The sequence below is a fragment of the Bos indicus x Bos taurus genome, chromosome 20, assembly GCF_003369695.1.
Source record: "Bos indicus x Bos taurus breed Angus x Brahman F1 hybrid chromosome 20, Bos_hybrid_MaternalHap_v2.0, whole genome shotgun sequence".
In the NCBI taxonomy this organism is placed as follows: domain Eukaryota; kingdom Metazoa; phylum Chordata; class Mammalia; order Artiodactyla; family Bovidae; genus Bos; species Bos indicus x Bos taurus.
In genome coordinates this window covers 48,523,560-48,811,917 of record NC_040095.1, presented here as the reverse complement: position 1 = coordinate 48,811,917, position 288,358 = coordinate 48,523,560, and the positions used below count along the sequence as shown (strand labels likewise).

The following is a 288,358-nucleotide window of genomic DNA, read 5'->3' as shown; positions in this document are numbered from 1 at the left end:
CACACACACATGCATTTATATATATTTACATGTGTATTTATGTATATATAAAATTATGTATAATTTATTTTTCATTTTTATTTTATATTGAAGTATTATTAACAATGATGTAATAGTTTCAGGTGTACAGCCAAGTGATTCACTTATACATATACATATATCTATTCTTTTTCAAATTCTTTTCCCATTTAAGTTGTTACATAATATTGAGTAGAGTAACCTGTGCTGTAAGTAGATCCTTGTTAGTTATCCATTTTAAATATAGCAGTGTGTACATATCAATCCCAAACTGTCTCTTCCCCCAACCATTTCCTCCCTGGCAACTTTACGTTGCTGCTCTAAGTCCGTAAGTCTATTGTAACAAATTCAATTGCATCATTTCTTTTTAGACTTCCCATATAAGGACTGTCACATGATGTTTATCTTTTTCTGTCAGACTTCCTTTATTCAGTATGAATTATCTTTCTCTGTCTGCTCTCATGCACTCAGTATGGACTCTGTAGGTCCGTCCATGTTGCTGCGAATGGTCTTATTTCATTCTCTATAATGACTGAGTTATATTCCATTGTATATATGTACCACATCTTCTTTATCTATTCCTCTGTCAATGGACATTTAGATTGTTTTAATGTTTTGGTTATTGTGAACAGTGCTGCAATGAATATTGGGTGCGTGTATCCTTTCAGATCATTTTCTGGATATATACCCAGGAGTGGAAATGCAGCATTATAAGGTAGCTCTATTTTTAAGGAAAATCCATATTGTTCCCTTATACATGTAGAATTTATATAGGGAGAAAAGATAAAGACTATTTTCATTCTTTAAATTAGTCCTCAATCTAGCCCATCATAAGTCTTTTCTGACTATTCAGTTCCCAGACACAATTACACATTATAAAATAAATGTTTGAATAAATTTCCTCCTTATTAAAAATAATAATAAATAATGAAATGTGTTTGTAATATTCATGAAATATTAAAGTAGACGTATTTCTATTAAAAACACTGGGCATATAATGATGATAATGATGGTTTTTCAGTACAATTAGTCTAGAGAAATACAAAAGATGTAAGGTAACTGGCAAGAAATATGCAGTAATATGATTTTGTTACAAGATTTGATTTGGTATCTGTAAAACCCATGAAAATAATTCAAGGTAACAGTCAGAAACTTGATGAGACAGCCTTCTTGTATCCTTCAAACTGTTCTATCATGCTTGGTAACTTCATTGTTTACAGAGATGAGACAACCAAATTCCTGGAAAATCAGTTCCCTCTTCTGCTTACTTACATTCTGCCCACTTCCTTAGTGTCTCCTGATGTGACACTAAATTCTCCTCAGAAATCTCTAGTCACTCCTTCTTTTTCTTCTAGGTCAATTACATTCACAGAAATTCTTTCTATCTTTTTGAGACTCAAATCCACTTTCATCTTCTTACTTTCTCCATCTCTATAATTCTGTTTTTCATAATGAAAACTTTTCACATCAATCTCTTTTTCCTTATTTTTTTTTTTAAACATAGTCATTTAACAAATTATCTAAATTGAATCTATGTTGTAATCTGGGCCTACAAAGTTTGAGAAATTTCTGGAATAAATTACACAACTATATTGAATGAATATATTAATTTTAAAAGAAAAATAAACACTCTAGCACTCAATACCAGAAATCACTTTTTAAAAGAATGTAATATAGAAAAGAAACATTTATAGTAACTATAGTTAAGAAGGTGACACTTTAGGGTATGCAATACTTAGGTTAGATAATTGAAAAGTTGAACTAGAAATTAAAAAAAGAAAACTATGAAGAATGGAAACATAATTTTTTCTTGAATATAAATACTCAAAGTTGTAAACATTATAAATAGAAAATGTTCTTTTATCTAATAAACTGAGCTCAAAGCATCTATATAGCAATCATTAAATAAGAAAAAATCTAAATATTATATAAATAGTAAACTTAACTGGACAGATGAGAAAATTATTTAAAAATTAACAACACAATGATTAAAGTTGTAATAATTATATATGTTTGACATTGGCTTAAAATTGTGCAGATGAATGAAATTTAGTGAATAGTAAAGGGCTTCCTAGGTGGCTCAGTGGTAAAGATTCTGCCTGCCAGTGCAGGAGATGCGGGTTCAATCCCCACATCAGGAAGATCTCCTTGAGGAGGAAATGGCAACCCACTCCAGTATTCTTGCCTGGAAAATACCATGAACAGAGGAGCCTCCCCATGTAGAGGTTTATGGCCTATTTGGGCTTCCCAGGTGGCTTTAGTGGTAAACAATCTGCCTGTGAATGCTCGAGACACAAGAGATCCGGGTTTGATCCCTGGGTTGGGAAGATCCCCTGGAGTAGAAAATGGCAACCCACTCCAGTATTCTTAACTGGACAATTCCATGGTCAGAGAAGCCTGGAGGGCTACAGTGCATAGGGCTGCAAAGAGTTGGACGTGACTGAGTGACTGAACACCACCATTGGGATTTCCCCTGTGGATGCCTTTTTCCTAAGACCCATTTCTTTAATCTCCTGGCTTACTCCACTATTGCTGGTTTGGCACCTGGGTGAAATTCGAAACTAGTTCCTGTACAAGGAGGGCAAGAAGAGACCAAACAAAAAGGTAGAAGAGGCAGACCATTCTTGGTTAATAAGTAGCAGGTTTAATAAGCAAGGGAACTTTACACATGAGACTTGTCTTGGCAACCACAAGACAAGTAGTTCTCAGCATCTGCCTATCAGAATCTTAAGTTTATACAGAGACCTTAATTGGGTTTGGTCACATATTCAGTCCAGATGGTCTCAACAACACTTCACTCTCTCAGAGCTGTGTCCTTTAAATAGCTCTTAGCGTTGGAATGATGGGTGGGAACATACATTCTGGGGTGGGGGATAGGGGAAGAATCTCTGATTATCTGGATCCAGCTTGCAGGTCAACCAACAGTCAAGTCCTCTCCATGACCTTCTCCAACAAGAAGTTTTGGAAATGATGAATGCACTGAGGGAATAAGAACTTCAGAAGATCAGATTTAAAGTGAACATGTGCTTGCTGCGTGCTAGGTCAATTAAGTTGTAGTCAACTCTTTGCAACCCTATCGACTGTAGCCCGCCAACGTCCTCTGTCCGATGGATTCTCCAGACAAGAGTAGTGCAGTGGGTCGCAATGCCCTTCTCCAAGGGGATCTTCCTGATCCAGGGATCAAATCCATGTCTCGTGTCTCCTACATCAGCAGGCGGGTTCTTTACCACTGCTGCTGCTGCTAAGTCACTTCTGTCGTGTCCAACTCTGTGCAACCCCACAGATGGCAGCCCACCAGGCTCCCCTGTCCCTGGGATTCTAGCAGTACCTAATATGTGCAATTGGCGAGGAAATAAACCAAACACAAAGGAAACAGAATCTAGAGCCCCAAACCAGTATAATATTCATTCATTAATTTTCTAACTTAAAATGTCAAACTTGTGCTCTTGTTCATAATATGTTATCATCAGTGTGCCAAAAATGGACAATTCCTTTCTTTTGTTTTTTTTTCACTCTATTCCTAAATCTCCACTATTATTTCCCTAACTCCAGGAGCACTAAGTCAGTCTCTTCAGTCTTTGCAACCCTATGGACTATAGCCTGCAAGTCTCCTTCATCCATGGGGATTCTCCAGGCAAGAATATTGAAGTGGCCCACCATGTCCCTCTCCAAGGGATCTTCCCATTTAGAAGTTTTACTAAAAAAATGGTGTATGTCTATTTGTATAGGCATTTGAACACATATATTTAGTTGTGTGTTTTAGCCTGTATGTAACGTTTAACTTACATGCATATATTTTTCACTTCTTGATTTTTCTCATTCATCATTATGTATGCTAGTTCAACCTATGCTGCTGTGTATTTATCTAGTTTGTTGTTGACTATATTCCATACTCTATGTCTGATATTTGAATAGGATGAAATCCTGGGTTATTGCTAATTGATCTTAAAACCCCCAAATACATTACAGTTACCAATGTGAAGTGTTTTGAAGTACTTTTGTAATAACTTCTCTTGGATGTATACAATGGAGATTAGACAGATAGATAGAAAATCTAGGTGAATCTTGTGGTATACAAATAACCACTTTCATTGCATACTCCCAGATGACTTTTCAGGGTTGTTGACAAACTTATACTTAGAGACAAGATGCTTTCTTTTTCTTTTTTTTTAAATAATTGTATTTATTTATTTATTTTTGACTTTGAGGGCTTTTCTCTAGTTGCAGTGAGCAGGGCTGCTCTTGAGTTGGGTGTGCAGGCTTCTCACTGTGGTGGCTTCTCCTGTTATGAAGCATGGACTCTGGGTGTGCAGGCCTCAGTATTTGTGGCTCTCGGGCTCTAGAGCACAGGCTCAGTAGCTGCAGTTCATGTAGTTACTCCATGACATGTGGGATCCTCCTGGACCAGGGGTCAAATCCAAATCTCCTGCATTGGCAGGCAGGCAGTATCTTCAGCACTGAGGCACAAGGGAAGCCCACAGGATGCTTTCTGTGTTCCAAATCTTGATCAGACTTTTGTGTAACTTAACTTTTTTAGTATTTGGGTCAATGTCATGAGTGTAAAGTTTTCTCTTTTCTCAAATTTGCATTTCTCTGATTACTTCTGAGATTAAGGAGTTTTTATACTCTGTTCATAAATGATGAGACAGCAAACAATTTAAGATCCACTTCTCCATTAATTATGTACAGTTTAAAAATCTGTCAATTAAATCACATGAAACAATAAATGTAAGCTACATGCAAATTGCAGGGATGATAGAAAGTGAAAACAATAATTGTGTATCCTTTAAGTTTGATATGCTTTACTTATTAATTATCTGGTTCACCATCTATGAATTGCCTAATTATATCTGTGGCCATTTTTCTATTTGTTGTCTTGTATTTACCTTATTGAATTTAAATATCCCTTTGGTGATCTAAATTATATGCCTTTGTTGGTAAAAGATGATAATATAAGTAATAAGACAAAATAATAGCTTATATTTTAGTGCATATTAATAGCTGTATTTATTTAGATGTTTATATTCCATGCACTGTTCTAATCTTATTCCATGCCTGAACTTGATTAATTTCCATAAAAGTACAGTGATCAAAATAACACTGGAACATCAAAAAAATCTGATCCACAAAGACGTTAAGAAATATGCCAATGACAAAAACAGCGACAACAACAAAAATCAGATATGTGCCAATATTTGAAAACAGGCAATGACCTATAGTCTGTGCCATTTTGCACTGCATTCCAATTATTTTAGACATTGTACAGATGCTTTACATATCATTTAAATTGTGTGACTATCTTGCTTTAATTAACATACTATAGAATTTTACATTGAGCACAGTCACTGGTTTTTATACACTCTAATCATTATATTTTCTTCTTATGAATTATCCTTTTTAGCTTTCTAAAGCTCTGTTTTCCTGACTCAAGATTGCAGTTATTTGTCAATTTATCATCTGGAATTTTGTATAATTAGCCCCACAATCTTAATTCTTTTTACTTTTTTTATAACAAAATATGGGCCATTTTTTTCTTGCATGTGGTGTGCCAGATTGTTTTAAATCAAATCCTAAATATTCCACCCCTCCTTACTCATTTCAGGTACCATTATTGCCTTATCTTCCTGGGTACATCTGTTTCTGAGCTTTCTAGTGTGTTCCATCAGTCTTATTTTCCTGAATTTGGGGGAAAAAAAAGAAAAGAAAAAGAAAAGAAAATGTTTTAAAATATGTGGTTCTGTAGTATATTTGTGTACCTGCTAAGTTGATTTCTGTTTCTGTTCTCATAAGAAATTAATTAGCAATGAACTTTTACTCTTTTAAAATTACAAATGTATAGCATTTCAAATATACACAGTTAAATTTTTCTCTTGAACATAAACATGTGTACCTATTACTGGAAAAAGTGATTACAAACTTAACAATGCTAAAATTTGTTATTCATGCGCTGATTTATCTCTATTTTTATTTAGACTTTCTTTATGTTACTTATTGACAACTCTTCATAGTCTCTGTGACTTGTTTATGTATTAATTCTTAAAAAATACTTTCTTGATTTTTAATTATATTAGTCTTGCTTTTGGTTTTTATACTAAGTAATATTCTAAATACAAATCATTAAATTTTATAAGTTGATATTATATTTAGCAATTGTGATGAAGTTTCATCAGTTTTTAGTTTCAAATTCTGATGTATTTTTAAGACTTTTATAAAAGATAAGTTTTAAGCAAAATTGGGAGGAAGATAATGAAATTTCCCATATAATTTCTGCACCTACATACACATTCTCCTCAATTATCAACATCACTCACCTCAGTGCTAATTTTTAATAAGGATGAACCTACACTGATATATCATTATCATCCAAAAAACATTAGGGTTCACTCTTGGTGTTGTAAAATCTATCCTATAACAACATTCACTGCTTAGATAAATGTATAAGGACATATATCCATCATAATATGAGACAGAATATTTTCACTGTATTAAATATCTTTTGTGCTCTACCAATTAATTTCCCCACTCTTCCAACCATACTAACCACTGGTCTTTTTAATATCTCCAAACTTTGCCCTTTCCAGTGTCGCACATTTGGTATCAAAACATATGTAGCTTTTTAAGGTATGCTTCTTTCACTAAATAATATACACTTAAGATTTCTCCATGTTGTTCCAAAACTTCATAGCTTATTTATTTTTAGTGCTGAATAATATTCCATTGTCTGGATATACCACAGTTTATACACTCAACTACTGATGGACATCTTGGTTGCTTCCAAGTTTTGAGAGTTAAAAATAAGGCTGCTATAAATATCCAAGTTCATGTTTTTGTATAGATATAATTTGTAACTCCTTTGAATACATATGAAGGAGCTTGACTGCTCAATAGTATGACAAGAGTATGCTTAGTTTGTTCAGATGTGTTTTCTGTAAATATTTTCTCAAGTCTTGACTTGTCTTTTGATATTGTCTTTTACAGGTTAGAAGTTTTTAATTTTAATGAAGTAAATCTTATTATTTCTTTCATGGATGGTGTCTTTGAATCTATATCTAAAAAGGAATCGTCAGAACTTTCCTGGTGAGAGCCCTTTAGACAGCAAGGAGATCAAACCAGTTAATCCTAAAGGAAATCAACCCTGAATATTCATTGGGAGGACAGATGCTGAAGCTGAAAATCCAATACTTTGGTCACCTGATTCCTAAAGCCAATTCATTGGGAAAGACCCTGATATTGGGAAAGACTGAGGGCAGGAGAAGAAAGGGACGACAGAGGATGTGATGCTTGGATGGCATCACTGACTCAATGGACATGAGTTTGAGCAAACTCTGGGTTAGAGCGAAGGACAGGGAAGCCTGGCAAAAAGTCGGATACACCTTAGCGACTGAACAACAAACACCAGCAGTTAAGAGTAACTTTCCTGGAGGGCTGGGATGGGAAGGGAGATGGGAGGGAGGTTCAAAAGGGAAGGGATATGGCTGATTCACGTTGAGGTTTGACAGAAACAATGAAGTTTTATAAAGCAATTATCCTTCAATAATAATAATAATAAAAGAATACACTTTCCTGCTTGAACTCTCACTGCACTGAGGAGGTTTTCTCCGCCGACGCGCATTCTGCCCATGTCTCAGGGCTGTTCTGCTCTAAAAAGGATGCTCCTCCGCCCTCCTCGCAGCTTCCACCCTGCGTCTCCCCTGGCAGTAGGCACACACACGATGAAGAAGAGAGACAAGAAGTCCTTCAACCGGAGCCTGGCCGAGTAGAAGCTCTTCATCTACAGCCAGACCACCGGAGAGTTCCTGGGGCGAGCTGCCAAGAGCTGGGGTTTGATCTTGCTCTTCTATCCAGTCTTTTATGGGTTCCTGGCTGCACTCTTTTCATTCATGATGTGAGCCATGCTTCAGACTCTAAACGAAGACGGTTCCAAAATATCGTGACCAGATTCCTAGTCCAGGACTTGTGATTTTTCCAAAACCAGTGCCAACGTTGGATTTTTCATTCAGCCTGTCTGATTTGTAATCCTATCAAGGGTACGTTGATGACCTTAAGAAATTTCTAAAGCCTTATGGCTTAGAAGAACAGAAGAAACTCACATATTGTACCAATAGAAACTATTTTGAGCAGAAGGATCCAGAATATACAGCATGTCAGTTTCCTCTTGCCTTACTTGACCATACGGTGGTGTGGATGATCCCACATTTGGCTACCAATCAGGAAACCCTTGTATTCTTGTGAAAATGAGCAGAATAATTGTATTAAAGCCTCGAGGAGAACCAAGGATAGACTGTATTGCAAAAAGTGAAAGCACAGCAGTTCTATCAACTTATCCTCCCAATGGAAAGATAGATTTAAAATATTTGCATATTATGGAAAACAAAACAAAACTGCATGGGAGCTACGTGCAGCCACTAGTTGCTGTCCAGCTCAACTTTGGTAGTGATGGTGATGTAAAAAAAGTAATAGTTGAGGGCAAGATTGATGGATCACCCGACCTAAAAACCAAGAATGACCATGACAAGCTTTTAGGATGAGTTGCATTCAAGATCACCATGCATACATAGTAGGAGTTAGGATGTCTCCACAGAGTAAAGGTTTTGTTGTCTGTCTTCATTTTGTATCAGCCAGACCTGCCATTCCAGAATTATGAGACCACCTTGGAGAAAGGTGGAGTGGTACATGACACTGGGATAACATAGTGTGCTCCCAGATAACAGTGGTCCATGTCCTTTGAGGTAACTACCTGTTGCCTCTGCTGCCTTTTGAACCATGTACAGTCACCAGATAGGGACTGTGAACACCTGATTCTGAACATGTAGGTTGGGGATCTTGTCCAATTTTTATGTGGTTCAATTGCCAAGTGTCTAAAACTTAATGTCCTGTGCTATGTAAATATTTTATAGATTTAACACTGGTTAACTGTCATATTTTGATGCCAGCAAAGTTTTAGGGGATAAAATGGTGCCTGACCAACATCAAATGATTTTACAGATGCAAGAAATTCAGTATGTAGAAAAGTTCTGTATGTGAGGAGTAAAAGGAAAATAAAAGTGAATTTGAAAAAAAAAAATACACTTTCCAATGCAGGGAACACAGGTTAGAACCCTGGCTGAGGAAGTAAGATCCCACATCCTGCGGAGTAACTAAGCCCCTGCCACAACTAGAGAGAAGCCAGCATGCTGCAATGAAAGGCAACAAAAGATCCCACATGCTGCAACTAAGACCAGACACAGCCAAATAAATTAATACTAAAACATAAATAAATAAAATTAAAAAGGCATCCCCATACCTAAAATCATGTAGGCTTTCTTTTGTTATTATTTCTAGGAGTTTTACAGTTTTGCATTTTACATTTTGGTCTGTGCTCCCTTTTGAGTTTGTGAAGGTTATAAAGTCTTTCTACATTCATTTTTGTCTTGTGTGAATGACCAGTTATTCCAGCACCATTTTTTGCAAAGATGAAAAGACTATCTTTGCTCCATTGCATTGACTTTCCTAGTTTACAAAAATCAGTTCACTATATTTATGTAGATCTACTTCTGGAGTCTCTACTTTGTGACATTTGTGACATATTTGCCTGTTCTTTCATCAATACTGTACTTAGTCATTCAGTCATGTCTGACTCTTGGCGACCCCATGGACTGTAGCCCACCAGGCTCCTCTGTCCATGGGGATTCCCCAGGCAAGAATAATGGAATGAGTTGCCATGCCCTCCTCCAGGGGATCTTCCCAATCCAGGGATCGAACCCACGTCTCCCACATTGGAGGCGGATTCTCTACTGTCTGAGCCGCCAGGTGAGCCCTCATCAGTACTACATCATGTTAATTACTATAGCTTTACAGTAGGACTTGTATGGTTGCATCTGTCCTACAATTCCATTCTTTTCCTTCGATATAGTATTGGCTATTCAGGGTTTTTACTTCTCCATGTAAAATTTAGAATCAGTTTATCAGTACCATAAAATGACTTGCTGCACCTGATGGATTTATAACGTGGCTGATAAAGTCTAAAAATAATAAAAAAACTAATTCTCTTCTCTTTCTAACAGATATTATAGTATTCTCTTACACCATTTTTTCTTGGTTTAAAATATTCATAGGGCTTAACTAGAAACAATAGCAGTAGTGGCAGACATGCTTTTATAATTTTTTTTCAAGTTTAAGAGAAATAGATTTAGTAACTCCATGAATTTTAATGATTGTTTTCACTATGTGTAATATAGGCATCTTAAGGTATTAATAGAATGTTCCTTTCCATTCCTTCTGATTGAATATATTTTTAAAGTCACGAATATGAAATGAAATTTATTGAGATATTTTCTTAATGTATTGAACTATTATCACTTCAATATTTCATGAATGTAACAAAATATATAACGGATTGCAAGTGGTAATAGGACAGTCCAAAATTTTAAAAGTGCACGGAAAGATTTTCCATTATCTATTATCTTCTTTTGTCAGCCCCTCAAACGTGCACACTGTATCCTGGGATGACATTTTTTTCTTAAATGCCTTCTATTTCTAAAGAGCTTTCACACAGATTTTTGTGTCAGTTTTCAGATCCACATATTTCTCTGTCATCTGAAGCCTGAAGTATTCCCATTTTGGGGGGAAGCCAGCAACTCATACTGGTTATTTTATTTTTCCCACTCACATGGAAATTTATTATATCATAAATTTGACATTTCATATCTGTGGGATCAGTTCAGTTCAGTCGTTCAATTGTGTCCCACTCTTTGCGACGCCACGAATCACAGCACGCCAGACCTCCCTGTCCATCACCAACTCCTGGAGTTCACTCAGACTCACGTCTATCAAGTCAGTGATGCCATCTAGCCATCTCATCCTCTGTCGTCCCCTTCTCCTCCTGCCCCCAATCCCTCCCAGCATCAGGGTCTTTTCCAATGGGTCAACTCTTCCCATGAGGTGGCCAAAGTACTGGAGTTTTAGCTTCAGCATCAGTCCTTCCAATGAACACCCAGGACTGATCTCCTTTAGGATGGACTGGTTGGATCTCCATGCAGTCCAAGGGACTCTCAAGAGTCTTCTCCAACACCACAGTTCAAAAGCATCAATTCTTCGGTGCTCAGCTTTCTTCACAGTCCAACTCTCACATCCATACATGACCACTGGAAAACCCATAGCCTTGACTAGACGGACCTTTGTTAGCAAAGTAACGTCTCTGCTTTTGAATATGCTATCTAGGTTAGTCATAACTTTCCTTCCAAGGAGTAAGTGTCTTTTAATTTCATGGCTCCAGTCACCATCTGCAGTAATTTTGGAGCCCAAGAAAATAAAATCTCTCAGTATTTCCATTGTTTCCCCATCTATTTCCCATGAAGTGGTGGGACCAGATGCCATGATCTTAGTTTTCTGAATGTTGAGCTTTAATCTGTGGGATAAATATTAGTCATTCAGAAATTCATGTTGTGTAATAGCTTCTGCATATAAGAAATGAAATTTAGATTTTGATTTTGAATACACAAAAGTTAATTGAAATTACAAAACTAATAATCATAAATAGAAAAACTCAAAAAGTACTGGAAAAATATGTTGTTGAACACACCCAGATTTAACTATATCAATACAAAAAGCAACTGTATAGAACAAAGGACATACATATTCAAAGGTTTAAAAATCTATATTGGAATAAATCATTTGCAACATATATAGTACTGAGAAAGGATTATTATCTAGGCCAAAGGTAAAAAAAGGAAAATATATCATGAGTCATTTATTAGTAAATAAAATAAGTAACAGAATTAAATTCCCAATACAGATTATAGAAGTATTTGATAGCCTTTTAAACAAGAGTGTTTAATCTATTTAAAACAAAGAAATTAACTAAACATACAAGAAAATCAAACATAGAAACCAAAAGAGAAAAGATCATTTTAAATTCATTTGTGATATATCTAAGCAGGTTATAGAGTAAAACTTATAAGCTTATTTCATTTAAATCAGTGGATTCAATTCAGATGAAAAAAATAGAAAGACCTGAGACTGTAATACAATACAAGGAAAAATAGAACAGAGACTATAATGAACTAGGAGATAGCCTAGCCAGTGTTATTGAAAGCAGCAGGAAATAGAAATCTGGAGAGAAGGCAAAGGAATAATTTGTTAAAAGAAATGACTTCTCAGATTCAAAAGGTACAAGAATTCAATAAGATAAATCTTCATGTGGGCATATCTTAGTGAAACTGCAGGTAACTAAATACAATTAGAAGTTTTTAAAAGCTGTTAGATCCTGTTATATCAATATGTAGGCTAGTTGTTGAAGCATTAACATAATTGTAGGGATTGGTGAGGAAAGAAATTGGTTATCTATTGTACTGTATCCAAATCTGTGCTGCCCTGGAGTAGATTATTTTAGGATTGCACACATCATTTTTAAAATTTGTTAGCTCTAGGACTCTGCTGTGTTCTGTTCAGTATGTGTGTGTTCAGCTCTCTGCAGTCTCATGGATTGTAGCCCATTGTTCGTGGTTCCTCTCTCTATGAAATTTTCTAGACAAGAATACTGTAGTGGGTTGCCATTTTCTACTCCAAGGGATCTTCTCAATTCAGGGATCAAACCTGCATCAGGTGGATTCTTTACCTGCTGAGCCATTGGGAAAACAATTTCAAAATTAGACTTAAAAAAAAAAAGAACAAGAGTGTATAAATTTTAAACCAGTATGTGAATGGGTGGGAAACTAAAGAAACATCCAAATTCCAAAGATATCAGGGAGAAAAAAGCATAAATAACAGAGTATAGGAAGACACAAATTATGATAGTAGAAATTAGTCCTTAATACACTGAAAAGTATAATCAGTAAAATGGTCTAAATTGCCCCATAGGAGGTAGAGGCATTTTTAAAATATTATACCAGTAAAATTCTAAGTAAAGAACATTTGTCATTGTTATAATATCATTAGAAAAAGCAACTTTAAATAAAAAATCTATTAAAAGATAAACTGAAGCATATTAGAATTCCTATGATTTTATTTGAGCAAATATAATTTCAACCAGGCAAAGCAAACTGAAATTGGTTAGGAGAATCCCACAGACAGAAATGAAAGTGTTTTAAAGAGAAGACTAGAAGGCAAAACAAATATTAATAAATTATTTGAGTCACTATTGCTTAAGCAGTTGCCTTATTTAGGAAAGCCTAGTTGGCTGTCTGTACTAGTTGCTCTTAAGTTTTGTTCCCTGGGATTCGAGTGTATTGACTCTAGATTAGATTTTGTTTACATAAACTACCAGTGGATTGAAACCACTTCAGCCTAATGGCATCTTTGCTTAACTGTATTCCTACATATCAGTAATACACAATTAAAATGTGTACTGAAAAATTCCATTTCAAACAATATTAAGAAATATTTCTAATATGAACTGAGAAATATGTATGCAGTTCAAGAAGCAACAGTTAGAACAATACATGGAACAATGGACTGGCTCTAAATTGGAAAAGGAGTATGTCAAGGCTGCGTATTGCCATCTTGCTTATTTAACTTACATGCAGAGTACATCATGTGAAATGCCGAGCTGGATGAAACACAAGCTAGAATCAAGATTGCTGGGAAAAATATCAATAACCTCAGATATGCAGATGACACCACCCTTATGGCAGAAATCAAAGAGGAACTGAAGAGCCTCTTGATGAAAGTAAAAGAGGAGAGTGAAAAAGCTTAAAACTTAACATTCAAAAAAACTAAGATCATGGCATCTGGTCCCATCACTTGATGACAAGTTAGATGGGGAAACAATGGAAACAGTGAGAGATTTTATTTTCTTGGGCTCCAAAATCACTGCAGATGGTGACTGCAGCCATGAAATTAAAAGATGCTTGTTCCTTGGAAGAAAAGCTATGACCAACCTATACATCATATTAAAAAGCAGAGATATTACTTTGCTGACAAAGATCCATCTAGTCAAAGCTATGATTTTTCCAGTAGTCATGTAAGGATGTGAGAGTTGGACCATAAAGTAAGCTGAACACTAAAGAATTGATGCTATTGAACTGTGATGTTAGAGATGACTCTTGAGAGTTCCTTGGATTTCAAGGAGATCAAAGCAGTCAATCATAATAGGAAATCAATCCTAAATATTCATTGGAATGACTAATGCTGAAGCTGAAGCTGTAATACTTTGGCCATCTGATGCAAAGCACTGACTCAGTGGAAATGACCCTGATGCTGGGAAAGACTGAAGGCAGGAGGAGAAGGGGATGACAGAGGATGAGATGGTTGGTTGGCATCTCTGACTCAAAGGACAGGAGTTTGAACAAGCTCCAGGAGTTGGTGATGGACAGGGAGTCCTGGCGTGCTGTAGTCCATGCAGTTGCAGAGAGTCGGGCATGACTGAGTGACTGAACAGAACTAATGCAAGCTTGTTGACAAAATAAGATAGGAACAGGGTGTTAACAATCTTCACAGATAGAAGAACTATTTTATGTACATGCAGACACTGGCAATCTAGGAGAAGAAATAATATGTAACTAGAATTTACATGCACAGTGAGTCAATAAAATTTATTCCAAAAAGGAAGACTATATCAGTTTAGAAATTAGAAATTTAGATGAGTCAGGTAATGATTGGCTTGTTACATCAAGTTACCAGAAATGGACCTTATTTTCTTTTCACTACTGAGTGAAATGGAACTTCAGCAACTTGGAAGACTGATTTAATACTTTCCAAGCTATGTTCTAGGTTGGAAGGGTTGAAGCAGGGCTAGCCTGATGACAGGGAGCCCTTTTAAGCATACCTTTCTTCTCTATCATTTTAAATTTATTAGACATTAAAATTATTTTCCAGTGAAATGACTTTTGTAATCTATAACCATTCAAGCTGTGTTACTCTTGGAATATGCATTATGACAGTGTTTTCCTTTAGTATATTTATTTCTTTTGTAGCCTATAAACTTCTTCATATATCTTCTTAAAATGGCAATCACCACTAAGAATATTCTTTCATACCTTATTAATATTGCAATAACCATTAAGACTAGGCAACATATATTTCAGTAATATAGCAATAACCATTAGCTTTTTAATGCTAATAAAATGTATAAACATGTCACTGTAATATACACTGCTAAGTTCATACACATTCATTGGTTGATGACTCTAATAGTATAATGGAAAAGGAGATAAGTCATAGAGAGAAAGGCGTGACCTTTGGAGTCAGGCCCGAACTTAATTCCTGACTCTACAGTTCTGTAATTGAGAACTTTTTTTTCCCTTAGATTTATCGATTAATCTCTTTACCACTGTGGATGGTGATGCCAACCACTCAGTGTGTTGGGAGGACTAAATGAGATGACAGTTACAACATATTATAAGCTCCAAATAAAATGAGTTCCTTTCAAATTTCCCTTAACATTACAGAATATAATGAGAGGGAATAGAAAGTATGATAGCAAAGCTTCTGCTTCTGTTCGTGTGTGTGTGTGTGTGTGTGTGTCTCATGTAGGGAGCAGAAAATTTCTTCAAGCTGGATAATGAAAAATATTAAAATGAGAACTAAAAAAATTAATTATTCATGTCCAATATATTCAAATAATTGAAAGCATACCAATGATTGACTAAAGGTTTTAGCAGTTCCTATAAGTCTTCATTAATATCCTCATGGGTTAAATGAAGTTCCTGAAAATAAAGTCTGCAAACTGATACAAGTATTGAGAGAAGTTATCATTGTTCATGCCTGTATTACTCACATGGTAATATACAATCAATAAAGTATATATCCACTTTCTTGTAACACCTGTTTTTATGGTAAATGTGGTATTTATCTTTAGGATCACCTTTGTTTTCACAGGAACTTTAAGAGGATGCATGCTGTAACTCTTTTATTTATTTATTTTTTTTTTTGGTAACACTTTTAAAAGAGGATTCTTAAGCCTGTGTGTGTGTGCAAATGTGTTTCCAGTAGGAAGATAAGAAAAATAAAGTTTGAATACAAGAAGACCATTGAGTTGACAAATAAGAAGGTAGCATGGAATGATGGTAATGGAGATAACAGTAATAACTACAGCTACTGACTTATTGTTCTAAGTAAGGGCTCCAGGGTAAGAGGACCAGTGGGAACCGAAATGTTCAGCAAGCTCATTCCTGCATATTGCTGTCGGACTCTGTTATATGTAGCCTCTCCTTCCTGCTAGTCAGAATTTGTCATCCCTCCATTGGAAGGACTGAAGCTGAAGCTCCAACACTTTGGTCACCTGATGCCAACAGTTGACTGATTGGAAAAGACCCTGATGCGGGGAAAAATTGAAGGCAGAAGGAGAAAAGGGCAACAGAAAATGAGATGGTTGGACAGCATCACCGAGTCACTGGCCGAGAACTTGGACAAACTCCCGGAGATGTGAGGGAATGAGGCCTGGCATGCTGCAGTCCCAGGGGTCGCAAAGAGTAGAACATGACTGGGAGGCTGAACAACAAATAACAGTGACTCCTATTTTTACTTGCTGTCCCTGGACACAGGGAGTCCAGGATGTTCAAGCAGCAGCCAAAGTTTATAGTCTAATGAGACCCTTGCTCCTTCATAGCGTCATGCCCTTTTTTGGGGACCAGAGACTCCAACCTTACGGAGAAGACAATTCCAGGTACACAGAGCACAAAGCACTCCAGAGTTTTGATGAATGGAACCACTATTGTTTCTTCCTTTATTTCTAAGATCCAAGCATTCTTCATGCTGATAACACATTAAGTTCTCAAACTCAATGCATTCACTACATCCTAAAGGATAGTAGCACATCCTTCCATGCATGCATGCTAAGTTGCTTCAGTTGTGTCTGACTCTTTGTGACCCCATGGACTGTAACCCCTCAGGTTCCTCTGTCCATGGGATTCTCCAAGCAAGAATGCTGGAGTGGGTTGCCATTCCCTTCTCCAGGGGATCTTCCCAACCCAGGGATCACCTGATTTGATGATCTTACATCTGCATGGGCAGGTAGGTTTTTACCACTAGCGCCACCTAGGAAGACAGTATCTTTCTATAGTATGAAGTTGTAGCTTTAGAAGGTTGCTCTAGTACTCTATGATGGCACCCCACTCCAGTACTCTTGCCTGGAAAATCCCATGGATGGAGGAGCCTGGTAGGCTTCAGTCCATGGGGTCTCTAAGAGTCAGACATGACCGAGTGACTTCACTTTCACTTTTCACTTTCATGCATTGGAGAAGGAAATGGCAACCCACGCCAGTGTTCTTGCCTGGAGAATCCCAGGGACAGGGGAGCCTGGTGGGCTGCCGTCTATGGGTTGCACAGAGTCGGACACGACTGAAGCAACTTAGCAGCAGCAGCAGCTAGTACTCTATGAGGCAGGCTTCTTATGAACAGTTCTATGTATGTATTGACCAGTGGAGGCAATTTCCATCACTTCTTTGCTGTAAAGTAGTCAAGGCTGTATATTATCACCCTGCTTATTTAATTTATATGCAGAGTACATCATGAGAAATGCTGGACTGGAAGAAACACAAGCTGGAATCAAGATTGCCAGGAGAAATATCAATAACCTCAGATATGCAGATGACACCACCCTTATGGCAGAAAGTGAAGAGGAACTAAAAAGCCTCTTGATGAAAGTGAAAGTGGAGAGTGAAAAAGTTGGCTTAAAGCTCAACATTCAGAAAACGAAGATCATGGCATCCAGTCCCACCACTTCATGGGAAATAGATGGGGAAACAGTGAACAGTGTCAGACTTTATTTTTCTGGGCTCCAAAATCACTGCAGATGGTGACTTCAGCCATGAAATTAAAAGATGCTTACTCCTTGGAAGGAAAGTTATGACTAACCTAGATAGCATATTCAAAAGCAGAGACATTACTTTGCCAACAAAGGTCCATCTAGTCAAGGCTATGGTTTTTCCAGTGGTCATGTATGGATGTGAGAGTTGGACTGTGAAGAAGGCTAAGCACCGAAGAATTGATGCTTTTGAACTGTGGTGTTGGAGAAGACTTGAGAGTCCCTTGGACTGCAAGGAGATCCAACCAGTCAATCCTGAAGGAGATCAGCCCTGGGATTTCTTTGGAGGGAATGATGCTGATGCTGAAACTCCAATACTTTGGTCACCTCATGCGAAGAGTTGACTCATTGGAAAAGACTCTGATGCTGGGAGGGATTGGGGGCAGGAGGAAAAGGGGACGCCAGAGGATGAGATGGCTGGATGGCATCACTGACTCAATGGATGTGAGTCTGAGTGAACTCCGGGAGTTGGTGATGGACAGGGAGGTCTGGCGTGCTGTGATTCATGGGGTCGCAAAGAGTCGGACACGACTGAGTGACTGAACTGAACTCAACTGAGTCCCTCATCTCAGATGCTACAGTGAGTCGAATTATATGAGCATGGATCAGGCAATTGCTAAGCCCCTAAGTGGTCAACTATTGCAGGCTCGGCAAGTAAGATACACAAAATGTAAGTTTGTAAGGATAAACCTTTGGCTTGTCAAGGTCAGACGGAGCCAAAAGCAGTCAGCTTGCAGAAAGTGGCTGGTTAGTCTCTCCTGTTTTAAAGAGGTACTGCTTTCATTTTTGAGTTTTTATTTATTTCACAGTGATGGTATGTACATATACCCTCAAATAAACATTTTCCTCAATTAGTTTTAGCCTAATAAATTCAGCAGTGCTAAAAAATAACTTAGTAAAATGTTATTGGAGGTGTGTGTCCATATCAGCACTTCATGATAAAGAGACTTCAAAAATAAAAGTGCAGTCTTTTGGAAATAAACCACTTTTAAAGTGTTAGTCTTTCCTGTTTTTTTTTCCCTCAATATTTTATCTAAACCAAATTATCCATAAAATTTTTTTTGTGTACAAAATAGTCTTTGTTAGTGCTTGTTTGGAGAAGGAAATGGCAACCCACTCCAGTGTTCTTGCCTGGAGAATCTCAGGGACAGGGGAGCCTGGTGGGTTACCGTCTGTGGGGTCACACAGAGTTGGACACGACTGAAGTGACTTAGCAGCAGCAGCAGCAGTGCTTATTTAGTAAAGAACTGTGATCTACAATATAAAATCATGCTGGGATCTTCATATTAAATCACTTTTAAATATTGCATTTGCTTTCATTCTAAAGGCAACATCTCCAAATTCAAAAAGATAAAAAGGCATATTTAGAAAATTAAATATTATGGGTTTCAATTGAATATAAATGCTATCATATATTTTAGAGTACATATATAGATGTTCTTTATAATTGTGTGACATTTATTTTTCAGTACATTTATTAAATTATACAGAGTCTACAGAAAAAAAAAAAAAAACAGCAGCATATCATCTTTTTTCAGGTTTCACAAAGTGAGCTCACCATTGTAAGCAGAACTCAGACATAAAAACATTTCCAGTCTTCCAGGGACTCTTACTTCCTCATCATGGTCACCCCTTAGCTCAACAAATTCTATCTTAAACAATATTGTTTAGTCTTGCATGGCTTTTCAACTTCATATAAATGAAATAGTGCATGATGTAGTCCTTTGTGGAGGTTATTTACTCAACATTATGCCTGTGAGATTTATCCAAGTCATTGTGTGTAGTCATATTTTATTTATTTGCATCTCTGGTAGGTATTTAGTTATGTAAATAACTGCAATTTATTTATCCATTCAATAGTTATGGACATCTATTAACTTTCTGTTGGAGCAATTAAAAATAAGTTTCTGTGACACTTAGGTTCAAGTTTTTAGTGAACACATATTTAAATTTGGGGATATAAACCGAGAATTCAGTTCAGTTCAGTCACTCAGTCGTGTCCAACACTTTGCCACCCCATGAACTGCAGCACGCCAGGCCTCCCTGTCCATCACCAACTTCCAGAGTCCATCCAAACCCATGTCCATTGAGTCGGTGATGCCATCCAACCATCTCTCTCGTCCCCTTCTCCTCCTGCCCCCAATCCCTCTCAGCATCAGGGTCTTTTCAAATGAGTCAGGTCATTGCATCAGGTGGCCAAAGTATTGGAGATGCAGCTTCAAAATCAGTCCTACCAATGAACACCCAGGACTGATCTCCTTTAGGATGGACTGGGTGGATCTCCTTGCAGTCCAAGGGACTCTCAAGAGTCTTTTCCAACACCACAGTTCAAAATCATCACTTCTTCGGCACTCAGCTTTCTTTATAGTCGAACTCTCACATCCATACATGACCACTGGAAAAACCATAGCCTTGACTAGACGGATCTTTGTGGACAAAATAATGGCTCTGCTTTTCAATATACTGTCTAGGTTTGTCATAACTTTCCTTCCAAGGAGTAAGCGTCTTTTAATTTCATGGCTGATATCACCATCTGTAGTAATTAGAATTACTGAATTGATATATTCAGCTTTATGAGATACTGCTGATGGAGATTTATGAGATTTATAACTATAAAGATTTATCAAGTATTTTTTAAACTCTTCAAAAGAAGTGATTTTTCTCCACTATATTTTGATTTATTTGATGAGTTTTTTAAATCTTTATTTCTTTTCACTGTCCTTAAGTTAGATTTATTTTTCTTCTACTACTTTTATTAGAATAGAATGTTAGCTCATTGATTTTTCATTCCCCCCTCTTTTAATATATGCATTTATAACAATAAGCTTCTAGTTAAGCACTAATTTACTTGCCTCTTCAAAATTTTTTGTGACACCATGGACTGTAGCCCACCTGGCTCCCCTGTTCACAGAATTCTTCAATCGAAAACACTGGTGTGGGTTGCCATGCCCTCCTCCAGGGGATCTTCCTGACCCAGGGATCTAACCTGGGTCTCCTGCATTGCAGACAGATTCTCCACCACCTGAACCATAAGGGAACATCCAGACTGCTCTTTCACCCTATAATGTGCTATGTGTGCTTCTGCCGGAGCATTTGCTTTTACTGTTTCCTCTCTCTAGAATGCTAGCTGAATCCCATTCCTGCTCAAAATCCAGCCTCTATCAAAGGCCTGAAGGACACCAACTTTTCCCTTCCATAACTGATAATTCTCATCACACACTGCCATGTACTGTGTTTTTTTGTGTCCATTACTCACTCATGCAAGGTACGGGGAGGGAGGAGGGTTCAGGATGGGGAACACATGTATACCTGTGGCCGATTCATGTTGATATATGGAAAAACCAATATAATATTGTAAAGTTAAAAAATAAAATTAAATTAAAAAAAATAAATTAATTAAATTAAATTTAAAAAAAAGAATATTTTCTTCCATATATTATGAATAACACTGCATCTCTGCATCCAGGAATCTACCATTCATAAAAACACTCAAAAATAAAATACTTCATAAATGATTTAATGTTTACAAAGTAACAGAAAATGAATCTATATTCCCTTTCAGGCTGTTGTAGGTACACTGACTAAATGTTAAAAAGCAGTATTAACAGGACAGGTGATCTGAGAATGACTTCTCTGCGTTTTACTGATGAAAACACTGGCTGGCTGGAATAAAAGGAGCAGTTCTCTGCAGGTGAACTAAAGCTGCCCCACCCAAACCTGGCAGGTGCTTATGATGCCACCCTAACTCCTAAATTGGGAAGAGAGACTTTTCAACTAGCCTCTTCAGAGCTCAAGAAGCCAGGCCCTGGACTGGAGATGAGAGGGGCCTCTCTCAGAGAGGACGGGTTCTCTATCTATCCTTCCCAGAACACAAGGCAGAACTACTCCTAGACTTGAACGTGCATGGAGTCCCTGGATTCTCAGCCTCCCCTCCTCCCACCACCAGTGTATCCTTATCTTGTTACCTTCAGGGTAAGAAATATTGCTACCTTCAACTAAGACATCAGAGCCAGGAGCAGGTTTAAAGATTAGTTGGTAATAGATCATGTTTGGAAATAGATCAACATGTAACATAACGGTAAATGCCACCTTACTTGGAATTGATTTACAGAAAGATTTAGTGACATATGTTCACACTTAATTCAATCATATAGAACAATTTTTTAAAGGTTGAAACTTTATGAGAGAACTCTCCAAATTTAAAAGTAATTAGTATTTGGTTTGCTGTAATGAATATTAAGCTAATCCAATTTTTAATAAAATAATAGATGATAATTGTATTCTGTAAGCACAAGCAAATTCTATAGTCTTTTTAGAGTACTGAGCATTTTTTTTAAATGCCAGAGTACTGGAATTTATTGAGAAAAACATACTAGCAATTTTTAAAAATAACCCACTTTGCTTACTTCTAGTTTGAATCAGAATCTATAATTATCTCACAGACCACTGAGAGTGTTATATGATGGATGTTTTTGTGTATGGGAAGGAATTCAATAAGTTTAAATTCCATACAGTTACCATTCACAAAATGCTTTCAGATTGCTGTTGATGATACTAATCCACAATATTGTTGAGGTGAATATGATCTTTGACATTCATATTTAGGTTTCACATGTTGAAATTGATTTATTAGTCTAAGAGAATTTGGGATTTTTTTTGTTTTGTTCAATCTCCCTGTCATATTTTTTTAAAATATGGATAAACATTAAATGTATAATTTATACTGGGTCAGCTCTGGTTGACAAATAGCAAATTTGATTAGTGGACAAGGGAAAACATTTTAATACTTAAAGGAATAAATTCTGCTCAAATGACATCTTTCCTTCAGTAGTATGTATTAACTTTCATTCAAATGTATAACAAATACTCAGTGTTTCATTATTCGTTTCCAAAGTCTTCAATTTTTGACACTTGACTATAATTTCTTCATCCAATTTTATAAGAGAATGGCAAAGGAGTTAGGTTAATACAGTGATTCAAGACAAATGCCAAGTGTGTGTCTTATGAAACTTATATTCTCCATGGAGAGACTCACAGAAGCTTGGAGCATTGTGATATATGTGAGTGTGGCACCAAAGTTCTACAGATGGATTCAGATATATAGAGTTAGGCACTTAAAGCAATTGCTTTCAGTCATCTCACTGATAAGCAGTCACAGATGAGATGTGTGCATTTGAGATGAAAGAGCTGGGTGTAAATTTAAATCAAATCCAAGGCCTGACATTTACCTCATTTTGGTTGGAGAGGAAAGGAATATATTTAGGGCTGAGAAACAAATTTAAATACTCAAGATGAGTTGAACAGAGTTAAAAATTCTGTGAGAGAATTTTCACTTAGATTCACTATAGAAAAATAGTTGATGACTGCCTCATATATTTGTAGTTAGTTAAATAAAAGATTTCTTTGATTATGGACTGATGGAAGATTAACATGTGAAGATAAAAGGCAGTTGTTTGATTGCTTAATTATGAAAGACAATCACGAAGGGGGTCCATGATCATAAAGAACTATGCATAGTGTTCTAGGTCTAGTCAATATAAATCACACAACACATAGAGTAGATAGAACACTGTGATAATTAAAAAGAAAAAAACCTACTGAATCCTACTGAACATAATCTATAGAAAATATAAGCTTTTGCTTATCATAAACCACTGCAAATTTAGACTTTTCAAAAAATGTATTTTTAAATTATGAATGTTCTCCTTTTATATAAAATATCACCACTATCCTTTAATAGGTATGTCAGAAAAAAGCAGACCAATGAAACAAGAAATAATCAGACATACTGATGTAACATTTTAGTTGGCTATTGAGAATCTTGAGGAATTTCCCCAAACCCAAAATTGTGCATTATAAATTATTACTCCATATTAGTTTCTAAAAGTAATTTTAAACAATAAAAAAAATAGGTGGGGTGGAATTTTTTTTTTTTTAATCATGCACAACACCTAAGGAAGGACTTACAGGTAATATCCAATTAACTTCTTTCACAGGACAGAAGGCTTTCATGGTCTGGACATTGACCTTAGTGATAAATGTGGCTAAGAGACAGAGGAGATGATAATGACCAATACTCAGCAGTAGTTTTGACTGTGGACTCTTCCTCAGTTGTTTGTTTGAAATGGGAAATTGGGGAGAATTTTTTATTTAAGATGTTAACTGAAACAGTGGAGTCTGCAACAATTCTTGAAAATGATCAGCTTAGTTTTAGCTAAGGTTTCCTATAGTAAAGAACACCCCTCACCTAATTAGAAAAATATAGGTCTATCATCTCTGGCCATTGAAAAATACTTTCCCATCAAAAGCAGATACTTTTGAAGAAAAAAATTTTTTTCTTGTTGACCCAAAATACCTCTTATTTAGAAACAAGGACTTTTCTTACTCAAAGAAGATATTTTTTAAATGTTTAATGTAACATTCTTCTAGTCACACAAAAAAGGCTATTACTTCTTGCTTTCTGTCATCAGGTTTGCAGATCATACACTCATCCTATATGTGTTCTACTTTTGTCATTCCTCAAAATGAATAATCACAAAAAGAATTTGTCATTACAGATGTAAAGAACTGTGAAGTGAATCTGCCACAGTTTCACAGATTCTAGCAGAGAATAGGTAATTCCTGGGCCACAAATAAGGGAGTTTATTATTCCCTGAACAATAGCAGCCTGATTTTATATTTACACTGGCTTCTACTTGCCTCCCAAATCCCATTACAGCAACCTGGAAGTAGGCCCAGTTGTACACTGCACTTACAGTGGATAAGTGGATTTGTACCCAAGCTGAGGAATTCCAAGATTAAGAAAATCCCCCTTTTATGAGAAGGTTCCTAGCGAAGTTGCCCAAACTTTGCCACAGATAGAGCCATTATCTTTATCAGAGTCATCAGGAAACACATCTGTATTCTATCCACAAAGAATATTTTATCTATTTCTATCTTTCAAGGCTCTTTGCTGTACAAACATCCTTGAAAGTAGAGCTGACAATCAAAGCTATCACAGGACATGTAAACACACCATTGAGAATTGCCTTTGAAATAAGCAAAAATCAAAATATTTGAAAATTAACTAAGAAACAAAGCAGTAGAGAGGATTTCCCAGATAAAAATGTGAAATCAGGCAGAAGAAGAAAGCTAATCCCTCTTCAACACTGCATGTGCCAGTCAACACTGAGTGGTAGTCATTATCTAGCTTCTCAGTAGCAGCTTCCTTCCTATGGCTTTTTAAAGTTCTCTTATTTCTGCATTGCCAGAATATGCGAGGGAGTCTTCTGCTCTGTTGATCTTTTATTTAATTCATTAGTCATACTAAAAGTATCAACAGATTCCATTTATCACCATTGAAGTATTTTGTGACTAATACTTGCACACTAAATGGTGTAGATGTTGTAAACCAAAGTAATTCAAGTCGCAATCATTTTTCAAAGGACCCAAATGGCAACTCACTTCAGTATTCTTGCCTGGAGAATTCCATGGACAGAGGAGTCTGGTGGTCTACAGTCCATGCGGTTGCAAAAGAGTCAGACAAGACTGAATGACTAACATTTATTTTCCTTAAAAAAAAAAATCTAATATTTGTGTCTATCTTCTACAGGAAGATAGACACAAATATTAGAGAATATACACAGAATAAAATGAATTCAGATAAAATAGAAGCCATAGAAAATAAGTTCTCATTAAGTCATAAATTATTGCTTTTTTTTTTTTTCAGAGAATTTGTCTTTTACAATAATCCAAAATAAGGTTTTTTTGTTTCAACTGGAGACATTACCTGTTTCTCTTGGCTTGAGCTTGCTATAGATTTGTAGCCCCAACTAAAATATATGGTCTATTTAACCTTCATCAGCCTTATTGCAACTTTTCCCCATGGTGCCCCAGAATAGATTTTCTAAAATTTACAGCCACTCTGTTCTTGGTGTATTGAAACTGGCACAGTGTACAATATCTCAAACAGTAATTCCTTTTACCTAACAGTACAGACCTAAAGTGAAACAAATCCATTGTCCCAGTCGAGCATGACCTCTTAGGCAGCTCATGACTAATTGAAAGTTCCTGTGGCTTTGTGTTTCTCCCACCATGGCCAGTGATTTGTAACAATATTCTTCTCAGTTTTATTTGTAACTGACTTTATAATAAACAAAAGAAAAATATTTGCTTTTTATGTCTTCAGAGGTTCTGATGGAGATTTTATAATGTTTCATTTAGATTAACATTTAGCACAAGTATAATTTGACCTTAAATAGCAAGCTATCACATTCAGTAAATTCCACGCACCACTCTTGTTTCTCTAAGTGTGTTTGTTTGTTTCCCCTTTGTAGTTAACTGATCTTTATGTTTTCTTGCTCTTTGGTCTCTTGACTCATCAGGAATGTTGAATAGCTAAGTATTTTGTGTTTCAATTTCTGAAAATAAAAATTGATATAATTTTTGGTGGATTGATATCTACATTGTTAAAATAGCTATATTATCTACATAGTATGAATTCACAGGGTAGCAGATCTTGCTTTCTGTTGTCTCAATCTGATTTTAAGGGACTTTACTAATAACCCCTGAAAACCTCTTACAGATGTATCAAATGTCTACATCTACACTGTTTTAAAGACAAAATAGAAAAATAAAGGAACCCAAATTATTAGTAATTCTATTTGAAAACAATGTCAACAATATAGATGTTTTCCTTTCTGTCTTATTCCCTGTTTTCTGCCTACTTCATTTTGTTTGATATGTGCATTCTTCCTCAATGATTTCAAAATATCGGTTGATTACTTCCAGTACATTAGACAATGTGATACATAGTGAGCATATGATCTGGGCAATAAAGACATGATCCTTTCCTTCTTCTAGCTTACACTACAGTGGAGGGGAAAAAAATGACAAAATAAACAAATGCAATGCAGGAAAGCATGTTCTAGAGGTTCTATAGCAGTGTACACTAGTTTTCATAAGGTCAGGAAAAAGAAATCTAGACAAAGACCTGAAGACTGAAAAATTCAGTGTCCCGCTCACCTCTCTTTCTCCTTTATCATCACATAATCCTCCTTTTTAATACTATTACCATTGACATAAGGCTATATTTGAGTCTCTACAATGCAATTATGAGTGACAGATTTTATTTTCTTGGGCTCCAAAATCACTGTGGACAGTGACTACAGCCATGAAAAAAAAAAAAAAAAGCTTGCTTCTTGGAAGGTAACCTATGGCAAATCTACACAGCATATTCAAAACAGAAACTTTGTACTTTGCCTACAAAGATCCATATAGTCAAAGCTATGGCTTTTCCAGTAGTCATGTACAGGTCTGGGAGTTGGACTATAAAGAAACCTGAGTGATGGTTTTGAATTGTAGTGCTGGAGAAGAGTCTTGAGAATCCCTTGGACTGCAGGAGATCAAACCATCAACCCTAAAGGAAATCAACCCTAAATATTCATTGTAAAGACTGATGCTGAAGCTCTGATATCTTGATCACTTGATGTGAAGATGTGACTAACTGGAAAAAATCCTAGCGCTGAGAAAGATTGAGGGTGAAGGGAGAAGGGGGCAACAGAATATGAGATGGTTAGATAGCATCACTGCCTCAATGGATGTAAATTTGGGCAAACTCCAGGAGATAGTGAAGGACACGGAAGGCTGATGTGCTATAGTCCATGGGGTTGCAAAGAATTGGATATGACTGTGACTGAACAACAGCGATCATTATTTTATTATTGTTGTTGTTCAGTCACCAAGCCATATTTTAATGCTCACAACCCCATGGACTGCAGCACAATAGACTTCCCTGTCCCTCACCATCCCTCAGAGTTTGCCCAAGTTCATGTGCAATTAATCAGCGATGCCATCTAACCATCTCATCCTCTGTTGCCCTTTTCTCCTTCTGTCTTCAATCTTCCATAGCATCAGGATCTTTTGGCATGCATCAACTGGTTGCATCAGGTGGCCAAAGTGTTGGAGCCTCAGCTTCAGCATCAGTCCTTCCAAAGAGTATTCAGGGTTTATTTCTTTTAAGATTAACTGATTTGATCTTACTTTCTGAGGGACTCTCAAGAGTCTTCTCCAGCACTACTGTTCGACAGCATCAATTCTTCAGAGGTCTGCCTTGTTTATTGTTCAGCTCTCACATCCATACATGACTATATGAACTTTTGTCACCAAAGTGATGTCTTTGCTTTTGAACACACTGTGTAGGTTTGTCATAACTTTCCTGCCAAGAAGCAATCGTCTACTAATTTCATGGCTGTGCTGACCATCTGTAGCAATTTTAAGGCCAAAGAAGAGGAAATCTGTCACTGCTTTCACTTTTTCCTCTTCTATTTGCCATGAAGTGATGGGACTGGATACCATGATCTTAGTTTTCTTTAATATTGATTTTTAAACTGGCTTTTTCACTTTCTTCCTTCACCCTCATCAAGAGGCTCTCACGTTTCTCTTCATTTTCTGCCATTAGAGTGATATCATCTGCATATCTGAAGTTCTTGATATTTCTCCCAGAAATCTTGATTCCAGCTTGTAATTCATCCAGCCCAGCATTTTGCATGATGTGCTTTGCATATAAGTTAAATAAACAGGGTGAAAATAAACAGCCTTGCCATACTCATTTCTCAGTCCTAAACAAGTCAGTTGTTCAATACAGGGTTGTAACTGTTGCTTCTTGACCTGCATACACGTTTTTCAGTAGGCAGGTAAGATGGTCTGGTATCCCCATTTATTTAAGAGTTTTCCAGTTTGTAATGATCCACATGGTCAAAGGCTTTAACATAGTCAATGAAACTATGGTAGATTTTTTTTTCTGGAATTCTCTTGCTTTTGCTATGATCAAGAAAATGTTGGCAATTTGATCTCTGGTTCCTCTGCCCTTTTTAAACACAGCTTGAACATCTGGAAGTTCTCCATTCATGGAATATTGAAGCCTAGCTTGGAGGATTTTGAGCATAACCTTACTAGTATGGAAGATGGGTGCAATTGTCTGGTTATTTGAACAATCTTTATTAGTGCTTTTCTTAAGAGTTGGAATGAGGGTTGACCTTTTCCAGTCCTGTGGCCACTGCTGGGTTTTCCAAATTTGCTGACATATTGAGTGCAGCACTTTAATAGCATCATCTTTCAGGATTTTAAATAACTCTGCTTGAATGCTATTACCTTCTCTAGCTTTATTGGCAGCAGTGTTTCCTAAGGCTCACTAGACTTCACATTCTAGGATGTCTGGCTCTAGGTGAGTGATCACACCATGGTGGTTATCTGGGTCATTAAGATATTTTTTGTACAATTCTGTATATCCTTTCCATCTCCTCTTGATCTCTTCTGCTTCTATACAGGCTTTACCATTTTTGTCCATTATTGTGTCCATCTTTGGATGAAATGTTCCTTTGATATTTACACTTTTCTTGATGATATCTTCAGTCGTACTCTTTCTGTTGCTTTCCTCTATTAGTTTGCTTTTTTCATTGAAGAAGGCCTTCTTGTCTCTCCTTGCTGTTCTCTGGAATTCTGCATTTAGTTGTGTGTACCTTTTCCTTTCTCCCTCTTGCAACACTTACCTGGTTTTAGAAAAGGCAGAGGAACCAGAGATCAAATTGCCAACATCCGCTGGATCCTGGAAAAAGCAAGAGAGTTCCAGAAAAACATCTATTTCTGCTTTATTGACTATGCCAAAGCCTTTGACTGTGTGGATCACAATCAACTGTGGAAAATTCTGAAAGAGATGGGAATACCAGACCACCTGATCTGCCTCTTGAGAAATCTGTATGCAGGTTAGGAAGCAACAGTTAGAACTGGACATGGAACAACAGACTGGTTCCAAACAGGAAAAGGAGTACATCAAGGCTGTATATTGTCACCCTGCTTGTTTAACTTATATGCAGAGTACATCATGAGAAACGCTGGACTGGAAGAAACACAAGCTGGAATCAAGATTGCTGGGAGAAATATCAATAACCTCAGATATGCAGATGACACCACCCTTATGGCAGAAAGTGAAGAGGAACTAAAAAGCCTCTTGAGGAAAGTGAAAGTGGAGAGTGAAAAAGTTGGCTTAAAGCTCAACATTCAGAAAACGAAGATCATGGCATCTGGTCTCATCACTTCATGGGAAATAGATGGGGAAACAGTGGAAACAGTGTCAGACTTTATTTTTGGGGGCTCCAAAAGCACTGTGATTGCAGCCATGACATTAAAAGACGCTTACTCCTTGGAAGGAAAGTTATGACTAACCTAGACAGCATATTCAAAAGCAGAGACATTACTTTGACAACAAAGGTTCGTCTAGTCAAGGCTACGGTTTTTCCTGTGGTCATTTATGGATGTGAGAATTGGACTGTGAAGAAGGCTGAGCACCGAAAAATTGCTGCTTTTGAACTGTGGTGTTGGAGAAGACTCTTGAGAGTCTCTTGGACTGCAAGGAGATCCAACCAGTCCATTCTGAAGGAGATCAGCCCTGGGATTTCTTTGGAAGGAATGATGCTGAAGCTGAAACTCCAGTACTTTGGCCACCTCATGCGAAGTGTTGACTCACTGGAAAAGACTCTGATGCTGGGAGGGATTGGGGGCAGGAGGAGAAGCCAGAGAATGAGATGGCTGGATGGCATCATTGACTCAGTGGACTTGAGTCTGAGTGAACTCCGGAACTTTGTGATGGACAAGGAGGCCTGGCCTGCTGTGATTCATGGGGTCGCAAAGAGTCGGACACGACTGAGCGACTGAACTAAACTGAACTGAACTTTCTCCCTCTCTTTTCATTTCTCTTCTTTCTTCAGTTATTTGTAAAGCCTGCTTAGACAACCACTTCACCTTCTTCCATTTGTTTTTCTTTGGGAAACAAAAAACATTGTTTGTTTTATTTAAAAATATTTATTCATGTCTCATTTCATAATCACTGAACTCCTGAGACTTTCAGCAAAACTCAAAGTATACAATTCTTAATCTGTGACTAGTTTTAAAATAGTAATAGAAATTACTTAAATTTTTCTTTTAGAGCATTTTTCAGGGTGGATACTGCAAATATTTAATTCATGTATACTAATGGGATACAAATACATACAAGCAATTTAAAATGTTTCAACTTTTGGATATTAAAGGAAATCTTTGCCATAAATATCAAGGGAAACTGGCTTTCCATTTGATAACATACTTCATAGTCATGTAATACCTCTCTCTGTATAACCTTATTTATAAGAATAACTTTTCTATTAGGCAAGCACTAGCGACTGAACTGAACTGAGATGCTTATCATAAAAGTTTTGAAGCTAGAGTTTGAAATACATTACAAAAAAATATCCTTTCCAGAAAAAAAAAAAACTATTGATAGTTTGATATTTTACAGTTGTAGTTAGTTTATAATGGATATATGTATGCTTATATATGTAAATTTGTGTATATAGATGAGTGTGTTTGTGTATATATATATATATATATATATATATATATATATATATATGCCTTCCCAGGTGGCACTACTGGTAAAGAACCCACCTGTCAATGCAGGAGACATAAGAGACACAGATTCAATCCCCAGGTTGGGAAGATCCTCTGGAACAGGGCATAGCAACACACTCCATGGAGAAATCAATGGACAGAGGACCCTGGTATACAGTCCATAGGGTCACAGAGAGTCAGACACAACTGAAGCAACTTAGCATGCATGAATATATATGTGTATATATACACACATATAATTTACATATGACATTTATGCAACTTTTCCATAATAAACTTAATAGTTGTATAGTATTTCACTCGAGGAATTTTTCTATAAAATTAGTAAATAATTTTGTACACTGCAAAGATTTTATTTCTAACAATTCTCTTTATAAATGTTACTGAATTAAATGTTTTTACATGACTCTTTCATTTTGTTATGATACATTCTTCAGATTGGTTAATGAGATAAAGGAGAAAACTTAAACTATATGATATATCCAAAGGTCTCAGTTTTAAACATTTTATTTTTAATCCTATTTTGCTAACTTTCACTTTCTCTAATCAAGTACTTAAACCAATGCAAAGAAGTTTGACCAACCTAGATAGCATATTGAAAAGCAGAACATTACTTTGCCAACAAAGGTTCATCTAGTCAAGGCTATGGTTTTTCCAGTGGTCATGTATGGATGTGAGAGTTGGACTGTGAAGAAAGCTGAGGGCCGAAGAACTGATGCTTTTGAACTGTGGTGTTGGAGAAGACTCTTGAGAGACCATTGGACTGCAAGGACATCCAACCAGTCCATTCTGAAGATGATCAGCCCTGGGTGTTCTTTGGAAGGACTGATGCTAAAGCTGAAACTCCAGTACTTTGGCCACCTCATGCGAACAGTTGACTCATTGGAAAAGGCTCTGATGCTGGGAGGGATTGGGGGCAGGAGGAGAAGGGGAGGACAGAGGATGAGATGCCTGGATGGCATCACTGACTCAATGGATGTGAGTCTGAGTGAACTCCTGGAGATGGTGATGGACAGGGAGGCCTGGCATGCTGCGATTCATGGGATCACAAAGAGTCGGACACGACTGAGCGACTGAACTGAACTGTACTGAACTGAAAGAATTTTTATTTCTGATGAGTTAAAATTGTAGTTGAATTAATCAATTAAGAGTGATACCACCACTTCTTATACAATGTGCTTAGTCACTCAGTCATGTCCAACCCTTTGTGACCCCATGAGCTGTAGCCCGCGAGGCTCCTCTGTCCATGGGGATTCTCTAGGCAAGAATACTGTAGTGGGTTTCATGCCCTCCTCCAGGGGACCTTCCCAAGCCAGGGATCAAACCCAGGTCTCCCACATTGCAGTTGGATTCTTTACCATCTAAGCCACCATGGAAGCCCAAGAATACTGGAGTGGGTAGCCTATCCCTTCTTCAGGGGACCTTCCTGACCCAGGAAACAAACTGGTGTCTCCTGCATTGAAGATGAATTCTTTACCAGCTAAGCTACCAGGGAAGCCCTTCTTATACAATAAGCTGAAGGAGAAGAGACATCTAATGAGATAATATCTGGTTATGAGATATCTGGTCAGAAATATTAGTCTAAATGCTCTGAAACCTAGATCCAGTCTAGGACTACATCACTGGATATTTTATCTTAGTTTGGGCTGCCGTTACAAAATACCAAAGATTGGATGGATTACACAACTGAAATTTATTTCTCACAGTTATGGAGTGTGGAAGTCCAAGATCAGGGTACCAGCATGGTTGGGTTCTGGTGAGGGCTCTCTTCCTGGCTTGAAGATGCCCACATTCTCCCTGTGTTCTCACATGGCAGAAAAAAAGAAAGAGAGAGAGATTGAAAACAGCTTTCTGGTCTCTCCTTATTAGGACACAAACCCCATCATGTCTATGCCACCCTCATGATTGCTCTAAACCTAATTACATTCCCAAATTCCCATCTCCAAAAGCTATCACTTTAGGAATCAGGGCTTCAACATAGGAATTTGGGGAAGGAAGGACACAATTTAGGCCATAGCATCATGCTTCTTCAGATCATCCAGCTGAAAATCAAGTTCCCATCCACCCAGATGCCTCTAGTGGGTAGCGCAAAGGCAGTGACCCTGTGTACATGAGGAGCCACTGCCAACACATATCATGAGCCACCTGCATACCAAGTTGGAAGATTTGACTGTTAAGAATAAAATGTTCAAAAAAAAGTGTGGAGAAATGGGCAGAGGATTACTTGAAGGTACTGCTCCTTTCTTCATTTTCTATTTTAAGAATCTGAATGAGCATACCAAGAAAAGTGTTCCTTTGCCTTTATTCTTCAGATTTATTCAACAATCATTGGAAATGCCAAACTCAATCCTGTATTTGTCTCTGAAGTTGGCAAGGCTTGAGTTGAGACATCACCTTTCTATAGCACAAATCTGCATCTTATTACTTTATCAGAGCCCTTTAAAATGTATTTTTTAAAATGATACAAATGAAAAAAAAATAAAATGATACAAATGAATGTATTTACAACATGGAAATAGACTCACAGACATAGAAAACAAATGTATGGCTACCAAAGGGGAGAAAGTGTTAGTCACTCAGTCATGTCTGACTCATTGTGACCCCATGGACCCAGGCTCCTCTGTTCATGGAATTCTCCAGGTAAAAATAGTAGAATGGGTAGCCATTCCCTTCTCCAGAGAATCTTCCCAACCCAGGGATCAAACTCAGGTCTCCTGTAATGCAGGCAGTTTCTTTATGGACTGAGCCATCGAAGGGGAAAAAAGGTATAAATTATGAGTTTGGGGGTAAAATATATTCACTCAGATCAGATCAGACCAGATCAGTCGCTCAGTTGTGTCCGACTCTTTGTGACCCCATGAATTGCAGCACTCGAGGCCTCCCTGTCCATCACCAACTCCCGGAGTTCACTGAGACTCACGTCCATCGAGTCAGTGATGCCATCCAGCCATCTCATCCTTTGGCGTCCACTCCTCCTTTTGCCCCCAATCCCTCCCAGCATCAGGGTCTTTTCCAATGAGTCAACTCTTTGCATGAGGTGGCCAAAGTACTGGAGTTTCAGCTTTAGCATCATTCCTTCCAAAGAAATCCCAGGGCTGATCTCCTTCAGAATGGACTGGTTGGATCTCCTTGCAGTCCAAGGGACTCTCAAGAGTCTTCTCCAACACCACAGTTCAAAAGCAAATATTCTTTGGCGCTAAGCCTTCTTTGCAGTCCAACTCTCACATCTATACATGACCACAGGAAAAACCATAGCCTTGACTAGATGGACCTTTGTTGGCAAAGTAATGTCTCTGCTTTTGAATATGCTATCTAGGTTGGTCATAACTTTCCTTCCAAGGAGTAAGCATCTTTTATTTTCATGGCTGCAATCACCATCTGCAGTGATTTTGGAGCCCAGAAAAATAAAGTCTGACACTGTTTCCACTGTTTCCCCATCTATTTCCCATGAAGAGATGGGACGAGATGCCATGATCTTCGTTTTCTGAATGTTGAGCTTTAAGCCAACTTTTTCACTCTCCACTTTCACTTTCATCGAGAGGCTTTTTAGTTCCTCTTCACTTTCTGCCATAAGGGTGGTGTCATCTGCATATCTGAGGCTATTGATATTTCTCCTGGCAATCTTGATTCCAGCTTGTATTTCTTCCAGTCCCGCGATTCTCATGATGTACTCTGCATATAAGTTAAATAAGCAGGGTGACAATATACAGCCTTGATGTACTCCTTTTCCTATTTGGAACCAGTCTGTTGTTCCATGTCCAGTTCTAACTGTTGCTTCCTGACCTGCATACAGATTTCTCAAGAGGCAGATCAGGTGGTCTGGTATTCCCATCTCTTTCAGAATTTTCCACAGTTTATTGTGATCCACACAGTCAAAGGCTTTGGCATAGTCAATAAAGCAGAAATAGATGCTTTTCTGGAACTCTCTTGCTTTTTCCAGGATCCAGCAGATGTTGGCAATTTGATCTCTGGTTCCTCTGCCTTTTCTAAAACCAGCTTGAACATCAGGAAGTTCACAGTTCAAATATTGCTGAAGCCTGGCTTGGAGAATTTTGAGCATTACTTTACTAGCGTGTGAGATGAGTGCAATTGTGCGGTAGTTTGAGCATTCTTTGGCCTTGCCTTTCTTTGGGATTGGAATGAAAACTGACCTTTTCCAGTCCTGTGGCCACTGCTGAGTTTTCCAAATTTTCTGGCATATTTAGTACAGCACTTTCACAGCATCATCTTTCAGGATTTGCAGTAGTTCAACTGGAATTCCATCACCTAAACTAGCTTTGTTTGCAGGGATGCTTTCTAATGCCCACTTCACATTCCAGGATGTCTGGCTCTAGATGAGTGTTCACACCATCGTGATTATCTGGGTCGTGAAGATCTTTTTTGTACAGTTCTTCTGTGTATTCTTGCCATCTCTTCTTAATATCTTCTGCTTCCGTTAGGTCCATACCATTTCTGTTCTTTATCGAGCCCATCTTTGCATGAAATGTTCCCTTGGTATTTCTGATTTTCTTGAAGAGATCTCTAGTCTCTCCCATTCTGTTGTTTTCCTCTATTTCTTTGCATTGATCACTGAAGAAGGCTTTCTTATCTCTTCTTGCTATTCTTTGGAACTCTGCATTCAGATGCTTATATCTTTCCTTTTCTCCTTTGCTTTTCTCTTCTCTTTTTTTCACAGCTATTTGTAAGGCCTCCCCAGACAGCCATTTTGCTTTTTCGCATTTCTTTTCCATGCGGATGGTCTTGATCCCTGTCTCCTGTACAATGTCACGAACCTCATTCCATAGTTCATCAGGCACTCTATCTATCAGATCTAGGCCCTTAAATCTATTTCTCACCTCCATTGTATAATCATAAAGGATTTGATTTAGGTCATACCTGAATGGTCTAGTGGTTTTCCCTACTTTCTTCAATTTAAATCTGAATTTCGCAATAAGGAGTTCATGGTCTGAGCCACAGGCACAGTCAGCTCCTGGTCTTGTTTTTGTTGACTGTATAGAGCTTCTCCATCTTTGGCTGCAAAAAATATAATCAATCTGATTTTGGTGTTGACCATCTGGTGATGTCCATGTATAGAGTCTTGTCTTGTGTTGTTGGAAGAGGGTGTTTGTTATGACCAGTGCATTTTCTTGGCAAAACTCTATTAGTCTTTGCCCTGCTTCATTCCATATTCCAAGGCCAAATTTGCCTGTTACTCCAGGTGTTTCTTGACTTCCTACTTTTGCATTCCAGTCCCCTATAATGAAAAGGACATCTTTTTTTGAGTGTTAGTTCTAAAAGGTCTTGTAGGTCTTCATAGAACCATTCAACTTCAGCTTCTTCAGCATTACTGTTTGGGGCATAGTCTTGGATTACTGGGATATTGAATGGTTTTCCTTGGAAACAAACAGAGATCATTCTGTCATTTTTGAGATTGCCTCCAAGTACTGCATTTCAGACTCTTTTGTTGACCATGATGTCTACTCCATTTCTTCTGAGGGATTCCTGCCCACAATAGTAGATATAATGGTCATCTGAGTTAAATTCACCCATTCCAGTCCATTTCAGTTCACTGCCTAAAATGTCGACATTCACTCTTGCCATCTCTTGTTTGACCACTTCCAATTTGCCTTGATTCATGGACCTGACATTCCAGGTTCCTATGCAATATTGCTCTTTACAGCATCGGACCTTGCTTCTGTCACCAGTCACATCCACAGCTAGGTATTGTTTTTGCTTTGGCTCCATCCCTTCATTCGTTCTGGAGTTATTTCTCCACTCATCTCCAGTAGCATATTGGGCACCTACTGACCTGGGGAGTTCCTCTTTCAGTATCCTATCATTTTGCCTTTTCACACTGTTCATGGGGTTCTCAAGGCAAGAATACTGAAGTGGTTTGCCATTCCCTTTTCCAGTGGACCACATTCTGTCAGATCTCTCCACCATGACCTGCCCGTCTTGGGTTGCCCCACGGGCATGGCTTAGTTTCACTGAGTTAGACAAGGCTGTGGTCCTAGTGTGAATAGATTGACTGGTTTTCTGTGAGTATGGTTTCAGTGTGTCTGCCCTCTGATGCCCTCTTGCAACACCTACCGTCTTCCTTGGGTTTTTCTTACCTTGGGCATGGGATATCTCTTCACGGCTGCTCCAGCAAAGTGTAGCCACTGTTCCTTACCTTGGACGAGGGGTATCTCCTCACCACTGCCCTTCCTGACCTTCAACGTGGGATAGCTCCTCTAGGCCCTCCTGCATCCTATATTCACTACTATATATAAATAGAAGCTTCCCAGGTATCACTAATGGTAAAGAACCCATCTGCCAATGCAGGAGATATAAGAGATGAGGGTTCAATCCCTGGGTTAGAAAGATCCCCTGGATGAAGTCATGACAACCGACTCCAACATTCTTGCTTGGAGAATTGCATGGACAAGGGAGCGTGGCAGTTTATAGTCTATAGGGTCACAAAGAGTCAGACATGATTAGAGCAACTTAGTACAGCACAGCATATATACATAGATAAGCAACAAGGACCTATTGTAGAGTACAAGCAACTATACTCAACGTCTTATAATAACTTATTATGAAAAAGAATATAAAAAAAGGAACATATATATATATATATATATATATATTCAAACTGTATTACTTTCCTGTTATACCTGAAACTAACACAACATTGTAAATCAACTATATTTCAATAACAGTTTATTTAAATGTTTTGCTTTAAATTTAATTAAAATGCATTGCTTCAGCCTTCTACAGAGACTTTTAATATTTGGATTAAGTCAGCTAATGTGAAGAATTTATGACTTGTTCTCCTCCCTCAAAGAAGTATTTCCTCCAAGCACATTTGTCACAGTACCATTCTTAAAGTCTAGCATAACATATACTTCTAAGCCCAAGTTAAAACACACATACACAGTTTCCAGGGAAATTCAATATTTGTTCTTTTTTAAAAAAATCTATATTGGAGTACAGTTGATTTACAATGCTGTGTTTCACATGTACAGCAAAGTAAATCTGTTATACATCTACATATATCCACTCTTTTTTAAGATCCTTTCATCTTATAGATCATTACAGATAATTGGGTAGAGTTCCCTATGCTACACAAAAAATTTTTTTAATTATTTTTTTACCCATTATAGTTCACTTTTTGGTGGTTATATCAGTGGTATAATATCTTCCTTTTTTAAACAAAAGTTATAACAGTAACATGATTAAGAACATTAGCAATATAAATGTAGTATTTTACTATTTTAAAACACTTTATAGGGAATAATATTTTTTGACATTGATATCAACTCTGTGAGATTTGAAAATAATTGTTCTTATCCTCATATTATAAATTAAAAAAATAGAAGCATATTAAGGACATAGTGTGTCTCTAAGCCCATAAATATTAAAAGAAAAGGTCAGAAATTGAATTAGATATATTTAAATAAAAGCTTAAAGAAATGATACTCTTGACAGTACTCCATAGGGCTTTCCTTCATTATCAGCAGTTTTATGCATTTATATTTTCACTAATTTATTGAAATTAAAAGAAAATTAGAAATATATTTTCCTGGAGAATCTGAAATCACCATGCACAATCAAACCCCCAAAATGTCTGCATTTCTTTTATAATAGCCATGGAGTCCCTGTATTTTCACAAATCCATTTCCACTTTTTGGAATAACTAGGCTTATATAGGCATCTGGTCCCATCACTTCATGGCAAATAGATGGGGAAACAGTGGAAACAGTGTCAGACTTTATTTTTTTGAGTTCCAAAATCACTGCAGATGGTGATTGCAGCCATGAAATTAAAAGACACTTACTCCTTGGAAGGCAAGTTATGACCAACCTAGATAGCATATTCAAAAGCAGAGACATTACTTTGCCAACAAAGGTCCATCTAGTCAAGGCTATGGTTTTTCCAGTGGTCATGTATGGATGTGAGAGTTGGACTGTGAAGAAAGCTGAGCACCAAAGAATTGCTGCTTTTGAACTGTGGTGTTGGAGAAGACTCTTGAGAGTCTCTTGGACTGCAAGGAGATCCAACCAGTCCATTCTGAAGGAGATCAGCCCTGGGATTTCTTTGGAAGGAATGATCCTAAGCTGAAACTCCAGTACTTTGGCCACCTCATGCGAAGAGTTGACTCATTGGAAAAGACTCTGATGCTGGGAGAGATTGGGGGCAGGAGAAGTAGGGGACAACAGAGGATGAGATGGCTGGATGGCATCACCGACTCGATGGAGATGAGTTTGTGTGAACTCCAGGAGTTGGTGATGGACAGGGAGCCCTGGTGTGCTGTAATTCATGGGGTCGCAAAGAGTCAGACACAGCTGAGAGACTGAACTGAACTGAACTGAGGCTTATATAAAGTAGTTCATTAGTATCTGATTTTTATGCTTATATAATATAATTGCCTCACTGTAATTAGCAGGCTGCTTATTTTTGCCTAAAGTTAGACATTTCATTTTTCTTCCTTTTTGACTCTAGGGTCAGAGATACAAAATTAAGAAGAAATTTATATAATTATTCTGTGTGTTTCAAAAGTTCTAGAATGTCTAATCAATTTAAGTCATGAAATAGTTTTTTCTCTTTCTTCAAAATCTGTAAATTCAGGAAAATATAAAGCCCTTTCAACATAATTCAATCAGAAAATCATCTTTTATTTCACTCTGCCTAACCTAGTTTTTATTATCGACATTCTTAGCCTATAGTAAAAAATTAATTAAAATTTTATTTTAATTGCTGCATTGCTGGCATTTTAAAAAGCAAGATCTATTTTAAACAGTTTTACAACTTTTGTTCCCAATCTCACTTCATTCTTACATTCATTTATCAAATATGCATTCTATTCTACTATGTAATTGAATAGGAAGATAAATAGGGCATATCCTTGTTTTGCCTCTCTATATTACAGATTCTAAATGAGCAGGAAAAATAGCCACAGTAGAATATAATAAATGCCATAATAGAGGGGTGTATGTGGTACTTCCATAACACAGAGGATGAAGAGGACACACTCCATCTTCAGATGGATTGGTTGTCAGGGGAGTTTTCCCAGAGAAGGTTGCTTTCAATCAGAATTCTATAGTGTTTGAAACAGTTTGCCAGATGTACCAGACAGGAAATAGGGAAACAGCACAAAAAATCAGATATTTTAAAGTGCAAGGATTTTTCATGCAGAGTGAGTCAAACATTATTTAAAGAAAAGGAAAGTAAAGGTTACGGGCCAGGTGGCTTAGCTAGAGAAGAACTTTTAAATGTTAAATTTGAAAGGGACATTGAGGTATAGAGGAACTGTGGGCAATGGAGTAGGGCAGAACTTGGCTTGAATCCTGCTTCTAGCCTGTAATAACTGTTTCACCTTGGACAAATTACTTGACAGCTCAAAGACTTGGTTTCCATATTGAAATATGGGCTTAAACTAATATATTCATATACCTTTATGGCTTTTTCAGGTTTAAGTAAAATAATAAAATTTATGTGATGAACACAGTGCCTAATTGTACTCAGTTTTCAATGCTATTGTTACTTGTTTTGCTTTAATATTAGGCTTTTCCATCTTTCCAGCAGCTGTGTAGAGGACTTGCTGGGACAGGAAGATGCTGCAGGCTGTGGAATCTCTTCATATAGTACAGTCATCCACTATATAGAATAAAGTTAGCAAAATAACAATATTTATAACAAAAAGAGAAACTATCTGAATTTATTTAGTGCCTCATAGCAGGACTTAAATAAATTCAGATAATATTGACTGAGTGGCTGAGCATGCACACAAACACACACACACACACACACACATACGGAGAGATAGAGCCAGAGAAACATAAAAGAAGAGAAAGACAAACAGAAAGGGACAAACAGAGGACAGAGACAGAGAAGGAGGGAAAGACAGATTTATTTTAAGGAATTGGCTGTCTTGATTGTGGGGGCTAGAAAGTCTGCAATCTGTAGGGTAGCAAGCAGGCTTGAAATGCAGGAAGAATTTCTGTTACAGTTTCTGGCAGAATTCCTTCTCCTTCAGAAAGCCTGTTTTGGCTCCAAAGGCCTTTAACTGATTGGCCTTCACATTATGCAAGATTGTGCTTTATTCAATATCCACTGATTAGAAATGTTGATCACATCTAAAAACATGACTTCACAGCAACATCCAGACTGGTGTTTGACCAAACAACTGGGCAGCATAATCTACTCAAGTTGACATGTAAAATTAACCATCACAATAGGGCTGATGATACCAAGATTATTATGTTTAATTTATAATGTGTGATGCCCAGTCCCGGTGAGACCTGATGCTGGGAAAGACTGAAAGGCAGGAGGAGAATGCGGACGGCAGAGGATGAGATGGTTCGATGGCATTAATGGCTAGATGGACATGAATCTGAGCAAGCTCCAGGAGTTGGTGATGGACAGGGAAGCCTGGCATGCAGAAGGCCATGGGGTCACAAAGAGCCAAACACTATTAAACGACTAAAATCAACTGAATGATAATATGTGAAATAGCCAAGAGTTTGTGGAAAGTTGAAGTTGAATTCAAGCCCCAGTATATCTGATTCCATACTCAGCATGAGTTACCCATATGTGGTACCATCTCCTAATAGAAGAAGATATGAAGGAGAGAAAACATGTGTGAGCCATGTCTATATGTGGAAAATGAGGAAGAAGAGGAAACAATGGGAAACAATTGTTTTCTATCCTTTATTTTAAATCATTAAGTGGTTGGTAGAGAGAATCTGTTAAGAAATGATTGTGGAGGATGAAGAAATGGTCTATTTTAAGTCAGGTAAGTTTTAGTCTTATAGGACCTTAAGATCAGCATGGTACTTCTCTAAGTAAAAATTTTCCATGAAAAAAAATCACCATTGTTCCTTGCCTCCTTCCTTTTCAAATGTCATCCATGCTGCATGAAATGTCTTTCCACATTTATCCACGCACAACACACAACTCCTCCAAATTTTAGATGGACTACAGTCTTCTTTGTGAAGCCTTCTGTGAATTTCTGGGCACACATAGTCATGGTTCCCTGTGCTTTTATAGGACATATCTCTGTTAATGCTGGCACTCTCTACAGTGACTTTGAGGTGAGGACCCTTGTCTGACCCAGCTTCGAATACCCAGAAACTAACAAAATACTAGAACTCCATCACCGGGCCATGAATCACTGCTGAATGAATATAGATTAGTCTTCTCATTTTATTTATATCAATATGCCTATGGTTGTTCTGGAGTACAAGATACTATGACAGCTTTATAGATCCTCTTAAATATCCAGCTTTAAATATGAACTAACAGGCGGACTATCCTGTAAAGTACAATTGACTTTGTAAAATGTTGTTCCTGAACTCAGTCATCTCTCTCTCTGTTTGGCTAGTCTCAGCATTGACTCCAAATTATGTATCATTCTTATGCCTATATATTTATGTGATTAGATGTGCTAGAAAAAAATACCACTGATACATGTCAGTGTTGATTATGGTGTAACTTGAACTAAACCTAAAAACAATTAAAGAGCTAAAAGAAACAGTATGTACCACCTTACTATATCAGCATTTAAAAAGGTTTCAATTTCTCTCATATTGAAACAGGCAAGCAAATTAGCCTTATGTACAATATTTTCATTTTTCTGGCTTGTAGCCCATGTGCTCCTTCCTTGTATTTTGTTTCTTATTTTTGAGTGGGGTGGAGGGGGTCAAGTTATTTCATTGAAGGGTTACAAAATTTCATTATCATATAATTGATGCCAATTCTAATCATTGCAATTTAGTTAATGACGGCAACTTTAGAAGTATATCCTTCTTCCCCTGATGGCTCAAACAGACAGGAAGGTTCTTGAAATTCAGGAGACCCAGGTTCGATTCCTGGGTTGGGAAGAAACCCAGGAGAAGGGGATGGTAATCCACTCCAGTATTCTTGCCTGGAGAATTCCATTAACAGAGGAGCCTGGTAGGCTATAGTTCATGGGATCACAAAGAGTCAGACATGACTGAGCCGCTAACACTTTCTTTTCACTTTAGAAGTCTATACTCCGCTCAAACTATAATGAACCTGAATCTGTTTTGAAGGAAGAGCAACTCCATATGAAAGCTGATTTTTACATTCACTTCTGAGGCTTTGAAATTCCATCTGCCTGTGCAGCATTGGGCCCCATCACAAGTAGGTCAGACTCTTTCAAGGCACATAGATGTTTATTAAAATCGTGCCTGGCAGGTTGCATACTTGGCACACACATCAATGACCGAACACAGGTCTCTTCTCTCAGCTAAAGCCAACTTCTTGTTTGTGTTTGCATCTGTATATGGTTTGGGGCCAAAAATAAATAGATAAGCAGAGACTTTGACTAATGAAGACACATTGGGTGTATAGATAGGATTATGTTTTATATTATCTTAAATTTGACTACTGTCAGCATATAAAAATCCAAGAAAGAGAAATAAAATATTCACTAACTTTCATTAAAGAATCAATTCATTTTAAATAAAAATGCACAGATATGTTCATTTATGACAACTTAATTTTTAAAAGTATAAAGAAAAACCTTTTTAGATAGAAGAATGCTTTTGATTTAAAATAGTAGGCAGTAGTATTCTAAGGTGATTGAATTAGTTACATTTGACTTAAACTGATGTAGGTGAAATATTTGTGTCTGTATCCTTTTATTCTTTCACTGTTTCCTTGTGTAACATGTGTGGTTGATTTTAAGCCTCTAAATAAACTGAATTGCTAACTTAATAACAATCTGTGAAATAGTAATACAAAATATTTTCTATTCAGATCAAAACCTCACATTTTCTCTGTTATGTTAAATCATTCAATTATGTGGATAAATTACAAATTATAATTAGGTTATTATATCCACTTCTTAAAATGAATGTGCATATTTGGATTAGGAGGTCTTGTTCTTAATCTCCTTTTAGTTTTAACGAGTCAAGACATTTGTATTAACCTCTAGGAGGATGCTCTTAAAGAGTGCCTTCTGGAAGCTTCTAAGAAGCCAGCCCCTTCTCTCTTCTCATCTGTACCTTTAGGCATTTTATGGTGCTTTACATCCTCTGCTGATACTGGCCTCATTTCTTTTATTCTCCTGTATTTTCACAGCATAATTTAACAAGCATTTAGTGAGTGTCCACTAGGTGTCAGACAATCTCCTAATCATTTCAAGAAACTATCTTCACATTTGCGAAAAGAATGAGACAGGGAAGAAGATAGTATGAGAAAGAGGTGATTTCTGCTATTTTTTTCTTTGAAAATGTTCAAGTAGCCTACTTCATAAACACTTCACAACTGGAACTGACTTCACAATTGATTTAATTATAACACTATTTCTTTAAAAAGTGGTTTTGAGTAACAAAGTAATGCACAAGGTAATGATTCGCTTAAAGACTCATTTGTAGACGATGTCACATTGTTCACACAAAAGAAAATATAAAGAAGTTTGTAAATAATCTTGTTTTATTCATTCATAAAACATTGTTGGCATATCCACATAAAGGGAGATTATGGGCACAATTTCTGTGAAAAAAAGGCAAATAAAAATATGATTCCTATCCTCAAGGAATTTATACTGAGGGAAAGTAAATTAACATCACAATCACATTCAGAAATACAAATTGAAATGTGAACTCTACATACTCAATCACGAAAGCCAGAACTTAGGTGACAGTATGCTGCTGCTGCTGCTGCTGCTAAGTCACTTCAGTCGTGTCCAACTCTGTGCGACTCCATAGACGGCAGCCCACCAGACTCCCCCATCCCTGGGATTCTCCAGGCAAGAACACTGGAGTGGGTTGCCATTTCCTTCTTCAGTGCATGAAAGTGAAAAGTGAAAGTGAAGTCGCTCAGTCGTGTCTGACTCCTAGTTACCCCATGGACTGTAGCCCACCAGGCTCCTCCATCCATGAGATTTTCCAGGCAAGAGTACTGGAGTGGGGTGTCATTGCTTTCTCCAGGTGACAGTATAAAGTTTGATAATCCATTTTTATACTTTTGGACAATTTTCACATAAAAAAGATAAATAGCATGGACTATAAGATTATGTTTATTTAACTAAGCATATGCAATCTTAAGGAGATAAAACCAGTCCATCCTAAAGGAGATCAGTCTTGGGTGTTCATTGGAAGGACTGATGCTGAGGCTGAAACTCCAATACTTTGGCCAACTCATGCAAAGAGTTGACTCATTGGAAAATACCCTGATTCTGGGAGGGATTGGGGGCAGAAGGAAAAAGGGACGACAGAGAATGAGATGGCTGGATGGCATCACTGACTTGATGGACATGAGTTTGGGTGAACTCTGGGAGTTGGTGATGGACAGGGAGGCCTGGCGTGCTGTGATTCATGAGGTCAAAAAGAGTCGGACACGACTGAGTGACTGAACTGAACTGAACTGATGCAATCTTTAAACAAAAATTCAGATTAAAAAAATACTGTTGGGTGTCTTGACAATGTATTATAAAGGAGTTCTATTTTTCTTTCCGTTATGCAATACTGTTTTGAAAATACTTTGGCATGCTCCTAACTGAAAATAAACTGTAAGGTAAAAGCAATTACTTTTTAAAATAATTTATAAGTTCTATACAGTCCATGAAATTCTCCAGGCCAGAATACTGGAGTGAGTAGCCATTCCCTTCTCCAGGGGATCTTCCCAACCCTAGGATTGAATCCAGGTCTCCTGCATTGCAGGGGGATTCTTTACCAGCTGAGCCAACTGGAAAACCCAATTTATAAATGTTGTCCATTAAAACAAGGTGAATATTTTTAACTGATACAAAATCCTACATATATGGGAATTTACATTATTTTGAAAAGAAAAATTTAATCTCCAACTTCATATCCAAAGACATCTCTCCGAAGATTTTTGTTATTATATTCGTCCTAAAATCTCCAATTTCCTATGTCCATTCTGTTTAATTCTATTAGTTTACCTTGTTTCTTTAGTCTCATTGTGAAAGTTGTTCCCCATATTCACTGACTCATTTAATATATTTTATTATTATTATCAGTATTGACTATTTGGAAATCCTACTTCTGTTTTGATTTGCTGTGATTGTTCCCAGGTGCCATATAAAATGGACATTATGTACTGCTACTACTGAGAGGATATGCCAGGGTCATTTCATTTGGATATGAGCTTTTACCTATCTCCTGGGTGTAAAGAGCTCCCAAGGAAGTTTCTCTGTCTCTTAATTCTCAGGGCTGACACTCACTACTCCAGCTCAAGATCAAGTGCCACTACTGCTAGTTTTGAGCAGAAATGGGAGGGACTTAAACAGTCTAGTTCTTCCAAATCTATTTTTCCCATTAGTCACCTTGACAACAAATGTTTCCAAGTCCATTTCTGCATCTTGCATGCATTGACTCAGCTTGGCACACTGGTGCCAATTGAAGCAATTGTCTGTTGCACAAGTTCTGGGAAGTGGAAGTATTGTACATGTTTCTTCAGGCTTGAGATCTGAGTCTGTCTATTTTCTAAACTCTAGGGTTCCCGTCAGTATTTTTGTCAAGAGATATCAATTTTATTATTGTGCTGAATTTCTATAGATTTATTCTCTTTTTGTGAAATAATCTTTCTGGTCCATACATGAGATGGTAAATGAAAGATAGAGTGTATTTTTTCTCACTTCATTATTTTGCCCCAATATTTTAACAATCTCTACTTTGGTATTGTCTGTGTTGTAGGTTTATATTTTTTCAAAACCTTAAATATTGTACTTTTTATATGATTTTTAACTTTAATACAGAGACTTTATTTGAAAATGTGCTGCTTTCCTTGATTCTTTCTTTCTTTTTCTTAAGAAATGACAGCAACATTCCCCCATTCCTTACACCAAACTGCAAAGTCTTTGTTTTCTCTTTTAAACCTATTCTTTCCATGTTAACTAACCACTGAGATTTTCTTTTTTTAAAGAAAAAAACAGTATTTATTTATTCATTTGGTGCACTGGGTCTTAGTTTCAGCACGTGGGATCTTCCACTGTACGTGGGATCTTTAGTTGCAGCATAAGAGATCTAGTTCCAGGGCCAGAGATTAAACCCAGGTCCCCTGCCTTGGGAGCACAGGGTCTTAGCCACTGAATCACCAGGGAAGTCCCCACCTGAGATTCATAATCTGTGTAACTGTTCTTTTCTTCCTGATGTGCAATGACACAGGCAAAGACACCCCACTCCGGTACTCTTGCCTGGAAAATCTCATGGACGGAGGAGCCTGGTGGGCTACAGTCCATGGGGTAACTAGGAGTCAGACACGACTGAGCGACTTCACTTTCACTTTTTACTTTCATGCACTGAAGAAGGAAATGGCAACCCACTCCAGTGTTCTTGCCTGGAGAATCCCAGGGATGGGGGAGTCTGGTGGGCTGCCGTCTATGGAGTCGCACAGAGTTGGACACGACTGTGTGAGTGCTCAGTCACTTCAGTCCTATCTGACTTTTTGTGCCCCCATGGACTGTAGCCCACCAGGCTGCTCTGTCCTTGGGATTCTGCAGGCAAGAATACTGGAGTGGATTGCAATTTCCTCCTCCAGAGGATCTTCCTGACCCAGGGAGTGAAACTGTGTCTCCTGTGTCTCCTGCACTTGCAGGCAGATTCTTTACTGCTGAGCCACAAGGAAAGTCCCTTTTTTCCTGATATTTTTATGTGAAATATTTTCAAATTTTCCCTCTTTATTCCCACTTTCACTTTTGGTTCCACATCCATCATTTCTTGACTGGTCTACTGCATTCACCTCAATGGCCATTGCCTTTTTAACATGCCAAACTAATCAGCTTATTTCACAGCAAATAAAATTACTTCTAAAGTATAAATCAGATGTGTTTTCCCAGAAATCCCCAATGGATCTGGAGGATGACCTGTCATCCTAGATGGAGCAAAAGATTCTTCATGATTTTCTGCTCATCTCTCTGATTTTTGGAATCCATTAAATTTGGAGTCTTTTTTTTTTTTCCCCTCCTTTGGTTCTCGATGCTCTTTCTTGTATCCTAACTGTCTCAACTGAGAAATCTTGTAACCCTAGTGTGTAAAAGGATACCTCTCCTGAAAGATATTTCTAAATATTTTTTGAATACATATTGAATACAGAAACCAAATGCTAAACCAATGGATTCTTGATTCCATTTTCTAAAATTTCCCCCTGTTTTTGTTTTTTCAAGTATCTAGCTTCTGGCCTCAGTCTTCCATATGCTTCTCAGTAAGGAAAACCGAAAACAAAACCAAAAGACTCCCTCAGCAAAATGTAAGTAGTACACTGGGCTCACCCTTCTTTGAAGCTTTATATTGAGCATCAACCTAGAAAAATAACCTTGGTGTTTCATCCCCTTATATAAATACAAATTAACATTAACTTGATGATAGATTGATCCATGCAAAATTAAAAATTTAAAACTTTTTTCTTGGTCAGAAAATCAGAGATGGGCAACTGTATGTGATTTAACCTACTATGTACAGTATTATATAATAAATCACATATATGATTATATAAATTACATAAAGTCTCCCAAATCTGATATTTTGACCAAGAAAAAGTTTTAAACTTCTTATTTTATATGGCTTAATCTAATATCAGCAAGTTAATGTTGGTAAAGAATCCACCTACAATACAGGAGATTCTGGTTCTATTCCTCAGTCGGGAAGATCTACTGAAGGGATAGACTACCCCCTCCAGTATTCTTGGGCTACCTGGTGATTTCAGACAGTAAAGAATCTGCCTGAAATGTGGGAGACCTGGGTTCAATCCCTGGGTTGGAAAGATCCCTTGGAGAAGGCAATGGCTACCTAGTATTCTGGCCTGGAGAATTCCATGGACTGTATAATCCATGGGGTTGCAAAGAGTCAGACATGACTGATTTTCACTTCACATTGTAACATACAGAATAATTTCACTGTCCTAAAGATGGTCTGTGCTCTACTTATTCACCTCTCCCTCCCTTATGGGGAGGCAATTGCCAACAAGCCAACAAGCCCTGGCAATTGTTTATTTTTTTTTTACTATCTCAATAGCTTTTGCCTTTTGTCATATATTTAGAATCATATAGTATATAGCCTTTCCAGATTAGCTTCTTTCGATTATAATAAGCATTTCAGGTTTCTCTATGTCTTTATCGTGACTTGGTAGCTCCTTTCTTTTTAATGCTTCTTAATATTCCATTGTTCAGATGTACCACAATTTCTTTATTCATTTACCTGCTGAAGGACATCTTTGTTGCTTTCAAGCTTTGGCAATTATAAATAAAGCTGTTTTTAAGTTGCATGTGCAGGTTTTTGTATACACTTAAATTTTCATCTCACTTGGATAAATATCAAGGGCATGATTGTAGAATCATATGGTAGTAGTATCACATTTAGTTTCATACGAAAATACCAAACTGTCTTCCAAAGTGGTGGTGCCATTTTGCATTCCCACCAGGCTTTACCACTTCTGATTGCTGAGAGGACTCTTGCCTACCATTCAGATAGAAGGCAGCTCTCATTTATTTAAGAAACCCTCATCATCGCCTTTAAAATTAGAAATTTTGTTCTCCACTTCACCATAAGTCTTGATGTTTTAAAGCATATGTTAAGTAGACCCTTTGCTGTGCCGTGCTTAGTCATTCAGTCATGTCCAACTCTTTACGACCTCATCGACATGGATGTAGCTTGCCAGGCTCCTCTGTCCATGGGGAATCTCCAGGCAAGAATACTGGAAAGGGTTGCCATACCCTCCTCCAGGGGATTTTCCTAACCCAGGGATCAAACCCAGGTCTCCTGCATGGTGGATCTTTACCATCTGAGCCACCAGGGAAGTGCAAGAATAATGAAGCGAATAGCCTATCTCTTCTCCTGGGGTACTTCCCAAGCCAGGAATTGAACCTAGGTCTCCTGCCTTCAAGGTGGATTCTTTACTAGCTGAGCTACCAGGGAAGTCCTAAGTAGACCCTGTGCTGTGCTAAGTTGCTTCAGTCATGTCCGACTTTTTGCCACCCCAGGGACTGTAGCCCATCAGGCTCCTCTGTCCGTGAGAGTCTTCAGGCAAGAATACTGGAGTGGGTTGCCATTCCCTTCTCCAGGGTAAGTATACCCTAAAAGGGGCCAAATCTAGGAAAGGAAGATGCCCTTCCAAGGGTCACCTTTAAAAAGGTTATGGTATGTGATGGTGACTCACATCAAACACCAGAGCTGAGTAATTGAAAATGACATGTTTTAGGGCAGAAAAAATGTGATATGGCTGGTGTCTTTTTAGACCCTGCCACATAAGTCTATGGTTACATGAAATGAGCTTAATTACAGATTGCTTAGCGCTTCCACTGTGGGAACCTCGATGTACTTTGGACTGAAGCTCCTGTCTGAGCACCACACTGGGAAAAGAGACTTCCTCCTTTTGACACTGAAGCAAGATCTGGCAGGTTAGGACAGCGGAATGTTCTAACACATGGTGTTTCCTGTCGGACTGGACACAGAGCTGACATAATCAGCAGGGGGTCAAGATTTTGAGGGAGGAAGAGACCCTTCATCTCAATTTTATCCTTTTAAGACCTATGAACAAAATTCTTCAGGAAATTTGAGAACTTAGTGACGTCCAGAAATTAGCCAATTTATACATAATTCTTAAGGGTTAAGAATTGACAAAAATTACTTAGGAAAGGTAATCGATAGGGGAATAAACACCTCAAAATCAGCAGAAAGCAAATGCCATTGAAATGTGACTAGTAAATATGAAACAGGATCTACCAGTTATAGAAACACTTGTTGTTGTAGTTGTTTAGCCACTAAGTATTTTTCAACCCTGAGGACTGTAGCCCACCAGGCTCCTCTACCCATGGGATTTCCCAGGCAAGAGTACTGGAGAGGGTTGTCATTTCCTTCTCCATAGGATCTTCCCATCCCAGGGATCAAACTCACATCTCCTGCATTGGCAGGTGGATCCTTTACCACGGAGTTACCAGGGAAGCCGCATAGGAATTATTAAAGATCAAATAAAATGCATATTATCATACTCTGGAATAACATGTTATATAAGGCAAAATATTATTTATCATAGAAATAAGTATCTTTTAGCTCTCTTGTGAAAAAATTTAAATAACTGCATTCTAATTCTGTTAATAGTCTTTATTGGGTAAGGTTGATATGAGAAAAATCCTCAAAATTATTTTATTTAGTATGAAAATACAAATGTACTAATTTCAATTTTGTATTTTCTGTAATATTCTGGTGTTTTTATGCAGAAGGACTTTGTTCGCAAACTAAAGAATTCAATGAAAGCCCTCAAGAGGGCTGAGCTGTTATAATTTTAACTTTTCATGTTGAAAAAATGTTTATCACCAGCTTTTAAAACTGTAGTCACATGTTTAAATGCTTGCCAAACATTTATTGTTTTTCTCATCATTAAACCAAGTGAAGCTGACAGGAATGAGGGTTTCTGCCAAGAAGAGACATTTGTTTTTTCTTCCTTAAGAATTAGGTAATAGAGATTAGACACCTTAATTCCATAAATACTAAAATTCCTAGGAGATTTTATGAAGAATTTTGACCTTTAGTACATTTTTGTATCATCTGACAGTGTTCAAAATGCTTATATTGCTTTATTTGTAATATAGATTTGTATCATTTATATTTGCTATAAGAGTATTAAGTGATTTTATTCATGTTGCTGATGAGAAAAGACTATCATTAAATATAGGAGTGGCGAAGAACATTGACTCAGGTATTAAACTTTCAGTGTCAAATCTTATTTTGACAAATTTTATCTGAGCAACCTTGGGTAAATTAATAAGAGCTCTCTCACTGAAATATTCTAATGATTTAAAGAGTTGACATCTGTAAATGACTTAGAGTGATGCATTTGACATTCAAAATCAATCAATGTAATTAACAGCATTAACAGAATAAAAAATAAGATCAATATTATCTTTAGAAATGCACAGAAATCATCTGACAAAATTCAATACCCAATTGTGAGAAATAGTTTCAGTGACTTAGGTATCAAAGGAACATCTTTAATATAATAAAAGATGTCCATGAAAACCAGTACCTAACCTAATACTTAGTGTATGGACCACACATTTCCTATGATGGGAATAAGTCAAGGACACCTGCTCTCGGTATTATTCAACATTTTGTTGGAGTTCTTAGCCAATGCAAACAGAAAACAAATAAATTTGTTTAGTAAATATTGAAATAAGAAATTATTTTGTTTTCAGAAAATTCAATTGCTTTTTGTATAAAAGACTAATCAGGAAAAAATAAGACTAACACATAAATTTAGCAACATTGTAAGACCCAAATCAACATGAAAGAATTAATTGTATTTTACTACACTAGAAACAAACTATTGAAAATTAAAGCCATTTTAAAAATAATACTATTTACAGCAACTTCAAATAAAAAATACTTGGAATAAATATGGCAAGCCTACTACAATGAAAGCTGTAAAATAGAACAGAGAGAAATGAAAGATTTGAATAAATGGAGACATAGATCATGTCATAAATTTAAAGAATTTAAACATATTATGTAAATCCTTCCAAAAATAATATGCAAATTCAAAGTCAACCATGGAGTAATCCAACAGGTTTTCTTAATAGAAACTGTTAAGTTTATTCTAAAATGAACATAAGAATACATAAGGGACACAGATAGAATGTGTAAACTACTTGATTTTAATACACAATTACTATAAAGTGTCAGTTTCTCAATTGTATCCCACTCTTTGCAACCCCATGGACTATAGCCTGCCAGGCACCTCTGTCCATGGGATTCTCTAGGCAAGAATACTAGAGTGGGTTGCCATTCCTTTCTCCAGGGGATCTTCTCAACCCGGGATCAAACCCGGGTTCCTGCATTGCAGGCAGATTCTTTGCTGTCCGAACTACCAAGGAAGCCCCATGGTTACTAGAAATCTATTAAATTAGGAGAATGTAGGATACATGAAATATCAATGGGATAGAATAAAGAGTCTAGGAGTAGACATAACCATATATGAGCAATTAAATCTTGATTAAACATTAAGGTAATTAACCAGGGAAAGGCTTTTCCCTTCAGGAAATGTTCTAAAACACCTTGGTGTTTGTACAAGGGAAAATGAGGATTAATATTCTTACCTCAAATGATTCACAAACATTAAATTGAAATGGATAATCAAACTGAGCATAAATATTCAAACAACAATGTCTTAGAAGAAGATTTGGGATTTTATCTTTGTGACCTCGAGGTCAAGATTTCTTATAAAGGCACTAAAATCATTAAATGTAGAAAGAAATGGATAAATTAGACTTTATCAAATTATACATTTCAACTCCTCAAAATAAATACTGAGAAAATGATAGGGCAAGTCACAATTTTGCAGAAAAGATTCAATAACTGTAAAGCTGTCTAAAAGACAAAGAATGTTCAAACTGCAGCACAATCGCGCTCATCTCACACGCTAGTAAAGTAATGCTCAAAATTTTCCAAGCCAGGTATCAACAGTACCTAAACAGTGAGCTTCCAGATGTTCAAGCTGGATTTAGAAAAGGCAGAGGAACCAGAGATCAAAGTGCCAACATCCGCTGGATCATCGAAAAACCAAGAGAGTTCCAGAAAAACATCTATTTCTGCCTTATCAACTATGCCAAAGCCTTTGACTGTGTGAATCACAACAAACTGTGGAAAATTCTGAAAGAGATGGGAATACCAGATCACCCAACCAGCCTCTTGAGAAATCTGTATGCAGGTCAGGAAGCAACAGTTAGAACTGGACATGGAACAACAGACAAGTTCCAAATAGGGAAAGGAGTATGTCAAGGCTGTATATTGTCACCCTGCTTATTTAACTCACATGCAGAGTTCATCATGAGAAATGCTGGGCTGGATGAAGCACAAACTGGAATCAAGATTGCTGGGAGAAATATCAATAACCTCAGATATGCAGATGACACCACCCATATGGCAGAAAGTGAAGAACTAAAGAGCCTCTTGATGAAAGTGCAAGAGGAGAGTGAAAAAGTTGGCTTAAAGCTCAACATTCAGAAAACTAAGACCGTGGCATCCAGTCATATCACTTCATGGCAAATAGAAGGGGAAATGAAACAGTGAAAGACTTTATTTTCTTCAGCTCCAAAATCACTGCAGATGGTGATTGCAGCCATGAAATTAAAAGACGCTTGCTCCTTGGAAGAAAAGCTATGACCAACATAGACAGCATATTAAAAAGCAGAGACATTACTTGGCCAACAAAGGTCTGTCTAGTTAAAGCTATGGTTTTTCCAGTAGTCTCACATGTGTGCATGTGAGAGTTGGACTATAAAGAAAGCTGAGTACTGAAGAATTGATGCTTTTGAAATGTGGTATTGGAGAAAATTCTTGAGAGTCCCTTGGACTGAAAGGAGATCCTACCAGTCCATCCTAAAGGAAACCAGTCCTGAATATTCATTGGAAGGACTGATGCTGAAGCTGAAACTCTAATACATTGGCCACCTGATGTGAAGAACTGACTCATTGGAAAAGACCCTGATGCTGGGAAAGATTGAAGACGGGAGGAGAAGGGGACAACAGAGGATGAGATGGTTGGATGGCATCACCGACTCAATGGACATGAGTTTGAGTAAACTCTGGGAGTTGGTGATGGACAGGGAGGCCTGGTGTGCGGAAGTCCATGGGGTCACAAAGAGTCAGACATGATTCAGTGACTGAACTGAACTGAACTGAAAGCTGTCTAAATACTTGTATTCAGAATATTTATATATGTGTCTTTATGTTTGCAAGCATATCTAATAATTGAATCATCATAATAATCGATTATAAAATTTGTAAACTACTTCTGAATCAGATGAACTAATGCTTTACACATTAGTCTTCAGGGAAATATAAATTAAAGCCACAACAATATATTATTTCATATTAATTTTATTTACTAAAATTAAATGCTGATAGTATTAAAAGTTAGTATGTGTAGCAAGTGAATCACACACGCATTTCGTCTGGGGTATATGATGCTACAATCATTTCAGAACAATTTGGCAGGTTTTTTCTTTGTTTTATTAAAGAAGACCTACACTATAAGCCATCTATTCAAACTTATAGATACATGACACAATGATTATTCTCAGAATAGTCACAAAAACTTTTCATAGTAGTCAGAAGAGGAAAATTACACTAATATTCATTAATGCTTTAAATCCATTAATAGATAAAGAAATTATAGCATTTACTCACTTCATATCCAACAAAACAAGGGACAAACAACTGATGCGTGCAATGACATGGATGAGTTTCAAAATTTTGTGGCAAGTTAAAGAACCTAGTTATAATATAATACACATTGTGTAATTTCATCCACATTAAGTTTTAGACTGGCAGAACTAATTGATGGTGATAGAAATCAGAAAACTGTTTTGCCCTGGAGGACTTGGGAGTATAGATTTACTAAAACAGGATGAGAAACCTAGAGCAATGATGAAAATATTCTATAGGTTAATTGAGGTGAGGATTATACTGTACACATATATGGCAAAACCCTAAAACCTTGATACATAAATTATACATTAAAAAAATAACATACCTCAAAGCAAAATAATGGATTTAATCTATGAATACTGATCTACAACAAAAACTGCTACAAAGAAGTATTATGTGTAAAAATACATACATAATTATCTGTGTAATTATATAGATATATAAAATTACATGTGTGTATATAACAATTTTATAGTATACATATAATGGCATTAAATATGTGTTTAAAACTCTAACTGTATCTAAATGTGTGTACATATATAAAGGTGTGTGTGTAACATATATATTTGTTAAGATACACCAATAAACTATAAAAAGATTTCTAAGAATAAATAAGAAAATTCAATACATATTTAAATATATTGTAAAGTCTGGATATTCTCTAATATTAAAATCATATGTTAATTTGAATATCAGTATATTCAACTACATCTTAAAAAGCATGATGTTTACATACTTAAATATTGTAGTCATTATTATTCCACAGCTAGGTCAGCCCTATCTAATTATATAATTTAAAGCATATTTTTAATATCTTGGTAATTTTGCTTATGCAGATAAGATAGATTAGGTGTTACTTTTAATTTAATATTTTTTAAGTAGTTTATTTATTTATTTATTGCTTTGTATCATAATAACAGAATGATAGTTTTTTCCTCACTTAAAGGACAATCCTAAAATATTCTTGGTAATTATGGTCTTCAGTTCAGTTCAGTCGCTCAGTCGTGTCCGACTCTTTGCGACCCCATGAATCGCAGCATGCCAGGCCTCCCGGTCCATTACCAACTCCTGGAGTTCACTCAGACTCACGTCCATTGAGTCAGTGATGCCATCCAGCCATCTCATCCTCTGGCGTCCCCTTTTTTCCTGCCTTCGATATTTCCCAGCATCAGGGTCTTTTCCAATGAGTCAACTCTTCGCATGAGGTGGCCAAAGTACTGGAGTTTCAGCTTAGGATCATTCCCTCCAAAGAAATCCCAGGACTGATCTCCTTCAGAATGGACTCGTTGCATCTCCTTGCAGTCCAAGAGACTCTCAAGAGTCTTCTCCAACACCACAGTTCAAAAGCATCAGTTCTTTGGCTCTCAGCCTTCTTCACAGTCCAACTCTCACATCCATACATGACCACAGGAAAAACCATAGCCTTGACTAGCCGGACCTTTGTTGGCAAAGTAATGTCTCTGCTTTTGATTATGCTATTATGGTCTTAAATGTACTTAAAAACTTAGTGGGTAAATATGCTATTGCTTCTTGTTTCTCTTCTTTTGCAAAAATAATCAATGATTGACTAATATTTCCTTTAATCTTCCTATTTTTCTATACTTTTAAAATATTAGAATACCATCTTTTTTTTTTAAGTCTTTACTTAATTTGTTACAATATTTCTTCTGTTTTGTTCTTTTTTTTGTTTTTTTTTGGCTTTGAGATGTGGGATCTTAGCTGCCAGACATGGGATCAAGCCCACACCCCGTACATTGGAAAGCTAAGTCTTAACCACTGGACTGCCAGGGAAGTCCCTTCCCTATAACTTAAATCCAATTTTCTCAAATAATTAAAGTTAGAGTCATGAAATACTTAAGCTAGCATTGATGATTTTGACCAAATGAAAAACAAGCATCTGCTCCTAAGCTCTGTGCTGAACCCCATGAGAAGGAGGATTGAAGGATCTGTTCACAATTACAGCTGGACTCTGAAAACTCTCTGGGAATATATGGTGACTTATGTGGAACCCAGCACTGGAGAAATCACTGCCCTGAAGAGGGACAGGACAAGAGGCCCACATTAAGGTTAGAGCAGGTTGGAGAAATACTTGTTTGCAGAAAACCATCTTAGTGGGCCACAATGAACGTGTGTAAATGGAATGAAAGTGAATTGAAACACAGGTGTATCACATGAGTGACACTAAGTATATATTGTTTTTAATGTAAGTTAAACTTTTCAAATGTGTGTGTGTGTTGTTGCTGTTCAGTCACTAAGTTGTGTTCGACTGTCTGTGACCCCATGAACTGCAGCACGCCAGGCTCCTCTGTCTTCCACAATCTCCTGGGGTTGGCTCAGATTCATGTCCATTGAGTCAGTGACGTTATCTATTTTATCCTCTGCTGTTCCCTTCTCCTTTTGCCTTCAATCTTTCCCAGCATCAGGGGCTTTCTCAGTGAGTCGGCTCTGACCAAAAGGCAGCCAAAGCACTGGAGTTTCAACTTCAGTATCGGTCCTTCCAATGAATATTCAGGGTGGATTTTCTTTAGGGACTGATTTGAGCTCCTTGTGTGTTTATCTGTATCTATTTCTAGCTGTATATCTATATGTGGCTCTCTGTGTGTACATAGTTACCATATATTTATTTTCTTGTCTAATGTTAGCTCCCTGAAGACATACCTATTAGTCTGTTTTATTCAGTCCTGACACCTAGAGTCAGATTTTATTGGTGCACAATACAATGTATTATTATTATTCAGTGTTTATTGAATACCTGATATTCAGTAGACATTTAATAAATATTTTAATAAATACAAGTATATGTCACTTTCTTAAATACACTATGAAAAATATATTTCCATGATTGCAATAAAACAAAAGTTTGAAATATTATGTTATAATTTTAACTAAAAGAGAACAAGACAGAGCTTAGAAACTAATCCTTCCATTGGCCCCAGTTGGCTATAATTACCTGGAAGAAAGCAAAACTCCATGAGCATTCAAAATGAAAACATGACATATGAGAAAGACAACCACAGTTAAATACCATGAGGAATGGAAATCACCATTAAAGAGAATCAGAGTTAATGTGTGGGTATATGTGTTAATATGGAAAAGAAAAAGGAAAAAGAACATATTGAAGACATGAAGTAGGAATAAAAAGCAATTTTAGTAATAGAAAACAAACAGGGCTATTAGGTATAAAGCTATAATTATTGAAATAGAAATCATCTAGTTCAAATTCCTTTAATTCAAAGATAATTTGGGACTAGAAACTGAGATAGGAATTAATTGTTTCATATCTCTGCATGATTTTTCGATTAATATATGAACATTTGAATTTGCATATGACATGTTTTGTTTTGCCTTTTTGCTATTTCTGAGATATTCTAGGAATAGGAATTTTATTTAGTTCTAAAGAACCATATTTTTGTTTTACTAAATGATTTAAATTTTAGCCAGTCTTATGTGTCAACAAGTTACAGAAAAAAAAAAAAGAAAGAAAAAAAGATGGCATAGAAGGATTTGCCACTTAGAAAAACATTAAAATCCCTGTTAAAAGCTTTATCTTTACTAGTATATTTTAGTTTTAAGCAAAGAATTTCATCTTCATCAGAAAGAATATCAGCTCTTTAGCTGTAAAGAATAAATATACAAGAAAACTTGGACTCTAAAAGATAATAATGTTTGCTTGAATCACATTTTTTCTATATATTCTCTGTGGGAATCTGAAAGACCAAAATCTGAAGACCAATGAGTGGTAAAACACACACATGCACACATCTGCCACACCTTCAGATTTACTAAGAAACAGACTATATGATAAAATTTTCATTACTTGTGAATAGAGACATAAACACAAACATTTCATAGTGCTGCAGCCTGCAGGTAAAGAGAGCAAAGGTAGTTATGCAAGAGAGGAAATCTAAGAGATTTCTTGAGAAAGCACAAGGGAAAGAGGAAAATTTCAACAAATCATAAACTAAATTACCTTCAGTTAGAGATATTCCAGTACTAAAAGCCAAAATACTGAACACGTATCTTGGATTTGATAGTTTTCACAATACCAGTTATAGGAAGGTTGCTTGAAAGAGAAAAGGACCAGAAGTGAGAGAAACGTGGAAACATTTCTCTAGAGGATAATAGATCAAGAAGAGGAAAAAAGGAATGAGGGGTGGAGGATTAAGGATTCTACAGAAATTAGGTAGAAACAAAACTCACCAACTGTTTACCTTCCCCTGCTTATACCCAACATTGAAGAGGTCATCACTTGACTAATATAAACTAAACTGGCTTCCCAGATGGCTCAGTGGTAAGGAATCCATTTGCCAAAGCAGGAGACACTGGAGACATGGGTTTAAAACCTGGATCGGGAAGATCTCCTGGAGGAGGAAACGATAGCCCACTCCAGTATTCTTGTCTGAAAAATTACACAGATAGAGAAGCGTGGCGGGCTACAATCGTTGGGGATGCAAAGAGTTGGACACAGTTGCACAACTGAGCATGCATACACATATACAAAGTGACAGAAGTGGATGTTTTTGAACTTCAAACCTGTGTAGGGGACTTCCCTGGTGGCTCAGTGGTAAAGAAAGCACTTGCCAATGCAGAAGACTTGGATTTGATACCAGATCCGGTAGGACCCCACATGGTGCAAAGCAATGTAAACCAGGGTGCCACAACAATTGAGCCTGTGTTCTAGAGCCTGGGAGCCATAACTTACTGAACCCACCTCATGTGCTGCAACTACCAAGCCCACCTTAAGGCTGTGTGCCCTAGAACCCCTGCTCAGTAATAAGAAAGGCCCCTGCAAGGTGAAGATCATGCACCTCAACTGGAGAGCGGCCATACCTCACCTGAGTAAAGACCTCAAACCAACAAAGAACCACCAAAGCCAAAAAAAAAAAAAAAAAAAGTAGGCAGAATAATGGCTTCCTTAAGGTAAAAACATCTTAATCTTGCATGTTTCTTTACTGGACAAGAAGTTCAGGATGCAAATGGAAATATGGTTACAAATCAGCTGATCTAAAAATAAGAGGTTATCCCAGATTTTCTAGTTGAGCTCAATGTGATAATCAGTTCAGTTCAGTTCAGTCACTCAGTCGTGTCCAACTCTTTGCGACCCCATGAATCACAGCACGCCAGGCCTCCCTGTCCATCACAAACTCCCAAAGTTCACCCAGACTCATGTCCATCGAGTCAGTGATGCCATCCAGCCACCTCATCCTCTGTCGTCCCCTTCTCCTCCTGCCCCCAATCCCTCCCAGCATCAGAGTCTTTTCCAATGAGTCAACTACTGCACAATTGCACTCATGTCACACGCTAGTAAAGTGATGCTCAAAATTCCCCAAGCCGGGCTTCAGCAATATGTGGACCATGAACTTCCTGATGTTCAACCTGATTTTAGAAAAGGCAGAGGAACTAGAGATCAAATTACCAACATCTGCTGGATCATCGAAAAAGCAAGAAAGTTCCAGAAAAACATCTATTTCTGCTTTATTGACTATGCCAAAGCCTTTGACTGTGTGGATCACAATCAACTGTGGAAAATTCTGAAAGAGATGGGAATACCAGACCACCTGATCTGCCTCTTGAGAAATCTGTATGCAGGTCAGGAAGTAACAGTTAGAACTGGACATGGACAACAGACTGGTTCCAAATAGGAAAAGGAGTCCGTCAAGGCTGTTTATTGTCACTGTGCTTATTTAACTTATATGCAGAGTACATCATGAGAAATGCTGGGCTGGATGAAGTACAAGCTGGAATCAAGATTGCAGAGAGAAACATCAATAACCTCAGATATGCAGATGACACCAACCTTATGGCAGACAGTGAAGAAGAACTAAAGAGCCTCTTGATGAAAGTGAAAGAGGAGAGTTAAAAAGTTGGATTAAAGCTCAACATTCAGAAAACTAAGATCATGACACCTGGTCCCATCACTTCATTTGAAATAGATGGGGAAACATACTGTGCATGCTAAGTCACTTCAGTTGTGTCCGACTCTGTGCGACCCCATAGACGGCAGCCCACCAAGCTCCCCATCCCTGGGATTCTCCAGGCAAGAACACTGGAGTGGGTTGCCATTTCCTTCTTCACTGCATGAAAGTGAAAAGTGAAAGTGAAGTCGCTCAGTTGTGTCCGACTCTTCGCGACCCCATGGACTGCAGCCTACCAGGCTCCTCCATCCATGGGATTTTCTAGCAAAAGTACTGGAGTGGGGTGCCATTGCCTTCTCCAGATTCTCCCCTACAGATGGCATTAAGGAACCGAACCTGTTGGACACCTTGATTTTAACTTTTTAAGACCAGTATGGATGTAAGATTTGGACTATAAAGAAGGCTGAGTGAGGAAGAATTCATATTTTAGAATTACATTGCTGGAGAAGACTCTTGAGAGTCCCTTGGATTCAAGGAGATCAAACCAGTCCATCCTAAAGAAAATCAATCCTGAATATTCATTGAAAGGATTGATGCTGAAACTGAAGCTCCAATACTTTGGTTGCCTGATGGGAAGAGCTGACTCACTGGAAGACTCTGATACTGGGAAAGAAATGAGGGCAAGAGGAGAAAGGGGCAACAGAGGATAAGATGTTTGGATGGCATCACTAACTCAATGGACATAAGTTTCAGCAAACTCTGGGAGATAATGAAAGACAATGAAGCCTGGTTTGTTGCAGTCCATGAAGTTGCAAATAGTCAGACTTGACTTCGCCACTGAACAACAACCATCAGATCACTGAAGTACTGAAGTTCTGAACTGCAAGTTAATAAACATTTGCTGTTTTTAATGCACTAAATTTGTGATAATTTGTAACAGTAGCATATCAAAACCCTGTTCCTTGTAGTTTGAATTGACCAACACTTCCTTAGCCTAGGAACCAAGCACTCCACTTGTGACCCTAATAAAAATCATGGGCCCATTTCCTGCCCTACTCTCTCTACTTGTTCCCTGAGTTGAGCTTCATGTTTCCTCTCAGGGCAGACTCTGTACTTTTTTCCAGGACTTATGAGTAATGGATTTCTCTATTTCACTTCCCATGTTGAACCAGGGCTCACCACCCAACACCTTAGGACTTTATGTTACAAATGTTACCTCAGAACAATTGGTTTTATAAGTAGAGTGGATCCAATCAAGCTTGCTATTACCATGAGGAATGCTCTTTAGCTACACATGCCTTATTGAGGGGCTCTCCCAGGTGGGTAACTCTGTCTAGAAAAGGTCCACTCTTACTGGCCTACATGTGCTATTTTTCACTGCATTGTACTGATTGTACTGAGTTTTATCTCAAATTTCCATTCCAAAATGCAAAAATGCAAACTCTGAAAAAAGCAACCAGAATCCTCCTGAACCTCAGAGCACTGATGACTGGAGCTGGTTTCAGGTGCTACAGATGTGTTTTCCACCTACAGGAAAGGGAGTAATGTTCCTCCGCAGGTGTTAGACTTTAGGTGTGTTTCCCAAAGGTACACAAGAACCCAACTACCAACTCTTAGGACAATTGGCTAAGTTTTCACAAGGTCCAATGATGTTGGTTAGTGGTCAAGAGAGGAAAGTGGAAACTTCCTCCCTCCCAAGTGTGGGATACTGTATAAATGTGCCAGGCAGTGACCCTAGAAGGAGGAGGGGGAGGTTCTCTTTCCCTTGCTGTTGTGTTTTCAGGCTGTACCAGAACACTTAGCTCTAAATCCTGCCAGGCTTCTCTGTCTATGGAATTCTCCAGGTAAGAATATTGAAATGGGTAACCATTCCCTTCTCCAGGGGATCTTCTCAACCCAAGGATCAAACCCAGATCTCCTATATTACACACACATTCTTTACTGTCTGAGCTACCAGGAAAGCCCATCAAACTCCTAACCAAATGGGAAATGCCCATAAAAGCAGCCTGGGCACTGCTCAGCACCCAGGCATACCCACACCCCAAAACCCTAATTCTTCACTCTCCAGGTCTAGGTCTGAATGATCCTGATTCCATCACTCTAGGGAAGGCTGACCACATCTCTGTGAGATCTATTGAAACATCCTGGAGAGGGAAGTGACTACCTATTCCCCCACCAGGGGATGTCCACTGCAGATCTTTTCAGGGACCATCTGTCTTCAGATGCAAAATATTTTAAAAGACCTGGTACAGTAGGAGGGGGGTGGGTAGCTAGGGGGCTGATTGACGGTTGGTAGGATAGTGTTTAATACTAACTCTGAACGGTTATTCACTTCCCCAGAAATGAGGCAATTGTCTGGTTTTCCAAGGACCCCAAAATGTGCTGTGCTGTGCTGTGCTCAGTCGCTTCAGTCATGTTTCTTTGCAACCCTATGGACTGTAACCCCCTAAGCTTCTCTGTCCATGGGATTTTCCAGGTAAGAATACCAGAATGCATTGCTATGCCTTCTTTCAGGAGGTCTTCCAGACCCAGGGATTGAACTAGTGTCTCCTGAGTCTGCACTGCAAGCAGATTCTTTACTGCTGAGCCACGAGGGAAGCTGACCCCAATATACATAACCTTCTAAAAGACTCCCAGAATCTGAAGGCCAGATTCTTGAGTGATACTGATTATCCTCACTCCACCCACTCATAAGGGGCCACCCCAGGACCAGGTCAATGAGAATTAAAGCCAAGGGAGCTGCCACCAAGAATCCCAATGCCATCACCAAGTCTTCAAATGAGGAGGGAGAGTCCAAACCAAAGGCACAAGCCCTATAAGAGAGAAAAATCCCTTCCCCTTCTTACTAGGATTTTATGACTTGCAGGAAGCTCACCCTTCTATTACAGTTATTATATCAAAGGCTCAAAGCTCAAGGAAGAGATTGGATGCAGCACAACTCTCCTTAGGTTGATAAGGTCCGGAGTATCTTTCACTCTTTTTCAGAGAGCGACCCAGATGAACCAGATTTCATCTCCAATGATGAGGAGGCCCCAGTCAACTCTGAATCCAGAGAATTCTTGTAGAGTTTGTGCTCTTCCCCTTTGTGGGGACTTCCTATGTCATTCTGGAGGCCACGGAGAGAATAGACATGGTGCCTTCTGCTGGAGCTAATAGGTGTGTGACCATCATCACTGGATCCTCGCGCTAGACTTTGCTGATAGATTTCCCTCAAAATGTTCCATCTCATCACGAGATCTCCTCAGCCAGGTATGTGCTCATCCCCGTGGGGCCACCGGAATCGTAGATTCAAATCAAGGTCTCATTTCTTCTCCCACAGTGCAGTCACTGGGCTCTAGACCATGGACACTTGTGGAACTGCCATCTAGCTTACCAAACTTAGAAGCATAGTGGCTTATTCAAATAGATGCTCTTCAAGTTTTTAAACCGTAAGTGCCCCCCTCCACAAGTGGATATATTTACCCTAAGCTCTGTTGCTGTTGTTGTTCAGTCGCCCAGTCATGTTTGACTCTTTGCAACCCCATGGACTACAGCAGGCCAGGCCTCTCTCTCCCTCATTATCTCCCGAAGTTTGCCCAAGTTGAAGTTCATTGCATCATTGATGTGTCTAACCATCTTATCCTCAGATGTCCTCTTCTCCCTCTGCCCTCAATCTTTCCCAGCATCAGGGACTTTTCCAATGAGTCAGCTGTTTGCTTCAGATGACCGAAATACTGGAATTTCAACTTCAGCATCAGTCCTTCCAACAAGTACTCAGGGTTGATTTACCTGCTCCAGTATTGCTTAATTTCTGGCCCTGGGGTCTCCACCCCTCAACACACACACTAGTCTTCTCTAAGGACTCCTTTGCTCATGCTTACAGGAAACTCCCACCCCTTTAACATTAAAAAGGACAAAAAAAAAAAAAAAAAAAAAGGGCTTCTGTCGTGAGTGGCACACATAGGGCAGCTCGTTTGCTCTACGTGTGGAATCGACATCAAGAGATTTCGGAAGCATAATTTTTGCTAATAGGGCAGCTGGTGATCGTTGGTCCTGGCGCCCTCCCCCCCCCCCCAAAAAAAAGGACATCATTCATGTTCACTTACCAGAGAAATACTCTCTTTACTATTTCAATTTTTCAATGGTCTCTCCACACACTTGTGGCCCAGTTGAGGAATGGATTATAGAATATGACCCTCCTATGTTAGAGAGCCCAAGGGGAAAAACCCCAGCTAAACTGAGTTCAGAATTACAGAAATTTTACTGGCCTAGATGATAGCCCAGTCCCAGCCATGAAGCTAAAGCCAATTGTGTGTTTTAAATGCAACGACCTATTGTTTAATTAAAAAGTTCATTTTCTATAAACAACACTTGATAGAAATCTCCTCATTATCATTACTACCCTGAGATATAAAGATTCTATTATTTTATCCTTACCAAAAATAAAAGCTTGGGTTAAAGAGCACCAACCTTAGAACTGAGCCAATTGTGTTTCCCAGCTCCACTGTATAAAAAGAGTAGAAACTTGGACAATTTTATTTAATCCTCACTTGTATTTCCTCATACATAAAATGGAGATGATAGTAGTACTTACCTTACAGAGTCATTGTGACACTTAAAGGTATATGTAAGACTTTGAACAAACTCTGGAATATTAGGCACACAAATGTTACTTAAAATTATCCTTATCATCATCATCTCTATCATATTAATCATTGCATGTGTGCTAAGTCGACTCAGTCATGTCAGATTCTTTGTGACCCCATGCACTGTAGCCCACCAGGCTCCTTTGTCCATGGGATTCCCCAGGTAAGAAAACTGGATTGGCTTGTCATTTCTTGCTCCAGGGGATCTTCCTGACTCATGGGCAGGCAGGTTCATTACTATTATCATAAATTATACATAACCTTAATATTCTATGTATAAGAACACACATTAAAGATATTCTTAATCATTGATATTTTAGGTCCTTATGTTTACTACTTAAGAGATGCATCACTATATTTTAAATGATTTGGAGAACAACTCTGGCATTTGTCTTTATTTTTCTTACTTTTCAATAAATTGAAAAAAATACATCAATGAAAGCATCAAGGCACAAAAATTGTGTTCAGTGTTTTATATTAATAAGCCATTGAGATAAACTTCACAAAGGAATGAAAACCTATTATGATTACCTTTAAATAAATTACTCATTTCAACAAGAATAAACCAGAAATGGAACCTTACTTATTCTATTCTTATCTCAAAGCTTATAAAAGTGTGCATCAAGTTTGCATTTCCTCCCATCATCTAAATGCTGTCTGCTCAGACTATCGCTTTTGGAAGATGATGTAAAAAAGTTTCGATATATAGCTGGCATAATTGTGCATAGCTGCTGTCAAGAATTCCTAGGCAGAGACTGTCATCTTAAAAGGTTACTGTGACATTTCTAGAATATGCTTTTTCAAATATGAATGAAACATGTTGCCTTTTTGGTTGAGGGTAGAGAAGGCATGGAACCTGACATTTTCCACAGTGCCAAAATTAGAAAACAAAAGATTAGAATGCCAAGATTAATCAATCACTCAACAAGTATTAATGTAATACCTACTTAGGTGTCCAATGCATTGGTTGAAACTAGCATTTTATCAGGTTAAAGTGTTTAACCAAATGCAACCTAAAAATTAAGGAGTTGCTTTAATCTAAATTAGAAAGGTCTAGCATAGAGTGTTCCATATGTTGGCACTGCTAAAGTGCCTACTCCCTTTTGAAAAACTATTTTCTTTGCTCAGAGTCATTACGAAGGCAGAGATAAATTCTACCTGTAAAAAGGTTTAACTCTTTGAATAAACAAATATGAAAGCTATGTAGTTAAGATGTATACATATATCATCATTATGTTGTACACTTAAGCTAACACCATGTTATATATCAATTGTATCTCAATAAAGATGGGAAAACGTAAATAATAATTTCAAATAAATAACTTTGTAGTGCTAAAGTGCTGCTCTTCTAAAAGAAAAGTAGAATGTGCCAGAAGTACAATCAATCACTGTTTCACTGTTTTTCACAACGTTTCATTGACATTGACAAAATCATTTAGTAAAGATTTATTATAAGCTATATTAATAGTGGGGATAATGGAAATAAATGTAAACTGTAACACAGTGGCATAGATTTTACATATTGATTAAAAACTCATTTAAAATCCTCTTGATTGTAAAAGGAGAGAGGCAAAGATCATGGCAAGAGTCTTAGGAAAGCTTCTAAATATTTCACATTGTGTAGGAGGTTTGTTCAGATAAATTTGGGAACGAAGTTGCTGTGCTATTCTTCCTGTGGAGTTGTAAATGTCATGTTCCAAACTCAGGATAGTTCCACAGCTGGAAAAGAACTTTGACAGGTTGTCTACCAAAACTCTTTTATGTTCTTCTTAATTCTTTCCTATGAAAATAATTTAATAAAAAAAGTCTACTGCACTACTAATTTATGCATATTCTAAAAGAATCCCATGTATAATAGTAGTAGAAAGTAAGGTTAAACCAAGTAATTTTATTTGCCTTTTTTTGTTTGTTTTTGCTCTTACTAATTTGAGTTGTGAAATGAGCCTTTTCTCCTCTTTTTTTGCTTGGCTGGTGTCCACATCTGAAAATGACTTAGCTAGTTCAGTATGGAAGTAAATACAATATTTGTAATCTTAAAGAAATAAAAATTATTGTGGAAAGTGGATGAAGAGAGTATAATATGTATAAAAAATGTTTGAGTGGATGAAAAATTATAGAGTTTTGCCGGCTTGTTTTATTTATTTGTTTTGAATTCATATTTGTTTATATTTTTATTTTTGTCTTTAACCATCAGTGTACCTTTAACTCCAAGTATCTTTGTTCATTCACATTAATTCCCTCGGATCATTTTCTTTTTTGTGTGTGAGTTCTTTATTCAAGGTTGTCTCCTGAGTTTGTGCTTGCATGCTCAGCATCTTCAGTCATGTCCCACTCTTTGGGGCCCTATTGTAGCCCATCAGTCCATGGGATTCTCCAGGCAAGAATACTGGAGTGGGTTACCATGCCCTTCTCCAGGGGATCTTCCTGACCCAGGGATTGAATCAGCATATCCTGCATTGCAGGCAGATTCTTTACCTCTGAGCCATGGAGGAAGCATCCGTGCCTAGGTCAATTTACAGGCTATTCTCTTTGCATATCAGTAGCTTGGTATATTTTGGCAGTTTCAACAAGTGAGACATTTAAAAGAAATCAAGAAAATACAAATGGAACTCTATGTTAGTAATCACAGCCAGTAGGAAACAAACAAGAAAAGAATACAAGAAGCAGATCAATTCAAACATTGAACGCCAGTGCCTTTTGGCAAAGAAGCAGAATAGTCTTCCTCAGGGCTCTGGTCTTCTGTTCCCTTTCATTATAATTTTTCTCAAAACTTTCCCTGATCAACTTTCCCTTTACTTGAGTTTTTTGCAGTCTTAATTTCCTGAAAGTCATGTCCCAGACTCCATCCACATCAGAACAGAACCTGAAAAGTTAGTCGGTTTCCTCCTCTAGCACTTAATTTATTTTATGTCAGTTCCCACTATTATAGTTTTCAGCACTTTGTAAATATTCCAAACACATTTACCATATAACTTCATTTAAAACATTGTTTTGACTTTCTCAGATTTGTGTGTCCTTCTCTGCTTCTGTCTTTAATTTGATGTGATATGTTATTTTGGTTGATATAATGAATGATATAATTACTTATCTGGCCTCACTCAGATAAGTAATTGGAAAAGACAGAAGTATCTTAAAAGTCTTTTCAGATAATTGTGAAAATTCTTCTTTGCTATAATACTATACAAAAAATCAGTAAGTGGTAATTTCTTGAAGGTTAGCTACAATGTTGAATCTGAAACCATATCAAAAGTAAATATATGACATAAAATTTTCATATTAAAATTGTAAAAAAAAGATGCACCTCTAGTTTCCTAGAACAATTAGCCAAGATCATCATGGCTAATCAACAATTATCCTAAAACAATACTCAAGTACTAAGTACAGTATCAGTCTTGAAGTAAAATGGTTCTTGGTAAATGAACAAAGAGACACCTCCTATAACCTTGAGTAATTTGCTATCTAAAAAGAAGGAGACAGAAATACAATAAGTATAATATGTACACATATACATTTAAAATTTTAATATAATAATGTGTGATAAATAGCACAATATTTATGAATTCTTCCAAGTGTTTATTGAATACCTAAACAGACAGATATATTCTGTTTATTGGACAGCACGATGAACAAAACACAAAATCCATGCTGTCGTGAATTTCACATTCTATTTGAGAGAGACAGAAAATAATCAAAGTAACAAATTAGTCATATAACACATTAAAATGGTGGTAGTGTTAGGGAGACAACCATTGCAGTGTAAGAGCAATGGGTCAGCCTAGGGAAATTCTATAACTCTAAGTAAGGGTCACAAAGAGTCGGACACGACTGAGCGACTTTGGGCTTCACTTATAGCTCAGGGCTTCCCTGATAGCTCAGTTAGTAAAGAATCCACATGCATTGTGGGAGACCTGGGTTCAATCCCTAAATTGGGAAGATCCCCTGGAGAAGGGAAAGGCTACCCACTCCAGTATTCTGGCCTGAAGAATTCCATGGACTGTATAGTCCATAGGATCGCAAAGAGTCCCACATGACTGAGGGACTTTCCGTTAAGTAAGGTGGACAGGGCAGACCTGAATTAAGATAGCATTTCATAAAGAACCTGAGGAAAGTAAGGACACAGTGGGGGATAGAAGGAATGGTCACACACATGAAGTCAGAGGGGAACAGCAAAGAGTGAGTGAGTAACTGGGAGCTGGAGTAAATAAATGGGAGATGAGGTCAATGGTTCTGGAGAGGACTTTAGGCCATCATAAGGAGCTTGCCTTCTACTCTTGAATAAAATGAAGAAGGAGAGAGTTTAGAACCAGGGAACAATCAAATGGGAAATTCATTTTTTTAAAAATATTTCTTTGATCTCAGTGCTGATGGCGGAGTGTGAGTGGGACAAGGTGACAGGAGAGAGAACAGTTAGGGAAGTTAAGTGCTGCTAATAATCAAGAAAGCAGATGTACATGGTTCAGGTTAGCAATGGAAATGGTGAAAAATGGTGGGATTCTGTGTATGGTTTGAAGATGAAAGTATCCAACTTCTTGGATGGGGAATTTGCCCAAAAAGGTATAGTCCACAACAACTAAAAAGTCTTGGTGTTGAATGAAGCATTGGAGTGAAGAAGGAAAGACTCAGCTGTCTCCAGCAGCTAAGCAAAATTAACCAGATGCTACTATCTTAACATTATTTTCAACCTACAGGATGTCCAAGCTGGAGTGCCCTCTCTCTAGGCCAGTACTGAACTCTTACAGAGCAATAGGAAGGGCTGACAGCCAGGTGAAAAAGGATACCAAGGGTCTATTTTACCTCAAGCTCAGGAACAGAGAGCATTTGTAGTAGGTCTGGAGGGGCAACATGTGAGTCAGGGAGGTTCCCTTCACTGCCACCAGCAACTGCAGCTTGCCTAGTTCTTCAGAGCCACCCAGTGGTGCCCATCCAGGAGCAAGGCCACTGGGTAGGGAGGTACAGTACAGGGTAAGCCAGTGCCCACAGGGAGGGCTGTAGCTGGTGAAGTCATTATTTATAGATTCCTAGTAGATGTATTGATAAATGAACCTGAATATGTAGACATCCCTAATTCTCAATTCTTAATCTTATTTATTTTAGATCATCCTAAACATCTAATTTACTACTAAACACTAATTTCCTTTTACAGAGAAACTAAAGAGATTTGGGACTATAAATGAATAATGTTTGGTGCCATCCTAAAATGTTCTAAGAAAGCAAGGGTTTTAGAAATTATCACTGGTATTTATGCTCACCAATCTATAAAATGCTAATATAAAAGTTAGTTCTTGGTTGCTAAAGGAAAGTAGGAAGTGTGTTTTCAGTAAAAAAAAAAAAAAAAAGGTATGCAAAATACTAAAAAGTCATGCATGATCAGAATTTTCTATAATTGGATTACAATTAGTTAGATAAATTGATTTTGTTAGGAATGACACAGCCATAAAAAAACTGGTTAGAGCCAATTAGGTCCAAGATGGCAGAGCTGACTTTCACTAGACCTTGAGCCTTGGTATTTAGGACTCAGACGGTAAAGCGTCTGTCTAGGATGCGGGAGACCTGGGTTCAATCCCTGGGTTGGGAAGATCCCTTGGAGAAGGAAATGGCAATCCACTCTAGTACTATTGCCTGGAAAATCCCATGGACAGAGGAGCCTGGTAGGCTACAGTCCATGGGGTCGCAAAAGTCGGACACGACTGAGTGACTTCACATTCAAACATCTAATTGTGCTGTGCTTAGTCACTCAGTCATGTCCGACTCTGCAAGCCCATGGACAGAGGAGCCTGGTGGGCTACAGTCCATTGGGATTCTCCAGGCAGGAATACTGGAGTGGGCTGCCATGCCCTCCTCCAGGGGATCTTCCCAACCCAGGAATCAAGCCCATGTCTCCCACATTGCAAGTAGATTCTTCACCATCTGAGCCACCAGGGAAGCCCAAACATCTAATTACTTATGGTTTATACATTTGAGTCTACCGAAAAGTGTCTGGAACTCTTGCAGTTGTGTGACAATATCTACTTATGCAGAGAAAAACTCAGACTAAGAGCATGACTTTATCGTTACATAAATTTTCTTGGATATTTTGTTGAAAATAGAAAAAGGGGAACTGATTAACTTAATCACCATTTCTAATGACCAAAGGTTTGTAAACCATTTTATTTCTGTTATCTGAATATTTAAAACATGAAAAAGGACAACAAAATAATTACTTTTCATCGTGCTTTAAAAAGTTAGTAATAGGTATTTTGTTACAAATTCTGTTTGGGTAACTATTTTACCCGCCCCCCCCCCCCATTTGCATTAGTAGAGGAATTACATGCATATATAAAAATTACATATGATTGTTAATATTACATCTCTAGTATCTAGAACATTCTGATTTTTATAAGTGATCAAAATAATAGATGAATGAAGGAATAGGTGCATAGTTGTCTCATAAAATCAGCAAGTCACTGAGAGACATTTTTCCCCACTGCCCATATAAAAGAAATTGTGGATATAGAATAATCTATGTATTGGGCATGCCTTTGGGAGAGCATAGTGTAAGAGAAACTTACAGTCTGAGCCCATCATTATAGGTATACATTTTAGTTTCAGAGTCTCCAAGAAATTAATTATATAACACATCACCTTCATTATCAAAAAATATTAGAGTATCTGATACCAAGGACTGTCTCAATACTTTTGAAAATGATTTCTGTGAAACATAGATTTTATATTGCCAAAGAAGCCTGTTAATCAATCTTTTTAAAAAAGAATTTTTGTAAGCCTGGTTTGAATGATAGCTCACTGATTCTTAAAATATATAAAAATTGGATGACAAAGTAAATGGCAGAGCAAGTTAATGTCTGAAATTATCTGAATGAGGATAATTATAAATATTCAAATTCTAATTACTGACATCTAATAGTAATAAAAATAACTAATGCTGGAACTCTTTAAACTAATTTTCAATCAGATGAACAGTATAGTTTGAACATAAACTAATGCAAAATGCTCATGAGATACTTTCTTTTATCTTTTCTATTTTTTGCTGATTTTATTTGAATATAGCATTTTCTCTTTAGTTCAGCATATATGATCAAATGTTCTATTTCCCTTAAATTTTGTCTTTCTGACAGTCAACTTTCTGAGTGTGAGAATGGGTTCTTGGAATATAGGAAGCTGACCAACTTAGGCTTTACTATAGTCTGATGTGTCACTTAGCTTTCTAATGTGACTGTAATTTTAATTAAAACACATGGGTTGTTTTTCTTTCATGATTATATTACTATGAAAACTGAAACCTCTGTGGTCAGAGGGATGTATGTATTTTAGCCTGGAAGCTGTGGGAAAAATATCATTCAAGAAGATTGAAAAAATTAATTCTGCATTAAGGATATGTCAATATTGCCCTCTGACTCACTCCAAAAGCATACCATTTTCACTAATTGGAAAGCACAGAGATCTTTGGTATTGTTTACAATAAACTCGGCAGGGAATGTGACTTCCTAGTGTAGACCCAACAAAGTGCTCCATTTATGAATAAATCATGCTTGGATCTTGAGAAAAGAGGCATCAGTTAATGGTAGTTGGCTTCCCTGAATCTCAGGAACTCTGGATAATTAACAGTCAGTACTTCTTTTCCTTTCTATTCAATCATTCATTGACAGAAAAACAGACTTTGTTACAAATATGTAATATGTAATGGATTTCTGGAAACTTTACATAATTACATTGCTGTATCTTAATGGAATACTCAGCATTATTACTGTCATTACTAGCATTTCAAAGTCACTGTGGGAGGTAAGCATATTTTCCATTAAAAGATTATTTCAGTATGAAATCTGTCTGAACTATTATTGCCCATAAACCTGAATAGCACAAATGTCATACAAAAATAAGAAAACGTTTCATTCTTTCAGATATTATTTTAGTGAGTTAAAAACAAAATGAAATGACTGCATTGCTGGTGTTTGGGGATATTTAGCAGCAAGATGGTCATGTTTTAAATTTTCTTACATGGTAAATTTTTAGGTGATCTGTAAATGACGATCATTTTTAATGTGAAGGGTTTTTCACATATCACAAAATAGCACGACTGATTGGAAAAATAATTCTTATGTAAATCATATGGATTTGGTTACTCAATAGTAATTATAACGACTTTGTGTTCTTACCTGCATTCAGTGTAATTCTGTACCAAAATATTTAGTCCCTGGAGAATGCTTTCTTCCTAGGGGGGGAAAAAAGAAGCTAGAGACAAGGTAGTTGTAAAAACTGGTTTATTTTTTAAAAATAAATACAAAAATATAAATATAAAACATTAGCAGATAGAATTTGATGAAATGAAATTGCACAAACGTTTGTATACCAGGTTGCATATCACATCTACTAACACCACATGTACATGTTTTTGTTTTTGTTTTTTAATTTAATATACAGAACAGGATATACTTTAAAATTTTTCTTCACCTTTTTAAAAGTTTCATTTGCAAGGGCAGGGCATGTACCTAACAGAAGTGGCTTGTCTGTGAGGTTGTTTAAGGGACGACTATCCTGTTCATGATTCTGAAATTATCTTTTATTTCCTAAGATGAACGACACTAAATTTCCATAGCTTTGGCTCTTGGAAGTGATTAAATAAAATGTCGTATATATTCCATGAGACATCCTACAGGGAAGAATTAATGTAATTACTGAACAAATTAAAAAGGAAATGGGGAAAGAAAATTGTGCTGAGTGGCAGGAAAATTCTCCTGGAATATCAAACATTGTGAAGTGGAGACGGTGTGGGTCAAGTTAACTTCCTCTTGCCGGAGCAGAACAGACATCCTTGGTTAAGTGTCTTTGTCGCTTTCCCCGCCGCCGTACATCTCCGCCAGCTTGTTAAACCGAGGGCCCCATTCTCGGAGGTAATCGTAGTTTTGGTCTCCATCAGTGGTACCTGATTCCAAGGAACTCAGAGACTCAGCGATGGAGTCGTTCCCTTCGTAGGCGTAGGTAGCGAGCGAGTCGTAGGGAGGCGCCGTGGGATCCAGGTCGTGTTCCTTGAGCCTTTCATTGATGAAATCCCGGACGTCCGCGTTATCCGGGGCCGTCGGAGTCCTCCGGGGGATAAATAAGGTTTCTGGAATAATATCTCGCCGCAGCTTTTTTTCCTCAATAGCGGCCGGATTCCTCAAGGTGCCGATATCAAAGGCCTGAGTGTCCTCCTCTCCGCCACCTTCATCATTATAGCTCACGATGTTGTCTCTGATGTCTTCTTTAGACAAGATCAGAGGCTCTTTTTTCCGCTGTCTCTTCAGAGCTGCGAACAGTACTACTATAACTTCAGAAAAGAAAAAAGAAAAAAAAAAAAAAAGATGCATTAGACATCAGTCTGAAACACTCTATAAATAACAAGGGGAGGTACCATAAACCAGTTTAAGTTATTTAGGTTTTTCTGGAACAGGTTAGAATTTAGGATTAATTTTGCACTTCCTTAATTTTTGTTGCAGGGTTGGAGGGGGCGATGGGGAGAGGAGAGGGGAATGTTGAAGGATTTACTAGGATGGTTAAAGTTTAAGAACCGTGATTCTGAATTATTTTTAAAGCAATGTGTAAGAGTTTTTGAAATATTGTGACTTGCCTATTTTTCTAAGAAACTAAAGATAGTTCCTGATGGTAGATATCATTTATATTTTGCATTAAATAGTGACATAAGATATTGTATAAAAAAGACCCAAATCAAATTCAGTTTCAAATAAAACAACTGAGAAGGGCAAACATACGCCCATAGTTTTAGATTTGTATGCAATATTAAAAAGGCAGCTTTCTTCACAAGATATAAAGTATTCATATCTGTTAAATAGCTTTGATGATGGATTTACATACTTTTTTTTCTTTTGCTGTTCCTGGAGCACCTTAAGTACTGGAGGGGGAAAGACCACATTATTTAGACATTATTGGCTTAGAAATTTACCAGATTTTCCATGGAAATATATATGACTCATGAGATTAAAGGAAATGCTGGGTCACATGATGGCAAAGAGTGAATTCAAATTACTACACTGAATTAATTACAAAACATATGAATCTCAACTCACCTGCTTGCTCAGTCTCTCACTCCTGTCCAAACTTTTCGGCCCCAAGGACTACAGCACCCCAGGCCTCCCTTTCCATCACCAACTCCCAGAGTTAACTCAAATTCATGTCCATTGAGTCGGTGATGCCATCCTACCATTTCATCCTCTGTCATCCCCTTTTCCTCCCGCCTTCAGTCTTTCCCAGCATCAGGGTCTTTTCAAATGAGTCAGCTCTTCGCATCAGGTGGCCAAAGTATTGGAGTTTCAACTTCAGCATCAGTCCTTCCAATGAATAGTCAGGACTGATTTCCTTTAGGATGGACTGGTTGGAATTCCTTGCAGTGCAAGGGACTGTCAAGAATCTTCTCCAGCACCACAGTTCAAAAGCATCAATTCTTCAATGCTCAGGTTTCTTTATAGACCAGCTCTCACATCTATACAAGACTACTGGAAAAAACCATAGCCTTGACTAGACGGACCTTTGTTGGCAAAGTAATATCTCTGCTTTTTAATATGCTGTCTAGGTTGGTCACAACTTTTCTTCCAAGGAGCAAGCGTCTTTTAATTTCATGGCTTGCAGTCACCATCTGCAGTGATTTTGGAGCCCCCCAAAATAAAATCTCTCACTGTTTCCATTGCATCCCCATCTATTTGCCATGAAGTGATGGGACCAGATGCCATGATCTTAGTTTTCTGAATGTTGAGCTTCAATCTGTTTCCACTCTCCTCTTTCACTTTCATCAAGAGGCTCTTTAGTTCTTTTTCACTTTCTGCCATAGGGTGGTGTCATCTGCATATCTGAGGTTATCAGTATTTCTCCTGGCAATCTTAATTCGAGCTTGTACTTCATCCAGCCCAGAGTTTCTCATGATGTACTAAGCATATAAGATAATCAGGGTGACAATATACAGCTTTGACATACTCCTTTCCCAATTTGGAAACAGTCCATTGTTCCATGTCCAGTTTTAACTGTTGCTTCCTGACTTGCATACACATTTCTCAGGAGGCAGGTCAGGTGGTCTGGTATTCCCATCTCTTTCAGAATTTTCCAGTTTGTTGTGATCCACACAGTCAAAGGCTTTGGCATAGCCAATAAAGTAGAAGTAGATGTTTTCTTGGAACTCTCTTGCTTTTTTGATGATCCAGCGTATGTTGGCAATTTGATCTCTGGTTCCTCTGACTTTTCTAAATCCAGCTTCAAAATCTGGAAATTCATGGTTCATGTTCTATTGAAGCCTGGCTTGGAGAATTTTGAGCAATAGTTTGCTAGAGTGTGAGATGAATGCAATTGTGTGGTAGTTTGAGCATTCTCTAGCATTGCCTTTCTTTCAGATTGGAATGAAAACTGACCTTTTCCAGTCCTGTGGCCACTGCTGAGTTGTCCAAATTTGCTGGCATATTGAGTGCAGCACTTTCACAGCATCATCTTTCAGGATTTGGAATAGCTCAACTGGAATTCCATCACCTCCACTAGCTTTGTTTGTAGTGATGTTTCCTAAGGCCTACTTGATTTCACATTCCAGGATGTCTGGCTCTAGGTGAGTGACCACACCACTGTGATTATCTGGATTGTGAAGATCTTTTTTGCATAGTTTTTCTGTGTATTCTTGCCACCTTTTCTTAATATCTTCTGCTTCTGTTAGGTCCATACCATTGCTGTCCTTTATTGTGCCCATCTTCACATGAAATGTTCCCTTGGTATCTCTAGTTTTCTTGAAGAGATCTCTAGTCTTTCCCATTCTATTGTTTCCTCTATTTCTTTGCATTGATCACCTAGAAAGGCTTTCTTATTTCTCTTTGCTATTCTTTGGACCTCTGCATTCAAAAGGGTATATCTTTCCTTTTCTCCCTTGCCTTTTGCTTGGAGGTCTCAGACAAACCTCGTGCGTACCATGACCCAGAGACCTCACAAAGACTGAGACAGACCTGTGTTTGAGTGTCTCCCGAGGAGGTATGGGTCAGCAGTGGACTGCTGCAGGGGCAGGGGCTTTAGTTGCAGCATAACTGGCTATGGCATAAGCCCTCTTGAAGGAGGTCACCATTAACCCCACCATAGAGCCACCAGAACTTACACAGGACTCGGGAGACAGAGTCTTGGAGGGCACAAACAGAACCTTGTGCACACCAGGACACAGGACAAAGCAGCAGTGACCCCACAAGAGACTGACCCAGACTTGCCTTTGAGTGTCCAGGAGTCTCTGGCAGAGGTGTAGGTTGGTGGTAAATAACAGGGAGGGAACACAGCTCCACCCATCAATAGAAAATGAATCTCAACTAGCTGTATCTTAATAATAAGTATAGATCCACAGGTAGAAATGTGTATCACTCACACAGGATATTTCCCTACTCCTGTGGGAAGGTATCAATAATAATATATTTATTACTTTAGTAATCATAATAATGGTAAGAGCATAAAAGGAGAAAGTTAAAATCAATTTCCTGCTGGTTGTGTTAGTTTCCCAACCTCATCAGTATTCCCAAACATTTTGATCATAATCCTTTAAAAATTATGATTTGGAGAAACAGATGTGAATTCAATTAAATGAAGAAAGGAAAGGAAAAGATCTTACCAGGTACATATATGAATATATATATATATATATATATATATATATATATATTCTTAACCTCATTAGAACAACATTTAAAGGATATTGGATTTATTACAGGTCTAGAAAGAATGCTCAAACTACCGCACATCTCATCTCATACACTAGGAAAGAAATGTTCAAAATTCTCCAAGTCAGGCTTCAACAATACGTGAACCGTGAACTTCCAGATGTTCAAGCTGGTTTTAGAAAATGCAGAGGAACCAGAGATCAAATTGCCAACATCCACTGGATCATGGAAAAAGCAAGAGAGTTCCAGAAAAACATCTATTTCTGCTTTATTGACTATGCCAAAGCCTTTGACTGTGTGGATCACAATAAACTGTGGAAAATTCTGAAAGAGATGGGAATACCAGACCACCTGACCTGTCTCTTGAGAAACCTATATGCAGGTCAGGAAGCAACAGTTAGAAGTGGACATGGAACAACAGACTGGTTCCAAATAGGAAAAAGAGCACGTCAAGGCTGTATATTGTCACTCTGCTTATTTAAGTTATATGCAGAGTACATCATGAGAAACTGTGGGCTGGAAGAAGCACAAGCTGGAATCAAGATTGCTGGGAGAAATATCAATAACCTCAGATATGCAGATGACACCACCCTTATGGCAGAAAGTGAAGAGGAACTAAAAAACTTCTTGATGAAAGTGAAAGAGGAGAGTGAAAAAGTTGGCTTAAAGCTCAACATTCAGGAAATGAAGATCATGGCATCTGGTCCCATCACTTCATGGGAAATAGATGGGGAAACAGTGGAAACAGTGTCAGACTTTATTTTTTTGGGCTCCAAAATCACGGCAGATGGTGATTGCAGCCATGACATTAAAAGACGCTTACTCCTTGGAAGGAAAGTTATGACCAACCTAGATAGCATGTTCAAAAGCAGAGACATTACTTTGCCAACAAAGGTCCGTCTAGTCAAGGCTATGGTTCTTCCAGTGGTCATGTATGGATGTGAGAGTTGGACTGTGAAGAAGGCTGAGTGCCGAAGAATTGATGCTTTTGAACTGTGGTGTTGGAGAAGACTCTTGAGAGTCCCTTGGACTGCACGGAGATACAACCAGTCCATTCTAAAGGAGATAAGTCCTGGGTGTTCTTTGGAAGGAATGATTAAGCTGAAACTCCAGTACTTTGGCCACCTCATGGGAAGAGTTGAGTCATTGGAAAAGACTGATGCTGGGAGGAATTGGGGGCAGGAGGAGAATGGGACGACAGAGGATGAGATGGCTAGATGGCATCACCGACTCGATGAACATGAGTTGGCTTGAACTCCGGGAGTTGGTGATGGACAGGGAGGCCTGGCGTGCTGCAATACATATGTCGCAAAGAGTCAGACATAATTGAGTGACTGAACTGAGACTTAATGAAGTGAAATGAAGTAAAAGTCGTTCAGTTATGTCCGACTCTTTGCAAATATACAGTCCATAGGATTCTCTAGGCCAGAATACTAGAGTGGGTAGACTTTCCTTTCTCCAGGGGATCTTCCCAACCCAGGGACTGAAGCAGGATCTCCTGCATTGCAGGTGGATTCTTTACCAACTGAGCTATCAGGGACTTAATATGTCACCTACAAATTCATATCTTAAAGCCTAAATATATTCCCAATGTGATGGTACATAGAGGTGCAGTCTTTGGGAGGGAGGTAGGTCATGGAGGTAGAATACTCATGAGTGAGTGTGATTAGTGTTCTTATAAAAAGAGACACAAGGACTTCCCCGGTGGTTTAGTGAATGGGAATCTGCCTGCCAATGCAAGGGAAATGAATTCGGTTCCTGATCTGGGAGGATTCCACATACCATGGAGCAATTAGGTGTGTGTACCACAGCTAATGAACCTGCTCTCCCTAGAGCCTATGCTCTGCAATGAAAGCCACTGCAATGCAAAGCCCAAACACCACAGCTAGAGAGCAGCCTCCACTTCTGCAACTAGAGAAAGTCTCCATGCAGCAATGAGGGAAGACCCAGCACAATCAAAAATAAGATAAATAAATGAAGTAATTTTAAAAATAAATAAATGAAATTTTAAAACTTAAAAGAACAAATGAGGCATGATAGAGATGATTCTGTCTTCCCCGTGAGGATATAAGATGAGACAGCCATTCATGAAAGAGGAAGCATGCCCTCACCAAACATAAAATCTTGGACTCGATCTTGAACTTCCCTGTCTCCAGACTGCGAAATTTCTGTGGTTCAAGCTACCAGTCTAAGGCATTCTGGTGTAGCAGCCTGAACGAAGGCAATTATATTATTATGTAAAGTAGCATTAAGTTATGTTTTTCTCTTTTATTAACTTAGAACTGTAAGACTTCTAGCCCTCAAGCTGGTCTAAGAGAGCAAACAAGGGGCTTTTTTAAATGCAACAAAAATGAAAGTTTTAATCCATTGACAACTGTTCTTGACCTTCAAAGTGATTAAAAAATAAATAGGCCACCACCAAGAAAAAGAAACTGTTTATTCTACAAGTTTTTGAGGAAATATGACCTTTTATTTTGGCTAAATTCATAATTTGTGCCCACATATATACTTGTGATCTAATGATTTAAAACCTCAGACAGCTTGTTATCAACTAAATGATCTTATGCAATACAAAAGTTTCTAATAATGAGGATAATTAAACTTACTAAGACTGGCTTCAAAATCCCAGTTCATTTCACTGGTTCTTAAAATGTCAGGTACAATGTTTTTTGATTAGGGTCACAGGAATACTCACAATAGTTTTAAGATAATGCAACTAGAGAGTAAGCAATCTGATTTTTAATTCAAAAGCAGTTATAAAGCAATTTGCTCTGGGTTATAGAATCAACTATTGTTTTAGGGACAAGTGAACCAGATAAAGGGTTTTGTTAACATTAAACAGTAAAGAGGTGTCATAGTGAGGCCTTCATCCAGCTATAATGAGAAAAAAAGTAGAAATATACTTTACTGAAAAACTATGTACACAATGACAACAGGGAGTTGTCTGGCCTTGGCTTAGCCACTCATAAATCTTGCAAAATGTTTTAAATATCTCCAACTTTCAGTTTCATTATTTAAGAAAGACAGGTCATGACTCTATCTGATTAGATGTATTTTAATATAAACAACAATCCTGGTTAATGGATATCTAACTTACGTTCGGGGCGGGGGGTGGGGGGGTTTATTTGGGGGGAAATATTTTAATAGATGGGCTTCCCTGGTGGCTCAGCAGCAAAGAATCTGCCTGCAGCGCGAAAGACCAGGGTTCGACCCCTGGATTGGGAAGATCCCCTGGAGAAGGAAATGGCAGCCCACTCCAGTATTCTTGCCTGGGAAATTTCATGGACAGAGGAGCCTGGCGGGCTACATTCCATAGGGTCACAAAGAGTCAGACACAACTGAGACCATACCACTTTTACTTTCTTCACTACAAAAGCTTTAGAGGTGTTCCATCTTGGTTATTTCCCCCAACCAAGGGGAACTTCAGTTCAGTCGCTCAGTCGTGTCCGACTCTTCGCGACCCCATGAGTTGCAGCACGCCAGGCCTCCCTGTCCATCACCGGACTTAGCAACTAAACAACAACAGCAATTTTAATAGAAACATTTCTTACAAACACAGTGAAGTAAGCCATCTAGGAAATAAGCACACTTTCCCTACCCTTTCTTACCCAACAGAATGATGATGCAGAGGAGAATGGCGATCAGAGCCCCTGTGCTGAGCCCGGCAGGCAGGAGCAGGGCCTCGGCGCTGCAGGACTGCATGTTGCCTTGGTTGTCGCAAGCACACACTCGGATGGTGAGTGTGCCGGTGCTGCTCTGAATTGGGTAATCGTTGTCCGAAATCACCACGGGCAAGAGATAAGTGCTTATTTCATGTCTATTGAATCCATTTTTTCTGGTTAAAATTCTGGCGGTATTATCTAAAATAAATTTTAACGAATTAAAATTAGCTGGGGACAATGGATTTGTCTCATCCTGATCACCATGGTTTAACACATAAATATGATAAAAAGGTGTCTTTTTAAAACACAAAATTGTTATCAAATGTATACACGGCATTTGGATATAGATAAGATAAATAAGCTAGCTTGAGGAGTCAAGGCAATATACATAAAATAAATAAGATAGTTTGAGGAATCTAATAGCATGATTACTTACTAAACTTTTAACTAATTCTCACACATGTTCAAAATGGTGGATTTTTATAAGCGGATTATTTATCAAGACTATAAAGATGGTAGCATATGATTTTTCAGTTTTCAAAAAACATAAAATATTATGCATACCAAAGAAAAAATCATAATAAATGGTTTTTGTTTACAAATGTATGTGTCCACACACAAAAAACACATTAATCTTAATATTCATGAAGAAAAATATTAGGTAGTAGCACTTTTAGAATCAATAAAACAGTCAAAAACTTTCAAAAGTCCCAATATATGAAGAACAGTGAGCTAATTACTTATTTTTTTTAAACTTAGATTTCCACCCATTAAAATTAATTTAGTGCATAATTTAAATAGCTGGTGGAAGACACTAATGTAAGAGTACCTGACAGACATACTGAAAGAAGTAGGGACTTAATCTAGCCTCTACTACCTAGTACATTGCTACTGATATGTCCTTTATCTGATAACTTATCCAGTATCCTCAAATCTGGGTTGTGAGTTAATAATATTTCTTTAGCTTTATATAACAAGTACTGAAAAATAAATATACATGGATGATAATTTCACATTTTGTCCAATGTGCTGGGTCTTGTTTAGCCACCCCACAGGGCTGTTTAAGATGCCAGTGTAGGTAAGGGAGTGTTCGGCAATTGCTAAATCAAAGAAGCAGGTTAGAAAAATTGTAAAAGAAGAGGGGTGAAAACATTTTTGCAATATACTGGTTGAACATAAAGTAATCATTTCCAAAATTTTAGCAAGAAGTTAAATCTTACTACATCAGTAGATTACTACATAAGCTAGGAAAGTAGACTAGCAAAACAGATGGGCACAAGCAAATTTAATAAATCAACTGTAACCCTAATAATTTTGCAATTTTGACTTCTCTTCCAATAAGTGTTAGGATACAGCTCTTCCTTTCACAAACCTACACTAAAATAAATCATTTATATGCATGTGAGTATTTTTATAATCTTCTTGCTTAGACGTTTTTAACTTTTCAAAAATTTCAAAATCTTAATTTTACCTACAATAGCTTTGATACGTTAAAGAGTCAACAGAAGTTTTACAATCCACCTGCGATGAGGGAGACCTGGCTTCGATCCCTGGATTAGGAAGGTCCCCTGGAGAAGGGAAAGGCTACCCACTCCAGTATCCTGGCCTGGAGAATTCCATGGACTGTACAGTCCATGGGGGTCACAAAGAGTCAAACACGACTGAGTGACTTCCAGTTTAACCATTCTATACAAATCATTTTATTAAGTATTCAGAAAAATCATCATAAAGCTTTTGATCTGTAAATAAGTCAAAAGTGAGGGATTCTTAAGCATGGGATACCAAGTGTAGTATCACAGAGGCAGGAAATGTATTTTTAAAACAATGAAAAATTAAAAGATTTTTAAGATGAGGCTATAGATAAATGCAAGGGTATTTTTTCAAGAAGATCAACTTTAAGGTCATGTCTGTCATTGGAATTTCTTTCAAAATTCACCCATTAATAGAAAGTAGTGAATTTATGCAAGATTAGATCAAATATTTCATCAGACTTTACTGGTATTCTAGTTATGTTCAGGTTTGTATTCATATGGCTTCAGCCTTAAGATCAGGAACTATACCTAATATAGGAAAATGGTACTATTTATCAAAAATTAATTAAGATTGGCCTTAAATTGTTTCCCCAGTAACTGTGAAATGCCGTGATAAGACAGTACTATTTCAAGTCTCTATTCCTTTTTAAAATTGAGAAGTGGCTTGTTGAGATCCAGGGCTCAGTTTAACAAGAATATAATACAAGTTAAAATACAATTAGAAAGAGGTTCAATATTGTCAACTCAGTACAAAGAATGCCACGTCTCAATACTATGTATAAGTTACCAGATTCAGCAAATTAAAATTATGGGTGTTGTTTTTCTGATATTCAGATGTAATTGGGCATTTTGCATTTTATCTACCAATTCTATGTTAATTTTTCCAATCACAATTATTTTAGGGGTCCAAAGGAGTAGAATGGCTTCCCTGATGACTCAGGCAGTAAAGAATCTGGCTGCAATGCAGGAGACCCAGGTTCCATTCCTGGGTCAGGAAGATCCCCTGGAGAAGGGAGTAGGAACCCGCTTCAGTATTCTTGCCTGGGGAATCCCATGGACAGAGAAGCCTGGCAGACAAAGTAGTCCATGGGGTCTCAAAGAGTCAAACACGACTGAGTGACTAACACACACAGAGGGATAGAAAACATAGACATTTCAAAAGCTCAGATTTAGTAAACAGATGTTACCAACTGATGCAATCCCTTCAACTGATTTGTGCAAAAATCCTATGATATTAAAAATGAGTAGTTGCTCAGTGTAAAACTATCCATTATCCTAAACTGCTTTCTGAAAGCCCACCAGATGTACTATAGCAACCTCGCTCTGCCAGTATACATACATGGAAAGTATTGTACATATGCCAACGTAATTATTAGATTTCTTGCAAGAATATATAATTATATCTATAGCAGGTCTAAAACAAGCATACCTGTTTTGTTTCTGCTTTTTTTAAAAAAAAAGAATTCAATAAATATGTTTAGTATTTTTGATCACGTATAAAATTCATATGTTACATAGGAAAATAGTGTATCTCGTCTTTGCCAACTGTTTTTGCTCTCAGTTCCCTCACAGGCTAATGTGGCTGCTTTTTTCTTTTATTTTCTTTGTCTCTTCTAGGCCTTTTGACTATGGTGAATCTGTTGTTGCTAAATCTCATTGAAGTTTCCACAAGAGTCTCACCAAGACATTCATTTCCCTGTGTGGCTTACTATTTTGTTATAGGAACTGATTATTTCTGGCCTTTCTGAAGTTTGCAAGATCCAATGTTTTCATTAATAACCATATACTGTCTTCTTTCATGTATTTTATTATTTAAAATTCAACAAAGTAAACTCTGTTATGTAAGAAATTACCAAAATATCTTATTAAAAATCTAATGAAAACAAACCTTTGCAAACAGATCTGTAAATTAATATATCATGTATATGTAGCTGTTAACTTGGAGAAAATTTCTTGTTAAGTCACCTTAAATCATAATGAACCATTATAAAATTTACCTTCGTTGTCTTGTACTGTGAAGTTTGGATTGACAGCAGCTAAACTGAAGAAAAATTTCTGTCCACCTAAAGGATCATCTTTGTCTACTGCACTTATAGTCTGTATTAGCTGCAGAAGAGAAAAAAATGTACATTTATCAAGCTTCCATGGGTAGAATCTTCTTTATAATATTTAATTTTTAGTATCCAATTTGTCCAACATTTTTTAAAGACAATTATTTTCTTCCTTATAAGCATGCACCTTTATTTCAGTTATTCTATACTTTTATTACACAACAACAACACTCTCACTCTCTCGATTTTGTTTCTGTCTCTTTTTTCTCACTGTCAATTTCTCCTAAATACTATCCATTTTTTAATTAAAATAATGAGCAATAACATAGTATTCTTTATAGTTTTAAGAATTTAGATATAACATTTGAGATAAGTAGGTATTTCATATATGTTTAAACATTTATCTAGAGGAGTTATTTAATGTAGGAAAATTTAGAAAGTTATAATTATAGCTTCCTTCTTCATCAAAAATAAAGTGAAAACTATTCAAAGAATGTGAAAATTTTATAGAATCATTATGCATAACTTTATAAAGGAAAGAAAAACATTATATATTTTAGAGTAATCATCATTTGCACTCTCAATAGAATTATATATTTTTTAATTCAACATATACATACTATGGAGAATGGTTATTTTATAAGGGTTAGCTCTGATTTATTTTAGGATAAGAGAATATAAGAGACTAGTAACAAAATATAACACCTCATACAATGATCATATCACATTTTGAACATATTGTATAATAATTAATATTATACATATATAACAGCTATATATTGTTGCATATATATCGATTTTTCTTCAACTTATATGTATAATAACATTTTATGTGTTTTCGCATGTTTTCAAGAAGGCTTCAAAGTTGTTAAATATGTCAATGCTTATATAAATGGTCAAATTGATTCTTAAAGGAATATACTTTTTACTGCATTAATTTAATATTACATGGATATTTGATGGAAATGTTTGTTACTGGTGTTTTGTTGATTAAAAAGGGACTCAATCTCTGGGAGTTGGTGGATGGACAGGAAAGCCTGGTGTGCTGCAGTCCATGGAATCTCAAAGAGTCAGACACGACTGAGTGAACTGAAATGAAGTTTAAAACTGTAAAATAATTAGAAAAATAAATTATTTTAACTATTCCATATTAAATTATTTTTTCTCTTATACTGTTCTATAAAAATAAAAATGGAAGTACTCCCTAATCATTTACTTCAAAGTGATGCAAGAAATATAACTGGACCAAACAAAGAGAAATATTTATCATTTAGAAATAAGTAGCAGAAAATGGCAACCCACTCCAGTACTCTTGCCTGGAAAATCCCATGGACTGAGGGGCCTGGTGGGCTGCAGTCCATGGGGTAGCTGGGAGTTGGACACAACTGAGCGACTTCACTTTCACTTTTCACTTTCATGCATTGGAGAGGGAAATGGCAACCCACTCCAGTGTTCTCGCCTGGAGAATCCCAGGGACGGGGAGCCTGGTGGGCTGCCGTCTATGGGGTCATAGAGAGTCGGACACGACTGAAGCAACTTCTTAGCAGCAGGAGCAGAAAAATAATTTAAAACGTGAAATAATTCAAAATATTTCTTTAAAAATATAACATCATTTTATGATTTTTAGTGGTAATTTAAGATTAAATAAAGCAAGAATTTATGGCTAATGACTTATCCATTTAATAAAAAACAAAAGATGGTACATATATAAAGCAGTTAATACAATCTTTCAGAGTTTGCTCAAACTAATGTTATTGAGTCAATGATATTAAATATTATTAAAATATATTTTATTTACTAAAGGAGTAAGTCATGCCTGAGAGAAAATGGAAGAAAGAGAAATAGCCAGTCCTCTCTTCTGCCCTTTCCCAAGGTCCTCTGACTATGAAATGGAAAAATTAGGAGTCTGGTTGCCTCATTCAATAATTGTTGTTGTCCAGTCGCTAAGTCGTGTCTGACTGGGAACTCATGCACTGCAGCACACCAGACCTCTCTGTCCCTCACTATCTCCTGGAGTTTGCCCAAGTTCATGGCCATTGAATCTGTGATGCTATCCAACCATCTCATCCTCTGCTGCCCTCTTCTTCTCCTTTTGCCTTCAATTGTTCAAGCATAAGAAGGGACTATTCATACATGTAAATTACATCCTTTTCCCAGGGGGAAAGTCTTCTACCCTTCAGATGGAGAACAGACAAGAAAAGAGTGTGGTGCATGCTAAATTGCTTCTGTTGTGTCTGACTCTGTGCAGCCCTTTGGACTGTAGCCTGCCAGGTTCCTCTGCCCATGGGATTCTTCAGGCAAGAATAATGAAGTGGGTTGCCATTTCTTTCTCCCAGGGAATCTTCCCTACCCAGAGATCAGGGACTGAACCCGTGTCTCTTATGTTTCCTTCATTGGCAGGTTGGTTCTTTAGCACTAGCACTATCTGGGAAGCCCCAAGAAAGGAGGAGGGGTGGCACTTAGCTTTATTTCTGTCTCACTGGGGGGTCCCAGGTGACGCGGGTGATAAAGAATCCACTTGCCAATGCAAGAGATGTGGATTTGAACCCTGTGTAGGGAAGACCCCCTGGAGTAGGAAGTGGTAACCCACTCCAGTATTCTTACCTGGAAAATTCCATAAACAGAGGAGCCTGGCGGCTACAGTCCATGAGACCACAAAGAGTCAGACATGACTGAGCAACTTAGCACACAAAACATACTCTCACTGTGTCCACACCCCAAATGAATGGAATTATGTTCCATACTGATTAAATGCTGCTCTTAAAGAGCACATAATTTAGAGAAGTTCTGGGTAGACTGAACTACTATCTAAATAACTAAAGCAAATCCAGAAGTTCCCCAAAGCTCCTACTTCCCTGGAAGGAGGGAAGACAGACTTAACAAATTAATTTCAAGAAAGGCTCAGTAAGGAAAGACTTTATCAAATAACTATTTTGATTTTGCCTGCTAGGATGACGTAACCTAGAATTCCATCAGTGAGTTTAGTTCAAGCAAACATGTTTCTGCCTATGAGACCAAAATGACATCTAACAAGCTGGTCTTATTAAAAGTAACTAATATGGGAGGGGTTTGCACATGCAGCCAATTAGACAAAAATTAATAATCATGTTCTTCCTGTCAAGTCTGTCAAAATAGACGACTTTTTAAAATTAACATCATCTTTGATTTTCCCTCAATATACCAACTTGTTTTTAAAAGTTCAAAGAATATGAAATTACTGAGCTAGATATAGGTTCAAAAAAAGAAAAAAGGCATAAGGAAAATAAACAAACACAATCCCTTATTTTGTGTATTTTGAATACATTTGGGAATGAATATTTATAATTACTCAAATGCTCTGAAAAGATAGCTCTTGAAAATCAAATAGAATAACCATAGAGGGAGCAATGTATGCAGCAGTTTCAAAGTGGGTAATTCATCTCCTACAGAAAAGGCTTCAACTTATATCATGCTGAGCCTGCCAAGCACAGAACTATTTGGAATGGTATTTTTAGGGCACACTGTTTCATGAAGAAGTAGGTCGGAAGTAGCTAAGTCCTTTAAATATTCCAAATTAAACATTTCCATAACATTTTCAACTAAAAAAAACGAATCCAATTGCAGCAATTTTACCATTTCAGACAATAGACAGGCTATTGAATTCCTGTTAGAATCTTCCGAAGGAAGAATTTATTACACAATATAATTTGCATAAAAATGTAACAATGACATTGATGTTTATAAAGAGCATCAAACGAAGTCTAAACACAATACAGTTTCGTAATGGCTTCTCTTTCTTTAATAAAACACGTTTGATTTCCAATTATTATTTATAACATGCAGCTCCCTTCTGTGAAAACGGCACTCAAACCAATTAAGACCATTTCTTTCAACCATACAGGCTGGCGCTTTTCAAACAACAGAATGAGCCCACTGAGGAAAAGATTTGAAGAGTTATAAACAAAGCTGGTATAGGAAGAATGTTCTAAAGGACGAAAACCAAGTCATTAAGGACTTTATGTGTTGCTGTAATGATGAAACACAAGTCTAAGCCTTAGGAGCGAGTTCTTTTGCCCTGCTCCAAAATTGTATTTGCATATGTTGGAAGAGTGATGGAATGTTTTGATGATCTCAAGTATTTGTGTTTTCCCCAACTTTCATTTCCTGTCTTGCAAGCAGTTACAAATATTTATCTAATGACACATCAGCATTTCTTTTCCCTTTTGTTTATACATTTGTCTTTGTTTTTGAAAGTTAAAAAGTTATTTCCTCTTACACCTTAAGTTTTGCAGCTAGTATTTCATATCTGCCTGCAATGCAGGAGACTCAGGTTCGATTCCTGGGTCAGGAAGATCCCCTGGAGACAGGAATGGCTATTCACTCCAGTATTCTTGCCTGGAGAATTCAATGGATAGATAAGCCTGGAGGGCTGCAGTTCATGGTATCTCAAAGAGTAGGACACGACTGAGCAACTAACACTCACTAACTAACTTGGCTTTGCTATTTGTTTGTTCTAATTATATTTCTGGGACTTTCAATGAATGATTTTATCTCTTTGCTCATTCCTCTAAAGATTAGGAAAAGAAAAATATTTGAAGTGCCCGTTAAAAATCTTCCTATGCTTTTAAATCCTATGGGTGCTTACCTGTCCTGGTCTGGCATTTTCACAGACAAAAGTATCATAGAACACAGCAAATTGTGGGGCATTGTCATTAACATCCAAAATTCTCACGAAAACAGCCACTCGAGTCATCTCTTTGGGATTGTCTGAAAAAGGAGAGGAAAAGTTTGTTTAGGAAGACACATTTTTACACCAGATTTATTTTATATAAGCATCTTGTAGATATTAAAGGCTCATGTTCAAATAAGCATCAACTTAATCCTATTACTGTAATGAACAAATGCAATAAAGAAAATTACTACAGAGCCTAATTAAGTAGTCATGAATTCAGCTATTATTGGGCTCAAGAGTACTATTAATATTTTGAAAAATCTTTTTAAAAGCACGATCTAGTGTAATTGATTTCATGTAATATTTGTGTCTTCACTCTCCAAATGTACAACATAAGAACAAATATTTATTAAATCTTTATTATAGATCATTAGATTTCTTAATTTATACCTTTTTTTTTTGGATAAAGAGTAGTATTAGATAAATCAGTAATTCGCCTGAGGTCATCTTCTATGTGGTAGTTGTTAATTACAACCTACCCTTCTGACTACTTTTATCACTAAAATATATTTCAACAGCTACTGTCAACTATCCTTTTGGAAATTTTACTATATACCTACTATCAAATTGAATGGAAATTTACAACAAAACACAAGATTTTAAATGTTTCATTAATAAAATTGTTAATTGTACCATTTCATCAATATAAGCTCAAATTTGTATAACAATATTAGTTCAATAGTTACATGTAGTATAATAATCATTATTTTTTTGCCAAAATCAAGATCATCAAAGTTTTCACATAAAAACATGCATTTTTTGTAAATTTTAAAATGTAATTTTAAAACATGTCTGTTTAGCTTATCCTTGGATAACAAACTCATATTAATCATAACTGTATTTTCCCCTCTAAGGATTTTTCCAGGAACTTGCACTGATATCCTGAGAGTGTTTGGGCATCTTAAATTAAGATTATAGTCATCAGCCTTCATGATCTCAAAATCTCAGTCTCTGGATATAGTTCAAGTTCTTTGTGAACTCTGGCAAAATCAAACTCAAGATCAATATAAAAGAAGAAAGGAGTAATTAGCTAAAAATAAAGCAAAGCAAAAAAAAAAAAAAAAGTAGGTGAGCTGGGGGATAGTAACCATCTTATTAAATGGCCTCTATCTACATGGGTTATGAATAATGATTTTCCCTTTGTGAAATTTATTTGAATTTCTAATTTTGTCTAAATAGTTTTCAGATACAAGGGTTAAAAAAATCTTCTCAGGTACAAACACGGAGTACCTCACAACACAAAATAATTTATTTCTCCTTCCTTTTCTTCATATAATTATAATGTAACTAAAATAATGAAATCAGCAGTTTCAAAAAGTAACATCTAAAACTAATTGTTTGGCAGGGAGGCAGACAGAATTCTAAATCCATTTGAAATGGATTTACCTTTCTTTCCTCTTTTCAAGAGAAGATTTAAAACACTTCCCTTCTTTAACACTATTGTTCAGTCCTCCTTCAACCTTCTTAACCCCAAAATATTCAGCTCTCAGGTTCTAATTTCATATTTGCCCATCTACTGCTACATGCTTTCACTTCTTAGTATGTCAGGTGGTTATTAGAGTTTAGACTCTGGAGTCAGACTTGATTCCCAGGTTCACCATTCATTCAGTGTTTAACTTTGTCCAGTTTACACTCTTTCTCTAATGCCTCAGTTTACTCAACATGAATCAAAATAGAACTTCTGATCTTATGAAGTTATTTGAATAACTAGGTGAGTGAATACAAGAAAATTTCTTATCAAAGTATCAGTTCGTTGGTAAACACTCAACACTAATACACGTTGTTATCGGGGGCTTCCTGATAGCTCAGTTGGTAAAGAATCCGCCTGCTATGCAGGAGACCCCGGGCTCATTCCTGGGTGGGGAAGATCCCCTAGAGAAGGGAACAGCTACAGATTCCAGTATTCTGGCCTGGAGAATTCCATGGATTGTATTGTCCATGGGGTTGCAAAGAGTTGGACACGACTGAGTGACTTTCACTCTCAATACACATTGACTAATGTTATTAAGATTGTCTTTATTATCACTGTCATATGCTCTTCATTTCCTTACATTGTTTAAAAGCTTAATCTATCTCCATACAAAGCATCTACACAATAAAAATACATCAACTAGTTTTCTTACAGTTCCTGTGGGTCTCAGGAGGAGTACTTTTGGGGAAAAGTGGAGAGAAGAGAAAAATGCTATTTTTTCCACTATTTTTCTACTTCTCTTATTCCTAAACCATTTGCTAATACCCAGAGGCATAGTGATTCACCTATAAATGAATCCTCAACTACCCAGAGTTACTTGTTGCTATGGGGAAGAGTGGGGAGGTATGATTCATATTTTCTAGAATGTGCTCTTTAACCTACTTTTATAGTTAGGGGACATAAGCAAAATGTTTTCTTTCAATACAAAGTCTTGACATAAAAATAACTCTTTTGTTGGTAGCAATTCACTTTCTAACTGTGCCACAGAAGCCAAGAAAGACGGAAAAGTTTCACATCTAAAAAAATTGCACTGTCAGTCCCTTCCCTAACACAATACAGAGATTCTCCAGCCTCTTTACACATAACTCAAGGCTCTTCAAATCAAAAGCTAAATCCACAGGGATAAACATGCTTTGTAAAGCATCAGGCCTGGAGTCATCTATTCAAAAAAAACAGTGCTTACACTAATCTTTTTACTGGCAGATGTGGCAGCTTATGTATAAATAAAAATATAAAGCCTTCCCAGGAAGCATCATACTGAATAGGAGCCGGCTTATTTTTACCACCTGAGCCTCTCGGCCGTCCGGCAAACTCTAGTGTAGCGAGAATTTGTGAGCAATCTAGGATCTTAAAATCTATGTCCTAAGGTAAAACCATGCCACATAGTCACAGGCTTTTCTATACCTCCAGGAAGAAGAAAATATAAATCGCCATGTAGAAATCCCAGGCTTTAGAAAGAAGTATCTTTTGTACCTCCTTAGGGCAAGAGTTTCCACTAATAAGGAAGCAGGTATAGAAAATGGAGCCCTTAGTCAGAAACTTTGCTCTGCTATTCTCAGAATGTATTGCAATGCTTATAGTTTAATTCTGATATGGTTATAGGAACTCATTGATTTCTACAACCCTGTGTTTTACAATCCCTGATGGTGACCTTAGTTTTAGATTTTATATTCTCCACATAGCATTTAATTTTTTTCCCCAAGAAGAATAAATTACTCCATGGTATAATGCACTAAATGACTGCCTAGAATAGAACTTGCCATATGATATGATACACTGCTAAGGAATGTAGAATTAAACTGTTAGAGGCAGGATCTGGAAAAACATTGATAAGATGTACATTTTTAGGTCATTCTGTACTGTTCTGGATGAATGGCACACTTAGTGTTCAAAATCTAGCAAAAACCATGCCCTATATGCTGTTTTCCCTCTCACCCTCATTCCATTTAATAATCGGAACAGCGTGATGGGCCCCTCACTGTGTGTGGTTTGGCAGGTAGGCATTTCCAGCAGTTACTCCATAGACTGGTTTTACTTAAGGGCAGAAAGTAGGTTTAGTTCTTAAAACGAAGAACATAATTGACTTAGCTTTTTTACAGAATTGTAATTATTTCAACTAGCTTTAGAAGTTAAATTTCTCAAAGTATCTGAAACGGAAAATGCAATTCCTAGCTCATTAGGCTTGAATAAGGGGCTTGACTAGAGCAGAGAGCACAAACAATCGTGATTTTGGAATAATCAGACTGGATCCTGTCAGGCATATTTAACATTGTGATATGGATACAGATACAGAAATAAAATCTTTCCTTAAGAAAACCTCAAAAATTCTTCAGTTCACTCTGAGAGGTACAGCCATTTATATTTCATTATGGAAAAACTGGATCGTTTGGATGGTAGAATTCATCTATATTTCAGAGCCAGATGTAAGAAAAAAATTAAGTCTAGTACTTTCTCTTGAGGCATTAAGTTCATTGCTGATGATCAACCTAGCCCAGCTCCATCCTTCTGGAGCTTGATATTTCAAATCCAGTGCCCTGCCTTCCAAATCTTGGGATGATTACTTCAAATAACTTGACCTTGATATGTATTTGTGGATTCAGCTTACTTTTTCAGATCTGAAATGTATGGTCTTTTTTTTAAACCCCATGATTTAGTCCCTCATTAATGCTTCTATGTAAGACAGAGTTGCTGTATTCCATGCACATATCATAATACAGGAATCAGAAACCATAAACAGGTTTGCATGTGTGGACAGGGCTTGCTTCAGGGGCATGTGCAATGGAGCAGGGCCTCACATTCAGAAGGCCCCACCTTTATTTAATGCTCTGCTGTTGCCATCTTAAATTTCTTCATCATATTTTAACATGAGGCCTGAGATTTTCATTTTACAATGAGCTCTAAAGATTAAGTATCCCAGTCCTGTATATGGGTAAGAACATTTGCAATTGGAGACAAATAAGACTTTGAATGGGCCTCCTAGGTGGTGCTAGAGTAAAGAACCTGTCTGCCAGTGCAAGGAACACAAGAGATGCCCGGGCTCTGTTCCTGTGCTGTCAGGATCCCCTGGAGGAGAGCATAGCAACCCACTCCAGTATTTTTGCCTGGAGCTTCCCATGGACAGAGGAGACTGGTGGGCAACAGTCCATAAGGTCACAGAGAGCTGGACACAGCTGAAGTGACTTAGCATGCATGCATGACATTGAATGCTGGCTCTGTCTGATACTAGTTGGGTGAACTTTTATAAATTAAGTATAGAATTAAGTATTAGATCTAAAAACAGAATGACTAGTTTCAAATCCCAGTTTTATTACTTCTGGCATTGTGACTTTGGATAAGTTACTAAAATCCCTGGAGTCTTACTTCATACTTTGTTAAATAAGGTCAATACAAATATTAGGAAGAAAAAATTGATTTAAATTTCTTAGAATACCTGTTTAGAGTGCTTAATGTTAGCTATTATTATGGATACCTTTGTTTCTTCACCTGTTAAAAAGAAGTAATCATATCTATCTCTGTGTTTAATGTTAAAAAATGGACTTCCAGCATTTCAGCATAAATTTTAATTCATTGTGTCCATGTGATGAATTTAATGCATTTCCCTTTCTCCCAAAGAGAATATCTTTAGTTTCTAATTCTAGATCATTTTTATTAGTTAATACTAAATGTAGATCTGTGGATGCCCACAGCTATTTCTCAGTATATATAGAAACTATTAAAAAAATTATAGGTGTTTAGGAGCCTTTTCAAACCTTAGATTAAAATTACAATTCATTTGTGCAATGAGATGGAATTATTCTTAATATAAAATAAAACCTAAAATTATGCTAAATATGATATACATAAAATTCATCTTACTGATTTCAGCAGCTATAACAGTAAGATTGTGCCACTGAGATAGTTCACGGTCAAGTGGCTTTGATGTATAAAGGGATCCATTTCCAGAATGTATGTTAAAGATCCTGTCAAGGTCAGTGTGGCGATCCAAGGAAAATCTGAACATAGAAGGCAGAGAAAAATACATGGCAGTATTATTGATGGCTTGCAAGAGAAAATGGTGAAATGTAGAGACACACATATAGTGATATTTAATAATTTTAGGAAAGTGCAAAGTACTGATCTAGAATGCAGACTGTGTCATGGATTTATCATACACACATACATACACACACACAGACACACATACATACACTTACACACATTGACCCTCTACCATCTCCCCAAAACCTCTTCCTAAGGCTAAATTTACTTTTACAGTGCATTTAAATGCTGGTGTTCTCAATGTTTTATGTTATTAAGTCATTATGTATTGCATATTTAACTGGCCCTGATGTATTTTATCCACAAAGCTTAGAATTACAAGTTTTACCCTACCAATTGAATTTACCTAATGATTGTTAATCCTATTAGAGAATTATTACATGGGTCAAATACAAAAAAATCATTCCCAGAAGCAAAGTTTCGGAGTAAGAATATTGGAGATGTTAGTTTCCTCAGAGTAGTAGGTCATCAATTTATGACAGTGTTCCAAAGTTTCAAAGTTTCAATATAACACCTGGTTTGCCTCAGTTTCTTACCTACATGTGTCACTATAAAATGTATACATTTTAACCAGAAATATTTTGAGTAAAAATATTTGGGATAGGAGATTCTAGATATTTTATCAAATAAAATCTTAGTGTATGTATTTAAAACACAACTATTCTGCAAATTGATTAAAGGCATAGTGTTGAGTGTTATTCCAAAGCCTAACAACAGGTTTATCCATCAGGATGATGTAGTTGGTATAAATCCCATTATTTTGGAGATTGTCAATCAAGGTTTAAAAGAGTAACTCTCATTGGTGGTTCTTGCCACTTCACACCCCTCATGGTTTATGAATATCTTGAAATTCTGGAGGTAGCAAGCATAATCCCCCAAGTTATCTTTAATGTTCCCTATTAAAACATTTTAAAAATAAAGCAAGATAGACATGACAAAACTAGGAGTAATAAGTTATGGCACATATTTTCCTAAGCCACGATGGTCATTTATTTAAGGCAAATGTATGAAATAGTATTTTAAATTACATTTTACAAGAAATAATACAAAATAATTTTGAAAGTGCCATAAACTCTTTTTATTATTTTCCTGTTCCAAACGTGTATAATGTTTCCAAAAAGCAGTTGAAATACATTATCTTTATGCTGGATTTTGAATAAATTACATGAGAAAAATAATTTAACATATCAATACAGTTAATGTGATTTTATGTTTGAAGATGGCTTATTTTAGATTTTTATTTTAAGTCTGTTCTAAGTGGAATAGACTAGTAATTTACAAATTTCCTTAATAAACCCCAGCCATTTCTAACAACGTAACATGAATTTAGTTTTCTATTCAAACTACATGTTTTAGCCATTCACAAATAAAGAAAAATATTGTATCTGAAATAATTCATAAATTACATTTCAAGTTGACAAAATTTTTACACTACTGAAAAATCCAACATAAATTTTACCTCCTCCTTGGAGTATTCCGTTATTACCTGAAGTAGAAGCTATCTGTCCCCTTCCATCCTAAAGCACCTTGCCATTTACCATATTGTATTAGGAGTTCATCTCACATCTCAAATAGGAAGTCAAATATGAAAACAGCAAGCATCATACTTAGTGTCTAGTACATACTCAATGAATATTACTTCTCACACTGAATCTACTTTCTTAACAAACTGAGAATTTCTTGAGAAACATATTAGTAACTGATATGGTCACACACAAATATCTGTTGAATAAAAGAAATAATGACTCCTTTGGCATTTTGGCAAGTAATAAATATCCTTATTTCTATAGAATTATGGCAGGAAATTGAAGGTTGTAAATCAAATCATATTCTTTGCCAAAGCCATTTTATATGTGTTTTGTCTTTTTTTTTTGGTAGTTCAGTTTAGAAAACAATGATAAGTTTAAATGATTATGTGAAATTATCTGGAAGATACAGAGAAATCCTAGTTCTTTTCCACAGTTGACGTAATTATTGCTGACTCTTGCACAACATAGGTTTGAATTCTATGGGTCCATTTTTACTACAAATATAAATTAGAGTATGCATTTATTAAAATAAATAAATCTGAGGTTGACTCTTCAGATGCAGAGCCATAGATGCAGAGGGCCAGCTATGAAGTTATACTCAGATTTTTTACTTCACGGGGGCAGGGGATATCTACACCCCTAATTCCCAAGTTGATCAAGGGTCAACTGTATATTTTTCAATTTTCTATTGATAAATTCTATGTATTATCTAACATTTTCATTTTAGAAATCAGTTCCAGAAGACATATTTTAGGTAAATACTTTTGATTATTGCATTAGCATCCATGATATATGACATGGACAGTGTATAATATGACCAGTATTATCCTATTGTGTGTATGTGTGTGTGTGTGTGTATGTGTGCACATTCAGTAGTGTCTGACTCTTTGTGACCCCATTAACTGTAGCGCTTTGGCTCATCTGTCCATGAAATTTTCCAGGCAAGAATACTGGAGTGGGTTTCCGTTTCCTACTCCAGGGGATCTTCCCAACCCAGGGATCAAACCTGGGTCTCTTCTGCCTCCTGTATCGGCAGGCAGGTTCTTTACTACTAGTGCCGCCTTGGAAGCCCCATGCTGCTGCTGCTGCTGCTGCTGCTGCTAAGTCGCTTCAGTCGTGTCCAACTCTGTGCGACCCCATAGATAGCAGCCCACCAGGCTCTGCCGACCCTGGGATTCTCCAGACAAGAACACTGGAGTGGGTTGCCGTTTCCTTCTCCAAGGCATGAAAGTGAAAAGTGAAAAGTGAAAGTGAAGTCACTCAGTCATATCCGACTCTTAGGGACCCCCTGGACTGCAGCCTACCAGGCTCCTCCATCCATGGGATTTTCCAGGCAAGAGTACTAGAGAGGGTTATCCATCTCTAAATGCATTGGTTTAGTAAGATTACTTTATTTCTTTGATTATATATACATATATATGTATATATAAATCTCCATGGTATATCAATATTAACATTCAAAAAATTCATGTTCATTTTCTGCCTTGTTAGTATAAATTCAAATATATAACAAAGAACATGGCTAGACTCTGTCATTAACAAGCAATGAAGTCATTAGTTCTGTTGCTTAGTAGATATAAATGGAGTTTTTTCTCCTGGTCCATAGATTTGCGTCCTGATGAAAAATTTAATTAAAAAAGAATCCACAGACATATTTTAACATATAATAACCATTAGTCTATAAGATGGGCTTCCCATATGGTGCTAGTGGCAAAAATCTCACCTCCCAATTCAGGAGATGTAACAGATGTGGGTTTGATCCCTGGGTTCGGAAGATGCCTGGGAAAAGGAAATAGCAACCCATTCCAGTATTCTTGCTTGGAGAATCCCTTGGACAGAGGAACCTGGCAGGCTACAGTCCATGCAGTCAGAATATATTTTATTAAGTGGAAATAGATCTTTATATCATCACTTTATAATGTCACTAGATGTAAACTGAACTTTTACTTTTTATTTTTTTTTTTTTTTAGGCAATGGCACCCCACTCCAGTACTCTTGCCTGGAAAATCCCATGGACGGAGGAGCCTGGTAGGCTGTAGTCCATGGGGTCGCTAAGAGTCGGACACGACTGAGCGACTTCCTTTTCACTTTTCACTTTCATGCATTGGAGAAGGAAATGGCAACCCACTCCAGTGTTCTTGCCTGGAGAATCCCAGGGGCAGGGGAGGCTGGTGGGCTTCCATCTATGGGGTCGAACAGAGTCGGACACGACTGAAGCGACTTAGTGGCAGCAGCAGCAAACTGAACTTTTAAAAAATACTATTTTTTATTTTAAAAAGGCTCTTTGCAAACTAGAAACACAGAACACAGGCTGTTAAAGTCAGTTAGGAGCTATGTCAAGGGAAAGCTTGTTATGTATTTAATAGGGAAAAAATAAAAGTGTATATTCAATAAATGTTTACCAAATAAATGACAAAAAAATCTTGAAAAAAAATCTAAGGAATGCAGCAATTTTAGTGAAGACAAATGGATGGGAGAAAAGACATTTATGAGAAAGTCATCCTGGCAGGTGGGAGCTATACTTGAGTACCATATGCAAGTTTTGGCTGTCAATATGTAACCTGTCATGCTGTATGTGACTATAAGAAAATGTTTAGGTAAAATTATATAAATTATATATATATAATATATATATGAATGACTGCACTTAAGATATGACAGGACTTAGAGAATTTAAACTTTGAGCTAGAGTCACATGGCACATAAAATTAGATATTCCCAGAATTCTGTTACTGCATAGTTAGGAGTCAGAGAGGTGTGTACTTGGAAACTGTACAACCATTTGAACTTCTTCTTGACTGGCCCACATTATAAAAAGAGTAAGCAAAACCAGTCTTCTCAGGATTAAGGAAGCAAATGAAATCCAAAACAACTGATGGACTAACAGCTTAAAGTGAGTAGTCATTTTGATGCTGAATATTGTATATATAGGTACTTGGTACATTTTTAAAAATGAGAGAACAAATGTCAACGAAAACTTTGTCCTTCTCATTTGTATGTATTTATCACATCTTATATGTTTTTAGGGGCCATAAGAAAACAAAGCAAAAGGAAAATTTGAAATGACTCTGATCTTTCTAGATTGTTCTAAATTGTCTGATATAACCAAAATAACAACCTAAAACTTTCCCCTTTCCTGGTAGGAATAAAGAACAGTTTCTAAAATCATAGTGCCCTATAACATTGTTATGATTATATTCATTTTAATTATTAAAACTTTTCTCAACCTCACATTTTATTTAAGAACCCGAAAATACAAATAAATCAATTTGGTTACACTGCAAATGCACAGCTGAAAAACATCTCCTTTACCTGTATCAGGCATCAGTCAGAACGATAAATACCTTAAAGAGATAGGAAGATGATGCAAGCCAGTTTTCAGTAACTGGCATAATTAAAACTGAAGCAAACTGTGAACCTTATGCCTACCCTGCCCCAGAACATAAACAATTTATTTTAAATACGTGTGCTCAGCAAATGTATGCACAGCTCTTTCAAGGCATTTAGTGCTTTAAATACAATTTCATCATCTCTCCATTTACTTCAATTCCCTTTCTTTTCATTGTAAGCATAAGCATACTTACCTAACGGGGCTAGAAGTAGAATCTGGGTCTCTTGCCATTACGGTACCAATGATTGTACCCACTTCAATATCTTCATGAACCTCAAACAGATAGGAGGATCTGCTGAAAACAGGGGGTTCATCCACATCCTCAATAGAGATTTTCACAATTGTTGTATCTTTAAAAGGTCCTAGGTAATAAAAACGTGGATCCACATGGGTATTTTCTGCTTCAACCTTCAGAGTGTAAAGCCTTCGGCTCTCATAGTCAAGTGGCTGTATTAAGAATAAATAAGTAAATAAATCATCAAATTAGATAGAAGACAATTGAATCATATGTCCTTTCCAAGTTACAGTATGACTGTTAAAGCCTAATTGAGTTCTGTCAAGTTGTTCATTAACTGTAAATAATTAAAGTAATAAAAATATAAAATAAAACTACTTTTACATATCGGGTGGAATTCAGTTTTATTTTCATGTACTTGAAATGTAGTACATCAGAATATAGGAAAATGAGAATCTAAATCTTAGAAAAATTGAAATGGAGATTAATATCTATCTTATATGATGGCATTATAAAAATGGGTTGGTGGATTGTGTGTGTGTTTGTGTGTATATATGTGTGTGCTGAGTTGCTGGCTACAGCTAAATTTTTCAAAGCAAAAAATTCAGTAATCTTTTAAAATATTTGCTGTGATGTTTCCATTCCATTTAATGGCCCATGGTAGTACATAAATTTGATGAAAGTTTGAAGACTAATACAAAACCTTTCAGCAGTTATGTGAAACACTGAAAATAGGAACAACCTTAGGTAAAGAGAAAAATTCTGACAGTAATTGGTAATTAGGTTACATTATGAAACAAAAAGAAACTTAAATATTGAGTTGGCCCCTCCTTTGCTAGTCATTGTCTTTGCCTACTTTGAACTTGGTAATAGAACCTGAGGAGAGTTTTGTGATTAACTAGTGGTTACTTTATGCAAATAGTATGCAGGACATTTTATTAGGACCTAAATTCTACTGGGCCTTACTTTTTCTTATAATGATGGTACTGATGCTGCAATAAAAAACTAGTTACCTTTAAATTGTATCACTGAGCATATGTGAGCAGAAAAGCTTAATTTATGTAGCAGAAGGGAAAATGTGAACAATGAAATTATCTTCCAATCCATGCTGTCTCTTTTCATTAGCAACTCTAATTATTGCTTCATACATCTGGATAGATGGCATGTTACTTTTTATGCCTCCAAATGTGATGATATATTGCTATTATTAGCTATTAGCTATTTTTAAGGAAACAATGTTAATAAGGGGCTTTAATTAATGTGACTCAGAAATACAATCACACATATATTACCTTGCCTTTTAAATTTTGTAAAATCTCAGGTTTCATGTTTTAATTAACAAAAGCACTGGGTCAGAACGTCCAAGGTGATCTTTGGCTTTATGTCCCTCATACTTATACATTTACACTGGAACATGATAGGGATATTTCTTAATGGACAATGCTTGAGTGGATAACACATAGCAAAATATCTACTTTCTAAACAGATGATTATTTCCATGGCTGTTCTGCACCTTTTTCACAGTGATGATGCCCTCCTGTGTGTCCTTCTCAGTTATAATGTCAAACATATCAGTCCCATCACCATCAATAATTCGGTATTCTACTTCAGCATTTTTCCCAGTGTCAGCATCAGTTGCTTTTACGCTTCCAATGGCTGTGCCAACTGGGGAGGATTCAAGAACTCGAAGATGGATGGTGTCTGTACAGATTACAGAAAAGAAGAGAGAGAGAGACTTCCTCAATAGAATATTTAAAGGTAAAATGTGTATGAGAAAATATTATAAATCTTAAACTTTACATTAGATGTTTACTAATAAGTTGAATACACTCAATATGTATAATATATAGTTTGGGGACAGAAAAAGTAGAAATATAGGGTGCTTGATCTGTGCTTACTAGTGAAACAACCTATACCAAGAATTCTGGTTTTAAAAAGAGCATGTTGTCTTCTTTTGCATTTGCATAAGTAACTAGAGATTAGCTTTGAGTACAAATATGTACCTGTATGTGTTTATACAATCACAGCAAATCACAGAATATACCACAAATATTTCTATATTGCAGTGAGTGAACATATTTTTAAATTGTTTTTCCTTTCTTGTTTTCAGTTATTTACTACTCAGTTTATTGCAGCTGCAGAGCAGAACATTACAAAATTCCATGCGATCAGCCATAGTGGGGAGGAACCCCACTTCTGTTTGTGATGGGAGACACAAAGGATAGTCTGTGGGGAATACAAAGATGTCCTTCACAGTGTCAGTGTGAAAACACTACATTCTGACAAACTCCCTTACATTCAGAGCAAAACAAGAATTTATCTAAGCCCCTGACTCTAGTCGTGCTTCCAGCATGAACCAGCTCTCCTGCTAAATGAGATTTATGTTTTAGCACCTGATCATAAACTACATGCTTCTGACAGATTAATTGACCCAAAGCACACTTCTGATTAGAGCAGATTCTCGCTCATAAACCTTAAGTAATTCTCCTTAATATACATAATACAGTCCAGACCTCTTAGCTAGTCATACTCTGGCCTGACTATATCTTTCCTAATGTGTCTTTCCTTCTGTCACTTCCAGGAAAGCTTTATACCAAACTGGGCTTTTCAAAGTCTTTCTTGTCAAAAATTAATTTCCTGCTCTCTATATTTTCACATACTATTTCCCTCACATAAACTTCTTCCCCCATTGTCCTCAAATAATTATAACACAATTTACCAAATCTGAGAAAATGGCTGTCTTATGTGTTGAGTGTTTGAGGGGCTAAGGCCCTTAAAATTCATATGTTGAACTCCTAAACCCTATTCAGGATCTCAGAATATGACTGTACTAGAATATAACATCTTTACAGAGGTAATTAAGGTTAAATGAGAAGGTTAGGTTGAGCCCTAATCTAACATGACAAGTGTTTAGACACAATCAGGCACAAGAGGAAAGCCCATGTGAAGCCTGGAAGAAGATGGCCATCTACAAGTCAGTGAGAAACCTTAGGAGAAACCACCTTGGTCTTGGACTCCCAGCTTCAAGAACTGTGAGAAGAGAGATGCCATACAGTCTGTGGTACCTTGCAGGGCAGCCCTAACAAACTAATACAGAGGCCAACAACTTCTCAGTTTGAAAAGTCCTTTCCTAGGAGACACCATTAGGACTCAGTTTCTACCACACCCTGGTTGGTCACTTAATGTATACTTGTCAATTCTTTTTCTACATTTTTTTCTCTCCATTAATTTCTGGTTACACAACATTGACAGCAACTCTCAATTCATTCCTTGGTTATTGTCTTGTTGGCTCTCTTTGCCTTTGCTTTTTTTTCTCCTAGAAACACCTATTCTTGGATAATCAGATGGTTCATCCTCTTTCTTCTTCAGGTGACTACTCAACCATGACCCCTCAGAAGCTTAATATTTCACTGAAAAGAACCTTTTTGAGAAGGCATCACTCTTCCTATCACTTACCACTGCTAGGTATTATATGATTTACTCGTTTATTTGTATGTACCATGAGGATGCTACACAAGACAGGGGCGGCTTTGCATTTTTTCACCACCATATTCCCAATGTACTTCTTTGAATGTAATAGCCACTATGTACTTTTTCTTATATTGGATATCTGAGAAACTACCTAACTCATCTGTCAGGTCCTATAATTGGCCAAATCCAATTAAATCTTTTATACTCTGAGTGCACACTGCAGCCATATCAATGCTTTGAAAACAATAATTTAATTAATAGTTATTCAGAGCCTTGAAATTATTTGACAACTCACTTTGTACTTAAAACATAGATAGGCTGGCCCTCCATAGATTCTTATTTCCTGTCATTTTCACCCTTAATTAATAGTCTCCATACACTGGTCTTCTTTAGGTTTTTCAAATACGTTTTTCCTTTTCAATTTAATGCAGTTTTCTTCCTTATGAAAGATTTTCTACACAACTCTTTGCCTGGCAACCTCTGTCTCTTCCTTTGGATACACGTATGTGTAGGGCTGAGTCCCTTTGATGTCCACCTGAAGCTAGCACAACATTGTTAATCGGCTGACTTCAATATAAAATAAAAAAGCTTAAAAAAATCTAGGTGGCTTCAAACAATAAAAATTTATTGTCTTACAGTTTTGAAAGCTAGAATTCTGAAACCAACGTATCCGGCAGGGCCATTCTCTTCTCCACAGGTCTATAGAAGATCCCTCTTTGGCTTTTCTAGCTTCTAGTGCTTGCCATCAATCATTGGCATTCCTTGATTTGTCAATGCATCATTCCAACTACGTGGCCATCTTTTCCCTGTAATTTCACATTGTCTTCCCTCTGTGTATGTCCCTCTGTGTATTCTAATTGCCCCCTTTTTAAGGATACCAGTCATATTGGAAAAGGGCCCCAAACTTACATACCTCCTTTTAACTTGATCACCTCTATAAAGACCCTATTTTCACATAAGGACTTAAAGCTATATTTTTATGGAACATATTTCAACCCATAATAGGATACTCTGATGTGAAGTTAAATATTATCATTAATAAAATCCACCGATGTTCTGAGAAGAATAGCTGCAGAAATTCCATATGGAATTATTGTTTGTAAAGTTTAAAAAAAAATAAGAAGAGAACCCGAATGTAAAACAGCCTGAAAATAGGTAAATAAACTGTTACATTATCACACATCCTAACATAATATAAAATTGAAAAATATGAGCTATAGTTACATCAAAAATATGGATGAATCTTAGTTGCATTATATGAAGTGGGAAAAGGCAAATTTCAGAAAATTATACACAGTGGGACATTATTTTTATAAAACGTTAACAAGACCTCAACACTATTCTGTTTGGAAAACCATAAATACTACATATGTGTTTGTGTGTGTGTGAATTATCTCTCTCAAACACACACACACACACGCACAATTTGAGTATCTTGCATGTGAATGCAAGCTATTTTTAAAATCCTTGTAATGCTTTAAAGTAGTGATACTTATGTTCTCTTATAGTTACTGCATGCTATATGAAAACATAAAACAAACAAGCAAACCCGTATACACCATAAATAATTGTCAAATACAGCTTTGTTTAAAAGTGTTATTAGTCTTTACTGGCACTTGATGGAAATAAATATCTTTCATTTAAAATTCAGGGCTTCCCTGGTGGCTCAGTGGTTTTAGAATCCACCTGGAATATAGAAGATGTGGGTTCGATCCCACATACATAATAACACAGGAAGAATCACAAGTAGAGTCAGCAGGAAAAAAAAAAAAAAAACAGTGAAAAGCAACAATAACATAAAATTCAAAAGCAAAATCAAGACAAGTAAAACACTTTAGCTGGATCATATCAACAAAACAAATAACGTAGAGTCATCAGGTGGAGCATATTTTTAAAATATACTCAGTATGTTTTAAGGAATGAAAGTTATAAGATTTTTACTAGAGAATGAAAAGTGGCTTCCTATACTGATATGAAGCTAAACACAATATCCAGTAGTAGTCAAGGTTGAAGCAGTTAAAAAATAATGTATGGGTTAAACAGAAAATTAAAATCACAAAGGACAGATCTGGTGAGCTAGAGGACAGTGGAAGGAAGTCCACATGATTAAAAATTAATATATAATTGTGAGGTTGGGAAAAATAAAAGACATGGATCAAAATGTCAATGGACCTTTCAAGGTAACCCCTGATCCTAGAAAGATACTGAGCAATGTCATCAAAATTTGATGATAAAGTTATTTTGAACCTTGAATATTCACTATAGCCACAGTATTAATCAAGTATGATAGCCCAATAAAGATAGTTTTAGACTCAGCAAATTTCTTTCCCTTTGGCCCTTTTAAAATAACCTGATGTAGAATATATTCCAGGAAAACAAGAAGTTAAATCAAGAAACAGGAATACAGAAGATCTAGAGAGCTATGTATCTGAATTAAGAAAATGAAAAAGAACTGTCTGGGATGGCAGACTTTCCTGAACTCCAGAGATGAGCCAGCCCATGCTGAAGGGGGAATACTGATGGTTTATAACTCTGAATGTTGCTAGAATTAAGCTAAGTGCTATCAGGTTTTTTCACTAATAACTTTTGAATAGCACCTCTAAAGCGCAAATCTGTAACATCTCTGAAAATACAACTTTACTAAACAGGATCTTTGTCAATAGTGGAAATCATTCCATGGAAAATAAAATATCTGGCTTATTATCTCCTAAGACTTTTAAGAGCTGGTGTATGCTTTGGTTTACAGTTTTGAACTAAATATTCAACTTTTACATGTTGAATGTAAAACATGTTTTACATGTTTAATACTTTGTATTAAATTTAATAATTATGTTTACATGCATAATACTTTGAAAAGTGCATTTTAAAAATTATAAAGAATTTTTTTAAGACATGGTTAAAATTTATTAGATATATTTACTGCTTCAGTGAAAATGCTATTGGGATAGAAAGGCAGAGAGGAAGGGTGAAAATGGTGGATATAAAAGAAATTTCATAACAAACTTGGTGAGATAACCAATAGAGAAATTTTGAAATGTGTTATTATTAAGGGGAGAATAGATTGAGATGCCACTGAGCTCCATTTTTGAGAATGATGAAAAGAAGTCAAAAGGAAATCTACAAAAATTTTTAAAATAACAAGAAAATATTACTTAATTATGGTTAACCTAGGTGAACTAAAAAGTAACAATTTATCATTGTTTTCTGTGATGATTAGAGCTATGGAGAGGAAGAACAGAATGGGTGGCTTATTTTCTATTTTAAAATTTTATCTATGAACTTAATACTTTGGAGCAAATTATTATTATTATTATTGTTATTATTATCATTGGCAACACCATGTGGCCTGTGGGATTTTAGTTCCCTGCCCAGGGACTGACCCACAACCTTGGCAGTGAAAATGTAAACCTAACCAGTGGACTGCCAGAAAATTCCCTGAAGCAAATTATTTTTTTTTCAAAAAATTAAATAGAAAATTGTCCTGATGAAATTGGAGATTATCAGGTTATGGTAGAAAGTTTCTGCATCATGGATCTTTTAGCAGGGAGATAGAAAAAAAGAAAAAAAAAGTGTTTTTGTTTGTTTCATTAATTTTACTGTCTCATAGATTTCACTGGGAGTATTGTTTCTGGGAATTTGTTCTCCGACTTTTTATTTTTAGTTTGGGCTTTTTTTGAGATTGCTGTAGTTTTAGGCACTGGCTTAGATTCTGAAAATCTGTCTGCTTTGAACTTGTCATTAGTATAGTTCTGGTCAAGGATCCAAAACATTTTATTTCCTTGTTTTATTCTTTGGTAGGTGCAGAGACTGTTTCCATCGGGTTATTTCATTTTCATGAGAGTAAGCATTATCCATGTTAATTTTCAGTACTTTCTGAGGTTTAGTAGGGAAGTGATCATTCTCCATTGATTCATATTATGTTGTTGTTCCGTTGCTTAGTAGAGTCCTACTCTTTGTGACCCCACAGACTGCAGCACGTCAGGCTTCCCTGTCATTTCCTAGCCCCTGAAGTTTGCTCAACCTCATGTCCATTGAGTTGATGATGTCATCCAACCATCTCGTCCTCTGTTGCCTTCTTCTCCTCCTGCCCTCAGTCTCTCCCAGCATCAGGGACTCTTTGCAACCGTATGAACTGTAGCCTGCCAGGCTCCTCTATACATGCACAAAAATATATTTATTTTTTTTGAAACACTAATCAAATTGTTTTCAAGTTCTATTCTTTCCAGAAAAGCAATGACTAAGATTGAGCTCATTCATTAAAATACCATAGATTTAGTTCCTCTGTTAAATAATTTAGATAGTCATACAATAAAATACATATATGTTGTATACACATACAGAACATATACATTCATAATTGCTTTGATTATATGGCCACTTCAGTAATTCATTTATTCAATAAATCTTTATTCAGTGCTCACGATGCATAGATAACGCTTTCTCTGAAATTGTGTTTATGCTAAGAAACCTATTCAAGGATGAGATTTATTGGGTCTACTTCAAAGTTTAAAAAGTGCATTTCTATATTTTAAAGGTATGAGAGAGCTATTCATTCATACTCTTAAATTTATTTCCAAAACTCGTCTGTTGAACACAGGTATGCTAGTTTGTCAAGCAAACTGAAATTGCTTTAATGAAGAGCTTGCAAAGGTGTCTACCATGTAAGGGGAGCAGCAGGAGAGGATCCAGAAAGGAGACAGACTGTACTGCACTCACTGTCAAAGGCAAAGTAGCACCTGCCATCCATCTTACATTTCATGTTTCCTTAAAGGCATCTATTTGCATGCTTCTTATTTTTTACCTTACAGTTGATGAAGCTTTAATTATGTGGTATGCTTTCCTATCAATTCCAATTTATAGTTGTTTCCAATTCATTCCCAGGTGTCAGATTGAATCATTTGCTTCTCTTTTAATGTTTAGGGCAGATAAATATTTCTTCCCAGTGAGTATGTTCTTAGTCTGGTTATCGACTTAAGCACAAAGGCACGAATGAAAGGAGGAGAAAGGCAACTGCCATTTCCAAATTGCCTGTGCAAATTTGCATTTAGAAATAAAAACCTAAATGGTAATATTGCAAAGAATACTTCTTAAGGACTGGCCAAAAGATAAGGCTACTTAAATAAGTGTATTCTGAGGCTATTATTGACACCCTCACACAACATCTAAATTTTCATTTATTAATGATTTTAAACAATTTTGATGTACTTTTTTAAAAAATTTTGATTCAGGACTAAATATTCCAGGTCACTTGTCCTACTAAAATTTAATCAGTAAGACCTCTGCACTTGAGTATGGAAAACACTGCAGATTTGTTTACTAGAATTAGAAATAACTGACAGCTCATATAAGAGACTTGGGAGGAAAGGCAGAAGATGGGCACAGTTACAGCTGTGACCGGGTGACCTCCTCAGGGGCAACAAATTAGATGCCAGAAAACGAATGGGAGAGCAAAGAGGGCAAACACAGGTTTTGAATCGTGGCAACAAATAGCTGCCGTTTGTTGATAAAAAAAAAAAAAAAGTTTCAAAGAGATATAATTTGACTCTTTCCTTTGTTTCCTGCCCTTATTTCTATTCACATTTACATTAAGAACCTCTCTACTTTTCCAGAGTTGTGAGAATAAAGCACCACACACGTGAAACAACAAAATAATTTAACATTAGTTTAATTTTTTTATTTGCTTTGCATATAATCTTATTGTAACATCTCTACGCCGCATAATAATCTCAAACAATACTTGCTCTAAGAAAAATGACACAATTATGCACGTTTATAAACCATTCTGTTGTATAATGTTTAAAAGATGTTTTCTAATGAGCTTAACAGGAAGAAATTAAAAACAAGATAAAGCTCCTGAGAGGAAACTGCAGAGTAGTTAAGGAAATTATGCAATGCTAAATGGGCATTTAGGAAAAGCAGAGGAGAGCTCAAAGTCACACCAGAGACTGACAAGGGACTGAGGCTTTGGAACTGAAGACACTCAGCAGAGGAAAGGCAGAAACCTAAATCTGTGAACACTGGAGACATGATCACCAACTTAGCTTAAGGCATTTAAGTTAAATTAGAGCAAAACAAGATGCTGCAAAGTGTCTTAGTTTCCTGTTCATGTCATTGAAGAAAGCAATGGGACAAAGCTTTTAGAGACGCTGTCATTGATCCCCAGAGTCTAGGGAATCCATCTTGATTCATTTCTTTGAAATTGTCTCCAAGTTAATTGGCATCAATAGATACATAGAACTGCAATGTGTAGGAACATAAAAAGTATATAGAATCGGGAAGGTTAAGATAACCTTAAATGAGTCATTCATAAACATATTGCATTGTACTAGGTACTCAGTCTCTTTGCAATGTGTCTCCCCTGAAATTATAGGCTTACTAAAAACTGTTAACAGCATTTGAGCCTAAACTAATTTGTACAGCTAGCTTTATTTCTATAGATCTTTATCTATACCTACCCAGGGGTATTTTCCAAGTGTGTTCTAGAGGACACCATAACACAGAGGGACTTTGAATCCCATTTAATAAAATGCTAAATCATTTAGTCTAAGGTAATTTTCTACAGGATTCACTGGAGAGTTCCAGGTGGATTTTTGTATAATTTCCACACACTATGTTTTTCTAGAAAGTTATATATTTCAACATACTTGGAAATTGTATATTTCCTTGGTTATGTGAGTACCTGCTGTGTGCATGCTAAGACACTTCAGTCATGTTCAAACCCTGTTTGTCTATGGACTGTAGCCAGGCTTCTCTGTCCATAGGATTCTCCAGGCAAGAACACTGGAGTGGGTTGCATGCCCTCCTCCAGGGGCTCTTCCTGACCCAGGAATCTAACCTGCATTTCTTGCATCTCCTGCATTGGCAGGTGAGTTCTTTACCACTAGCGCCACCTCGGAAGCCCATTTCCTCACTAAATGTTGAGCTTAGCTGAGATTATAGGTGTCTATTCTCACGTATATTTCACATGTGTATATAGTTCACGATCTACTAGATACTTAAAAACCCACTGTATATATTGTTCACCATGTATTAGGTATTTAAAACCCACCATCTTTTTGCAGGCATCTTAATTTAAAATGTTCGAATCAGATTGAATCCTTGCCTCTCTCTTCACACAAGCTCTTCTGGTAGAAAATGAGACTGTATCTTTTGCTCTCTTTCTCCCTCAAACCTTTTGTCGACCTAATTACTAAATCCTATGGCTCACCCACTTAACTGTATCTCAAATCCCTCCTCTCCTCCGATTCAGTTCAGACACTCATCAACCCTTGCTCTTCCGATCCAAGCAACGTGCTCCGTTGCTGCCAGAATAATTAGACAAAATGAAGAACTGTATGTAGCTGGTGCTTTCTTAAAAAATGCTCCCTTAGATACTACAGGTAGCATTTTATTTTTGTATCAACCCTCTTGATGATGCTGACTTTGCTGTATTTCCACTCTCATTTTGCACAGCCTCCGCTACAAATCCTGGGATGTGGCCATACCAAATCACACGCATTTTTTCCAAATGTCACCTTTGTTCATTCTGTCCTCCCTAACAGAAATGCTCTCCCTCTCAATGCCTGTCTTCTTTCCTGGAAAATACTTAAATATTTTTCTCTTTTCTGGTCTCCTTACATCTGAAGAGTTGATCATTTTATTACTTGAGTGTTAAATATATTTATAGCATAAATGTTTTGTATCATTCTCCACTTATATTTCTGTAAATAAGCTTACATGCATATGTACCTATATGTGCATGTATATTATATTTATGTAACTTATGTATAACTTACATCTACAGACAAAAGCAAACAAAAGAGTGAGGGAGACAATGTGTGTGAGAGAATCTACAATGCAGTAAAATAAAACTGCATGTATATGTGTGTGAGAAAAAGTGTTATGACTTTATAATCTTTCAAAATGCAAATGATTTATTAATGTTTTCTGTTTATTACTCTCTATAATATTATTAGTTATTATTTTTTATCATACTTCCTTCCATGTAGTAGTAAGTGTTTAATAAATCAAACAATGCTTTAATAGCATGACTTCTTTGTAATTCTTCCAAATTATAGGTACTAGGAGCATAGGGAAATCCTACAAATATATGTGGATATTTTTCTGATCACAGTAAATATCAGAGCCATTATCTAACCTATATAAATAGTAGAACAGTGCTTTTGATTATAAGAATATCCATTTTTTCTACATTAAAAAGGGGGGAAAGAGACATTTTAAAATTCATTCCCTCCTTTCTCAGGCTAAAGCATCTTCCTTGGGACACACCTGACTATTGCTCTACTTGAAATGTGTTTGATAATTTTAAAATATGCAGATCAGCCCGGGGTCTACATTACCTTAGAATCCCCAGTAGAGGAGAAGCTGACTCTATTTACAAAGTGAAAATCAGCACTTATTAAATCACACCTCCCTGGTACCAGGCAGGGATTACGGTAGTCTCACAACTCACTGAAAGGACATGATTAAAATCTCTGTGTATCATATAGACATTTCCTTGAAAGACCTTGTCTCATGCAAACTTGTTTATTTACCCACCGAGCAGTAGAAGGATCCAATAAAGCACTCACTTGTGTTTGGTCCTTAGATATTGCAAAAGCACCTCAGATATGCAGATGATACCAACCTCATGGCAGAAAGCAAAGAGAAACTAAAGAGCCTCTTGATGAAGATGAAAGTAAAATAGCTGGCTTAAAACTCAACATTCAAAATACAAAGATCATGGCATCCAGTCTCATCACTTTATAACAAATAGATGGGAAAAAATGGAAATAATGGGAGATTTCATTTTCTTGGGCTCCAAAATCACTATACATGTTGACCACAGCCATGAAAATAAAAGACACTTGCTCCTTGGAAAAAAATCTATCACCAACCTACACAGTGTATTAAAAAGCAGAGATATCACTTTGCCAAAAAAGATACATATAATCAAAGCTATGATTTTTCCAGTAGTCATGTAGAGATGTGAGAGTTGGATCACAAAGAAGGTTGAGCACCAAAAAAATTGATGGTTTCAACCTATGGTGCTGGAGAAGACTCTCAAGAGTCCCTTGTATAGTAAGGAAATCAAACCAATCAATCCTAAAGGAAATCAGTCCTGAATATTCACTGAATGCTGAAGCTGAAGCTCCAACACTTTGGCCACCTGATGGGAAGAGCCAACTCACTGGAAAAGACCCTGATACTGGGAAAGACTGAGGACAGGAGAAGAAGAGGGCAACAGAGGATAAGATGGTTGGATGGCATCACTGACTCAATGGACATGAGTTTGAGCAAACTCTGAGAGATAGGGAAGGACAGGGAAGCCTGCTGTGCTGCAGTCCATGGAGTCATGAAGATTTAGACATGACTTAGCAAATGAACAACAACAACTGAAAAAGGTTTGATTTACCTGGGTTTGTATCAAAATGCATGGACATTTTATGAATTCATTATGTCCCATCTGAAGTTGTTCCCATTTACAGGCAACTAGTGAAGCACTGAATTAACTAAAGGAAAGATTCATCAGGGAAGACAAAGAGAATCTTTGATGTGGCGATTTCTTTTTGAGTATAATGCTTAGAAGTACAGATTTTTGAGCCATCGAAACTGTTCTTTCTTTTCCAGCTGTAAAACTATGAGCAAGTGATTTAAGTTTCATGTTTTTTTGAACTAATAAAAGGGGAAATAAATTTTATATTATTATAATTATACAGATATGAAGATTAAGTGAATTAATTTTACATTATCTTATACAGTGTTTAATCCACATTATAACATTGTACCTATTACTCTTATTTTCATACTGTTGCTGTATTTTATTTAAGTGTAGGCAAACCAGACAATCCATATTTATGTTATTTAATGAGCTAAATAAACATAGCCAATAAAGGTCATTCAGTTAAAACAAACAAACATAGCTATGAAACCTCTTCCAGGCTCTGAGTGATTCTAGAATTGCATGCTATGGTGTATGAATTGGCTGTATTTCTGTATAATCTTAAATATAATTTTATGGAAAAGTGTTAGCATCAAAATACTCAGAAAACAAGTTTCATCAAGTTTATATGTACATCCAATGTCTCATCATTTAAAAAAAAAAAAACTTTCTTATAAGTGAAAATTCTTGGCTAGTTTTCAGAACCAACAACCAAATGATGAAAAACTGATTTTTGTTACAATTCTCAATGTCATAGCAAAAAAAAAAAAAAGTAAGCAGCAATAAATTTACTCTTTTGAGGGCACTTGGGATAGATCTGTAAGCTTGCATAATAAATATATCACATTGTCACAAATTTGATATTAATTATCTATGAAGAGTTGACTCATTGGAAAAGATCCTGATGCTGGGAAGGATTGGGGGCAGGAGGAGACGAGGATGACAGAGGATGAGATGGCTGGATGGCATCACTCAATCATACACTTTTGGAGCTTATAAATTCTCTTTCTTCATAAATTCCCAGCTCAACTACTACATAAATGTACTTGATACTGACTCCTGACTTCTACTTGTCCATCTAAGCTGTCTGCAAAGAGGTCTGTGTCTTAAATAGACCAGGGGCATAGTTCTAGGACAACTGGATTTCTCTGGATTACTAAGTAGATGCATTACTAAGTAGATGATAGAATAATCCCTTTTCTTTTCTCTGTGTTACAATGTGTGGAAAAGCAGCCATATATGAATAACAAGCTGTGGTCTTCTCAAACTATGTTCTAAAGTTTTTTTTTTTTGCTGGATCTCAGTCAGATGTTTAGTTTCTTTTTTATTCTTGAGTGTGTGCTTGCTAAGTCACTTCATTTGTGTCTGACTCTGTGTGACCCTGTGGTCTGCAGCCTGCCATGCTCCTCTGATCATGGGATTCTCCAGGAAAGAATACTGGAGTGGGTTTCCATGCTCTCCTCCAGGGGATCTTTCCAACCCAGGGATCACACTCAGATCTCTTTCATCTCCTGCAATTGCAGGCGGGGTTTTTTGACCACTAGCACGACCTGGGAAGCCCCGCCTTCTTGACTTCTAGTGAAATACTGTCCCATCCAAGTACTAGAGCCAAATCTTCTAGACATCAGCTGGTTGACTGGAACCTTGATCATCCACATAACTGCTTTTGTAAACTCTTTTTCTCTAGGAGTGGACCTTCCTTTCTGATGTCTATTTTTTTTTTGTCATTCTGTTTCTATTTTTCACTTTTTAGAATGTATTTGAGAGAGTCTTATCATACAATATCTTCTTCTGTATTAAGGTAATGAGACTAGCCTCACCTCTGCAGATCATCTATTCCTTAATCACTGATTCTGATTCAAGAGAAACACTATCCTAGCATTTTTCCAGAGGTGCTTTTTAAAAAGACCATTTGGGCACAAATCCCACTGTCCTGGGTGTTTTTGCCAAGCCTACAATGATCAGGTTTCAGTTCTTTAATCTCTTCATAGTCTTTTTCCACAAAGCCTATTTTGTTTTCTGATTTTTAGGGAAAGAAGGAAGTACATGGGGTAAAAGAAACGAAAATACTCAACTGAAAACACCAAGTGGATAGAATACAGGTGATGGAGTATAACGTCTGTCTATCCTAGCACAATGAAGCATAGTAAAATTCAAGGGCCATTGAATGTTTGACTGCCTGAAGAGCAGAAACATTTGCTCTGAAGTCCTCATCCATGGATGTTCTTTTATTCATATGAGGTAAGTTCATTCATTTTGCTGAAGTTATAGGTACTTTAGACGTAAGACACTTTTATTTACTTTTTGGCCATCAGTGAGTAACAGCACAGCATCAGAGCACGAAAAGCAAGATTAGAAACATTGCACATTCTTGTGGAGAAGGAATAAGGAAGGGGAGGCAAATTGTTATGTACGGAGAAGCAGGAGGCTTGAGACGTGCCTTTGATCCCTGGGTCGGGAAGATCCCCTGGAGGAGGGCATGCAACCCACTCCAGTATTCTTGCCTGGAGAATCGCATGGACAGAGGAGCCTAGAGGGCTACAGTCTATGGGGTCCCAAAGAGTCAGACACAACTAAAGCAACTTAGCAGGCACGCACATGGGGAGAAACGATATGTTACAGTTACTACTGAAAACATTTAATATAAGTGACCTAATTTGTTAATTGCAGCATTCTAGGAACTAAAAAGCCTCTTGATGAAAGTGAAAGAGGAGAGTGAAAAAGTTGGCTTAAAGCTCAACATTCAGAAAACGAAGATCATGGCATCTGGTCCCATCACTTCATGGCAAATAGATGGGGAAACAGTGGAAACAGTGTCAGACTTTATTTTTGGGGGCTCCAAAATCACTGCAGATGCTGACTGCAGCCATGAAATTAAAAGATGCTTACTCCTTAGAAGGAAAGTTATGACCAAACTAGATAGCATATTCAAAAGCAGAGACATTACTTTGCCAACAAAGGTCCATCTACTCAAGGCTATGGTTTTTCCTGTGGTCATGTATGGTTGTGGAAGCTGGACTGTGAAGAAAGCTGAGTGCCAAAGAATTGATGCTTTTGAACTGTGGTGTTGGAGAAGACTCTTGAGAGTCCCTTGGACTTCAAGGAGATCCAACCAGTCCATTCTAAAGGAGATCAGTCCTGGGTGTTGATTGGAAGGACTGATGCTAAAGCTGAAACTCCAGTGCTTTGGCCACCTCATGAGAAGAGTTGACTCATTGGAAAAGACTGAGGCTGGGAGGGATTGGGGGCAGGAGGAGACGGGGATGACAGAGGATGAGATAGCTGGATGGCATCACCGACTCAACTGATGTGAGTTTGGGTGAACTCCAGGAGTTGGTGATGGACAGGGAGGCCTGGCGTGGTGCAATTCATTGGGTCGCAAAGAGTCAGACACGACTGAGCAACTGAAATGAACTGAACTGAAATACTATATATGCAGGAACTGACAATTAGAGAAGCAAAATTATCTAATTGTATGCATTTTCTATTTTCAAAAATATTCAGGCCTCCTTAGAGAGAGGCCTCTCCTATTCATGCTGAAAATAACTAGTCCTTTATTCTTCTTTCTGTTGTTCATGTACTTACCCCATGGCCAGACATCATATTGTACTTTGATGTGATCATTACTTAATTTTCTACACCTTCCACCAGTAGCTCACGTCCTTGGTTAACTGTAGTCCTAAGTCTTGCTTTGAGTCTGGAGAAAGGATGCTCTCAAAAATTATCTACTGAACCATCCTTAATCTAGTATTTATTTTTAACTATTACAGTATATTCCTTTTCTATTTTATTTTCTTGTTCACCTAAGCTTTTTAAAGTGCAGGCATTATTTCTTTGATCCTCTTCCTGACTCTCTTTTATTCCTCAATTTACAACCCTACAGCTTCTTTAAATGATTTTTACTAAAACCAGTTGGGGAAGATCATCCACAGTTACCCCCATTATGTAAATTCCAATAGCTGCTACTCAAAACTCATTTTATCTGACTTTGAAGCAGTTGTCACTCTTGTTCTTTTCTATCGTTTGTTATTCTGGTTTTCTTGTATCAAGTTATAAAAGTAGATACAAAATACATAATACAGTAAAGTAAACATTAAAAGCATCACCAAAATAATTCTCACCACCACTTTGAAGCAATCTTTTACCATTTTCTTTTTCTACTTGCACAGAATATGTCCTTTGCTAATTCTGAAAGATATGGGAATACCAGAACACCTGATCTGCCTCTTGAGAAATTTGTATGCAGGTCAGGAAGCAACAGTTAGAACTGGACATGGAACAACAGACTGGTTCCAAATAGGAAAAGGAGTTCGTCAAGGCTGTATATTGTCACCCTGTTTATCTAACTTATATGCAGAGTACATCATGAGAAACGCTGGACTGGAAGAAACACAAGCTGGAATCAAGATTGCCAGGAGAAATATCAATAACCTCAGATATGCAGATGACACCACCCTTATGGCAGAAAGTGAAGAGGAACTAAAAAGCCTCTTGATGAAAGTGAAAGTGGAGAGTGAAAAAGTTGGCTTAAAGCTCAACATTCAGAAAATGAAGATCATGGCATCCGGTCCCACCACTTCATGGGAAATACATGGGGAAACAGTGCAAACAGTGTCAGACTTTATTTGACTGCAGATGGTGACTGCAGCCATGAAATTAAAAGACGCTTACTCCTTGGAAGGAAAGTTATGATCAACCTAGATAGCATATTCAAAAGCAGAGACATTACTTTGCCAAAAAAGGTCCATCTAGTCAAGGCTATGGTTTTTCCTGTGGTCATGTATGGATGTGAGAGTTGGACTGTGAAGAAGGCTGAGAGCTGAAGAATTGATGCTTTTGAACTGTGGTATTGGAGAAGACTCTTGAGAGTCCCTTGGACTGCAAGGAGATCCAACCTGTCCATTCTGAAGGAGATCAGCCCTGGAATTTCTTTGGAAGGAATGATGCTAAAGCTGAAACTCCAGTACTTTGGCCACCTCATGCGAAGAGTTGACTCATTGGAAAAGACTCTGATGCTGGGAGGGATTGAGGGCAGGAGGAGAAGGGGACAACAGAGGATGAGATGGCTGGATGGAATCACTGACTCGATGGATGTGAGTCTCAGTGAACTCTGGGAGTTGGTGATGGACAGGGAGACCTGGCATGCTGCGATTCATGGGGTCGCAAAGAGTCGGACCCGACTGAGCGACTGATCTGATCTGATCTGAATACTCTACATTGGTAATTTTGCTAATTTCCAACTTCATAAACTCTCCTTCTTTCCCTGCCTTTATGGCTTGTAGTAGTTCGAAGAAAGCGTTTATATCAAAAGATAAATTCTCTCAAAAATATCTTCCATTGTAAAGGATGCACTCAGTTCTCCTCCCCTCTGTTTGGAAAAGTGCTGCTCCTCTGTTCGCTCATTAAATTCTGTCCCAAGTTCCCTTATCACATGTATCATTTCATATTGAAATATTCTCTCCCCTGCTAGACAGTAAGCCATTTGTAATCAGGATCCAAGATATTAGAGAACAGTTAACACCCAAAAACACCTGCCTTGGCCAGGTACAATAATAACTGCTTGCATGAGCTGCCTCACAACGGGAGATTCTAATAAGAAATCAGAGTGCTGCTGTGGAAAACTGAGAGAATTTAGGAGGGGCCAAAAGGATGGAGAGACGCCAGCTCCTAATATGTCCTGTCAACCCCCCAGAAACCCTGAAGCTAAAACTCATCTTTTCTGAGATGCATGCACCACCAGGGACAAGCAAGAAGACTGGCCAGAGACAACCTGGAAAGCTAACCCCATTATCGTAAAACCTGAGACTGTGCCATATGGCAGAGCGGTTCTGGTTCTCCTGGGTTCCTTTTTCCCTGCTGCTCTCCACCTGGGGTTCCTTCCCAATAGACTTTTGCTTTGTCAGTATGTTTGTCTCCTCAGACAATTCATTTCCAAGTGTTAGTCAAGAGTCCACTCTCAGGCCCTGAAAACAGTCCTCTTTCTGGTAACAAAAACTTATTAACCCTCATATGCTTAATTACAAGCACCATGCCTATCACCGGAAGGAAAGCAATATATATTTTTTTCACTAATTGTTTTTAAAATCAAAGTCATTGAAACAACCTAGGATTCTGAAATAATTTCAACAGATACATTGTTTTGGTAGTGAAAATGCAATTTACTATCTGGAGGAAAACCCTAAAATCCTTTTGGAACTGTTTTCAGGTGCACCTCAACCTTCTAATCCATTGCTTCTCTTTTAGAACCATGCTAAGGTGACATGTCTTACCAATGTTCACATGCTTATACCTCTAAAGCACAAGACCATAATGGTAACTTAGGTCACACATGTAGCTCTGTGTGTGTGTGTGTGTGTGTGTGTGTGTGTGTGTGTTTTAATTTCAATAATAATTTACTGTTGCCAATGTTTCTGTGAGTGCAGGGCTCGCTGATCTATTCCCCCAGCAACCTTGTTGTTTGGTATGATCCAACCACATTGGTCTTCATTTCTTGACCATCAACTTTCATTCAACATCATTCAACTGCCTATTCAGAGTTGCCCATCTGCTGTTTCCTTTGCTTGAAGGACTTTCCCACCTGTGTGTGTGTGTGTGCTCACTCAGTCATGTCTGACTCTTTGTGACCCCATAGGCTATAGCTCATCAGGCCTCTCTGTCCATGGGATTTCCTAGGCCAGAATACTGGAGCAGGTTGCTATTTCTTATTACTTCAGGGGATCCTCCTTACTCAGAGATTGAACCCATCTCTTGCATCTCCTGCATTGACAGGCAAATCCTTTACCACTGTGAACAATTACATTTTGCAGTGTTTGGATCAAATATCACCTCATGAGCAAGATCTTCCCTTATCGTCCCCCTTGGAACACTCATGTTTCTCTTTTTATCTAGAACTAAGCGAATACCTTGTCTGTATAGTTTTTTTTTTTTTTTTAATGTATCATCTGCCTCTCCCATTTTAATGAACGATCATAGGGACAAAAAGCATATATACATATATATATAAATTTACAATAGTGTTTGGAAAAAGAGCTTCTCAATAAATATTTTTAAATGAAAGAATTTCTGGTTTCACTTGAAGAGATCCTCAGATAATATCAAAGTTTCTCACCCTCACTACTGATGACATTTTGGGTCAGATAACTTTTTGTCAAGTGACCTGTGGGGATGGTTAGCAGCGTTTCTAGCTTACATCCAACGGATACCAGCAGTAGTGACCAGTTGAGACAAACAAACATGTCTTAAGATATTGTTAAATATATTTTAGGGGACAAAACTGTCTGATTGAGAACAGTTTTTACAGATCTACACAATAAATAAGATAAGCAATGAAGGACATGTGTGCTTTTGTCTGTTTCTGTTCCTTCCAAATGACTGTTTATCTCCTACAGACGTACCATAGTAGAAAATGTTGAACTTGGATTAACTTGCATGGAAGTTTAAGTTTTAACCCTACTTTTATAATATTAAACAATAATAAAAATAGAGCAGTACTTGCACACATTAACATAATTGAGCACATAAATACATTATTAGCCAGCCACTGAGTCAAGTACTTCATATACTTAAAATTATTTGGTCTTACCACTCCACGGGTTATGCACTACCATCCAGTTTTACTGAATGGCTCTGGAATGGCACCTTCTATTAAGACGTCATTCAAATGGACCAACGTGAGAAAGCTTGCAAATGAAGAAGACAAAATTGGGCTCATGAGAATGACTCCATAGTCTGTCCTAAACTGTCTCATATGGCAGACACCAGTTAAGTCACTAACCCTCATGCACTTACTGATTGCAAATGTCTGGCTTGAGTTTGATATAGCTGGAAAATACTTGATGAAAGAGGATATTTCAAAGATTTATGTGACAAAAGAATGTAAAACATCTGCATAAGTTTTATATTAATGATATGTTTAAAGGATAATATTGGGTTAAAATATATGATTAAAATTAATATGTTCTGCTTATTTTAATTTTTTAAGTATGGCTGATAGAAAATTTACAATTACATTTGTGGCACACATTCTTGGTTTACATTCTATTTTTATTAGGCAGTACTAGTTTGTTCTCTTTATTATTTCCACTCTGAACCTCCTTTACTTCTTCTACATATTGGATATGATAATAATAGCAATGTGTGTATACAAGTAACTTGTGAGTGTCAGTGATATGCTACATATGAGGGTCTTCATAACCTGTGGAACTCTCGCCAAACATTGGCTATTTAATGAAATGAGATGAGAAATTAAAAACTAGTTTTCCGCATGTTAGGTAACTTAGACTATCAAGTAACATTCTAATTGCCATGACTGAGTGTTCCCAATAGTAAGATATGGTTGCAAATATTCATAGGAGAAAAGATAATTGAGAAAATAAAAATCCATAAATTATATTTCCATTTATAATTTAAAAATAATGAGACAGGATACAGGATGCTCTAAAACTTCTTCTAACATAGTATGGTGTACATCTGGAGTTGGGCATGGATTTCAAACCACCTCTGCCATTACTTGCAGTTCATCCTTAATGTCTATAGCATTCATTTTCTCATTTGTAGAATGGAGATACTAACCTCAATGGGTTATGACAAAATAAAGTAGTAACTTGATGCATGAAATGGTGAAATGAAAACGCTATTCAGAAAACATGTTATGCTCTTTCATTACTATTATTTTATTATTATTACTATTACTATTATATCCTGGTTTGTGTAATATGCCTACCAGATACCAACCACAAAATCTGACTTAACAAAAGAAAACAACATAACCAGTGAATGAATAAATAAAGGTATTGTAGTAGAAGAAAAATGATACAGTGAATTTTACTGGGTATTTTCATCTGTTCAAATGTCTATTTTTTCCATTTAATTAGAATCTATTAACTTGTTTATAAAACACATAAATTTTCAATAGGCTGTGTATTTTGGACACATGTGCATATATGTTCTTGGGAATTGAAACTCTAATAATCCTGGAACTTCCCTGCTGTTCCAGTGGTTAAGAATCCACCTTCCAGTGCAGGTGACATGGGTTCAATCCTTGGTCAGGGGACTAAAATCCTGCATGACACAGGGAAACAAGCCCATGGGCCACAACTAGAGAGAAGCCTGCATGCCAAAACGAAATAGCCTACGTGCTGCAGGTAAGACTCGATGCAGCCAAATAAATAATTAACATTAAGAATAAAATGTAAAAAAAAATAAAATGTAATAATCCTTTTAATGGTTGTCTTCTACTCAAAATACTTTTCTCACAAATACTTTTGCTCATTGTGGACTGTGCAGCTAGTTACAGTTTGTTTTTCCAGATTTGTATTCTATTCTCTTGGTAAGAGGCTCATGCTAAAAGGTAGTCAGAAATGTAAAAAGTGAAAGTCAAGTTTTAGTGTACAGACATGTCTTTACAGCTGTTTTGAAAGAACTATAAAGATTTATTCTTGATTTTCGTTTCCCTGCCAATACTAAAATTACCCTGAAGTTGAGGCCTGATAATTGGAGAACAGGATAAGCAGACCCTCTTCTCTCTGTGTTTTGGGTCAAATACCACAATAGCAATGGCTGAAGGACATGTAAATTAAATATCTAACAAAATATCATCAAAAATACATGAGTATATGATTAGTCCACTCTAGATTATTCTATATGAATTTTATAATCTTTCAACACACACGATTTTAAACAATTTGATTAAAATCATGCACTATTAATAATCAAAGTTAGATAAAACTGGTACAAGAAGAAAGGTAAAATGCTTCTAAAGAGTCAAAACAACACAGTAATTCTTAGCCTATAATTCTTTCTGTGTAATGGTCTTTAGTATAAACATATAAATATCACGTAAAGCTATTGCTTTTTTACGTTTTAATATCTAAACACAAAGTTACATAAGGCAAAAAAAAAAGCTAAAATTGGGAGATCAATTTAGAAGTTTATATGCAGCAAATGTTAAAAATTAAAAACACAAATCATCCCAAAGCCTCTGTTTTATACCACATTTCCTAGCAATGTGAGAATCCACCTTGAAACAAAGGGTCTTTTAGATTAACAGGAAATTGACCAAGTCTTGGCAAAGTCCTCTAAGACCCAATATCATCTGCTCTAGCTGCATGTTTTCTAAAAAATTTGTATAAAAGAGAATAAACAAATGTAATTATATGGTCAGATGCTAATGGTTCTTAACCTATTCCTGACCTGTTTCGAGAATTTGAAGGATTCATTTTAAACCACAAAATAAATCTATAAATAGATCAGAAATACAAACTGTTTTAGTAAGATTGCTATTCTAAACACCTGCAAGCCTAGCATAGTGATAGTAAATGGAAGTCTGATTAGTTTGTAAGTTTCTACCTATGTAGTTCTTTTTGGCTAGGTCTTTTTTTTTTTTTTGGGCTAAGTCTTTATAATATGAAAAATTAGATATTTTACTGAAAAATTTTATCCTTAAATTAGAATCCTCCTTATTAATTTCTAAGTAGAAATAAACACATTCACTGTAAAAGTATAACTTAGTTTTTTTTTTTTTTTAATAAAACATTTCCTTTGCTAACTGATAGAAATAGTTCTTAGATGATAACCATGGACATAGAACATATAGGTACATATAAATATATATGGAGAGAGTTTGTGATCATAGAGCCCTCTGTGTCTGAAAGAACTATGTTTGAAATGTTTAATTTTTATCTTTTAAAAACAATGAATTCATCAGAATATACATCTTTTTTCTTCATCCTTGTAGCACATTTCAATCTGTTTTAAAGGAAATGAATGACAGTTGCTTTTTTTTTTTTTTTTTCTTTTTTCACTCTAAAGCTTTTGCCCTGCAGAAAGGCCGTTAAAGAAAGCTTACTCTGGGGGAAGCGCGGGGGATTGTCATTGACGTCCGTCAGCGTGATGTTGACCGTGGTGGTCCCTGATAAGCCTCCCATCTGGCCGCCCATGTCTTTGGCCTGGATTACCACCTGATATTGCTCCCTATTTTCTCTGTTCATGTTTGGTAAAGCAGTCCTTATGATACCTTGAAACAAAAAAAAAAGAAAACTTCTTTTACGGTCATTAAAATCTCAATTGTTATTTGATTAAGCTTACAAATTGCAAATCCAAAGTAGTGATTTTTGAAAGACAAAAATGTTTTCTCCATTGCTTTTTATTGTCTACAGATTATAAAAATGATTCTTAGTAAAAATTTTCCAATTTGTGACATTCTTTTATTTTCTAAAGAATCTCATATATGCTACCTAGTGCCCTAAACCCAGATGGAAAAATATAAAAGCAGGTATATTCCCATTAGTTTGTGCAATCATTCAACTTCGAGTTCTTATACCTTTAATTGTGGCATCATCACTCTTCTGTGAGTATAATGTTCAGGTGTTGTTCCTTTTTTTTTAAACTTATAACGATCATAGAGATTATTAAATAAATAAACACTGATTCATGATTCCTGACCTGTTTCAGGCTCCACAGAGAAATATGGCTGCCCTTGAAGTATGCTGTAAATGACTCTGGCGCTGTTTCCATAGGAAGGGTCATCGGCATCTGTAGCTGTGACTTGCACCACAGAAGTACCTGAAGTATCCAAATTCAGCTTAGTTCTGCACAGTACCAGAAGGAGGAGCAAAAGCACTGGTTTTCATGGACGACTTGAATGATTTTTGGCTTTAATAATGACCTCTTAAAGAAACATTTGTATATAATTTACATGAAAAAATATGGAGAGAGTTATTAGAGGTAAACTTTGAATTCAACAAGGTATTTTATTTAGCCAACAGGTGCATTTCATTCATGTAATAGATAATGCTGACAGTGTATCAGATTATAGTAAAGGCAGACACTTTAGAAATGCTCCGGTTTGATATTTAAATTCACTTTCACATAATAGATTTGTTTCGTGTAAAGGGCATATCTAATCACAAAGGAATAAGTATGCTTTTCTTTCCCTCTCTCCACTAATTAACTATAAAAATAATTAACATCTGCTCCAGAATACAGTTTTATGAATAGATTAAATTCTAAATTTAGAAACAGTCCAAGATGATCCCAAGTCCCATGAACTATTAAAAGCTATTTAATAAAGTTCAAAATATATAAAAGGGCTTTATATTAAGGTGATTGCCAAAAGTCCTTGGGATTTAGTGAAGTAAATATTGAATAATAATCCCTGAACAATGCTTTTGAGAAAAGCAGTATGACATTTTCTATTATACTTGTTACAAGGAAAATATATCAGAATTACTTCATCAGTTAACTTCTCTTACATTTGAGAAATGAATACATTTTACTAAATCTGAATACATATCTCTATAAATGTTATCATTGTTTCCTGATATTTACTTTTCTGTGGTTCTTTATTTAACAAAAACATGAAATCAGTCTTAATTTTCTTTGCCTACCAACAACTTCTATTTATTTATTGAAAAGCAAATTCTATTTTCTTGAATGTTATACTTCCAGTTTTTTCACACATTCTGTTTCACAGCTTTTGCAACTGAATTTTGTAATTCTGTATCCATTTGTCATTAGCTGTTAATTTTTAACTGGTTTATTTGAATAAGATATTTATATCAAGAAAGTTTTATATATAATGGCTATAGTGAAATATTTTTAAAAATTTAATATGAAGTATAGTAGAAAATCTAATTAATTTCATTGTTCATGTCATTTAGGTAATGCAAACTCTTTAGACAAATTACAATGAGAGTACACCTATAAAGACTCCAGATTACATTTATGGTGTTCTAAGTGTACTTATAACATATTTGGAGTCAGAATTTTACACAATTATTCTCCAAATACATGTGACAAACATTTGTGTCTTCATAGTTTTCTACTGAAGTTCAATGGCATTTTCTTGGATTTTTGAGGGAAGTGTCTATTTATTATATTGTAGAAATTTACAAACCCATAGGAGGTGAAAAATGCATTAATCTTTTTTCTGACTCATTTTTTATTCATAAAATTAAGTATGTACTCTTAGGAAATCAAACATGACTTCAGTTAATTGACCACAATAGTCTAAGAATTTCTTGATAAATATTTTTCATATATTTTGAATACCGCCATAAACATTGTAAATGAACTCACCTACAACCGACATTTCAGGAACACTCGCTGTATAAATTTCCTCTGGGAACGTTGGCTCATTGTCATTGATATCATGGATTTTGATCACAAACTCAGACTCTGGTTCTACCGGCCTCAAAGTTCTTCTGTTAATAGCTTGTGCACGTAGAGTATAAAAGGCCTTTTCTTCCCTATCAATTCTTCTTGTGGCATGAATGTCACCTGTTTTTTCATCAATAATAAAAAGAGTACCAGCTCCATCTCCAGATAAAATATATTTGAGGGATCCATCTCCTTTATCTTGGTCTGAATGAAGCTAGGGGAAATAAAAATGAGCATGTCCATGATAATGTCTAAAGGTACATAATGCAGAAAGAATTCAAAGAAGGTCTCTCAAGCCCCATCTTTGAATAATGGGGTCAGTTATCTTAGTTTTTGAAATGAGAGCTGAATAAGTATGATCACACTCATCTATATACTTTAAACAATAGGACTAGCCATTTCCATATCAGTGTGATTTTTATTCCAAATGGAAGAAAGTAATAAAATAAACCAAACACAGCTCCTTTCTTTGCTTAGCTTGGTATATAACCATTTCTGTAAGCAAATAACTCCTGACAAAGACATAAGTCATCAGTCTTGATATGCTGATGTAAACACTGCTGCTCTCATCTCTTGCTGTGAATGGAAAATCCTTTTACTCTCATATTATACACAGCATTTATCTCCTGTAAACTTATTATTAATTACTGTATTTCTGTTGGGGAATTCACAATATCTTAAGGACTGTAGGACAGGCAAAGTTGCATGACACAGCTCCTACATTAGGAAACTTACCCGTCATTCTTTGATTCATACAAAAAACAGCAGCTGCCCCAAGAAATATTTGTAGAGTTCAGAGCAAGAGTATGAATAGATGTCTATATAACACCAGTCTATAAATTTGAAAGATATAAATCAAGCTAATAAACAATTAAATAACATATGCTCTATCTAGCTTCCTACCCTGTCAAATCTATCTTCTTAACAAATGTAAACAAGTTTTATGCAGAAACAATGCAATACAGAGCAACAACACTGATCTTCCAGAATCTAGTCATCACATCAAATAGCTTTACATGCATACATACGGATTCAGCCCGGTGCACATCCCATTCCAGTCCTAATATTGTCCAGGAGCCCATGTATCATTTGGCATTCGCCTTGGAGAAGGCAATGGCACCCCACTCCAGTACTCTTGCCTGGAAAATCCCATGGCGGAGGAGCCTGATAGGCTGCAGTCCATGGGGTCGCGAAGAGTCGGACATGACTGAGCGACTTCACTTTCACTTTTCACTTTCATGCATTGGAGAAGGAAATGGCAACCCACTCCAGTGTTTTTGCCTGGAGAACCCCAGAGACTGTGGAGCCTGGTGGGCTGCCATCTATGGGGTCACACAGAGTCTGACACAACTGAAGTGACAGCAGCAGCAGCAGCAATTGCCCTGCAGTATCCATGGAGTATTGATTCCAGGATCCCAGTGGATGCCAAACTCTGAAGATTCTTGAATCCTGACATAAAATGGCACAGTGAAGTCCTGTGTGTATTAGTCACTCAGTCATGTCCATTTCTTTGCGACCCCATGGACTGTAGCCCATCATGCTTCCCTGTCTATGGAGTTCTCCAGGCAAGAATACTGCAGTGGGTTGCCATGCCCTCCTCCAGGGGATCTTCCTGACCCAGGGATTAAACCTGGGTCACATTCACTGAAGGCAGATTCTTTACCAACTGAGCCACCAGGGAAGCCCTCAGCCATCAGTATCTATAGGTTGAGCATCTGTGGATTCTACCACCCACGGATTGTGCACCATTTTTACCACCTGCTATTGGTTGAATCTCCCTGGTGGTTCAGATGGTAAATAATCTGCCTGGAATGCAAGAGACCTGGGTTTCACCCCTGGATTGGGAAGGTCCCCGGGAGAAGGGAATGGCTACCCACTCCAGCAGTCTTGCCTGGAGAATTCTGTGGACAGAGAAATCTGGTAGGATACAGTCCATGAGGTCATAAAAAGTCAGAAACGATTGACACTTTCACTTTTCACAGACACTGAGCTCACAGTTGTGGAGGGGTGACTGTATAGTTTTTAACAAATTCACACTAGACCGGCCTCAGGATTAAAGCTTCATATAATAATGGGTAAATCTGGCCTTTGGTAGCCTGACCTGGAGAAGGGACTCTTCAGGATCTAGAAGCAATTTAAGGATGTCTGGGGAGGGAATAATGAGTCCCAAGTACTTTGAGCATGGTCTGGAAATGGATGTGCCAGTTTCAGATACGAAAACTCCCTTTCTTGTCACAGAATTCTTCCCCTGAAGGTAGAGACTTAGCCATAAGATAAATAGAGCATGGCTCTGTAAAACACAAGGATTATAAGTTTTTGTCTAACTGTATCACCCAACCAATAAACATGTTTTTAATGCTATGATCATGGTTTGATTATTTACAGTAAGAGATTATCATTTAAATTTTTTATTTTGCTTTTTGTCTGGTAAGAAATAGAAAAAAATGTGCAGATTTTTAAAGTTTTGGTGAAGCATGTAGTATTACTTAGACATCATCATGTCCATGTTGTCTTTTTTAAAATTGAAGTGTAGTTTTGGACTTCCCTGATAGCCTAGTTGGTAAAGAATCTGCCTGCAATGCAGGAAACCCCAGTTCAATTCCTGGCTTGGGAAGATCTGTTGAAGGAGGGATAGGCTACCCACTCCAGTATTCCTGGGCTTCCCTTGTGGCCCAGCTGGTAAAGAATCCGTCTGCAATGTGGGAGACGCAGGTTCGATCCCTGAGTTGAAAAAATCGCCTTGAGAAGAGACAGGCTACCCACTCCAGTATTCTGGCCTGGAGAATTCCATGGACTGTATAGTCCAAGGGGTGGCAAAGAGTCAGACACACTGAGTGACTTTCCCCTTCACTTTCATAGTTGATTTACAATATAGTTTTCACTTTCATAGTTGATTTACAATATGGTTAGTTTCAGATATACAGCAAATTAATTTGGTTATACATTATTTTTTATTGTTTTCTACTACAGGTTATTACGATATTGAATATAGTTTCCTGTATTAGACAGTAAGTCATTTTTGTTTATTTTATATATAGTAGTATGTATCTATTAATCCCATATATGTAATTTATTCCTCTCCCTCCTTCCTCTTTGGTTACAATAAGTTTTTTTTTTCCTATGTCTGTGAGTCTGTTTCTGCTTTGTAAATAAGTTTATTGGTTACACGTTTTTTTTTTTTAATACTTATATAAAATGTAGTCATTAAAAAGAATAGGCATACTTACCTGTAACTTAGAGAAATAAAAATTAGAGACAATATCCTTCAATTATGCAAAATATTATAGAATTAGATATTTACCTAAATAGGTTTGATTTTTTTTCCTCTTTACTTAAACCAGCAAAAATTTTTATCTAATTACCTGTAGAAATATTATACAGATTATATTCTCTCTAAAGTAGAATATTTTCCCTTATTTGAAAGTTCATTTGCTTTATAGGCGCTTATGTCAAAGAACTTGCCTGTGAAAGTATTTTGAAGTGGACATCAAAATTGTTTAAATTAAACAAATATTTAATTCCTCCCCCCCACTATATTGCATTACTGGTTACTCTTTCGTTTATAAAAGCAGTTTATTTTTCAATTATTTGTAGTAATCATCACTTAGCCGTTAAATTTGGATCAAACTTAATTTTCCTGATTTCTGGGTAAAAACCTCATTATTACAGATATAACATAAAAAAAGAAAATTTCAAATGGATAGGTACTTTGGAGAAGAAGTTCTAGAAGTCAGGTAACAAATACTTTTTTACTGCATTTTTATCTATTCATAAACAACAAAGTAAGCTTGAGAAATAAGAAATATCTGTGTTTAACAAAACATCTCTCAGAAGTAACATATAACTGTGTTGTCCAGGGAAAAAAAGTCATGAGATTGAAACATTTTAGTAATTGAAAATGCACATAGTTGCTGGGAAACTTTCCAATCATATGAATGTGCAATACAGCTTCAATTTTCCAAATGACAGATATAAGAATTGCATATTTCTTGTTCTGTCTGGGAAACAAATAGTTCAAGACGAGATTATTGATATTATCAATCATTTCATCAGATAACTTTATGATGTCTTTTAGACATTTACAGTGTTTACTGTCTATTCATTCAACAATTTTAATTGAGAAATATTTAGCTACTCTCATAAGAATCAAGTCTTTCTAAAAGGAAATCAACAGTTTCATCCTAGTACTATGGGGGATTCAAACACAGTAATAGAAATTCACAGAGAATCCCTAAACTAGCTTATGGAAAAGAGTGGAGTTCCTTAAATATATATCACACAAGTCTCATGGTAAAGAAGGAGTAGAGGTTTAAACCTGGGGATTTTTTTTTTCTGCACTTTACAAATTTTATATCTCATAAAGAACATTGGATGAATATAGAACACAGATTCAGAGTGGAGATGGAAATAAGGCAAGATGGGAATCATTAAGACCAGTTCTGCTCTTCTAATCAGTTAGACATACAAAAAAGAAGTTGCTGGTATGGTGAGATTTTAATTTTTAGAAAGCTCAGTTTTGGAATATGAATCACAGCAGGATTCTTACCTTCACTTATACTACAGAGAGTGAAAATTAAATCTTGTAATTGGACCACATACTGGGGGAGTTTCCGTTGGATTAGAAAATTGAACATGATAGCTGGGAATCAAAGAGATGTCAGTTGGAAGCTGGACTGCTGGTTTCATAATTCAGAAATGAAAAGACTTCTTCACTCTCAAATGTAAGAGAAACAAATTAGATCTGTGGATTTATGTGTTGGTTTTAAGAAACTAGACATAATATATTTCTCTTGAACTCTAAGAACTTGCATAAAAGTAAAGAAAAAAACGTTCTTTTCTCACAGAAGGAAACAATGGAACACTAACACTAGACTAAAGGGACAAAATGACCATATTTGGGGGCTTTGCGTTAGTCTATGTTTATTGAAATATTATTTAAATAGACATATGTGAGAATTGGACAAGTAAAGAGATAAAACAGATACATGATATAAGGCAGAAAGATGCATTTCTACATGTCCTGAGACTTGGCAAGTTGCTTTTTACTCTAGATAAACCTAACGGGAGATGAGAGTTAACTAGTAAAGGGTATGACGATGATGCTGATTTTCTAAAAGTTATAGAAAAGGACCAACGGACAAAGTTCTTTAATTATAGTCCTCTCCCTAAACTATTTTTTAGGCTTCTATTTTTTAAGCTTCTATTTATTACCGTAATTATTTCTTTTTTGCATTCCCTTCTCTTCTCTTCTTACCCTGCTATTGTTTGTCTCCCTCATTTCTTGTGTTTGTGATAGAAATTTTATTTTACATTCCAATTCACTTATTATAATAAGCAAAGATCAGGAAAGATTTAATCTTTTACAATTGTAGTTTTCTCATTACTCTTACATTTTTTGGTTTAGATATTAGTTATCAGTACTTGGATTTATTAAACATTTAATTGAACAAAATCAGTTGTTTGTGTTATTGAGAAGAAAGATTATGGAAAAAGTGCCAAAGAACTTATAGCATCTACCCGGAAATAAATTTTATATTGATTTGACCTTGTGCTATTTTATTCTGTGAGATATTAAAGTTTCTTTAAATATAAAAAAAAAAATGTCAGATTATTGAAGCTTTAGTTCCTCGGTAACACCTGTTCTCCAGTGTGAAACATTTGTGCCACAAATCTTTAAGAAGAATTTTATGTTAATACTGACCTTTTCTTTCCTTGAGGAAAGCCTATTAAAAATTCACAACCTGCTGTGTTACTTGTAAATTCACAAGTAGATAAAGGACATGGCAAGATACATGACAATTAATGAAAATAGAACAACTGATAGTGTGCTGCACATTTATAAGTCATTTTCCTATTATTTAACTTTCTAAATTTGGATGTGGTTATTATAACTCATTTGCTTATATTGATTAGTTTAATAATTAAAACTAAATAATCCATTGAATTTGAATAAATATTTTAGCAACAAATTATTTAATTAAAGGCTAGTAATTTTAAATGTGGCAGATTTCTGATAATTTTAAAACATTTCATGTAAAGCTTCATGTTCATTTTAAGATACTTGTCTAAAACAAAGTTTGTATGCTAAAAGGGGTCTTGTGGCTTATATAGATTAAGACCACCTTTACCATTAAGAGGAAGAAACTGAGATCCAATCAATTTTTGTCACATAGTTAATTTAAGATTACACTTCAGGATGAGTACTTTGTTGGTGGAAATTTTACTTCTTAATATCAGTCATTTTTATTTTTCAGTTTTTCACATAAATTTGGAAATATAAAAGCAGTCAAAGTATTGGTCTATTAAGTACAGGGAATTTAATTTGTCACCAAAAGGATAACTAATAAAAAATTTTTCTCTTGTATTTTTCTCCTTGGCTAGAAGAAAAATGACCAAGTTTTAAAATGTAAAAAATTGTATCTATCAATCTGCCAGTAAAAGTCTGAGGAATTTATATTGTTAGGTGGGATTCTTCCTCATTCAGAATATTGATACATTTTTGGATATTGGTTATCGTTGGTATTTGGTTTGAGAAAATTAGAATTATACTTGAAGAATTATATTATGATTGTATTTATAGTGGTTAGACTATTAATAGTTATTGAAGTGGCTTCTCAGGTGGCACAGTGGTAAAGAATCTGCCTGCCAGGAGATGCAAGAGATGAAGGTTAGATACCTGGGTTGGGTCCCTGGGGAAGGAAATGGCAGCCCACTCCAGTACTCTTGCATGGGAAATCCCATGGACAGAGGAACCTAGAAGGCTACAATCATGGGATTGCAAAGAGTTGGACATGACTGAGCATACACAGATGGACTAGTTATTGAAGGACACATTTTGATAAATGAATCAAAAGGATTATAAGAAGCACTATCTGAAGTTAACAATTTCTCATTTGTGTGTATTCATTAACTTCAAAATATCAGAAACTGTTGAATAGATTTTCTAATATACAGTGATAATTTTATGCCTGCTGTTCTTTCAAACAGCCAATATATTCTATATTTGTTTTTTTAAAAATTCAGCATGTGGCAAATATGCTATGCTATTCTGGTACCATCATCATTAGCATTTTGCTCTAATTGCTCTAGTGACTAACATAATAAAACATTTGATATTATAATATCAATGGAAGTTAAGGCACTGAATCAAGTAACTTTAAATTTGCATCCAATTAAAAAAGATAATGAAGATGGTCTCATACCAGAATGCAGCTGAAAGCATACTACAGCAAATGGAATCTGGCCAGAAATAAATAGGTAGTTACTCATTTTGTTGAAAGTAGGGGGAAAAAGGGTGAGAGAGGTTGCAAATCTTGAGTGTGCAAAGTTTACAGAGTAAAATTGAACATTATTTTCCTATTAATGATACAGAAAAATATACATAATTTTTTATGAATCCCAATGAAACAATTTTTCCTCCAAAAAATAGAAATGGGGATGAGAAGTAAAGCTTATCAATGGAATGGATTGCAAAACTAAAAACGATAGTTTAAAAATAGCCCACACAGATGACTCAGATTAATAAACACTTATCTGAACAATTTCTCTCTGGGACCAGAAGCAAGTACAGAGGATTAAGTGATTGATAGACAATGTTGTCTAAATAATTTAGGATCCGAAAAAAACTTAAGTGGTTGTCATCCAAATTTGACAGAGTCTCTAGAGAGCTCCTTCAAATGTACAAACTCCAGGGGTTGCCCACATTCAAAAACCAGAGATTCCTCTTCCCATTTGGTCTTTTGAGAGTTCAGCCTACTGAAAATTGGCTTTGTGCTTTTGCGCCACCTTAACTGGTAAATTCAGTTTAGGATTATCTTACATTTTGGAGGTCTTTCTTAGAAGTTGTTGGGAATTACTCAAGACCCTGCAGCAGGTCGGACTTCTTAGCATAAATTCTAGAAGACATCTCCTGCAAGGAATGCTGCCAATTCATGGTCACACAGTGTCTCAACTTATACATTTCTTTCCCAGTACTGTGAAGATACCAAGCTTTCATTGAAGGCATTTATTTAAGTTTTCTGTAAACATAGTTTTCTAGGGCATTATCTGCTTCACAATCTTAAATGGTATGCATAACCCACAGTAGACATGTTCTTTCCTAATTATGTATTAGTTTTCCTCTCCAAAGAGAGTTATTGGGGAAATATTTCAGAGAAAGTTTATATTCTTTCAGAAGCCTGGCATCGTCTGTCTTACTGTTTTGAAAATCACTAAATTATGCAAAGTATTCCCTTGTGGTGTGAAAATGACATTGAACATTTCACACCATATTTTTCTCCACAACTTGAAGTCTTCTTAAGCATCTTAGACTTGTAATAAGGGAATATATGTAAATAATGTCTAACCAGGTGGCGCAAGTGGTAAAGAATCTGCCTACCAGTGCAGGAGACACAAGAGATGCGGGTTGGATCCCTGGGTCAAGAAGACCCACTGCAGTAGGAAATGGCAACTCACTCCAGAATTCTTAACTTGAAAATTTCATGCGCACAGGAGCCTGGAGGGTTACAGTCCATGGAGCCACAAAGAGTCAGACACAACTGAGCGACTGAGCACACACAGTGAGCACAAATACATGTCTAAAAAGATTCAGTTCAGTTCAGTCGCTCAGTCGTGTCCGACTCTTTGTGACCCCATGAATCACAGCACGCCAGGCCTCCCTGTCCATCACCAACTCCCAGAGTTCACCCAGACTCATGTCCATCGAGTCAGTGATGCCATCCAGCCATCTCATCCTCTGTCGTATGTGCAAAATACTTAAAACCAAGAGATCCATTTTTGATTAATAAGGTCTACAGAAATCAGAGAAGAAATAATGAAGAGTGATCATCTCTTCTTAATGAGTGACACAGGCAGCTGATAATCTTTCCTTCCTCCTCTTAATCAAGAAAGATACAATGATATGAAGGGAAGGAGAGGGCTAGAGATACGTATTCACAGAAGGAGTTTATTTAAATAATTATTTCTTGAAGTGGATTGAACTAAACTAAATTAAGGAGACTAATGAGAATTCTCTGTGTGCCATTTTATGACTTACAAGTTTTGGAGACTTTGCAACAGAGGCAGTATTTGAAGCTGTTGGATTTGTAAGGCTTGTAAAGCTGCTTTTATCTTGAAAATTATAGAGTGATAAGTACATAATTGGATGCCCAAAGGAGAAGGACCAGGCAACTACCTGCTGTCTCTATGGGCTATGGGCAAGGAGGGGAAAATGAAAAGGGGTTTGGATCTTTACAGTCGTTGCATTTTTAAAAGTACTGACTGAAATGACTAAAATAGAAATCCGAAAAAGGGCTATGAATGCTATCATAACCCCCCTCCCTCACAAATCCGTTTGTTCACGTCTGTGTGTGTATGTGTACATAAAATACAAAAGCGATGTGATGTGCAGAATCAGGAGTTATGAATATGGCCCTAGACCACTAAATTAAAACCTTAAATTCTAGGTATTGAAATGTAAGGAAAAGAACAGATGAAAAATGGAAATTGAGAAAAGAATCAAAAAAAGAGCTTTCTAAACCAAAAATACAATATCTGACATTCATAAATCTATAGAGTTTTTATAGCAGATTGGGTTAGTAAAACATAAGATTAATGTTTTGGAAGGTAAAAAGAGATTGTCAGCTTAGAGTTAGGTATATAAATAATGCAAACCTGAAATGAAGAAAGAAAAAATCATGAGAAAAAATTAGGATCATTTGATGCTTGTGAGATAAACTCAAAATGTACAACACACATGAAATTGGATATCTAGGAAAAAAGAAAGGAGAATGAAATGAAATTATATTTGAAGGAAAAAACTGGGTAAGAATTTCTAAAAACTGGTGAGAGATACCAAGAAGCAGATTCAGTAAGATCTGAGAAACTCTGAAAGAGTAAATAAAAGTAAAGTGTCAGTCGCTAAGTCATGTTTGAATCTTTGTGATCCCATGGACTGTAGCTGCCAGACTCCTCTTCTGTAGAATTCTCCAGGCAAGAATACTGGAGTGGGTTGCCATTCCCTTCTCCAGGGGATCTTTCCAACCCAGGGACTGAACCCAGGTCTCCTGCATTGCAGGCAGATTCTTTACTGACTGAGCCACCAGGGAAGCTCAAATAAAAGTAAAACAACAAATAATCCCATTATAGTCACATTTTTGAAATTTGATAACATAAAGAAAACTAAAAGTTTTCAGGAGCAAGAAAAATACATTAACTTCAAAGCAGCAAGTATTAGTCTAATTGCCTGTTTCCGAAAAGATATGATGGAAGTCAAAACATGATGGAACAACATCTTACCGAAAATAATGAGCTACCTGAAATTCTACACTGTGCAGAAATAGGCTTCTTAAAGAAAGGTGAAATAAATGTGTTTTTGGACAAAAACTAAGGGTATTTACCCCAATAGGCATTCAGTTAAAGGAATGTTAAACTGAAGTTTCTACAGAAGAAAACAACATCAAATAAAACTTGTGAAGGGCATGACAACATCAGAACTGCAATTATGTGGTAAATATAAATAACTAATGAATATACAAAACAATCATACTATCTTTGGATACTGGAATAAAGTATATAATGGTAACGTAATAGAAATGAAGAGGGAATAAAAATTCAAAGAATTCTAAGTTTAAACTGGTTTGTGAAAATACATTGAAATGTGCAGTATTGATATACATATTTTCCTATGATTATTATTCCTCAGTTCAAAGTTAGCATAATTTATCTTGATATCTTCCTACCTTCCCTCTGACCCCACCAGCTTCACCCACCAAAAACACTTGGCTTTTAAGTCTGGCTATAACTCCCAAAGGAAATGGATGCCAATATAATGGAATATAAAGAAAAATAGAGAATAATAAAGCAAAAAGTGAGCACCAGGGTTCCATAAATGTCAATATTTTGCAAATTTATGTTGGATTCTTTTTGCTTTAAGAAGGAAAATAAAATTAAAATAAACTGTAATTCATCAGTTGAAGCCTTCTCTGTTCTTTCATTCCTTTCCTCACATCTTCATACATATAATCATCTTGAAGTTTATGTGCATCTTTTCCTTCCATATATTATATTTTTGCAAAGTGAGTAATAGTACTTGTCCCAAACTGAATGTTTAATCTTCATCTTTCCCACAAATCAACTCTTCTCATTTTAGTAAACGGCATGATTATCTAGCCAGGTTTTCAAACTAAAATCCTAGAGGCCATTGATTTATTTCCCCCAATTCTACCCATGTATTCCATAAGCAAATCTTTTTGGACTGCAAATATATCTCCAACTGCTTCTCACAGCCCCCACACTGCCATTCCAATACAAGTCACTATAACCTGTCACTAAATTGTGCACCTAGCCTCCACAGCTCTAGCTCCATCTTTCTATGGTTACTCTCCACCCACTAACCACTAACGAGAGGCATCATTTAAAAATACAAGTCAGTACATGCCATAACTGCTCAAAATCCACCCATGGTTTCTCATCACACTTAGAACAAAGTCTAAATGCCTCACCATCATTCACAACATTCATCGTGACGTAGTCCTGGCCTGTCATGCTGGCCTCAACTCTTTCCATTTTTCCCTTTAACTACTTGAAATCACATTGACCTTCCTGTTTCTTGAACATGCTGAGTTTATTCCATCTCCTGTTTTAACACTTGCTATTCCTTTGAATGAGACACACTTTCTCACTTAATTTTCATAGGTGATTTTATGTATCTCTTTTGTGCTTTGATACCTTTTTTATCCTTTTGTTCCTCTTGCTCTGTCATTTTCTTCTCAATTTGTAACAAATTCTTTATATACTTGAATATTAATAGCTTCTTGGTTATATAATTGCAAGTTTCTTCTTTTAGTCTGGGAAGTTTCTTTTAACACTGGCAGTAGTTCCTTTTGTCTTAGAGAGTACTTAATTTCAACATACTTAAATTCATCAATAATTTATTTTATAGTTATTCCTTTTTGTATCTTATTCAAGAAATATTTCCTAACCAAAACTCATACTTATGTTTTCATATAATCTCTTTGCTTTTAATATTTTTAAAGCTTTTTCTTTGACATGTAGCTCACTTTTACCATCTGGATATTATGTTGTGTGTGTGTTTGTGTGGTGTTAGGAATAGATCTAATTTTTTTTCCTAAGGATTTAAAATACACATTTATTAAACCACAGATTTTAATTCCAACTCATCAAAAATTTTTTTGTGTGCTTAGTTACTTACTTGTGTCTGACACTTTGTGACCCCATGGACTGTAGCCCTCCAGGGTCCTCTGTTCATGGGATTCTCCAGGCAAGAATACTGGAGTGGGTTGCCATTCCCTTCTCCAGAAGATCTTCCCAACCCAGGGATTGAACCTGGGTCTCCTGCATTGCAGGTATATTCTTTACCATCTTAGCCACCAGGGAAGCCCTTCTGTATAAGCACAGATATGCTTTATCATTTTTTTTTTAATTTTAACCATTATGTAAACAGCCAAGGCCACACTCATGCTGCATCAGGCTGCTGCTGGTGACTACCTCCCAGCTGAAGACCATCATAGAGCAGGGTCCCAGCTCACCTCCTCCAGTTACCTGATGCTACAGACTTGCATGGGCTAGGTGCTCATCTTCCTCCTCAAGTAAACGTCAACAACCCCACCAAGCATGCCAAGCTGGACTTTCTCAGCAACCTGGCCACCAGTCTGATCTTCAGCATCATCCTAGTCAACTTTCCTTCATGGCCTTTGGCATCCAGAAGCCAGTGATGGTGCCCCTGAATCATTCTGAACCACAGACATCCAGCCTGAGGAGCTGCCTTGCCCCTGAGGCCCACCTCCTCTGACTCTTCAAACTGCCAGAACCAGGCAGATCCCTACTGGACTACCTCCCAGGATGAGCCACACATGGCCACCCACGTTGGGCAGCACAGGCCCGCTCTGCACCTTGGCTGTTCCTCCTAGACTGTGAGGCAGTGAGGCTCAGAGGCAGGACTGGAGAGCCCCCAGGAAGTGTTGTAGCCACCCATAGACATGCTGCTGGCCCAAGGATGGGTCTCCAGAGGTCACAGCTGGTCTGCACCTCAGGACATTTCCAGGAGGACAAGAAACAAAATTTTCTATATAACCAGGGGTATGTTTTTGATCCCTCTATTTTGTTCCATCTGGCACCAATATAATATTATTACTATTAATTGAATATTCACTCAATTTCTGAAGCTTTGCAAATGACTGCTAATATCAGTTTAAATAAGTACCCTTCCTTATCTGTCTTTTAAAAAATTGTCTTGGGGGTTCTTGGTCCTTAACCATATGTAGTTTTACATCAGCAGGTTACTTTCTATTAAAAAGCAGAACAAATAATACAGAACCAAAATCTTGCTAAAAAATTTATTGGTATTCCAGTGAATTTACAGATTAAATTGAAGAAAGTATCACTTTAAACATAAACTCTTCCTAGTCTCAAAAATTGTATGCATCTCCAAAGCCTTAGCTTAATCTTAGAAATACCTGATGAGATTTTAAAAAGCCCAAATGCCTATACCATAACCTAAGTCAATTAAATAAAATTTTCTGGGACCTTCCTATGGGTCCTGAAGTTAATATAGCATACTTCAACTTCTTTAGATACTTGGGGGCCTATAATTAGCACCCTAATTTCTGATTGCTTATGTTTTAAGTGTTTTAAGACCTTATGGAAACTATAAGTGCATATCCACAGTGGTTTCATGTTTCCTGTTGACATATTGCATACTTTGGAAAGATTTAGGTATTTTATAATGACATATTCTATGCAGAAACTCTGAAGCATAAATTCTATCAAATATGTGAATAAATCATTCTTCAGCTGGTATATAAGAGAACTCCTTGCCCCCACCATAACAAACCAGGAAAAATGGACCCACGTTAGCCTCAGTGGTAAAGAATCTACCTGACAGTGAAGGAGATGCAAAGGATATGGGTTCGATCCCTGGATGGGGAAAATCCCCTGCAATAGGAAATGGCAACCCATCCCAGTATTCTTGCCTGGAAAATTCCATGGACAGAGGAACCTGGTGAGCTACAGTCCATGGGGTCGCAAAGAGTCGGACATGACTGAATGACTGAGCATGCACACATGCAGCCCCTCAGAATTTTCCCAGCTTCTTAAATATGCTGAGTGGAGGTGAACTGTACTCAGCTTTTGGAGCTTCACTTACGTCTGCTGTTTATTAAAAACAATCAGCTTAAAATAATATGCCAAGGAGGCATATTTTGGGGTGGTGTATTTTGTTCCTATTCAGTTCCCTTCTAAAACTCAACTTTCATTTCCTTTAAATGAAATGTATGTGACACTAACCTTCAAATGTATATATTTAACTCAATCCTGTCCTCTCAACTTCAGCTCTAAATATGCATCTGTCTTCAATAGGATGTCTCATTGACATTTCACATTTAACAGATCCAAAATTACATTCTTGCTTCCCTTCTGTTCCATCAAAATAACAAAAACTAACACACAATTTCATTACTCCCTTAAAGAAAAAAAATATATATATACAGATATATATCCGCATTTATTAAGGACATATAGCTGCTGTTCAGCATAATTTTATATTTTGTTGTGATATCTAGCTCACTTTTTCCATCTGAATTTGTAGAACTCTGTTTGATCTCTAGTGATCTAAGGGCACTAGTTGAACTAATTCATAAAGCCTTCTGAACTAAACTTCGATGGGTGTAATACTGTTATCCATGAAGGACAGACATGAGATTGAGATATGGAGCATTTAGAGGCTCACCCCAAGACTCCTTGATCAATTTTGTCTGTCCCTCTACCCCGAATGAAATAAGTTACATAAATTTTTAGGAGTAATTGGTTACTGCAGCAAATTTTTTTAAAGTTTTTATTTTATATTGAACTATAGCCAATTAACAGTGCTGTGAGTTTCTGGTGGACAGCAAAGGGACTCAGTCATACATATATGTGTATCCATTCTCCCCCAAACTCCCCTCCTATCCAAGCTGCCACATAATATTGAGCAGAGTTCCCCACAGCCAATGGCTTCTTCATTGTTAAACCCTTGCTAAACCTCCAATACCCTCATCCCACATGGAGCCAATTTCCTGAGTATCAGAGGTATTAAACCCCTTTGAAGCCTTAAAATTAAAATTATCCATACCCCTCACTCTCGGCTTACCTAATTTTGACAAACCTTTTCATCTTTACTGCCATGAAAATAATGGAATTGCGGCGGGTGTTTTCGGACAACCTTCTGCCTCTCAGATACACACTATAACATATTTCTCATGCCAATTAGACCCTGTGGCATCTGGTGTCCAAACATTATTTCCAAAGGGGTTAATCCATGTCACCTATTTGGAACATTTTGGAACTTTATAAGGGTCAGGGGTAATGCTTCTGGTCTTTTGTCCAGTTTCTTAACAGATTTTTCCTAAAGTCCTTTTTATGCCTACTGGCATCACTAAACCTTCTATTATTAGGTTAAGGGAACACTGTGGGAATTTACATGAACATTCTGATACTAGGACTAGCTCAATACAAGAACTAACTAGTAACTTGGAGCATGTTGCCAACAGGTGATAGGGGCATGATTTCCACCTATAGACAAGCTTTGCCATCCCTTTCAGCTAGACCAGGTGTACATCAAGGTCTTTAGAGGAAAGCACACACTGTCAGCCAGCAGGGAAGGATCTTATGGGGCACTGCTAATCACCTACTCTGCCATTAAAACAAGAAAAATCCCCCTGGATTCATACAAGCCACACCAAAATACAGCCAGGTCATCATCACCAGGACAGCATGGAGAAAATCTCTACAAGTGACCATAAAGTTAGTTTTTCCAGATCCAGTTCCCAGTCTCCAGAAGCAGATGGTGTTGTGAAGCAGACAACTTTCCCCTAGATCCAGGGATAAAGAAACTTCACTTTCAGCTATTCCCTGCCTTTAAAGTCTCCCCATACACAAATCAAAAAATAAATACAACATAACAAAGCAAAAGTACCTTTTCTTATTAATGAACACTTCCCCCCCACCCACCCACATTAATGAATCATTTATTAGAAGGCTGGCCAGAGGTTGCTTGTTTACATCTATTCCCCCTCTACACTTCTATTATGGGCTCTCTTTCAACCTGTATCTTGCTCTTATTAATTCTTTTCCAACAGGTCAGGGGCAAACCAAATGCCCCTTTATGTCAGTTTACTGACTCCTGGTCATGTTAAATAATAAATCTGATATCAACATCTGTAGTACAAAAGAACCTGAACTAGTTTTAATTCCTGCCAATGTGAATACATAGTGGATGAAGTATGGAAGATGGGGAAAAACAGGGTGTGCTCTCCATGGCTAGAAGAACAGCAGTCTGCCTCTTTCTAGTGAGTTACCTGGACTCAGAAAAACCTCTACAGATACTCAAGGCTGTTCCTTGCCCTGATAAAGACAATAGGTGAAAACTTTTTCCTTGGTGTTGAAAACAGACCTGCCACTGGACCTTTCCTGGGTGACATATCAGGGCAGCACAACAGCCAAACTCTGCGGCTTAGTTATACAGATGGCATCTTCCAGCCTCTCAAGGAGATAAAAAGTGACTCCAGTACCACCTTGTATGGCACAGATGTTTGCCAAATCATCAAATGCCAAGTCACCCTTGTACAACTTGGGGTTTCTCAGCTGCTCCCTTGATTAGACTGTCCAATACCCCAAACTCTACACGGATGACCTCAACATATGCACAAACTTGGCCAGATGATAAAACTAAGCTTTATTGTTGCCAAAGCCAGACTTCAGACCTGTATAAGATATTCCACAATCTGTTCTGCTTTTACTAAGTGAAAGGAGTACATGAAAAGTAGAGATAATTAGTTGGATACAAACATTACTAGTAACATTGAATTCTCAGGTCTACGAAATTATAGTTTCTTTTCCGACCTTGCTTTTGAATCACACTGTCTTTCAATCTGTCTGCCAATGCAGAAGACACAAGAAACACAGGTTGGATCTCTGGGTTGGGAAAATCCCCTGTGGGAGGAAATGCCAACCCGCTCCACTATTCTTGCCTGGGAATTCCCATGGACAGAGAAGACTGACAGGTTACAGTCCATTGCGTCACAGATTGGACATGACTGAGTGACTGAACACACACACACAATGTCTTTATTATGCAGTGACAAGATATATAAAACTTTCCCACCTAAGTGATCAGGATGTTCTGAATTCAGATACTTAGCTTCTTCTGCCACCAGAAAACTCTACCTTAAATACTAACCAGATTACAAACTTGAGCTTCTTTGTCCATAAAGGTCTATCACAAAAGTGGTAGAATTGGATGAGAAATTATTTTTTAAAAAATCAGCTTCTTTATCAACACCCCAAGTTGTTTTCAGTGTTGAGGACTTGAGTCCCAAACTTTGGAACTCATGAATTCAAAAAGGCAATCTTAAACCTTTCTATGGTAACAGAACCAGTGCTCACTATTTGTACCTAAGCACTACTGCAGTGAGTAACAAACAGGTTAGCTTCTGTTGAACTCCAAATATTATGGTATGCCCTTAATAGATATGGGCTTTGCAGGCAGCACAGTGGTGAAGAATCTGTCTGCTAATACAGGAAACTCAGGAGACGCAGATTGGACCCGAATCGGGAGGATCCTCTGAAGTAGGAAATGGCAACCTGCTCCAGTATTCTTGCCTGGGAAATCCCATGGACAGAGGAGCCTGGCAGGCTACCATCCATGGGGTCACAAAGAGTCAGACACGACTGAGCAACTGAGCACTTACTTAATAGATACACTGACTTCCCAGCAAGGAGGAGAGTATACAATCATTGGGAAAATGCTGCTTCTATTAAAGCAAATGAAACAAATACTGTCTAACTTATATCTATTCAAAGAGAAGATTAACACTTCCCATCAGATAAATGAAGCAGAGCCAATTTTATTGGACTGATCTATTCCTAGGATTGGGAGGCTGGGTTAATGGGGTGTGGGGAAATATGCTTCAATTTGATCCTTTTTGTTTTTTCCATTCTCCTTCTAATCTAAGTTCTTTTCTCCCTTTGCTGATCTCTTACCACTCAGCTACTAAAACAATTTTGTTTTCCACAGTCATCAGCTCAGCCTTATATATTCAGGACTAAGAAGTCTTTATACACAAATCTTGCTACTTCTTCATTAATGTGTTACCCAGATCCCAGGCCCCTTTGTTTTTGCCAGTTCTTGAAAAAGTATTGTTTGTTTGTCTAAGAGGTATAAAAGCAGCTTGCTTCAGTCACTTCTTTGAACCTCGTATCTTTAGGATTCCCCGGTACATTCAAAATTAAATTGTTTTTCTCTTGTTAACCTGTTAAATATCAACTTAGTAATTAGGCCAAATAACCTAGGAGAAAAATATTTTCTTACCTTGAATCTTATTTTCAACCTTTCTTTGTAAATATGATTAAAGCGAAAGTGAAGTTGCTCAGTCGTGTCCGACTCTTTGCTACCCCATGGGCTGTAGCCTACAGGTTCCTCTGTCCATGGGATTTTCCAGGCAATAGTCCTGGAGTGGATTGCCATTAGATTCTTAAAAACACAGAGTTGATTTTGGTTCTAATCCTCCAGTCCCACAGTGGTTAATTTTCCTTTCCAACACAATGTCTTTGACACCATTCTAATTTCTCCTTTCTTCACAAATATAAATTGTCTAAATTCTTTACTTTCTGTACTTTTTTTCCCCTTATATTCAACCATAAAATCTTCCACCACTGCCTTAATTTCCTCTCAAGCTGCAAAGGCTAAATAGGTTTCATCTTCCTGAAGACAATTTCCCAGACCCTTCTTACATGTTTTGAAAGGGACTGTTTGAGATTCAAAGTTTACTTATATTAAATAGCTGTTAGCCTCTGATTTTTTTTCTCATCACAATCTTTAGTATTATCTTTAATTTAATCTTTAATCTTTTCTATTTTTCATTGTTTTTCACTCTGATTTTGATGTGAAATCCAATACTGAATACACATGCACTTTCTTGTTGGACAAGGAGATCAAGGCTGAGTTCTTTTTTTTCTTGACAATATAGAATACAACACTCTATCATCTTCATACTAGTATCGCTGTTAAGAAATCTGCAGTATTTCTGATGCCTGATCTTTGTATAAGACCCATGATTCTGTGTTTCTCTGGGGGCTTGTAGAATCTTTTGTCTGTCCAGATTTCTGAAAATGCATGGTATTGTTCTTTCATGTTTGTACATTTATATTAGAATTGCAGGATACACACCAGGCTCTTTCATTCTTTAGTCCTATACCATTCTGTTTATTCTAGTGAATTTTTTATTGATATGCCCTCTCTTCCATTTTTTTTTTTTTTGTTCTCGCCCTCATCATTTTTCCCTTTAATTGTTCTTTAGCTCTGATCTTCCATCTTTTTGTCTTCTTGCTTTACTTTCAATTTGTGTTCTGAATGTTACTCTCCATATCATCTAATGAGATTTTTATATTTGTTATCATATCTTTGAATTCCAAGTATGTATTTTTCTTCTCTGTAAATTCATTTATTAAAAAAAAATCATGTATATGTAGTAGGCAGTATTTCCCACAGGTGGTTGCAACAATATTTCCATTCTATATTCTCTTCCAAGAACTTACTTCTCCCCTGTCAAGAGGAAATGCCCAAAGCCCTCCTCTTGAATCCCTAACAAGAGGTCGAATCAAGTTCCTCGCCTTTTGAATCTTGTAATAGACAAAATGTAGTCAGGGTGATGATGCATGACTTTTAAGGCTGAGTCAGAAAAAGTGAAGAGACTTCTGCTTTGTGAGCTATAACACTTGAGCCAGTGAGTCACTGTGTATGCAGTTCTGTTGTCCTGAAGCTACCAGACACTGAGGAACCCCAACTGGGCATGGAGACGACATGGAAAAACACGAAGTCTGGGAGCCAGACAGCCCCAGACCACCCCAGGTACCCTACTCTTCACCTATCATTTGCCTGAAACTTCACAAGACTCTCAAAGCCAGACACACCCAGTCAAGTCCTTCCTAACATCCTGAACTACAGAAGAAAGTGAAAGTGAAGTTGTTTAGTCGAGTCCAATTCTTAGCGACCCCGTGGACTGCAGCCTACCAGGCTCTTCCATCCATGGGATTTTCCAGGCGAGTACTGGAGTGGGGTGCCATTGCCTTCTCCAAACCCAGAACTAGACATAGGTAATTGGCCACAAACCCAACAATTGAATTGATATGCAAAATCATAAAACTGCTGTTGCCATGGTAATTCAATTTTCTAGTATTAGGCAGCAATGGCTAGCCAGAAAGGTAATCTATTTTATGAGTGAAAGATGTTAATTAATATGAATTATATATTAATATATAACGTATTAATATATAATAAGTCTGCATACCTGGAAACTGGTGCTTATTTATGAGCTTTTTCTTTACATATTCTCTAACTTTTTCAAGTTGCTTTTTCTCGCTCTTTTTTTTTTCTATGATTGATAGTAACAGCTTTCTTCAAATGTCTTGATGGATAATTTAACTAAATATATAATGTCATGTTCCAAATAATTTTTCTCTCAGAAAATTTTAGAAATTGTGACATTTTCCTTTAACACTCAATACTGTTAATGAAAAGTTTACTCAAGACCTGATTTTCATTTAGTTATAGGAAAAAAAATGATCTGATTATATGGTATTTACAGTGAAGATCTTGTCCATATAGTTTTAAAATCTCATGATAATAATTCTAGAAATTAAGGTCCTTCACTTTAATGTTTTATGGGGTCTTTTCAGTCTGATCATTGATATTTTTTCCTCAGCTTTGTGAAAAAATACTACATTGCCTAATATTTCATTATCTCTACATTTTCTGACCTCTCCTTCTCTCTCTCTGTCCTTTTCTCTCTTCTTTTTCTAGGTTTTCTGTTAGAACCTTATTGACATTCTGGACTAATCCTTGAGAGTTTTATTCAAATAATAAATTTTAAATTTGCTTTGACTATTTACAATTTGAAATACATTTTTTGTTCCAAATAAGTCATTTTATAAAAATGTCTTACATTTTCCCACTTTCTTAGAAGACAATTTCATTATTCTAAAGTTCTTTACTTTTCTCTGACTTATTTCTTGTTCCCCCAGAGAGTGATGCTCTATGTATTAAATGAGGTTCTTCTCTTTTCTTTGTGTTGTGGGATTTTCTAAAGTTTTGGTGACATTTTGTTATTCTTTTCCCTCTGTGTAAAAGATTCATTAGAGGCTTAAATGACTTTTCTTCTTCCTTACAAGCTTGACCATGAGGACTACACGCTGTCCAAATGGGACTGTCAGACAGCCAAGCTGTTTGCAAGCTGTGCATGGTGGCAGCTGCTAGGTTGGCTTGCCACACTTCCATAAATTTGGCCACTAAGGACACGATGAGCCCAATTCGACTTAGACAGTTTATTATTGTAAGTAGAGCAGACAGCTTAAGCTTCATGCTTGTACAGTTCCCCTGGCTTACCAGGTCCCAAGGGCCGATGGCGCATCACAGACCCACTGTGCATATACTGGGTCTGTGTCACAGAAAGTCCCCAAGATTTCTAGCATTACTTTTATTTCCTTGGGATGTCATCAGGAATGAAAGGCAGAGGTTTTTATCTACTCTCCTGGAATATCACTGGGGAGTGAGCTATTTTCTATTCTGTTCTAGAATGTACTATTCTGTTTGTACAAATTAACTTAAGCAAATTGGCTGTTAATATGGGGAAGTTAAGAAACATGAGGGATTTATGAAAAAAAAAAAAAAAAGGTCTTCCAACAAGGATGAAATCTATCTGGAATAAGAAATTTAAAACTGTGCAAATGGGAAGCATGTAGGTGAGGAGCTCCCATCTCCACTACTGTACATAAATATTAGGCATTAGTAATGCCCAATTTGAAAGCCATAATCACTTCTAGGAAGATATCTTATTAGATGCCTTGCTTCTGTTTAGTAGAGGTGGGAGGTGGAAGGGTAGGAAGGAGAAGACATCAAGGCAGTGGATTATTGAGAAAGAAGTAAACTAATTAATCAATGAGTCCAAATTAAAGTTGAAAGAATAATACTTTCAAATAATACTTCCATCTCAGCTTTCTCTCTAGTGCTCTCATTAATGTGTGGACATTAATGGTGTCCATTCTGGACGTTCTGTTCTGGTGATAAGGTGGGCCTATCATGGTGATGCACTACACTTTTAGTAATTTTTTTCATCTATAGTCTCATCAGTTTGTTCCTTGTGTTTCTTACATACACATATCATTTCATTTTCTTCTTCTTTATGTGGGAAAGGAAATAACCAAGAGTGATGAGGCTATCATGTTGAAGGAAACTTACCCTAAGAAAATAGTGCATTATACTCAGTCAAATGAAAACTGTAGGCTCTAATTGCTCCACAAATAATTGTGGTTTACTTTATATTATTGAGTAAAGTATAACTGTGAAGGTTGTGTTAATTTTTTATTTTTTGCCGTAGAATCTCCAAATTTGAAGGATATTTAAAATACAAAACATAGTTGTTTTATATGATTAGTTCAAGAGGTCTTTATCATAAGGTTTAATTGAAACTATTATGTTCCATCTTTACTGAAAAATCTCTTAAAGTTCTCTTTAACACTAATGGTTAACAAAATTTTTGATTAATTATCTATTAAATAGTAATTACTTGAAAGATTTCTAAAAATTTAATGAATAAAAATTATAAGGAATAGATTTAAAATATTAATACAATTTAATAGAATATTTAATACATCTTTATAGAGAGCAGCTCATTGGTCTATAACAGAGATCAACATATGAAAGTACATGTGACAATCTGTTATTAATTGAATATTATTTTTATTACTACACATTCATAATTATTGCACATTCACTTGTTTTCCAGAGTTGATCACAAACATATTTTTATATATGCTCTCACATATCTGAAATGATTTAAAACCAAGTTGATAAATTTTTAATCTCAATATTTTTCATGTTTTTATTTTTAAAATCATAACTATAAGCTATATTTGAAGGTATTCTTCTTTTCAAGTTTGCCTAAATCATTTCCTTTGCCTGAATCCTGTGAAAATGTTAATGTGTAGTTGTGGTGGTGATGTGGTGACAGAGTGGATGGCCTTTGGGTGTTAGTGCTCTATAGTACAGCTTTGAACACAGATGAGAATGGAGTTATTAAAATCTATTCCTCATGGAAAAAGGAGCCTAGAGGGCTAAAGTCCCATGGGGTTGTAAAGAGTCAGCCATGACTGAGCATGCACACAGCAGGAGCATTCCTTTTTTATTTTGCATTTAATATTTTATTTTCTATATTTCAATTTAGATATGCTTTCTATTTACCACTAATATCTTAAAAAAAAATTTAAGTTGAAATTTTCTGCTTTTTTGGCATTACTTGTAGTTTGATTTTATTGCCACTTACAAAAGGCTATTTGTTCTCTTATATTTATATATTAAATTATCATTCTTATTTCCACTGTGCTGTTTTCAATTTATAGACATTCTGTTGTTAGTAAAATAGAACTGAATGCTGCTTGAATAAAGGGTTCAATATATATCTATGTAATTTTGTGTTTAATTTCATTTGTGATCTTTTTCACCTTAAAATAAAAGCAACACATCATTAAAATTCCATAGTTTAATTTCATTATTCAGCTAACTTATTTGCTTGCATCCTTTAGTCATTAGTCAAGGGAAAATGTAATGAGATAAATTTACAGAGCTTATTTCTAGTCAGTTAAAAAAAAAGACCTGAGGTTGTCTGTAAAAAAAAAAAAAAACTACTTCAGCTTCTGCAGAAACTAGATGACGTCCCAACTAAACCCTCCCTGATGAATTGGACAATTACTTAAAAACTATTACAGTCACTAAACAAAATATGATGAATGGAATGGATTGAAGATACATCTAATGATGATTAGCGATTTTCTCAGGCAGGAATTTAACTTGTTTTTAACTCCTATTAGAAATCATTACATAAATTTTATATTTTGCTAAAACTTAACCAACCCTAGAATTCAAGATTCTTTTTTTAAAAACAAGAGGGAAAGTATACCAATAAAATACTTTTGTGTCTATTGGACTTGTATGTGATGTTAAGCAAACTAAGCATGGAAAAGGAAAGTGAAAGTCACTCAATCCTGCCAGACACTTTGCAACCTCATGGACTATACAGTCCATGGAATTTTCCAGGCCAGAATACTAGAGTGGGCAGCCTTTCCCTTCTCCAGGGCATCTTCCCAAACCAGGAATTGAACCCAGGTCTCCCGCACTGCTGGCGGATTCTTTATCAGCTGAGGCACAAGGGAAGCCAAGCAAAATAAGCTAGTAAAAGGAAAAACAAGACAAATTATAAGTTTTAAACTGAAAGCAAAAAATGTACAGTGTAACCAAAGATTAAAAAGAAAAAAAAAAAAAAGGAAAGTCTATGACTCTTTGAGACCATATTGGTTACAGACCACCAAGTGCCTCTGTCCATGGAATTTCCAAGCAAGAATGCTGGAGTGGGCTGCCATTTCCTTCTCCAGGGGATCTTCCTGGCCCACGGATTGAACCTGGGTCTTCTACTTGGCAGAAGCACTGCTTAAGCACTGAGCTACCAGATTATTTAAATGTTAAAATCTGTAAGACTTTCAGTAAATAAGGTTGAGAATTACTTACATTCCTGGACAAATTTTTTTGTAAATGAAACTGTTTAATACAATGCTAATATATTTTATCTGGATCATAAAAAGCAAGAGACTTCCAGAAAAACATCTATTTCTGCTTTATTGACTATGCCAAAGCCTTTGACTCTGTGGATCACAATAAACTGTGGACAATTCTGAAAGAGATGGGAATACCAGACCATCTGACCTGCCTCTTGAGAAACCTATATGCAGGTCAGAAAGCAACAGTTAGAACTGGACAAGGAACAACAGACTGGTTCCAAATAGGAAAAGGAGTACGTCAAGGCTGTATATTGTCACCCTGCTTATTTAACTTATATGCAGAGTATATCATGAGAAACACTGGGCTGGAAGAAGCACAAGCTGGAATCAAGATTGCTGGGAGAAATATCAATAACCTCAGATATGCAGATGACATCACCCTTATGGCAGAAAGTGAAGAGGAACTCAAAAGCCTCTTGATGAAATTGAAAGTGGAGAGTGAAAAAGTAAAGCTCAACATTCAGAAAACGAAGATCATGGCATCTGGTCCCATCACTTCATGGGAAATAGATGGGGAAACAGTGGAAACAGTGTCAGACTTTATTTTTGTGGGCTCCAAAATCACTACAGATGGTAACTGCAGCCATGAAATTAAAAGATGCTTACTCCTTGGAAGGAAAATTATGACCAACCTAGATAGCATATTCAAAAGCAGAGACATTACTTTGCCAATAAAGGTCCGTCTAGTCAAGGCTATGGTTTTTCCTGTGGTCATGTATGGATGTGAGAGTTGGACTATAAAGAAAGCTGAGCGCCCAAGAATTGCTGCTTTTGAACTGTGGTGTTGGAGAAGACTCTTGAGAGTCCTTTGGACTGCAAGGAGATCCAACCAATCCATTCTGAAGGAGATCAGTCCTGGGTGTTCTTTGGAAGGAATGATGCTAAAGCTGAAACTCCAGTACTTTGGCCACCTCATGCGAAGCGTTGACTCACTGGAAAAGACTCTGATGCTGGGAGGGATTGGGGGCAGGAGGAGAAGGGGACGACAGAGGATGAGATGGCTGGATGGCATCACTGACTCGATGGATGTGAGTTTGATTGAACTCCAGGAGTTGGTGATGGACAGGGAGGCCTGGTGTGCTGAGATTCATGAGGTTGCAAAGAGTCGGACACGACTGAGTGACTGAATTGAACTGAACTGAATATATTTTATCATTGCAGGATATTGTTTATAGAAAAATAATGTACAATTTACATCACTAATTTTGTTTGAAACTTCACTGTTTTAAGCTATGGTTGGAATTCTGAATTTTTCAGAATGTTCACAGTTTCAAACATTCTTCCAAATTATTACTTATATTTAGCAAGTACTATTACAAAATAATTACAAGAATTTAAGTAAAGTAGTAAAATCTATTGGGATGAAAAATTTTAAAATCATAGTTAGTTGGAAGACTAATTTAGAAAAATATATTTTTAGTTTAGATGACCACACTTTATATGGACAACACTATTTAATCCTCCAAAGGAATAGTGTATGTTTTAAGAGATATTAAAATCCATGACCCTTCACAGGGTATGCTTCTGAGATTGAATAATGAAAACAAATCGGAGTCAAGAAATAAAGATGTCAGCATAAAATTTAGAATAGAAAAAGGAGCAGAGAAGAAAAGAAATCAAAGAAATATTATAAGAAGTGATATCCCAATTATTAACATTTATAGCAGTTTGGTTCAGTAAACTCATGTGCATGATGTTAGAATCCAGGTGTTCAATGATAGAGAAGACTTCATTTTTACCCCATGGGGATCTGTCAATATGAAAGATAACATATATTAGTTATCAAAGTATTTTGCATTTATGTGTTTTAAGATACAGTGTATTTTCTCATGAGCTTAGTTCTACCTCATTCAGCATCTTAGCACTTTTCTTTTATTTATTTATTTATTAGTGTTTTTTTTTTTTTTTTTTAATCTTATCCTTTAAAAGCAAACATTTTGCTTAAGGTGTGTAGTTGGGAGGGTTTACCTAGTATGAAACATTTGTTCTAACTCGTCTTTTTTAGCAAGATGATTCTCATAAAAACATACATTTGATTCTTAATTTTGTTTTACTAGTGCACACAAATAAACATGCTGTTAGGTATTAATGGAATTATTTTTCTCTTGTTTAGTAGAAATAAACAGGCAAAGAAAGAAAGCTGAGATCATTTGACTCTTCAGGCAATTCATCCTATAAACCTACTTAACCAAGGTGTATACCACATCCAATTTTAGTAATAGCTCTTGGAATTAATTATTTGATTGTGACATTTCTTAGCTATTAATCTGTGTACACAAATATATATCTGGGCACTTAAACTATCTTAATGAATTACCCTTAAAAAAATGTAGAGCTACAACATGTATAGATTGCCCTCAGATCAATATTCAATCAACAAACAACACTTCCTTCAAATATTTCAGTACTGAGTTGATTCACACATGAGTACTTTACATTAAGAAATGTGTTTATTGGAAAAGAAAACTCTAAAGGTTTCTGGTTGACTAAAAACATATCAGGGGCAGGAAAGAGAGTGTGTTCTTAAAATTTTGGGTACAATATTACAAAATATGGATGCATCTGAAAACAAAACAGTAAATTTAACAAACAAAAAACTGGTTGCAAAGTGAGGCTTTGAGAACAAGGTCTGAATTTCCTAAGAAAGAACTATTACAGTCTTGTTTTAAACTGCTGTTCAAAAACTGGAGAATCAAAATTTCCATTTGGAACTGTTTAAAAATGAAAAAAAAAAAAAAAACCCACAGTTCATTTTATAGGCCAGGTTTCACTTGCTATATTGCTTTTGGCCAGAGAACAAATTAAATTTACAGTCATACATTTATTTCATGCTTTTAAAGTATTTTAACATATGTTTAAACTCACGTTGTAAAGTATGACTTTTTACTATTCTGTTAATTTCATTTGGTTGCTGTTAAAGGGCTCACCAGTTTTCATTGCTTTATCTCCAAATTTATGACCGTCTAACTATTTCTGTCTTGCCTTTATGTAACATTTGTGTATGATTTTACTTTAGTAATCTATGATTCCTGCTTAACTAAAGACAAGATTTTCTTTACTTTCTGTTGATTAAATTAAAAACATGATGATGCTTCATTTGGAAATATTTCCAATTCTGTATCTGTGTGTGTTTCAATACTCTTCACATTTCTTTTGGTTTCCATGTTTCCAGCATATTAAACAGGTCAGTAGGAAAGTATGTTGGGAAGAATACCCAACAAGCAACACAGCATATGGTCAACATGTAATTACTACTTATGCTGTCACTTCCATTTTGGGGTATTTCCTTTCGATTCTTCTTGTCATTTTGTAATTAAAACTGCACTGAATTAAATATGCTTTCATTAGAAGTTGATGTGCTTTTTCATTAATGTGTGTCCTAAATTGCAATAACACTAAGCATTTGAAAGGAGCTTGACAGATTTTAAATAATTTGCATATCCATCTCCCAATTTTGATTTCCAAAATTACAACTCACATAAATAGATGTTATTATTTCTTTTAAAAATAGAGTAACTTAGACTCTGGGAGATTAGGTCATATTTTCAAGGAATCTTGGCTGCTAATGTGCCCTGAAGTAGACACTCCAGGGTTCTTTCCTCTATAAACGGTTGTCACTATTTTAAGAGTAAAGCAATTTCAGGTTGAAATTTATTGCTGACAGATTTATGTATTCAATAAGAAGTCTACCCACAAAAATAAAATACAATGAAAAAATAAAATACAATGTGTTTTCTCTCTGATGTTTTACATCTATTTACTGATTTGTTATTGCACTAGAGTGAATTAATCCATGTTTCTTGATAAGATGGGCTTCCCAGGTGGCTCAGATGGTAAAGAATAAGATAGTACCAGATTTGAATCCTAGCTGGAAAATTTATTAGTAACTAGATATAATAACTCACCTCTCAAAGCTTCAGTTTCCTCTTGGTAAAGTAGGAACAACAATCTTTTGTATTGCAATTGTTTATAAATTACAGTATGTAAGTTGGCTAGCAATAACTGGCATACATTATGTCCTCAATAAGTGGTATTAAACTCATAAGAACAGATATTATACATAATCTTAGCTAAAAGGTCAAGAAGCTATAATAAACAGAAATTACTACTATTTTTATTATTTAATGCTTAAACACATTACATATATTTCGTTTTTGTAACTACAGTGCTAATACTATGTTTATGGGCTTCCCAGGTGGTGCAAGAGGTAAAGAACCCACCTACCAATGCAGGAGACTCAAGAGACTTGGGTTCAATCCCTGGGTTGGGAAGATCCCCTGGAGGAAGGTATGGCAACCCACTCCAGTATTCTTGCCTGGAGAACCCCATGGATAGAGGAGCCTGGCAGGCTACAGTCCACAGGTTTGCAAAGAGTCAGATATGGCTGAAGGGACTCAACACACACACACACACAGCACACATTGTATTTATACATATAGTCAAAATATGAATAGAACAGAAAATTCATGTCATTTTAAAGTAAAAAATAAAATCTCAGGAGGATTAAGATAAATTTCTGAAGTTGATATAAATCTGCATTTGATTTGATGGATCATAGACCTAAGTGTAAACGTGAAACATTTAGGATATAGTATTGGAGAAATTGTAAAGAAGCTTGGTTATGTTAGTTAATAACATTAAGGTACAATATCTAAAGCATGATCCATGAAAGAATACATTAATAAGCTGGACTTCATTAAAATCGAACATTTCTGCTCTGCAAAAGACAATGTCAAGGGAATGAGATGTCAGAATGCAGACTGGAAGAAAAAATTTGCAAAGACACATCTGATAAAATATAATAAGATATCTTAAAATCAACAGTAAAGAAACAAACAACAAACAAGCACATGAAAAGATCCTCTACTTCATATGTTATCAGGGAATGCAAATTAAAATAACTTTGAGATACCACTACACATCTATTTGAATGCCCCAAATCTGGAACACTAACAACAAACTTGCTGGTAAAGATGTAGAGCGATAACAACTCCTCCTCTTTGCTGGTGGGATTGCAAAATAGTGCAGCCACTTGAAAGACAGTTGAAGGTTTCTGACACTACTGCACATACTTTTGCCATGTGATCCAGTAATCATGCTCCTTGGTACTTACCCAAAGGAGCTGCAAAATTATGTGCACACAATACCTGCATGTGGATGTTCATGGAACCTTCATCTGTAATTGTAAAAACTTGGAAGCAACCAAGATATCCTTGCTGGGTTGTTGTTCAATCACTAAAATATGTCTGACTCTGCGAGCCCACGGACTGAAGTACGCCAGGCTTCAATGTCCTTCATCATGTCCCAGAGTTTGCTCAAACTCATGTCCACTGAGTCAGTAATCATTACCTAATCATCTCATCCTCTGCCACCCCCTTCTCTTGCCCTCAGTCTTTCCCAGCATTAGGATCTTTTCCAATGAGTCAGCTGTTTACATTAGGTGGCCATGTATGATGGGAAGTTAAAGCAAATTAATACCACAGCATAAAATGACATTAAGATCAATTAATCCCTGACAAATCTTGAAGAAGCTTAAGCTTGAAGCAACAAATCATAACATTTTAAAGGCACGAAACAATGACAACAATAATTAATTAAAAACAGAGATTCAGAACTTTAGGGAAGGCCAGGCTCATGTTTCTATATCCATGCACAGAATCTTGCATACGAATTAAAAAAACAAAACCAAAAAAAAATGCAAACATAGAGCACATCTGACTCTTAATGTTGACCAACTGAATAGAAATCTTTCTGAGAAGGGCTGGTTGTCATTTTTGTTTACATTTTTGTAGATGCATACAATGAAATAGTGTGCAACTGTTAAACAGTTAAATTCAATACTATATGTATTATATATTAAACTTATAATATTATAAATTGTTAAAATACATTGTGTATTAAAAAGAAAAACATATAAAAAGAAAAAATAAATGTAATTAGTTTAGCAAAATATCATTCATATGTTTTTAATTCATATTTTTAATACAGTGCCTGACTTCAGGCTCTACTCCAAAGCCACAGTCATCAAGACAGTATGGTACTGGCACAAAGACAGAAATATAGATCAATGGAACAAAATAGAAAGCCCAGAGATAAATCCACGCACATATGGACACCTTATCTTTGACAAAGGAGGCAAGAATATACAATGGAGAAAAGACAATCTCTTTAACAAGTGGTGCTGGGAAAACTGGTCAAACAGTTGTAAAAGAATGAAACTAGAACACTTTCTAACACCATACACAAAAATAAACTCAAAATGGATTAAAGATCTAAATGTAAGACCAGAAACTATAAAACTTCTAGAGGAGAACATAGGCAAAACACTCTCCGACATAAATCACAGCAAGATCTTCTATGACCCACCTCCCAGAATATTGGAAATAAAAACAAAAATAAATGGGACCTAATTAAAATTAAAAGCTTCTGCACAACAAAGGAAACTATAAGCAAGGTGAAAAGACAGCCTTCAGAATGGGAGAAAATAATAAAAAATGAAGCAACTGACCAACAACTAATCTCAAAAATATACAAGCAACTCCTGCAGCTCAATTCCAGAAAAATAAATGACCCAATCAAAAAATGGGCCAAAGAACTAAATAGACATTTCTGCAAAGAAGACATACCGATGGCTAACAAACACATGAAAAGATGCTCAACATCACTCATTATCAGAGAAATGCAAGTCAAAACCACTATGAGGTACCATTTCACGCCAGTCAGAATGGCTGCGATCCAAAAGTCTACCAGCAATAAATGCTGGAGAGGATGTAGAGAAAAGGGAACCCTCTTACACTGTTGGTGGAAATGCAAACTAGTACAGCCACTATGGAGAACAGTGTGGAGATTCCTTAAAAAACTGGAAATAGAATTGCCTTATGACCCAGCAATCCCACTGCTGAGCACACACACTGAGGAAACCAGAATTGAAAGAGACACGTGTACCCCAATGTTTACTGCAGCACTGTTTATAATAGCCAGGACATGGAAGCAACCTAGATGCCCATCAGCAGATGAATGGATAAGAAAGCTGTGATACATATACACAATGGAGTATTACTCAGCCATTAAAAAGAATACATTTGAATCAGTTCTAATGAGGTGGATGAAACTGAAGCCTATTATACAGAGTAAAGTAAGCCAGAAAGAAAAACACCAATGCAGTATACTAACGCATATATATGGAATTTAGAAAGATGGTAATGATAACCTTGTATACAATATAGCAAAAGAGACACAGATGTATAGAACAGTCTTTTGGACTTTATGGGAGAGGAAGAGGGTGGGATGATTTGGGAGAATGGCATTGAAACATGTATAATATCATATACGAAACGAATCGCCAGTCCAAGTTCCATGCATGATACTGGACGCTTGGGGCTGGTGAACTGAGACGACCCAGAGGGATGGTACGGGGAGGGAGGAGGGAGGAGGGTTCAGGATGGGGAACACATGTACACCCATGGCGGATTCATGTTGATGTATAGCAAAACCAATACAATATTGTAAAGTAATTAACCTCCAATTAAAATAAATAAATTTATATAAAAAAATAAAAATACTATATATTTTAAAATACATATTAATTTTTATTAGGAAACATGGAATATGCAAATTACTCCTCAATAATTTGGAAATAATTTTACTGGAAAGATCTATAGAGAAAGGCAAAATAAGTGGAGCTATTATCTTTTCTTCTTATACTTATGAATGTAGGTTTTCTTATTTTATTAGCATGTTAATATAGAATTACAAAATGCAAGTGTGTCTCAAATTTAACCTCACCTACTTATTTTGCTTTTAGTTGAGATGCAACCAGAAACTCGATGGATTAAATGATTTTCCCATAATCATAATAATTATAGAAGAGCATGGGTACAACATGTCTCATAATACACTCTCCAGAAAAATAGCTATAAAACTCTTATCCTTAACTGTGTGTTTTTACTTTATTCTTTCATCATAAGCAGCTTCAAAATCTTATTTTCTACTTATTCTACAAAATTCCTGTGGTTAATATCATATAAGATATAAAAATGCATAATAATTTAACCATAAGATCAAAACAGGAAATTTTCCATTCTCATCATCTCCATTTAATATCATACTGAAGATCTTAACCATCACAAATCATAAATAAAAATAGTCACAGGTGCACTAACTGCAAAAGAAATAAACTTGTTAAAACATTTTAAACACAGAAATATAGAAAGTTGGAACTACAGTATAAAAATATTATTTTTCTCTTAGCTATTTGCGTGTTAAGTTGTTAACTTATCAACAAGTGAATTCTCTTACACATATCAAAGTTGGTGCACTTGACTTCAAACTTACCTTAAAGGTACAATAAGCTAGATAACATAAATAATATACAAATAGATCAATGGAACAGAGTCAATCATTCATAAACAGGCTAATAAATAGGGTCAATTGAGTTTTAACTAAGGCATATGATATTTCAAACAGAAAAGTATTTTCATAAATTATGCTAGAACAACTGGTTCATTACATAGATCTCCATATGGAAAAGAAAAATAATAAAAAAACTATATTTCATGTGTTATGATATACACAAAAATGTATAAATGATTGAGATGGAAAATATAAAACTATACATTAACCAGAAGAAAATATGGGGGAAGAATAACCTTATGACCTTAAGGTAATCAGTATTTTGTTAGACTCAGAAAGCACTAACCATAAAGAGAAAACCAAAAAGATAAAATGGATTTCATTAAAATTAAAAACTTCTTAACATAAAGAAAATGAATGAGACAACCAGAACCTGGCAGAAAATTATTTGCAATAACTATATATCTGACAAAAAAACTTACATGCAAATATAAACAACTCAAGGCTCAATTATAAAATCTCAACAACCTAATAAAATAGTGGGTAAAAGTAGAAAAGAACTGCACAAAGGGATTATATATATGTTATATAATCATTAACCATTTTGTGCAGCCCCAGTAAAGATGGTCAACATTCTTAGTCCTAAGGGAAATGAGATAAATGGAAATAAAGGCCCATACTGCAATTTCACTGCACACTCCACAGAATGGCTCAATTGGCAATGACATTGCCAACACGAATGTCATCCAGAACATTGAACAATAGAACCTCTCTTAGTGCTAAGGGTTTAAAATAGTATATACAATCAGTTCAGAAACTTGGAATTTTTTTCACTAAGTTAACCATATACCTAATTCATGGCCGGAAACTTCACTTCTATGCATTTGCCAAACACATAAACAGACACACACATACACAAGCACACACACACGCACACACACACACGCACACACACACTCAGACATGTATACACAAAATGACCCAAACACTGATCAGAAGGTGACTGTATAAACAAGATGTGGCATACTAGTACAAGGAATACCACTCAGCAATAACAAAGAACAGACCACTGATTAGCGTGCAGAAACTCAAAAAATATTATGCTGAGAAAAATCACATCCAAAAGAATATTTGCTTTATAAATTCACTTACATAAAAGTCTAAATGAGGAAATATCAATGTTCTGTTGAAAGAAGTTAGAACAGTGGTTGCCTGTTGTGGGTAGGAGGTTGTCTAAGAAGTAACACAGGAATTTTCCAGGATGATGTATATTTTACATCCTCATGTGATTGCAGCTGCTGCTTCTGCTGCTAAGTCACGTCAGTCATGTCTGACTCTGTGTGACCTCATAGACAGCAGCCCACCAGGCTCCTCCATCCCTGGGATTCTCCAGGCAAGAACACTGGAGTGGGTTGCCATTTCCTTCTCCAATGCATGAAAGTGAAAAGTGAAAGAGAAGTCGCTCAGTCGTGTCCAACTCTTTGAGACCCCATGGACTGTAGCCCACCAGGCTCCTCCGTCCATGGGATTTTCCAGGCAAGAGTACCGGTAGGTGCATTTGTCAAAATTCATCAAATCATATTTAAGGTCAGCGTGTTTTGCTACAGGTAAGTATATTATACTTTAAAATTAAAAAATGCTTTTCTTAAGATTTATTGATGAAGTTTAAATATGCCAACAAATATTATCTCCCCATTCCTATAACAATGTAACTATGCATATTTGTTTCTTCCTTTGCTTTTTATCTGTTATGTTAATATACAATTATAGAATGTAATGGTATCTGAAATTTGTTCTAAGCCAAATACTGCATTTTTAGTGATAATAAAACAGGGAATTAAGTTATTTTCCCATAATCATATAGGGAATTAGTTGTAGAAGATGGATTTCAACATAGTTCTTGTGATCCACTCTCCCTAAAAATACCTACAAGGTTGTTTGTCTTAACTGTGTATTTTTTAATTTTGTGTTTAGCGTGGTGGTGGTTTAGTTGCTAAATCTTGTCTGACTCTTGTGATCTCATGGACTGTAGCCTGCCAGGTTCCTCTGTCCATGGGATTCTTCAGGCCAGAATACTTGAGTGGGTTGCCATTTCCTTCTCCAGGAGATCTTCCTGACCCAGGGATTAATCCCAGGTGTTCTGAACTGCAGCAGACTCTTTACCAACTGAGCTACAAGGGAAGTCCCTTGTGTTTAGCATAAGCAATTTCAAAATCCTTTTTTAAAAGTAGGTGTATTATAAAAATAATATGGAATATAAATCAAAGGTAAATATTAATATTTGAGCATACAGAATATATTCTTAATTGACAATAAAAATAATTCAAAATAAAACAATATTAATCATTCCAATTAAAAATTGGCAAATAAATTGAATAGACATTTCTCCAAAGAATATATACAAAGAGCCAATAAGTTCATGAGATAATGTTTAACATCACTATATCCTTGTGCTGTGTTGTGTTGTGCTCAGTCATGTTTGACTCCATGCAACCCAATGGACTGTAGACTGCCAGGGCCCTCTGTCCATGAAGTTTTCCAGGCAAGAATACTGGAGTGGGTAGCCATTTCCTACTTCAGGGAATCTTCCTGACCCAGGGATCAAGTCACGTCTCTTGTGTCTCCTGCACTGGCAGGTGGATTCTTTACCAGTGTACCACCTGGGAACTCAGTGGTAAAGAATCTGCCTGCAGTGTAGGAGATGTGGGTTCGATCTCTGGGTCAGGAAGATTCCCTGGAGAAGGAAATGGTAACCCACTCGGGTATTCTTACCTGGGAAATCCTATGAACAGAAGAGCCTACTTACTGGGCTAAGGTCCATGGGATTGCAGAGTCAGACAGGACTTACCAACTAAGCAACAACAAACATCTGGGAGTCCTTAGGGGAATTCAAATCAAAGCATCTGAGATCTCATTAGGATGCTTATTATCAACAAAACAAGAAAGAAAACAACAACTGTTGGCACAATGTGGAGAAACTTGAACCACTTTACATTGTTGCTGGGAATATAAATGATGCAGTCCCTGTGGAAACAATATGTTGCTTCCTCAAAAAATTAAATACAGATTTATCATATGATCTACAAAGTCCACATCTGGGTATATATACAGGAGTACTGACAGCTGAGTGTCAAATATTTATTTCTATAAAATAATTATTCACAATAGTCAAAAGTGGTAACAACCCAAATGTTCACTGACAGATGAATGGATAAATAAAATATGGTATGTACATACAACAGGATATTATTCAACTTACAAAGGAATGGATTACCAAAACATGTTACAATATGATGAACCTTAAAACATTATGTTAAGTGAAATAAGCCAAACACCAAAGGACAAATATTGTGTGACTCATATGAGTTGCCTGGAATAGGCAAATTCAGGGGGAGAAAAGAGAATAGTGGTTACTAGGTGTTCAGGTAGGGGGTAAAGGAAAATTATTGTTTCATAGATACAAAGCTTCAGTCCGGGTTGATGGAAGTTCTTTGGATGGATACTGATGATGGTTGTTCAAAACTATGAATGTTTCTAGGGCCACTGTTTTGTATACTTAAAAATAATTAAGATGGTAAATTTTATGTTATGTATGTTTTACCACAATAATAAAATAAATTATTTTAGAAACTTTTTATTAGTATACTAATTTTAATATAGCTGATGTGTAATGCTGCTTATACTTATGTGAAAAGAAATGTAATAAACATATGCTTCTAAAGTTTTATTGAGGTATTTTGAAAATAACTTTTATTGTCAGAAACACAGCTTTGCCTCAGAACCATTAAGAGAAATTTCTAAAATAATTTGTGCACATTTATATTATTTCAAATGACTCCATCCTTTTCCTAATTTCAATTACTTATTGTTACAAAATTTTAGTAGACTTACTAAATATATTTCAAATGCCTACCTTTTTTTTTCCCCAAATTGTTATTCTTTATTGTGGGGATATTGTCATCTGTGTGTGTTTATGTGGGCAGATGTCTGCTTTATTTGATATATTTTTGCCTAAAAAAGATCCAAATTTCGTTGCACTGTGAATCCATTATTTGGAGGGAGGTGGGAGGAGGGTTCAGGATGGGGAACACATGTATACCTGTGGCGGATTCATTTTGCCTATGTTTTTAACAGTGATAGAGGTCTTTGTATTCAATTCATTTTCACTGAAAACAATAAGGCTAAAAATATTTACATGGGGTTTGTGTAGAGTCATCAGCCCCAGTTCTGCCTGGAAGAAGGGAATGTTGCTCCAACTGTATGAAATCACCTTCAAGAATTGTCTCAACTTCAGAGAGCCATCTCACCCAAAGTTACATTTGTGAGGGAAGCTCACACCGCTAATCTGATGGAGACAGAGGTGTAAGGGCCGAGCCATTTCAATCTTACATCTGATGGGATATTTAAACTCCAGAGATCCCAAGAGGTGGATTGAGGCGATAGGGCCTGCATCACTTACTAATTCTCTTCATTCTCCTCATTCTCCTCATTCTCACATCTCTCTTCCACAAGTGTTTATGCCTAAGAAACTCCTCACACATGTTTTGAAAGGTTATCTCATGCAACATGTAAAATATATACTATTGTTGATTGTTACCTGATTACTGCTAAAATTGACACAGAAAAATGTTCTCTGCACTTTTATCTAATCATATCCAAAATTTAAAGACTATCTCTAGAGAATATCTAGAAAATGTCTGCTTGTGATATGTTTTTCATCTAATTTGCTTTGGAACCATTTAAGTTTTTCCAACAAGGAAAAATACTACTCTTTTGAAAGGTTTGAAATAATATTGACTTTGCCAAAGGAAGTTATGATCTGGGCCAGACTCATGGTAGTGTGAGATGAAGAATTTATTCATAGCTGCTGATTTTGAAATCCTATTAGCTTATTACCTATTTTAATAAAGATTTGTTCCTGATCTAACCTTTTTCAAAATGTGTTCTGAGAAAAAGAAAAGAAGCAGTGTCCATTAGCTCATTTCATCTCTTAGAGGTTGCAAATTACTGGAAAAGGAATTTTGCAACAGAAAAGACCCAGCTTAAGAGTGTGGGAGGAGAATCACTTTTCAATCTTCTTTCACTTTATTGTGGCATTCATCATAATTAGCATTTCAGTGGTCAGTTGTGGGTTGCATATATAGGGAAAATATATTAATAATTTATATGCTTCACCACATTTTACAGTGAGATTCATGATGAACCTTGATGTAGAGATGAAGGGAAAGATTTTAAGAAGTTGGACAAAAAGATGTGAGAAATAACAGAAACAGCTTTAATTAAACTAAAAAAAAATTGATTAATGCTAAAAGCCACAGAGGTCAGCATTAAGAAAGTACTTCAGAGAAAGGAAAGAGTGAACAATGATATGAAAGGAGAATAAATTAAGTCAGAGGCCAGGCAAGCATATTATTCAGCTTTGAGTCAAAGTCAGTATAAGAACAATGAAAAACTTAAGAGGAAATTCCATGAGATCCATAGGAACTGAAGTTAAGACACTGGTTAGAGAACAGAAATAGGAAAGCAAGCAAGCAAGAAATGACTAATGAAAAAAAAAAAAAAAAAAGAAATGACTAATGTTTACTGAGTATTTACAGCATGCCAGAAAACAATATATTCCATAAATTAATATATTCAATACTAGCAATATGTTCATGAAAAGAATGTTGCTGCTGAGTGGTAATCTTTAGCAACTCTGGAGGAAGGAGGCCTGATTGTTACAGTCTGCCAATTTCCATGCTGTAAATACCACACCATGCTCACTTTAAAATACCACCAAGACATTAACAGGCATGGGATCTAGTAAGCATGAATTAGCTCCAGCATACTACCACTTCTATGTCTATTTAAAGGTGAAAAACATAAATACAAGTTATAAATCCAGGCAGACAAGGGTGGACTTTATGTAAAGCTTTTCTGATTCAAAACTACATGATATTTTTACTTAACCAGTCTTTGCTGCTAAGTCACTTCAGTCGTGTCCGACTCTGTGCGACCCCATAGACGGCAGCCCACCAGGCTCCCCTGTCCCTGGGATTCTCCAGGCAAGAACACTGGAGTGGGTTGCCATTTCCTTCTCCAATGCATGAAAGTGAAAGTGAAAGTGAAGTCGCTCAGTCGTGTCCGACTCTTAGTGACCCCCTGGACTGCAGCCTACCAGGCTCCTCTGTCCATGGGATTTTCCAGGCAAGAGTACTGGAGTGGGGTGCCATCGCCTTTTCCAGTCTTTAGGAAAAGCAAAATAAAAAACAAAAAATTGTCTAGAATGCGGTGGAGAAATCATATTCCTAGTACTCTGGCTGGGCTAGAAGTTAAAATTAATTAAAGGCTTAAAATCACCTCAGAAACCCAATAAATGGAGTTAGAAGAATAAAGTCCACCATCCTCTGGACATCCAGAATGAAGCCTTTGAAACTTGCCTTACAACTTCTAGTTTAAAAAGAACAATATGTAGAGAGGATTTCCCTCTTTCTCTTCTTCAAAACACATAAAGAAATTTAGGAGATCAAGAAGGAAAAATGCCAGCCTCACGTTTTAAAGAAACCAAAGAATGCCCTAAAGTTACCCATATGTGGTGAATTTTTAACTGACAGGAGAAAAAGACGCTAAGAAAGAATACTTGGAGCTGAGGATCTAAGAAAATTTTGGCAGAATTCAAGTTGACAAAATATTTGATATTACATGACCAAAAAAAAAATCAAGACCCTCTTATTTAGCAAAAAGAGAATGGCTATATGGACTGATGACAGCAGTAAAGAGGATCAGTTTTGACACACAAATGGCCATAAAATGAATCAAACAAGAAAGTCATAATTTGTGGGAAACTACACTAGCATGAGACTGATGAAAGAAATTATATTTTGAAAAGTCTGAGAGCCACTAATTTTAGCTGGCTGCAATGAAGTAAAATTAAACAAATGAAAGCCTTGTCTCTTATTCACACCACACTCACATTTTGTTCACATCATACTCACATGTACACAGAATTACTGACTCGCACTCTTGTCTCTGCTTCACACATTGCCTGTAAATAACTAGACTAGGACAAACATTATAATTGATTAGTAGAAATAGACCAGCTTTAAATCTGCATAATTGTACTAGAATAAGAAAAAAAGAGCAAAAAATAGGATCAATAGACAAATACAAAAAGTGGTTATTAGGATATTATGATGTAACAAGCATGTTTTGTTTTATGAAAACATATACACAATGGAGTATTACTCAGCCATTAAGAAGAATACATTTGAATCAGTTCTAATGAGGTGGATGAAACTGGAGCCTATTATACAGAGTGAAGTAAGCCAGACAGAAAAATACCAATACAGCATACTAACGCATATATATGGAATTTAGAAAGATGGTAACAATAACCCTGTGTACGAGACAGCAAAAGAGACACTGATGTATAGAACAGTCTTTTGGACTCTGTGGGAGAGGGAGAGGGTGGCATGATTTGGGAGAATGGCATTGAAACATGTATAATATCATATATGAAACGAGTCACCAGTCCAGGTTCGATGCATGATACTGGATGCTTGGGGCTGGTGCACTGGGACGACCCAGAGGGATGGTTCGGGGAGGGAGGAAGAAGGAGGGTTCAGGATGGGGAACACATGTATACCTGTGGTGGATTCATGTTGATATATGGCAAAACCAATACAATATTGTAAAGTTCAAAAATAAATAAAATTTAAAAAAAAGAAAACAATTCAAAGTATAAAGCAATTTATGTGAAATTCCAAAATACCATACAGATAATGATTTACATAATAAATTATTTTAAACCACATAAGAATGATGAGCACAACATTCAGGATAGCAGGAATTAATTATTTTTGAAAAAGTAACAGAAAATGAGTTTCATGAAACAAGAGTCCAAATATTGACATAAAAGTTGATATTAGATAATGTAACAACAGAGAAAGGGATTAAACTATAAACAGAATTCATGCAAAAAGAATGAAGAGAGCAAAATGGGACAACAATAAAGGAAACAATAAAATAGACAGTAGAACTTGCTATAAAAATAGTAGATAAAAGAGAAGACTATATCTGGAAAGAAAGCAAACTGAGTTAGAAAAAGTAAAAAAGATTCAGCATGAATAGGCTGAAAAACAAAAATCATATGATCATGTCAATATATGCACAAAATCCTTTGACAAAATACAACACCCATTCATGTCAAAAACTTTAAGTACATAAAGAGCAGAGGGGAACTTCAACCTAATATAGACTATCTACAAAAGCCTACAGTTTACATCATACTTAAAGGTGGAAAACTTGAAGCTTTCCTACTAGGATCAGGTACAGTGAGATGACGACTCCTCTCACCATGCCTTTCGACATGATACTAGAAGTTGTAGCTAGTGCAATAAGACAAGAGAAAGCAATACGAGGTATACATATTCAGGAAAAAAAATAGCATTATTCATAGATGACAAAACCAACTATATAGAAAATCTGAAATAATTAACATAATGTTGAAACTTATAAGTGATTATAGCAAGGTTGCTATACTAAGTTAACATACAAACGTCAATAATTTTCCTATACACCAGCAATGTGTAAGTAAAATCTGAAAGTAAGGACACAGATACTATTGCATTGTTGTTGCTGCTGAGTTGTTAAGTCGTGTCTGACTTTTTGGGACTCCAGAGACTGTAGCCTGCCAGGTTCCTCTGTCCAAGAGATTTTTCAGGCAAAAATACTGGAGTGGATTGCCATTTCCTTCTTCAGGGGATCTTCTTGATGCAGGGATCAAGCTCACATCTCCTGCATTGGCAGGCAGATTCTTTACCTCTGACTGAGACCCCAGGGAAGCCCCAGTATCATTACCAAAATTAAAAACCTGTATATAAATCTCAAAAGGACGTACAAAATCCACAGAATAAAAACTAAAAATATTCTGAATACTAAAATCAAATAAGAACTAAATAAATGAAGAGAAATTGTATGTTCCTGGATAGAGTCAATAAAATCAAGATATCAGTTCTTCCAAACTTGATCTAGAGATTCAATGCAATCTCAATTAAAATCTCAGTAAGTTATTTTGTGGATAATGACAAATTGATTCCAATGTTTATACAGAAGGGCAAAAGCCTTGGGGCCAAAACAAAACTTAAGGGAAAGAATGAGATTGAAGGACAGACACTATCCAACTTTAAGACTTATTATAAAACTACAGTAATCAAGATAGGGAAGTATTTGTGCAAGAAGAGACAAATAGATCAGTGGAGCAGAATAAAGAGCCCACAAATAGACTTACATATATATTTAACTGGTCAGTGATATGGAGCAAAAGCAATACAATAGTCTTTACAATAAACTGGTGTTAGAATAACTGGACATCTACATGCAAATATTAATCTCTACACAGACATATATTCAACACAAAACCAAACTCAAAGTGGACCACAGACCTAATAGCAAAACCATACATCTCCTAGAAAATAACATGGGAGAAAACCTCAATGACCTTGGATATGGTGATGTATTTTGGATATAATACCAAAGGCACATCCATGAAATAAATAAATGACAAGCTGGACTCCATCAAATTAAAAATGTCTGTTCTGTGAAAGAGAATGGCAATTGAATGAGAAGCCTGGCCACAGACCAGAAAATGATGTTTTTGATAAAGGACCAGAACACATGAAGAACACTTAAACATCAACAGTAAAAGCAAAGAACTCAAGCATAAAATAGGTCAAAAATCTTAAGAGACACCTCACTGAAGAAGATACATGGATAGGAAATAAATATATGAAATGATTTCCCATATCATATGTTATCTGGAAAATGCAAATCTAAATGACAATGAGATACCACTATCTATTAGACTGGCCAAAATCTAGAACACTGACAATACCCAATTTTGGTGAGGATGTGGAACAACAGGAAGCCTCATATTTTGCTAGTGGGAAAGCAAAATAGTACAGCCAATTTGGAAGATACTTTGTTGATTTCTTACAAAATTAAGCAAACTTTAACCATTTGATCCAACTCAGTATTTCAAGGAAGGAGTTGAAAACTTATGTTCACAGAACGTATACACACGGATGTTCACAAAACACCTAGAGGCAGTTCTCCCTACAAATGTCAAATCTCAGAAGCAACCAATATACCCCTCAGTAGGTGAATGGATAAAACTGTGACACATCCAGACAAAGAAATATCATTCAGCACACACACACAAAAAGAGCTATGAAACCTTGAAAACACAAGGAAGACTCTTAAATTTATATTACTAAATGAAGTAAGTATCCAATCTGAAAAGGTTACATACTGTGTGATTCCAACTATATAACATTCTGGAAAAGACAAAACTGGAGAGAGTAAAAGGTTACTGGTTGTCATATTTAGGGGATGAGGAGGGATGAATAAAGAGAGTAGAGTCCCTATGATTTCATCACAATGAGATGTGTCATCATATGTTGCCCAAACTCGTAGCATGTACAGCATGGAAAGTCAACTATGAAGTAAACTATGGACTTGGAGTGATTATGATGTGTCACTGTAGGTTCATCAGTCATAAAAATGCACCACTCTGGTGGGGGATCTTGATAGCTGGGAGGGCATGCACATGTCAAGGCAAGGGATATATGTAAAATATGTGCACCTTCCTCTCCATCTTTTTGTGAACATATAACTGCTCTTAGAAAAGGCTTAAAAAAGCAAATTTAAATAAAAAGAAAATAATTTATGGCAATAATTTTATAGTGAAGATGCCATTTTAATCCAATAATCATAGAGATCACCAAGAATGGCACAATTTGAAACCTTGCACCCCCTGATAAGAGGCAATGAGAAGAACAGAATCACTTGTGTGATTTCCCGCTAAAGATGCATAACCCAAATCTAATCATGAGAAACCATCAGACACACACAAATTGATGAACATTTCAGAATTCAGAAGATAAGTAAGTGGCTTGTAATCTTCAAAAGTGTCATGATCATGAAATCAAAGAATCATTGAGTATTATGTCAGAAAGCAGAAATAAACAAAAGAGGCATGACAACTAAAAACCATGTATGATTAACTGCCTCGATTTTCCATAAAGAATGATACTGGAAAAAGTGGCAAAATTTGAATGGGGTCTGAAGTAATGTCTATAATGCACCAGTGTTAATTTCCTGATTTGATGGTTTGTTGTGGTTATATAGGAAATAAACACTAAATTACTTGAGTTTGGAATAACATGATTTAGAGAGAAATGAAAAGACTGAAAGAAGCTGCTTCCAAGAAGAGATCAGAACAACGAAGGAAACAACTTAGAAAACAAAAGAAATAAATGATTTAACTCCATAAAAGTAACTGAATAATTTATTTACAGATACACACTCAAATGGTAAAACACAGTTTATACTAGGGAATATATATTTGCAATTCCTAATAAAACTCATAGGAAGAAATCTTCATTTTCAGAAATGGTAGAGAAGTTATTTGGAAAAAATTATCTTAAAAACAATTTGAAATGCTGGGGAGAATATAAACAGCAGTTCTTTTAAAGTAATAAAGACAAGGTGAGATGACAGAACCATGTATAATGGGAAATAAACACCTTAGGTCACATATGTCTGTAAGTAGAATAGCAAATCCTAAAGCTGCTTTTACTATGTGAATATGTTTATAAGAGAAAACTTGTTTTTCAGGTTTCTTGCACTTCTTGTGTAACAGGTACACAATTCAAGGCCAAAGATGTAGACTCAACATTCAAACATTTAACAGTTAAAACCAGTTGCTCATGCTATGGAATTAGAAAGAAAATTACCTTACTGTAAGCAAACCTGGAGGAATAGAGGGGAAAAGGGTTAAGTAATTTAAGGTAAAGAAAAAAAAAAAAAAACTGACCATGACAAGATGACCCTCAACAATATTTTGAGCCAGATTAAATGTTTTTAAGTAAACCAGAGAACCCTAAAGATAAAACTTGAAAGAAGTCAGATAGAAACATGTGAATTATCTTCAAAGAAGAAGGAGGTCAGCTGATTTCTCAGAACCAGCAATCCATTCATAATCCAGGGAGCAGAGAAATGTTACCTGATATGGCTATCACTTTCAAATTCTGTAGCCACAAAAGTTAACTTTTTAACACAAAGCCAAAAATACCCTCAGATAAAATAAAGTTGAAGATACCATCACTAGCACATACACTAATGAATATAATTATTTCATAGCAAAAGCAAATGATCTCTCACTGAAAGTCTAATATGTAAGGAGAAATAGTGAAGAAAATGTAAAATGTGTGAATAAATCCAAACAAATAAGGAACATAAAAGTCAATGACAGTATAAGTCAGGTGGACAGGGGATGAACAGTGATAAAATAGTCTGTGGTACTTTTACAATTCAGCCTCCAGGTAACATTATATGTTAAAGGAACTCTTAAAGATATTTCTCTAGAAAAATACTTAGGAAGGAATATGAGAATCTGGCCAAGGCATAAAAAAAAGTTCATACATATGAAGAAAAGAATGTATGCACTATTCAAGCTACTCTTTCTTTAGAAAATAAAGTTATTTAATTATCAATGTTTCTAAGTTATAGCATGCTGCTGCAGCTGCTAAGTCACTTCAGTCGTGTACAACTCTGTGCGACCCCATAGACGGCAGCCCACCAGGCTCCCCCATCCCTGGGATTCTCCAGGCAAGAACACTGGAGTGGGTTGCCATTTCCTTCTCCAATGCATTAAAGTGAAAAGTGAAAGTGAAGTCACTCAGTCCTATCCAACTCTTAGTGACCCCATGGACTGCAACCTACCAGGCTCCTCTGTCCATGGGATTTTCCAGGCAAGAGTACTGGAGTGGGGTGCCATGGCCTTCTCCAAATTATAGCATAATTTCTTTTAAATTATAGCATACTAGATGACACCACCCTTATGGCAGAAAGTGAAGAGGAACTAAAAAGGCTCTTGATAAAAGTGAAAGAGGAGAGTGAACAAGTTAGCTAAAAGCTCAACATTCAGAAAACAAATATCATGGCATCTGGGCCCATCACTTCATGGCAAGTAGATGGGGAAACAGTGGAAACAGTGTCAGACTTTATTTTGGGGGGCTCCAAAATAACTGCAGATGGTAACTGCAGCCATGAAATTAAAAGACACTTACTCCTTGGAAGGAAAGTTATGACCAAACTAGATAGCATATTCAAAAGCAGAGACATTACTTTGCCAACAAAGGTTCGTCTAGTCAAGGCTATGGTTTTTCCAGTGGTCATGTATGGATGCAGGAGTTGGACTGTGAAGAAAGTTGAGCGCTGAAGCATTGATGCTTTTGAACTGTGGTGTTGGAGAAGACTCTTGAGAGTCCCTTGGACTGCAAGGAGATCCAACCAGTCCATTCTAAAGGAGATCAGCCCTGGGATTTCTTGGAAGGAATGATGCTAAAGCTGAAACTCCAGTACTTTGGCCACCTCATGCGAAGAGTTGACTTATTGGAAAAGACTTTGATGCTGTGAGGGATTGGGGGCAGGAGGAGAAGGGGACGACAGAGGATGAGATGGCTGGATGGCATCACTGACTCGATGGACGTGAGTTTGAGTGAACTTCAGGAGTTGGTGATGGACAGGGAGGCCTGGCATGCTGCAATTCATGGGGTCGCAAAGAGTCAGACATGACTGAGCGACTGAGTTGAACTGAACTGAACTGAAACAATATGAGTTTTATATATTTTTTATTGGCTCAGGCGGTAAAGCATCTGTCTACAATGCGGGAGACCAGGGTTCAATCCCTGGGTTGGGAAGATCCCCTGGAGAAGGAAATGGCAATCCACTCCAGTACTATTGCCTGGAAAATCTCATGGACAGAGGAGCCTGGTAGGCTACAGTCCATGGGGTCGCAAAGAGTTGGACACGACTGAGTGACTTCACTTTCACTAACTAAATTAATAGCAAATATTAAATGGGTTTTGAAGATTTGAAAAAAAAATTCTAACATAACAGAACAGTTTTAATTTTCCTCATTGATTATTAAAATGATATTGCACGTTTTCAGCTTGCACAAACCTTTTTATAGTCCCATATGACCACAGAAAAAGAGGACTTTCTGTGCTGTTCCTCTTAAAAAAGCCTCTAACATAGCCTCCACATACTTTTGTGTTTGTGTAAAGAAGCAGAAAATAAATATTTTAACTTTGAGGGCTACACACAATTTCTACACCATATCCTTCCTCTTTTTCCTCTTAAAAAAATATCTAGCCTTAAAAACATATACAAATTCTTTTTAGATCATGAGCTAAGAAGCCTTCTAGATTTACCCCATCAGCCTATATGTCAAAATATTTAACAGATGCCAAAAATGAAATTTAGAAAAAACTAAGTCAAGAAGGAAAGAGAACCTGAGAAGTCCTATAACCATTAAAGAAAATAAGTCAATAGCCCACACTTCCCTATAATAAAACAATTGTACAGAAGAAATTTCTAAATGAATTCTAGATAACATTCATGAAAGCATTAATACAATTGCATACACAAATTATTTTTTATTTTTATTTATTAAATTAATTAATTAATTAATTTTTTTACTTTACAATATTGTATTGGTTTTGCCATACATCAACAGGAATCCACCACGAGTGTAACCATTTTCCCCATCCTGAACCCCCCTCCCACCTCCCTCCCCATACCATCCCTCTGGGTCACCCCAGTGCACCAGCTCCAAGCTTCCTGTATCCTGCATCGAACCTGGACTGGCAATTCGTTTCTTATATGATATTATACATGTTTTAATGCCATTCTCCCACATCATCCCCGCCCCTACAGAGTCCAAAAGACTGTTCTATACATCTATGTCTCTTTTGCTGTCTCGCATACAGGGTTGTCGTTACCATCTTTCTAAATTTCATATATATGCGTTAGTATACTGTATTGGTGTTTACACCAAAACACAAATTATTAATACATAAGGTAACAGAAAAAGTGGTAATAAAAAGTGGTCTCATTTTATATGACTGTCGTAACTTTGATGTCTAGATATAATAGAAATAGTAATTTTACTGAGAGATATCTTGTATGAAAATGAATGATTTTATACAAGTAGAAATTTTAAACAAAGAAAGAGCAAATGGAATTTGACAATATAAAGCTTTATATCATTACCAGTGTGGCCTATTTCCAAATCTTCAAGTTTAGTTCAAATAAGAAAAATAAGGTAATCCTTTGGTAACATACTGAAGGGAAAATAAACAGTTCAACAGATGGAAACATATATTTGACAATATTTCATACTCATTTATGATTTAAAAGCAAAGCAAACTAGGATTAAAAGAAAATCCTTTAGTCCTATAAAAATATATTTTAAAACAACCTTAAGAAACTTCACAATTAATGATAACATGCTGAGCACTGTGCTTTTGAACTGTGGTGTTGGGGAAGACTCTTGAGAGTCCCTTGGACTTCAAGGAGATCCAAGCAGTCCATCCTAAAGGAAATCGGTCCTGAATATTCAATGGAAGGACCGATGCTGAAGCTGAAACTGCAATACTTTAGCCATCTGCTGTGAAGAGCTGACTCATGTGAAAAGACCCTGGGGCTGGGAAATATTGAGGTCAGGAGGAGAAGGGGATGACAGAGGATGAGATGGTTGGATGGCATCACCAACTCAATGGACATGAGTTTGGGTAAACTCTGGGAGTTGGTGATAGACAGGGAGGCCTGGTGTGCCATCGTCCATGGGTCACAAAGAGTTGGACATGACTGAGTGACTGAACTGAACTGTTGAGCACTGTTTCAAATTAAGAACAAAATATAGTCCCTCTCATATCATCTATTCAATATTCTATTGGAGTTTTTTTCAATGCAGAAAGACAAGTCAAAAAAGAGTTGTTCCTTTTTTTTTTTTGATCCAACTCACACTGTCCCTATCAGATAGTGCTACAGCAAGACTCTAATGTTCCCTGTGTGTGACTTTTCCAATTTCTCTCTCTCCATTCCCTTTGAGATCCACTATGGTAAGAATTCTGGACCCACATCATTGGAACCATAAAAGTAAGTTCACCTAGAATCTCCATGAAACTAAAGTCAATAGGACTCTCCACGTACTTGACTTAGCAGCTTTTGACTCAGTTAACACATTCTCCTCTCCAAATATGTTCTTTGCCAGTCTTCTAAGACACTCCAAGGTCTTAGTTTTCCTCACAGTTCAAAGAATATTCTTTCTTGGTTGTATTTGTTATGTTCTGTTCTTTTGTCCCACATCCTCCTCCTTCTCACGCATACATCTTAATGTGGGTTTGTCCTTGAAAGCAGCTTTATTTCCACTTATGACTACATTCAATTTCTTGATATTTTACAGTCCCATCTCTCATCTATATGCTGATGACTTTTAAGAGACCAGTTTAGAAATCTTTCCTGAACTCATATAATCACAAAATTCCATTTATTTTAACATATCCAAAGATGAACTCGAGGTTTTACTCTTAATGCCCTACCACTGCAAATAAAAGCAAGTCAGTTTTCAGTTGCTCAGCCCAAAATGTTTTGAGTCATCTGTAACAATGCTCCCTAACATCTATGCATGAAACTACACCAATTTCTACTGTGCCAACTTTAATGTCAGAAGTCAGACTGATATTTTAACAACTTATTTCATACAATGTCAATCTTCTGCTAAAAATTCTACAATATCATCCCATTTCAACTCAGAGTCAAAGACAAAATACAGTATTTTATGTCTTCGCTTCCTATAGCTGCTGTAAAATCACAAACTTTAGTTACTTAAACCACAAATTTATCCTCTTACAGTTCTGGAGGTCAGAAGTCTAAAGCAAGGTGTTAGCAGGGCTCTGCTCATTCTGGAGGCTCCAGATGAGACTCTGTTTCTTTGCCATCTCCAGCTTTTGGAGGGTTTATGTATTCCTTGGCCCCTGTTCCTTCTTCCACACTCAAAGCTTGTTACTCTAACCTCTGGTTCCATTGTGACATCCCTTTCCTTTGATTTTAAACCTCTTGTCTTACTCCTACAGGGAACCATGGAACTACATGGGGATCACACAGGAAATCCAGGATATAATCTCTCCTATCTCAAGAGCTTCAAATTTACTACAGCTACGAGTCTCTGCTTGCAATTTAAAATAACATACACAAATTTTGAGAATCAGGATGTGGATATCTTTGGGTGTCACAGGATGAGTTGGCTGGATGGCATCACCAATAATTGGCATGAACTTGGGCAAACTCTGGGAGATGGTGAGGGACAGGGAGGCATGGCGTGCTGCAGTCCATGGGGTCATAAAGAATTGGACACAACTGGGTGACTGAACAATAACAAGAGTCTTTGAGGGAATTATTCTGTCTGCCACATTCTGTAGCATCTGTGCATACTGTTAACCTTTCTGTCTTCCCCTTCTGTTGTTACTGTTGTTGTTGCCTCTTTTGCCCCAGGCACACATACCTCCTTGACTTTCCTTGAATATTCACGGAGAATCTCTTGATTTACAATGTTTGTAGTAACTATTTCATCTTGATGCAAAAAAAAGAAAGAAAAATGTATTCCATTAATAGCTGTTAGTTACCCCTTTCACTTCCTCCAAATCCTTTGCTTAAATATCACCTTTTTAGTGATGAAGTATTGACTACCATCACCGGCTCTATTCCACCCCTCAATATTTATTACCTTGCTTTCTCTCTTCTTTTCTTTTTTTAAAAAATATTTTCTTTACTTGGCTACACTGGGTCTTTGCTGCAGCATGTGGGATCTCATAGTTGCAGCTTGTGAACTCTTAGCTGTGGAATATAGAATCTAGTTTCCTGACCAGGGATTGAACCCAGGCCCCCTGCATTGGGAGCATGGAGTCTTAGTCACTGGACCACCAGAGAAGTACCTCTCTCTTCTTTTCTGACAGCAACTTTTATCATCTAACATACCTAAGGCTTCTATATTTATTATATTTATTTTTAATTTCCTGCATTTCCCACACCCCCCCCCCCAAAAAAAAGTGAGCTTCATGACGCAGGATGTGTTGTCTTTTATTCAGAGATGTAACCTGGTAACCTAGAGCGTATCTAAAAATAATAAGTGCTACACACCTATTATGGATTTCAGAATGAAACAACCAATAAGCAAGGAATAGATGACCTGAAGAAATGGTTGATAGAACACTTGAAAAACTTGTTGACACACACACAAAGTTCATTGTTATTTAGGAAAATGCCAATTAAAACATCAGATTTAAAAAGAGAAAAGTCTAAAAATAACAAAATTGAATCTCTACTTAGAATAAAAGAAACCATTGTATACTGACAGTGGGGGTATGCACTGGTTAAAGTCAAGGAAACTAAAATGGCAATACTTGGAAAAATTGAAGCTAGGCACACAGTAAGTAAGTAAGTGAAGCCGCTCAGTCGTGTCCGACTCTTTGCGACCCCATGGACTGTAGCCTACCAGGCTCCTCTGTCTATGGGATTTTCCAGGCAATAGTACTGGAGTGGAGTGCCATTTCCTTCTCCAGTAAAGATCAGCAAATTACTCCTAATCATATACTCTTTCAATGTACATAAGCAAGAGAACGCATGTACAGAAACATTCACAGAAGTACTGTGAGCAAGAACCAAAGTAAGGTGAAGGGACAACACCGTATCTCCATTACTGATAGTAATGTAGGACTAAATCCAAACACAGAGACCCTCTGCACAAAATTTGGTTTAATTTTATAACCCCATTTGGGCAAAAGACACAAAAGAATATGTGAGCAATGATTACTTTAAATTTCAGAAACATTTAAAACTCAGCATGTTGTTTATGACTGGTTCAAACTATAAAGAAATACAAGGCATTACTAACCCCAAATGAATGTAATTGCCACTTTTATAAAGGAGAAATGATGTTGTTGCTGACACACAGAGGTTCTTAGGGACTACTAATTTTCCATTTCTTGACTGGACTTGAGGTCATACACTTATTTGTTAAAGTTTATAAGTGTGTTTTATTCAACTTTCAGCATGTATCACATTGAAAGTAAAAAAAGAATTAAGGGTCAATTAATAAAGAGAACTTACAGGTCAAAAAAAAAACTAGTTTAACAATAGAAAATTTGGTGAAGGATATAAACACCAATTTAAATAAAAAATGCTTTAAACACATGAAGAAATGTTCATTCTCACTTAAAATAAGAGAAGTGTTTTAATTTACAAGATTGAAAAACTATTACAAATGTTGATAGTACAGAGATTTAAACAATTAAATAGTTACATAGATATGAATTTGAGCAAACTCGGGAGATAGTGAAGGACAGGGAAGCCTGGTGTGTTGCAGTCCATGGGGTCGCAAAGAGCTGGACATGACTTAGCACTGAACAACAAAAGTTGCTGAAGTACCTTGCTGTTGGCATGATAAATTCAAACAACATAATGAAGAGCAATTTAGCAATAACTCTGAAAGTTTAAAGTTTCCAAACTTTGCTTCAACATTTCAAGTCTAACCATATTCCTAAAGCTATACCAGCACTGTGTGAAATAACATATGATTATATCACTTAATTTTTTTAAAAGAATAAAAGTCCTTCAAAGAAAATGGTAAAATAAATTACAATATATTTACTGGAAATAATACTATAAAGCTACTAAATGCTTTTAAAAATGAAGTGTATCTTTTTGCCCTGATGGAATATGTCAAGTTACATTTTTAAGTAAAAAACAAATCATGTTTTATAACATTGTATTAAGTACACCACCATTTATATAAAAACAAAACAGTAAATACTTGTTAAGTAGTTCTATAATATCTTTTGGAGTATATATGTAAAACAAAACAAAACAAAACCCAGAACTGATCAATGCAGTTTCTGAGGAAGAGAACTATGGATCCTGGTGGGAGTCGTAGTGGTAGTTTTAACTGTAATATATGCCCTATTTTGCCCTTTAAATTTTATGCAAAGTGCATGCATTATCAATTCAACATATAAATTAAATAACAAACATATAACAACTACAAAAATAAATTGACTTTTCTGTGAAGTAGTAGAAATATTCCTGTTACCAATGCAATTTTAGTTTTGTGCTATTATTCAGAAAAGAAAGTCAGGTAACCTATTCTTCACCACATTCCTGGACACTCAGCTCTCAGGAATGCATACACTCAGTGCATGATTCACATTATCCCTCTGCTCCTCTGCTCTCAGGATAACCCAACATTTACAAACTAGATTTGGTGCTAAGCTTATGATGTTGTTTTCTACATAGTGGCAGAACTGCTGCTGCTGCAAAGTCACTTCAGTCGTGTCGACTCTGTGCGACCCCATAGACGGCAGCCCACCAGGCTCCCCCGTCCCTGGGATTCTCCAGGCAAGAACACTGGAGTGGGTTGCCATTTCCTTCTCCAATGCATGAAAGTGAAAAGTGAAAGGGAAGTCGCTCAGTCGTGTCTGACTCTTAGCGACCCCATGGACTGCAGCCAACCAGGCTCCTCTGTCCATGGGATTTGCCAGGCAAGAGTACTGGAGTGGGGTGCCACTGCCTTCTCCAGTGGCAGAACTAGTATCAGGGAAAATTGAAGAATTCAATTTTGTTAGAGTTTTTTGGGGATATTTGGAAGATACAACACGGAACTGAGGAGTTCACTGAGGGAATTTAAGCTAAACAGCAGTTAAAATAGGAAATGTTCCTTGAGATAAATGCTATAGTAGTACACATTCTTATAGCTTAATTTCCTATTTGATAAAATAATTTTAATCCTGCACTGAGATTTAATATCTTCATTTAAAATTCTAAATTTAATAACTTTATGTAATCTATAAATGCATAAAGTATAGCTTTAAAAGCAAGGTTAGTGAAAGAATTTTACCAGAGAGAATGAAATTTGCATAAAGTGTTTTTGCTTCCTGTGGATTAGAGTTCTAGGGAAAAAACCAAAGGTTTGTATATTATATCCCAGCAAAATCATTGTTCCCTTTTATAAACTTAGTTCATTTACCTGCAAACTAATATGCTTTTCTTTAACTTCTTTTTATAATTACCAGGAGCCCATGAAACGCAGTTACTCAATTAACAAAATAGTAATACCACCACCAACAATATTAATAATGATAATAAAATTAAGATTAAATCATATTCTTTGATAAAATGAAAGTAGAAGTTTAACTATATTGGATTTCCCTTGTGACTCAGCTGGTAAAGAATTCGCTGGCAATGCGGGAGACTTGGGTCTGATCCCCAGGTTGGGAAAATCCCCTGGAAAAGGGAAAGGCTACCCACTCCAGTATTCTAGCTTGGAGAATTCCATGGACTGTATATTCCATGGGGTTGCAAAAAGTCAGACATAACTATATTCTGTAAATATTTAAGAATTCACTTCAGAAAATTTATTGAAATGTACTGTCCTTTTCTATTCAGGTTTTCACAAGAAGCAACTAGGAATTTGAACATTTGAACATATTCCAAGTATGAGACATTGATGAGCAAGCATAATAACATGCATCCCCTTTTTTCATTTTCTTTACTGAAAAGAACATTATTGTTTAGTACAAAGGGGACAAAAATTTAATTGACTATATAATTGTATATTGTCTCCAAGAAAGAAAATGAGAGGGCTTTGGTAGAAATTCATAATGCCATAATAATAATTTCCTATGCTTCATGGCCATTATACACTCACCTCTTACTGATTAATTATACTAAGAGATTTTCTAGAGAACAAATTTAAGTGAGATTTCAATACATTTTTCATTTACAGAAATTTCTCTCGAACTTTAGCCAAAAGTCTGACTCAATTTTCACATAATCTTCATTAGAAGATTATTATATTTCTTAAAGTTCTGTATTTGAAAAATGATGGGTTAAATTGTATATCTAAATTTTTCTCAAGTTTAATATTTTAAAATAATAGCTAATGTTTTTAAAAGTTTATTTGGCACAGAGAAATTGAGTCATTTTTTAAAAATTATTACCCATCTATTATTATTATCAAAGTGCTTCTATCTACTTCCAACTGTTACTAATCTTTGTGAATTAATTGGTCTAAAATCATAGAAATAATATTTTTAGAAAATAAATCCATAATTCTCTATTATATAAAACGTAACCCAATAAAAATAAATTCAGGGGACACAGCATAGAGATGTAGATTTTAAAAGATGCTGGGAGACAAACTGAAGAAGCAGAAAAAAGAGACAAGAGAGCTTCTGTATGGAGGGGATTATAAAATGGTAAGTCCAAGAGAAGGGCATATAAAAATAAGGCTGGTGGGAAAGAAAAGATGGAAACAGCTTCTCCAGGTTACTAAATCAAGGGTATAAAGATGAGTGGAAAGACTTCCCGCAAATCACTAGAGTACAGTAGGGGCAGTGAGCGTGGTAAATTATTTAGGTGATGTGGATGTACTGTTGTTCTGTGAGGGTTATACAGTGATATAGCATGTTATGTAAATAAGTTCATGGAAGAGTTTAGTAATTATATACTGTCACTACTACCAGTAAGAACTTTTAAGTAAAAGAATGATTGAAGTTGTTTTTTTATATATGCGTATCCCATACTTAATTCCATTTATCTTTTTTTTAATTCGATATTTGGCATTGGATATTTTATTGGAAAATGCTAACAAGAAGTCTATTTCCCCTTAGTTTAAATGGGAAAAAATAGAATGCTTACACATTAAACCCAAATTCAAAACCAATTTCTTTAAAAAGTAAATAAAACAATAGTAAAATCTCTATATAAGAATAGCATGCTATAACATTAATACATAAAATGCTTAAATCAGTGTTACCTGATCACTTATGAGTTAACATGAATTAGTATGGCTTCCCAAAAAAGCTTACAAAATTTTAGGTGCACGTTCTATTTTGTAGGCTCTCTTATCTTTAAACCACCTATGGGTGGTTTGTACTTCTACCACGTATATCTGGAACATAGCTTAAGATCTTCCTCAATTTAACTACTTTGTTAAAATGTTATAGTGAGCTTTGAGGATGTGAGCATAATTTTCCAATGTAACTTCTAGCTGAAATATTGAGAGATATAGACATTGGATGCATTCTGAAAATGAAAAACCAAAGGTGGTCTGCCTGGAAAATAGTATCAGGGTTTTGCAGGACATGTCTCTATTTAAAAATGCTTGAGGATTAGTAGAGTCTTTATAAATTCTAATTCAGGTTCATCTTTTTTAATTGTGGTCTTTACCTATATTAACCTCCCTGGTGGCTCAGATGATAAAGTGTCTGCCTGCAATGCAGGAGACCCGTGTTTGACCCCTGGGTTGGGAAGATCCCCTGGAGAAGGAAATGGCAACCCACTCCAGTACTCTTGGCTCGAAAATTCCATGGACAGAGAAGCCTGGTAGATTACAGCCCATGAGGATCGCAAAGAGTCAAACAAGACTGAGCAAATTCCCTTTACCTCTATTAGGGAAATAACGTCTATGTGAAAGTGAAAGTGAAGTAGCTCAAAAGTCCAAATGTCTCATCAGGAAGGTTTCAATTAATCATTTAATCTAAAGGATTTTCTGTTGATGTCTATCAAGTCATCCTGATTTATTTTCTTCCAGGATATTTTCCAACTAAATTCACTCCTTTTATGGTTTTCATTACTGGGGTTCAGATAGAAAATAACTCTATCACAAGACCGTTCCTTCTCCCATCTCAGCACCAAAGCAAGCCTATATGTATGGAACAGCTAAATGTGTGTGTGTGTGTGTGTGTGTGTGTGTGTGTGTGTGTGTGTGTGTTTTATGTAGGTTCTCTTCATCATGTTTGTATTTAAAAAAAAAAGAAAAAAATCACCTGGGAACTTTTGGCCTCGACACAGTTTTTAAAATGTCAAAGTGAGTGCTTCTAACTCTATAAACTCTGATATAAAGTTCTTCCACAAGTTCATCTGAGAACTTCTTCCTCCATAGGCAGATTGCAGTGGGGAGGTCAGGACAGTTTCTTCTACCTTAGTTCCAACTCATCCTTTCCTGGTTGCAACTAGGTTTGATTTGATTGTACCCATAGTATTAAGGATAAAACACATACAGTCTAATTTGGTGAGCGCAGCTGGTACTTTCTGACTTTGTGAATGTTTAAAGTCAGGTGATTCTCTCATGAATAACACTTTTTTTGTTTTCCAGTTTTTGGAACACCTTTCTTCTAGAAATTTCCAATGATAACTTAATTATAAACTGTTGCACATTAAAAGCCCCTTCCAAAGAAATAAATAAAAACAACTTGCCTCTCCAGGCTGGACATTTAGTAGCATAGATTCATGTAATGCAAATCTCAAATTAAGTCAGGATAACAAAAAGTTATGACACTCTTTTTATCTCAGACAGAGAACAAATCCCAAAAGCCTCAGACAAAATAGTAAGTGCCAAGAGATCAGAGATCAGTAGCTCAGTCATGTCCGACTCTCTGCAACCCCATGAATTGTAGCACGCCAGGCCTCCCTGTCCATCACCAACTCCCTGAGTTCACTGAGACTCACGTCCATCGAGTCAGTGTTGCCATACAGCCATCTCATCCTCTTTTGTCCCCTTCTCCTCCTGCCCCCAATCCCTCCAGCATCAGAGTCTTTTCCAATGAGTCAACTCTTTGTGTGAGGTGGCCAAAGTACTGGAGTTTCAGCTTTAGCATCATTCCTTCCAAAAAAATCCCAGGGCTGATCTCCTTCAGAATGGACTGGTTGGATCTCCTTGTAGTCCAAGGGACTCTCAAGAGTCCTCTCCAACACCACAGTTCAAAAGCATCAATTCTTCAGCTCTCAGCCTTCTTCACAGTCCAAATCTCACATCCATACATGACCACTGGAAAAACCATAGCCTTGACTAGACTAACCTTTGTTGGCAAAGTAATGTCTCTGCTTTTGAATATGCTATCTAGGTTGGTCATAACTTTCCTTCCAGGGAGTAAGCATCTTTTAATTTCATGGCTGCAGTCACCTATTTCAGGCTTTTGCCATCTGTGCGGTATCTAAGACAGAAAGGGTCCCATAACTTTCTGTTATCCTGCCAATGCAGGAGATGTAGCAGATACACCAATATTTTATAATAACCTATAAGGGAAAAGAATCTGAAAAAGAATATATATGTGTGTGTGTGTGTATATATATATGCCCTTTGCTATATACCTGAATCTAACACAACATTATAAATCAACTATACTTCAATAATAATAATTTTAAAAAATCTATCACCAGGAAAAAAAGATTCTATGTGTCAAATGTATTCTACATTTAGAGAATGATGACATCAATGAGACTATCAGGTCTGAATCACTTGGAGGCCCCAAGAATCTCTTTCATGTGTCCATATGGTGTATTTTTACATTAAATCAAGAAGTTAGACAGTTGTCCTAATTGTTCATTAAAATTATTATGTTTTTACTTCCTAGAGTGAATTATTTTATTGATACTATGCTGACTCAAAATCAGATTTATTGTTGCTCAATTATGTTATTAAGTTTTTGGTGTTTGGGGATCTTTCTCATTCTCTGCCTTTGATTAAAAATATATTTTTAACATGTTTTTCTCAACTTCAGAATAATTATTATATAAACTGAAAAATTTGGACAGTAAATAGAATTAGTAATTCACTTAGAACTGTGTGTTTATTACAGCTCAAAGTAAATTCAAGCATATCTAGCTTAATGTCATTATTTGAATTTTTGGAAGCCTAGAGATTTGAATTTAGAGCAACTGAAACAGGCAATGAAAATCTGTGATAAGCTATATGTAAAAAAAAATTAAACTAATGAAAATAGTTGATAAACACAATGTTTCTCAAATCTTAAATTGGGGAATTTAAAAATGTTCATAGGAAGCTGAGATATAAATGCAGCATAGAGCAAACTAGATACTTGAAGTTCAAGTTTTAAACCCCTTTTTTTGGAAGGTAGAGAAAGGTTAGCAGACACTATCCCATCTTAAAGGTCAATACTGTGATTATTTCACTGAAAAAAAAAACTTATGCAAAATGTATTTTGGTTTAGAATATATTTGATTAAATTATTTAGAGGAAAAGATTTTTTTTTTTATCACTGAGAGGTGAACAAAGAAATGCTTTGAGTTCATCATGGGTTTAGCTAGTTTCTTAATAAAAGCCATGGCAGTAGCAATTCCACCACCGGCTTTCTTCTTTTTTTTCTCAGTCTTCCTTTATTTCTTCTTATTCTTTTTAATTTTTCTTAATAAATGGGCTTTTAAATGCTTATACACTTCACATTTATAATGTAATCATATAAAATTAAAAATATAATGTACATTTGTTATTGTTTAGTTGCTAAGTTCCCTCCAACTCTTTTGTGATCCCACGGACTGTAGCCCACCAGGCTCCTCTGTACATGGTATTTCCCAGGCAAGAACACTAGAGTAGGTTGCCATTTCTTTCTCCAGTGGATATTCCAGACCCAGGGATTGAACCTGCATCTCCTGCATTAGCAGGCAGATTCTTTACCAGTGAGGCACCAGGGTAGCCTATAATATTGTACATTAATATAATATATACATTATATATATATATATATATACAGTATATATATATATATATTTTTTTTTATTTTGGGGGGGCTCCAAAATCACTGCAGATGGTGACTGCAGCCATGAAATTAAAAGATGCTTACTCCTTGGAAGGAAAGTTATGACCAACCTAGATAGCATATTCAAAAGCAGAGACATTACTTTGCCAACAAAGTTCCGGCTAGTCAAGGCTATGGTTTTTCCTGTGGTCATGTATGGATGTGAGAGTTGGACTGTGAGGATGGCTGAGCGCCGAAGGATTGATGCTTTTGAACTTTGGTGTTGGAGAAGACTCTTGAGAATCCCTTGGACTGCAAGGAGATCCAACCAGTCCATTCTGAAGGAGATCAGCCCTGGGATTTTTTTGGAAGGAATGATGCTAAAGCTGAAACTCCAGTACTTTGGCCACCTCACACAAAGAGTTGACTCATTGGAAAAGACTCTGATGCTGGGAGGGATTGGGGGCAGGAGGAGAAGGGGCTGACAGAGGATGAGATGGCTGGATGGCATCACTGACTCGATGGACATGAGTCTGAGTGAACTCAGGGAGTTGGTGATGGATAGGGAGGCCTGGTGTGCTGCGATTCATGGGGTTGCAAAGAGTCGGACATGACTCAGCGACTGAACTGAACTGAATATATATATAATGTACATTATAGGCTACCCTGGTGGCTCAGTGGTAAATATATAACTATATATTTATATATAATGCAAAACCACTGATATGATCATACAATAGATGAGAAAATGAAGGCTAGAAGAAGTTAACTGATTTAACCACTGAGAGAGAAAAATAGTGGCAGTAACAAGGATATATATGAGTGTTTAGATTGGCAGTAACATGTTTTTCCTAAGCTTTCTTCTGCTTTAACCCAATGAGTACTAAGGGGTTCTTTCCCTTGCTTTAATTCTGTAAGCAGTAATGGGTTTTTATCTAAAAAATTATATGCCATCCATTTTTTTACAGGATCGATTGACTGTTTTACAGGCTTCCCTTGTGACTCAGCTGGTAAAGAATTTGCCTGCAATGCAGGAGACCTGGGTTTGATCCTCTGGAGAAGGGAAAGGCTACCCACTCCAGTGTTTTGACTGGAGAATTCCAGGGACAGTATAGTCCATGGGGTTGCAAAGAGTCAGACACTACTGAGTGATTTTCACTTTCTGATTTGCTCACATTGGCTGCTTGGTATTTAAATGTTCCCCCTCTTTATGCATGTGCTTTTCAGTTTTGTCCTCAATTCCCCATTGTAAGTCTCTTCACTGGCTTTACTCAGAGCTCCCACTATATTTCCCACAACAATGGAGTGTCTGTCAACGTCTTCCCATGTGTCTAGTAATTGGGACAATTATAACTTCTACCTCTAAACTAAACTATTCATTGAATCACTTAGCATCAATATCACATATGTACTTTAAACAAACTAAAAACTAGAACCAGAATTTCTGAAAGGATGAATATGTAATACATTTATTATAAGTAATGTTGGAAAGAATATCTAGGAAATTTCAAAAAAAATTATATCTCATGAAGAGAATATATCTTAGCTTCTTATTATATTCATTAAAATGCACATTTAAAAATATTCTATGTTGCATATTATCTTTTTTGCATACACACATTGATATGTTTATCTCTAAAATAAAATCTTTATATAAGTAATTAATGCAATATAAACATTCAGTGATAATACACATATATACTATATATATTATATTGTACAATGCAATATAATATATATATCATATATATATAGACAAGTATATATAATACACATATATACTATAGGCAAGGGACATTTAAAGATAGGTATCTCACAGGTTGGGCTTCCTTGTAGCTCAGTCATTAGAGAATCCACCTAAAATGCAGGAGACCTGGGTTCAATTTCTGGGTCGGGAAGATCCCCTGGAGAAGGAAATGGCCACCCATTCCAGTCCTCTTCCCTGGAAAAGCCCATGGATGGAGGACCCTGGCAGGCTACAGTCTATGGGGTAGAAGGAATCAGACATGACTGAGACTAAGCATACACACTCACAGATCACTACATGAATAAATGATAGAAATACAAAATGGACTTGAAATATAAGCTAAATAACAGATGCTCTGAATATCAGAAGTCAAGTCAGAGTTACAACATTGAATATATTTATTTCTGTTGATCTGGTAGCTCAGGACACATAGAAGAAACTGGTGAGCACATTCTTTAAGTTCCTTATGATTCTACTTATTAAAGAGTTTTCTGACTTGCTTTTATAGAGCAGACTATGGAAGCAGCATTTGAGTTGTTTATCAAAATGCATATGTCTTTTAAGTATTTACCGGCTTTAATACCCCGTAGTAATGTAAATTCTACATTAGTGTTCCCCACCAAAGAGCTAAGTGGTATCAGACCACTCTAAAAATTCAGTTCAATACAACTCAGGTTAATCCAATCAACTAAATATTAAAATCTAAGAGATAGAAAAGGAGATATGGAAAAAAAAAAAAAAAGAAAAGGAGATATGAAGTTCTTGATTTCAAGCTATTGATATTCTTTGGAGAGAGAACAAATGAAAGCACATAAAGTAGCTTGACTATCACAATAGCACATAATGCAATTCAATTTAGCAACATTTATTACTCATTAAGGACTAGAGGAAGGAAAATCTATGCAAATAACTGCTATGTCTAGGAAGAACCAAATGAAACCATTTATAGTATCTATGGATAAATTTCAGTTATTATATTTTCATGTGGTTGGTTTCATAAACTGAAAGTTGCCTATTGCAGCAACCATAAAATTTGCCTTCACCTCCTGATATCAGGCATTTGATCAGATGACACCTGTGATAAGTCCACTACTGCTTGCTTTCTGGTAAAATTGCTTAGGTTGCCATTTCTTTTTTTCTCCTTCCAGTCAATATGACATTTAACCTTTAATGCCATCATTCTTATATTGCCAGAGATTTTAAAAGGATTGAAATAACTGGAACATGAAAAAACATACCAAAGTATTTAAAAAATCAATGAACATATATTTTCTCAAATTCTTTTTCTTAGAAGACAAAAACTTCAAGCATGATTTTAATTATGTGAATGACTCTACTGAAGTTTCAGTTCAGTTCAGTTCAGTCGCTCTTTGTGACCCTATGAATTGTAGCACACCAGGCCTCCCTGTCCATCACCAACTCCTGGAGTTCACTCAAACTCATGTCCATCTAGTCGGTGATGCCATCCAGCCATCTCATCCTCTGTTGGCCCCTTCACCTCCTGCCCCCAATCCCTCCCAGCATCAGTTTTTTCCAATGAGTCACCTCTTCGCATGAGGTGGCCAAAGTACTGAGTTTCAGCTTTAGCATCATTCCTTCCAAAGAACACCCAGGACCGATCTCCTTTATAATGGATTGGTTGGATCTCCTTGCAGTCCAAGGGACTCTCAAGAGTCTTCTCCAACACCACAGTGCAAAAGCATTAGGTTGATGCAATAAATGCTAACACAATCATGGAGCTATCCTAATTTTATAGTCTTTGCTTGAGCTATAAGAACATTTGATTATATCTGTTTGCCTTTTGTGAGTGTGTTTAACTTTTTTTTTCCCTTTAACATAGTTTCATAAACTGTCCATAAAAATAATAACACCATTAAAAGAATTATTTCTTTAAGAAATTACCTAATTTTGATTAGATTCAGATAGTGTCAAGAAAGAAAACTGAAATTAATACAACTCAGTGTATAAAAGCATTGTTACTTTTGTCACACTTATCCTTCCATTCCTAACCACAGATCATTTTCTTCCCAAACTTTTATAACTGAACAGCATGAAATCTCATTTGAGATTAGAAAGCTCCTGATTAGAAAACTACTTTTAACTGCTTGTCTTTCCATTTGTTTCTTCCTTACATAAATGTCCCCATGGTAGGACTTTAGAAAAATAAGTAACATTAATATCTGGAATATTATATCTGGAATTATATTATATTACATTATATCTGGCATATTATATCTGGAATTTTCTTAGAAGTAAGTATTTTTTTGGCCTTAGGTCGTGTTTCTAATGACATTTGCTTTCTCATTCTGCAAAATATCAAAGAACTTCTAAATACATCTTTTCTTCCTCACTAAAGTCAACAGCAATGAGACTATATGTGTAATATTCATGCATTGTCAATTTAAGTGACTAGATTGACATATAGTTTTCTTCCAATCATTGATTTTTAAATACAAATTCTGAAATTGCAATTTTGTTACCTCTAATCCACGAGGTTTTATGCAGAATTAATTCTAGTAAGTGAACTCCTACATTTATCATTCCATATTCGTTACACAGTTTTTAATTTATAATTTGTATTCCATAATCAAATATTGCTTTAGGAATATCTAAAGAATAAAATTTGTAAGAATGGTAATTTTTATAAACTTCAAGTATTCCTTATGAGACATATATACATACACATATAAAAGAATGTAAATATTTGCAATTTCAATACAGACTTACCTTGCCTACATATTGATAATCAGATCCTGTATATTCCTCCAGTAAGAAAAATTGATTCCACATCCAACCACGCTTTTGACGATGAAGTATTTTGCCATCACTCCTCGGTACACGTGCACCTAAAATTCTTTTCTGAGGCACAGGAGTCCTTCTGAACATTATCTCTGGAGAACAGAAACGTGGCAGGCATACCCAGAGTAGAAATAGTAGCAAAAATTGATATATTGTCATAGTTCACTTCTTGACAATTTCCAACGTGGATGAAGAAAAAGCAGTCTTATTTTATTCTGTTGAATTTTACTGTATTTCAACTGGTTTCCAACATTTCATCAATGTTTTGGACATGTTTCCAAAAGCTTCAAAAAAACAAACAAACAAAAAAAAGTCAGTTGACAACATTATGAATGTTACCTGTCACTTTAAATTTAATGTGACAAAGATTAATTAATGATAGCAACCAAAATATTTACCTTCCCTCTCTTACATAAAGTAATTGCTAGTTTTGGAGACATGACTTGTCTAGTAAGATGTCTATAATATAAGAAAAGATGATTGCAAATAATTTCAAGCAAATTTCAAAGAAAGGACATATTAAGCCTTATTTTTTTTTTCCTTTTGGAACTTTACTAGTTTTTAGGAATTATAACCCCTGTATAGAGTGGAGATGTAGTTAATTTTACATATCAACTTTCCCAGAGTAATTTAACATAAATTAAAATTTTGAAAACAAAATAGTTATTTTAATAACTACAGGAAATAGGCACTTATCATGCAATGCAGTGATATTTAAATAATTTTTTTAAACAGCAGCACAGTTTCTTCAATTTTCATCCACTTCAAAGATAAAAGTAAAGCCAAAATAAAAAAAAATCTGAGTGTCTTCAGCTGAAGACTTTTCTTTTCTTTCTTAGGTAGATCTGTGAAACAAATAGAGCTTCCTAGAGCAGAAAATACAAATCACAACTACAGTAAATCAACATGTGACATAATTTACAGTATTGTCTATAAGGATTTAATCATGCTGAAAGTTCCAGCTTTGATACATTTACACAATGTATCACCACAGACTTGCCCCTATGCTAATCTGGAATTCCAGGTTGCCCCAGCCTTCTCACTGCTCCCCACCTGCAATTATTTTTTCTCAGCAGTGTATCTCCGGTAAATCCTGTGTGTGTGTGTTACTTATTCAGTCATGTCTGACTGCGAACCAATGGACTGTAGCCCACCAGGCTCCTCTGTCCGTGTTATTCTCCAGGCAAGAATACTGGAGTGGACTGCCATTCCTTTAACCAAGGGATCTTCTCAACCTACGGATGAATCCAAGTCTCCTGCATTTCAGGCAGATTCTTTACTGTTTGTTTTACCATTTGAGCTACCCAGGAATTACTTCCGGTAATCCCACTGAAATGTAAATCAGATCATGTCACTTTTCCACACAAAACACTCTGATGGTTTCACACCTCATTTTGATAAAAACCCAGCATCTCATGCTGCTGCTGCTAAGTCGCTTCAGTCGTGTCCGACTCTGTGCGACCCCATAGACGGCGGCCCACCAGGCTCCCCCGTCCCTGGGGTTCTCCAGGCAAGAACACTGGAGTGGGTTGCCATTTCCTTCTCCAATGCATGAAAGTGAAAAGTGAAAGTGAAGTCGCTCAGCCGTGTCTGACTCTATCGACCCCATGCACTGCAGCCTACCAGGCTCCTCCGTTCATGGGATTCTCCAGGCAAGAGTACTGGAGTGGGGTGCCATCTCCTCTCTGACCTCATGCTATACTTCAATCATCAGGTCACTACTCAAAATTGACTCTTTTCCAGCCAAAGTGTCCCTCTTGCTTCAGCCTGCAACATACCTCATATACCCCTCTCTTCAACCAGGACCTCTACATTTTCTCTCCAACTGGAATGTTTTTCCATGTAGTTATCCACATAGGTAGAGCCCCTGTTTCCTTTGGATTTTTCTTGAAACCTCCCCTAATATTTTCTAGATCTCAATATACATGTATTTATTTATTTATTGTATTATTTATTGTGCGCATATTCTGTCTGTCATCATGAAAAAAAAAGGAATTTTGCTCTTTTCCTTGCTATTGTTTTCACAGTACTTAGAAAGGACTCTTGCACATGGTATATGTTCATTAAACAATCTGATTGAATGAATGCATGAATTATATATTGATTCAAACATCTGAGCATCATTAACTCCTCTATAAAGTTAAGCCCAAATATTTAGGTATGAAAATAATATTTTCAAATCATAATTACTTTTATTCTTTGTTTATATTATTCTTAAGCTATTTTTATTTAAAATTTCCTATTTTCATTTTCAGTTAGGTATACATTTTATTTCAGGATATGATAAAATACAACAAAAAGTGGTTGGGAGACCAAAAATGTTATAAAAAGTGGTTGGAGGACCAAGAGGATTGAGTTTCATTTCTTTAAAATGACAATGTATTCTTAAGTGCTCCAGCATTTACATGTATGATTTCATTCACAAAGATTTCTAAGAAATATGTTTACTTATTTGTATGTTTGTTTTATTATTCAGATGATTTAAAGGTTAATGCAAATATGCTTCAGAAGTAAGATTAATGATGAAGCAGTATTTCCCCAGAGTGTATTAAATGACTGTGGAACTCCCTACAGCCCATGAAGCATTCAACATGACAGATATAACCTGTATTAAAATCTGTCATGTAATGCTATACTTGGGAGAAAGGAAATTATCTGATGCATAAAATGGTTTTACATCACAAAGTACTGACTTTACAGAAACTCAGATTGATTGGATTCTAAGTAATAGGAACATTTACCAAAATGATATTTGACTTTTTAAATGCATCAGAACATGCTAGACAGTATTCTCCAGAAATTTATACTCATTCCTAAGAGTTAGAGGAGAGTTTGCATAATTGAGGGTTTCTTTTATCTTCTATGAAAGCTTTAAAACTTATTGAAGCAAGATTCTCATTTCAACTCTTTTTTTTTTCAATTTAAAACTATTTGCTAGCACTTGCTATATTGATTATTTTCAATACAATGTATCTTTTACCTATAAGTTTAGAAGCTTAATTATCAATATTTTTAGGAAGGAGGATGAGGACATTGCATTTTTAAAAATTGTTAGTAAACAACTGGAGCTATATATATATACACATATATACCATTTTTCTTTATTATTTTAGTTTCTATTATTTCATAAAATATTTTCTGAGGAATATATAGTTAAATACATTTTAATACTGATTTAAGATGTTTGAGAGTTGGACTGTGAAGAAAGCTGAGCGCCAAAGAGTTCATTCTTTTGAACTGTGGTATTGGAGAAGACTCTTGAGAGTCCCTTGGACTGCAAGGAGATCCAACCAGTCCATTCTAAAGAAGATCAGTCCTGGGTGTTCTTTGGAAGGAATGATGCTAAAGCTGAAACTCCAGTTCTTTGGCCACCTCATGCGAAGAGTTGACTCATTGGAAAAGACTCTGATACTGGGAGGGATTTGAGATGGCTGGATGGCATCACCGACTTGATGGACGTGAGTTTGAGTGAACTCCAGGAGTTGGTGATGGACAGGGAAGCCTGGCGTGCTGCAGTTCATGAGGTCACAAAGAGTCGGACACGACTGAGTGACTGAACTGAACTGAAGATAATTAAAATATATTTAAATATATTTTCCATAAATGTATTTGATAAAACCATCTCAAGCAATGACAAGATTAAATAAAAATACATTTAACCATGACTAATTAGATATGAATTTATTTCATTAATAGATTGGGCTTTTGGTCTCATATTTAAAAATCTCTGCATAACTTTAAGGTCAAAAACATTTTCTCTTGTATTTTCTTTTAGAAGTTTTATAGTTTAAGTTCTTAGCATGTATGGTCCAATTTGAATCAAGCTTTGTATATAGCTCAATATATGAATTGCAGTTTGATGTTTTGCTTATGAATATCCAATTTTTCTAGAACCATTTGCTGAAAAGTGCATCCTTTCTCCACTGAATTGCTTTTGTAACTTTGTCAAAAATCACTTGTATATCTATGTGTGTTTATATATTTTTGGACTCATATATATTTGCTTGTTTGTTCATCTTTATACCCATAGAACATTCTCTTGATCACTATAATTTGTAAGTCTGGAAATCAAATAATCTTAGTCCTCCAACTTTAGTCTTTTAATTTTCTTTTTTTTTTTTTGGTTATAATAGAACTTCTTGCATTTTCCATTAAATTTTATAGTTACCTTGCATTTTATATATAAAATCTGTGGGGATATTAATGGGGATTGCATTGAATCTATAGATAAATTTGAGAAAAGTGAACATCATAATGACATTGATTCTCCTGAGTTATGAACACTATATGTATCTTTCAGTCATGTTTTGTAGATTTCAGTATATAAGCCTTTTCCAACTTTTGTCAAATATAACCCGAGTGTTTTCATTTTTTTAATGCTATCCCTTTATCACATTTTTGTTTTTAACCACTTTTTTGAGGTGAGATTGAAATATAAACACCTGAAATATTCATTGTATACAACTTGATGAGTTTGGACATTGTTAAGAGGAAATACAGACACATTCGAGTCTGGCATGAATATATGATAATTATAGACTTGTATCCAGATATATAAAGAATTCTCAAAATCAACCATCCAAAAACACAAAACCCAATAAAAATTGGAAGAAGATTTGAATTGACAATAAGACAGAGGGCAAAAAATATATTGAAAGATATTCAACATCATTCATCATTTGAGAAATTTAAACTAAAATGACTGATGACTCGCATATGTCCGTGAGGATGCGGAGGAATGGGAACTCTTTTACACCTTTGATGGGATTGTCAAATAAGATAAACTCTTTGAAACACAGTGTAGTAAGTTGAAAAATGGCCCCTCAAAGATGTTTATATCCTGAATTCTGAAATATGGATCTATATATATGCTTCTTTACAGGGTAAGGAAACTTTAGAGATATGATTCACTGAAAATCTTGGGGATTTAGGAGATTATCCTGGATCATTTAGACAAAATCAAGGGTGGCTCAGACAGTAAAGAAACTGCCTGCAATACAGGAGACCTGGGTTCAGTCCCTGGGTTGGGAAGATCCCCTGGAGGAGGGAATGGCAGCCCACTCCAGTATTCTTGCCTGGGAAATCCCATGGACAGAGGAGCTTGTGGGGGCTACAGTCCATGGGGTCACAAAGAGTCACTTTGTGACACAACTGAGTGACTAGCACTTTCATTTTCTTTCAATATGATCACAGGTGTTTCCCAGGTGGTGCAGTGCTAAAGAATCTGCCTGCCAATTCAGGAGATTTAAGAGACACAGTTTCAATCCCTAGGTCAGGAAGATCAACTGCAGTAGGAAATGACAACCCGCTCCATTATTCTTGCCTGGAAACATTCCATGGATAGAGGAGCCTAACAGGCTACAGTTCATGCGGTTGTGAGAGTTGAACACGACTGTGGACATGACTGAGCAACTGAACACACACATACAAGGTAATCAGAGGGGGCCTTATAAGAGGGAGGCAGGAGGATCAGTCAGTAAAAGAGATGATCACAGATGCTGGAGGATAGAGTGTCTCAAGTAAGAGTGCATTAGCTAAGGATTACAGGCCACCCCGGAAGCTAAAGAAGCCAAAGAATGGATACTATCCTGGAGCATCGCCCTCCCCTCCACCCAGGCAGAAATCTTGATTTTAGACTTTTGACCTCTTGCTGTTGTTCAGCTGCTAAGTTTTGTCCAGCTCTTTTGTGACCCTGTGGACTGTGGCCCGCCAATCCCCTCTATCCATGGAATTCTCCAGGCACGAATAATGGAGTGGGTTGCCATTTCCTTCTCCAGGGGATCTCCCCGATCCAGGGATCAAGTGCATGTCTTCTGCACTGGCAGGCAGATTCTTTACTACTGAGCTACCAGGTAAGCCCTTTTGACCTCTAGAAATCTAATAGATACATCTGTAATATTTTAAGTCATTCCATTTGTGAGTTGTTACAGTACCAATAAGATAAGCAGATTTAGACATTTATGCAAGTGGAATAAAGGATATTCATCTAAAATGTGCACAGGGAAAGGCTAGAGAAAAGTCAATGTCACAGGTGAATGGATAAACTAATTGTGTTATATACAATGGAATGTTACTAAGCAATTAAAAAAGAATGATATTTTAAGTTCATAAGCAAGGAAGGAGCTTAGAAAAATACCACTCCATCCTAAAAACAAAGATAACCTGAACAGACTTAAAAAATTAACAACTCTTCTTGGATTCATAACAATGGAGGGGGACTCAGGGACTACTGCCTCCATGATTGAAGATAGATAAATGAACAGAAGGAAGAGCGGCTTAACTGACCAGAGACTCATGAGCAGAAATCAGCCAGAACCAGTAATGGAGTGGCAAACCTGAACTGTAAATGATAAACTGCTGGAGGTTCAGTGAGGATAACTCGGAGATTTAAAACCTCCAAGGGGAAAGTCCTCAACATGGTGAGACTTACCATCAAGAACACCTCCAAGTTTCCACAGTAAATATCAGGAAAATCCCCTTGTGTTTCCCCAGGGAGAGGGTAAAGGAAATATTTTTACATATGTCAGATCATTCAACTCTTAATAAGGCCAGCCCTCAGGGGAAACTAGTCAACAAGAGCCTAACCTGTTGGAGTACTGCCCGTGTGCAAAGTCACTTCAGTAATGACTTTTCGACCCTATGGACTGTAATCCACCATGCTCCTCTGTCCATGGGATTCTCCAAGTGAGAATACTGGAGTGGGTTGGAAGGCCCTCCTCCAGGGGATCTTCTCAACCTAAGGATCGAACCCATGTCTCTTATGTCTCCTGAACTAGCAGGCAAGTTCTGTACCACTAGTACCACCTTACATAGGGAAGGAGGAAATACATTCTGGCCCACCTAAGGAGCGAGAAAACCTTGAGAAACATTTGTGAAGTTCAGTCCAGAGGCACAGAATCACGGAAAGACTAAGAACTAGTCACAGACTATAGAATGCTTCTCCTGCCCCATCCCTAGGCTTCCCTGACAGTTCAACTGGTAAAGAATCTGACTGCAAAGCAGGAGATGCCGGTTCAATCCCTGGGTCGGGAAGATCTATCACATTGTTGCTCAGTTGTCTCTGACTATTCATGACCCCATGGACTGCAGCATATCAGGCTTCCCTGTTCTCTACTATCCCCCAGAGTTTGCTCAAACTCATGTCCACTCAGTCAGTGATGCCATCCAACCCTCTCATCTGTTGCCCCCTGCTCCTCCTGCCCTCCATCTTTCCCGGCATCAGAGTCTTTTCCAATGAATTGGTTCTTTGCATCATGTGGCCAAAGTATTGGAGTTTCAGCTTCAACATCAGTTCTTCCAAAGAATATTCAGGGTTGATTCCCTCAAAGATTGATTGGTTTGATCTGCTTCCAGTCCAAGGGAGTCTTAAGAGTCTTCTCCAACACCACAGTTCAAAAGCATCAGTTCTTTGGTTCTCTGCCTTCTTTATGGTCCAACTCTCATATCCATACATGACTAGTAGAAAAACCACAGCTTAGACTCTATGAACCTTTGTCTTCAAACTGATGTCTCTTCCTTTTAATATGCTGTCTCGGATTGTCATATCTTTTCTTCCAAGGAGCAAGCATCTTTTAATTTCATGGCTGCAGTCACTATCTGCAGTGATTTTGGAGCCCAAGAAACTAAAGTGTGTTACTGTTTCCATTCTTTCCCCATCTATTTGCAATGAAGTGATGGGACTAGATGCCATAGTCAGTTGTTTTTTTTTTTTTTTTTTTGAATGTTGAGTTCTAAGCCAGCTGTTTCACTCTCCTCTTTCGCCTTCATCAAGAGGCTGTTTAGTTCCTCTTCACTTTCTGCCATAAGGGTGGTGTTATCTGCATATCTGAGGTTTTGATGTTTCTCCCCACAATCTCGACTCCAGCTAATGATTCTTCCAGCCCAACATTTCATGATATACTCTGCATATAAGTTAAATAAGCAGGGTGACAATACACGGCTTTGACCTACTCCTTTCCCAACTTTGATCCAGTCATTTGTTTCACACCCAGTTCTAACTGTTGCTTCTTGACGTGCATACAAGTTTCACAGGATGCAGTAAGGTGGTCTGGTATTTCCATCTCTTTTAATAATTTTCCACAGTTTGTTGTGATCCACACAAAGGCTTTAGCATAGTCAATGAAGCAGAAGTAGATGCTTTTCTGGAATTCCCTTGCCTTTTTAATGGTCCAACAGATGCTGGCAATTTGATCTCTTGTTTCTCTGCCTTTCTCAATCCAACTTGAACATCTGTAATTTCTTGGTTCATGTACTGTTGAAGCCCAGCTTGAAAGACTTTGAGCAATACTTTGCTAGTGTGTGAAATGAGTGCAAATGTACAGTGGTTGGAACTTCCCTTACCATCACCTTTATTTGGGATTGGAATGAAAACTGACTTTTCCAGTCCTGTGGCCATTGTTGTGGTTTTCAAATTTGCTGACATATTGACAGCAACATTTTAATAGCATCATATTTTAGGATTTGAAATAGCTCAGCTGGAATTCTATCACCTCCACTAGCATTACTAAAGGATTATTTACAGCAGCTCCATCTCCTAGTGCATCATATCCTGTTATCAAAAAAAAAAAAATTACAAAGCATGCCAAAAGGCAAAAAAGTGCAAATTGGAGAGATAAGAGCAAGCATCTGAATGAGACATAGCAGGAGTGTTGGGATTATCAAACTAGAAATCTAAAGCAACTTTGATTAATATTCTAAGGACTCTAAAGAACAAAATAAAGAACATGTAAGAACAGATGATCAATATAAGCAGAATCATGGACATCGTAACAAAGAACTAAAAATAAACGTGAGAGACAAAAAACACTGTAAGTAAAGAGCACATCTGATGGGCTTATTGGTAGATTCAGTTTGGCTGAGGAAAGAATCTCTGAACAAAAGGATGTATCCACAGGATCTTCAAAAAGCTTATACATTTGTCCTTAAACATTCGTTCGGATCCACAGAATGCACAGCACCTAAGAGTGAACACTAAGGACCTTGAGGATAGTTTAGAGTAGGTCCCTCCTCAGTAAAAAAAAATGTTGCATTTTGGAGAGGGATATTGATAATGAGAGAGGACATGCAGTTGTGGAGGCAGTGGGTATATGGGAAGACTCTGCATCTTCTCAATTTTCTTGGAAACACAAAACTACTCCAAAAAATATCAGCAGTTCATAACACACACAAAATGAAATAGAAATAGGAAATTATGCAAAACAAACCAGGTTAGTTTGCTTAATGTTAATTCTTCCCAGGTATGTTCTATGTTGCTAGAAACCTACTTATTAACTTTTTCAAAACATTATTCCTTCATTATAAATGCTACAAATAATCATTATTGCAGTTTGCTGTTGTTCAGTTAAGTGGCATCCAACTCTTTGCAACCCCATGCCAGACTCCTCTGTCCTCCACTGTCTCCCAGAGTTTGCTCAAATTCATGCGCACTGAGTCAGTGATGCTATCTATCAAACTCATCCTCTTCTGTCCCCTTCTCCTTTTACCTTCAATCTTTCCCAACATCCAAGTCTTTCCTAATAGGTCAGCTCTTCACATCTGTTGGCCAAAGGAACAGTCCTTGCAATGAATATTTAGAGTTGATTTCTCAACGCAAGAGATGCAGGTTCAATACCAGGGTTGGGAAGATTCCCTGGAGAAGGAAATGGACACACACTCCAGTATTCTTGACTGGCAAATCCTAAGGACAAAAGAGCCTGGTAGGCTACAGTCCATGGGGTTGCAAAAAGTCGAACACAGTTTAGGGACTAAACATTCCTCCAGTAACCAGACTCAAAATATAGATTTTTAATAGGTGGCTCAGATAGTAAACAATCTGCCTGCAGTACAGAAGACCGAGTTTCTATCCCTGGGTTGGAAAGATCCTCTGGAGAAGGAAATGACTACCCACTCCAGTATCCTTGCCTGGAGAATCCAATGGACACAGAAGCCTGGTGGTCTATACTCCATGGGGTCTCAAGGAGTCAGACACAACTGATGGAATCACACACACACACACACACACTAATGCTTCCATTTAACCAAGTACACCTATTACATGGTCAGTCAATATAGTCCCTTGCTTTTTTTTTTTTTTTTTCCTCCATGGCTCTAAGTTCTTCCTACCCCAATCCCCCAATTAATGTGCCACCACACCTACATGACCTTTTAAAACTAACACATACCAAAGAAAAGATGTCCTTTTCATCACAGGGGAGTAGAATGCAAAAGTAGAAAGTTAAGAGATACCTGGAGTAACAGGGAAGTTTGGCCTTGGTGTACAAAATGAAGCAGGGCAAAGTCTAACAGAGTTTAGCCAAGAGAAGGCACTGATTATAGTAAAAACCCTCTACCAATAACAAAGAGAAAACTCTACATTATAGACATCACCAGATGGTCAATACTGAAATCAGATTGATTATACTCTTTGCAGCTGAAGATGGAGAAGCTCTATACAGTAAGCAAAAATGTAAAAAAGACCAGGAAGTGACTGTGGCTCAGATCATGAACTCTTTATTGCCAAATTCAGTCTTAAATTGAAGAAAGTAGGGAAAACCACTAGGCCATTCAGGTGACCTAAATAAAATTCCTTACAATTATAAGTAGGAATGACAAATATATTCAAGAGATTAGATCTGATAGAGTGCCTGAAGAACTATGGACAGAAGTTTGTTACATTGTACAGGAGGCAGTGATCAAAACCATCCCCAAGAAAAAGAAATGCAAAAAGGCAAAATGGTTCCCTGATGAGACCTTACAAATATCTGAGAAAAGAAGAGAAGTGAAAGGTAAAGGAGAAAAAGAAAGATATATCCATATGAATGTAGAATAGCAAGGAGATATAAGAAAGGCTTCCTAAGTGATCAATGCAAAGAAATAGAGGAAAACAATAGAATGGGAAAGATTAGAGATCTCTTTAAGAAAATTAGAGATACCAAGGGAACATTTCATGCAAAGATGGACACAATAAGGATAGAAATGATATGGACCTAAAAGAAGCAGAAGATATTAAGAAGAGGTGGCAAGAATACACAGAGGAACTATACAAAAGAGTTCTTCATGACCCAGATAACCACAATGATGTGAAGCTCACTTACAGCCAGACATTTTGGAGTGTGAAGTCAAGTAGACCTTAGGAAGCATCACTACAAACAAAGCTAGTGGAGATGATGGAATTCCAGCTGAGCTATCTCAAATCCTAAAAGATGATGCTCTGAAAGTGCTGCACTCAATATGTCAGGAAATTTGGGAAACTCAGCAGTGGCCACAGGACTGGAAAATTTTCATTGCAATTCCAAAGAAAGGCAATGCCAAAGAATGTTCATACTACCGCACAATTACACTCATCTCACACACTAGCAAAGTAATGCTCAAGATTCTCCAAGCTAGGCTCAATAGTATGTGAACTGAGAACTTCCAGATGTTCAAGCTGGATTTAGAAAAGGCAGAGGAACCAGAGGTCAAATTGTCAAGATCTGTGGATCATTGAAAAAGCAAGAGAATTTCAGAAAAAAAATCTACTTCTCCTTCATTGACTATGCAAAAGCCATTGACTATGTGGATCACAACAAACTGTGGAAAATGCTTAAAAGAGATGAGAATACCAGACCATCTTACCTGCCTCCTGAGAAATATGTATGCAGATCAAGAAGCAACAGTTAGAACTGGACATGGAACAACAGACTGGTTTCAAATTGGGAAAGGAGTAGGTCTAGGTCATATATTGTCACTTTGCGTATTTAACTTATAGGCAAATTACCTCATGTGAAATGCTGGACTGGATGAAGCACAAGCTGGAATCAAAATTGCTGGGAGGAATATCAATAACCTCAGATATGCAGATGACACCAACCTTACAGCAGAAAGCAAAGAGGAACTAAACAGCCTTGTGATGAAGGTAAAAGAGGAAAGCGAAAAAGTTGGCTTAAAACTCAACATTCAAAAAAGGAAGATCATAGCATCCGGTCCCATCACTTCATGGCAAATAGATGAGGAAACAGTGGAAACAGGGATGGACTTTAATTTCTTGGGCTCCTCACTGCAGATGGTGACTATAGAAATTAAGTTAAAAGATGCTTGCTCCTTGGAAGAAAAGCTATGACAAACCTATACAGCATATAAAAAAGCAGAGACAGTACTTTTCAACAAAGTCCTTGGCCAACAAATTTCCATATGGTCAAAGCTATGGTTTTTCTAATAGTCATGTATGGATGTGAGAGTTGGACCATAAAGAAGGCTGAGCACCAAAGAACTGATGCTTTTGAACTGTGGTGTTGGAGAAGACTCTTAAGGGTCCATTGGACAGCAAGGAGATCAAACCAGTCAATCCTAAAGGAAATCAATTCTGAATATTTATTGGAAGGACTGATGCTAAACCTGAAGCTGAAATACTTTGGCCACCTGATGTGAAGAACTGACTTATTGGAAAAGACCCCAATTCTGGGAAAGTCTGAAGGTAGGAGGAGAAGGGGATGACAGAGAATTAGATAATTGCATGGTCATGAGTTTGAGCAAGTTCTGTGAGTTGGTGATGATATATATATATATATGTATGTATATATATGTATGTGTGTGTATGTGTGATTAAACATTTCTTGAATTAAGTAATTCATATGTTTATAAAATAGCATTTCTGAATAAGTTGGGCTACTCACAGTAAAAAACTAAAGCTAAATTTAGAGTATAAAAATATTATATAAAGAAGCTATACTTGTTTGAAATTTTAAACAGTTATAATTAGAAGGAATCAATTGGGTTGTGACTGCAGTTGAAATATTGCTTGGTGTTAAAAAATGCTAAAAATTAATGAAGTTCTATAACTTCATATTTAGTTAACATATTTTATTTTGAAGAACTTCTTGTAAAACTACATTTATTTACTCTCAAAAATAATTTAATACAAATACCACATGAAGTTTAAGATCAATACATTAGCATCCCTTAGCATTCTGCCTTCTCACAATTCTAAACTTTAATGCATAATCATATCTCCTGGGGCTTTTGTTAAATATCCATGATCTCATTCGCATGTCTTGGGTGAGGCATAGATTTTACAATTCTAACAACCACCCTGTAATGTCAATACAGCTGAACCACCTGCTTGGAAGTTCATCATCAAAACATTTGACTTTTTCCTATTTAATGCTTTACAGACCTGGTGTGCTGCTTATTACACTGATGGAAAAATAAAAATAACACATAAGATGTTGTATTCCAATTGTAGGAAGATCAGAACATGTTTTCTAAATAATCAATCATTTTTTGGATATGTTTAACTAGAAAAATCTGTTTGATTCAAACCAACACACATTACAGCAATTATTCTCATGGTCATATTATAAACTATGCTTTCCTCTATATGTACATTTTGATGCCTTTGTCCCATTGAATATTATTCCATTTCTGTAATCACAGCCTTTATTATTCTTCTGAAATATTTATTACCATTATTTTCTCTATAGAATGTTAATTTTATTACATAGGAAGCCAAGAACAGCAGATCACAAAATAAAATAGGCATTTTGACTTATCTCAATTATTAATTAGGTCTCCATACATAACAGGTGATCAATTAAACTACAATCCATCCTTAATAAAGGGAATTAGTCATTCTTCAAGTCAGTTGATTATGTTGATTAGAATCTTAATGTTCCAGTTTTTATTCCCTTTAATTTTACCATTTATAATCATAATAGAAAGTGCTAAATATTATTGAGACCAAACCCAAGCCTCCATGGATGAACAATTTTAATCCTTTTAGAGTTTCATAGCACCAATACAATCTAATGAAATTTCAGCACTGAGAAATAAAGGAACATTTTTCAGGTGTGTTTATACAATTAAAATGAGCCAGTGCATACTAAATACTTCCTTTTTATGCAGCTGATACCATTTTGTGCATCTAGTATGAAGCATTTTGCGAGATAATTGAATCAAAGCATTACACTAAGGACTCAAATAATATGAGTCCATATGCTTGATCATATTTTCCAAGAGTTCATTACATGTTACCTACTGTGCTCTAATGTCATAGAAAATACATAATTCTACATTGAATATTTATCATTCTATTTTAAGTATGTATTTGCATATGTATCTCTGTTTAGATTGTAAGTTTAAAGCAGAATCTATGCCTTGCATCCATAGTTGCTAATATGGGGATTGTACAATTGCTGTTTAGTTGTGTCCCTCTCTCTTGTGACCCCATGGACTGCAGCCCATCAGGCTCCTCTGTCCATGGGATTTCCCAGGCAAGAATACTGATGTGGGTTGACATATCCTTCTCCAGGGGACCTTCCTGACCTAGGGATGGAACCTGTGTCTCTTGCATTAGCAGGTAGATTCTTTACCACTGAGCCACCCAGAAAAGCCCAGAGATTCAAGTGTTCAGTAAATTTTTTTGAACTGGGTTGAATATTATTGTTTTTCTAAAATATTTCAATGAGAGGGAAACGTGCTTCCTCCACCTAAAAAAAAAAAAAATCACAACAACATGTCGAGGACCATTTGTACCATTTTATGCTTATATTCTCTTTATATATAACATCACAGCCCTCACACAAGATATTAGTCAAACAGACAATCAACATATCATTAATGAATGAAAAATAAACTCTAAGATTTGCTAGTCTCAGATAAATTACCAAACATTGTGAGGATTATTGTCAATACAGACAGAATTCCAAGAAGCTTGATCCTTGCTATTCTTCCCCGATTCAAAATCTTCACAGATTCCCCACTCAAGCAAGATCTTTCCAAATTAATTTTATTCTCCAGGCACATGGCTTGCACATAAACCAGCAATACACTTCTCCAGCTATACATGCTAACATCTTAACAAGATAATTTGCAAAAATAGATATAACCCATATAAATCCTAGGCAATGGCTGGATAAAGCTCATGCTGGGGTAAAGAGAAGCACTGCCGAGTGAAACATGTAACTTAGTGAGGCCACTTTTCTCTAAGACTCTTGCTAATAAGGTAAAGAATAGCACCCAAGAGTTTTTGCTACCTTCTCAGCAGTCTTTTTAACTTCAGCAGCCAGCGTGACAGTCCCAGATGTAACTTGATCCACGAACAAGTTAGCACTGCTAATACAGCTGTGACATTACACCTGCTGCTTCCTGGAAGTCTTATTCTGCTCTAGTAGGATTTATTTCATTACGTGGCAATTGGTAGCAAGAATGCTCTCGGAGTAACTTGAAGATGTTAGGATAAAAGCCATCTGGTACCCAATTTCCTCTGATCCAGGACTTGAACTGTTTCTACAAAGCAGTGAGTGAAGAGATAGGGAGAGAGAGTTTGGGAGTTTGATTAGGAATTTCTACCCACAATGGGTGTCATTTCTCATTTTCACATTATTAATAGAATGTAAGAAAAAATATCCATAGCTGAAAAAAGAACCAATTAAACATCATTCCCATTCAAATTTGTTTCTATAAAGATCTTCTGTGCATGCACTAATACTGTATAAACAATCACTGCTTACTTCAGCTTACTTTACTATGTGAATGTGTGACATAGGTACTTCACTGAGCATTGCAAAATGAGTTCTTATTGTTAGACTTGAAAGTGCAAAAACTATACCTGATACTCATTTGTGAAAATTAGTCAAAATTAGTGCACACATGGAGATATACTATGGATCAATAAAATGTAATTAACATAAAAGTATAGTTATTACATGAGTATAAGCACAGTGATAAACGATAGATCTTGGTGGCACTGATGAGCCAGATGGTCAGGCTTAAATCAAAGAAGCAGTAAACTTTATCAAATACTTTTTAACCCTAAACATGCTTCAATATTTGCACATTACTAGAAAGGCCATTGTAGACAGCCTACATTACCTCTATATAGAGGCCCATTAAATAAAAAGGATTAACTCCAAAATTATATATCTGTAGCTGAAATATACAATTGGCATAGCATTGCATCAGTTATATTTCAACTTCTGAGGACATAAAGAGACTAGTCATCATTTATGTCCATTTTTCATAATGCTTGGCTCAATCCTAAGTAGTAATTTCATCATAGTTTTCAACTGAACCAAAAAGATAATATAAGATTTATCTTCTCATACTTATTAAACTTTTTAAAAAGCTATCAGTGCCTAAGTATAGACTCTAGACTAAAGCATACTATTGTTTTTTTTTTTTTTTTTTTTATCCTGGAATAGTATGTGATAGTATGATGAACTCCTCAATGAACAAGTCACAGAATTTGGTGTGCATGTGTTTTTTACCCATCTCAGTGGAGTAGGTTTAGAATTTTCATTCTATAAATGAGGCTACTGAGGTTCAGAATTATTCTCTTGGCAGTGTTTATGGAGTATTATCTCTGTGCCTTATATTTTGCAATATGAAAGTTGTTACATTTCAGTGATAAGCTAGATGGTTCTCAGCATCCAAGAATGAACAGTGTGGATGGGTGAAAGGAACATCTAGTCTAAACACAGGTGGTCTGAGACATCTTTTTGGAGGAAATCATGATTCAGCTGACACAGGGAAAAGGAAGCAGGGTGTCACTGTCTGTGTGTGTGTGTGCATGTTGTGTGAGCACACATATGCACAAGTTCACAGATAAGTGCAGGAATTAAACTGAGTTGTGGGAAGACAATGGGATGGAATTGTGTTCCAGGAATTAGAAAAACGGGTCATAAGTACATGATGGGTCATGAAAAGGGGGAAAATGTGCAAAGCTCAGAGAAAAAAAGAAGACTATGCACTGATGAAAGGAAATGATTTCACTTTCTTTGACACAATTCTAAGACGACTAAATTCAAATCTAAATTTAGGTCCAGGTCTATTACAATGTGAATTCCAAACCTTCTAACCTTTCAGCCACAATTTTCTCCACCATAGCTAGGGCTGTGTTATGACTTCTATGGACAGTTTGCCTTCATGGGCTTTTTTGTTGATAAAATAATATTAGAAAATTTATTTTTCAACAGTATTCAAATAAAGACACACATGTTAATATTATTTATTGAAATATTATCTTTGACTTAAAATTCAATTTTTCCTCTCACTTAAAAAATACAAACATTTTTCAAGGTCCCCTTCCCCCAAAATAATGAGGATCCTAAGCTCTGTGCCTACTCTGTGCTTAGTGTGGTTAGTTGCTCAGTCATGTCCAACTTTTTACCAGCCCATGGACTGTAGCCCTCCTATTCTATCTAATAGAGAAATCAACCCTGACCTTAGCAGCAAATATATTATCAAGTACTTTTAAACTGAACTTCAGAGATAATTTTATTCTCTTAGAACTTAAGCTGACGGATAGGGAAACAATTTCAAGAGTAATGTTATGTGATGTGCTCAGTCTCCAAGAGTTAGTGTCATAACCAGAGATATAACTCAGGTCACCAGATTTCCCTTGCACAGTTCTGAAATGTCCTGCATCATTTAGTAATGAATAGATGTTATTATGATTAAAACTTACACTTTTAATGCTCTTATCTAGAAGACATCCTGGCTAGTTTCCAGTGTGCTGAGCACAAGTAAGACAGATCCATTGGGAATAGGAGATTTCTGTCACCGCAGGAGGTGTGGGAACTACAGACCATGGATGTCTTGGGACACATGCAGTAAGCTTCTGGGTGCGTGCATGCATGCTTAGTGGCTTCAGTTGTGTTCAACTGTTTGCGACCCTATGGATGTGTAGCCTGCCAGGCTCCTCTGTCCATGGGATTCTCTAGGAAAGAATAATGGAGTGGGTTGCCATGCCTAAAGAATATTTAGTTAAAATGTTACTAAAATATTGTGTGAAGACTTATAAATTCTATTGATTGCTTTTAACTTGAAATACATCATTGACATGTTGAATTTTATGTATAAATTTATTATTCAAGTCCCCTTGAGAACAAAGATTCAACAGATAATTTTTCTTTTCTAAGGAATATGTCTCTGGAAAGCAAGTTGGAATTGGTTAAGACTGTAAAGTAGTTATTAAAAAGGGGAATTTTTACATATAACTGATTCACTTTGCTGCATGACAGAAACTAACACAACATTGTAAAGCAACTGTATCCCAATAAAAATTAACATAAAAGGGCAGAATTTTGAAGTTTTCCTTTAAGAGCATGATTACACTCAGAGATTGATATCCCCTGTGCTCACTAACTCATATCCAGGTCCTGGCCTTACCACCAGTCCCCTCCTAGGTCTCTTGGAACTCCAAATGAAATACAACTTGCAATCTTTCAAATAATAAGTTTTATGATTACCCAGTTTAGAAAATCTTGGTGTCTGCATATGTGTATATGACTTTTTTGGTAGTGGAAACATCAATGGGGAAATTATTACATGCAATTATTTTTAACCTTTACAGTAGCTTCACTGAATCATTTGATATCCAAATCCAAAGGAAAAAAATCACTATAACAAAAATCCCTATATTTATTGAAGGTACTAAAGCCGGAAGCTTTTAGACATTAAAAGAGGTTATGCACTGGCCCCTGAAACAATTATATACTTGACATATGTTCAGTCACAATCACTGTGGGAACCAGAAGGATTCATCATTTCAATAAGAACTCAACAGGTTAAGACTAGTGTCAGAAAAAAGGCAGTACATCAGAACTGGACCATTAGGGCTCAATCTATAAAATGCCATTTATTCAGTTAATTGCAAAATATCATTTTAAGGCAGAGTGCTACTCAACCTTTCCTAGGTCCCTGGGATAATTGGTATAACTTCTATGTATACTTCATCTATATGGACATGAAAAATTTGAATTTTTGCATGAAGTTACTTATTATATGGCATTATACCCTGATTAAAAAAAATTATTAATTAGATGATAATTGCTTTACAATATTGTGTTAGTCTCTGCCATACACCAACATGAATCAGTCATAGGTATACATATGTCCCCTCCCACCTGAACCTCCTTCCCACCCAATCTCACCCCTCTAGGTTGTCATAGAGTACCAGGTTTCAGCTCCCTATGTCATATAGCAGATTCCCACTGGCTTTCTATTTCACATACCCTGACATTTAAATCATTCCTCTAAATAGGTATTCTGCATCTTGAGGAAACGCATTTTCCTGCTGTTTTTTTTGTGTGTGTGTGTGTCTGTGTGTGTGTGTGTGTGTGTCTGTGTGCCGTAAATGGCCCCCAATGGACTAAGTTAATCAAAGCAAGTATCAATACTATATACCACACATTTCCTTTTGGAGCCATTTTATTTTCCTGACTTCTACCACCACATGGATTCCTAGTTAGTGAAAGTGGTAAAGAATCTGCCTGCCAGTGCAGGAGATGCAAGAAACACAGGTTCAATTCCTGGGTTAGGAAGATTCCCTGAGGAGGCAACAGCAACTCTAGTATTCTTGCCTGGAAAATTCCATGGACAGAGGAGCCTGGTGGGCTACAGTCCATGGGGCTGACAAAGAGTTGGAAATGACTGAGTGATTTTCACTCACAATGATTATATAACAACAATGTGTCTCACTGGAGGACATGTTTCTTATTCTTAACAAGAAACTTCAGAATAATCCTGTTATCTTAAGATGTATATGTATGTGAGAGTGGGTCTGGTAAGACCTTTCTATTGTTAGTAACCCATTGAAAAAGTATATAAAGCCCCACACAAACTAGTAAGTGGGTCAGTCTCCACCCCCCTTCTGATGTCTTTGTCAGAAGTTTTCTGTATCATTTTTCAGTTCAGTTCAGTCACTCAGTCATGTCTGACTCTTTGCGACCCCATGAAATGCAGCACGCCAGGCCTCCCTGTCCATTACCAACTCCCGGAGTTCACTCAAACTCATGTCCATTGAGTCGGTGATGCCATCCAGCCGTCTTATCCTCTGTCGTCCCTTTCTCCTCCTGCCCCCAATTCCTCCCAGCATCAGAGTCTTTTCCAATGAGTCAACTCTTCACATGTGGTGGCCAAAGTATCATTTTTACACTGGAATAAAACTTTTGCCATACAAAGCTCTGAGTGACTGAAGCTGAGTCTCTGATCTTGAAGCAAAATTCTTTACTTTGGAGATCACAAATCTGACAACATTCACCATAAGCTATCACCATTATGTCCACTACTGTGAGCAAGAACCCCTTGAAGAAATGGAGTAGGCCTCATAGTCAACAAATTAATCTGAAATTCAGTTCTTGAGTGGAATCTCAAAAATGACATAATGATTTTTGCTTGTTTGCAAAGCAAACCATTCAGTATCACAGTAATCCAAGTCTATGCCCCAACCACTAATGCTGAAGAAGCAGAAGCTGAATGGTTCTATGAAGACCTCCTAGAAATAACACCAAAAAATATGCCCTTTTCATCACAGGTGACTGGAATGCAAAGGTAGGAAGTCAAGAGATACCTGGAGTAACAGGCAAGTTTGGCTTTGGAGTACAAAATGAAGCATGGCAAAGGCTACAAGAGTTTAGACAAGAGAATGCACTGCTCAGAGAAACACCCTCTTGCAACAACACAAGGGATAACTCTACTCATGGACATCACCAGGCAGTCAATACCAAAATCAGATTGATTATATTCTTTGCAGCCAAAAATGGAGAAGAGCTATACAGTCAGCAAAAACAAGACTGGGGGCTGACTGTGACTCAGATCATGAACTCCTTATTGCAAAATTCAGATTTAAATTGAAGAAAGTAGTGAAATCCCCTAGACCATTGAGGTATGCTGCTGCTGCTCCTGCTAAGTAACTTCAGTCATGTCCGACTCTGCGCAACCCTATAGACAGCAGCCCACCAGGCTCCACCATCCCTGGGATTCTCCAGGCAAGAATACTGGAGTGGGTTGCCATTTCCTTCTCCAATGCATGAAAGTGAAAAGTGAAAGTGAAGTCGCTCAGTCGTGTCCGACTCTTAGCATCCCCATGGACTGCAGCCTACCAGGCTCCTCAATCCATGGGATTTTCCAGGCAAGAGTACTGGAATGGGGTGCCATTGCCTTCTCCACACTGAAGTATGACCTAAATCAAATCACTTATGATTATACAGTGGAAGTGAAAAAGAGATTCAAGGAATTAGATCCAATAGACAGAGTACCTGAAGAACTATGGACAGGGGTTCCTAACATTGCATGGCCAGTGGTAATCAATGCTTTTCTAAGTGGTCTATTCACATAAATAAAGGAAAACAATAGAATGGGAAAGACCAGAGATCTCTTCAAGAAAATTAGAGATACAAAGGGGATATTTCATGCAAAGATTGGCACAATAAAGGACAAAAATGGTATGGATCTAACAGAAGCAGAGAGATTAAGAAGAGGTGGCAAGAATACACAGAACTATACAAAAAGATCTTAATGACCCAGGGAACCATGATGATGTGATCACACACCTAGAGCCTGACATCTTGGAGTGGAAAGTCAACGGGGCCTTAGGAAGCATCACTAAGAACAAAGCTAGTGGAGGTGAGCTATTCCTGCTAAGCTATTTCAAATCTTAAACAATGATGCTATTAAAGTGCTGCACTCAATATGCCAGCACATTTGGAAAACTCAGCAGTGGCCACAGGATTGGAAAAGGTCAGTTTTCATGCCAATCATGAAGAAAGGCAATGCCAAAGAATATTCAAACTACCACACAATTGCACTCATCTCACACGCTAGCAAAGAAATGCTCAAAATTCTCCAAGCCAGGCTTCAACAGTACATGAACTGAAAACTTCCAGATGCTCAAGCTGGATTTAAAAAAAGGAAGAGGAACCAGAAATCAAACTGCCAACATCTGATGGATCATAGAAAAAGCAAGGAAATTTCGAAAAACATATATTCATGCTTCACTGACTACACTAAAGTCTTTGGCTATGTGGATAACAGCAAACTGTGGGACAATTTTTAAAGAGATGGGAATACCAGACCACCCTACCTGCCTCCTCAGAAATCTATATGTAGTTCAAATAAGTAGAACTGGATATGGAACAATGGACTGGTTCCAAAATGGGAAAGGAGTATATCAAGAGCATATTGTCACCCTGCTTATTTAACTTATATACATCATTCAAAACGCCAGGCTGGATGAAGCACAAACTGGAATTAAGATTGTGAGGAGAAATATCAATAATCTCAGATCTTCAGATGACACCACCCTTATGGTGGAAAGCAAAGAGGAACCAAAGAGTCTCTTGATGAAAGTGAAAGAGGAGAGTGAAAAAGCTGGCTTAAAACTCAACATTCAAAAAATAAAGATCATGGCATCCAGTCCCATCACTTCATGGAAAATAGTATGGGAAACAATGGAAACAGTGACAGACTTTATTTTCTTCGGCTCCAAAATCACTGCAGATGGTGACTACAGTGATGAAATTAAAAGATGCTTGCTCCTTGGAAGAAAAGCTATGACAGACCCACACAACATATTAAAAAGCAGAGACATTACTTTGCCAACAAAGTCTGTCTAGTCAAAGCTATGTTCTTTTCAATAGTCATGTATGGATATGAGAGTTGGACCATAAAGAAAGCTGAGCAGTGAAGAATCTGCTTTTGAGCTGTGGTGATTCTTGAGAGTGCCTTGGACTGCCAGGAGATTAAATAATTCAATCTTAAAGGAAATCAATCCTGAAAATTAATTGGAAGGACTGATGCTAAAGTTGAGGCTCCAATACTTTTGACTATCTGATGTGAAGAGCTGACTCATTAGAAAAAACTCTGATGATAGGAAAGATGGAAGGCAAGAGAAGGTGGGACAACAGATGATGAGATGATTGGATGGCATCACCCACTTGATGGACGTGGTTTTGAGCAAGCTCTGGAAGTTGGTGATGGAAAGTGAAGCCTAGTGTGCAATCCATAGGATCACAAAGAATCGGACATGACTAAGTAACTGAAATGACAGATGTAGAATAAACCAGCCTCAAATACATATATAGTACATGATCTCATTTACATAACATTATTGAAGAAGTAAAAGTCTAGAGATACATACACCACAGATTAATAATGGTTTCTAGGGCATAGTCATCTCAAATTGACATCAGGAAACTTTTGATGATGATGGCAACATTCTCTATCCTGTTATGGTTGTTGTAAGTCTCTACATATTTGTCAAAATTTATAGAATTTTATATTAAAAAGGATGATTTTTACGGCTTGCAAATTATATCTTTGTACAAATGACCGACAAATGAAAATGTGCTCAACACTACTAAATATCAGGGAAATGCAAATCAAGACCACTATTGAAATCTCACCTCACACCTGTCAAGAGGCCTATTATGTAAAAGGATAAATACTATTATAAATGCCAGTTTTTAAAAAGTATATTCACCTTTATTGCACTTTCCTTTATGGACTATTAAATATTTTAAATTAACCATTTAAGAATGTGCACTTGTATAAATTATTCAGGAGGCAAAAAAGTACTGCATAATATTTATACATCTAAATATTCAATTTCTAGAAAAGGTTTATAATTTCTGAAATTTTATTCTTATCAGTGGATCCTTTATTTTACTTGAGAGGCTGGCATTATGAAAAAAAAAAGTCCTATATTCTATGCCCCATCTCATTTCCTGTAATTATTTTACTCTAGCTAGTTATCAGTTGTCAAAACAACTGGTTAAACCTAGCACCTAACAGTGTGCCAAATCTCTTTTGGAAAGAAACCTCCATAATCTGTTCAGGACTTTATTTCCTCAGCTTGACCTGGACACTCACAGTTTCCAAAATGAGGGAGTCAGTGCAATAGTGCATAAAATATGAGGGCTCTGAAAGCCCCTGCCTGCTTAGGGGAGTGTGTAATTTAATAAAGTGTTCATTGATGTCAGCACACTGACTCATCACACTTGTGTTGATGTCGAAGCCTGCAGCACAGAGATTCCTACTGCTAATTAGATGACTGAAGCAAGATTATATTTCCCTTGGAGATAGACACAAAGGCGAGAGAGTTATTCTCAAAGGTATTTTCAATTTACAAGTATTTGATGGGACAGAACCAAAATAGGAACAGGCACACTGCAGGGGCGGCCAACTGGGGAAATGAACTCGACACAGCTGCATTATTTACAAGAACGAAAGTTATAAAAGTCACCACCAGGCTTCTATTGTGCCTACTTTATTCCCACATAAATTTCTAACATAGATTATGAAGAAGGACTAATATTTTTATGGCTTACGTGGTAAGCTTTTAACAACTCCTTGTAAATCCTAGAAAAATTCAAGACCTCTGAGTTGAAATCCATATGTTGGACTTTACACTTCGTTATCTCAGGACATCTGTTAGTTTTACCTTTTATGATTATGTTCAAAAAAGTCAAATGAATGATATCTCAAAAGAAGTTGAATTATATATTAGTCACAGAGTTAGGAGAGGCTTTTCACCTAAGATCATACAAATGAAAGCTTTGCTCATACTAAAGCAAAAGCAAATCTCTGTGATAATTTTCATTAAAGGGTTGTAATACTTTAAATATTTTATCTCATAACCTGACCTAAATATTAAAGATTATCTGGTGATAAAAATTATTTACTCAGTATTATTGTAAAGATGATTTTATATTTTTAAAGCAAGCCGTCAATTTTTATTCATTTGTTTTGTATTTGATAACATCAAATGGAAACTTTAGTTGCCTGGTAAAGTTTGAACCCTCAGTTTGCTATGAAACACTTTGACAGGAAATGTTATTATTAGAAGAATGGAAACTACTAAACATTGTGTATGAGGTAATGTTTTGTATTTTTGTAATACTAACGTGGACGTATTCTTACAACAGAAAGTAAATTGTAGACAGAATTATCCTGTTTTTAAAAAGGCATTCCTTTTTTTTTTTTTAATTTTTGGCTGTACCACATGGTAAATATTGTTCCCTGATCAGACATTGAACCTGTGTCCCCTGCATTGGAAATGTGGAGTCTTAACCACCAGACTGCCATGGAAATCCCCAGCATGATCCCATTTTAAACCAGGGCTAATGAGAAAAGGTACGGAATAATAATTGATTTGTTAGGAAACTGAGCCATCTCTCTTGACTTTTCTTATTGTCAATAGATGTTGCTCTCTAATGTTTTAATTTACTTATTTTATTTTATTTATTTATTTTTTTAGCAAACAAGTTCAAAATAGTGCAAATTTTACTATTCTGATCTTTCAGTGAAAAGAAACCATTAACAGTTCTATCATTCTGTTAAACATTTTAATGAACAACTCTTTAATACTGTATGTTGTAAAAACCGGATACTGTGATAAATAATCAGGATTCAAAAGGTATAATGATACTCTTTTACCTATGTTTAAAATTCATTAGGGAAAATAGAGGAAAATGAATAAGCAGCATTTTTAAAGTTATTAAACTTTGAGCATTTAAAAAGTTCCCATTATATGTCCTCGTTACCACACCCCAACTGATTTAACATTATTCTTTGGGCTAGAGATTTCAAGTATCAGGCTCTGAGGGTGTGGAAAGAATAAGATTGTGAATACTTAGCATGGAATTTTAAATTGTATTTTCCTCAGCAAACACATCAGTATTTGCAAAATAAGTGCCTTGAAAGTCAGTAATTATTGTATTTGCAAAGCTTTCCTAATTACCTCAGTGTGGAGAGAACTAACGATAAAATGTAGGATAATTCCCACATCACTGGAAAGGGAGAGATCACCATAGATTCTGAAAAATGGCTCCCGTGATAAGAAATAGAATGTATAATGGCCAGTGGTCAAATGGTGTCAGTCTCCTGGCCCCTGGCGCCTTCTTCCTTTTCCATGACCAAGTCAACATCCTTGACGCTTGAAGGAGGAAATGTTAGAGGCACAGACTGGGTAGTAGAAAAAAAAAAAAGACTGAAGAATCTATCTAGCCTCACAGAGCTCTATATAACTGAGCATATTGTGAGGAAGAAACTCCAGAACTAGTTTTGTCTTTAGAGAGTTCTAGAAAACCAACTTTTATATGGGCAATTATCATATGCTAACTATTGAGCAAGGTATTTTCACAAGTGCTAGAAAGTGAAAGTGAAATCACTCAGTCAGTCCTATCTGACTCTTTGCCATCCCATGGACTGTAGCCTATCAGGCTCCTCCATCCATGGGATTTTCCCAGGCAAGAGTACTGGACTGGGTTGCCATTTCCTTCTCCAGGGGATCTTCCCAACCCAGGGATGGAACCCGGGTCTCCCGCATTGTAGGCAGAATGCTTTTACCATCTGAGCCACCAGGGAAGTCTCAATTCATTCTTAAACTACTGTAAATTAATTTCTAATTATACAAATCAGAGAAATAAGGCAAAGAATCTTCAAGATACATGAGTTGGGCTACAGAAAATAGCATCATATTAAATAACTTCTTAAATATAAATTGAATTATATAATCTTAATTTCAATAAACAGTAGTTTTATAGTCCATCTGAAAATATTAACCAGGGTCATCTGTATTTTTGCTTCCATTATGCTAATTGCATTTGATTAAATTTAGAGATAGATATTTAAATATTAATGTTTTTTTCATATTATAAATATGAATGCTTGGCCTCTATTTCAAAAACACTTATGAATAAAACATTACATTTCCTCTGAATGGCAAAGTTAAATAGATCCACCAAATGAAATTAGGATCCCTGAATATAGAGATTATATATTGATTTAATTTATTTCTGGTGAAATCTTCATACTAACATCAATAATATTTCCTGGCAATATTCTCATTTTCAAGGTTTTATTTTTCCCAGTCTAAAACCCCAAGATTTTAAGTGCCTTGTACTTACTTGCACTTAGAAGGTAGGGAAGAAAGATGGGAAATGATAAAGAGGTAAAGAAATGTAAATTAAGAGGTGAGATTGAGGGAGGGTGCTGGGCCTTTAATTGATCTCAAGGTATGCTAACTGTTTCTCTGCTGTCACTGAAGGATCAACAATTAGTGTTTAGTAAAAGAAAACAGAAAAAGTACAAAAAAGCTTCTTCAGAGCCAACACTGACTGAGTGCTATCATATCATTTCTACATAATTTAAATGCTGTTTTTCATCTTAGATTATTTACTGTTCTAATATTTATCCCTAAGATCTAGCATGGATCTTTGAACACATTGTCACTCAACAAATTCTTACAAAACACTTTATATATTTCCCTAATAGAATACTTACAACTAAGTTATATTAGATATTAATCACATTGACGTGATAAAGAAGTTTGAGGGATTAAGTAACATATCTAATGTAATACAGCTAGTAAATAGCAAAACTCAGAGTTTAAAAGTCATTCTCTCCTGTTAATTATACTATCTTCTAACAGTAGACTGTTTATTACTTATACAACAGCAAAAACATAAAAGAGAGAATAAACAGGATCATTAGACAAATTGTTAAATTCCTGTCTATTTTTCAGAGTAGATTTTTTAATAGTAGTGGTAGGTACACATCTAAATGGTTTCCAAAGATCTCTTCCTCTTGGTCTTCACACCCATGTGTAGCTCCTTCCTCTTGAATGTGAGCTGGCCTAGTGACTTGCTTCTCATCAATACAATACAGGAAAAATGACGGGATATTAATTTCAAAAATTGCCTCTTACGTCTTACTAAGAGGTTCTCTCTACTCTCTCCTCTGCTTGCATGTTTGCATGATTAAGTTGCCATGAAGGGAAGAATCATTTGCAAGGAGCTGACACCAGCCTATGGCCAGTAACCATCAAAAACCTGGGACCCTCAGTCCAATAACCAGTAAGGAACTGAATCCTGCCAACAACTATCTATTCAGTTGCTTATGATTATACAAAAACAGGACAGAGACAAAATGTCCTAGTGGCCCACTGGAAGTAACAATGGTTTTCTAAACCCCAATAAATGCTGTAATTATTGTGGTTCCAAATGTGTGCCATTTTTTAAAAACAAATATTCTTTGGGTATAAATTTCATTTCTTATGGATTCATCCAGTCAATTCAAAGATGCATTTCTTTTCACATTTCACCATCTTTGAACACAGAAAATCTCTTTCAATTAACACAAAATAACAGCGCTCACACATCTGATGAATTATAATAACTTACAAATGTGTTAATATACATTTTCAATATTCTTTGTAGTTCTATAATATTGGTGTAAAAAAAAGGTTCATGAAAACAATGGTATTTAGAAATTAAGAAATCAATTCCTGAAAATATATAGCCCTCAACTTTATACACATATTTCTTATAGCAGTTGAAATAGTAATTTTTTTTGACCTTTATTTTTATTTATTTTTTTTATTTAATTTTATTTTTAAACTTTACATAATTGTATTAGTTTTGCCAAATATCAAAATGAATCCACCACAGGTATACATTTTTTGCCTTTGTTCAGGTATATTGGTGTGATCCCATTTAATCAATATAGTGAAACTGATGTGACACAAATTGAACTTTGGGAATAATAAGATAGTTTTGTAGTCCATCAAAAACACATGCGGTAATAACATCTTCTGATGAAATACTACTCTTATATGTTTGAGTCTTTTTAAAAGGATGATTGGATTTCTTTATCACGACTGTGCAGTACCTATTTGCAAAGCCTGAAGACACACCCCTGAGAGATATAACTCACATCTACTGCTCTGAGACAAACTACAAGTAAGTGATGGTGGAACTCGTTGTCATCATCTAGGATAATCATACAGCTTTTCCATAGAGAAAAAATGCTAAAGAGTGCAATACAGTGATTTTCACTCTACTCTTACTGGAGGTGTCTGTTTCTCAAATCTAAAATGGATAATTGAAGTGCAAATCAGCAGTAGAAAATGTGTGGAGAGTCGCTTAGGTATCAACATCAAATCTTTACTACTTGTTTTTTTTGACTATGCAGTTAGTGAAAGTACCTTGAAATAACTCAGGAGAAATGATACATTTGTACTTGCTGCTGTTAATACATCTATGAGCAAGTTTACATAAATGGGTGGTTAGATAAGATTCATTTTCATTGTAGTATGATTCACTTTTATAGCCTTTCTTGCAAAGAGAGAGACTAAATCATCTTTATTTTCTATGTGCTTTCTTTTCTTCAATTTTCAAAATTTTGCTCATTGTTTTCACTGTATTCTTCTATTGTTTGGTTTGCAAGCATCCTCTTCACTGAAAAAATGGAATTGATAGCTTTAATCTACCACAAAAATGAAAGAAAAATCCTTGGAAATATAGGGGGTAGGTGGTGAAGACATTCTTGGTATTTAGGAATTGGGCAATATTGTTACCTAGGGCATCCTGGTGATTATCTCAAGCTTTAAATAAACTAATTTGAGAGCATATTATTTAATGGTATTCATGAATCAGTCTTTTATGAAGATACAATACACAGCACAGATGAACTTTTTTTCACCATTTTTTTTGTTTGTTTTTACATTTGCAGAAGTCTGTGAAATGGGTCAGGGATCAATCTCACCATATTTTCTCTGCTGTTGCCTTTCACAACCTTCTCATTGTTGGGGTCACCATCTGATGAAGCAATAATTCAGTTTTGTTTTTCAGACAATGTAAATAGAGAACCAGGCACATGTGTGCTCAGTAGCTGAGTCACGTCCTACCCTTTGCGATCCTATGGACTGTAGCCAAGCTCCACTGTCCATGGGATTTCCAGGCAAGAATACTGGAGCAGATTGCCATTTCCTTCTCCAGGGATCTTCCCCATTCAGGGATCATATCCACATCTCCTGTGTCTCCTGTATTGGCAGGCAGATTCTTTACCATTGAGCCACCTGAAAAGGCTAATGATGTCTATAATAATTCTCTCTGCCTACTAGACTAAAAGGTTGTATATGTGGATGGATCCTGGGAATCTGTTTATACTGAGGTGTAGCACAAAACTTATGTTTACCTTCATTTTCATTTTTTCATTTTGCCACTGGCTGTTTCTGTGAAAATCCAAGAGAGTAGGGCTCATTTTCTGTAGTGTTCTCCCTCATTTTCCTGCTGCTGCTGCCGCTAAGTCACTTCAGTCATGTCCGACTCTGTGCGACCCCATAGACGGCAGCCCACCAGGCTTCCCCATCCCTGGGATTCTCCAGGCAAGAACACTGGAGTGGGTTGCCATTTCCTTTTCCAATGCATGAAAGTGAAAAGTGAAATTTAAGTCGCTCAGTCATGTCTGACTCTTAGCGACCCCATGGACTGCATCCTACTAGGCTCCTCCATCCATGGGATTTTCCAGGCAAGAGTACTGGAGTGGGGTGCCATTGCCTTCTCCGTCATTTTCCTACTGCCTAGAATAATAGCGAAAGAAGATGTGGTCTTTGGCTTCAACTGTAGGATCAAAGTGTCTGCAGGTATTTGCACCTTCTGATGTCACTGGTACATGTGACCACCTCCACAACTCATTAACATTCATTCTTAACTCTGCTTGCTTTCTTTTTAAATTAACTTTATTGAGGACACATTAGACAGAAAATTTCATATATCTAATGCATGCATTTTGATGAGTTTGGACATATGCATACATCCATGAAATCCTCACTGTAAACAAGATAATAAACCTATCCTTTACCTCCAAAAGATTTCTAGAGTCTCCTTGCTTTTCTTGTGTGTATGTGGTTAGAGGATGCCATCTGCCTCCTTAGCAAGTTTTTAAATGCACAACACAGCATGGTTAACTGTAGGCTCTATGTTGTATAGCACATCTTTAGAAGTTATTCATCTTGTATAAATGTAACTTTATACCCATTAAACAGCTCATTTCTTCCCCTGCCGCATCTTCTCAGACTAGACAAGTACTCACAATGCGTTATAATACAGTTCCTGCCTATTTCTCTATATTAATTTCTCATCTATTCGTACTGACTGGTCTTCTTCTAGTACAGTGGACTCCATTCATTTCACCCAATACTTTAAGTCCATTTTTGTATCAGGATCTTTACGCTTCTTGTTCCCTCTGCACTGAGAGCTCTTCTACTCACATTTCACATACCTCACATTTCACATTTCTCATCTCAACTTAAATATCACCTTCTCAAAAATGTCTGACGATTCTACTTAAAACTAGCCCTGAGACATTTTCCTTCATTTCATATCCTTCATTACTTTTATATTTTTAATTTTCCTTCACTTCATATCATTCATTACCTTTATATTTTCACAGGGTAATATTATTGTTAATTTGGTCTACTGTTTATGTATTATCTGTCCCTAAGATACATTCTACACAAATACAAGAAACTAATATTTATTATGTTTTGTTTCAGCCACAATGCACAAAGCAGTCTTGGCATGTTTGCAGAACAATGTCTGTTAGCAACAAATCAAATAAAACAAAGAAAGGAAGAATAAATTTAATTCTTTTCTAAGGCCTGGGAGCTTCCCTGAAACTTTTTATATTTATCATGGATGGTGCTTTCTGAGACCTCAATCTTTATTTGATTTCTGATTAAGTGTGGATTCACTTTCAAGTCTACCCATTAGACTGATTCTTTTTATATGGTTTATGTGATAAATTGATTCATTATGTAATTCAACTTAGTGGTCAAGGTTGAGTATGCCATATCTTTTGGAAATTATGGCTTGAAGCAGTAAGTGGTTCTTACTGTGATCAGGCATAGCAGATATTCACTACTCAAATGTTTGGCAAAACAGATTATGATTTGACAATAGAGTTTTGTTTTTCTTTTCAGAGAAGGCAATGGCAACCCACTCCAGTACTCTTGCCTGGAAAATCCCATGGATGGAGGAGCCTGGTAGGCTGCAGTCGACGGAGTTGCTAAGAGTCAGACACGACTGAGAGACTTCACTTTCACTTTTCACTTTCATGCATTGGAGAAGGAAATGGCAACCCACTCCAGTGTTCTTGCCTGGAGAATCCCAGGGATGGGGGAGCCTGGTGGGCTGCCATCTATGGGGTTGCACAGAGTCGGACACTACTGAAGTGACTTAGCAGCATAGAATTTTTAATTTATCTTTTCACATTGCCAAGGTACAAGCATGCTTCTGTTTTAATTACTCCAGATTATATCCATGACAACTATACTTTTTAACACAAATGTTGCTTATAATCATCTGTTATACTTTTTCAAAAAAAAGTATATATTCCATTACAATGCATGGACTTAGGCTTTCTTTGGTGAGTTAAAAAAAGAGGGAGGGTCTAGTTTTAGCAATTTTAATAGTTATCCAGGTTGAGTAAAAAGGTAGACTTTAGTTATTTCATTTTTCTTCTGCAAACAATATTTAAATGTTCACTAAGTTACTGAAAGGAGAATGATTTTATGTGTTTTCTGAGGATAATGAGCATCAGAAATTTGTTTCCTCAGCAATACATTTGTATTGTGGTTAATATTATGGTTAGTATTAAGAGGTTTTTTTTTTTTTTTTTTTTTTCCATTTTAAGGGAAGAACACTGAATACGTGTTCTACACTTGAGAATGTCTTAAAGATGAAAGATGATAAAACAAAGGAGAAGAAAGTACACAATAAATCAATATAAAAACAAGTCTAGCACTGATAAATATCAATGAAGTCACTAGAGTGTAAGAGTTATTACTAGGTTTGAATTGCTTTGGAAAATCTGAACATAACTAATACTTTCCATGTTAATAAAAAAGTATTATATGATCAATTATTATTCTGTGAGAATTTGGTGTGAAACAAAATGAAATTTGTTCTCCAGAATGTTTTGGTAGGCCTTCAGATGCTTTAATTGATTCCAGACAAACAGAAGTATCAAATTTATATATCAAATAGACCACTGGACTAAGGCCAAAATCTTGTGCTTACCCATTTGTATGTCAGCTAAATTTACTCTATGCTATGACCACAGATTACACTGATGCTCAGAGTACATGCATCATTCTTTCCTCTAGTATCTCTCTTATGAGCATGCTTTCTTTCTTTTTCAAGAATGTCTAAGCAAGATCGTGATTTTAGAAAAACCCAAATCTCTCATAGTATGATTCCATTTAATTTAACATCCCCTTTTATTTTTCTCCTGAGTTTCTTTAAAAAAAAAAAAAAAAACTAGTTTAATTGCAATGTCTTTTTCTTTTTAAATGCCATGCAGTATTTTCAAATGTTTACAATGTTGTGTTGGTTTCTGCCATGCCTTTCCATGCTTAGTTGCTCAGTTGTGTCTGATTTTTTGCACCTCCATGGACTGTAGCCCATCAGGCTCCTCTGTCCATGGAATTCTCCAGACAAGAATACTGGAGTGGGTTGCCATTCCCTTCTCCAGGGGATGTTCCCAACCCAGGGATTGAACTGGGGTCTCCTGCATTGCAGGCAGTTTCTTTACTGTCTGAGCCATCAGGAAAGCCCAAACAACAATGCAAATCAGCCATAATTATATGTACATCTGCTCTCTCGATAGTCCCCCTCCCCTCTCCATCCCATCTCTCCAAGGCATCTCATCCTTTTAAAACCCATATCCCTTTTGTGCAAGGCCATTCCTGAAAAGAATGGCAAATCCTGCCCCTTGCAAATGCAAGTTGTGTATGCCTAGAGAACTTATGGCAGTTTTTCAACAACAGCACTGGTAATATTTTGAACTGAATAATTCTTGTTTGTGGGAGGCCATTCTATGGAATGCATCCCTGGCCTCCAAACCCTAAGGCCAGTGGCAATGCCCCCTGCTTAGCTGTGACAGACAAAAATATCTCTGTATAGTGCAAACATTCTCTGGGGGAGGAGGAGGAAAACTGCCCCCAATTAAGAACCACAAATTGCAAAGTTGCCTAGAATATTTATATTTAGATGGATAATTTAATTAAGCTCTGAAAGCAAACTCTAAGCAAAATGTGCACATTTAAAGGAAAAAGAAGACTGAAATCAGCACCTGGCTAAAGTCCTAAAAAGAAGTAGGCCTTAAGCATATGTTTGCTAATTAATTTGTATGCAATCTTACAAAGGAAGCCAATATTTTTATAGCATATTTTTCTATTTTTCCATTTCTAAGCTATTTTCATAAAAGCTTGTACTTCAAAAGGACCTCAGGGTTAATCTAATCCATATCAGTAATTGTACAAATGCAAAATATGAGTCATCAGTCCCCAAAGGCTCATACTAGTATAGCTGATCCAATCACTCAAAAATCAAGACACTAGTCTCACACTAAAATCCTTGAAACATTCTGTATACCCTCAAGCTTACACATAGGATCTCTCCAGAAATACAATGAACCAAAACTCAGAAAAATACTGAAAAGTTTCTTTACACTAAAGTGTGTAGTTGTTAAGGCTTAGTAAGGCTTTATTCTGTTTTAATTGGCAGAGACACAAGCTGCAAAAATTGACAGGAAGTTTTATGTGGGAGAAGGCAGAGTCAAGAATAATTTAGGTTAGGAGGGGTCCAAAAGGTCACTTTCAGGGACTTTCAGTAAGCAACAGCATGTAGAATACATTTATTAGAGGTTTTATCCTGACTCAGTCTCTATCTTTATTTTCATCTTGGTTTTCACTGAAATGTATTTATTCAACAAGTGAAAAAGTATTGATTTTTGGTGTTGGGGAATAATGACATTAAAATATCTTTTGTGGTATTTTGATGACTTAAAGTGATCTTGGTTTATTTGATATTTTTCAATACTCACAAATACCTTCCCAAATTCAAAAAGAAACAGTTGATACTAATTTAAAGCATGAAAAATACATACATGCATTTAAGTTGGCTGATAAAATTAGTTGATTATTTGAAATAAAATTAGATCTTCATCACCTAGGAATGTCAACAAAATCCAAACGACTTAAAGAGTAAATATACATGAAAGATTTTGAGAGTAAATCCTAAGAGTTTTTATTGCAAAATATTTTTTCTTTTATTTTGTATACATATGAGATAATGGACATTCCCTAACTTACTGTGATAATCATTTCATGATTTACATCTGAATCATTATGCTGTACATCTAAAATTTACAAAGTACTGTGTCAATTACATTTTAATAAAACTGGAAGAAAAAAAGAGTAAAAGGAAAATATTGTTTAATATTTTTCAGATGGCAGAATGAAAATGGAACAAAAGAATAGAGAAACCTCTAGCTATAAATTAAAGGAAGATGGTACAAAGGAATAAAGAAGCAAGCATTGCTAAGTCTTCAATTGCTTCTTCTATTAGGATTATATATCTATACCTTTTGCCATGTACCTCCAAAGGGAAGTTGTTAGGTTAATAACACCCACATTCTCACGCCACTCACTTTCATCTTGGCCACATAACTTGTTTGGGTCAGTTGCCTTTAAGAACCAGGAGCAAGAAAACTACTAGGATTTTGTCTTGTTTACACAAAAACAACAAAGAAATAACTTAAATATAAGCTTTGGCTATATTTCCAAATATACATTAATTTCATATCAGTAGAAAAAAGATGACTGGTACTTTTTAAGAGACATTTGGAGAAAAGAACATAACACAACTTAGGATCCTAGTGGAATCTAAATCAAAATAAATCAAAAGGTAATTATGAAAATAGCATACCTCAAATAAAGTTAAGGGATTTTTAAAAGGTCTTTAAAAAAAATTTAATGCATTAACTGAGGAGATAGTAAATAACTGTAAATGTAATAAGTAATAAATGTAAATGTAATAAATAAATGTAGATGTAAAAGTTTTAATAATAACAAGCCTATGCATTTTAAAAACAATGTGCATACTGGGAAAAAATACAGCAAAAAATGATAAAGGAGTTCATATCTCTAAGGGACTTTGTAAATCATTCAATGAACTTTGACAAATTAATAAGAAAATAACTAAGGATCACAATGAAAAAATAAGGAAAAAATAAATAGACAATGCCCAATGGAAAGATAAGAATCAGAGTATTATATGTCTGTCATTATTTTTGCTGACAAGTTTATTTCAAATAGCCTTCCAATGTAGACTGAATATCCTGCTTTACAGTTCCTGACTCCCAAGGAAGAATTCCAAACAACAGATTCCTTAGCTTCTTTTACAGTTCAGAAATCCATATGTGAATTCGTCTCTACAAACTTGACGCATCAAAATTCTCAGTGATACACACATTGGTAGGAGTGGCTGCAGGCAAAAGAACCTCAGGGCAAAAGAAGAAATGTCCACTTTATTACAAGGCAAGACACAGCTGATGGCTCAAAACAAAACAAAAAATTGGCTGAAATTAAAAATAAAATTTTAATCACCCTATGGTTTGCAGTAGCAAAATAGTTAATTAAATTATGACCTAGAGTAAAATGCCCATTGAGCCACAAAACTTTGAGGGATCAGGTGGCTGTTCTCAGAGAACAATATTAAAGGGCAGAAGGAATGTGTAAACTGTGAAGGTGAATTTGTTGTTTCAAGCTATACTGACAGCTTGAAGGAAACAAATAACAAGTATGAAGCCCTAAGTCTTAGCTGAAGGCACAGAGAGAAACCATGGGAATTTTATGATTGATAAAATAATCTTGTATCACCTATAACTGTAGACTTAACTCAGAACTCCAAACTCAAAAGTTTAACCCTACCAATTATAAAATTTAAAAGATTGCTGCATACACAGTCTCATTACTACTACACAGTCTCAATACTACTGCAGTATTCGTGCATGCTAAGTGCTAAGTCACTTCAGTTGTGTCCGACTCTGCAAGTCTATGGACTGTAGCCCACCAGACTCCTCTATCCATGGGATTTCCCAGGCAAGAATACTGGAGTGGGCTGCCATGCCTTCCTCCAGGGATCTTCCTGACCCAGGGCTGGAAATTATAACTAATGGACTGATATAGACTAAGAGAGATTCTGAATACTGGAGCAGAAAAATGTGGTAGGATCTAGATGACTCAGTGCCCCCCAAAATCCCAAAGGTCTCTGAGTCTTTCCTGTTAGCAGAAACAGCCTTTCTTTCCAAGTCCAAGAAGGCCTCTTTTGCTTAAAATCCAATAACAACCTAATCTGAAAGTGTTACCTTAACAGGGAAAACTATTTTTATTATTCCCATCCTCCACCACTTCTAATTATCTCCTGATCTAAATTAGAATCAGAACTCAACATGCCGCAGGGAACCAATTACAAACTCAAATTCTAGAAGAGATGATGAAGCATGAAAACATTGTAATAATTTTGGATTTGTATCAACAGAAATCTAGAAAATATATACAGGAATACATTTTGAATGCACTAAAGCAAAGACTGCAGTACATCATTTTAGAATGCAACATTTATTAATATGGTTGTCTCTCCTAGAAATTTAGAATTGGTGTGCTAACCTCAGCACATAAATAGGTTTGCTTTGTTGCTTAGTTAGCTAATTAAAATATGGACTTAATGAATACTCTGAGATAACCCCAAACTCTTTGACATTTTGTATATTAAAAATGTCATTTAATTACAGAAGTAAGAATGGTAGAGTGGTTTTCTTGTGTGTAATTCACTCAACCGATTCTTTAAATCTCTTAAGAGAAGATGGCAAATGCTTTCTATCCTGTGTATTTAGAAATACATGGATGATGGCACATCAATATCTTTTAAAAGTATTATAGAGCTTGTTCTCCTAGCTACAATTGCTGCTAAGAGATTCTGCAGTAAATAGGCTCACTTATTCCATGGCAGAATGAAATTCTTGGGTGTTGAGACCAAATAATATCAATAAACCATCAGATGCAAAATGTAATCTCTGTAATTAATAGTGGTGCCACAAGAGTGCATTTTTCAATGGCTGGTTGATCATAGAATCTCTAGAACTGAAATATATGTGCAGAATTCTAAAGTTCACATGATTTATATAACAGGAAAACCTTGTGGTTGGTCAGGCAGAAAAAAAATGATGCTCAAACTAAAACAAAGATGTATAGCTCTTCAGCAAAATTGTGGACCTGAGTCATTTCAAAGTTTCAGACTCCAGGGAATGATTAACTATTTAAGTACACCTGAGTAATAAACATGGTAACAGCACAAATATCTGCTCCCTAGATTTCTAAATCAGACTGTGGACATTTTCCAGGCTAACTATGAACTAGGGAGACAGAAAAAACTGGACATTTTGAGAATGTTAATAAAAGTTTCAAGTTAGTGATAATATCTTGGTACCTAAAAGATTTTTGGATCCATTAGCTGAAAGTGTTAGTTGCTCAGTCATGTCTGAATCTTTGCAACCCCATGGACTGTAGCCCACCAGGCTCCTAACTCCATGAGATTTCCCAGGCAAAAATACTGGAATGGGTTGCTATTTCCTTTTCCAGGGGATCTTCCCAACATGGATCAATATGTTAAAGTGGTCTTTTTATCTAAATTTCACTTCATGATCAACTCAGTGAGGCCTCAAACCCAATCCAAAAACAATGGTGACAGTTTCTAGGAATGGTAGTTGGAATAAACATGCTCAAAAACTAGAAGAAAATTTCCAACAGCTAGATAGCATTCATTCTTTTACCATTTTCTTAATCTCATATTTAGATTTTTGTATATTACACCACATCAGCTCTTATCTCACAGGCAGAGACTTCACCACATTGAAATCTATAAATTCCTATAATTCCATGTCCTTAGCTCCTCACTGATTCATGCATAGGATTCTGAAAGGATCTTAGCAGTTCTTAGTGATATCTCTGGTTGATAGATCCCAGGGTCTTATCACTGGAGGAATTCATAACTGTGAGTGGAAGAGAACAGAGCCAGAAGAACGCTTTTCCTTGACTAGCACAGAATCCCTACTTTCGGCAACTGTACAGTTGACCTATCTCTGGCCTTCTACTTTACACATCCAATAGGTTTTTTAAAGAATCTAACTATATTAACTACCTGGAGATTGACTAAAACTTGAAAACAAATCATTTTAACTTCCCGTGACAAGCTCTAGATGTATAACTGGAAAGGAAACAATCTTTGTTAGTTTAGCTCCATATAAAATATTTTTTTTTAATTTCTGAATGTTTTCCTTTGTTCTCAAAAAATTCCAAAAGTTCTGTTCACAAGAAAGCAATTTTCTCATTAAGCAAAGAGAATGCTGGCCATCTTAACATAATACTTTGAAAAAAAAATCTTAATATCATTTATTACTTGGCAAGTGTGAGACTTTTTTAAATAAATTTCCAGCCACAATGACATTTAATGTTCACTTCAGTGGGATTAATACTTTCTAAGAATTTGCCATTTGAATCCCTGAGGATGTGTTTCAATACAGGTAATATCTACCTCATTAGAACCAGTAGTATTAAGATTTATTCCCAGGACATTCTGTGAAAGTTTTCAAATTTATTGGTGGACTTATTAACATTTTGTCCTAGTTTTAACCTGTTATTTGAAGATTTAAAAAATAATTTTAAAAAGGCATAAGTAAGGACTTGAAACTTTGGATATTTGAATATTAAGTTTAAACCACAATTTTTATCCAGCCAGCAGTTTAAATCCTACTAGTTCATTAATAAAATTCATATTTTTAATACACAATGACAACTATTTTAAGTTAAATAACTTATGCTTATGTTTTCTTCCTAAAACTTACATGCTCACACATAATTTATATTCAATTTCATAGAAGAGAGTGTAATGCACATCTTGCTAAAATGTGCAAATGGGTGCTTAGATATTTTTCTGTGTTCCTGCCCTTCCAATTTAAAGATGTAGGTTAACAAATATTTAAGGATTGGAAAATTAGCGTTATTATTTTATATAACTGATCTCATAAATTCAAAAATAAACTCATGCTTTGAGTTATTTTTAAGTATACTAAAACAAAGAATAACAACTACAAAAATTAAAATTTTTAATTTTTATAATTAAAGAGTAAGACACAACTTAGTGACTGAACAACAACAACAACACACTTTTGACAGAGGCCTTTGAGGTTTGCAAATAACTCAAAATTAAATAATCAAGTAACTATTTTATCAAATACATATTGAGGATGATTAAGATGATAGGAAATTTATCACTGGCATGACAAAATGCCTCTCAGTTCAGTTCAGTTCAGTCGCTCAGTCGTGTCCGACTCTTTGCAACCCCATGAATCGCAGCATGCCAGGCCTCCCTGTCCATCACCAACTCCTGGAGTTCACTCAAACTCTAAATACTTATAAATATATCATTTAATTTCAGTATAAAATAACCTATATAAAGGAACAAGAAATCCAATTGAAGAAAAGGGTGTGTTCCTGTAGACACTAAGTTCCAAGACCATGGACAAACATTTGATTTAACTGCTGTAATACTCAAATATTATTTAGATAACTACACAATATAATTGTTCTCCTTTGTGATTCTATGCAGTGGCCAGAACTAGTTAACTGACCACTTGTTTAATAAGTTAGATGATTATCAGTTAGGTGGACCACTATCCCCTTGAAATTACTATGTCAGAATAAAATTAGGCCAGGGTTTAAAAGATACAGTTAATAAACTTTTAGAATTTTAATGAAAATATAAAGTTAAAAAAAACACTAAAAATTTCCTGCTTATCCACTTAATACATGCACATAAAAACAGTATAGTCATAAGAGTTTTAATAGTGATATTTAAATTATTAATTAAATATCATGTTAATTAAAAGGATTTTAAGACAAGTGGTAAAAATTTATGAATAAAAAATCTGGAAAAATAATAATAGTATAAAGTGAAATAAAGGTACAAAGGATATAATCTTTTACTGTCAATGACTTTAACCCCTACCCTCACACACACACACACAAATCACTACAAGTTTTAATATTTTTAAGCATCTGGAATTCTTCTCAGATGAAAATTGAAGACAACTTTAAAAACTATAAATATTTCTCCTTTTATGCCTTTAAAAAGAAAAAGTATATATCTTAATATTAGAATTTATATCAGAGTATAAGCGGTTATAATGTTGGTAATATTTTATGTTAAAATATGGGATGTGCATTGGTATCTAGAAAGCAAATTATACTTCAAGTAGAAATACAATTTTATAATATACTTTTATGTGTGATCATAAATACTTTGGAAAAAGGAAAATCTGAAATTTCTTCTCAATAATATGCATGGAGAGGAAATTATACATATCTGGAATGCTTAATAGTTAAAATTTTGTAACAACTTCTAAAAATGTATATGATATTGTCCATTCATTCAAGTATGGTTATATTAATGACTATATTTTAAATATAGCAAATGCTGCAACAAAACTTCAAATAACCAAAAATAATGTTTTACTAGACATGCTAGTAAAGCAGCATATTTGCTTCAGAAGTCTCTTTCTAATAAATCAAAATAAGCCTTATTCCAAGGCTTATTCTTCTTCTCCTACAAATAACCAGCATCATTAAATCGTATGTGTTTATATGCAACTTTTTCTATTTTTACCAAAATGTGTATATCCAAAAACAACATGTAATTTAATATTGTATTCATTCCACTTAAATAATCCATACTGGGATTACTATTATTATTTTTTTAATCTTTGTTGAGGTTAAATCTTTGTTGAGGAACGGACATTGATGTTTGTTCATTAGCAGTATACTTATAGCAGTAAAATCGGAGAAGGCAATGGCACCCCACTCCAGTACTCTTGCCTGGAAAATCCCATGGACAGAGGAGCCTGGTAGGCTGCAGTACATGGGGTCGCTAAGAGTTGCACAGGACTGAGCGACTTCCCTTTCACTTTTGACTTTCACTATGCATTGGAGAAGGAAATGGCAACCCACTCCAGTGTTCTTGCCTGGAGAATGCCGGGGACGGGGGAGCCTGGTGGGCTGCCATCTGTGGGGTCGCACAGAGTCGGACACGACTGAAGTGGCTTGGCAGCATAGCAGTAAAATAAATAAAGTATACTAACATGTATCGATATAGACATTTCTTCAAAAATACACTGTAATTTCTTTTCTTTTCACTCTTACCTTACTGTCACAAACATAAGCCCTTATTTCTCACAGATGCTAGCACTAAATTTTCCCTACTGTATACATAGCAATAGGTTTTCGAATATTCCTGAATTTAGATTTTTTTCCTATTGTCTTTCTGTCAGACAGTTCAAAATGTGGTATTTAGTTATTTACATCTATTACATTTCAACAAATTTATGTACATTATAAGAAGATTCCACACTCCTATAAGGTATGAATAATCTTTTTTTTTTTAAATAATCAAGCTTCCAAATACACAGAGAAATAATAGTATTAAAAAGCAAACTTCATTTTGTCTAAAATGAAGCAGCTTTATTTATGGACCAGTCATGATAAGAAAACACCTTGCATAAGATATAAAATGTATTCTTCTCAAAATCTGACCTTTGGATGAGGGAAAGTCTCTAAAAATACAGAAGCACATTAACACTGCATTTTATTAAAAATTATATAAATCCAACTATTTTTTAAGGCGAGTAGAAAGGACAGGACAAAAAGTTGTCAAAGTTGGACTTTTCTGACCTTTATATATTATTTAGAATTACTCTCAGTAATCAACTATGAATATGCCAGTTACATATTATCAGAGGTAAGAAACAAAGAAAAAAAATTTTTTTCTCTCTCATTGCCACAGTTTTGTAAATGGTCCCTGTAGCAGTCAGTATTCATATTAGACATAAAGAATGTTGACAGAAGAGGCACAGAAAAATATACAAATACCATAAAGCAGCAATCAATTCCACTGTCTGACTAGCTCTAGACAGTTTGCTCTAACTTTTGAAGGCTTATGGAAAACTCTTTTTTAGTTTCATCCTATCGTCAAGGACTAGCTGCCAGCATAATATACAAGACATTTGGACCTATCAGCATTTGACTTAATAGTCTGAGGTTGAAACTAGGATATATCTGCCAGCATGCAGCAAATATTGGTAGCTCTGATGAATGCAGTTCAGGAATGAGCCTCCAACATCAGCTGTCTACTCAAGGAAAGTAAGAATGCCAGGTCAGGAGAGCAACTCCTTAGGGGGTCCATAAGTGCCCCCGCCACTGACCCCTCACCCAGAAAACTGAAAAGTGTTAGAGCAGTAGTGAGGAGAAAGAAAACCACAGAAGTGATATGATCTCCTTGAACTCTCCAGGATTGGTCACCATCTAGAAGTCCAAACAGAAACTATTTGATGGTTGGTTAGATCTATTTGAGGTTATTCAGTAATGATGATAGCAAGGAGAGATAAGAAAGCCTTCCTCAGTGCAAAGAAACAGAGGGAAACAATAGAATGGGAAAGACTAAGATCTCATCAAGAAAATTAGAGATATCAAGGGAACATTTCATGCAAAGATGGGCTCAATAAATGACAGAAATGATATGGACCTAACAGTAGCAGAAGATATTAAGAAGAGGTGGCAAGAATACACAGAAGAACTATACAAAAAAGATCTTCACGACCCAGATAATTACGATGGTATGATCACTCACCTAGAGCCAGACATCCTGGAATGTGAAGTCAAGTGGGCCTTAGGAAGCAACACTATGAACAAAGCTAGTGGAGGTGATGGAATTCCAGTTGAGCTATTTCAAATCCTGAGAGATGATCTGTGAAAGTGCTGCACTCAATATGCCAGCAAATCTGAAAAACTCAGCAGTGGCCACAGGACTGGAAAAGATCAGTTTTCATTTCAATCCTAAAGAAAGGCAATGCTAGAGAATGCTCAAACTACAGCACAATTACACTCATCTCGTACGCTAGTAAAGTAATGCTCAAAATTCTCCATGCCAGGCTTCAACAGTACATGAACCATGAACCTGCAGTTGTTCAAGCTGGTTTTAGAAAAGGCAGAGGAACCAGAGATCAAATTGCCAACATCCACTGGATCACTGAAAAAGCAAGAGAGTTCCAGAAAAACATCAATTTCTGCTTTATTGACTATGTCAAAGCCTTTAACTCTGGGGATCACAACAAACTGTGGAAATTTTTTAAAGAGACAGGAATACCACACCACCTGTGTTTCACTTGAGAAATCTGTATGTAGCTCAGGAAGCAACAGTTAGAACTGGACATGGAACAACGGACTGGCTCCAAATAGGGAAAGGAGTATATTGTCCTTTATATATATTGTTCAATATAAAAGGCTGTATATTGTCACCCTGCATATTTAACTTACATGAAGAGTACATCATGAGAAACGCTGGGCTGGATGAAGCACAAGCTGAAATCAAGATCACTGGGAGAACTATCAATAACCTCAGATATGCAGATGACACCACCCTTATGGCAGAAAGTGAAGAGGAACTAAAAAGCCTCTTGATGAAAGTGGAAGAGGAGAGTGAAAAAGTTGGCGTAAAGCTCAACATTCAGAAAACGAAGATCATGGCAGTGGAGACAGTGGCAGACTTTATTTTTGGGGGCTCCAACTCATTGTAGATGGTGACTTCAGCCATGAAATTAAAAGATGCTTACTCCTTGGAAAAAAGCTATGACCAACCTAGACAGCATATAAAACAGTAGAGCCATTACTTTGCCAACAAAGGTCTGGCTAGTCAAGGATATGGTTTTTCCAGTAGTCATGTATGGATATGAGAGTTGGACTATAAAGAAAACTGAGTGCTGAGGAATTGACGCTTTTGAACTGTGGTGTTGGAGAAGACTCTTAAAAGTACCTTGGACTGCAAGGAGATCCAACCAGTCCATCCTAAAGGAAATCAGTCCTGAATATTCATTGGAAGTATTGATGTTGAAGCTGAAACTCCAATACTTTGGCTACCTGACGTGAAGAACTGACTCATTTGAAAAGATCCTAATGCTGGGAAAGATTGAAGGTGGGAGGAGAATGGGGCGACAGAGGATGAGATGGTGGATGGCATCACTGACTCAGTGGACATGAGTTTGAGTCAACTCTGGGAGTTGGTGGTGGACAGGGAGGCCTGGTGTGCTGCAGTCCATGGGTTCACATAGAGTCGAACACAACTGAGCGACTGAACTGATTGACTGAGTCAGGATGAAGACTCCAGAAAATGTCAGCACAACATCAAAATCAGGAGTCAACAGCTGACCTTTGACAAAACATTTCACTTGATTTGGTGAATGTGTGTATGCATGCTCAGTTGCTTCAGTCATGCTCAACACTTCGTGATGCTATGGACTGAAGCCCACCACTCCTCTGTTCATTCTTCTCCAAGCAAGAATACTGGAGGGCCATTCCCTTCTCCAGGGGATCTTCCTGACTCAGGGACTGAACCCCGATCTCCTGCACTGCAGGCAGATATTTTACAGTCTGAGTCACCAGGGAAGCCCCAACTACAGCATAGAGGGATCCAATAAATTAGTCACAAAGACTCCTAATTCTGTTTCAAAGGTAAAGATTAGCCTTACATACATTCTTGAGCCTGAGGGTTGCCATACCCTCCTCCAGGGGTTTGGTGAATGACTGATGACCAAATTTATTCTGCTTCTGAAAGTTGTTGGAAAGAGTGCACAATAGTGGGTTAAAAAAGATCCTCATCATAAGAGGGCTGTGAGAATTTGCCAGGAGGGAGTGGATAGGAGTATGAAGAAAGAAGGAACATTCTCCTAGATAAGCTACATCAGATTCATTATCTCTGTTGATACCAAAGGATGTGTTCTAGACAGGTGCAAAATTTGGAATACATTAGGATGGATGAGAATGTGCAGAATCAGAAATGTGCTTTAGGCAAATAACTCTAGTTTCTGATTAGAGAATGGATTACCATTCCCAATCTTTGCCAGTTTGACAGTGATAATCATGATGAACTTTAAATTTGGCAACATCAACTTTTGGACACAGACTCTGTATAACTCTTCTTCAGGTTCCCAGGTCTTTAAATTTTAGGATGGAAGAGGCATTTATTGGAACTGAGAGTATGGCGTCTCTCAATATTCATGAGACATCAAACACTGCTTCCTGTATTTTAATGACAAAACAAACAAACAGGTAGTTGGGGAAAACAAATCCCTCTAGTGTCAGGTTTATATTTTACTTTCATATTTTTCAAATAAAATATTTGCTTCCAATCATTTCATCTTGTAGAACTCAGAAAAAAAAAAAACAAAACAAAACAGAAATCATCCAGTTCAATTCTTTGAGTTCAAAAAGAGCATTCTGAGCCAAATAAAGTTAAGTGACTTGCCTATTTGATCTTAGCTCTGGTGCGTTTGAGGACATAAAAAAATGAGAAATAGCTTCAAAGTGTGCAGTGCTTATAATGTCAAGTGTGTGGAAAAGAAGAAAGAAAGAAAATGATATGCCTCTGCCAGAAGTGAGTATTATTTCACCTTTCTTTTGTGTCACACAGGAAGCAGGTACAGGACTGAGAAATGGAGCGACTGGCTCCGGGCAGCATGTGTTCACTCCCAGCCAGCTCCTAGCCAGTGGTTCCTAAAGACGCAGCGAAGGCAGTCACACACACTCCTGACAGGGGGACTAGTTTTATTTAACAGTTTTGAACAGCTGGAGAGCACAGAGCTAACGACCACTTGAGCATGAAAGTGTCTGATGATTGCATATAAAATATGCCATGCAATGAGGAGCAAAGGTAATAACAATATACAACAGAACAAATGTGCAGTGACAGTTCAAAACATGTAAATTGCATAACAAATTGTGAAAGAGAACCATCGTTGAGCATGCTTCTAGTAAGATATTTCTTTCAAATCAGAAATAATTTAAACAATCAGAGAAATGCTCTCTTTTCAATCTCCTCAGAGCTACATGAATGGAAAATGATGCAAAGTTAGCAACAGAGAATCAGAAAATCCCAAACAGAGAGATTTACAGGTCTGACAGGAGCTTTTCAACAACGTTTAAGCATCATGTGAACAAAAATATTTATAAGAGCAAACAACCCTCTGGTCAGAGTATCTCTTACCTTGCAGAAAAGGAAAGCTATCAACAACAAAGCAAGCAGAAGGCAATGCTGAATTCCAAATGCAATTGCAGGGCGAGCTGTACTTTTAAATAGCCGCATATGTGTTTTTAGAGATTTGTCTCACGGCTCATGTCTTTTTTTTTTCCCCTTCACCCAACTGTCAACTATATCAGTGATGAAAATGAAAAATATATCACTCAAAACTATTTTTTTGTTTGCATTTTCTGAATTGTACCTTATCTAGTGAGAATGAAAGTCCTCTTTCGTTTTTTTTTTTTTTCTCAGAAATACATTTCTGTAAGATTTCTTCACTATCAAAGTACAGGAGCAACTAGAAGGAAAAAAACAGGATGTAGAGAGATAATCATACAGCAACCATTTTTTTTTTAAAGAACTCACTAGGTGCTCCAAGGTATAGTAAGAGACAGAAACCCAGTCATAAAGAAGCAGCATCCTATTGTAAGAAATAAATCAGTTTTGATCAAATAATACCAGCTTCTCTGCATTGTTTCTTCCACAGAATTTATTATAATCAGCTATATTAAATATTTTTGTTATTCAGGTTTTGATAGTCTGAATCCCATTTTGGAATGTGAAGTCCATAAAATTATAGATTTTATTTTATATATGGATTTTTTCCCAGTGTTTCAATCAATATTTAAATGGATCAATAAAAATATCAAATATTGCTAAGATTATTAATCAAATAGTGAGAAAACAACATAAGCAATGGGGAAGAAAAACATAAATTGTCAGAGGCATTTAAAGACAGCTATGATGAGGTGACACATTAAGGACGAGTTATGATAGTAACTGGGCTTCCCTGGTGGCTCAGTGGTAAAGAATCTGCCTGCCAATGCAGGAGATATGGGTTCGATCCCAGGGTTGAGAATATTCCCTGGAGAAGGAGATAGCAACCCACTCCAGTATTCTTGTCTAGGAAATCCCATAGACAGAAGAGCCTGGCGGGCTACAGTCTATGGGGTCACAAACGAGTCGGACACAGTTCAGTTCAGTTCAGTCTCTCAGTCACGTCTGACTCTTTGCAACCCCATGGACTACAGCATGCCAGGCCTTCCTGTTCATCACCAACTCCAGGAGTCCACCCTAATTCATGTCCATTGAGTCAGTGATGCCATCCAACCATCTCTTCCTCTGTCGTCCCCTTCTCCTTCTGCCTTCAATCTTTCCCAGCATCAGGGTCTTTTCAAATGAGTCAGCTCTTTACATCAGGTGGCCAAAATATTGGAGTTTGAGCTTCAACATCAGTCCTTCCAATGAACACCCAGGACTGATCTCCTTTATGATGGACTGGTTGGATCTCCTTTATGATGGACTGGTTGGATCTCCTTGCAGTCCAAGGGACTCTCAAGAGTCTTCTCCAACACCACAGTTCAAAAGCATCAATTCCTCAGCACTCAGCTTTCTTTATAGTCCAACTCTCACATCCATACATGACTACTGGAAAAACCATAGCCTTGACTAGCCAGACCTTTGTTGGCAAAGTAGTGTCTCTGCTTTTTAACATGCTGTCTAGGTTGGTCATAACTTTTCTCCCAAGGAGTAAATGTCTTTTAATTTCACAGCTGCAGTCACCATCTGTAGTGATTTTGGAACCCAAAAAAATAAAGTCTGCCACTGTCTCCACTGTTTACCCATCAATTTGCCATGAAGTGATGGGACTGGATGCCATGATCTTAGTTTGCTGAATGTTGAGCTTTAAGTCAACTTTTCCATTCTCCTCTTTCACTTAAGAGTCGGACACAACTTGGCGACTAAATAACACCACCACCATGGTGATAACTGAGGTATGAAGTTCTTATGTCAGTATACGGAATTGTGTTAGTATTTCCACATTATCCACTACAGGAAGGCAAAGTCTAAATCAGTTCATTGTATTCTTTGTTGTATTATCTACATCCAAAAGTTATTTCTTCTTTTTAATAAATAATAATTTTGTAATTTCATTTCTGAGATTTCAGATTTGGAAAGGGACTTAGAAGTCATCTCTTCTAAATGCTTATTTTTTGTTGAAAGCAAAATAAACTCAAGAGTTATTAAGATAAGTGTTAAAGAGTCCTTGATTGATGAAAAGGGCAGAATTAGGACACATAATCTGAAAGGTTTACTCCTTCTATTATGAGCTTCTGTGAACCACTTGCTTGAATATTCTCACATAATGCTGACTGCATTACTTTAAAGAAATACAAAGAAACTAGAAAATGCTCATAGAAAGACAATTGAACTATCATTTAAAAAATGGAACCACTCTGTATAGGAAGACTGCAACAATTAGAATCTTCAATCTGAAAACTCTGACATCTATTAAATCATGAAGAAGGTGGATAGTGTGAATGCCAAGCTCTCTACATACTTCAGTTATACTAAGTCTGAAGGCACTCTTTGAAGTTTAAAAGAGATAAATTTAGGACAAATAATGGAAAGTGCCATACTACTTTATTTATTAGGTGGAGTGCTCATGGAAGTAACACAGGCTGAGAATATAATAGGCTCATAAAAGCTTTAGATAAAAAACATACAATAAATCAATTCTAGACTATTCAAGGGAAGTGGCCCAATATGCCATTAATATGGCTTTTATCTTTGCCACAGTACAGGGCTATCCTTGTTCCATAGTTATATTTGAAGTGATTGAGCTTGAACATTTTCACCCTGAAATTAAAGAACCAGTGTCTCAGTAACATGGGCTAAATAGCAAGAGTTGATGGGCAACGTGTTCTACACATAACAAGGACTCAATGGCTGTTGAAGAAATTAATTTTCTGCAGCCAAGGTAAAATTTCCAAATGAGCATTATGAACATGTGATGTGTGTATGTGTACACACACACACACACACACACACACACATATATATATATATATATATATATATATATATATATATACACACACACACATATGCTTCCCTGGTGGCTCAGACGATAAAGCGTCTGCCTACAATGCGGGAGGCCCAGGTTCAATCCCTGGGTCGGGAAGATCCTCTGGAGAAGGACATGGCAACCCACTCCAGTACTCTTGCCTGGAAAATCCCATGGGCGGAGGAGCCTGGTAGGCTACAGTCTATGGGGTCGCAAAGAGTTGGACACGACTGAGTGTCTTCACTTTTAGTTTCACTTTCATATATATATATATATATATATTCACAAATTTCACAGACATGAAAATGTACTAAAGGCTATCTCAACCAAAGAGACATTCTAGATTTTGGTACACAGAGAGGTTTGTTTTGAAGCATCTTAGTCTCTTGCGGTTAGGAATCTATCAGGTTCTTTTATACCATGCATTCCATCACATTCTTAAATGTTAAATTTCATATGCAGAATAAAATCCCTTCATTATGTATTACTTTATCTCAGTAATTTTTTAATGGAAACATTTTCCAAGTTTGAAAGATCACCTCAAATTTATCAAGGGCATTTATGTTGAATCTTGTTCTTGTATCAGGATACTTGCTGCTTCACTGATGTGATGATTTGTAGAATAATAATACTGGAACATGTATAAACTAAGCATAAGAGCTTATACACATTTTTCATAAAATTATAAATATTTGTGTCTATAATACAACATAAAAAATAAATAACTGTAATCAAAACTCTCAAAACTAATAGCATTCACATTAATATTATTTTTAGGTAAAAAATACTTTTGGTTCACCAAAACTAAGTGCTTGATAAGTGGATATGGCACCAAAATTAAAACAAAAATTCTTTAGAGATTAATACACATATAGGGAAGTAACCTCTTGGTTCAGTTTTCTTTAGGTGGCAAAATTTTCAAATAAATTTCATATAATTCATTGCAGTATTGTTTGAAGTCCATTTGGCAAAAGTCTATAAGATACAAAATATTTCTACCTGCTTTTTTTTAGAAGCTTAAAAATGATATGAAAGCAACAATGATCAAACAGAAAACTGGATACTGAAATAACATAAGTATTTCTTATAAGATAGCTTATAAGAAATTCACCTTAAATATATTATTATATGAACTATATTCAATTATCATACGAAATCTCACAGCTTTCAAATTCATATAGCCTGAATCAGGTTTGAGAAAAACTGGTTCATGTCACAACTTTAACATGATTTTATCAAAGTTATTTAAAATAAATACATAAAATCTTATGATTAAGCCATGTGAATAATAAATATTACTGAATGCTTTTATCATAACTATTCTATTCAGTTACTAAAACTCAGTGACTAGTATCTGCATATACAAGCGCTTGTTAATTTTTCATTGTTTTATTTTGCTTTATATAGAGACAATTAATAGATTAATTTATGCTATAAAAACAATTTTTAGAGTTTGTTTTTTTTTGTAAAAAATCTTTCATTTTTCATATACTCAATACAATTCATGATAAGTGACAAGCTTTTTTAAAATTAATTTTTGTCCAAAATTACTCCACTTTTACGATAGTATTTTCTAATGAAATTATGTGTATACAATGAAAATGGTTCTCTATCAACATATGAATCCTTTACCTCTCTTCACAGAAGCAACTGCTGTGACTATTTCCTAGTTTTACTTGAAAAAGTACCTTTTGTAATTAAAAAACATCATTATATGCCTTATTTCTCCAAGAGGGAGCATTTAAAAAAAACTACTAAATAATGCTAAGAGAATGTTGTAAAAATCCACTAAGAAATCTATGGCTACATTGCAAGGTATGGCTATTTTAAGTAATTAAGTTGTTTTAGTGAACTTTTTCCTACCTAAAAGGCAAGTTTTTATCATCCACATATTTTGACAACTGAATTGCACACGTTATTAGAACAGTGCTTAAAATACAGCACATTTGCTGTATCAATATTTTACATCCTAAACCCTACTTATTTTTAGGCCGTGTGCATGCTAAATCACTTCAATTGTGTCCCACTCTTTGCTACCTGCCAGGCTCTAACTGTTAATGGGATTCTCCAGGCAAGAGTAGTGGAGTGGGATGCCATTCCCTTCTGCAGGGGATCTTCCCAACCCAGGGATCATACCCACATCTACTGCACCTCTTATGTCTTCTGTATTGGCAGGCAACTTCTTTACCACTAGTGCCACCTTGAAGTGAAGTGAAGTGAAGTGAAAGTTTCTTAATTGTGTCCGACTGTTTGCAACGCTATGGACTATATAGTTGGTGGAATTCTCCAGGCCAAAATACTGGAGTAGGTAGCCTTTCCCTTCTCCAGAGGATCTTCTCAACTCAGGGATCAAACCCAGGTCTCCCGCATTGCAGGCAGATTCTTTACCTGCTGAGCCACCAGGGAAGCCCAAGAATACTGGAGTGGGTAGCCTATCCCTTCTCCAGCAGATCTTTCCAACCCAGGAATTGAACTGGGGTAAATATTTGGACACAACTGAGGGCCACCTTATCTTATTGAAAAACATATTTTTGAAGTAATAAAATTAAGTTATTAATAAATAGAAATTTTATAAAAAGTAAAATAGGAGTAGAAATAAAGATGATACATCTCCTTAAAGGAATGCACACATGACTTACATAAATATGGGGTAGAGGTGAAGAATAGAAGAGCAGGAACCATATTTTCAGAGTCTGCACTCTGGGTCTCTCACTAGCTTTGTAATTTGTGAAAGTTATATAAACTTTCTGTACCTCAGTTCTCTCATTTATAAAATGGAGATTATAAGATTACCTGTTTCCTTTATCATGCAATTTAAAGAAATAATAGATGTAAACCATTCTGTACAGTGTAGAGCATTTATTAAGTTCTCAATAAATGACAGTTATCTATATTATGGGTATTATCAATATTTAATCATTTGCTTTAAAACTCTGTAATAACATAACATCTCTTACAAATAATTATTATAGTGAAATCACAATGATAGCTTTAATTATTATATTAAGAGTACATACTGTATACCATATAACACTGTATTGCATATGTTATCTCAGTTAATTATAAAAAAAAGGAAGGTAAGGTTATGACATTAATATTGTCTGAGCTTTCATTCTGAAGTAAGGAAATATTTGATTATTCTCATAACCTTGTAATGATAACAAAGTTCTATTTCGTATTTTGCCAATAACTAGTTATGAGACTAAGAACAAGTTTCCTCAGGAAATAAAGCAAAACAATATGGAGTTTGATATAAATAATCCCATCACACAAATAAGCTTATATTAAAGGAGAATTAAACAAAACTATCTGATACATCAAAGACGCTAATTCATTAGCGTGACCATCAGCTTTAGACATCAGAATATTATGAGCAAGCATAGATCAGAGAAAATCACATTTTTATCAGTAGGAGAAAATGTTAGAGAGTAATCAACCTTGAGGAACTATATACGAAGTGGAGGACAATAGCAGACATCAAATGATAACTCACAGCGTATATGTATTTGAGAGCACATATGAGAATATTAATTCAGTGGTAAAGAATCTGTCTGCCAATTCAGGAGATGTGAGTATGATTCTTGGGTTGGGAAGATCCCCTGGAGGAGGAAATGGTAACCCACTCCAGTATTCTTGCCTAGAAAATTCCATGGACAGAGGGGCCTGGCAGGCTACAGTCTATGGTGTTGCAAAGAGTCAGACAAGATTGAGCAACTGAGCACTATTGTAAGGGATGGAGAATGGGCAGAATCAGATATGGTATTATTAGCACAATTATACTGGCATTCTCAGGTTGGCTTTCCTTGGGGAGACAACAGTTTTTTGGTTGAGCTAACGGTAAAAGAATATCTTTTTAAATGAGCTTTAAAAAGGGTGTTTTAATGAACTTTTAAATCATATGTAAACTCCTTAACCCAATTATAAGTTTCTTCACAAATATAGTTCTTTAGCATAGACCCACTTTGGTTCTTCAGTGACCAACCATACCCCCGTGTTTGTTCCTGCCGTTGCTCATAGAGGCATAAGTTCTATAATGCCTGCCCTTTACACACACTCTATACATCTTCCAAGCCAAGGTCAAGTAACAATTTCCTCTCCCCCATTACTTCGGCTTTCTGACTTATACTAATGAATCCTAACACTGACTGGTTTAGAGTCATTTTAATGCTTAGATTTCACAGAGTGTGCTATTTTGTTTATCAATAACAATGCTTTTTACTTAGTCTATTATATTCATTTCAGTGTACAACATAAAACGCTGTATATATGTGCTTAAACCAATATGTGACTATGCTGCTACTGCTGCTAAGTCGCCTCACTCGCGTCCAACTCTGTGCGACCCCAGAGACGGCAGCCCACCAGGCTCCTCCGTCCCTGGGATTCTCCAGGCAAGAACACTGGAGTGGGTTGTCATTTCCTTCTCCAATGCATGCATGCATGCTAAGTCACTTCAGTCGTGTCCGACTCCACATGACCCTATGGACAGCAGCCCACCAGGCTCCTCTGGCCACAGGATTCTCTAGGCAAGAATACTGGAATGGGTTGCCATTTCCTTCTCCAATAAGTGACTATAAAACGAGTCAAAAGGAATGAAATAAGAATCTGCATATTTCAAAATGAGTAATGTCCCCTTTAATGCACCAGAATATACTATAAATGTATTTATGAAAACTTCTTTTTAAAAATTGATTTTAGAATTAGTGTATGGATTCAGACATAAAAAACAGTATAACAATTTCTAGTTGCAATTAATTTTCTGGTGTGCACATTCAAATCATTCAGCAAAAATTTAAATATATATATGGCCATTCTTCTAATAAGTAGTATGTTGAGCATCTTTTCTTGTGCCTTTTGGCAATCTATATGTCTTCTTTGAAGAAATGTCTATTTAGACCTTCTGTCCTTTTTTATTTTCCTTTTTTTTAATTCCTTTTTTGGTTATTGTTGTTTTGATACTGAGTTGTATGAGCTTTTGTATATTTTAGAGATTAATCCCTTGACAGTCACATCATTTGCAAACAGTTTCTCTCATTCCATAGGTTGTCTTTTGTTTTCTTTGTTAATTCTACTAAGTGCTTCATGAGTATAGTTACATTTAATACTTTCAGCAGGTTTAAGAAGTAGCCAGTTGATCCCATCCTTCAGGCAAGGAAACTGAGGCTTAGCTAGATTAAATATCTTGGCCAAGATTCTCAAGTAGGACAGAATACGTACATCTGCCCAACTCTGGAGTGAGAATTTACCACTAGGTAACAATATCTTTCAAAATGAACTTGTGCAGAAGAATTTTTGAGCTAGTGATCACATACACAGAATGTCACAGTTCTAAGGGCTTAGCTTTAATCTCCTCCCTGAAAGAGCCCTTTCTTGCACTCAGACAATGGCATATGCCCACGTCTTTAATGTCATAGTGCCCTGTGCTGACACTGTTCCTTGCCAGTACCAGGCTATACTGTAGCTTCCGTTTTGATTGTCTCTCCTGTAGAGAAGAAGAAAGAAGACAAAAAGTCTGAATATGACTTATTTTCCATCACATCTTGGTTGTAAACATGCTTCCTTCTCCACAATGGAAAACTGATAAGTATTATTGAATTAACAATTATATGAAAAATAAATTAAGAAAAATATATTTTAGGAAGATCCCTGGAACTGGGAATGGCTACCCACTCCAGTATTCTTGCCTGGAAAATTCCATGGACAGAGGAGCCTTGTGGGCTACAGTCCATGGGTTTGGAAAGAGTTGGACACAACTGAACAACTGATACTTTGACTTTCAGAGGGAAAAAAGAGAAGAATGGTTAAGAGGTCTTTGGATATGCAGAAAGTTATGTTTCTTGTTTCATTAATTTCATCTCTTAATAAGCAATTACATAATTTCACCTTTCAAGCCTCCCCTAGGATTAAATTTCCATGTTCCCCTGTCTACATCCCCATAAAAATTTCACCCATCCTACAAGCAAAACACTAATTTACAGTCTACCAGGCTCCTCCGTCCATGGAATTCTCCAGGCAAGAATACTGGAGTGGGTTGCCATTTTCTCTTCCAGAAGATCTTCCTGACCGAAGTATTGAATCTGTCTCTCCTGTGTCTCCTGCATTGCAGGTGAATTTTTACAATTGAGCCACCAAGGAAGTAATTTACAACATATTAACCTTTAAATGTTGCTCTTTCCTACAGTATTTTCATCTCATTGAGGAAGGGATCGTATGATTTACAACTGTTTCTCAAAGTTCTTAGCAAACCCTGGAATATGTATTAAGAAATCTAAAATATGGTTGAATTGTGAAGGAAAGATGTAATTTAAACCTCTCCTGTAGTATTGAATTGAAATTTTAAAAATACCAATTTTATATTTGTTATACGGTTAGAATTAAATAGATTTGTCAAGTAAGTATACTGGGCGTGGAGGAGACAAGATCATTGACAATGAATTTTTAGCTCTAGGACAGTGAAGAAAATTTTAAGAGGTTTAAAAATCATCTCAGGATGATGGTTAATTACAGAAATCTCCCTTATCACTTGAGGCTAAATTATCTTGGGTAAATAGATATGCTATGTTTTAGACTAAAATTGAGAAGGAATTTAGAAATGTGGCTAAAGTGTCTTGGATTAATTCTTGGTTCTTACTCAATAGAGGAAAGAGTTCTATATGTTTCTTTTGATATCTATGATTGTTCATTTACTATTCATTTTGGAAAAAAGACTTTGCCATAGCAATAACTGTGCTCAGTTGCTAAGTCATGTCTGACTCTTTGAGACCCCATGGACTGTAGTCAACCAGGCTCCTCTGTCCATGAGATTTTACAGGCAAGAATACTGGAAGGAGTTGCCATTTCTTCCTCCAGGGGATCTTCCCAATCTAGAAATCAAATGTGAATGAATATGACATCATCACAAGAATTCTTCTAAACTTCAAACATTTTTAATCTCTTAAATACATCAATTTCAATTTCTGTTTCCCTTTTGAATTGAAATATATACTTTATATGTTAATATTTTTAAATTACACAGTGTGAACCATTGCATTGAATGAAAACCCTATCAGTCTTTTGAGAATAAAGCAAATCAACAGCAATATCTCTTCTCTTAGAGTAGAAGCACATTTGTTGACAGAGGGAATGTGGGTTAATGGGAAGCAAAGTAATCTTTGCTTTCAGTCAGACTGTTGGGCTGTGCATGAGAAATGATATGCTCTGACCACTTGTTTTACATTAAGAGGCAGTCTAGCATGTTAAAAATAGAGAAAATGATTTCCTTCATAAAGATGGACAACTCATGGCTTTAATGCAGAACATACAGATAATATTCACAAGATTTTTGCTGTTTTATCAATTTGTCTTCAGTTTCCATTAATCTCCATCCATTTAAAGTTAATCAGTTAATCATCCCAGTGCCCCCAAAGAGAGGCAATTTAGGAGCTGTTCACACTGGAGCCTGTAAATGTGACTAGACTCTTTGCTGTCCAGTCTTGGAACTGAAGTCTCACCGAGGTTTTGATGATGATGATGATGATGAACGGTAATAGTTTATGATGGTAACCAAGTATGTCTAGAAAGAGAGATACATGGAAAGAGAGAGGGAGGGAGAGAGGGAGAAACTATAAGCTAAGTCTAAGCTATAGACTTAGCAATAAATTAGAGAACTTATGCTCATCTACTGCTATGGGTGATCAATTTTTTTTTTAATTTTTGTCCTCAGATAATAAATTACATAGTGAAGAGTAAGACCATGTAATAAATCAATGAAAGCTCTGGATTTAAAACTCTAAAAGTGACTATTCTGAATTTCAAGCAAATAATAGTATTGTTTTATTTCTAAATTCAGGCACTTCCTTGTAAAATTATAAGACAAGCAGTAACCATGGGCCTTGCTCTCCTGTGTTAGGTTACAAAATACCTAGAAAAGATATATTTGGTGAATATCTACATTGCACTATACAAATTATAAATTATCCTAATATTTATGTAAAAGGAGAGCAAACAATTTGCCCCTCTGAATTTCCAGTGAGCCTCCTGAAAAACACATTCAACGACCAGGGGTTATTGGCAGCAGTCCCATGCTTCTCATGCAGGCTGAATATTTATATTTAAGTTTTACAAAATGCAAAAATCACAGTAACATAGCCCCTGGTTTCTTTGTGTTGGAAACCAAAGGATGCTGGATGGAATTTTGCTTTGAGAATGTGAAATGTGTAAGGAGTCATTAGAGTCGACTTGCAGCTGCACAGTAAAAATATATTTTAGTTTAAAAATTATATATTGCCTCAAAAGGGTTGGTTAAAATATTTTTGTTAGACTTCTGAAAAACAATATTTTTGTAATTCATGTAGACATGTAAATATGAAGTTGCATCAGCCTAAACAAGAACCATTTGTAATGCTATTGTAAAGCCCGTAATATAAGTTCACAATGTTGATTTCAATGCTCCCAAGTGCAACCTTCAGTTGGAGAGAATCTGGAGAGGGAACGTTCTCTAATATACTATGAGACAGCCACAAGGTGGCTCCAAACACCTAAGTATGTTTTACCTCTTGTAAGGCAAACAGAATTTTACCAGAAATAATAAGCAGCAATTTACCCTAAAAATGGGTCAATACTTCAGAAATATAAACTCATTTCAACATTTTGACTAAGTTTTTAGGTAGAATTTACATTATTTTCAAATGCAGTCTTTCAAAACACATTAAATGGCTGAAAACCTTGAAGAATTTGATGGATTTTGAAAGGAAACGATTTAGTCTATATACATGTACGACATTTTATTTCTTAGGTTTTAAAATTAATTTCTGCTACAGTTTTGCACTTCTTTATTCTCACTTGATTCCCAAATAAGTAAAAAGAAATACATATGCAAATTAATAAACTTTTTCTCTTGCATAAAGAATTTTACAACTAAAGGAAAACAATGCCTAATGTTTAGCCCTTGGGTCTAATGTGCATGTCTTTAGAAAATCAAGTAAAATAAAATATATCTTATTATATATTTTGACTTATTTTGACTAAATGATTTAACTTTATGGCTGATTAATTAGAATCGCTAAATTAAAATATAGCCATTCTAATTAACCAGCCATAAAGTTAAATCATTTAGTCAAATATTACAGTGAAGCCATGACAAAACAATTAAGTGACCACAGCATTAAAGAAGATGATATGGAAACTGTGTCTTTGATTAAGTAGTAAACAAATATGTAATAAATTTAAATATATAGCTAAGATAAAAAATGAGAATTATCTTTGTTCACAAAACTGTATTTGTTGGCTAGGTTTAGTAGTCTCTATTATGACTCACCTAACCTCTACATGTGGGTGGATTAAAGTGCTAAGTTTATTCTTTAAATATGTTAATTTCTAAATTAAACATAATTGATCTTGAATTATAAATAAAACTGAAAAATAAAAAATGTGACGTAATCCTTGATTTTTAAAATGAACTTTTAAAGAGAGAGGAGCTTATGGACTCACAGAGGTGTATATTTTTTAATCTTAATATCCTGATTTCTTTATGTAATTCCAGAGACTTTTTAATAGCCATATTAAATAGAATCACAAAAAGGCCTAAAAAAGTTATTTTTAATTGATTCTCATATATCCTTAAATGTGAAGAATTTAAAAAAATGAATTATATAAGTAAAATCTGTTAAAATTTTCACATTTTGCAGCAGATGCTGTCTCTATCACAAGGTTTCTTGAACCTAGTCTTTCAGCTTGTAATATAGTCTTTCTGACCCACTGACCTTTCAGCTTGTAATACAGACTGCAGAACTATTCTTGAGATTTATAGGTATCAAAACTTTAATGGGATTATTTCTGCAATGCACTGACTCTGTTCATCATTCTCGTTCTAATTTTCATTACTCTGACCTCAAGAAGGAGAATCTGTGAAAGGAATCATTACTGCAGTATATTCAGAAACGGTTCATGTTTCACCTGAGTGAGTTTATGTGGCTTATGGAACTCACAACACTTAGTGTCCATCTTTCTAATGTTTTCTCCCTCCTCTGTCCCCTTTTTAGGTCCTTCACATCATTTTCAAAACTTGTATCCATTAATTCCCTAGTTCACACAGTTAACTGAATGTGATTCTGAGAATGTAGGAGCTGAAGTTTTCAGGTTACATTCTCTTGACACTTTCACAATCATTAGGGAATGACAGCATTTTAACAGTAATATATTGAGTCCTTTCCAGTTTCACAATAGATTGTATTAGCCCTTTCCAGTTGGAACAATAGATAAACTGTGTCCTTGGAAATCATATGGTTCAAACTCCCATTTCATAAACAAACAAAAAATCTGGAAGAAGAAATCTATGATATTGGCGGTAGAATTAGTGATGAAATCAGACTTAAAATGTTATGTAGCTTTCACCTGAACATAAACACAAAATTATCATTACATGATACATGTTAAATACAAGTTGCATCACATGCTATGGTTAAAATACAACATACTCAATGAAAAAGCATAGGTCACATAAATTTACAGATAAGTCATAACAATGCCAATAGAATAATAGGTAATAATAATACATAGCACTAGAACACCTATTATGTGACAGGAATTGTTAGTACTTTAGAGTTATTGTTTCTTACCATCATGGCAACTGTACTATCACAGAAGTTCAATTATTAACTCCACTTTACAGCTGAAAAACTACCAGGAATATTAAATACAGGGTAAGTGACACAGGGTTTGAACCCAGTTGGGTGCCACCTTTCATGTTTTTATCCATCAAAAGTTTTTGTGAGTATATTTAGGTAAGAGTTACTATATTTATTAAGAAAAGCAATCTCAGTGCTTCTGGCATATAGCATTATGATTGTGTTATCTCTCTATTAAATGATATAATATGGAACAAACTTTTTGACAGAGTGACCAACTTTGAAACTCAGTGGCTTCTATGTAGTGAATATTTTAATTACTTGTGGGGGTGTGGAAACTTTTGTTCCTAAGAATTTTTAGCAATATAATTTGAGGATTTATCCAGTTTTCAGATATGCTGGCTTTTCATTTGGGCTTCTTGTTTAGGATTGGAATGTTAGTCTCAAATTTGAGGCCTTGCTGCAAGACGACAATTGGCTATTGTACACATAAAGCTCAAACATGGATCACCAACTACCATGACTGCCCCTAACTGAAGCTCCAACTCAGAACCCACCCTCAGGCCTCCACAGACTGAACCTGAGGTTACACAAAAATGAATCTTTTTTTTTTAATTAATTTATTTTTTATTGAAGGATAATTGCTTTACAGAATTTTGCTGTTTTCTGTCAAACCTCAAAAATGTATCTTGGACTAATCTACTTACTCATTTTGATAGTTTCCTGAATGATGTCATGTGGTCTTGAATACAACAATATGGCTTAAAAAAGTAAATGAGATTAGAGCCTCATATTATCATCTGAAAAGTAACTGATACTCATCATTCTTGTATTAATCAAATCTAGAATATAATACCAAATAATGTGAGTAATTATTCAATGAAAGTGAAAGTGTCAGTCACTTGGTCATGTCTGACTCTTTGCGACCCCATGGATTGTACCCTGAGAGGCTCCTCTGTCCCTGGGATTCTCCAGGTAAGAATACTGGAGTGGATTGAGATGCCCTCCTCCAGGGGATCTTCCCTACCCAGGGATCAAACTCAGGTATCCTAGCATTACAGATGGAGTCTTTACCATCTGAACCATCAGCACAACCCACCTCAATGCAAAAAAGGTTTTGTTTTGTCTTTCTCTCTCTTCAATCTTATATCTCTGGCTGCTGGCACAGTCTGGCTAATGGTAGGCACTTAAAGAATAGTGAACAGAAAAATGAAATAATTAAATAAGATACTGAGAAGTTTATTAGGTAGTTTGCATTAAAGAAAATAAAAATTAAAGAATCTGTGTTAGGTGGAGGAATAGGTAACTGCCCAATGACATTCTGCTAATTTACCACTTTTCCACGGTAATTGACACATTGAGAACATAACTACTGATTTCTATTATAAATTATATGATATTTATTGTGAACATCTCACATTAAAACCTCTTTTCCTCAGGCACAAAATTTATATTAGATTGAGCCTCTGGGTGTGGCACTAAGGGATTGGCTGATAGAACTTTCCCCAAAATGAATACAGTTACTTAGAAGCTAAGAAAAAGATTGTTTAGATACCCAGGAGATCATTTAAATTTACTGAGTAAAAGGCAAAATAAAAATGGTATACATGTACAAGACAGTCATATTTTAAGTATATATGATAGTTTAAAATCAAAACACAGTTAAATTAATGATCATGAATTTTTCATCATAATAATTTAGTTTGTTAACACTATTAACAATAGAACATTTCTCTTAAGAATTTTTTTGGGGGGCAGTGGTTTATATGTGTGCTTCAGTTTGCTTCTAGAGGAAATAAGGCTTTTATCATTAACACTTTTTTCATCTTGAATCTGCCTAGAAACTGGTTGGATTCACACTTTACCTATAAAATGGTGAATAAATGTCTTTGCTCTGAGGTCAAGGTTGTGGTTGCCATTTCTCTAACTTCACATCTCCACTAGACTGGATGTCCAGGAGAGGTCATATACCTAACACTGACCTGCTGCTGCTGCTAAGTCACTTCATTCGTGTCCAACTCTGTGTGACCCCATAGACAGCAGCTCACCAGGCTCCCCCGTCCCTGGGATTCTCCAGGCAAGAACACTGGAGTGGGTTGCCATTTCCTTCTCCAATGCATGAAAGTGAAAAGTGAAAGTGAAGTCACTCAGTTGTGCCCAACTCTTAGTGACCCCATGAACTGCAGCCTACCAGGCTCCTCCATCCATGGGATTTTCCAGGCAAGAGTACTGGAGTGGGGTGCCATTGCCTTCTCTGGCATAGCTTTGTCTTAAAAAAGAAAACATGTTTTTTTACCTACTTTGTTCAGATACTCAATTATGAAGGACAATCCAACTCTAAGTCTAGCCAAGAAATCATGTTTCTTAACTTAGATATTAGGGACATTTCGTTGCCCCAGTAATTTTTTTAGTATTAAAAGTGAATACTTGTATCTGATGTAGAACTATCTAGTTAGTAAATACTGAAAAATTAGAGCATATTTTAAAAGGCAGAAGAGAATCTTAGAAAAACATAGCTCTCTTTAAAATGCATCTATCCAAAAACTTGGTAGGTAGGTTAAAATATAGAAATTCTATAGAAAATCTCCATTCTTCACTCAATCAGGAAAAAATAAATAAAAGGAAAAAAAAAAAAAAGGAAATAGAAAAGGGTACTTATAAGTATTATTTGCCTGGAGCTGGCATTCAATTTTCAACAAATCTCCAAAAGACTAACTGAAGCCTTGTTGAAGGGAGTGGATAAAGCAATAAAGACTTTCCATAGGTACTTATTCACTGGGAAAGGATTTTATTCAAATTTAGGAAGCTAGATGCAGACAGAATAAATGTGTACCTTTCTGGTTTTCACTCTCTGAGACTACACCTTAAAAAGTCACTCTGGTACCTAGGCTACAGAACAGGAATCACCTCCAATTTAGAATGCTTCAGAAAGAAGTAAAACAAAATATTATATTTGACTAGGCTGATAGTCACTGTGTACTCAATTTGATGAAATAAGTTGATATACACCTGATTTTATCCCAATGGGACCTTTTCTTTGTGTCACTGCTAAAGCAAATAAATTTCACTGTTAGTATGAAAAGAATATGCAATTCATAGTCTTTATTTTATTAGTATTAGATTGAAACCAGCAAGTTTGAGGTCATAAATCTTAATCTCTGGTCTATTTTTAAAAATATTTTTATATTTAAATATTTATATTAAATTATATTTAAATAATTTTAAGAAATAATTAATTAATATACTATACACTCAGATTTGGAGAAGGAAATGGCAACCCACTCCAGTATTCTTGCCTGGAAAATCCATGGACAAAGGAGCCTGGTGGGCTACAGTCCATGGGGCCGTAAAGAGTCAAATGCCACCGAGCAGCACAGTTAGATTTACATGGTATACACAAAATCATTAAAGGCCCTTAGATAGTTCAAATGCTTTCAAGTCAATCTATATATGAGGCTATTAATTTCAACTTGGTGCTAAGACGTCAAATTATCAAGAAACACTATGGTACTTCATCTAAATTTGAAGTCTGATGCAAGAGTTATGGAAACATTCTTTACATTTCCTTTTAAAAATCCCAGAAGTTAAAATGGGTATCAAATGGAGTTGACTTAACCTGATTTTATTAGGAGATGAGTCACAAAAAAGAGGAGAATCAGTCACATTTTTTAAACTTATACTAGCATTATGCAAAAATGCACTCAATAGCCTAGGCAAATACATTGATAGCCTTTGATCTACTCAAATAACTATGCCAAAATTCGACTTCAATTCTTGTGTTTATAAATACCATGTGAACATAGCAGAGAATTACTAGAATAACCCAAGTCAAAACACTTACTTTATTCGGTTTACTGATTATTTAAATCACCTACATGATCTGCTTAATTTGATCAGTCACTCAGTTGTGTCCAACTCTTTGCAATCCCATGGGCTGGTCCATGGAATTCTCCAGGCTACAATACTGAAGTGGGTAGCCATTCTCTTCTCCAGGGTATCTTCCCAAGCCAGGGATCAAATCCAGGTCTCCCGCATTACAGGCAGATTCTTTACCAGCTGAGCCCAGGGAAGCCCAAGAATACTGGAATGGGTCGCCTATCCCTTCTCCAGCAGATCTTCCCGACCCAGAAACCGAACCAGGGTCTCCTGAACTGCAGGCTGATTCTTTACCAGCCGAGCTACCAGGAAAAACGATTATTTTTATGGTTTTTGTTTCCCAGACTTTCAACTGGAAAGAAGTAGGAACAATGACAATTCTTTACAATATCTAGAATAGACATTTGCTTATTTTTAAATCAGCTTACATTTTTACATTACACCCTGGTAATATCTTTATTTTGCAACAAAGAAGAACCAACATATCTAATGAATGCAACTGATGTTTAATTTATGTCTAAAATCAAGTCTCTTTCAAACTGTTTCAATATCCTCTGTTCCAGTAAATCAACAAAGATTCCCAATCAATAACTGATGCACTAAGTATAATAACTCATGCCTATGCATTCCACATTCTGATACATTAGAGAAGTCATTTCATTAATAAATGTTGAATTCCCATACTTTGCTTGCTATTGCAGTAAACTACATTGGTGCCAATTTCAATTCCTTAAACGCCTAGGTGTTATAATGTTTATAAAAATTGCTTTCATTTGAAAGGACACGCTCTAGTCAACTGAACTGTCATATAGTTTATGGTATAATGCAAAGGATAATATAATAAATCCAATGTATAATGTGGCAGATGATAGAATACTGACCATAAAAATCACAAGATTTACAGAAATTGTATTTCCAATAGGATAATATAAAAAAAAAAAAAAGCTCAAGAGAAAACTCATTCAAAGATGTTTGTAATTGTCCTAAATTGAAAAAGAGGAGAAGGCAGGAAGGGAGAAGAAATGGGAGAGGGAGAAGGAGGTGATGGGGGCGAGAATGGAAAAGAGAAATCAGTAGGGCTCTGAAATGCTTTGACACATCCTTTAATACTGAATTTCCTGTTGTGAAGCAATGTTGTTATATTATCCCAGATAGCCTATTGCTTAATCCTGTCCTGAAACTGAAAGTGTTGTTAAACTATATTTCTGCATCATTTAGGGTATGTAGTATCAAGGCTGCTTCCTAAAACAACAAAAGCAGGGGGTGCTTAACACTGAGATCACATGGTTTGATGAAGTGCTTATACTGCTACTGACAAACTCTCTAAGGATATATTCCCTCTATTATAAGGGACTGCTATATGAAGGCACTTCAGCCTCCCACAGTCATTATTCTCAAGGAATGTTGCACTTTATATCATAAAATGTAATGCTATTTTACTCATTCTTATTCAATTTTCAGCTTTCCCTTTCTTTAAATCCATCACCAGTATGGTGATATTTAACAAATATCTCTTACTGATATAGGGAAAATCACATGTATGGCAAGAGAGACATAGGATAAAAGTAAAAAGACTTTGGTGAAAACAAAGCACCTTTATTCTCTAAAAAAAAAAAAAATCAAGTTACTTTTTTTTTGTGAGAAGTTGCACTGATGATAAAGAGTTAAGCAAAAGTTATGCTGAAACATAATTTTAACCAATCAATGCTAATATGACATTAAAATAATGCATTCCCAGAAATATATATCTTTTAATGTGATAGATGTGATTTTCTTACAATGTTTGCCTCTTGAGTTACTTGGACAAAGAAGGTATGGCAAAGGCAAAAATGGCCTCATTGGTTTTAGATACCCTTACGAAAGACAGCACAATCGGATTATAAAAAGGCTCGAGGTCTCATACTGAAACATCAAGTGAGGTGAAGCTGCTGTAGGATAAGAATAGAAGAGGAAAGAGGTGACCCCGAGCTGATACCGTTATCTTAGAAAACAGACGCTCCTTGTTGATTGAAATTTTTTCAATCAGATGTGTGATAAAAATATCTGTAATTTTGAGTGTTGAATATTATTAGATGTAAAAGTATGGGCTGTTATACCACTATTCTGTAGACATAATTCAAATGCTTTAATTAGAGGGGGGGGGGAAGGCAGACTTTAATATGTTTAAATTCAGGGCTTTTCTATCTGCCTATTATAGTTACTGTAATTATGAAAAAATAAAATTTTCTTCATGAACTCACTTTGTGAAGAAAAGGAAAATCATTTTTATGCTAACTTGCATTTCTCAATTGTAAATTCATAAGCTATTCTTTGGACTCAGATTTTTTTCCAAAATATTCATAATAGGGACCACACACTTAATACAAGGCCTAATTGAGACCACCATTGCTCAGTATAAGCCTAACTAGAATAAGGGCACCTTTTTTCTACTTGGGTTTTAACTTCAGCCTGTTTCAGACACGACTGTTAAACATAATATGGTGAGTGAAGTCACTTTTTTGAAGCCCTATTCCAGATACGATTTTGGGTTAATCAAAAGTGGAGTTTTCAAAAACAGAACCTGGAACCTGGAGACCAAATAGCTGCGTACAATAACTTATGATTGGCATAAATCAGTTGTATATTTCTCTACTTAATACTTTGTTGTTTCAGTATTTTATGAGTACTTCTTAATGTGGCAACAGTATTAGAATGTAATTTGCAAAGCAGAAAAAAGAATAATTATGGACAATGCTTTCGAAACCCAAGGGCTAGACTAGAGGTAGTTGGTTTTACAGCCCTGCTTTGTATTAATTGCTTACTATGCAACGCTATTACCTATAATAACACTTAAAATATGGTTCACTTTGCTGCTGATTCAGCATCATTAGGGCGAAGGCTGTTCCTGTGCTGCAGCCTAGCGGAATGATTTGGTATAAAAATGACATATTCCAGGAGCACTGGCTTATCACTTGCTGCAAAGTAGGTTAAGAAACATATGAAATAAGTCATATGTCCAGAATCCCCCAGATAACACACACTTTGCCTCCGTCATTTGTTTACATGTATTATTAAATGAAGATCAAAAAATGCATTATAGACTCTGAACAGAGTTCACACAGCTGGAATTAACCTTTTCAGTCTCAAACACTCTCTTTCAAGCAAAAAAAGCCTCTTTCCAATACACTAAGTTTCTTAATATTTTGCCAGTATGTATATCTCTCTAGATACAAAGTCAATTTTCTATCTTTTTTTTTCCTTTTAGAAAATCTTAGTGTAGGTGAAAATATAACAGCATAATACTAAATTTGATGCCTGTATAGTACCATTCTTATCGATAAACAGCTAGGTTTTATAAACATTTAGGTCTATCACCTGAAGTATTAATCAGGAATCAAGCAATCTGACCACTGACCTCACACATATACATGCATATGTGGATGTCATACAGATTATGTGCTCCTTTCATAAGTCCCTGGGATTTCTCTCTCTCCCCCCCCCACCTCCTTTCAGGCATCTAAGTGTATGGAATTCTATTCTTTGATTGGAGTCAGAAAAGACAAACGCATTCACTAGGGAAGTCAATTTGTTAGCAGCAAGTATTTGAAACCAAAGTATCTGATTTAATGAAAGCAGACATTGACTCATACTTTAAAAACACATAAAAATTTTTTTAAGTGAAAGCAAATGAAAGAAGCATTTCTTTATGTTTTCATGATCAGAATGAATCTGTATTTGTTATGTTCCTAAGCCACAAACACACTCTGCTTAGATCGGAACATACTCCAATGCCTTTGCTCCACAGCCCACCCCCACTTCCAATAAATCACTATTTCCTTATGCATTACACATTGAATACAAACGTGCCACCTTTATTATGCTGTAGGGAGAAGGGCAAGAAGATTAGCTATACAACTTGTCATTTACCTCTTTCTCTATGATACAGCCCTCTTCCTATTTTCTTCATCACTTTAAAAATGAATCTAGAGCTCTTGTCAGTGACATAATGTTTTCATGAAAGTTCTACTAATTAAAAATCCTCACCATACCAGACCTAAAAAATGAGCACACTCTTGCCAAGTGTTATTCACCACAGAGAAGCTCTTGTAGTTACATTTTAAAGGAGGACCCAGAGGAAGATGCTGCGGAGGGAGAAAGTCTACTAACATATACATTGAGGTTTACCAGTTGTCAGCAGCTGAGGGACAGACTATTTTTAATAGAAATCCTTCAAGAAAACAACAACAACAAGAAAAAAAAAGAAAAGAAAACATGCATCTCCGAACAGCTGAGAGTAAGACATGTGCAGTTTCAAATAATAAAAGATTTTACTGGAATAAAGAACCACAATTACAGGAAATAGATCTGTTTTTTGGAAGCAAAAGACGAGAGGTCAATTTAAAATTGATGTTTGTCTTTGCACCTGTAGACTCCTCTTTTTAATGATAAGGAGATGGTAGGTTTTTATTGCATTGACAGGAAAACACTTTCAGACTACTGCTTTTGCCCATACTTACAGTGCTATCAATAGTTACTTGTTGGGGACATGCATTTAGTCTTGCAATGTGCTGCATTAATTTAACACCACATAAAATATGGATTTTATTGCAGCAGAGACAATAAATGCTGCAACTGCTGACTACATGCATTTCATCTCCCCTCTTCATCTTTCCTCTCTCATACTTCTGACTCAGACACAAAATGCGAATCTAGGAATTATGCCTATTCTATTTCTGATAAATGCCAATCTTTCTTATTTATGTAGATGCTTAGTGACCATTGACAGGTTCAAGGAATCTGTCTTCTGCCTGTCATTTCTCTTTATATTGAACCTACAATGAACTATGACTATAAATAAGTGCAGAGGGGATCCATTCATATGGAATGCAAAGTAATGTTCAATGATAGAGTTCAAAGCAACAATCTTCTCTTCAAGGGATTTTTAACATTAAGATGAACAAGCATGAGAATAACAAATTACCGCCCATAATATATTTTTAGCATTTGATCAGAGTGAATGAATTCACAAACTCTAACAACATGACCCACTGTTGAGCATAAATATATAATTTATCCAGTTTCACATTACCTCTTCAGCTATTCAAAGCAGTGGTTTCTAGAATACAATATATAGTTTTATGCTTAGTAATTTTTTTACATATTAAAGATAATTATTTGAAAATAACTGCTGAATACAACTTAAAAACAAACATTTTCCCCCAGGGAGAGAAAATAAGAGACCTTAAGGGAGTTAGAAAAAAAAGAGAGAGAGAGAGATGAAATCTTCCTACCTTTTTTTTAATCAGCTTCTGGATAACGGAAGTTGGTTCCAGCCAAAATAACCCTGGAGAAATTGTCACTATATCCCCTTTTTGTTTGTTTTCGGCTGTTATTTCCTATCACTGATTCTACTTCAATCTAACTCAAGCTTTCTCTCAGCATCACTTTTAACTCTGGACGGCAGGGAACCGAAGAAACCGGAGGGCGAGTTCTCTCTGATTGGCTTTCATTCAGTGCTTCTGATTAAGGGGGGAAAAAAAAGAAAAGAAAAGGAAGGAGGGGGGAAAAACCCTTCCTCACTCGGAGAGAAAGGTTCTGCTGATAGAGCTGCAGCACTCGCCATGGGAAGGTTAGAGACTGGGAAGTGCTGGCTTTTGCTCGCACACAGCGATTTGCAAGTGAATGCGAGGGGAGGGCGCATCCGAGAGGAGGGCTTCGGATGAAAGGCGTCCCCTCCCCCGCAGGGCAGAAAGACTCTCTGTTTCAAGGCTAAAGTAATCAGCCCGATCTAATCTGGCTGTGTCCGTAATACAATCTCAAGAACGGGACTACTTCTCGCAATTCTTTTTTAATAGATACTTCTTCTTCATCTGACATATATATCCCTGCACCATCCTTAACTCCAGATCGCCGAAATCCATGAAGCGAGTGCCAAGTCAAATTGCAACCAGATCTGAATCGTTACCGGAGTGATTTTGGTTGCGGTTTAAATTATTATTTATTTTTGCTTTCAGTGAACTTTCTTTTCCTTGGTTCTTCAAATACCTTATTTTTTAATCGCTTATGGTCATAGGAGAACATACCTTACTCGTCGTTTGGGGATGTTCGTGAGCTAGTCTTTTCTGCTTAATCTTACCTGCTTTGCCTTTTGATTTTACAGATAGAATATTTTATTCATGATGTAAATATGTAATTAATGCTATTAAAATATTTAGATTTGGGGCTGGACATCGTCTCCTTTCTTCTTCTTCTTTTTAACTTTTTTTCTCAGAAACTTGAGTGTCGTGCCCGAACGTGGGGGGAGGAGGGTAGATAATACATTTGGGTGGTTCTGTTTACTTAACCATCTAAATGTTCATCGCTCTATTTATTTATCTCGACATTAAATTGGAATCAACCAAAACCTTACCAAAGGATGTCAGTATAGCTCCACAAAATAATGAGCGTTTTTATATTTTTCTGGCTTCATGTAGATTCCTTTTTAAATAAATAAATTACATTAACATACTATAAAATAATAATATAATATAAAAATAACTGTAAAGCTGAGGGAGGATTATGAAGATAACTTTTTAGAATACATACTACTGCTCAGAAATAGTAAATGATATACTTAAGGACACAGAGCTAACTCGTGACAGAGTAAAAACTAGAATGACAGTACATATTTTATATTTATATGGACATATTAAACGTAGAACATATATACTTATGTGTATTTAGAATTTCAGTTTAGTACTGTTTCTGAGATGTCATACTACTGCCTGGGTACATATTTTATTATTCTAGAATCTGTAGGCCTCTTACATGTGTGTGGGGGGGTGCTCAGCCACATCAGATTCTTTGGAACTCCTTGGACTGTGCAGTTCGCCAGGCAGCTCTGTCCATGGAATTCTCCAGGGGGGAATTCTGAAGCAGGTTGCCATTTTCTAATCCAGGGGATCTTCCTGACCCAGGGATTGAACCTGTGTCTCTTGTATCTCCTGTTTTGGTAGGAGGATTCTTTACCATTGAGTCATCTTGGAAGCCGCAGGCCCCTTAGAAAGTTAGCATAATGAGAAAGGAAAGCAACTCAATCTGGGGGAGAAAGAGGGTATGGGAATACTATTAATAAATAAGATTTCAAAGAAGGTTTAGTATATTACAAGGTTATGATAGGACCAATGTTGCCAGCTAGGACTTCCCCGGTGGCTCAGACGGTAAAGTGTTGGTCTACAATGCAGGAGACCCGGGTTCGATCCCTGGGTCAGAAGATCGGCTGGAGAAGGAAATGGCAATCCACTCCAGTACTATTGCCTAGAAAATCCCATGAACATAGGAGCCTGGTAGGCTACAGTCCATGGGGTCGCAAAGAGTTGGACACGACTGAGCAACTTCACTTAATGTTGCCAGCTAGTTTTTTGAGGTTACCCTGGTGGTTCAGTGGTAAAGAATCTGCCTGTGATGAGAGACTCATGTTTGATCCCTAGGTTAGGAAGATCCTTTGGAGAAGGAAATGGCAACCCACTCCAGTATTCTTTCCTGGGAAATCCCATGGACAGAGGAGCCAGGGAGGGGTGGGGGGTGGCTACAGTCCATGGATTCACAAAAGATTTAGACATAGCTTAGTGACTGAACCACCACCACCAGCTAAACTTAGAGTCAGATAAAAATTCCATTTTTTTCTGTAATATATTTGTGTTAATATGATGTATGTTTTTGTTCAACATAATACTGCCTTTGACATATTAAAATTGGTTGTCAAGAGAAACTATAGAATGTCTTAGTCTATATGTGAATTTTTATAGTGTTTAATTAAATGCAACAGGTCAGGTGCATACGTGATGATGGTCTCTTACTAGATTAACTATTTTTGTATATTTGTTTTTAGTTTCATAATAAATGACTGCATAGTATGAGGAGTTGCTTACATTACATTTTAATTGGTCCAGTTGAGAAAATAACCATTTCATTTATTAATGAAAATACATATTGAAATGATGTATTCCCCAAATAATAGTTTTTTGTTTTGTTTTGTTTTGTTTAAACAAGATAGAAGTTTATTCTTCTCTTACATAAATTTCTGGGTCGTTATGATTTCTGTGCTCTGTGAAGTCATCAGAAATTTGGGTTACTTTTCTCTTAATGCTCAACTACTCTTTTGAACTCATATATTTGATACAATAGCAATCACACCCACATCTGCTTTCTGGAAAGAGGACTAAAATAAAGAAGGAAAAGATGCCCTCTTCATTGGAATTTTCTATGGTTTCATTTGCTGGAAATGACAGAGTTGTCCACAAATTGTTTCAAGGGAGGCTTGGAAATACAGTATTTACTCTGGAAAGCTATTTGATCAGCTAAAAGTCACTCATACTATTAGAGAAGATGACAGAATTGGATAAAATAGCAGCAATGCCACCATATCTATGTGTCATATGGCAGCATATTTTTAAAGTATTTAGAGAGATAAAGCAAAATTTTGTTTGGTTTAAAATTAAAATTTTGTCATGATGTTATAGAATGGTATCCATTGCAATATGCATTTTATTATCATTTAAGAACTTTGAAGTATGAAACAATGGTGAGTGTGTGAAGTCACTTCAATCATATGAGTCTGACTCTTTGCAACTCTGTGAACAGTAATACTGGAGTGGGTTGCCATTTGAAACAATGATATTGCCAGTTATTGCATTTTCCACTTTATGGTCAGGTACTGTATTAAATGGAGAAGGAAATGGCAACCCACTCCAATATTCTTACCTAGAGAATCCCATGGGCAGAGGAGTATACAGTCCATAGGATCCCAAAGAGTCAGACATGACTGAATGACTTCACTTTCACGTTTCACTGTATTAAATAAATAATAAACAAAATACCCATGTATCCTAAAATTCAGGATGTACAGAAGCAGATATGAGAGAGAAAGAGAGAGAATTTGAACAGTGAGTATTTTAAAACTTATCCTTTTTTTTTTTTTTTTTTAATGCCCTCTTTGTGCAGGAGAGACTCTTAAGCTCCTATTGAATAAAAGCTTTAGTAATAAAAATTAAAATAAAGCATAAACAAAACTGGCTAAAAATTAAAACTTCTGATAGTTTTAGTTTTATTAAGCAATATCATTTTCAGTTCCCTTTCTTTGTGTTTTTTTATAAGTGGTTTCACTTGGGATATTGCAAATTTATCTTTCTTTTGTTTTCTCTGGAAATGTTATGCAACATAGTCCTGTGAATTGGGTAATGCTTCCCTATGGTCACCAACCTTAGGAATGTTACCCCATAGAAAGTCAGAAAAAGGAATAGTAAACTCTGTATAAATGGGACAAATCAGTCAATGCCTCACAAAAGTATCCCTCAATGTGGGGAAAGGCCACATGACCATTATAAGCAAATAAGCTGATGAAAACCTAAAAAAATATATTTTTCCATACTTTTAAAGCTAAATGTTAAATTACACAGAAAATTCCTTACTTCCTTACTATACTCGTAAAATCTTAAGAAAGGGAAGGGCATGCCACCACCGTTACAATAAGGGACCCTCTGAAGGCTGATCCCTTTCAGTGCAAATGTAAAAGACACAATCTGGTTAAAACCAATTAAATAAAACAACCTTCCATTCCGTGTGGAATTATATGCCTAAAAGTTGTCTCAGTGTTACTAAACAATAAGCATCAATCCTTAAAGTGCCACTTGCTAAACAGCTACATACTTGCTTTAAAACAATAGCTTCTCACTCACCTTTTCCAGGTTTATTTTAATGGTGTTAGAGATTATATCACTTTCCAGTATAACAGGAGGTTAATCAAATCTGGTTCTCTCTCTACAGCTATAAAATGAGAATGGAGATTGTCTACACTGCTTCACTCTCCACAAATACATTGACAGAAAAATAATTTGGCGTAGTATGTTTGACACATTTTTTCTTATCTCTTACCAATCTGGCTTATTAGACTTTAGAGGCTGCAAAATTTTAAAGTACAGTGTCCTGTGATGAGTGGTCTAGGGTGATGCACTTTCTGTTTACTCAAATGTCCTTAATTATCTTTGAGTTGGAAATTGAAGTGAATAAAGAGAAAAGCAAGGTGAGAGGCTTTGATTCAGCCACCGCAGATAATAACTGAAGAAGCATGGTTTTTCAGTTACCCTTCCTGAGGCAGTGTAGGCAGTGGTTTGAACCATAGCAATAGATGTGTGATTTGGGAGCTAGAAGTGCTCTTCATATTCACCTAGTCCTCTCTTTCTATCCATGTTGTAAACTACCATCTATCATTCAAAATGAAATAAGAAGAAGAATTGTTATTACTATTTTATTTAGTTAGTTTGCCTGAAGTAGGCACTTCACTTGAATGGATTCTGTTATTTGCAACTGAACTGTTACTAACACCCATTGGTAATGATAACCTGTTACTACTCTTTAACCATGTGTCAACATTTCTTAAATCGTTTAATTTGGGAGTGGGACAAATAAGGTATTACATAGCCAATTATGTTTCCAAAAATGTAATTATTTTGAAAAACAAGAGTTAAGGAAAGAACATCTAATCTTAAATTTATTTTGACCGTCCTAACCCCTTCTGTTTATAAGCCTCTGTGTTCTGTGCTTTAGGTATAAAGGTCAGGGCTGGTTTTCTTTCTTAGATAAAATCTGAACTGCATTACTTGACTTTCTTTCAACTATTTTTAGTGAAAAAAATTTTGGTTACATATGAAGAGATTTACAAATAAATTGACTCTTATCATCTTTGCAAGGCGGAAAAAAATAGATTGAATAATTTTCATGTTGATTTAAAAGTAAATTCTTACCTAATCTGACTGCTTCCAACTCTACCTGAATAAGGATAGTGGCTTATTTTACATTTTGAATCATTGGTAAAGTGGAAGTATCAGGACTGAATTATCCATTATTTGGTTGTGATTTATATTCATGCCTGAGAAAGTGAATAAAGGAAAAAACTTTCAAATAAAAAAGTGGAAAACAATAAGCAATTCTTATATATTTGCAATTGTATTTAATGAACAAAAATACCTCATTATGTTTAGATTTTATGTTGTATAGTTAATACAGAGACTAGGTCTGAGCGGTTTAAAACTACATTTTAATAATTAATATTTTCACTCTGAAAAGCCATTCTAAGAATTCTTAGAATCTTTTTAAGAAAATGCATTATTTTAAAATAAATATCTGTTATAAAGGCCTAGAAAAATCACAACTACTTTTTTATTTCTTCTTTCAAAATATTTCATTCCTCCTCTTCCTTTCCTTATTATTTGTCAATAAATGTTAGTTTTGTGATATTTCACCCTATGTGTAAGCTATCAAATTAGCTTGTGAGCTTGATGGATGTTGACAGAAGAACAAGACTCCTGAGTCAGAAACAAAAGGCACAGGGAGCAGCATAGGCAACTTATCTGTGTCAATTTTCTTTATCCCGCGTCTCATTTGGGCAATGCCTAAGATGGGCAGGTGGATGTTGCACAGGCAGTGGGTTGGCATTATAGCTGAGGGACACCAAGTATAGGGAACCCTGCTTTTCATATAAAGCACTGCGAGCAAAACTGCCTGAACTCCAAAGGGAGATACTGCCTTTACGTAACTGTACAGCATGCAAATCCCTCTACACTGGTGGGAACATTAACTCATGATTCAAGGGTGTTTCTGTACAAACGTCTTTTAAAGATAAAGAAAAGGGAGTTTATTCCAAAATGTGAAAGAGACATATGGAAAATTGTCTCCAAAATTAGTATTTGTTGATTCAATGAGAAATATCAGCTGGAAGCTCACCTATATGAGCATGTGGTCACCCTAGTCTTTAGGAAATTTATGCACATGACCGGGTATTCTTCCTATAGAATCAACAATGTGGCCTGTAACAAAGACTGTCACTTATCAAACTTTACTCAGCTCCCTTGAACTCTTTTACAACCAGTCCTGCCTTTTGGACTTCTGTTTTCATCTCTGCATTATTCCATTTTACCAAGAATCCTGCTGAGTCAGCTTAATCAAAATTTCCCCACCCTCATTTCCTGATCACCTTCAAATTTTTATTCAATTCCTCATGCTCCATCATCCCCCAAGTGATGTCTGATTAGTCTTTTCTACCTTCAGTAAGAATCCCACTAGGTCAGTTTAGCCCAAATTCCAACTTCTCCCTGATGTTTCTTTCCTCTTAGTAATCTTCCATCTCCCGGCCTCATCCTGCTCCTTTGCTATAATTCCCAGTGCTGCTTCTGCTAAGTCACTTCAGTCATGTCCAACTCTGTGCGACCCCATAGACAGCAGCCCACCAGGCTCCCCCATCCCTGGGATTCTCAAGGCAAGAACACTGAAGTGGGTTGCCATTTCCTTCTCCAATTATTCCCACTGAGACATGTTATATTCAGAGTTAAGCCCAACCTTTCTTCTCCACAGCAGACCCCATTGCAGTGGTCCTTACATCCATCTTGATGGCCCCCTTGAATAAAGACTTCTTTACTGTACTTTATTAACTATCATTAGATACCTTTTTCTGTTAAAACTTTATAAGATAAATAAGTTGTAAGGTTGTCATGTACAGCATGATGAATATAATGAAGACTGCTATAGATTATATCTGAAAGTCAAGATAATAAATTCTAAGAGTTCTCATCACAGGAGAAAATACTTTTTTTCTCTTTAATTTTGCATCTGTATGAGATGATGAAGTTTCATTAACCTTAATATGGTAATCATTTTATGATATACGCAGATCACATCATTATGTCATAATACACCTTAGTCAGTGTTGTATGTCAATTACACATCAATAGAACTGGAGGAAAAGTAGTAATTTTCTTTTCTTTAAATGTCTAGAACAACGGTTCATAAAATATAGTCTATGGACCAACAATATCAGTATCACCTGGAACCTTGTTATAAAGGCTGATTCTCATTGTCTCAGACCTACCGACTCAGAAACTATGGAGGTGGTCAATACTCCATGTTTTCAAATGTCTTAAAGGGATTCTGAAAGCTGGAATTTGAGAGTCACTGACTTAGAGTTGCTATAAAGCAGTCTAGGAAAGAAAGAACCCCAGTTTAAAACTCATGATTTACAAATGAGAGAATTGTTTATGCAATCACTTATTATTTTTAACACATATATATTATATGCAGAAGCACTGCAAAACATTGTGCTATTTATGAGAGTGTGGGGAAGAGCTATAATCATGATCCTGGCTAAATAAGGATTTAACCATCTAATGAGAGAGACAGAAATGAAGACAAGTGATACAGGAAAGTAAATGAAGGGGAAGAAAGGGGAAACTTTGCCAAGTGTGTGATGAATGTGGAAGTAGTTCCTCTCGAGGTTTCAAAATATAGTATTACAACTCTGATAAATGTCAGTTTGAGTTTTAATTTCAGCAATCAACATGCTAGGGGGAGGATGGTGGTGAAAATGCGTGGTGATGATGTTCCATTCTGGCAGCATGTTGATTAAACAGAGTCCCACCAGAATTGCCAGGAGAACAAACAAAGGAGGAGGGGTTCTGAACTCTCTCTTACCCTCTCCAGTGATGATGGTAGCTTGCTTCACATACAAATGTCTGTTCTTACTCCAGTCCCTTTTGTGATTACACTCAGCCCTGAGTAATCCTTCTTGTGAAAATATGGAAGAAGAAGAGGGAAAGAAACAAGGAGAGGAACAGGGGAAGGAAGAGGAGTTTCATAAAGTCAGAATCCAAAACTAAAGAAAACTGAAAGTATCTTCTTCCTTATACAGAGGGCTGGTTTTATGGGTATGTATCCTGTGTAGTCATGCTTAGAAGAAGCACACACTTGGTTTAATGCCCTGCCAGTACAGTCTTGAGTTCCTTGATAATTTCTGAACAAAAGGTTCCACATTTTCATTTTGCTCTAGGGTCCATGATTTTGCAGCTGAACTACTTATAATTCTAATGCATTATGATATCATTCATGAACTGAGAAGTTTCCATCATAGGTGAGTGTTTGAACAGTAATCAGTGTTGACATTTAACAGACAAACACATCAATAAATCTATTTGCCACTAGTAAACAAGGACAATAAAGTGTACTTGACTCCTGTTAAGCTGGGCTTGACATTTGCTCTCTAGTGTCAAGTCACCGGCATCAAGCCTCAAAGATATCAGTAGGAAAATTTCATTCCTCCTGTATGCAGCTCTTCATTCTCCAGCTACTTATGGAGCTGCTACACGGTATCATATATTTTCCTTATCACTGGTGATACAGTCAATTGCTCATTCAGCTCTCAACTACACAGAGCTCACTCTCTAGTACAAAAAAGAATCATTGTTTAATCTCACAAATGATTATATTACTGTTCACTGTGATAAGTGTTATGAAAGAAGACACAGTTCTATTGCATCTTATAAGGGTCTTAAATGACAAGGGCTAGAAAGATGGTCAGAGACATTTCCTAGATGAGGTTGAGGCTTGAGGTGAAATTAGAAACATGAGGGGATGTCCTTTACTATACTGACTGTTAGAAGAAAGCATTGTATGCGCTGCCTGGTGACACTTAAAAATCAACCCTTCTAGTGCCGTCTATGGGGTCGCACAGAGTCGGATACGACTGAAGCGACTTAGCAGCATCAGTGCCTAATTGGCCACTTATAAATAATTTCCTTACTGCAGATATATGTAACCACTACAGCGACAAAGGATTCCCAATTTACCAGACGTTTTAAGCCTATATGTATCCCTTTTGTTGACCTAAGAACATCATGTTAGGAGTCATTGGGTCAGAATAGTCAGGAGGCCAGAAGGGGGCGCTCTCATGCCCTTGCCGTTTGTTCAGTGGCTAAGTTGTGTCTGACTCTGTGACTCCAGGCACTGCAGCAAAGCAGGCTCCTCTGTTCATGGAATTCTCCAGGCAAGAATACTGGAGTGGGTAGTTATTCTCTTCTCCAAGGGATCTTCCTGACCAAGGGATCGAACCAGGATCTTCTGCACTGCAGGCAGATTCTTTACCGTCTGAGCCACCAAGGAAGCCAGGAATATAGGTCATTGGAATAGAACAAAACATACTTCAGGTCCTGCAATGTGCCAAAGGAGTACTTTAATCTTTGCCAGTTTTTCAGCCACTTTTCAGCACAAGCAAAACAACACACAAAAACAAAAGCAAAACATCTATTGAACCATATGTTAATTCTTGGGTATCAGATCATATATTATGAAAATCATGGAGAAAAAAAAAATATCCATGCTGGGGCAATTCATTCATCTAGAAGGCAATGGCACCCCACTCCAGTACTCTTGCCTGGAAAATCCCATGGACGGAGGAGCCTGGTAGGCTGCAGTCCATGGGGTCACTAAGAGTCGGACACAACTGAGCAACTTCACTTTCACTTTTCACTTTGATGCTTTGGAGAAGGAAATGGGAACCCACTCCAGTGTTCTTGCCTGGAGAATCCCAGGGACAGGGGAGCCTGGTAGGTTGCCGTCTCAGGGGTCTCACAGAGTCAGACATGACTGAAGCGACTTAGCAGCAGCAGTAGCAGTGACTATACCATTGTTTGATTTTATGTTAAGATTTTTTTACTTTTGATACCATGATCCGTGAATCAAAATATCCTTTGGCTGAAAAGTCACCAAGACTTATCAAGTATTTAGATCTTTAAAAACACAATCTCATTCAGCCTATGGTTAGACCAAGGAATGAAATAAATGCACCCTGATTAGAAGAGTTTTATTTTTAGATAAAGATTTATATTTCATAAATCTCTTCATTTAATTGATACAGCAACTATCCAACTAGATACAAGATTTCAAGCTAAGTACATTTGCTTAACATTGTGCATTTCTTATCCTAGCTCAATTAATGCAAATGATTCTACGTCATTGCAAAAAAATACAAAATCAAAAGCAATTTCTAGGTGATTTGTTAAAATTATTAGCAACTCAATTACTGCCTACTTTAAGTATTAAATTCAAATTTAAGAAACAAAATAAATCAAAGCATAAGAATGATTACTTGTGAAATTCCTAATTGTTTCTGTAAATACTGCTACAGGAGTGGAAATTTTTTATGTGTATTGTATATCCACTTTATTTTTGTTATTTGTCATCATTTTCATAAAGTAAACTGGTCTCTGTGAAGTACAAACAAAATAATCAATATTTAAGAAAAATAAGAGAATGACATCATTTAATAAAATAAGTAGTGTTATACATAGAATTCCAAAACAATAGGAATGATTTAAAATGCCGAATTATTCATGACTTTCAGCATGAACTCATATCAAATGGCATCATAATAGCCCTAATGCTTTTAAAGTGTTTGTACATGAGTGAGAATTACAGTATCATAACTACTGCACAATTGCACTCATCTCACACGCTAGTAAAGTAATGCTCAAAGTTCTCCAAGCCAGGCTTCAGCAATACGTGAACCACGAACTTCCAGATGTTCAAGCTGGTTTTAGAAAATGCAGAGGAACCAGAGATCAAATTGCCAACATCTGCTGGATCATGGAAAAAGCAAGAGTTCCAGAAAAACATCTATTTCTGCTTTATTGACTATGCCAAAGCCTTTGACTGTGTGGATCACAATAAACTGTGAAACATTCTGAAAGAGATGGGAATACCAGACCTCCTGACCTGCCTCTTGAGAAACCTATATGCAGGTCAGGAAGCAACAGTTAGAACTGGACATGGAACAACAGACTGGTTCCAAATAGGAAAAGGAGTACGTCAAGGCTGTATACTGTCACCTTGCTTATTTAACTTCTATGCAGAGTACATCAAGAGAAATGCGGAGCTGGAAGAAGCAAAAGCTGGAATCAAGACTGCCTGGAGAAATCTCAATAACCTCAGATATGCAGATGACACCACCCTTATGGCAGAAAGTGAAGAGGAACTAAAAAGCCTCTTGATGAAAGTGAAAGAGGAGAGTGAAAAAGTTGGCTTAAAGCTCAACATTCAGAAAATGAAGATCATGGCATCTGGTTCCATCACTTCATGGGAAACAGATGGGGAAACAGTGTAAACAGTGTCAGACTTTATTTTCGGGGGCTCCAAAATAACTGCAGATGGTGATTGCAGCCATGAAATTAAAAGACGCTTACTCCTTGGAAGGAAAGTTATGACCAACCTAGATAGCATATTCAAAAGCAGAGACATTACCTTACCAACAAAGGTCCATCTATTCAAGGCTATGGTTTTTCCAGTGGTCATGTATGGATGTGAGACTTGGACTGTGAAGAAAGCTGAGCACCAAAGAATTGATGCTTTTGAACTGTGGTGTTGGAGAAGACTCTTGAGAGTCCCTTGGACTGCGAGGAGATCCAACCAGTCCATTCTAAAGGAGATCAGTCATGGGTATTCTTTGGAAGGACTGATGCTAAAGCTGAAACTCCAATACTTTGGCCACCTCATGCTAAGAGTTGACTCATTGGAAGAGACTCTGATGCTGGGAAGGATTGGGAGCAGGAGGAGAAGCGGACGACAGAGGATGAGATGGCTGGATGGCATCACCGACTTGATGGACATGAGTTTGAGTGAACTTAGGGAGTTGGTGATGGACAGGGAGGCCTGGCGTGCTGCGATTCATGGGGTCGCAAAGAGTTGGACACTACTGAGAGACTGAACTGAACTAAATCATCAAAGTATGTTTAAACTTTATACTCTTTAATTTTTATTTATCAAAAAGAATTATTTCCTGTCTTTTAATCCTGCCTTTCTCTCTCTCCCAAACACCTCCCTTCATGTCTTCCAGATGTATTTGATATATTTTTGAATAAGTTCCCGATTGCTGTCATATTAATTAATCTAGACATTTTCAGCTCCTTGCACTGGGGTTAAGAGAGGACAGTAGTGATGTGAGAAGGTGTGAATTGAGGAGCATAAGCAGGGGCCTAGAAATGAGAGATAACTGCTTTAATCAAAGTCCTAGGATAAAGAGGCTTCCAAACTTGACGTCATCACAGAAGGTCCTGGCTTGGGACAGGTGGTTGTCACCACAAGAGTGGGCTGTTTCTCCTCATTAAACCAAGATATAGGTTAAAAGTTAAAATATCCAAGTACCACGTTAAATATCCATAGGATCAAGTTAAAATAAGGATTTAATCCTAGCATTTAATCTTAACATTCTACATACATTCTTAAATATCTCTGTCTCTGTGATCAATATACTCTGTCATTTAGTTAATTCTCTTTTTCTGTGAAGGGAGAAAATTATACACGAATAGAAGCCACTAAAACAATTATGCAATTGGTAACCACATACAGATTAGAAAATTTAAATCTTTATTATTTTAGTAGTATTGACACAGCTAGGTGAACCATATATAATATATGAATGTATTTAAATTTAGCACAATGTACAGTCACATATAAATGGCTATTTGCTGTCATAAAGGAAAATGCATTCCAAATATTAATACTAGAGCTTTGAATATCTTTCCCATAATATTATTACCTTTTATCCTGTGTTCTTCTTAGCTTACAATGTTCAGCACAAGTAAGATTATAAATGCCCATTTTTTAAGCCAGTAGAAATAAATATGTAGATTTTTGTTTACATTCAATATCTCAGAAATATAATGCTGCTTATATGCAATTTCTCAAAAAATAAAATATAATCAAGAGTTAAATGATAAAATCTGAAATAGATTTATAATTACAGCCAAAGGGGAAAAGTTCAGATGGTAATTATTTTAATAAGTGTTAACACTTTTCAGTGAGAAGACAGTGAGCTTCTATGCTCATAGTATGAAATGTTTGGACTTCATTTTTTGTTCTCCAGTGACCCCACCACCTATCCATTTATACTTGAGTATCTTTGGTATACCATCTAGCTTAGCGGTTAATATGCTATTGTGTGTTTTGTTCTTCTTACATAATGAAAGTGTCATCTGATTGCTGACTTTTAATATGAGATTTGTTCATTTTTCTGTATTTAGCCTACCATTCCTTGAATAGATATGGGAGGAGTGGTGGTTTGCAGGCAGATTGTTATAGTGAAATATATATAATATATATTATTTCACTTTACCTTGGAATTCTGTTCTTAGATTCAAATAAATCACAGATTTCTTGAGTAATATTTCTTAATTTCTAAATCAAATCTTTTATTCCTGCTCATAAATGTCTATGTTAGTTATTCATTGAACAAGTATTTCTTTAATGCCTCCAGTATCCCAGGGACTCTTCTAGGACTTGGAGATAGAGCAGTAAAGAAAATATAGAAAAGTTTATTCTCAAAAAAAAAAAAAAATGCATTCAGGTAAGGGAAAACAGAAAGTAAACAAATAAACAAGCATATAATAATGCCAAAGATAGTGATAAGTACTATAGGTAAAAATAAGACACCCAGAAGAATGACACTCAAAGATGCCTACAATTCATTTGAAATCTGTGAATGTTACCTTATAGTAAAAGGCACTCTGCAGATGTGATTAAGTTAAAGATCCTGAGATGCAGTTTATCCTGAATGTTTCTGGCAGACAATATAGTTACATGAGCCTTTAAAAGCAGAGACTATTTTTTAGCTCAAAAAGCAATGTGAAAATAGAATAAGCGAACCAGTGTGATGGTGATATGAGAAGACGCATAAGCCAAGGAAGGTGGTCAGCCTCTGGAAACCAGAAGACACAGGAGAAGAGATTCTCTCCTAGAGAGTAAGGAACACGACCCTTGCTGATGCCTTGACTTTAGTCTAGTGAGACTCATGTGGAAATGCTGACCTATGGAAAATATGAGAGAATAAATTTCTGTTGTTTAAATCATCAAATCTGAGGTACTTTGTTCTAGGAGTGATAGCAAACTAATACAGGCAATCAAGAGAGACTTTTTGCATAACTGTTAGAGAAGGAGTCTTTGATGATGTGATGCTTGAGCAGTGCTGAATGAAGTGAAGCCAGCCATCTGACTACATGTGCGAAGAACTCTCCAGGTGGGAACAGCCAGTGCAAATGCCCAGAGGCAGAAACTTGCTCAGCTGTTTGAGGAATAGCAAGGAGACCATCAGGCCTGAAAAGCAGTAAGTTGAAAGTAAAGAACTCTGTGATGAGATGACTGCTGGCATCAAGGAGTCAGGTTTGCTGGGGCTGGTTACATCCAGGCATTTTATTCTAACTGAGATAGGCAGATTTTGCAGATTTGGGGCAGAGAAAAAACATCATCTGGATTAGATTTTAAAATGAGTCATTTTGATCATTCCATGGAGAACAGACTGTAGGAAAGAAAACAGAAGAACTGGTCAAACTAAGAGACAAATAAAGACTTTGATGATATTCAAGTAGAAGATGACAATATCATGAAGGAACAGCTATATTTTACATAGACTATAAATATAATATGACTTGCTGATGAATTATATGCTAGTGTTAGGAAAAATAAAAGAGAGATGACTCTGGCTGCAGAATAGAATTGCCATACTGAGATGAGAACTGAGGGAAAAATTGATTTGGGGCCGTTCAAAATATTTGAAAATGTCTGTTTTATTATTTTTACATGACTCTTTTCCATACTTCACATATATTGCATTTATCTGTCTTTTCCTCTGCAAATGAGCATGCATGCATGCACCCTTTCTGCACCGCTCACCTGGAAATTCGTAAGTTAGTGCATTTTCGGCTTACCTTGCCTTCTTAACCACCCTGCAAATTATACATTTTTCATTTGATTAGTTTGCAGTCAAAGCTTTTTTAGACAAAAACTAATTTGAAAGTCTAAATAAAGATGGTATTTGAAGGTATATGAAAATTCATTGGGAAAAATTATAGATTTACAAAATTTTTCTCTTTGATTTTGTTAGCCATGGTAATTGGTTCCCAGATGAGAAAGAGCACTTTTGTCCTATTAGGTGATAGGTTTCAAACATTAAAAATAATTATTGTTTTTATGGGTTGAAAATGTCAGAATTATATTAATATGTTACAAAAATATTGTGCTAGGAGTGGTTGGCATAGATTTGCACGCATGCATGTGGGCATATGTGTTTAGTCTTGTCCAACTCTTTGTGACCCCAAGCACTGTAGTCCATCAAGCTCTTGTGTCCATGGAATTTTCTAGGCAAGAATACTGGAGTGGGTTGCCGTTTCCTTCTCCAGGGGATCATCCTGATCCAGGGATCAAAGCTGCGTCTCTTTCATCTCCTGAATTGACAGGTAGGTTTTTTACCAGCTGAGCCATCAGCAAAGGCCTCAGATTTGCAAAGTTACTATTAAATAGTAAATTAACCAGAATAAAGTCACAAGTAATTTGTAGTTAATTAAAACATCTACAAGAATTGTCAATTGTTGAAAAATAGATCTCAATAGTAAACTCTCTCCAGACCCATATAGACGTAGACATGCTGCTAATTCATTTCAGTCATGTCCGACTCTGTGTGACCCCAGAGATGACAGCCCATCAGGCTCCCCCGTCCCCGGGATTCCCCAGGCAAGAACACTGGAGTGGGTTGCCATTTCCTTCTCCGATGCATGAAAGTGAAAAGTGAAAGTGAAGTTGCTCAGTCGTGTCCGACTCTTAGTGACCCCATGGACTGAAGCCTAACAGGCTCCTCCGTCCATGGGATTTTCCAGGCAAGAGTACTGGAGTGGGGTGCCATTGCCTTCTCCAAGACATAGACATAGTAGTACCTAATCATGTAAACATAAATTTAAAAATTATACACGAAATAAGATTTATTGTAATGTAACTGAAATGTGAATATTTCTTACTATATTTTAGTAAACTAGTATTTTTAAACATTTAGTGATCAACATAAACACTCATTACCTGGTCAATTGAGAAAATATTTTTAATGACATAAGAAATTATTTTGATTGTATATTTTGTAGATTATCATCAAATATCCTAAGTATTATCTAGAGTCCTGAAGTTCTTATAGGAAAGAAAAACAATAATATTCTCCCTACTTGGGCATGTGAGCCTTCTGCAGGCTAATGTGTATTTGTATAAGATTCATTGACCTTTGATGATGTCATGTAGGCATATACATCTGGGCGAATTCTTATAAGTATATAATATGAAGAGCACCATGTAGATGGAAAAAAAGAATATTCTATTAAATAATAAACAGTTTATAATAAATATTACTATCAGTTGAATCATTACCTAGGTACTGAATTAATAACATAATAATAAAATATGCTCACTAATTTATGTCTAAATATAAAACTATAATTTATACCCAAAAAATAATTAATTCTGTTTCACAACAAAACATGGATATTCTACAAAATTCAGAACTTTTAAAACAATAATTCAATAATAGAATTAAATTATCATTCTGCTAATTTGTTGAACTCATCTAAAAATATAATAACCCAGAATAGCTTCTATTAACCTTATTGTGTTTTAAAAATTAATGTGAAAAGTGATCAATAGCCATGCAAAGGAGACCACAATTTTACCCATGTTAAGATTATCATTAGTCAACAAGGTTTTTTTCTTTTTTTTTTTCCTGTAAATAAAATTTAGTGATACCAAAATTAAAATGGTCAGTTTTGCTCTCTAAATATTTAATTAATAATTGTTCTATATAGGTCTTTTTCCACCAAAGTAAATCATGAAGTTACTAATTTTAATTTATTCCATATGTTTGTGACAGGCCTTTTAATTATAGATTAAATCACTAGTTTTTATATTGGCATCTGTCTATCACTTTAACTCAAAATTTTCCTGATGTCTTTTGAGAAAGGACTAATTGTGCTATTTAAATATTTTCTGGTTCCTGCATGATTACTTTTTCTTCTAATTTTAATCTTTGACTACATTATATGACGTCCTTTGTACCATATTAACTGTTAACTAACTCACTAAATCATAAAATCTTAGGTCGAGTGGGAACCTTGAGAGAGAGCCTCTCCAAAATCATTGTTTGAAAGTTGAATAAGCAGAGTCAGCAAAGTATTACTCCTTGCCTGATATTAAAATGTTGGTTTTTAGCAAAATCAAGACCTACCAAATAACCAGATACTTTAGGATTTATTTATTCTTGTGCATGCTACCACAGAATTATTTAAAAGCACACTAAATCACATATCCTTTGGATCTAAGGCACAAGCCAACTTGGAGTCATCTGTTTGAAGTATAGGATTAAATCTTCAAGACCATGTGCGTGTGCAAATAATGCACACTTTTGTAGAGTCCTTGAAGTGATACTCGTCAACCTCCTTTGTAGACTTTGCAGTTTTATCTCTTTTTTTTTTTAATGAAAGACTGATGATCTATTTGCACACTTCCATTTACACTCTTACCTCATTCCCCAAAATTAAGAAGAAAAAATATTTTCACACTTTCAAGCTCAATTTCCAAAGTTAGGGTACTGCTCCATAGCTGATGGGTGAAATTCATGGGACAATAAAAATCAAACCAACGACCTTGGCTGTTTGTTCTGATTTAATGTGACCTCGCCAATTGAAAACCCAGTGTTTATGTACTATGCAGAATTATTGTGGCTCTGTTAGCTGTAACATATTTGACAAAGGTTAAGGTACATGGGTCAATGTAGACTAGAAAGTAGTGTTCATCATGATAATTTTCCCCTGAAATAGCATTTTGAAGTATTATTTTTTGTGCAGGGTATTTTCAATTCCCTAAAGAAGTTTTTATCATTAAACATAGAATAATAAGTCCATAAAGAAACAAAAATAATACAGAGTTTTATCTTAAGGTAATGCATCTCCCCCCGGGTCCCCCCGAAAAAAAAGCAAACACACAAGAAACAGCAAAAACAAATGAAGAATTTAAGAGGACACTGGCCTTTAATTTTCGTATATAAACTGCAGTGCAGCCAATGGCGGTTGATTCCAGTTTCTTTACTTTCATGGCTTGCCTAAGAAAACTCACCCAAATCTAGGTTCTGAAAGTTTCTAATGTGTTGGACTGAATGAAGAAGCTAGAAGCTATAATGAAGACCTGTGGGAGATTATTAGTTCAAATTTGGGGGTTTGTTTTGTTTTGTTTTGTTTTTTTAATCCACACAGAGTTAAGAATTAGAGAGACTTACATGAAACTATTTTCAGTACAATATTCTTGTAGCAGACCCATATTTAAGCATAGAATTATTTTCAGATGTTTGTATACTCAATATTATTATCATAATAAAAGTAATACTCATTTTCTGAAGGGTTAATACTAATAAACTTTTTAAATAATTTGCTTTCAATAAAATTTTAACAAAAGCAATTTGGAAAATGCTCCATATGCATGCCCTCAGGAAAAATTTGTTCTAAAGATAATTCCTTCCAAATATTGTTTCATTTATAGAACACTACATGGAAAAGTTCCGCTATAAATTGATCACCATCTGACAACATTTTATATTTTTTCTCTCATTTACATTTTCATTACTGGTCAATTATAAATGTAAAACTGCCAAACAACCACTTACTCAACGACACTTTTAGGGGATTGAAGAGATTATATAAAATAACACAGTATGTAGAAAATGTTGTTATGTAAAGTGATGCTTTGCTGTTTTAAAATACACCAACTTATATACTGGGGGCTGGATCAACAAAAGAACACAATAACTACTTGAAATTATTGAAAAAAAATGCAGTAAACTTTTTTTCCCAAAATATCAAATAACATTTTTAGCAGCTTTTGAAAAAATTCCACTGGATTTTAGTCCTATGTTATGCAAATTTTGATATAATGTAGACACTGACTGGGTCTACGTAGTAGAATAAACATGTTTCATTTAAGAAGGTCTATTCTGACTAAAGTATTTATATGTGTCTTTGGTGCTTAATTGATAATGTCTGAACTGAGATATGTTTGTTTGGGAAATAAGGTATCAATCTTGGTATAACTGGAAAGGTAAGTATATTATGCAGAGCTCTGTATTATTTTTCCATGTCTCTTTTTTTTCTCTGTCATCTTGGAAACAGTGATAGTGATATAATGGTGGTGATTAGAGTTTAGCAGGTCAGATGGGTACAGGTGAAAAGTTTCACTGTATTACCTTACTTTAGAGAATAGGTACAACAGGTCTCTTCTCAGCTTTCGGGCTTTGTCATGCAGTGGCTTCAATACATGGAATAGGTGACTTAAACTCCCTCTACTTCTGTTTCCTTATCTATGACATGGAGGGGAAAAAAATGTCCCTATCTCATTCTGTATTATTGCAGCAATGTTACTGCTTTAAAACTACAACAGCTGCTATGGAAAATAGTATGGAGGGTCCTCAAGAAATTAAAAGTAGAACTAGCATATGAGTCAACAATCCCACTTCAGGGTTGTTGAAAAGAAAAAGAATTAAAATCAGGATATCAAAAATATATCAGCAAGCCTACATTCAGTAATCACCATGCACAATAGCTAGGAAGTGGAAATAATCTAAATGTCCATCAAGAGATGAGTGGATAAGGAAAGAAGTGGTATATATGTACAGTGGAATATTATTCTGACTTAAAAAAGAAGAAAATTCTGCAAAATGTGCCACCATAGATGAACCTGGAGGACACTATGTTAAATGAAATAAACCAGTCATAGAAAGATAAGTACTTATGAGGTATCTAGAATAGCCAAATTCATAAAAGAAGATATAGAATGGTAGTTGCCAGAGGCTAGAGGAGGGAGAAAACGGGAGTTTCTATTCAACAGGAATAAAGTTGCAGTTATGCAAAATGAGTAAACTCTGGTGATCTGCTATGCCAAACTGCACCTACTGTCAATGATAACGTATTACACACTTAAACATTTGAGTGTAGATCTCATGTTACGTGTTCTTACCACAATAAAATAAAACTTAAAACATTGCAAAAGCCTGACAAGATACTTGAAATCATTAGAAGTTTTATGGGAATGAGCCACGTCACTGCATTGGTGAAAAATAGTGTTGCTTTCATAACATGCTTGTTAATCTTAGTCTTCCTGAAAATCAACTGCTTCATCGGTATATAGCAAAACTTTCTAATATTTTGGCTTAATTTAAAATATCTTTAAGTTCATTTCAATAGTCTTTGAAAATAAAACCTAGTATACTATTTTTTGAAAATACATAATTATTTGCATTAATAGCTTCTGAAAACCAAGGTAATTTTATTTCTGATTTCAAAAATGACTATATGAATATTAGTTATCAGAAAATCAAATATATTTTTAACACTATAAATGAGTCATCATTAGTATTTTAAAAGGATTTTAGATTTTCTTCATTTGACAGAAGATATAAATATCTAATATCAGTATTTTGTTTACATAAAATAAAATATTTAATTAAAGGATATAGAAGCATAACAGTTTGTTTCTTAGAGTTCTTGGAGAAAAGCCCTTAAATATCCATGATTAAATTATTTAGATTTAAGAAGGCTATATCATATATATTTCCTTGAAAAATGATTTTTATATTTTACCATATATTCAATTTATGTTTATACATTAATATGGTCAAATATAACCTTTTTAATGATTAGTAACACACTTTCTTCCAGGAAGGGAGCTAATTTTGTTGGATGATTATCATTGTAAACTAGTTCAGACAGGCTTCTAGTCTGGTGGTTCAACTAGGAACTAGATCTGAAGAAGCTGAGCATGAGTTAACCTGTATAGAAAGAAACAAAGCAAAAATTCACATTTAAATCTCTTTGGAGGAACACTCCCTAGACTGAGCTGGTATGAGGTATGCGTCTAATGAGATTTAGATGGGGAATACTCTCTTGTGTACTATAACTCCTTTCCCAGATTCGCAATGACACATTCACTCAAATCAAAGTTTTTCGTAATGACATGTAGACGGGATTTCACATCAGTTCAGTTCAGTTCAGTCACTCAGTTGTGTCCGACTCTGCGACCCCATGAATTGCAGCACGCCAGGCCTCCCTGTCCATCACCAACTCCTGGAGTTTACTCAAACTAACGTCCATGGAGTCGGTGATGCCATCCAGCCATCTCATCCTCTGTCGTCCCCTTCTCCTCCTGCCCCCAATCCCTCCCAGCATCAGTCTTTTCCAATGAGTCAACTCTTAGCATGAGGTGGCCAAAGTTTTGGAGTTTCAGCTTTAGCATCATTCCTTCCAAAGAAATCCCAGGGCTGATGTCCTTCAGAATGGATTGGTTGGATCTCCTTGCAGTCCAAGGGACTCTCAAGCGTCTTCTCCAACACCACAGTTCAAAAGCATCAATTCTTCGGCACTCAGTCTTCTTTACAGTCCAACTCTCACATTCATTCATGACCACTGGAAAAACCATAGCCTTGACTAGATGGACCTTTGGGGCAAAGTAATGTCTCTGCTTTTGAATATACTATCTAGGTTGGTCATAACTTTCCTTCCAAGGAGTAACCGTCTTTTAATTTCATGGGTGCAATCATCATCAGTGATATTGGAGCCCCAAAAATAAAGTCATCCACTGTTTCCCATCTATTTCCCATGAAGTGATGGGACCAGATGCCATGATCTTCGTTTTCTGAATGTTGAGCTTTAAGCCAACTTTTTCACTCTCCTCTTTCATTTTCATCAAGAGGCTTTTTAGTTCCTCTTCACTTTCTGCCATAAGGGTGGTGTCATCTGCATAGCTGAGGTTATTGATATTTTCCACAGCAATCTTGATTCCAGCTTGTGCTTCTTCCAGCTTGCGTTTCTCATGATGTACTCTACATATTAGTTAAATAAGCAGGGTGACAATATACAGCCTTGACATACTCCTTTTCCTATTGGGAACCAGTTTGTTGTTCCATGTCCAGTTCTAACTATTGCTTCCTGACCTGCATACAGATTTCTCAAGAGGCAGGTCAAGTGATCTGGTATTCCCATCTCTTTCAGAATTTTCCATAATTTATTGTGATCCACATAGTCAAAGGCTTTGGCATAGTCAATAAAGCAGAAGTAGATGTTTTTCTGGAACTCTCTTGCTTTTTCCATGATCCAGCGGATGTTGGCAATTTGATATCTGGTTCCTCTGGCTTTTCTAAAACCAGCTTGAACATCTGGAATTTCACGGTTCATGTATCCAAAGAATACCAAGGAGAGATAAGAAAGCCTTCCTCAGTGATCAATGCAAAGAAATAGAGGAAAACAACAGAATGGGAAAGACTAGAGATCTCTTCAAGAAAATTAGAGATACCAAGGGAACATTTCATGCAAAGATGGGCTCGATAAAGGACAGAAATGGTATGGACCTAACAGAAGCAGAAGATATTAAGAGGAGATGGCAAGAATACACAAAAGAACTGTACATTAAAGATCTTCATGACCCAGATAATCATGTTGGTGTGATCACTGACCTAGAGCCAAACATCCTGGAATGTGAAGTCAAGTGGGCCTTAGAAAGCATCACTATGAACAAAGCTAGTGGAGGTGATGGAATTCCAGTTGAGCTATTTCAAATCCTTAAAGATGATGCTGTGAAAGTGCTACACTCAATATGCCAGCAAATTTGGAAAACTCAGCAGTGGCCACAGGGATTTCACATAGGAAAACGTTAAAGATATATGCTTCAGTGTTGGCTTAAAGCAGAAATAGGAGTATTTTGGGAGTGGAGAGCCATATGTGGCTGTCAGTGTGTGTGTGCATGTGCATCTATGCATGCTTTCCTCCTGCAGTTCGACATCAGTGTATGTTAATAAGATACAAAATAATTTATGAACAACTCTATGCTTTTACATATATGTATTAAAACTAAAATAAACTGATAATTGAGAGAAATATTTCTTAAATTACTGTTTTTCTTTATCTTACATGAATTACCCTCAAACTCTGTAGCTACTTATATATGCCCTCAGTTACCTTCTTAATCAACCCTTATTCACAAACGTCTTTCTTATTTTTGCAGCTGTTACTCTTGTTAAGTCTTGTCTGAGTCTGCAACTGAGCACGCTAAGCTTCCCTGTCTTTCACTTTCTCCCAGAGTTGCTCAAACTCATGTCCATTGAGTCAGTAATGCTATTCTATCATCTCATCCTCTGTCATCCCCTTCTCCTCCAGTCTTCGATCTTTCCCAGCATCAGGGTCTTTTCAAATGAGCCATTTCTTCTCATCAGGGGGGCAAAGCGTTGGAGTTTAAGCTTCAGTATCAGTCCTTCCAATGAATATTTAGGACTGATTTCCTTTAGGATTAACTGGTTTGAAGTCCTTGCTGTACAAGGGACTCTCAAGAGTCTTTTCCAGCACTACAATTTAAAAGCATCAATTCTTTGGCACTCAGCCTTCTTAATGGGCCAACACTCATCCATATATGACTATTGGAAAAACCATAGCTTTGACTATACAGACCTTTGTTGGCAAAGTAATATCTTTCACTTTTTAATATGCTTTCTATGTTGGTCATAGCTTTCCTTGCAAGGAGAAAGCATATTTTAACTTCATAACTGAGGTCACTGCTGCTGTGATTTTGGAGCCCAAGAAAATAAAATCTGTTACTGTCTCCACTTTTTTACCACTTATTTGCCATGAAGTGATGGTACTGGATGTCATGATCTTAGTCTTTAGAATGCTGAATTTTAAACCCACTTTTTCATTCTCCTGTTTCACCCTTATCAAGAGGCTCTTCAGTTCTCTTTGCTTTCTTCCATTAGAGTGGTATCATCTAAGGTTGTTGATATTTCTCTCGGCAATCTTGATTCCAGTTTGTGAGTCATCCAGCCAAGAATTTCTCATAATGTACTCTGCATATAAGTTAAATAAGTAGAGTGACAATGTACAGCCCTGATGTACTCCTTTCTCAATTTTTAGTCAGTCCATTGTTCTATGTCTGGTTCTAACTGTTGCTTCTTGACCTGCATACGGGTTTCTCAGGAGGCAGGTAAGGTGGTCTGGTGTTCCCATCTCTTTAAGAATTTTCCACAGTTTTTTGTGATCTACACATTTAAAGCCTTTAGCATAGTCAATAAAACAGAAGTAGATGATTTTCTGTAATGCTTTTATTATGATTCAGTGGGTTTTGGCAACTTGATCTCTGGTTCCTTTGCCTTTTCCAAATACAATTTGTATATCTGGAAGTTCTGGGCTCATGTACTGTTGAAGCTCAGTTTGAAGGATCTTGAGCATGACCTTGGTAGCATGTAAAATGAGAGTAACTCTATGATAGTGTGAACATCTTTTGCATTGGTTTTCTTTCATATTGGAATGAAAACTAACATTTTCTGGTGCTGTGTCCATTGCTGAGTTTTCAAATTTTGTTGGCATATTGAAAGCAGCACTTTAATAACAGCATCATCTTTTAGGATTTGACATAGCTCAGCTGGAATTCCATAACCTCCATTAGCTTTCTTCTTAGTAATGTTTTTAAGGCCCACTTGAATTTACAGTCCAGGATGTCTGGCTCTAGGTGGGTGAGATTGTGTAACCACACCAGCTTATTTTTCTGGGTCATAGAGACCTCTTCTGTATAATACTTGTGTGCATTATTCTTGCCACCTCTTCCTAATCGCTTGTGCTTCTGTTAGGTTCTTGCCATTTCTATTCTTTCTTGTGTCCATCTTTAGCTGGATGTATTGACAATGCATTTCCCTTTTTTTTTTCTTCATCATTATGATATTTGCATATATCTTTTCACTTTAGCTAGGGACATGCCAGGTTAAAAAATAAAATTACCAAAGTATCTATCCTAGTGGTTAGCAGTTTTATGAACAGTTTTATGCATAGAAGAGCTTCCCTGGTGGCTCAGATGGTAAAAATCTGCCTGCAATGAGGGAGACCTGAGTTTTATCCCTGGGTTGAGAAGGCATGGAAACCTGGTAGAGGGCATGGCAACCAACTCCAATATTCTTACCTGGAGAATCGTCAGGGACAGAGGAGCCTGGAAGACTACAGTCCATGGGGTATCAAAGAGTTGGACATGACTGAGTGGCTAAGCACGCGCACACACACACACACACACACACACACACACACACACACATAGAAACAATCAGATAACGTTATTTTTCAATCACTTGAGCAGCCTAGAAGTCTCCCAGAACAGGAAAGCAAGCATTTCTTCAATCCCACACATCATGGCCTTTCAGCATTTAGCTTCTGTCTATTCATGCTTAGCAAACTTCTCTTTCAGAGCTCATGTCCATGAAAAGCCCACCTATTCTTAGGAAGCATAATGAAATGGTTAAAAGCATGGATCCAGCAGCCAAAATACCAGAGTCCAAATATTTGCTTTGTGTTAGTTATGAGATCCTAGGGAAGTCATTTATCTTTTCAGCAACTTACTTTTCTCAACTATAACATGGGAGAACATAATAGTCCCTACTTCACAGCTTTGTTTTAAAAATGAAAAAAGTTAAAATATACTCAGAATAAAGTAATTAATGGAAATAAAAAGGAAGCATGTAAGCCTGTTTTCATCACACACAACATCTGAAAATTGCCTGTATATGGAACCAATAATTAATCTCAGCTTCTGTGTAATGAAATTTATCTTTCTGTTTTCTTCTGTTATTAATATCATTGTCATTGTTCTTCTTGTCAAATACAATTTTAGTGATCTATTGTCCAAAGAATAGTGACAAAAGGAAAAAAATGATTATTTACATTGTTTTCCAATTATACAATAGTATAATATTCATGCATGCTTATTCAGTTTTGTCCAGCTCTTTGTGATCGCATGGGCTATAGCCCACCAGACTCCTCTGTACATGGATTATCTTCCCAACCCAGGGATTGAAACTGTGTCTTCTGCATAAGTAGGCAGATTCTTCACCACTGTGCCAACTGGGAAGCTCCATAGTATAATATAGCATTCCTCAAGTAAACTGATAAAAATCACATTTATCACCATCATCATTATCATCATTATCTCCTTTCAAAAAATCCACTTAGCTATTTCTGAGCTTAGAGGAAAGAAAAAATGGGAACAACAACAACAACAAAAAGACTAAAAGTTGGTCAGCTTTTTCTGTTCAATAACAAAATATAACATTTTTGTTTAAACAGAAGGAAGAAGATTTTTTATAATTAATGGCTTCAAATTAAAATGTGTTCTAGCTTTATCAATTATCCCTACATGTTTTTTAGTAGTTATAAATGCATTGATCAAAATCTAGTATTTCTCCCTGAAGTTTTCATTTAGTTGTATTCTGAATGCTTGCAAATTTCTGTTTGATTAGAATTTCATAGAATTATAAAGATGCACTAATCCAAAAAATATAATTTCATCATCCCATTTCAGTAAGCATGAACATGACTATGAAAAATCTGTTTTATCTTTCTATAATTGACAAGATATGGTCTACACATTTTTCCAGATTTGCTTTCACGTAAAACAGATCAATAAGAAGACTGAAATTAACAGAGAGCTACAGTAAAATATAGGAGGATATTATGACAGCACAACTAAATCAATTGAATGTTTTAAACTTATCTAAATCATAAGCTAAATGTAATATGGCATTTGTGCAAATAATTTCACACTTTTCAGATACTGGGTAAGTTAGTGTCTTGGGATAAAGCATATCACATATAAACTTATTTAGCATAGTAATCTAAAAAAATCCTTCCATTTTCTCTAACTTTAATTATTATAGTTAGAGATTTTACAATTTAAATGGCTTGCATAATAATTAAGTGTTTGGGGGGAAGATAAATAGAAGACTGGTTTTCTCTCCCCCACTTCCAAGAAAAAATTTCCTAAAGGAAAATTTTTAAATTTTCTAATGGTCAATCTGTTTACTAGAAGTCAGACATTTCATCCATATATTTGAGGCAAAGTACAAAACTGATAAAGCCTGGTATACTTTCAAAGCAAATTTTAAGTTTTAAAAATTCTGTTTCTCACCATCTTACTCATTTCACATTGAAATTTTTCAGCCACAGTTGTGTAACCAATTTCATTTCCTGTGAAGATCTTAAAATAGCTATGTAATCTTTATTGTTGATATCAGAGATTTATCATTTAGCAATATTATTCAAAAAGTGTGAAATTTTGGTTGTTTGAAAGTGTTTCAATAAACAGAAGCACACAAATCTAATTAGCTTTGGGTATTCACAATACATGAAAAAAATAAGAAAATAGAATTATCATTCAATCAGCAAAGATTATTGAAAGCAAAGTATGTTTGCAACATTAAAATATGTTCCTAGAAAAATAATAACATAGCTAGGCTAGACTGCAGAACATTCTGAAGTACATTGTTCAGAAGGGAAAACTGAGCCCAGAAAATACAGGAAATATGTCAAAGTCACAAAGCCAAGCATTAAGTCAGAGTTGTGATTTATATCTGTTTAAGTATAAATTTTAATCTCTTTCACTTCCTCTATGAGCCATTTAAAAAATAGCCTTTAACTTTGTCATTATTATGAAGAGGTATGTTCTCAAGTTGAGGTAGCATGAGTAATGTATATGACTCAAAGAGTGAGAAAGCTAACCCAATATGAAAAATAGTGCTAAATCATGTTTTAAATATCAGTGAGTGTTAACAGTTGTTGAACTATTCTTTATTTGGCAGATAGAAATTGAATTAGATCTTAAAGGAACCAACAATTTGAATAGTTTAGAATGTATGATTAGGCAAAGACCAGCTGTACTTATTTTGAATAGTGCAAATTGAATGGCATATAATAATTTCAGTACTTCCTCA

The 288,358-nt window shown here is 36.2% G+C and overlaps 1 protein-coding gene, 1 non-coding gene and 2 pseudogenes across 4 annotated transcripts; 2 read left to right on the top strand and 2 right to left on the bottom strand.

The window, feature by feature from the left end:
* The first annotated feature begins 7,730 nt into the window (after nt 1-7,730).
* LOC113879042 lies at nt 7,731-8,576 on the top strand (annotated as a pseudogene).
* Nucleotides 8,577-65,079: 56,503 nt separating this feature from the next.
* On the top strand, nt 65,080-65,212 carry LOC113879321. The gene has a single exon (XR_003507291.1). It is a non-coding gene; the product is annotated as a U11 spliceosomal RNA (small nuclear RNA).
* An 8,820-nt stretch (nt 65,213-74,032) lies between these two features.
* Nucleotides 74,033-260,608, bottom strand: CDH10 (cadherin 10). Of its 3 annotated transcripts, none has more exons than XM_027520259.1 (12): nt 260,211-260,608; nt 191,003-191,358; nt 127,040-127,334; nt 125,405-125,524; nt 124,809-124,976; nt 102,584-102,771; nt 101,029-101,282; nt 95,733-95,869; nt 90,320-90,441; nt 85,642-85,750; nt 82,059-82,310; nt 74,033-75,095 (listed from the first exon to the last, which is right to left on the bottom strand). In XM_027520259.1, the coding sequence occupies exons 2-12, from the start codon at nt 191,231-191,233 to the stop codon at nt 74,605-74,607; spliced, it is 2,367 nt and encodes a 788-aa protein (XP_027376060.1). In that variant the 5' UTR covers nt 191,234-191,358; nt 260,211-260,608; the 3' UTR covers nt 74,033-74,604. The 3 variants fall into 3 exon arrangements, with proteins under 3 accessions (XP_027376060.1, XP_027376061.1, XP_027376062.1); XM_027520260.1 differs by having other exon boundaries at nt 74,033-75,089; XM_027520261.1 differs by lacking the exons at nt 95,733-95,869; nt 102,584-102,771; nt 124,809-124,976; ... (2 more) ...; nt 191,003-191,358; nt 260,211-260,608 and having other exon boundaries at nt 101,029-101,116.
* On the bottom strand, nt 155,743-155,849 carry LOC113879283 (annotated as a pseudogene).
* Nucleotides 260,609-288,358: the final 27,750 nt, after the last annotated feature.

Excerpts from the sequence above, each read along its gene's own strand:
- CDH10 (XM_027520259.1), bottom strand. The coding sequence starts at position 191,233 with ATGACAATATATCAATTTTTGCTACTATTTCTACTCTGGGTATGCCTG. Across the intron at positions 125,525-127,039 it reads TCCTGAAATGTCGGTTGTAG|GTACTTCTGTGGTGCAAGTC; the intron begins GTGAGTTCATTT and ends TGGATACTTCAG. Across the intron at positions 75,096-82,058 it reads CTGCATCATCATTCTGTTGG|TTATAGTAGTACTGTTCGCA; the intron begins GTAAGAAAGGGT and ends TCTTTTCTGAAG.